This window comes from Nymphalis io, chromosome 11, assembly GCF_905147045.1.
Source record: "Nymphalis io chromosome 11, ilAglIoxx1.1, whole genome shotgun sequence".
NCBI lineage: Eukaryota > Metazoa > Arthropoda > Insecta > Lepidoptera > Nymphalidae > Nymphalis > Nymphalis io.
In genome coordinates, this window is record NC_065898.1 from 9254344 (window position 1) to 9542701 (window position 288358).

The following is a 288358-nucleotide window of genomic DNA, read 5'->3' on the forward strand; positions in this document are numbered from 1 at the left end:
CTTTCCCGACCAGCTCACTTTTTACACACAATCAATGCATGACAAAATAATATTGTTCACGATTTCGCAGAAGATTATTGTTTTTATAATTATTTAAGCACATCTGTTATTTGTCGATTATTATTTTATGTGGTATACATACTTAATACTTATACAACTTTTTGAAGAACTCAAATACTAACTAGTACCTCGGTAGGTATATATTAACCATAGGTACTCCATTTATATATTTTATATACGAGGATATAGTAAAGATTAAAAAAACCGTATTGATTAATGTGAGATTGCTTCTGTCGAAAAATAAATGCTTCAAAATTGTATACTACGACGCGATCTCGATATCGATATACGATCTTCTTACAATTTATTATATTCATAAAATATACGAGATTTTATAAGTCTTAATAACTATAAGGCTGGTCACAGTTAAATAAATTTAGGCTTAGATATATACTGACCGTTTTTACAGTTATATGATTCCCCTAAATTAAGCTAGGTGGCTCGCTTGAAAATTTTTAAATTATTTTTTACAAATTTTCGCCCGTGTATTCAAGGGAGGTATATAAGTTATAAATATAGTATAGTTCGGTCAGTAATAGTATCGTTATAATATTCTAATAATATTTTACTTCAGTTATTAATTGATCTAAAACATTTGAGAAATGCATCGGTTGCGTACTGTCTCATGTGTAACGAAATCTTTTGTTTGATATTTATTGGGAGACAAATGTTGGGTACTTAGGTATCCTTAATTCAAAAGAAACCATTTTAGTTTTATCGTTACCTGCGTTGCGACGCCAATAGATATTGTTTCGACTGTTAAAATTTAAACGTTATAAATTAAAATTAATCCTTATTCAGATTTGTTATCTATCTATAATAAAAGAAGCTATCACTTACCACGTGTGTTGTAGCGAAGCTCAAGCAGCGCTTCAGCCGCCTCGATATCGGTGAACATCTTGTAAAGGGAAATGAATTGCAATTTAAAATAAATAAATATTTCTTAATAAAAGCTCACTAAGAAACAGTAAAATTATCGATTCGATTTTGCTTAGTAGTTACAGTTCAAATAAGATTCCGATATCAATTGTCAGCAGTTATTCAAGGTACCGTGCTTTTAAATTGTCCATTTCAGGTAGAATAAAAGGTACATAATATAAGGTACATGTTTTATGCATAACTTTGTATAACAAGGCAACCTCAATAAACCTATTGTTTATTTTCCTTATCCTTTTGGATGCTCTTTTCTGGAACGAATGTTTCTACTTGTATCTTTTTAAACTAGTAGGTATTATACTAAAGTTGTACTAAGCAATATAACCGATTAAGTCCAAATAAAGTTAAATGAAATCATTTTTTGAAATGTTTGTTAACCCTTATTATAAAAACTTCATTATTTAGTAATTATATTTTGTCTGAAAAAATACATGCTTAATACAATATTTTTATTAAATCTATTAACAATAAATTTGAACGCAAACATTTATTAATTAAACAACTAAATTTAAGCGGGTGGCCTAGCCTATAAGGTCATGATTATTTTATGTTATGTGGGTAATTGGAATGCCAGAGAGACTTCATCTAGAGTTCCCATTAAATTTTAAAGTCTATTTTTTAAATCATTTGCAAAATAAAATTAAAAATAATGAGGTCTCATTGCATACCACTTTTTTTCTCCCTGGACATATTTCTATATTTAAAAATAGTGAATTAAATCTTTTCACCATCTAGTAAATCACTAATAAACAATAAAAATTAAATATTTGTTCGTTTCATAATAAATACAAATTATATAAATGAATATTAAATCATCTCGCATGAGTATATATAAAACTTGCGAGGCGAAAAGGTTTTCAACGGAACCTTAAAATCGAATCAATATAGGTTTATCATGTTTTTATAGAAAATTGGCAACAGTTTTTTATATTAAATGAGTTTTGGATTTTTTTACATTTGTCTTCTCAAAATCCACTACGGCATTTTGATTAAGCAAAAACAGTTATTAATTTTAATGCATCCAAACATTTTAGATCTGACCTAAATACATATGAAAGTAAAAAATAAAATAATATATGAAAATAGTTAAGGGTCTCCTTAGCTATTTTCGAGATTAAACACTACATAAATCAATATATATACTCACTGATATTGCCAATTAGGTGGTCACTTTACAATATCACAACGTCAACGTCAACGTCTGACTCAAGACTGACGAAAATTTGCAACTCGAGTCGAGGGGCTGTTTCTTAACCACCACACGACTCCCATTGTTTCATAATGAGTTACCTAAACTGGCTGTAGTTTCGGCTCCTTTCTGTTATCTTCTTTTGTTTAATATTGAATAAAATTTTGTTTTACAGCGGATTAAGCTACCAAGAACTTGCATTTATAAAATAATGTTTTATAGCCTTCAGGTTTCCTATCTACTTTCATTGTCCAGTACCCTAAAAGGGATCATAAAAATTACGACTATTGTTACTTATTGTCTTTGAAACACTTAATGTTTAAGCGCTTTACTGCTGTATTATTTTAGAGTTATCTTATACATTTTCTCGACAATTAGAAATCTTTAAAATTCTAATATTATGAATAAAATTTATTGAAGTTGTAAAATGTTACTATTTATAAAATATATTTTCTTCGTCTTCAATCGCTTTTGTTATCTTAAGGAGATAATCTTAAAACAGGGTTAGGAGGCTTTAGACATTATTAGACAACATTAAGAATTTTGTAATTGAATAAAGACTTATTTCTTACCAATCGAATTATTTTTTTATAAAATGGAACCTTACACATATTTCTCTGTCTCTCGATCTAGACTTTACATATAAGTTTTTTTTTTATTTTAACACAAAGATATTTATTAAAATACTGACACGCATTAAGCTCTTCGATCTTACTTCGAAAACTCTAAAGTTTGACGTAAACTTGACCTAATGATCCAAATAGACTAACATTAATTACGATACAAAATATTTAATAAATTATTATACTCGATTATTTATAGACAGCGATTCTATTTAATCTATGGTCTATATTGTGCGTGGCGCTGTAATGTGGTGCTGACAATATAATACTTTAATCACCTACTTATATGGAAAAAATCAATCAATAAATAAAAGCCATTATTGACTAATATAAATTCTAACATAAATAAGTGAATAATGAAACAAATTAATAACTACCTACTTATACTGACAATGAAATCAATATTTGTTTATAATTATAAAAAAAAATATTAAATCATTTTTAATCTTAATTAAAAGTCGAAATATATTTCAATTAGCTTAATTATTTCTTACTCACTATAATAAAAACATGCACCGGAAATATCGAGTTTACACAGTCGCGACAAAAATAAATCATATTTACATTTCAAAATTATTAAAACAATATTAGATAATCATAAAACATACCCAAAATATCTATTAAATCTTATTTTATTTAATTCGTTACTTAAAATAATCTGTAAGGAAATCATAGTGTTAACACCGTAAGTACAAAATGTTAGTGACTTGCTTAATTCATTGATCATACCAAAATTATTTTAATGAGAAAGTTCTTTAAATTATGAATTATAATTTATTATTCCACATTTTATTCTATTATTTTAGAGTTATCTTATACATTTTCTCGACAATTAGAAATCTTTAAAATTCTAATATTATGAATAAAATTTATTGAAGTTGTAAAATGTTACTATTTATAAAATATATTTTCTTCGTCTTCAATCGCTTTTGTTATCTTAAGGAGATAATCTTAAAACAGGGTTAGGAGGCTTTAGACATTATTAGACAACATTAAGAATTTTGTAATTGAATAAAGACTTATTTCTTACCAATCGAATTATTTTTTTATAAAATGGAACCTTACACATATTTCTCTGTCTCTCGATCTAGACTTTACATATAAGTTTTTTTTTTATTTTAACACAAAGATATTTATTAAAATACTGACACGCATTAAGCTCTTCGATCTTACTTCGAAAACTCTAAAGTTTGACGTAAACTTGACCTAATGATCCAAATAGACTAACATTAATTACGATACAAAATATTTAATAAATTATTATACTCGATTATTTATAGACAGCGATTCTATTTAATCTATGGTCTATATTGTGCGTGGCGCTGTAATGTGGTGCTGACAATATAATACTTTAATCACCTACTTATATGGAAAAAATCAATCAATAAATAAAAGCCATTATTGACTAATATAAATTCTAACATAAATAAGTGAATAATGAAACAAATTAATAACTACCTACTTATACTGACAATGAAATCAATATTTGTTTATAATTATAAAAAAAAATATTAAATCATTTTTAATCTTAATTAAAAGTCGAAATATATTTCAATTAGCTTAATTATTTCTTACTCACTATAATAAAAACATGCACCGGAAATATCGAGTTTACACAGTCGCGACAAAAATAAATCATATTTACATTTCAAAATTATTAAAACAATATTAGATAATCATAAAACATACCCAAAATATCTATTAAATCTTATTTTATTTAATTCGTTACTTAAAATAATCTGTAAGGAAATCATAGTGTTAACACCGTAAGTACAAAATGTTAGTGACTTGCTTAATTCATTGATCATACCAAAATTATTTTAATGAGAAAGTTCTTTAAATTATGAATTATAATTTATTATTCCACATTTTATTCACTTTATAGCAAAAAGTTGTTAATAATATTTCCTGTGTTGTTTAAGTTCCGAATTAGATAGCGCTTTACAAATATACATAAAAATTTGGTTTAATTTATTACTTACAATGAAACCAGATGGCATCACGGTCCAGCGCCAATATAACTATATATGTACATAACATTACCTAACTAGGTTTAAGTGCCATTCTTGCAAGAGTAACTGAGACACTAAATTGGCAATATCGGTGAGAATTTATTTATTTATATAGTGTTTAATGTTATTTAAAATATTATTTATTTATTTAAGCATCTTGAAAATAGCTAAGGAGATCTTCAACTATTTCCTCATATTATTTTATATTTTATTTTTTACTTTCATATGTATTTAGGACAGACCTAAAATGTTTGGTTCATTATAAAATTAATAACTGTTTGCGCCGCTCGAACTGACTGAACGCGACGCCGCTGTAAAACGATTATTTGTAAAATCAGCCGCGCATCGTCGGTAGTGGGGAATTAAGCGCGGGAGTAAGACGTGTTTCAAGAAGTCAGCAAGTTGAGTTGTTTTCGTTGAAGAAGTGAAGCCAATTGAAGCGAAGATTATTATATGAATATAAGATAGCTCTTTTAAGAGCTTGACATTACCTCATACTACGTCATTGCATGCTGCTTCTTGTTTCAGATAAACAGTTCTTTTCAGAACTATTCATTGTTTCAAACGATGACGTTGTATAATGAGACATGCGTGGCGTGTGTATTCTTGTTGCTATGCGTACTGCTACACCTATATTGATTCGATTTCGAAGTTCCGTTATCCTTTCCGTAGAAAACCTTTTCGCCTCGCAAATTTTATATGTACTCATGCGAGATGATTTAATATTTATTTATATAATTTGTATTTATTATAAAACAAACAAAATGTAATGGGAACTCTAGCTGAACAGACTTACAGTATTCTCTCCGACATTATGTTATGTGGGTTATCGTACTTACATAACATAAACTAATCATGACATTATCAGCTAGGCCGCCCGCTTAAATAATTTTTTTTTAATAAATAATGTTTACGTTCAAATTTGTTAATTGATTTTATGAAAATATTATATTAAACATGTATTTTTTCAGACAAAATATTATTACTAAATAATGAAATTTGTATATTTGGACTCAATCAGTTATATTATTTAGTACAACTTTAATATACTTACTAGATTAAAAAGATACAGATAGAAATATTAAGATTTTAGCCGAAAACCTTATATTTTATACCTGGAAAGGACAATTGAAAAGAATGCTATTTTGAATAGCTGCTGACAATTGCTATCGGAAGCTTATTTGAACTATAACCTAAACAAAATCGAATCGATAAACAGTAATCGATGTAGTTTGTCGATAGTCGATTACTGTTTCTTAGATTTTATTAAGAAATATTTATTTAATTATTTAATTACCAGTTAAAATGATTACTTCATTTGTAATATCTGATATGGACGCTGCGCAAGCCTTACTGGACCTTCATCACGGGACAAGAACTGTGGTAAGCATTTTAAGCAGCTTTATTAGCTCTACAGTAGGTAATATTTAAGATAAATATTTTTTTAAATATTCGAATTAATAATCTAATACTACATTTTTGCAGCCAGCGCCACTGCCACTTCCTAATACAAGCACCCCAAAGAGTATTCACCCAAATATTGTAATGAAAAATCTAAGAAAAATAATTTAAAATATGTCAAGAATAAACTGATGTGTGACAAAGAAACGCAAACTGACTGAGTTGAATTTACGCGAAATTAAAAAGACGTATATTATAAAAGAATTACACGCTGAAATAGAATGTCTTAAGTAAAAGCTGAAAAGAAAAAAAACGGAAACATCATCAATTACCGTTTCATATGTAATAAACATGTAATAAATCGGGTGTTTCTAGTGACGAATATTCGGAAAACACATACCGCCGAAAATCCTACAAAAGTAAAACAAAACAAACTACTACTACTGACTTTGTTAGTAAAATATTACTTGCTTAATAATATAGTTTTTTTAATGTTAATTATTTGACATCACTAAATAACTTCTATTTATAATTATTTTTAGAGTCCTCTTGGAAACTGTGATTCAACATTTGCAAATGAACGCGATGACTTTACAAACAGTAACATGAGAGCTCGTAAAGAAGAGAAAAGAACTTTAAAACTAAGAAATACGAATTAGTCAAATAAAGAAATGGTATGGGTTTTGGCGCCTTAGTTTATTTTAAACGGAATATATTTAATAATTAATATAAACTAAATCAAGGCAAGGAAATAACTCCATAGAGCGCCTTGTCATTCAAGGCAAGGTGGATGGCACCAGACCACGTGGAAGGACGCCCATGCGATGGACCGGCCAAATAAAAACAACTGTTGGCGGTCCTTTGCATGAATGCACGAGGCTTACCACTAACAGGGACATATGGCGAAGGCTCGTGAGGCGAATAATTTTCACATCTGCGCCGAATAATTCATAATACTTCATGGCGACCACGATCGCTCTGACAAGAGTGTCACGACGAAGAAGAAGATAAACTTAATACTTTTAGGTTTTAATTGGAGACGAAAATCCATCAGTTCCAGCCAGACTTTTCAAAAACATGGACTGGACATCTTGTACGAATCGCACTCGTAAATTTTTGACAGCTGTCTTTTCAAGAAAGTAGGTTTAAGTGACATTCTTGGATATGTTCACCACTTCAAAGTCGATATTCATATTATCATGGAACAATATTCTTTTCAGGGCATTGGCAACTCATTCGCTAACAGGAAAGCCTTCACCAGCTTTTCCTGACAAACCTGATATGATATTGTTTAAACTGTGGTAGAAAATTGTTCTGTACCAGAGAATGTAGTAAGGTAAAGCTTAACTAACTTTCATTAATGTAAAGATATATTGATTTTATATCAGTTTGTATTAATTTTTCCTATTTCTTGTGTTTAGAACCAGCATACCCACGAAATGTGCTGACGAAAGCAAAATGTTTAGAACCCGTGAACAAAATAAGAAGAAGCGGAAAATAGTTGAGAAAGAAATATTTCTCCATGAATTCGAGCAATCGGATTCATGAATCAGATTGCTCGAATTCATCTAATTAATAGTAAACTAAAAATTAGAATTAGTTATTTGGGGTCAGGGGAACCGGGACACAAGTTTCAGGTATGTAAGATTATCAATCTAATATGTGGCTATTTTATTTGTCCAATAAATGTAGTGGGTTCCAATAAATAATATTGAAAAATAATTAAGTTCTGAAAATTTAGAATACCGATTATGTTATCTAATGTTTCAGATGAAATGCAGTATTCTCTTAACGTGGATCGTGAACGTCTGGACGCTACGTAGTTCCGCCGCTGGATAGGGACTCGTAGTGCCAGTCTCAAGCCTGGAACTAGGAGGAGAGCTGGCTGCATGCAATATTGAAAACGTGTCATATCATTTTTTTAACCATATACTATTGAAATTTAATTTTTTAATTGAATAATATTTTCGCCTACCAACTGAAAATTTTCAATAAAACATAGACACGGGTGCTGTCGTTTTAATTTACTCAAACATTAATATTTACAAAACAATAAAATGAATCAAAACAACTTCATTTTTAATGTGGTAATCATTGAGTGCAGTGAAATTAAGGGTACTACTCGTAGACAGAGAAACTAAGCTTATCTGCCTGCGGTACTACTGTAGTGTGAGTGATATACCATTATAAATTGTGATATGAATATTTATATATATATATATATATATATATATATATATATATATATATATATATATATTAAGTTTTACTCCTTACATTACACCTACTTAAAGCCTCTTTTAACCACTAGAGGAGTAAAGACAAATAAACAAACTTTGACATTCAATTGACATGATATAATTGTTTGAGATCATAGACTAGTTTCTCTGTCTACGGTTGAGATAAGAAATAATCTATGATATTCGTTATGGGTACGGGAAAAATTGCGTTTTGAATCTGTTTTTTTCATGATCCTTTTTTTCTATATTAAATATATTAATTAAAATTTAGTATGATAGGGTGGGGACCCTATCTCAATGATAGAAAATTCTTCATATGTTATCTAATTCATTCTTAAAACATAGTATTATGTAAAAGAGCAAACTATCAAATAAAAGCTAAAAAGTTAAATTGAAAATATTAACATTTAACTTATTACAGATAATAAATGCCAACATTCCTTGTCCCACCTAGGGTGGTTAACAGCATAGTTGGAAAATTGAAACATTAGATACTTGACTTAGACAGAGAAACTAATAGACCAAGGGGCCGTCAAACCGCGATTGAGACAGAATTAGTATGTCAATGTGTGCGTATAATGTTGCCATAGTAACTGCATTCACAGACATTTCATTAGCTAACGCTGCCGGCACTTACGTGATAAATAATTATAGGTTATGATTAATAAACAACAGAAAATCCTATTATGTTCAGGATTTTAATGCGACATAAGGTTGCGTACTATAACATCAATAATGATCACTGATAAACTATAATTAGGGATAAAACCGTCATTCTTACGCGTGATAATACACGCCGGCAATTTGCTACTTGCTATCGCTTTAACATGAAATAAAACGACAATGCACCATTGGATAATCTTCGATATGATATAAGGATGGTTTTCACTGGGTTAGAATAGTTTTCTAACATAAAAATAAGCAAAAATTGAACAATAAACACAATGAACTGATATATAAATATATGATAATACACTAGTTATGCGATAAGGAACAAAATATTTTACAATTCTATCTTTGTCTTTTGTAACGTAATTTTCGTTCTCTTTCGTTGTATAAGTAAGAAGGAAATCGTCATTGCGTCTATTACTTTCTCTGTCTACGATATGAATCTATACGCCATTTTTTTGTGAATCCTTAGTGAATTTTAGTTACCTAGTAATTGTATTTATACAATGATGATTGTCTGACTATAACTTTAGATTACCGATTCATTGATTATTATTGTAACTTACCGATTATAAGATTACATCAAACTCCATAACAAGGTTACTAAGGCGTACCTACTAAAAGCAAATCTTAACCAACATTGTTGCAGCCTCAAATATGTCTCCAATCTATGGAGTGCAAATGTATTGTAAACATATAGGTAAAATTGTAAAGGTATTATTTTATTCGTAACAGTGGTAGTCGTGTAAGTCGTGCCAGTGGTACGAATTGCGACAATTTTAAAAGCTTAATTTGAAAATTAATTTAAAAACGATTTAGTTTTATGATAACTAACTTATAATAGACGATACTAAAATTACTAAACCCTAAATAAACATCCAATGAATGTAGTTTATATGACACGAAAATTCTGTATGAATCGAATTATTTTAATTCTCTCGTCTTTACTAAAATAATAATAAATTTAATATTTTTTTTGAGTTAAGTAACTAAGTACGTACGACTCTTTTTATAGAGAGAAAGTCATAAGATTAATCTATTACACTGCTTTACAATGGTTGACAGTCGCGAACGACTGACACAAATTAAAAATGAAAACTCAGTGGTAGGTACCTACTTGACCCTGCTACTACAAATGTTCAAATGTGTACCCTCGATCTTAGATTAAACTTTACATGTTTACATTGGGTTATTTCGATGCTGTTATATTTATGAGCAAAAAAAAAAACTAAGATACCGTTATGCTTTATTTTCATATCTATAGTTACAGTTACCGCGGTTTGTTGGTAATGACATTTAAATTTGTACTTGATTCATTATGGTCATTGTGGTAAAAAAAAGCTAAAAAATATATTTTATTTAATAGTAATTACATATTTTCAATTGAATAATATATAATTGAATAAATGGTAAAAATTGATTTTAGATCTTTGTCTCCTTAATCTCAAACAGTGGTAGATTCGCCCGATGTCGCAGAAGATGGCGGGACGTTCTCTCGGTTTTGTTGTTCGCGCTTTTTTCTGTACCGTTGACGATTTCTATATAACTTTGCTTCGTCCGAACATTTCGTCGTAATTGAACTCCTGTATTTTTTTTAACACTAAGTCTCCGGACTACAAAAACATATTTTGTCATTTGCTTAATTACTTTTAATAATTAATTTTAGATAAAAAAATTTTTGTTAGATGGTATAATACAAATATATTCTATTTTCTTAATAAAATATCTAACCATTAAAAAGTTTAAGGGTACAAAAGTTATGGGATTAAAATATGAATACCAACCTAACAATCCTTTTAGGAACATTGCACCTTTCAGCGACGGTGTTGACAATATCGTCTACTAATTTGGGGTCCAATTGCTTTTTCGGTGGTTTATTCGCAAACGCTGGTGACTGCTTTCCAGTTAAGGAATGAGTGGCTAGAATTCTTAAAAGGTTTATTTTTAATTTAATCATTTTTATTAATATTTTCAAAGATACTTAACGTATTAAGACATAGTCCTTTATTTTAACATTTGGTGCCGCAGATTTCAGTTTGAGGCAAGTGACTCTAATAACTTCGTTTATTAGGGACATTTTTTAAATTAATGTATAATCTGTTTCAAATAATGTTTTTACATCTCAAGGTGCATTCATTTATTCTGTAGATAGGTAATCGCAAATCGACGATCGACTTAAGTATTGTCTCAAATCGTTATATTTTTCCCCGTATAGGATCGGATTAAAAAAACTGTACATTGCTAGTTTGTCAGTCATTGTCTACCCTGGGACGTCGGGATCAGCAGCGGATTAAACGAACTTGACCACCGAGACAATTCGTTTACGTACCATATTTTATTAGGCTTAATCTAAATGAAAAATGCTTTCAAATATTAATCTCGGTTATTATTATGTTATTAATTAAACTGTATATTTTTTTAAATATATTTTAATTTCACTTAGAATAATTAAAACGGAGCATAATACAAGGACAATGTAAGAAATAATGGATTTGATTAATTTCTGTTTAAATGTTAACCGGAATTAGTAATTACCTACTAGGAAAGACGGATTGCAACAATCGTCTCGTCGCTGAGGTGTGGGAAGTCCAATCGATTTCTGCCATTAGTCTGGCAGGCACGGTGACATTGCCGTTTCCAATTGAAACCTACGAATTAAAAATATTTTAATAATTATATTGATTTCACTGTCGGTATAAGTAGGTAGTTGTTAATTTTTTTCATTATTCACTTATTTATGTTAGAATTTATATTAGTCAATAATGGCTTTTATTTATTGATTGATCTTTTCCGTATAAACAGGTGATTAAGGTATTATATAGTCAGCACCTCATTACAGCGCCACATACAAAATAGACCAGAGAATAAATACAATAGCTGTCTTTAAAATAATCGAGTATAATAATTTATTAAATTTTTTGTATTGTAATTCATAATAAAAAATAACTTTAGTCTAATGCAATTTGTTTTTATTTAATAATTTTGAAATCAAATTAGGACCATAGAAATTCTATAATTCAGTTGATTATGAGTCCTATGTAATATAAATATGTTTGCAGCCTTTAAGTTGTGGAAGCACATATATAAAGATCCCGGATGGACCAATAATAATGTTGCTGGATTTTTTTGAAGAAATTGTCAGTAGCAGCTCGGACTTCCGAAGTTAGCAGTTTTAACACCCTTGCCTCGGAAAGCACGAAAGCCTTTAGATCTGCACCTGGTCTCTTTCAGTAAATTACTTTTACCCATTGGACGCCAGTGATAGAGAGATACGTTATATATTCTGTGCTAATATTAAAGTCTATTTGGATCATAAGCTCAAGTTTACGTCGAACTTTTGAGGTAATTAAATTTTGTATACTTAACTACTTATGTATACACATGAATAATATATAAACATACAAACCATATCAACATTGTTAACCGACAATGGCAAACATGCGTTAGTAGTCTGCGCTGATACTCTACGTATTTTTAAGCCACCAGCCATCTCATCCATTTCGAGCTCAACACTTGACGTATTTTGAAGAACAATGGTCGGTTCTTCTACTGCTAAAATCTCTTCATTCTCATCTACTCCTCGATCTTCAGATGTCCTATCCATTATTGATCGACTTTGATTTATTTCAGTATTAGATAATACGGCTAGGACCTGCTGGTACAAGTGTTTTAATGCCGTTTCCAGTTCTTCTAAATTGACAATTGAAGGATAATCGAGAACAGGATCGGTCTGCGTTCCTTGATCGAATGTCAGTTTAAGATTCTGAGCGTTCCTCTCGGGTAGAGTTGGCATGGGTATATATGGGTATTGATTTGCGGCTGAAAAATAAAAGAAAATCTTGTTATTTATGACTTAAATGGCTAAGAGTAAACCTATTATGACTGGCTTAATAGAACATTCAGCATTGCATTGCTTCTTTCCTATTTTTGATTTTCTATTGTCGAAAGGGAATACGTTATATACAGGAGAAGGTAACCCAAAGCTAATATACCACTTTTAATCGTAACCTATTGACATAATTGTAAATGTTTGAATCAGTACTGTAACTCGGCGGCCGACCAATCATCGTCAGTTGGCTGGCTCGCCTAGCGTTGAAAGTTTTCAAGGTAAAACAAAAAACTTTTTAATTTAATTTAATCGTATATTTCGAACACTTAGTCTTTTACTATATCTATACCTATACCTATATATATAATAAAATGTAACTGATCACTGTCTGTACATGGAAGATATTTGAGTAAAACTATTATCGTGGGCCTTAAGGTTTACGCGTTCTTTCCCGACGAGCTCACTTTTTACACACAATCAATGCATGACAAAATAATATTGTTCACGATTTCGCAGAAGATTATTGTTTTTATAATTATTTAAGCACATCTGTTATTTGTCGATTATTATTTTATATGGTATACATACTTAATAGTTATACAACTTTTTGAAGAACTCAAATACTAATTAGTACCTCGGTAGGTATATATTAACCATAGGTACTCCATTTATATATTTTATATACGAGGATATAGTAAAGATTAAAAAAACCGTATTGATTAATGTGAGATTGCTTCTGTCGAAAAATAAATGCTTCAAAAATGTATACTACGACGCGATCTCGATATCGATATACGATCTTCTTACAATTTATTATATTCATAAAATATACGAGATTTTATAAGTCTTAATAACTATAAGGCTGGTCACAGTTAAATAAATTTAGGCTTAGATATATAATGACCGTTTTTACAGTTATATGATTCCCCTAAATTAAGCTAGGTGGCTCGCTTGAAAATTTTTAAATTATTTTTTACAAATTTTCGCCCGTGTATTCAATGGAGGTATATAAGTTAAAAATATAGTATAGTTCGGTCAGTAATAGTATCGTTACAATATTCTAATAATATTTTACTTCGGTTATTAATTGATCTAAAACATTTGAGAAATGCATCGGTTGCGTACTGTCTCATGTGTAACGAAATCTTTTGTTTGATATTTATTGGGAGACAAATGTTGGCTACTTAGGTATCCTTAGTTCAAAAGAAACCATTTTAGTTTTATCGTTACCTGCGTTGCGACGCCAATAGATATTGTTTCGACTGTTAAAATTTAAACGTTATAAATTAAAATTAATCCTTATTCAGATTTGTTATCTATCTATAATAAAAGAAGCTATCACTTACCACGTGTGTTGTAGCGAAGCTCAAGCAGCGCTTCAGCCGCCTCGATATCAGTGAACATCTTGTAAAGGGAAATGAATTGCAATTTAAAATAAATAAATATTTCTTAATAAAAGCTCACTAAGAAACAGTAAAATTATCGATTCGATTTTGTTTAGTAGTTACAGTTCAAATAAGATTCCGATAGCAATTGTCAGTTATTCAAGGTACCGTGATTTTAAAGTGTCCATTTCAGGTATAAAATATAAGGTACATGTTTTATGCATTACTTTGTATAACAAGGCAACCTCAATAAACCTATTGTTTATTTTCCTTATCCTTTTGGATGCTCTTTTCTAGAACGAATGTTTCTACTTGTATCTTTTTAAACTAGTAGGTATTATACTGAAGTTGTACTAAGCAATATAACCGATTAAGTCCAAATAAAGTTAAATGAAATCATTTTTTGAAATGTTTGTTAACCCTTATTATACAAATTTCATTATTTAGTAATTATATTTTGTCTGAAAAAATACATGTTTAATACAATATTTTTATTAAATCTATTAACAATAAATTTGAACGCAAACATTTATTAATTAAACAACTAAATTTAAGCGGGTGGCCTAGCCTATAAGGTCATGATTATTTTATGTTATGTGGGTAATTGGAATGCCAGAGAGACTTCATCTAGAGTTCCCATTAAATTTTAAAGTCTATTTTTTAAATCATTTGCAAAATAAAATTAAAAATAATGAGGTCTCATTGCATACCACTTTTTTTCTCCCTGGACATATTTCTATATTTAAAAATAGTGAATTAAATCTTTTCACCATCTAGTAAATCACTAATAAACAATAAAAATTAAATATTTGTTCGTTTCATAATAAATACAAATTATATAAATGAATATTAAATCATCTCGCATGAGTATATATAAAACTTGCGAGGCGAAAAGGTTTTCAACGGAACCTTAAAATCGAATCAATATAGGTTTATCATGTTTTTATAGAAAATTGGCAACAGTTTTTTATATTAAATGAGTTTTGGATTTTTTTACATTTGTCTTCTCAAAATCCACTACGGCATTTTGATTAAGCAAAAACAGTTATTAATTTTAATGCATCCAAACATTTTAGATCTGACCTAAATACATATGAAAGTAAAAAATAAAATAATATATGAAAATAGTTAAGGGTCTCCTTAGCTATTTTCGAGATTAAACACTACATAAATCAATATATATACTCACTGATATTGCCAATTAGGTGGTCACTTTACAATATCACAACGTCAACGTCAACGTCTGACTCAAGACTGACGAAAATTTGCAACTCGAGTCGAGGGGCTGTTTCTTAACCACCACACGACTCCCATTGTTTCATAATCAGTTACCTAAACTGGCTGTAGTTTCGGCTCCTTTCTGTTATCTTCTTTTGTTTAATATTGAATAAAATTTTGTTTTACAGCGGATTAAGCTACCAAGAACTTGCATTTATAAAATAATGTTTTATAGCCTTCAGGTTTCCTATCTACTTTCATTGTCCAGTACCCTAAAAGGGATCATAAAAATTACGACTATTGTTACTTATTGTCTTTGAAACACTTAATGTTTAAGCGCTTTACTGCTGTATTATTTTAGAGTTATCTTATACATTTTCTCGACAATTAGAAATCTTTAAAATTCTAATATTATGAATAAAATTTATTGAAGTTGTAAAATGTTACTATTTATAAAATATATTTTCTTCGTCTTCAATCGCTTTTGTTATCTTAAGGAGATAATCTTAAAACAGGGTTAGGAGGCTTTAGACATTATTAGACAACATTAAGAATTTTGTAATTGAATAAAGACTTATTTCTTACCAATCGAATTATTTTTTTATAAAATGGAACCTTACACATATTTCTCTGTCTCTCGATCTAGACTTTACATATAAGTTTTTTTTTTATTTTAACACAAAGATATTTATTAAAATACTGACACGCATTAAGCTCTTCGATCTTACTTCGAAAACTCTAAAGTTTGACGTAAACTTGACCTAATGATCCAAATAGACTAACATTAATTACGATACAAAATATTTAATAAATTATTATACTCGATTATTTATAGACAGCGATTCTATTTAATCTATGGTCTATATTGTGCGTGGCGCTGTAATGTGGTGCTGACAATATAATACTTTAATCACCTACTTATATGGAAAAAATCAATCAATAAATAAAAGCCATTATTGACTAATATAAATTCTAACATAAATAAGTGAATAATGAAACAAATTAATAACTACCTACTTATACTGACAATGAAATCAATATTTGTTTATAATTATAAAAAAAAATATTAAATTATTTTTAATCTTAATTAAAAGTCGAAATATATTTCAATTAGCTTAATTATTTCTTACTCACTATAATAAAAACATGCACCGGAAATATCGAGTTTACACAGTCGCGACAAAAATAAATCATATTTACATTTCAAAATTAATTAAACAATATTAGATAATCATAAAACATACCCAAAATATCTATTAAATCTTATTTTATTTAATTCGTTACTTAAAATAATCTGTAAGGAAATCATAGTGTTAACACCGTAAGTACAAAATGTTAGTGACTTGCTTAATTCATTGATCATACCAAAATTATTTTAATGAGAAAGTTCTTTAAATTATGAATTATAATTTATTATTCCACATTTTATTCACTTTATAGCAAAAAGTTGTTAATAATATTTCCTGTGTTGTTTAAGTTCCGAATTAGATAGCGCTTTACAAATATACATAAAAATTTGGTTTAATTTATTACTTACAATGAAACCAGATGGCATCACGGTCCAGCGCCAATATAACTATATATGTACATAACATTACCTAACTAGGTTTAAGTGCCATTCTTGCAAGAGTAACTGAGACACTAAATTGGCAATATCGGTGAGAATTTATTTATTTATATAGTGTTTAATGTTATTTAAAATATTATTTATTTATTTAAGCATCTTGAAAATAGCTAAGGAGATCTTCAACTATTTCCTCATATTATTTTATATTTTATTTTTTACTTTCATATGTATTTAGGACAGACCTAAAATGTTTGGTTCATTATAAAATTAATAACTGTTTGCGCCGCTCGAACTGACTGAACGCGACGCCGCTGTAAAACGATTATTTGTAAAATCAGCCGCGCATCGTCGGTAGTGGGGAATTAAGCGCGGGAGTAAGACGTGTTTCAAGAAGTCAGCAAGTTGAGTTGTTTTCGTTGAAGAAGTGAAGCCAATTGAAGCGAAGATTATTATATGAATATAAAATAGCTCTTTTAAGAGCTTGACATTACCTCATACTACGTCATTGCATGCTGCTTCTTGTTTCAAATAAACAGTTCTTTTCAGAACTATTCATTGTTTCAAACGATGACGTTGTATAATGAGGCATGCGTGGCGTGTGTATTCTTGTTGCTATGCGTACTGCTACACCTATATTGATTCGATTTCGAAGTTCCGTTATCCTTTCCGTAGAAAACCTTTTCGCCTCGCAAATTTTATATGTACTCATGCGAGATGATTTAATATTTATTTATATAATTTGTATTTATTATAAAACAAACAAAATGTAATGGGAACTCTAGCTGAACAGACTTACAGTATTCTCTCCGACATTATGTTATGTGGGTTATCGTACTTACATAACATAAACTAATCATGACATTATCAGCTAGGCCGCCCGCTTAAATAATTTTTTTTTAATAAATAATGTTTACGTTCAAATTTGTTAATTGATTTTATGAAAATATTATATTAAACATGTATTTTTTCAGACAAAATATTATTACTAAATAATGAAATTTGTATATTTGGACTCAATCAGTTATATTATTTAGTACAACTTTAATATACTTACTAGATTAAAAAGATACAGATAGAAATATTAAGATTTTAGCCGAAAACCTTATATTTTATACCTGGAAAGGACAATTGAAAAGAATGCTATTTTGAATAGCTGCTGACAATTGCTATCGGAAGCTTATTTGAACTATAACCTAAACAAAATCGAATCGATAAACAGTAATCGATGTAGTTTGTCGATAGTCGATTACTGTTTCTTAGATTTTATTAAGAAATATTTATTTAATTATTTAATTACCAGTTAAAATGATTACTTCATTTGTAATATCTGATATGGACGCTGCGCAAGCCTTACTGGACCTTCATCACGGGACAAGAACTGTGGTAAGCATTTTAAGCAGCTTTATTAGCTCTACAGTAGGTAATATTTAAGATAAATATTTTTTTAAATATTCGAATTAATAATCTAATACTACATTTTTGCAGCCAGCGCCACTGCCACTTCCTAATACAAGCACCCCAAAGAGTATTCACCCAAATATTGTAATGAAAAATCTAAGAAAAATAATTTAAAATATGTCAAGAATAAACTGATGTGTGACAAAGAAACGCAAACTGACTGAGTTGAATTTACGCGAAATTAAAAAGACGTATATTATAAAAGAATTACACGCTGAAATAGAATGTCTTAAGTAAAAGCTGAAAAGAAAGAAACCGGAAACATCCTCAATTACCGTTTCATATGTAATAAACATGTAATAAATCGGGTGTTTCTAGTGACGAATATTCGGAAAACACATACCGCCGAAAATCCTACAAAAGTAAAACAAAACAAACTACTACTACTGACTTTGTTAGTAAAATATTACTTGCTTAATAATATAGTTTTTTTAATGTTAATTATTTGACATCACTAAATAACTTCTATTTATAATTATTTTTAGAGTCCTCTTGGAAACTGTGATTCAACATTTGCAAATGAACGCGATGACTTTACAAACAGTAACATGAGAGCTCGTAAAGAAGAGAAAAGAACTTTAAAACTAAGAAATACGAATTAGTCAAATAAAGAAATGGTATGGGTTTTGGCGCCTTAGTTTATTTTAAACGGAATATATTTAATAATTAATATAAACTAAATCAAGGCAAGGAAATAACTCCATAGAGCGCCTTGTCATTCAAGGCAAGGTGGATGGCACCAGACCACGTGGAAGGACGCCCATGCGATGGACCGGCCAAATAAAAACAACTGTTGGCGGTCCTTTGCATGAATGCACGAGGCTTACCACTAACAGGGACATATGGCGAAGGCTCGTGAGGCGAATAATTTTCACATCTGCGCCGAATAATTCATAATACTTCATGGCGACCACGATCGCTCTGACAAGAGTGTCACGACGAAGAAGAAGATAAACTTAATACTTTTAGGTTTTAATTGGAGACGAAAATCCATCAGTTCCAGCCAGACTTTTCAAAAACATGGACTGGACATCTTGTACGAATCGCACTCGTAAATTTTTGACAGCTGTCTTTTCAAGAAAGTAGGTTTAAGTGACATTCTTGGATATGTTCACCACTTCAAAGTCGATATTCATATTATCATGGAACAATATTCTTTTCAGGGCATTGGCAACTCATTCGCTAACAGGAAAGCCTTCACCAGCTTTTCCTGACAAACCTGATATGATATTGTTTAAACTGTGGTAGAAAATTGTTCTGTACCAGAGAATGTAGTAAGGTAAAGCTTAACTAACTTTCATTAATGTAAAGATATATTGATTTTATATCAGTTTGTATTAATTTTTCCTATTTCTTGTGTTTAGAACCAGCATACCCACGAAATGTGCTGACGAAAGCAAAATGTTTAGAACCCGTGAACAAAATAAGAAGAAGCGGAAAATAGTTGAGAAAGAAATATTTCTCCATGAATTCGAGCAATCGGATTCATGAATCAGATTGCTCGAATTCATCTAATTAATAGTAAACTAAAAATTAGAATTAGTTATTTGGGGTCAGGGGAACCGGGACACAAGTTTCAGGTATGTAAGATTATCAATCTAATATGTGGCTATTTTATTTGTCCAATAAATGTAGTGGGTTCCAATAAATAATATTGAAAAATAATTAAGTTCTGAAAATTTAGAATACCGATTATGTTATCTAATGTTTCAGATGAAATGCAGTATTCTCTTAACGTGGATCGTGAACGTCTGGACGCTACGTAGTTCCGCCGCTGGATAGGGACTCGTAGTGCCAGTCTCAAGCCTGGAACTAGGAGGAGAGCTGGCTGCATGCAATATTGAAAACGTGTCATATCATTTTTTTAACCATATACTATTGAAATTTAATTTTTTAATTGAATAATATTTTCGCCTACCAACTGAAAATTTTCAATAAAACATAGACACGGGTGCTGTCGTTTTAATTTACTCAAACATTAATATTTACAAAACAATAAAATGAATCAAAACAACTTCATTTTTAATGTGGTAATCATTGAGTGCAGTGAAATTAAGGGTACTACTCGTAGACAGAGAAACTAAGCTTATCTGCCTGCGGTACTACTGTAGTGTGAGTGATATACCATTATAAATTGTGATATGAATATTTATATATATATATATATATATATATATATATATATATATATATATTAAGTTTTACTCCTTACATTACACCTACTTAAAGCCTCTTTTAACCACTAGAGGAGTAAAGACAAATAAACAAACTTTGACATTCAATTGACATGATATAATTGTTTGAGATCATAGACTAGTTTCTCTGTCTACGGTTGAGATAAGAAATAATCTATGATATTCGTTATGGGTACGGGAAAAATTGCGTTTTGAATCTGTTTTTTTCATGATCCTTTTTTTCTATATTAAATATATTAATTAAAATTTAGTATGATAGGGTGGGGACCCTATCTCAATGATAGAAAATTCTTCATATGTTATCTAATTCATTCTTAAAACATAGTATTATGTAAAAGAGCAAACTATCAAATAAAAGCTAAAAAGTTAAATTGAAAATATTAACATTTAACTTATTACAGATAATAAATGCCAACATTCCTTGTCCCACCTAGGGTGGTTAACAGCATAGTTGGAAAATTGAAACATTAGATACTTGACTTAGACAGAGAAACTAATAGACCAAGGGGCCGTCAAACCGCGATTGAGACAGAATTAGTATGTCAATGTGTGCGTATAATGTTGCCATAGTAACTGCATTCACAGACATTTCATTAGCTAACGCTGCCGGCACTTACGTGATAAATAATTATAGGTTATGATTAATAAACAACAGAAAATCCTATTATGTTCAGGATTTTAATGCGACATAAGGTTGCGTACTATAACATCAATAATGATCACTGATAAACTATAATTAGGGATAAAACCGTCATTCTTACGCGTGATAATACACGCCGGCAATTTGCTACTTGCTATCGCTTTAACATGAAATAAAACGACAATGCACCATTGGATAATCTTCGATATGATATAAGGATGGTTTTCACTGGGTTAGAATAGTTTTCTAACATAAAAATAAGCAAAAATTGAACAATAAACACAATGAACTGATATATAAATATATGATAATACACTAGTTATGCGATAAGGAACAAAATATTTTACAATTCTATCTTTGTCTTTTGTAACGTAATTTTCGTTCTCTTTCGTTGTATAAGTAAGAAGGAAATCGTCATTGCGTCTATTACTTTCTCTGTCTACGATATGAATCTATACGCCATTTTTTTGTGAATCCTTAGTGAATTTTAGTTACCTAGTAATTGTATTTATACAATGATGATTGTCTGACTATAACTTTAGATTACCGATTCATTGATTATTATTGTAACTTACCGATTATAAGATTACATCAAACTCCATAACAAGGTTACTAAGGCGTACCTACTAAAAGCAAATCTTAACCAACATTGTTGCAGCCTCAAATATGTCTCCAATCTATGGAGTGCAAATGTATTGTAAACATATAGGTAAAATTGTAAAGGTATTATTTTATTCGTAACAGTGGTAGTCGTGTAAGTCGTGCCAGTGGTACGAATTGCGACAATTTTAAAAGCTTAATTTGAAAATTAATTTAAAAACGATTTAGTTTTATGATAACTAACTTATAATAGACGATACTAAAATTACTAAACCCTAAATAAACATCCAATGAATGTAGTTTATATGACACGAAAATTCTGTATGAATCGAATTATTTTAATTCTCTCGTCTTTACTAAAATAATAATAAATTTAATATTTTTTTTGAGTTAAGTAACTAAGTACGTACGACTCTTTTTATAGAGAGAAAGTCATAAGATTAATCTATTACACTGCTTTACAATGGTTGACAGTCGCGAACGACTGACACAAATTAAAAATGAAAACTCAGTGGTAGGTACCTACTTGACCCTGCTACTACAAATGTTCAAATGTGTACCCTCGATCTTAGATTAAACTTTACATGTTTACATTGGGTTATTTCGATGCTGTTATATTTATGAGCAAAAAAAAAAACTAAGATACCGTTATGCTTTATTTTCATATCTATAGTTACAGTTACCGCGGTTTGTTGGTAATGACATTTAAATTTGTACTTGATTCATTATGGTCATTGTGGTAAAAAAAAGCTAAAAAATATATTTTATTTAATAGTAATTACATATTTTCAATTGAATAATATATAATTGAATAAATGGTAAAAATTGATTTTAGATCTTTGTCTCCTTAATCTCAAACAGTGGTGGATTCGCCCGATGTCGCAGAAGATGGCGGGACGTTCTCTCGGTTTTGTTGTTCGCGCTTTTTTCTGTACCGTTGACGATTTCTATATAACTTTGCTTCGTCCGAACATTTCGTCGTAATTGAACTCCTGTATTTTTTTTAACACTAAGTCTCCGGACTACAAAAACATATTTTGTCATTTGCTTAATTACTTTTAATAATTAATTTTAGATAAAAAAATTTTTGTTAGATGGTATAATACAAATATATTCTATTTTCTTAATAAAATATCTAACCATTAAAAAGTTTAAGGGTACAAAAGTTATGGGATTAAAATATGAATACCAACCTAACAATCCTTTTAGGAACATTGCACCTTTCAGCGACGGTGTTGACAATATCGTCTACTAATTTGGGGTCCAATTGCTTTTTCGGTGGTTTATTCGCAAACGCTGGTGACTGCTTTCCAGTTAAGGAATGAGTGGCTAGAATTCTTAAAAGGTTTATTTTTAATTTAATCATTTTTATTAATATTTTCAAAGATACTTAACGTATTAAGACATAGTCCTTTATTTTAACATTTGGTGCCGCAGATTTCAGTTTGAGGCAAGTGACTCTAATAACTTCGTTTATTAGGGACATTTTTTTAATTAATGTATAATCTGTTTCAAATAATGTTTTTACATCTCAAGGTGCATTCATTTATTCTGTAGATAGGTAATCGCAAATCGACGATCGACTTAAGTATTGTCTCAAATCGTTATATTTTTCCCCGTATAGGATCGGATTAAAAAAACTGTACATTGCTAGTTTGTCAGTCATTGTCTACCCTGGGACGTCGGGATCAGCAGCGGATTAAACGAACTTGACCACCGAGACAATTCGTTTACGTACCATATTTTATTAGGCTTAATCTAAATGAAAAATGCTTTCAAATATTAATCTCGGTTATTATTATGTTATTAATTAAACTGTATATTTTTTTAAATATATTTTAATTTCACTTAGAATAATTAAAACGGAGCATAATACAAGGACAATGTAAGAAATAATGGATTTGATTAATTTCTGTTTAAATGTTAACCGGAATTAGTAATTACCTACTAGGAAAGACGGATTGCAACAATCGTCTCGTCGCTGAGGTGTGGGAAGTCCAATCGATTTCTGCCATTAGTCTGGCAGGCACGGTGACATTGCCGTTTCCAATTGAAACCTACGAATTAAAAATATTTTAATAATTATATTGATTTCACTGTCGGTATAAGTAGGTAGTTGTTAATTTTTTTCATTATTCACTTATTTATGTTAGAATTTATATTAGTCAATAATGGCTTTTATTTATTGATTGATCTTTTCCGTATAAACAGGTGATTAAGGTATTATATAGTCAGCACCTCATTACAGCGCCACATACAAAATAGACCAGAGAATAAATACAATAGCTGTCTTTAAAATAATCGAGTATAATAATTTATTAAATTTTTTGTATTGTAATTCATAATAAAAAATAACTTTAGTCTAATGCAATTTGTTTTTATTTAATAATTTTGAAATCAAATTAGGACCATAGAAATTCTATAATTCAGTTGATTATGAGTCCTATGTAATATAAATATGTTTGCAGCCTTTAAGTTGTGGAAGCACATATATAAAGATCCCGGATGGACCAATAATAATGTTGCTGGATTTTTTTGAAGAAATTGTCAGTAGCAGCTCGGACTTCCGAAGTTAGCAGTTTTAACACCCTTGCCTCGGAAAGCACGAAAGCCTTTAGATCTGCACCTGGTCTCTTTCAGTAAATTACTTTTACCCATTGGACGCCAGTGATAGAGAGATACGTTATATATTCTGTGCTAATATTAAAGTCTATTTGGATCATAAGCTCAAGTTTACGTCGAACTTTTGAGGTAATTAAATTTTGTATACTTAACTACTTATGTATACACATGAATAATATATAAACATACAAACCATATCAACATTGTTAACCGACAATGGCAAACATGCGTTAGTAGTCTGCGCTGATACTCTACGTATTTTTAAGCCACCAGCCATCTCATCCATTTCGAGCTCAACACTTGACGTATTTTGAAGAACAATGGTCGGTTCTTCTACTGCTAAAATCTCTTCATTCTCATCTACTCCTCGATCTTCAGATGTCCTATCCATTATTGATCGACTTTGATTTATTTCAGTATTAGATAATACGGCTAGGACCTGCTGGTACAAGTGTTTTAATGCCGTTTCCAGTTCTTCTAAATTGACAATTGAAGGATAATCGAGAACAGGATCGGTCTGCGTTCCTTGATCGAATGTCAGTTTAAGATTCTGAGCGTTCCTCTCGGGTAGAGTTGGCATGGGTATATATGGGTATTGATTTGCGGCTGAAAAATAAAAGAAAATCTTGTTATTTATGACTTAAATGGCTAAGAGTAAACCTATTATGACTGGCTTAATAGAACATTCAGCATTGCATTGCTTCTTTCCTATTTTTGATTTTCTATTGTCGAAAGGGAATACGTTATATACAGGAGAAGGTAACCCAAAGCTAATATACCACTTTTAATCGTAACCTATTGACATAATTGTAAATGTTTGAATCAGTACTGTAACTCGGCGGCCGACCAATCATCGTCAGTTGGCTGGCTCGCCTAGCGTTGAAAGTTTTCAAGGTAAAACAAAAAACTTTTTAATTTAATTTAATCGTATATTTCGAACACTTAGTCTTTTACTATATCTATACCTATACCTATATATATAATAAAATGTAACTGATCACTGTCTGTACATGGAAGATATTTGAGTAAAACTATTATCGTGGGCCTTAAGGTTTACGCGTTCTTTCCCGACGAGCTCACTTTTTACACACAATCAATGCATGACAAAATAATATTGTTCACGATTTCGCAGAAGATTATTGTTTTTATAATTATTTAAGCACATCTGTTATTTGTCGATTATTATTTTATATGGTATACATACTTAATAGTTATACAACTTTTTGAAGAACTCAAATACTAATTAGTACCTCGGTAGGTATATATTAACCATAGGTACTCCATTTATATATTTTATATACGAGGATATAGTAAAGATTAAAAAAACCGTATTGATTAATGTGAGATTGCTTCTGTCGAAAAATAAATGCTTCAAAAATGTATACTACGACGCGATCTCGATATCGATATACGATCTTCTTACAATTTATTATATTCATAAAATATACGAGATTTTATAAGTCTTAATAACTATAAGGCTGGTCACAGTTAAATAAATTTAGGCTTAGATATATAATGACCGTTTTTACAGTTATATGATTCCCCTAAATTAAGCTAGGTGGCTCGCTTGAAAATTTTTAAATTATTTTTTACAAATTTTCGCCCGTGTATTCAATGGAGGTATATAAGTTAAAAATATAGTATAGTTCGGTCAGTAATAGTATCGTTACAATATTCCAATAATATTTTACTTCGGTTATTAATTGATCTAAAACATTTGAGAAATGCATCGGTTGCGTACTGTCTCATGTGTAACGAAATCTTTTGTTTGATATTTATTGGGAGACAAATGTTGGCTACTTAGGTATCCTTAGTTCAAAAGAAACCATTTTAGTTTTATCGTTACCTGCGTTGCGACGCCAATAGATATTGTTTCGACTGTTAAAATTTAAACGTTATAAATTAAAATTAATCCTTATTCAGATTTGTTATCTATCTATAATAAAAGAAGCTATCACTTACCACGTGTGTTGTAGCGAAGCTCAAGCAGCGCTTCAGCCGCCTCGATATCGGTGAACATCTTATAAAGGGAAATGAATTGCAATTTAAAATAAATAAATATTTCTAAATAAAAGCTCACTAAGAAACAGTAAAATTATCGATTCGATTTTTGTTTGTGTTGTTGTAGCGAAGCTCAAGCAGCGCTTCAGCCGCCTCGATATCAGTGAACATCTTGTAAAGGGAAATGAATTGCAATTTAAAATAAATAAATATTTCTTAATAAAAGCTCACTAAGAAACAGTAAAATTATCGATTCGATTTTGTTTAGTAGTTACAGTTCAAATAAGATTCCGATAGCAATTGTCAGCAGTTATTCAAGGTACCGTGATTTTAAAGTGTCCATTTCAGGTATAAAATATAAGGTACATGTTTTATGCATTACTTTGTATAACAAGGCAACCTCAATAAACCTATTGTTTATTTTCCTTATCCTTTTGGATGCTCTTTTCTAGAACGAATGTTTCTACTTGTATCTTTTTAAACTAGTAGGTATTATACTGAAGTTGTACTAAGCAATATAACCGATTAAGTCCAAATAAAGTTAAATGAAATCATTTTTTGAAATGTTTGTTAACCCTTATTATACAAATTTCATTATTTAGTAATTATATTTTGTCTGAAAAAATACATGTTTAATACAATATTTTTATTAAATCTATTAACAATAAATTTGAACGCAAACATTTATTAATTAAACAACTAAATTTAAGCGGGTGGCCTAGCCTATAAGGTCATGATTATTTTATGTTATGTGGGTAATTGGAATGCCGGAGAGACTTCATCTAGAGTTCCCATTAAATTTTAAAGTCTATTTTTTAAATCATTTGCAAAATAAAATTAAAAATAATGAGGTCTCATTGCATACCACTTTTTTTCTCCCTGGACATATTTCTATATTTAAAAATAGTGAATTAAATCTTTTCACCATCTAGTAAATCACTAATAAACAATAAAAATTAAATATTTGTTCGTTTCATAATAAATACAAATTATATAAATGAATATTAAATCATCTCGCATGAGTATATATAAAACTTGCGAGACGAAAAGGTTTTTAACGGAACCTTAAAATCGAATCAATATAGGTTTATCATGTTTTTATAGAAAATTGGCAACAGTTTTTTATATTAAATGAGTTTTGGATTTTTTTACATTTGTCTTCTCAAAATCCACTACGGCATTTTGATTAAGCAAAAACAGTTATTAATTTTAATGCATCCAAACATTTTAGATCTGACCTAAATACATATGAAAGTAAAAAATAAAATAATATATGAAAATAGTTAAGGGTCTCCTTAGCTATTTTCGAGATTAAACACTACATAAATCAATATATATACTCACTGATATTGCCAATTAGGTGGTCACTTTACAATATCACAACGTCAACGTCAACGTCTGACTCAAGACTGACGAAAATTTGCAACTCGAGTCGAGGGGCTGTTTCTTAACCACCACACGACTCCCATTGTTTCATAATCAGTTACCTAAACTGGCTGTAGTTTCGGCTCCTTTCTGTTATCTTCTTTTGTTTAATATTGAATAAAATTTTGTTTTACAGCGGATTAAGCTACCAAGAACTTGCATTTATAAAATAATGTTTTATAGCCTTCAGGTTTCCTATCTACTTTCATTGTCCAGTACCCTAAAAGGGATCATAAAAATTACGACTATTGTTACTTATTGTCTTTGAAACACTTAATGTTTAAGCGCTTTACTGCTGTATTATTTTAGAGTTATCTTATACATTTTCTCGACAATTAGAAATCTTTAAAATTCTAATATTATGAATAAAATTTATTGAAGTTGTAAAATGTTACTATTTATAAAATATATTTTCTTCGTCTTCAATCGCTTTTGTTATCTTAAGGAGATAATCTTAAAACAGGGTTAGGAGGCTTTAGACATTATTAGACAACATTAAGAATTTTGTAATTGAATAAAGACTTATTTCTTACCAATCGAATTATTTTTTTATAAAATGGAACCTTACACATATTTCTCTGTCTCTCGATCTAGACTTTACATATAAGTTTTTTTTTTATTTTAACACAAAGATATTTATTAAAATACTGACACGCATTAAGCTCTTCGATCTTACTTCGAAAACTCTAAAGTTTGACGTAAACTTGACCTAATGATCCAAATAGACTAACATTAATTACGATACAAAATATTTAATAAATTATTATACTCGATTATTTATAGACAGCGATTCTATTTAATCTATGGTCTATATTGTGCGTGGCGCTGTAATGTGGTGCTGACAATATAATACTTTAATCACCTACTTATATGGAAAAAATCAATCAATAAATAAAAGCCATTATTGACTAATATAAATTCTAACATAAATAAGTGAATAATGAAACAAATTAATAAGTACCTACTTATACTGACAATGAAATCAATATTTGTTTATAATTATAAAAAAAAATATTAAATTATTTTTAATCTTAATTAAAAGTCGAAATATATTTCAATTAGCTTAATTATTTCTTACTCACTATAATAAAAACATGCACCGGAAATATCGAGTTTACACAGTCGCGACAAAAATAAATCATATTTACATTTCAAAATTATTAAAACAATATTAGATAATCATAAAACATACCCAAAATATCTATTAAATCTTATTTTATTTAATTCGTTACTTAAAATAATCTGTAAGGAAATCATAGTGTTAACACCGTAAGTACAAAATGTTAGTGACTTGCTTAACTCATTGATCATACCAAAATTATTTTAATGAGAAAGTTCTTTAAATTATGAATTATAATTTATTATTCCACATTTTATTCACTTTATAGCAAAAAGTTGTTAATAATATTTCCTGTGTTGTTTAAGTTCCGAATTAGATAGCGCTTTACAAATATACATAAAAATTTGGTTTAATTTATTACTTACAATGAAACCAGATGGCATCACGGTCCAGCGCCAATATAACTATATATGTACATAACATTACCTAACTAGGTTTAAGTGCCATTCTTGCAAGAGTAACTGAGACACTAAATTGGCAATATCGGTGAGAATTTATTTATTTATATAGTGTTTAATGTTATTTAAAATATTATTTATTTATTTAAGCATCTTGAAAATAGCTAAGGAGATCTTCAACTATTTCCTCATATTATTTTATATTTTATTTTTTACTTTCATATGTATTTAGGACAGACCTAAAATGTTTGGTTCATTATAAAATTAATAACTGTTTGCGCCGCTCGAACTGACTGAACGCGACGCCGCTGTAAAACGATTATTTGTAAAATCAGCCGCGCATCGTCGGTAGTGGGGAATTAAGCGCGGGAGTAAGACGTGTTTCAAGAAGTCAGCAAGTTGAGTTGTTTTCGTTGAAGAAGTGAAGCCAATTGAAGCGAAGATTATTATATGAATATAAAATAGCTCTTTTAAGAGCTTGACATTACCTCATACTACGTCATTGCATGCTGCTTCTTGTTTCAAATAAACAGTTCTTTTCAGAACTATTCATTGTTTCAAACGATGACGTTGTATAATGAGGCATGCGTGGCGTGTGTATTCTTGTTGCTATGCGTACTGCTACACCTATATTGATTCGATTTCGAAGTTCCGTTATCCTTTCCGTAGAAAACCTTTTCGCCTCGCAAATTTTATATGTACTCATGCGAGATGATTTAATATTTATTTATATAATTTGTATTTATTATAAAACAAACAAAATGTAATGGGAACTCTAGCTGAACAGACTTACAGTATTCTCTCCGACATTATGTTATGTGGGTTATCGTACTTACATAACATAAACTAATCATGACATTATCAGCTAGGCCGCCCGCTTAAATAAATTTTTTTCATTAAAAAATGTTTACGTTCAAATTTGTTAATTGATTTTATGAAAATATTATATTAAACATGTATTTTTTCAGACAAAATATTATTACTAAATAATGAAATTTGTATATTTGGACTTAATCAGTTATATTATTTAGTACAACTTTAATATACTTACTAGATTATAAAGATACAGATAGAAATATTAAGATTTTAGCCGAAAACCTTATATTTTATACCTGGAAAGGACAATTGAAAAGAATGCTATTTTGAATAACTGCTGACAATTGGTATAGGAAGCTTATTTGAACTATAACCTAAACAAAATCGAATCGATAAACAGTAATCGATGTAGTTTGTCGATAGTCGATTACTGTTTCTTAGTGTTTCTTAGATTTTATTAAGAAATATTTGTTTAATTATTTAATTACCAGTTAAAATGATTACTTCATTTGTAATATCTGATATGGACGCTGCGCAAGCCTTACTGGACCTTCATCACGGGACAAGAACTGTGGTAAGCATTTTAAGCAGCTTTATTAGCTCTACAGTAGGTAATATTTAAGATAAATATTTTTTTAAATATTCGAATTAATAATCTAATACTACATTTTTGCAGCCAGCGCCACTGCCACTTCCTAATACAAGCCAAAGAGTATTCACCCAAATATTGTAATGAAAAATCTAAGAAAAATAATTTAAAATATGTCAAGAATAAACTGATGTGTGACAAAGAAACGCAAACTGACTGAGTTGAATTTACCCGAAATTAAAAAGACGTATATTATAAAAGAATTACACGCTGAAATAGAATGTCTTAAGTAAAAGCTGAAAAGAAAAAAAACGGAAACATCATCAATTACCATTTCATATGTAATAAACATGTAATAAATCGGGTGTTTCTAGTGACGAATATTCGGAAAACACATACCGCCGAAAATCCTACAAAAGTAAAACAAAACAAACTACTACTACTGACTTTGTTAGTAAAATTATTAGTACAGTGGACAGTTGACGTACGGTGCTATATCGTTTGTGCTATACAAAATAATCCCTAATTCCTTATATAAGTGTTATTGGAAGTGACTTTTTATTTCATGTTGTTTAATAAGTATTAAAGTATATTTGTGCTTGTTTTTAATAATATACAAAGACAGTATAATAAAAATATTTAAAATACTAAAACAATCACAGTAATTACATTGAAGTGCATACTATTTAAAGAGAACGCGTAAGTACGCGATATACGCGGCGCTTATGACTTTTTGGGCGCGAGCTATTATCGAAGAGCAAGGTAAATTGAATACGCTGTGTTAACTCATTAAAGCTTATCTACATTTATTTAAAAGCGAATAGAATGGAGTGTAAACATTGCTTATGCTTATTGAAAGTTGAAGAATCTATTAAATGTACTGCTTGCTTAAATATATATCATCATGGCTGCGTGGGTATTTCGCTTGCAGATTTTAAAAAGATTCTACCAATGAATAAAGCTAAATGGAAATGTCAAAGTTGCAAACAGACCAAAAAAAATAATAATAAAAGTCCCATTACACCTAATGTCACCAACGAAACCAATTTAGATCTTGCACAGCCCTATTCGACCTTGAATACTAAATCTATAATAGACCACTTTGATGAACGTTTCACTCATTTAAATTCATCTATTGAATCATTTAAAAGTTTTATAACCAATGAGTTTAAAAAAGTTACCGAAACTGTAAACGAATGGACAAAAAAAATTAAGCTCGTTGAATCATCAATTGATATGGTCGTGGATCAAGTTAATAATTTTGACAAGGAAATTACAAAAATACATAACATCGAATTGGAGTTAAATGAGCTAAAGAATTCAATGAAAGATTTAAAAGATAGCCATTACAAGAATGAACAATGGGTTCGACGTTCAAATATCCAAATTAGTGGAGTTCCCCAAAAGAAAGGCGAAAACCTTATACAGTTAATAAAAGTGCTCGCTGATAAGTGCAATTTCCCTTTGAACCCGGTTACTGACATAGACTTTATCACAAGAGTAGCGACTAAGAATGATTCCAATGGCATCAGGCCTAAAACAATTATTTTAAAAATGCAAGCTCGTTACAAAAAAGACGATTTTTTGTCATTGCTTCGAAAATTAAAAACTATAAGAGCTTGCGATATAGGATTTTCAGGAATGCAAAATCAAATTTACGTTAATGATCACCTTTCTACTCGCAATAAAAGTTTATTCAATGAGGCAAAGCGAAAGTCAAAGGAAAAGGGTTATTTGTTTTGTTGGGTACGTAACTGCACGATTATGGTTAGACGCACAGAAAGCTCGCCTGTCCTGCACATCACTTCTGAAGATTGTTTAAAAAAAATCGTATAAGTGCGAAATTGTATTATTTAAAACATAAGTTTCAAGTGTCTAATTTTATTTTGTTAGTATTTTTTCATAACTTTACTTTTACTTTTTTAGTTAATGTCCATTTTCATGACTTTTTTAGTTATTATTTTATTGTTAGTGTTGTATATTCTTTTATGATTTTATTCGTTTTATCTGAGCAGCGTTCATTGCGGGAATCATTTATTTATGACTTATTAGAAATAGAAACTATGAAGGAATTTTTATTACAGATATGTAATATATACAATTATTATTTGTGTTTTAAGTATTCAACATGTTCTTAAATATTTTTTATCAAAACGTCCGAGGTCCGTAAGGACTAAAACTAATCAATTTTATAAAAACGTGCTTAATTGCGATTATGACATTATTTGCCTAACAGAAACTTGGCTTTTACCTGGAATCTTTGACAGTGAATTATTTGATGCTCGATATAATGTTTATCGTAACGACCGTGATTACGAGCAGTTAGAAATGACAAAGGGAGGTGGTACTCTGATAGCGGTCCGTCGCGAAATTGATGTTGATGTGAGAAATGTTCAGTTGCCTAATTTTCCTAGTGCTGAAGTCACTTATATAAAAATTATAACTAAACGCGGTATTATTAGGAAAATTCTGCATCTTTTTTGTTGTTACTTTCCACAGAATAATTCTCAAACGGATTCACAGCTTAATTTTTTTGAATTTATATCTGATTTGATTATAAAAAATTCACAAGATGATATAATTATTACAGGTGATTTTAATATACGAGATGCTGTTTGGTCATTAAATAATAATAATTCAATTTATATTTTAAATCCCTCGGAATGTCTCCTTGTACATCAAATATTTGTTTTTATGAATTTTACTGGATTACAACAATTAAATTATATTCTTAACTTAAATAACAGGCTCTTAGACTTAGTACTTTCCAATCTGAATTGTAACATATCTCGTGTGGACCCTTTATCAGAACCTGAAGATGAACATCATCCTTCCCTTTGTATTAAAGTTGATATGAATACCATTGAGCGAAATTTAAATCCAGCTATTCGTGTTGTACGTCGCTTTCACAGCGCTGATTATGATAAAATTAATTTTGAATTAGCTAAAGTTAACTGGCAACACGAATTTAAAAACAAAGATATTAGTCAGGCAGTTGATACGTTCTATCTTATCGTAAATCACATTATAGAGACATTTGTCCCGTCTAAGTGTATAAATGAGATCAATAAATATCCACGCTGGTTTACGCGACCCTTGATAAAATTAATTAATAAAAAATTAAAATTCCACAAAAAATGGAAAATTTATGGCCAACAAAACGATTATAACAAGTTCTCTGAATTACGACTACAATCAAAACACTTAGAAGGAACGTGTTATAATGAGTTTCTGGAACGAGCAGAGAATAATATTCGTTTTAGCTCAAAACAGTTTTGGTCCTATATAAAGACTAAAAAAGGTCATACATCTGTACCTAATGTAATGTATTTTAACTCTCAAGTTGGATACAATGGACACGATATAGCAAATATGTTTAATTCTTATTTTCATTCAGTTTTTGAGGATAATAGTGGAAATCAAACAGTGGATCACTATTCTACTAGCGCAAATCAGACTATCATCAGCTCTATCGAGATTGTTGACAAAAAAGTAGAACGATATTTATCGAACATAGATACATCCAAGGGTTATGGTCCAGATGGAATACATCCCATTTTCTTAAAAAACTGCAGTAAAGTGTTATGTGTGCCTTTAACAATGCTTTTCAAAAAATCATTGGACAACGGATTATTACCAACTATTTGGAAAAAATCTTTAATTACGCCGATTTATAAGTCTGGAAATAAAAACGATATAAAAAACTATCGCGGTATTTCTAAATTGTCAGTTATTCCAAAACTTTTTGAAAAGATTGTCTATGATACGATATTTCCATTATTAAGGCCTCTACTTACCTGTAACCAACATGGTTTTATTAATAAGCGATCCACTGAGTCCAATCTGTGTGAGTTCTTGCATACAGTATTGAGTGCTATGGAAGTTGGTTTCCAGGTAGATGTCGTATACACTGATTACTCGAACGCATTTGATAAGATATCGCACAATTTGTTATTACAAAAACTTAACAACATCGGTATACATGGTGACCTTCTACGTTGGCTTACATCTTATCTCCGCGAAAGATCTCAAGCCGTTGCTATTAAAGGATATACGTCTAGTTTTATTCCTGTAACATCGGGTGTACCACAAGGTTCTCACCTTGGCCCTTTACTTTTTAACATTTTTATTAATGACGTAACTAATTGTTTCAAAAATTCTCAAGTTTTATTATACGCTGATGACACTAAAATTTTTAAGATAATAAAAAATAATCAAGACTGTTTTCATTTACAAGAGGATTTAAATAAATTAGGACAATATTGCATTGCTAATAATTTGCAGCTTAATGTTGACAAGTGCTGTGTAATTACATTTTCGAGAAAAAAAGAACAAATAATTTTTGACTATTCCATATTTAATACTAAATTAAAAAGGGTAACCGAGGTGAGAGACCTTGGGGTACAACTAGACAACAAACTTATATTCGATAAGCATATTGAGGAAATAGTGATGAAGTCGTATAAAATGCTTGGATTTATCTTTCGGCAAGGGGCAGATTTTAAAAATATTCATACCTTTGTAATTTTGTACAATGCTTTCGTTAGATCACATTTAGAGTATGCGTCAACTGTTTGGAATCCACAATATGCAAAATATGTCAACTTAATTGAAAATATACAAAACAAATTTATCAGGAGGTTGCGATACAAATTTACTTTTCCTGACTCTGTTTTTATGCCACTTGAAGAACGTAGAGAACAAAGAGACCAAATGTTTCTTTACAAAATATTAAATAATTTAATTGATTCTCCATATCTGCTCAGTGAGATTTTATTTAAGTGTCCTCGTTTTAACGCTCGCTCTCAGGATACCTTTTCCATTTATAAAACTAATTATTTCAAAAATTCTTTTATTCTAAGATCTTGTAATAGTCATAATAGAAAATACAACCACATTGATCTGTTTAAAAATAGTTTAAGTAAATTTTATAATCTTGTGAAAAATACTTATTAGTAATTAACCATAACCATATTTACGTTAAAATTTTACTTTGTCATAAATAGTTATATTTTATGTAACATCAAAATTAGTCCACTTCCCTGTTAAAACAGTAGTGGAAACTTAACTGGCATAAGTGTTAAAATATGATTATTATATTAAGTTGTAATATACGATATGCTGTATGTTTCCCTAATAAAAAAAAAAAAAAATTACTTGCTTAATAATATAGTTTTTTTTAATGTTAATTATTAGACATCACTAAATAACTTCTATTTGTAATTATTTTTATAGTCCTTTTGGAAACTGTGATTCAACATTGCCGTGGAGTACCGGCTTAGAATAGTACTCCCCCAATCTCATCCCGTGGGTGTCGTAAGTGGCGACTGAGGGACGGGGAAAAGGGGGGATGGGCAGCAGCGTCCCCCCTCCCATAAACATTTTACCCCCCTACTGCGCTCGCCAACACGCCTGCCCAGCGCGGTGAGTATGGTTAAACCCCTCCCTTAATGGCAGAAAAAAGGCCCCCAGTTACCGGCAAGCCCGCTAGGCCCGACCAAGGTAGCGGTCGCGGTATCGGCAGGGCAGGGGGTGCAAAGAATCACCGGTTCACGGCAGGCTACCGTATAAAACGACTGAACATGGCAACGTATAATGGACGCTCGATGAGGCTGGACCATCACCTCGCCGAATTAGAAGTAGAGTTAAGTCATATAAACTGGCATATACTGGGGTTATCTGAAGTCCGAAGACAAAGGGGGAGGACACGATAACTCTAGAGTCCGGTAACTTACTCTACTTCCGCGAAGGTGATAACCTCTCCCAGGGTGGTGTCGGTTTTCTAGTCAAAAAGGATCTCATTAGCAGCATTGTGGAAATCAGTAGTGTGTCGAACCGGGTAGCGTACCTTGTCCTAAAACTTTCCGACAGGTACTCCCTGAAGGTCGTACAGGTATATGCGCCAACTTCGACATACTCTGATGATGTGGTCGAAGCGATGTACGAGGACATCGCAAAGGCCCTCAACGACACCTCGAAGGCCCACTACAATGTTGTTATGGGAGACTTTAATGCTAAAGTGGGAGTACAAGATAGCAGTGAATCGAAAGTCGGACCTTACGGCTTGGGCTGCAGAAATCACAGGGGGCAAATGCTGGTAAACTTTCTCGAAGCGCAGGGGCTTTTTTTGATGAATTCTTTCTTTCAAAAGAAGCCTCAGAGGAGGTGGACCTGGCGAAGCCCCGATAACGTGACAAGGAACGAGATAGACTTTATCATTTCGAATAAAAGGCACATATTTAGAGATGTTTCAGTGATCAACAGGTTTAATACCGGAAGTGATCACCGCTTGGTTCGAGGCACTCTAAATATCAACTTAAAAGCCGAAAGATCGAGAATGATGAGGTCTACTCTCCGACCTACCATGCTCCAAGCTGCTCAAGGCTCCGAAAAGTTCCAAATGGAACTTCAAAATCAATTCACCGCGTTGAAAACCATAAGCAGCATTGATGAGAGAACCGACACGCTGGTCATAATACTGCATAACACATCCCGCAAGTGTTTTCCGCCACAGAGAAGAGACAACGCACCAAAACTCTCTGCTGAGACACTCGAGCTCATGAGAAAACGACGAGAACTACCATCGTTTTTGTCAGATAAGGCCTTAAACAGAACAATAAAAACGCTGACGCGACGCGATCTCCGACGCTCCAATACCCGTGCCATCAAGGCTGCGATTGAGCAAAATCGGGGATCGAAAGTGTTCGCTCGCAAGTTTGGGAGGCCGCGTCTGACAAAACTTAAAACTGAAAATGGTGGGGTCGTTACCTCTAGGCCTGAGATTGTCGGAGAAGTAGAGAGGTTTTATGGGCAGTTGTTCTCTTCAAGATCGGATAAACTCGTGGGAATCAGTATTGATGACCAGCGCGCCCCTCTTATGCGCCATTACTCCGAGGAGCTCCCGGTCGTTGACCAAGGAGAGATTAGGGCGGCTCTAGAACAGCTTAAAAACAACAAAGCTCCGGGAGATGACGGAATCACAACAGAGTTGCTTAAGGCAGGCGGGACTCCGGTCCTGAAAGAGCTAGCAAGCCTCTTTAATTCCGTCATCCAACATGGCAAGACCCCGGAAACGTGGAGCGGGAGTGAGGTGGTAGTGTTTTTCAAGAAAGGTGATAAAACCCTCTTGAAAAACTACAGACCAATCTCCCTCCTGAGTCACGTGTATAAGCTGTTCTCAAGAGTCGTCATGAACCGTCTCGCCAGACGACTTGACGAGTTCCAGCCCCCAGAGCAAGCTGGCTTTCGATCAGGCTACAGCACCGTGGACCACATCCATACTGTTCGGCAGATTGTGCAGAAGACCGAAGAGTACAATCAGCCGCTGTGTATGGCATTTGTGGACTACGAGAAAGCCTTCGACTCCATCGAAACCTGGGCAGTGCTCGACTCATTGCAGAGATGTCATATCGATTGGAGATATATCGAGGTACTGAGATGTCTGTACAACGCCGCTACAATGACTGTCCACATCCAGGACTGTAAGACGAAGGCGATCCAACTGCGCAGAGGGGTGAGACAGGGGGATGTAATATCCCCGAAACTGTTCACTAATGCGTTGGAAGACGTTTTCAAAACGCTGGATTGGACTAGGTACGGAGTCAATGACTCACCGAAATGCTGCGTAGCCTAGGCGAGTCTTCCCGGTGTGTCGGTCTCGGTATGAACTTGGACAAGACCAAGGTCATGTTCAATAGGCATGTCGTGCCGGGACCGATACACGTCGAGGGGAAACCTCTCGAAGTTGTTAGTGAATATACCTACCTAGGACAGATAATACAAGTCGGTAGGAACAACTTCGAGAAGGAAGCCGATCGAAGAATTCGCTTGGGATGGGCAGCATTTGGCAACCTTCGTCAAGTCCTCAAGTCGTCTATACCGCAATGTTTGAAGACGTCTTCAACCAATGCGTCTTACCTGCCATGACATACGGTGCCGAAACATGGACACTAACTGCGGGACTAGTCCACAAATTCAAAGTCGCTCAGCGTGCTATGGAGCGAGCTATGCTCGGAGTATCTTTGAAGGATAAGATCAGAAATGAGATTATCCGGAAAAAAACCGGAGTCACCGACATAGCTTGCAAAATTAGCAGGCTGAAGTGGCAGTGGGCTGGTCACGTATGTCGTAGGAGCGATGGCCGTTGGAGCAGACGAGTCCTAGAGTGGAGACCGCGAATCAGCAAGCGCAGCGTAGGGCGCCCTCCAGCCAGGTGGACCGACGACCTTAAGAAGGTGGCGGGCACCAACTGGATGCGGAAGGCGGAGGACAGGGAGCTTTGGCGCACCTTGGGAGAGGCCTATGTTCAGCAGTGGACAACGATTGGCTGTTGATTGATTGATTGATTTGATTGATTCAACATTTGCAAATGAACGCGATGACTTTACAAACAGTAACATGAGAGCTCGTAAAGAAGAGAAAAGAACTTTAAAACTAAGAAATACGAATTAGTCAAATAAAGAAATGGTATGGGTTTTGGCGCCTTAGTTTATTTTACACGGAATATATTTAATAATTAATATAAACTTAATCAAGGCAAGGAAATAACTCCATAGAGCGCCTTGTCATTCAAGGCAAAGTGGATGGCACCAGACCACGTGGAAGGACGCCCATGTGATGGACCGGCCAAATAAAAACAACTGTTGGTGGTCCTTTGCATGAATGCACGAGGCTTACCACTAACAGGGACGTATGGCGAATAATTTTCACATCTGCGCCGAATAATTCATAATACTTCATGGCGACACTCTTGTCAGAACAAGAGTGTCACGACGAAGAAGAAGATAAACTTAATACTTTTAGGTTTTAATTGGAGACGAAAATCCATCAGTTCCAGCCAGACTTTTCAAAAACATGGACTGGACATCTTGTACGAATCGCACTCGTAAATTTTTGACAGCTGTCTTTTCAAGAAAGTAGGTTTAAGTGACATTCTTGGATATGTTCACCACTTCAAAGTCGATATTCATATTATCATGGAACAATATTCTTTTCAGGGTATTGGCAACTCATTCGTTAACAGGAAAGCCTTCACCAGCTTTTCCTGACAAACCTGATATGATATTGTTTAAACTGTGGTAGAAAATTGTTCTGTACCAGAGAATGTAGTAAGGTAAAGCTTAACTAAATTTCATTAATGTAAAGATATATTGATTTTATATCAGTTTGTATTCATTTTTCTTATTTCTTGTATTTAGAACCAGCATAACCACGAAATGTGCTGACAAAAGCAAAATGTTTAGAACCCGTGAACAAAATAAGAAGAAGCGCAAAATAGTTGAGAAAGAAAATATTTCTCCCTATGAATCCGATTGCTCGAATTCATCTAATTAATAGTAAACTAAAAATTAGAATTAGTTATTTGGGGTCAGGGGAACCGGGACACAAGTTTCAGGTATGTAAGATTATCAATCTAATATGTGGCTATTTTATTTGTCCAATAAATGTAGTGGGTTCCAATCAATAATATTAAAAAATAATTAAGTTCTGAAAATTTAGAATACCGATTATGTTATCTAATGTTTCAGATAAAATGCAGTATCCTCTTAACGTGGATCGTGAACGTCTGGACGCTACGTAGTTCCGCCGCTGGATAGGGACTCATAGTGCCAGTCTCAAGCCTGGAACTAGGAGGAGAGTTGGCTGCATGCAATATTGAAAATGTGTCATATCATTTTTTTAACCATATACTATTATCATATATTATTACCATATATTATTAGCGCTATCTAATTCAGAACTTAAACAACACAGGAAATATTATTAACAACTTTTTGCTATAAAGTGAATAAAATGTGGAATAATAAATTATAATTCATAATTTAAAGAACTTTCTCATTAAAATAATTTTGGTATGATCAATGAATTAAGCAAGTCACTAACATTTTGTACTTACGGTGTTAACACTATGATTTCCTTACAGATTATTTTAAGTAACGAATTAAATAAAATAAGATTTAATAGATATTTTGGGTATGTTTTATGATTATCTAATATTTATAGTTAAGTTCTGAAAATTTAGAATACCGATTATGTTATCTAATGTTTCAGATAAAATGCAGTATCCTCTTAACGTGGATCGTGAACGTCTGGACGCTACGTAGTTCCGCCGCTGGATAGGGACTCATAGTGCCAGTCTCAAGCCTGGAACTAGGAGGAGAGTTGGCTGCATGCAATATTGAAAATGTGTCATATCATTTTTTTAACCATATACTATTATCATATATTATTACCATATATTATTAGCGCTATCTAATTCAGAACTTAAACAACACAGGAAATATTATTAACAACTTTTTGCTATAAAGTGAATAAAATGTGGAATAATAAATTATAATTCATAATTTAAAGAACTTTCTCATTAAAATAATTTTGGTATGAAGTTTTAATAATTTTGAAATGTAAATATGATTTATTTTTGTCGCGACTGTGTAAACTCGATATTTCCGGTGCATGTTTTTATTATAGTGAGTAAGAAATAATTAAGCTAATTGAAATATATTTCGACTTTTAATTAAGATTAAAAATAATTTAATTGTTTTTATAATTATAAACAAATATTGATTTCATTGTCAGTATAAGTAGGTAGTTATTAATTTGTTTCATTATTCACTTATTTATGTTAGAATTTATATTAGTCAATAATGGCTTTTATTTATTGATTGATTTTTTCCATATAAGTAGGTGATTAAGGTATTATATTGTCAGCACCACATTACAGCGCCACGCACAATATAGACCATAGAATAAATAGAATCGCTGTCTATAAATAATCGAGTATAATAATTTATTAAATATTTTGTATCGTAATTAATGTTAGTCTATTTGGATCATTAGCTTAGTGCGTGTCAGTATTTTAATAAATATCTTTGTGTTAAAATAAAAAAAAAAACTTATATGTAAAGTCTAGATCGAGAGACAGAGAAATATGTGTAAGGTTCCATTTTATAAAAAAATAATTCGATTGGTAAGAAATAAGTCTTTATTCAATTACAAAATTCTTAATGTTGTCTAATAATGTCTAAAGCCTCCTAACCCTGTTTTAAGATTATCTCCTTAAGATAACAAAAGCGATTGAAGACGAAGAAAATATATTTTATAAATAGTAACATTTTACAACTTCAATAAATTTTATTCATAATATTAGAATTTTAAAGATTTCTAATTGTCGAGAAAATGTATAAGATAACTCTAAAATAATACAGCAGTAAAGCGCTTAAACATTAAGTGTTTCAAAGACAATAAGTAACAATAGACGTAATTTTTATGATCCCTTTTAGAGTACTGGACAATGAAAGTAGATAGGAAATAACCTGAAGGCTATAAAACATTATTTTATAAATGCAAGTTCTTGGTAGCTTAATCCGCTGTAAAACAAAATTTTATTCAATATTAAACAAAAGAAGATAACAGAAAGGAGCCGAAACTACAGCCAGTTTAGGTACCTGATTATGTCTACAACGATTACAGAAATCGAACTATGATATTGTTTAAACTGTGGTAGAAAATTGTTCTGTACCAAAGAATGTAGTAAGGTAAAGTTTAACTAACTTTCATTAATGTAAAGATATATTGATTTTATATCAGTTTGTATTCATTTTTCTTATTTCTTGTGTTTAGAACCAGCATAACCACGAAATGTGCTGACGAAAGCAAAATGTTTAGAACCCGTGAACAAAATAAGAAGAAGCGCAAAATAGTTGAGAAAGAAAATATTTCTCCCTATGAATCCGATTGCTCGAATTCATCTAATTAATAGTAAACTAAAAATTAGAATTAGTTATTTGGGGTCAGGGGAACCGGGACACAAGTTTCAGGTATGTAAGATTATCAATCTAATATGTGGCTATTTTATTTGTCCAATAAATGTAGTGGGTTCCAATAAATAATATTATTGTAACTTACCGATTATTAGATTACATCAAACTCCATACCAAGGTTACTAAGGCGTACCTACTAAAAGCAAATCTTAACCAACATTGTTGCAGCCTCAAATATGTCTCCAATCTATGGAGTGCAAATGTATTGTAAACATATAGGTAAAATTGTAAAGGTATTATTTTATTCGTAACAGTGGTAGTCGTGTAAGTCGTGCCAGTGGTACGAATTGCGACAATTTTAAAAGCTTAATTTGAAAATTAATTTAAAAACGATTTAGTTTTATGATAACTAACTTATAATAGAATAATATATAATTGAATAAATGGTAAAAATTGATTTTAGATCTTTGTCTCCTTAATCTCAAACAGTGGTGGATTCGCCCGATGTCGCAGAAGATGGCGGGACGTTCTCTCGGTTTTGTTGTTCGCGCTTTTTTCTGTACCGTTGACGATTTCTATATAACTTTGCTTCGTCCGAACATTTCGTCGTAATTGAACTCCTGTAATTTTTTTAACACTAAGTCTCCGGACTACAAAAACATATTTTGTCATTTGCTTAATTACTTTTAATAATTAGTTTTAGGTAAAAAAATTTTTGTTAAATGGTATAATACAAATATATTATATTTTCTTAATAAAATATCTAAACATTAAAAAGTTTAAGGGTACAAAAGTTATGGGATTAAAATATGAATACCAACCTAACAATCCTTTTAGGAACATTGCACCTTTCAGCGACGGTGTTGACAATATCGTCTACTAATTTGGGGTCCAATTGCTTTTTCGGTGGTTTATTCGCAAACGCTGGTGACTGCTTTCCAGTTAAGGAATGAGTGGCTAGAATTCTAAAAAGGTTTATTTTTAATTTAATCATTTTTATTAATATTTTCAAAGATACTTAACGTATTAAGACATAGTCCTTTATTTTAACATTTGGTGCCGCAGATTTCAGTTTGAGGCAAGTGACTCTAATAACTTCGTTTATTAGGGACATTTTTTAAATTAATGTATAATCTGTTTCGAATAATGTTTTTACATCTCAAGGTGCATTCATATATTCTGTAGATAGGTAATCGCAAATCGACGACCGACTTAAGTATTGTCTCAAATCGTTATATTTGTCCCCGTATAGGATCGGATTAAAAAAACTGTACATTGCTAGTTTGTCAGTCAGACAATGACCCTGGGAGGTCGGGATCAGCAGCGGATTAAACGAACTGGACCACCGAGGCAATTCGTTTACGTACCATATTTTATTAGGCTTAATCTAAATGAAAAATGCTTTCAAATATTAATCTCATAATAATGCATTTGATTAATTTCTGTTTAAATGTTAACCGGAATTAGTAATTACCTTCTAGGAAAGACGGATTGCAACAATCGTCTCGTCGCTGAGGTGTGGGAAGTCCAATCGATTTCTGCCATTAGTCTGGCAGGCACGGTGACATTGCCGTTTCCAATTGAAACCTACGAATTAAAAGTACTTTAATAATTATATTGATTTCACTGTCGGTATAAGTAGGTAGTTGTTAATTTTTTTCATTATTCACTTATTTATGTTAGAATTTATATTAATCAATAATGGCTTTTATTTATTGATTGATCTTTTCCCTATAAACAGGTGATTAAGGTATTATATAGTCACCACCTCATTACAGCGCCACATACAAAATAGACCATAGAATAAATACAATAGCTGTCTTTAAAATAATCGAGTATAATAATTTATTAAATATTTTGTATCGTAATTCATAATAAAAAATAACTTTAGTCTAATGCTATTTGTTTTTATTTAATAATTTTGAAATCAAATTAGGACCATAGAAATTCTATAATTCAGTTGATTATGAGTCCTATGTAATATAAATATGTTTGCAGCCTTTAAGTTCTGAAAGCACATATATAAAGATCCCGGATGGACCAATAATAATGTTGCTGGATTTTTTTGAAGAAATTGTCAGTAGTAGCTCGGACTTCCGAAGTTAGCAGTTTTAACACCCTTGCCTCGGAAAGCACGAAAGCCTTTAGATCTGCACCTGGTCTCTTTCAGTAAATTACTTTTACCCATTGGACGCCAGTGATAGAGAGATACGTTATATATTCTGTGCTAATATTAAAGTCTATTTGGATCATTAGGTCAAGTTTACGTCGAACTTTAGAGGTAATTAAATTTTATATACTTAACTACTTATGTATACACATGAATAATATATAAACATACAAACCATATCAACATTGTTAACCGACAATGGCAAACATGCGTTAGTAGTCTGCGCTGATACTCTACGTATTTTTAAGCCACCAGCCATCTCATCCATTTCGAGCTCAACACTTGACGTATTTTGAAAAACAATGGTCGGTTCTTCTACTGCTAAAATCTCTTCATTCTCATCTAGTCCTCGATCTTTAGATGTCCTATCCATTATTGATCGACTTTCATTTATTTCATCATTAGATAAAATCGCTAGGACCTGCTGGTACAAGTGTTTTAATGCCGTTTCCAGTTCTTCTAAATTGACAGTTGAAGGATAATCGAGAACAGGATCGGTCTGCGTTCCTTGATCGAATGTCAGTTTAAGATTCTGAGCGTTCCTCTCGGGTAGAGTTGGCATGGGTAATGATTGATTTGCGGCTGAAAAATAAAAGAAAATCTTGTTATTTATGACTTAAATGGCTAAGAGTAAACCTATTATGACTGGCTTAATAGAACATTCAGCATTGCATTGCTTCTTTCCTATTTTTGATTCTCTATAGTCAAAAGGGAATACGTTATATACAGGAGAAGGTAACCCAAAGCTAATATACCACTTTTAATCGTAACCTATTGACATAATTGTAAATGTTTGAATCAGTACTGTAACTCGGCGGCCGACCAATCATCGTCAGTTGGCTGGCTCGCCTGGCTTTGAAAGTTTTCAAGGTAAAACAAAAAACTTTTTAATTTAATTTAATCGTATATTTCGAACACTTAGTCTTTTTATATAATAAAATGTAACTAATCACTGTCTGTACATGGAAGATATTTGAGTAAAACATTTATCGTGGGCCTCAAGGTTTACGCGTTCTTTCCCGACCAGCTCACTTTTTACACACAATCAATGCATGACAAAATAATATTGTTCACGATTTCGCAGAAGATTATTGTTTTTATAATTATTTAAGCACATCTGTTATTTGTCGATTATTATTTTATGTGGTATACATACTTAATACTTATACAACTTTTTGAAGAACTCAAATACTAACTAGTACCTCGGTAGGTATATATTAAACATAGGTACTCCATTTATATATTTTATATACGAGGGTATAGTAAAGATTAAAAAAACCGTATTGATTAATGTGAGATTGCTTCTGTCGAAAAATAAATGCTTCAAAAATGTATACTACGACGCGATCTCGATATCGATATACGATCTTCTTACAATTTATTATATTCATAAAATATACGAGATTTTATAAGTCTTAATAACTATAAGGCTGGTCACAGTTAAATAAATTTAGGCTTAGATATATACTGACCGTTTTTACAGTTATATGATTCCCCTAAATTAAGCTAGGTGGCTCGCTTGAAAATTTTTAAATTATTTTTTACAAATTTTCGCCCGTGTATTCAAGGGAGGTATATAAGTTATAAATATAGTATAGTTCGGTCAGTAATAGTATCGTTATAATATTCTAATAATATTTTACTTCAGTTATTAATTGATCTAAAACATTTGAGAAATGCATCGGTTGCGTACTGTCTCATGTGTAACGAAATCTTTTGTTTGATATTTATTGGGAGACAAATGTTGGGTACTTAGGTATCCTTAATTCAAAAGAAACCATTTTAGTTTTATCGTTACCTGCGTTGCGACGCCAATAGATATTGTTTCGACTGTTAAAATTTAAACGTTATAAATTAAAATTAATCCTTATTCAGATTTGTTATCTATCTATAATAAAAGAAGCTATCACTTACCACGTGTGTTGTAGCGAAGCTCAAGCAGCGCTTCAGCCGCCTCGATATCGGTGAACATCTTGTAAAGGGAAATGAATTGCAATTTAAAATAAATAAATATTTCTTAATAAAAGCTCACTAAGAAACAGTAAAATTATCGATTCGATTTTGCTTAGTAGTTACAGTTCAAATAAGATTCCGATATCAATTGTCAGCAGTTATTCAAGGTACCGTGCTTTTAAATTGTCCATTTCAGGTATAATAAAAGGTACATGTTTTATGCATTACTTTGTATAACAAGGCAACCTCAATAAACCTATTGTTTATTTTCCTTATCCTTTTGGAGGCTCTTTTCTGGAACGAATGTTTCTACTTGTATCTTTTTAAACTAGTAGGTATTATACTAAAGTTGTACTAAGCAATATAACCGATTAAGTCCAAATAAAGTTAAATGAAATCATTTTTTGAAATGTTTGTTAACCCTTATTATAAAAATTTCATTATTTAGTAATTATATTTTGTCTGAAAAAATACATGCTTAATACAATATTTTTATTAAATCTATTAACAATAAATTTGAACGCAAACATTTATTAATTAAACAACTAAATTTAAGCGGGTGGCCTAGCCTATAAGGTCATGATTATTTTATGTTATGTGGGTAATTGGAATGCCAGAGAGACTTCATCTAGAGTTCCCATTAAATTTTAAAGTCTATTTTTTAAATCATTTGCAAAATAAAATTAAAAATAATGAGGTCTCATTGCATACCACTTTTTTTCTCCCTGGACATATTTCTATATTTAAAAATAGTCAATTAAATCTTTTCACCATCTAGTAAATCACTAATAAACAATAAAAATTAAATATTTGTTCGTTTCATCATAAATACAAATTATATAAATGAATATTAAATCATCTCGCATGAGTATATATAAAACTTGCGAGACGAAAAGGTTTTTAACGGAACCTTAAAATCGAATCAATATAGGTTTATCATGTTTTTATAGAAAATTGGCAACAGTTTTTTATATTAAATGAGTTTTGGATTTTTTTACATTTGTCTTCTCAAAATCCACTACGGCATTTTGATTAAGCAAAAACAGTTATTAATTTTAATGCATCCAAACATTTTAGATCTGACCTAAATACATATGAAAGTAAAAAATAAAATAATATATGAAAATAGTTAAGGGTCTCCTTAGCTATTTTCGAGATTAAACACTACATAAATCAATATATATACTCACTGATATTGCCAATTAGGTGGTCACTTTACAATATCACAACGTCAACGTCAACGTCTGACTCAAGACTGACGAAAATTTGCAACTCGAGTCGAGGGGCTGTTTCTTAACCACCACACGACTCCCATTGTTTCATAATCAGTTACCTAAACTGGCTGTAGTTTCGGCTCCTTTCTGTTATCTTCTTTTGTTTAATATTGAATAAAATTTTGTTTTACAGCGGATTAAGCTACCAAGAACTTGCATTTATAAAATAATGTTTTATAGCCTTCAGGTTTCCTATCTACTTTCATTGTCCAGTACCCTAAAAGGGATCATAAAAATTACGACTATTGTTACTTATTGTCTTTGAAACACTTAATGTTTAAGCGCTTTACTGCTGTATTATTTTAGAGTTATCTTATACATTTTCTCGACAATTAGAAATCTTTAAAATTCTAATATTATGAATAAAATTTATTGAAGTTGTAAAATGTTACTATTTATAAAATATATTTTCTTCGTCTTCAATCGCTTTTGTTATCTTAAGGAGATAATCTTAAAACAGGGTTAGGAGGCTTTAGACATTATTAGACAACATTAAGAATTTTGTAATTGAATAAAGACTTATTTCTTACCAATCGAATTATTTTTTTATAAAATGGAACCTTACACATATTTCTCTGTCTCTCGATCTAGACTTTACATATAAGTTTTTTTTTTATTTTAACACAAAGATATTTATTAAAATACTGACACGCATTAAGCTCTTCGATCTTACTTCGAAAACTCTAAAGTTTGACGTAAACTTGACCTAATGATCCAAATAGACTAACATTAATTACGATACAAAATATTTAATAAATTATTATACTCGATTATTTATAGAAAGCGATTCTATTTAATCTATGGTCTATATTGTGCGTGGCGCTGTAATGTGGTGCTGACAATATAATACTTTAATCACCTACTTATATGGAAAAAATCAATCAATAAATAAAAGCCATTATTGACTAATATAAATTCTAACATAAATAAGTGAATAATGAAACAAATTAATAAGTACCTACTTATACTGACAATGAAATCAATATTTGTTTATAATTATAAAAAAAAATATTAAATTATTTTTAATCTTAATTAAAAGTCGAAATATATTTCAATTAGCTTAATTATTTCTTACTCACTATAATAAAAACATGCACCGGAAATATCGAGTTTACACAGTCGCGACAAAAATAAATCATATTTACATTTCAAAATTATTAAAACAATATTAGATAATCATAAAACATACCCAAAATATCTATTAAATCTTATTTTATTTAATTCGTTACTTAAAATAATCTGTAAGGAAATCATAGTGTTAACACCGTAAGTACAAAATGTTAGTGACTTGCTTAATTCATTGATCATACCAAAATTATTTTAATGAGAAAGTTCTTTAAATTATGAATTATAATTTATTATTCCACATTTTATTCACTTTATAGCAAAAAGTTGTTAATAATATTTCCTGTGTTGTTTAAGTTCTGAATTAGATAGCGCTTTACAAATATACATAAAAATTTGGTTTAATTTATTACTTACAATGAAACCAGATGGCATCACGGTCCAGCGCCCATATAACTATATATGTACATAACATTACCTAACTAGGTTTAAGTGCCATTCTTGCAAGAGTAACTGAGACACTAAATTGGCAATATCGGTGAGAATTTATTTATTTATATAGTGTTTAATGTTATTTAAAATATTATTTATTTATTTAAGCATCTTGAAAATAGCTAAGGAGATCTTCAACTATTTCCTCATATTATTTTATATTTTATTTTTTACTTTCATATGTATTTAGGACAGACCTAAAATGTTTGGTTCATTATAAAATTAATAACTGTTTGCGCCGCTCGAACTGACTGAACGCGACGCCGCTGTAAAACGATTATTTGTAAAATCAGCCGCGCATCGTCGGTAGTGGGGAATTAAGCGCGGGAGTAAGACGTGTTTCAAGAAGTCAGCAAGTTGAGTTGTTTTCGTTGAAGAAGTGAAGCCAATTGAAGCGAAGATTATTATATGAATATAAAATAGCTCTTTTAAGAGCTTGACATTACCTCATACTACGTCATTGCATGCTGCTTCTTGTTTCAAATAAACAGTTCTTTTCAGAACTATTCATTGTTTCAAACGATGACGTTGTATAATGAGGCATGCGTGGCGTGTGTATTCTTGTTGCTATGCGTACTGCTATACCTATATTGATTCGATTTCAAAGTTCCGTTATCCTTTCCGTAGAAAACCTTTTCGCCTCGCAAATTTTATATGTACTCATGCGAGATGATTTAATATTTATTTATATAATTTGTATTTATTATAAAACAAACAAAATGTAATGGGAACTCTAGCTGAACAGACTTACAGTATTCTCTCCGACATTATGTTATGTGGGTTATCGTACTTACATAACATAAACTAATCATGACATTATCAGCTAGGCCGCCCGCTTAAATAAATTTTTTTCATTAAAAAATGTTTACGTTCAAATTTGTTAATTGATTTTATGAAAATATTATATTAAACATGTATTTTTTCAGACAAAATATTATTACTAAATAATGAAATTTGTATATTTGGACTTAATCAGTTATATTATTTAGTACAACTTTAATATGCTTACTAGATTAAAAAGATACAGATAGAAATATTAAGATTTTAGCCGAAAACCTTATATTTTATACCTGGAAAGGACAATTGAAAAGAATGCTATTTTGAATAGCTGCTGACAATTGCTATCGGAAGCTTATTTGAACTATAACCTAAACAAAATCGAATCGATAAACAGTAATCGATGTAGTTTGTCGATAGTCGATTACTGTTTCTTAGATTTTATTAAGAAATATTTATTTAATTATTTAATTACCAGTTAAAATGATTACTTCATTTGTAATATCTGATATGGACGCTGCGCAAGCCTTACTGGACCTTCATCACGGGACAAGAACTGTGGTAAGCATTTTAAGCAGCTTTATTAGCTCTACAGTAGGTAATATTTAAGATAAATATTTTTTTAAATATTCGAATTAATAATCTAATACTACATTTTTGCAGCCAGCGCCACTGCCACTTCCTAATACAAGCACCCCAAAGAGTATTCACCCAAATATTGTAATGAAAAATCTAAGAAAAATAATTTAAAATATGTCAAGAATAAACTGATGTCTGACAAAGGAACGCAAACTGACTGAGTTGAATTTACGCGAAATTAAAAAGACGTATATTATAAAAGAATTACACGCTGAAATAGAATGTCTTAAGTAAAAGCTGAAAAGAAAGAAACCGGAAACATCCTCAATTACCGTTTCATATGTAATAAACATGTAATAAATCGGGTGTTTCTAGTGACGAATATTCGGAAAACACATACCGCCGAAAATCCTACAAAAGTAAAACAAAACAAACTACTACTACTGACTTTGTTAGTAAAATATTACTTGCTTAATAATATAGTTTTTTTAATGTTAATTATTTGACATCACTAAATAACTTCTATTTATAATTATTTTTAGAGTCCTCTTGGAAACTGTGATTCAACATTTGCAAATGAACGCGATGACTTTACAAACAGTAACATGAGAGCTCGTAAAGAAGAGAAAAGAACTTTAAAACTAAGAAATACGAATTAGTCAAATAAAGAAATGGTATGGGTTTTGGCGCCTTAGTTTATTTTAAACGGAATATATTTAATAATTAATATAAACTAAATCAAGGCAAGGAAATAACTCCATAGAGCGCCTTGTCATTCAAAGCAAGGTGGATGGCACCAGACCACGTGGAAGGACGCCCATGCGATGGACCGGCCAAATAAAAACAACTGTTGGCGGTCCTTTGCATGAATGCACGAGGCTTACCACTAACAGGGACATATGGCGAAGGCTCGTGAGGCGAATAATTTTCACATCTGCGCCGAATAATTCATAATACTTCATGGCGACCACGATCGCTCTGACAAGAGTGTCACGACGAAGAAGAAGATAAACTTAATACTTTTAGGTTTTAATTGGAGACGAAAATCCATCAGTTCCAGCCAGACTTTTCAAAAACATGGACTGGACATCTTGTACGAATCGCACTCGTAAATTTTTGACAGCTGTCTTTTCAAGAAAGTAGGTTTAAGTGACATTCTTGGATATGTTCACCACTTCAAAGTCGATATTCATATTATCATGGAACAATATTCTTTTCAGGGCATTGGCAACTCATTCGCTAACAGGAAAGCCTTCACCAGCTTTTCCTGACAAACCTGATATGATATTGTTTAAACTGTGGTAGAAAATTGTTCTGTACCAGAGAATGTAGTAAGGTAAAGCTTAACTAACTTTCATTAATGTAAAGATATATTGATTTTATATCAGTTTGTATTAATTTTTCCTATTTCTTGTGTTTAGAACCAGCATACCCACGAAATGTGCTGACGAAAGCAAAATGTTTAGAACCCGTGAACAAAATAAGAAGAAGCGGAAAATAGTTGAGAAAGAAATATTTCTCCATGAATTCGAGCAATCGGATTCATGAATCCGATTGCTCGAATTCATCTAATTAATAGTAAACTAAAAATTAGAATTAGTTATTTGGGGTCAGGGGAACCGGGACACAAGTTTCAGGTATGTAAGATTATCAATCTAATATGTGGCTATTTTATTTGTCCAATAAATGTAGTGGGTTCCAATAAATAATATTGAAAAATAATTAAGTTCTGAAAATTTAGAATACCGATTATGTTATCTAATGTTTCAGATGAAATGCAGTATTCTCTTAACGTGGATCGTGAACGTCTGGACGCTACGTAGTTCCGCCGCTGGATAGGGACTCGTAGTGCCAGTCTCAAGCCTGGAACTAGGAGGAGAGCTGGCTGCATGCAATATTGAAAACGTGTCATATCATTTTTTTAACCATATACTATTGAAATTTAATTTTTTAATTGAATAATATTTTCGCCTACCAACTGAAAATTTTCAATAAAACATAGACACGGGTGCTGTCGTTTTAATTTACTCAAACATTAATATATACAAAACAATAAAATGAATCAAAACAACTTCATTTTTAATGTGGTAATCATTGAGTGCAGTGAAATTAAGGGTACTACTCGTAGACAGAGAAACTAAGCTTATCTGCCTGCGGTACTACTGTAGTGTGAGTGATATACCATTATAAATTGTGATGTGAATATTTATATATATTAAGTTTTACTCCTTACATTACACCTACTTAAAGCCTCTTTTAATCACTAGAGGAGTAAAGACAAATAAACAAACTTTGACATTCAATTGACGTGATATAATTGTTTGAGATCATAGACTAGTTTCTCTGTCTACGGTTGAGATAAAAAATAATCTATGATATTCGTTATGGGTACGGGAAAAATTGCGTTTTGAATCTGTTTTTTTCATGATCCTTTTTTTCTATATTAAATATATTAATTAAAATTTAGTATGATAGGCCGCAGCCCCACCCTATCTCAATGATAGAAAATTCTTCATATGTTATCTAATTCATTCTTAAAACATAGTATTATGTAAAAGAGCAAACTATCAAATAAAAGCTAAAAAGTTAAATTGAAAATATTAACATTTAACTTATTACAGATAATAAATGCCAACATTCCTTGTCCCACCTAGGGTGGTTAACAGCATAGTTGGAAAATTGAAACATTAGATACTTGACTTAGACAGAGAAACTAATAGACCAAGGGGCCGTCAAACCGCGATTGAGACAGAATTAGTATGTCAATGTGTGCGTATAATGTTGCCATAGTAACTGCATTCACAGACATTTCATTAGCTGACGCTGCCGGCACTTACGTGATAAATAATTATAGGTTATGATTAATAAACAACAGAAAATCCTATTATGTTCAGGATTTTAATGCGACATAAGGTTGCGTACTATAACATCAATAATCATCACTGATAAACTATAATTAGGGATAAAACCGTCGTTCTTACGCGTGATAATACACGCCGGCAATTTGCTACTTGCTATCGCTTTAACATGAAATAAAACGACAATGCACCATTGGATAATCTTCGATATGATATAAGGATGGTTTTCACTGGGTTAGAATAGTTTTCTAACATATAAAATAAGCAAAAATTGAAGAATAAACACAATGAACTGATATATAAATATATGATAATACTAGTTATGCGATAAGGAGCAAAAGATTTTATAATTCTATCTTTGTCTTTTGTAACGTAATTTTCGTTCTCTTTCTTGTATAAGTAAGAAGGAAATCGTCATTGCGTCTATTACTTTCTCTGTCTACGATATGAATCTATACGCCATTTTTTCGTGAATCCTTAGTGAATTTTAGTTACCTAGTAATTGTATTTATACAATGATGATTGTCTGACTATAACTTTAGATTACCGATTCATTGATTATTATTGTAACTTACCGATTATTAGATTACATCAAACTCCATAACAAGGTTACTAAGGCGTACCTACTAAAAGCAAATCTTAACCAACATTGTTGCAGCCTCAAATATGTCTCCAATCTATGGAGTGCAAATGTATTGTAAACATATAGGTAAAATTGTAAAGGTATTATTTTATTCGTAACAGTGGTAGTCGTGTAAGTCGTGCCAGTGGTACGAATTGCGACAATTTTAAAAGCTTAATTTGAAAATTAATTTAAAAACGATTTAGTTTTATGATAACTAACTTATAATAGACGATACTAAAAATACTAAACCCTGAATAAACATCCAATGAATGTAGTTTATATGACACGAAAATTCTGTATGAATCGAATTTTTTTTTTTAATTCTCTCGTCTTTACTAAAATAATAATAAATTTAATATTTTTTTTGAGTTAAGTAACTAAGTACGTACGACTCTTTTTATAGAGAGAAAGTCATAAGATTAATCTATTACACTGCTTTACAATGGTTGACAGTCGCGAACGACTGACACAAAAAATGAAAACTCAGTGGTAGGTACCTAGTTGACCCTGCTACTACAAATGTTCAAATGTGTACCCTCGATCTTAGATTAAACTTTACATGTTTACATTGGGTTATTTCGATGCTGTTATATTTATGAGCAAAAAAAAACTAAGATACCGTTATGCTTTATTTTCATATCTATAGTTACAGTTACCGCGGTTTGTTGGTAATGACATTTAAATTTGTACTTGATTCATTATAGTCATTGTGGTCAAAAAAAAAAGCTAAAAAATATATTTTATTTAATAGTAATTACATATTTTCAATTGAATAATATATAATTGAATAAATGGTAAAAATTGATCTTAGATCTTTGTCTCCTTAATCTCAAACAGTGGTGGATTCGCCCGATGTCGCAGAAGATGGCGGGACGTTCTCTCGGTTTTGTTGTTCGCGCTTTTTTCTGTACCGTTGACGATTTCTATATAACTTTGCTTCGTCCGAACATTTTGTCGTAATTGAACTCCTGTAATTTTTTTAACACTAAGTCTCCGGACTACAAAAACATATTTTGTCATTTGCTTAATTACTTTTAATAATTAGTTTTAGGTAAAAAATTTTTTGTTAGATGGTATAATACAAATATATTCTATTTTCTTAATAAAATATCTAAACATTAAAAAGTTTAAGGGTACAAAAGTTATGGGATTAAAATATGAATACCAACCTAACAATCCTTTTAGGAACATTGCACCTTTCAGCGACGGTGTTGACAATATCGTCTACTAATTTGGGGTCCAATTGCTTTTTCGGTGGTTTATTCGCAAACGCTGGTGACTGCTTTCCAGTTAAGGAATGAGTGGCTAGAATTCTAAAAAGGTTTATTTTTAATTTAATCATTTTTATTAATATTTTCAAAGATACTTAACGTATTAAGACATAGTCCTTTATTTTAACATTTGGTGCCGCAGATTTCAGTTTGAGGCAAGTGACTCTAATAACTTCGTTTATTAGGGACATTTTTTAAATTAATGTATAATAAGGATCAGCAGCGGATTAAACGAACTTGACCACCGAGGCAATTCGTTTACGTACCATATTTTATTAGGCTTAATTTAAATGAAAAATGCTTTCAAATATTAATCTCGGTTATTATTACGTTATTAATTAAACTATATATTTTTTTAAATATATTTTAATTTTACTAAGAATAATTAAAACGGAGCATTATACAAGGACAATGTAAGAAATAATGCATTTGATTAATTTCTATTTAAATGTTAACCGGAATTAGTAATTACCTTCTAGGAAAGACGGATTGCAACAATCGTCTCGTCGCTGAGGTGTGAGAAGTCCAATCGATTTCTGCCATTAGTCTGGCAGGCACGGTGACATTGCCGTTTCCAATTGAAACCTACGAATTAAAAATACTTTAATAATTATATTGATTTCACTGTCGGTATAAGTAGGTAGTTGTTAATTTTTTTCGTTATTCACTTATTTATGTTAGAATTTATATTAATCAATAATGGCTTTTATTTATTGATTGATCGTTTCCCTATAAACAGGTGATTAAGGTATTATATAGTCAGCACCTCATTACAGCGCCACATACAAAATAGACCATAGAATAAATATAATAGCTGTCTTTAAAATAATCGAGTATAATAATTTATTAAATATTTTGTATCGTAATTCATAATAAAAAATAATAAAGACTTTAGTCTAATGCTATTTGTTTTTATTTAAAAATTTTGAAATCAAATTAGGACCATAGAAATTTTATAATTCAGTTGATTATGAGTCCTATGTAATATAAATATGTTTGCAGCCTTTAAGTTGTGAAAGCACATATATAAAGATCCCGGATGGACCAATAATAATGTTGCTGGATTTTTTTTAAGAAATTGTCAGTAGCAGCTCGGACTTCCGAAGTTAGCAGTTTTAACAGCCTTGCCTCGGAAAGCTCGAAAGCCTTTAGATCTGCACCTGGTCTCTTTCAGAAAATTACTTTTACCCATTGGACGCCAGTGATAGAGAGATACGTTATATATTCTGTGCTAATATTAAAGTCTATTTGGATCATTAGGTCAAGTTTACGTCGAACTTTAGAGGTAATTAAATTTTATATACTTAACTACTTATGTATACACATGAATAATATATAAACATACAAACCATATCAACATTGTTAACCGACAATGGCAAACATGCGTTAGTAGTCTGCGCTGATACTCTACGTATTTTTAAGCCACCAGCCATCTCATCCATTTCGAGCTCAACACTTGACGTATTTTGAAGAACAATGGTCGGTTCTTCTACTGCTAAAATCTCTTCATTCTCATCTAGTCCTCGATCTTCAGATGTCCTATCCATTATTGATCGTCTTTCATTTTTTTCAAAATTAGATAATACGGCTAGGACCTGCTGGTACAAGTGTTTTAATGCCGTTTCCAGTTCTTCTAAATTGACAATTGAAGGATAATCGAGAACAGGATCGGTCTGCGTTCCTTGATCGAATGTCAGTTTAAGATTCCGAATATTCCTCTCGGGTAGAGTTGGCATGGGTATATATGGGTATTGATTTGCGGCTGAAAAATAAAAGAAAATCTTGTTATTTATGACTTAAATGGCTAAGAGTAAACCTATTATGACTGGCTTAATAGAACATTCAGCATTGCATTGCTTCTTTCCTATTTTTGATTCTCTATAGTCAAAAGGGAATACGTTATATACAGGAGAAGGTAACCCAAAGCTAATATACCACTTTTAATCGTAACCTATTGACATAATTGTAAATGTTTGAATCAGTACTGTAACTCGGCGGCCGACCAATCATCGTCAGTTGGCTGGCTCGCCTAGCGTTGAAAGTTTTCAAGGTAAAACAATAAACTTTTTAATTTAATTTAATCGTATATTTCGAACACTTAGTCTTTTACTATATATATATAATAAAATGTAACTGATCACTGTCTGTACATGCAAGATATTTGAGTAAAACTATTATCGTGGGCCTTAAGGTTTACGCGTTCTTTCCCGACGAGCTCACTTTTTACACACAATCAATGCATGACAAAATAATATTGTTCACGATTTCGCAGAAGATTATTATTTTTATAATTATTTAAGCACATCTGTTATTTGTCGATACATTTGTATGTGGTATACATACTTAATACTTATACAACTTTTTGAAGAACTCAAATACTAACTAGTACCTCGGTAGGTATATATTAAACATAGGTACTCCATTTATATATTTTATATACGAGGATATAGTAAAGATTAAAAAAACCGTATTGATTAATGTGAGATTGCTTCTGTCGAAAAATAAATGCTTCAAAAATGTATACTACGACGCGATCTTATATCGATATACGATCTTCTTACAATTTATTATATTCATAAAATATACGAGATTTTATAAGTCTTAATAACTATAAGGCTGGTCACAGTTAAATAAATTTAGGCTTAGATATATAATGACCGTTTTTACAGTTATATGATTCACCTAAATTAAGCTAGGTGGCTCGCTTGAAAATTTTTAAATTATTTTTTACAAATTTTCGCCCGTGTATTCAAGGTATATAAGTTATAAATATAGTATAGTTCAGTCAGTAATAGTGTCGTTATAATATTCTAATAATATTTTACTTCAGTTATTATTTGATCTAAAACATTTGAGAAATGCATCGGTTGCGTACTGTCTCATGTGTAACGAAATCTTTTGTTTGATATTTATTGGGAGACAAATGTCGGGTACTTAGGTATCCTTAGTTCAAAAGAAACCATTTTAGTTTTATCGTTACCTGCGTGGCGACGCCAATAGATCTTGTTTCGACTGTTAAAATTTAAACGTTATAAATTAAAATTAATCCTTATTCAGATTTGTTATCTATCTATAATAAGAAGCTATCACTTACAAATATTTTCGTAATTACCTTGATGGGGGTTGTTGTGCAGCTTGATGGGAGTTGTGTAAAGGGAAATGAATTGCAATTTAAAATAAATAAATATTTCTTAATAAATGCTCACTAAGAAACAGTAAAATTATCGATTCGATTTTGTTTAGTAGTTACAGTTCAAATAAGAATCCGATAGCAATTGTCAGCAGTTATTCAAAGTACCGTGCTTTTAAATTGTCAATTCCAGGTATAAAATATAAGGTACATGTTTTGGGCTAAACTCGGTCGCTAAGCATTACTTTGTATAACAAGGCAAACTCAATAAACCTATTGTTTATTTCCTTATCCTATTGGATGCTCTTTTCTAGAACCAATGTTTTTACCTGTATCTTTTTAAACTAGTATTATACTAAAGTTGTACTAAGCAATATAACCGATTAAGTCCAAATACAGTTAAATAAAATCATTTTCTGAAATGTTTGTTAACCCATATTATACAAATTTCATTATTTAGTAATTATATTTTGTCTGAAAAAATACATGTTTAATATAATATTTTCATTAAATCTATTAACTATAAAAACGCAAACATTTATTAATTAAAGAACTAAATTTAAGCGGGTGGCCTAGCCTATAAGGTCATGATTATTTTATGTTATGTGGGTAATTGGAATGTCGAAGAGACTTCACCTAGTTCCCATTAAATTTTAGTCTATTTTTTAAAACATTTGCAAAATAAAATTAAAAATAATGAGGTCTCATTGCATACCACTTTTTTATCCCTGGACATATTTCTATATTTAAAAATAGTGAATTGAATCTTTTCACGATCTAGTAAATCACTAATAAACAATAAAAATTTAATATTTGTTCGTTTCATAATAAATACAAATTATATAAATGAATATTAAATCATCTCGCATGAGCATATATAGAACTTGCGAGGCGAAAAGGTTTTCTACGGAAAGCACAACGGAACCTTAAAATCGAATCAATATAGATTTAGCATGTTTTTATAGAAAATTGGCAACAGTTTATATTAAATGAGTTTTGGATTTTTTTACAAATAATGTAAAATTTTCATTTGTCTTCTCAAAAAATCCACTATGGCATTTTGATTAAGCAAAAACAGTTATTAATTTTAATGTATCCAAACATTTTAGATCTGATCTAAATATATTATCTTCTTTTGTGAAATAATTTTTTATAGCCTTCAGGTAATTTCCTATCTACTTTCATTGTCCAGTACCCTAAAAGGGAACATAAAAATTACGACTATAGTTACTTATTGTCTTTGAAACAATTAAAGTTTAAGCGCTTACTGCTGTATTATTTTAGACTTATCTTGTACATTTTCTGGGCAATTAGAAATCTTTAAAATCCTAATATTATGAATAAAATTTATTGAAGTTGTAAAATGTTACTATTTATAAAATATATTTTCTTCATCTTCAATCGCTTTTGTTATCTTAAGGAGATAATCTTAAAACAGGGTTAGGAGGCTTTAGACATTATTAGACATTAAGAATTTTGTTATTGAATAAAGACTTATTTCTTACCAATCGAATTATTTCTTTATAAAATGGAACCTTACACATATTTTTCTGTCTCTCATTAAATAGGTTTTTTTTTAGGTATTTAGCAACCGGTCAGTCATTTACAACGATGGGAGAGAATTTTAAAATTGGATTGAAAAGTGTATCGAGAATAGTTGATGAGGTTTGTGATGCTTTATGGAATGTATTGCAACCTCTTGTTATGCCGCAACCAACCGAAAAGGACTGGAAAGAAATCGCAAAAGATTTTGATGAACTATGGCAATTTAAAAATTGTACAGGTGCTCTTGATGGCAAGCACGTATACATCAAGGCTCCCTCGAAAACTGGGTCCTCGTTTTTCAACTACAAAAAGAGATTTTCTGTAGTATTGATGTGTTTAGCTGATGCCAGAAGAAAAATCATTATGATTGATGTGGGCTCTATAGGGAGATTTTCTGACGCAGGAATTTTTGATAACAGCGTTTTCGGGAAGAGTCTAAAAGAGAAGAGATTAAATTTACCTGCGCCGGCACCATTGTATCAAGGTGGCGCAAAAATGCCGTTCGTATTCATAGGAGACGAAGCTTTCCCATTGATGGAAAATTTTATGAGGCCATACCCACGTGACAAGAAGTTTCCGTGGCAAGATTCTAGAATTTTGAAAAGAAACTCTAATCAGTAATATGGTTTAGGTATCGGATATTATTTAGGTATTCTTCTGTTAAATAAAAAAAATTATAGTTTAGTTAGCATCATATTTTAACTCGACTTGTATGGCACTGAGCATCTTTTGTTTAAATGATCGAAAAAATATATGAACATACGCCTACTAGAGGGTATTATAGAATAAAGATTTATAATATTACTTACCATGCGATATTTTTGTTTCAATGATTATTTGGTTCCACGCAGCATCTGCAGCATCATTTGTTTCATTGCATTTGTAAAAATCTGAAGACGTGTTCCAAATGCACGGAAACTTTTTCACACTATCGATAAGTTTTTCATCCATTTTCTTCACTACGTCGTCCACAAATGCACTAGTCAGACTACGCTGGTCACTGGCACACTGCGGGGCGCGAGCGCAGCCCGCACTCGCTTCCCCGCTCCACTTCCTCGCTCCGCTTCCCCGCTCCGCCACCCTACTCCGCATCTCCGCTCCGCTTACCGGTTTTGTATGAATTTTTAAACAAGTTCGCAATTCCCTGTCCACTAAAGAGGAGCGGAGATTTTGTGCAATCTTATTGGTTAATATTTATCCGTTTCTCCGCTCCGCTGCCTCGCTCCGCTCCGGTGGACAGGCAGCCTTAATATTCAAGATGTAGGATATAATTAGTGTCACTTTGCCTCAAACTGAAAACTATTCTGCGACACCAAATGATAAAATAAAGGATATTAATACAAATGATTAAATTAAAAATAAAACTCTTTATAATTCTAGCTACTCATTCCTTAACTGGAAAGCAAGCACCGGCGTTTGTGAACAAACCACCGAAAAAGCAATTGGGCCCCAAATTAGTAGACGATATTGTCAACACCGTCGCTGAAAAGTGCAATGTTCCTAAAAGGATTAGGTTGGTATTCATATTTTAATCCCATAACTTTTGTACCTTTCAACTTTTTAATTTTAAGATATTTTATTAAGATAATGGAATATTTTTGTGTTATACCATCTTACAAAAGAAACAGATAACATAAAACTAATTATTAGAATTAATTAAGTAAATGAAAAAATATGTATTTGTAGTCCGAAGACTGTGTTAATAAAATTACAGGAGCGCCATTACGACGAAATGTTCGGACGAAGCAAAGTTATATAAAAATCGTCAAAGGTTCAGAAAAAGCACGAACAACAAAACTGAGAACGTTCCGCCATCTTCTGAGAAGCGGACGAATCCACCACAGTTGAGATTAAGGAGACAAAGATCTAATATAAATTTGTACCATTTATTAATCAATTAAAATATGTAATTACTTTTAAATAAAGTATAAAATATACTAATAGCTTTTTTGACAAAATAATAAATCAAGTTTAAATTTAAATGTCATGACCAAAAAACTGCGGTTAACTGTAGCTATGTATATGAAAATAAAGCATAACGGTATCTTAGTTTTTTTTGCTCATTTATCAAACATTGTAAAGCAGTGTGATGGATTAATCTTGAAACTTTCTCTGTATAAAAAGAGTCGTACGTACTTAGTTACTTAACTCGAAATAATATTAAAATTTTCGCAATTCGTAGCACTGGTACAGGTACGATACGAATAAAATAATAGCTTTACAATTTTACCTATATTTTTATTATACATTTGCCCTCCATAGATTGGAGACATATTTGAGGCTGCAACAATGTTGGTTAAGATTTGCTTTTAGTAGGTATGCCCTAGTAACCATGTTATAAAGTTCGATGTAATTATTAGTATGTTACAATAATAATCAATGAATCGGTAATCTAAAGTTATAGCCAGACAGTTGTCTGACTATACATTTTCTTTTTTACGTAGAAGGCCATTCTATTATGCATTTTTTATACTTCGTCACTAGATGGCGTCGCAGAACATCGATATCTACGCCGTTCAACCGAATTCCATCCAATTATTATATGTGTGTAAATCTTTTGTCCCTTATCGCGTAATTAGTTTTATCAAGGTCGGATACTCAAGTAGCGAAACAAACTGGACAGTTGGTGCGTTCATTGTGTGACAAACGATTCTAACCCTGTGAAAAGACAGAAATAATCCTTATATGGAAGATTATACAATCTTCGATATAAAAACGACCACGGTTTTATCCCTAAATGTAGTTTCTCAGTGATGATTTTTTATGCCATAGCATGACGCAACCTTATATTGCATTAAAATCCTGAAGATAATAGGATTTTCCAGTTTTTATCATTCATAACTTATAACTATTTATCATGTAAGTGCTGACAGCGAAACCTAATAAAATGTCTCGATTTTAGATTTAAAATTGCGACTCGATGACAATGTAAACAAATAAATACGGAGTCCAATAATAAAATTAAATGCTTCGTTATCTATAAATATGTTATTTTAATTTATTCTTTATCCTATTTAACATTCTCTTTGAATTTATTATATTATGCATTCCCAGTCAAGAGGTTAACAAAGAATATATGTGGCAAACATGCTTTATAAATAATTTAATTGAGTGTTTTAGATTGCAACATCTGAGGAGAATGCTAATCCAGTACCATATATAGATACTGAAACACTATTGATAACGGAAACAAAAACAAACAATGCAACGGTTTTTGGGTGTAGTTGGAAAACCAAAAAATATTTTAATTAAAAAATAAATAAAAAGTAAAATTTAACCTCATTTTGTTTTAATTAAATCCTGAAAATTATTTATCTCCCAAAACAGGGAATGCAGTTACTATGGCAACATTATATGCATAAATTGACATACTATCTTTGTTTCAATCGCGGTTGCACGGGGACTTGGTCCGTTAGTTTCTTTGTCGACGTCAAGAATCTAATGTTTTAGTTTTCCAAATATACTGTTAACCACCCATGGTGGGACAAGGAATGTTGGCATTTATGATCTGTAATAAGTTAAATGTTAATATTTTCAATTTAACTTTTTAGCTTTTATTTGATAGTAGGCAGACAAACTAATGTTATGATCTCAACCAATTATATCATGTCTATTGAACGTCAAAAATTGGTTATTTGTATTTACTCCTCTAGTGGTTAGATTAGGCTATCGGTAGATGTAATGTAAGGAGTAAAACTTAATATATTGAAACAGAAGGTGAGCCAGGATAGCGAAAGAAGTGTTGTGTTGTTATAAACAATATTCATTAAAGAGGCAGAGTAACCACCTTGTTCAAGTTCAACAATAATTATGATTGTTCATTATAAATACATCGCTTTTTATACAAAAGTTAAATCATTATAATGTCGGTCGTTGTAAAAATCATATTACGAAGTTAAATAACATTAAAACAAAATTTATAATCAAATTAACTTCAATAAATATTAGGTTATTCTAAATCATATACGCGTTGGTCGTAGCGTTGAGTTTAACAATATATAAATATTCGTATCACAATTTATAATGGTATATCACTCACACTATAGTAGTACCGCAGGCAGATAAGCTTAGTTTCTCTGTCTACGAGTAGTACCCTTAATTTCACTGCACTCAATGATTACCACATTAAAAATGAAGTTGTTTTGATTCATTTTATTAAGTATTTCGTAAATATTAATGTTTGAGTAAAATAAAACGACAGCACCCGTGTCTATGTTTTATTGAAAATTTTCAGTTGGTAGGCGAAAATATTATTCAATTAAAAAATTAAATTTTAATAGTTATGTTAAACAAATGATATCACACGTTCTCAACTATTGCATACGGCCAACTCTCCTCCTTGTTCCAAGCTTGGGACTGGCACTATGAGTCCCTATCCAGCGGCGGAGCTACGTAGCGTCCAGACGTCCACGATCCACGTTAAGAGGATACTGCATTTTATGCATTTTTTCTGAAACATTAGATACCGTAACAGCCTGTGAATGTCCCACTGCTGGGCTAAAGGCCTCCTCTCCTCTTTTTTGAGGAGAAGGTTTTGGAGCTTATTCCACCACGCTGCTCAATTGCGGGTTGGTAGAATTCACATGTGGCAGAATTTCAGTGAAATTAGACACATGCAGGTTTCCTCACGATGTTTTCCTTCACCGTAAAGCACGAGATGAATTATAATCACAAATTAAGCACATGAAAATTCAGTGGTGCTTGCCCGGGTTTGAACCCACGATCATCGGTTAAGATTCACGCGTTCTTACCACAGGGCCATCTCGGCTTATGAAACATTAGATAACATAATCGAACAATACAAACACATTTTGTAGCCAAAATATCAATCAATCAATAATATCAATTACAAATATCCGAAAAACATGGCAAAATAGAATTAATTACTCTGATTCTTCGTTGTCATCATCATCGCATTTCATATCACTATTATATCAAGTTCTAACGAAGCAATACGGCTGCATTCGATCTGGTGCTACAGTAGTTTTACCCTTGTTTTCATTCCCTTAAAACCAAGAATAGGCTATAACCAGCCTCTTTATATCAATCATCTATACATATAACAAAAATGTAACCGATCGCTGTCTCTACATGAAAAAAATAGGAGTAAAACTATTATTGGGGGCCTTTATCAATGCAATAGAACCCAAAACAATGTTTGTTTGTCTGTCCGTTTGTTGCGGCTTGATTGATTTGCATGCGGTTTTCACTAATATATTGTGGAAAACTTCACATAAAATTTAGTATTTGCTTAATTCAATCGGTTTATAAATAGATAAAAAGTTATGTCAATTTCAAGAATCACGTTGAACATTTATTCGATAAAAAATGCTACAAAACAACTGTTCAGTTGAATTAGCTGAAACTCTAGCTTAAGCTTATAAATGATAGTCTTTAAAATGGTGATGATTGAAAGTTGAAAGGAAAAAAAACAAATTAAAAAAATATATCAGTTTCAGATATTCAGATTCTTCCAATGTAACTTACATTCAGATCTATATGATCAAACACATAAAATAGGATTCAGCTTATGCAGGTCCATTGTCGGTTAAACGCGCCTACGCTTATATATATAAAGCACGCCGATTGCCGCGCTGTAGTGTGCATCAAAATGACTGTACAAAGTGATAGATCAGCTTTAAAATACTACCAGCATGTAGTACCCATTTAGTATCTTTATTTAAATATTTGGTAGCTATGCATACTTTTTTTAACAGATCACTAACTCAAAAATAAAGATTTTGTTTATTATACAAGCTGTTGACTTCAACATTGCGTTATTTGCATCGAACACACGTATATCGGAGACGCATGGCGTTTCCTGGTAACAGGGACCTGGTTAATCTCTGTCCGTATTCGTTGTAATACATTCTATTAGATTAGGGTAGTAGCTTATTTAAATAAACTGTATATTTATTACGAAATAAAAACAAATTATAACAATATATTTAAATTATTAGGATTTGACTTAAGAAATACCAAAGATTTTATGAAGCCGCCCACCAAAATTATATTATTTAACACACTTGTCCGTCCTGTCCTTGAATACAACAATATAATCTAGAACCCACATTAAAATGGACACATTAAATGACTAAAAAGCATCCAAGAACGTTCTCTCTTCCACCTGTCATACAGTGAATCTGACCTTAAAAGTATTCCTACCTACTGAGATAGGCTTCAGCACTATAAGATGACCTCCCTAAACTCCAGAAGAATAATAACTGACATGCTTATGTTGCATAAAATAATAAATGGAACATTAGATTGTAGCAACTTTCTTCAACAAATTAATCTTAATGTATCTTCTCTCTTATCTCGCAAAAACGTCTACAATCACTTTTATATTTCTACATACAATTCAAATCTCGGACACTATGCTGCTAAGGAAGGATCTGCAGACTATATAATGCGCTTTCTAAACAGCACACTAACTTATATATATTAATCTTAGAATTATATAAGTTTAAATAATTGTTTCTCAATACATAATGTTTTGTTTAAAATTGTATTATTATTATTTTCATTATTTTAGTTTTTACAGTAACAGTACAGTAATAGCCTGTTAATGTCCCTCTGCTCGGCCATGGCCTCCTCTCCCTTTCGAGGAGAAGGTTTGGAGCTTATTCCACCACGCTGCTCCAATGCGGGTTGGTAGAATACACAGGTGGCATAATTTCAATGAAATTAGTAATTTTTATTACTATTGAAATACATTTTATATTTTGTTCTGTACTTAACTCATATTTGCACAAAAACATTATTCCATGATGTAATGTACTTTTAAGTGTGTATCCTTTATTGTAGATCCTTAATAAATACATAAATATATGTAATACACATTTATTTTGTTTTTCGATACTATATATTTAACTAGCTATCCTACAGGTATAGGATAAATGGTTGTATGTATGTCTGTGATTTTAAAGTAAGAAGCATGAAATATCATTCTGATGTGAAAAAGTATATTAAGGCGTTCTTTTTTATCAGGGGACTTCCAGTGATGCTTATAGTTTTACTTAATATATTTGATTGTGACCTAAATGGGTTGAACCAAAATTTATTTTATACATGATCATATGCACAATTTTTTTAAAATATTCAGGTTAAACAAAACTATTTAACCAACAAAACTTTATTTTTCTATACTAACGTAATAAGGCTTAAGAGTTTGTTTGGTCGGACGCGCTAACCTCAGGAACTGCTGGTTTTATTTAAAAAAATATTTTAGTGTTGGATAGCCCATTTATCGAGGAAAATTTTTGGGCTATAATATAACATCACGCTACGACCAATAGAATTGGAGCATCAATTACAATGTTAAAAATACATGAAGATGTATACACTTTAGCTTTCGTTGCGTGCGCTGCGTAAACGGTTACACTCTTGAAAGAAAAAAGTCACGATAGCATACGTTTATCTTTTAAGGTTAACTTACTATAACCTTTTCTATAGTAACCAAATTTGTTTTAAAATAATACATTATTTGCGAAGTCATTTTTATAAACATGGCATTAATTCTTATGAAATATACCGAGGTAAAATTATAGACAGTTTTTATTACTTTTGTACGTTTTGAAATATTTCAACAGCTGGTTAAGTAAGTTGTTTGAAAATACAAATTTAAATTTCAGTTTTAATATACTCAGTTTGAATAGACACAATTTTCTGCTTCTCAAAAATTCTGTTTTTTACAAGCCCAACCTTATGTTGTCCTATCTAAATCCAGGCAAAAACCAATAAATACTAATATCCTACGAAAATAAAACTAAAAATGTTGTATACCTATTCTGAAATATTAAACTTCGTAAATGAGTTCACAGTCACCAGTATGTGAGTATTTTAGTCTTAACGAACAGCCCGAAATGGTCGATGTACAAGCGTGGCAAGGAATTTCTATTTTGTCAATAGCTTGGAGTAAGCCTTCTCTAGTTTTAACTTTTTTTTTCATAAACACAATCTACTCAAGTCTTAACATATTCCTTTATGAAACGGGACATTTTTAGAAACTAAAAATTTTTAAAAACGCTAACTTAACCTAACCCACATATTCGATATCATCGTGATTCATTTACACACCTTATACTTCGCGCCTTTAGGAAATACCCATCAAATTACTATGTCTTTGTATAAATTATTGCTCAAAATATCACAGATTCTTTCTAATTCAGTAAGCAGCCAGTTATCGTTGATAATGGCCAAGATACTAGAAGTCTGTGCTGAGATTAATTTTACCGTGTCTGTTATCATTTCTATTTCCTGTTGGATCTCTGTCTCTTATTGCCATTGATAAGACTATTCCCTAGTACTCCAACAAAACTAGTAGTTAAGTAGCTGATCAGGTTCTATGCATCGTAATAGTCTTACGCGCTTAACGCACATACATCTGTGCATTGATTGTACACCGTAGGATCGAACTCCGGCGAAATGTTTTTGTAATCAAGTTTATTGTTACTAGAATGTTCACTCTGTTGAAAAGAGCATACTCATTCCTTAAAGGCCGGCAACGGACCCGCAAGCCCTCGGGTATTTTTAACAATATCAAGTATTGCTATTTTGCGGTAGAATATTTGATGAGTGGGTGGTACCTACCCAGACGAGCTTGCACAAAGCCCTACCACCAGTGCTTATATTTTACCTTTACTTCTTATAAATCTCGTTGTTTGACTGCAATTGATATAATAGCCAAATATAGAACAAATATTTTGTTATATTTCAAGCATACTTGTAAATATAGTACTTGTAAATATAGGTAGTTTCAAGCATACTTTGAAAATATTAATAAAAATGATTAAATTAAAAATAAACCTTTTTAGAATTCTAGCTACTCATTCCTTAACTGGAAAGCAGTCACCAGCGTTTGCGAATAAACCACCGAAAAAGCAATTGGACCCCAAATTAGTAGACGATATTGTCAACACCGTTGCTGAAAGGTGCAATGTTTCTAAAAGGATTGTTAGGTTGGTATTCATATTTTAATCCCATAAATTTCGTACCTTTTAACTTTTAAATTTTTAGATATTTTATTAAGAAATTGGAATATTTTTTGTATTATAACATCTAATAAAAAATCAAATAACATAAAACTAATTATTAACAGTAATTAAGCAAATGACAAAATATGTTTTTGTAGTCCGGAGACTAAGTGCTAATAAAATTACAGGAGCTCCATTACGACGTAATGTTCGGACGAAACAAAGTTATATAGAAATCGTCAACGGTACAGAAAAAAGCGCGAACAACAAAACCAAGAGAACGTCCCGCCATCTTCTGCGACATCGGACGAATCCACCACTGTTTGAGATTAAGGAGACAAAGATCTAAAATTAATTTTTACCATTTATTCAATTATATATTATTCAATTGAAAATATGTAATTACTATTAAATAATATATATTTTATAGCTTTTTTTTGACCAAATAATGAATCAAGTATTTCTTAATAAAATCTAAGAAACACAAGAAACAGTAATCGACTATCGACAAATTATATCGATTACTGTTTATCGATTCGATTTTGTTTAGGTTATAGTTCAAATAAGCTTCCGATAGCAATTGTCAGCAGCTATTCAAAATACCATTCTTTTCAATTGTCCTTTCCAGGTATAAAATATAAGGTTTTTTTTTTTTTTTATAGAATAGGAAGGCGGACGAGCATATGAGCCACCTGATGGTAAGTGGTCACCAAACGCTCTTAGACATTAGCATTGTAAGAAATGTTAACCATTGCTTACATCACCAATGCGCCACCAACCTTGGGAACTAAGATTTTATGTCCCTTGTGCCTGTAATTACACTGGCTCACTCACCCTTCAAACCGGAACACAACAATATTAAGTATTGCTGTTTTGCGGTAGAATATCTGATGAGTGGGTGGTACCTACCCAGACGAGCTTGCACAAAGCCCTACCACCAGTAAAGTTTTCGGCTAAACTCTTAATATTTCTATCTGTATCTTTTTAATCTAGTAAGTATATTAAAGTTGTACTAAATAATATAACTGATTGAGTCCAAATATTCAAATTTCATTTTTTAGTAATAATATTTTGTCTGAAAAAATACATGTTTAATATAATATTTTCATAAAATCAATTAAGAAATTTGAACGTAAATATTTTTTATTAAAAAAAAAATATTTAAGCGGGCGGCATAGCTGATACATTCATGATTAGTTTATGTTATGTAGGTACGATAACCCACATAACATAATTTCGGAGAGAATACTGTAAGTCTGTTCAGCTAGAGTTCCCATTACATTTTAGTCTATTTTTCAAATAATTTGCAAAAAATTTAATGGGATCTCATTACTTACCACTCTTTTTTAATCCCTGTACATATTTCTATATTTAAAAATAGTGAATTAAATCTTTTCACGGTCTAGTAAATCACTAATATAATATCTAATTTAAATAAATTTGTTTGCTTTATAATAAATACAAATTATATAAATAAATATTAAGTCATCTCGCATGAGTACATATAAAATTTGCGAGGCGAAAAGGTTTTCTACGGAAAGGATAACGGAACTTTGAAATCGAATCAATATAGCAGTACGAATAGCAACAAGAATACACACGCCACGCATGCTTCATTATACAACATCATCGTTTGAAACAATGAATAGTTCTGAAAAGAACTGTTTATTTGAAACAAGAAGCAGCATGCAAGAGTGGTAAGAATGACGTAGTATGACGTAATGTCAAGCTCTTAAAAGAGCTATTTTATATTCATATAATAATCTTCGCTTCAATTGGCTTCACTTCTTCAACGAAAACAACTCAACTTGCTGACTTCTTGAAACACGTCTTACTCCCGCGTTTAATTCCCCACTACCGACGATGCGCGGCTGATTTTACAAATAATCGTTTTACAGCGGCGTCGCGTTCAGTCAGTTCGAGCGGCGCAAACAGTTATTAATTTTATAATGAACCAAACATTTTAGGTCTGTCCTAAATACATATGAAAGTAAAAAATAAAATATAAAATAATATGAGGAAATAGTTGAGGATCTCCTTAGCTATTTTCAAGATGCTTAAATAAATAAATAATATTTTAAATAACATTAAACACTATATAAATAAATAAATTCTCACCGATATTGCCAATTTAGTGTCTCAGTTACTCTTGCAAGAATGTCACTTAAACCTAGATAGGTAATGTTATGTACATATATAGTTAGTTATATGGGCGCTGGACCGTGCTGCCGTCTGGTTTCATTGTAAGTAATAAATTAAACCAAATTTTTATATATATTTGTAAAGCGCTATCTAATTCAGAACTTAAACAACACAGGAAATAATATTAACAACTTTTTGCTATAAAGTGAATAAAATGTGGAATAATAAATTATAATTCATAATTTAAAGAACTTTCTCATTAAAATAATTTTGGTATGATCAACGAATTAAGCAAGTCACTAACATTTTGTACTTACGGTGTTATCACTATGATTTCTTTACAGATTATTATAAGTAACGAATTAAATTAAATAAGATTTAATAGATATTTTGGGTATGTTTTATGATTATCTAATATTGTTTTAATAATTTTGAAATGTAAATATGATTTATTTTTGTCACGACTCTGTAAACTCGATATTTCCGGTGCATGTTTTTATTATAGTGAGTAATAAATAATTAAGCTAATTGAAATATATTTCGAGTCTTAATTAAGATAAAAATAATTTAATATTGTTTTTATAATTATAAAACGTTAACATTAATTACATTTGTAATAAAGTACATATGGTATCTTTTGTTTCATATTGAATGAAATTTTGTTTCACAGCGGCTTAAGGTACCAAGAACTTGCATTTATAAAAAATAATGTTTTTTAGCCTTCAGGTTTCCTATCTTCTTTCTTTGTCCAGTACCCTAAAAGGGATCATAAAAATTAGGACTAAGTTATTGATTATCTTTGAAACAATTAATGTTTAAGCACTTTACTGCTGTATTATTTTAGACTTATCTTATACATTTTCTGGACAATAAGAAGTCTTTAAAATCCTAATATCATGAATAAAATGTATTAAAGTTGTAAAATGTTACTATTTCTAAAATATATTTTTTTCATCTTCAATCGCTTTTGTTAGTTCAAGGAGATAATCTTAAAACAGGGTTAGGAGGTTTTAAACATTATTAAATAAAATTAAGATTTTGTAATTGAATGAAAACTTATCTTACCAATCGGATACCTATCGATTCCTTATTATTATTATCCACATATTTAACCCGTTAATCTTCATACACAATACAACTACTCATGTTGTCTTTGAAGAGGGTTGCTACGTTTTCTTACATGTAGATAGATACGTTTATTTTGATAAATTAAATTACGTCAAAACGTAAATTAACATACTTTTTTGACATCATAAAATAATGTAATAATAATATGAATATTGAGTTATTATACGTGTATAATATGTGTGTATTTCAGTATTAATAAACTACCCTACAAGCTCATTCGTTTGTCTCCGTTACCATGGCAACGATACTATAAATACCGACCCGAGCAGAGAGGTCAGTCGTTGTTGGACCGTGGATGGAAGCACTATTACGTCACTATACAAGAACAACGTATTATTTTTCTTACAAAAAAGGAAGAAGGTACCTTTTAATTCGGAATTAAACCTAGTGAGTACGTAAGTAAAGGCAATAGTAAGCAGTAGTATAGCTACTGGTCATTAAATTGACAGTCATGCGAGAATGACAAAATTAATATGCAGTAGTATAACTAGTGGTCATCAAATTGACAGTCATGCATGAATGACAAAATTAATAAGCAGTATTATAGCTACTGGTCATTAAATTGACAGTCATGAATGAATGACAAAGTTAATATGCAGTAGTATTAATAAACAGTGGTATATAGCCACGGTCAATAAGTTGACATATCATCAGACGTCAAACATAGTTAACAATTATAGTTAAAATACATTTATCAGTTTCAGGTTCTAAATGATGAGCTCTCAATTAACATTGGATAAATTTGATTGTGAAGGAGAGCCTACTTCGGTAGGGGCAAGATGGGAGCGCTGGAAGAGGGCACTGCTTATTTATCTCGATGCTGCTGGTATCGAGACGAATGAAAAGAAACGAGCGTCCTTACTACATTTTGGAGGAATTGAGCTACAAGAAATATTTTATAACATACCAGGAGCAAATTTGTCACCAGATGATGGAGTTGATGTTTTTGATGTGGCTTTAGCTAAACTTGATACATTCTTTCTACCGAAACAAAGTAAGGTCATATTTTCCGATTAATAAAGCAGGAAACAAATGAGAAATTTGAAAATTTTTTGGTACGGCTGAGAAAACAAGCCGATAAGTGTCAGTTTAAAGATAAAGAAGACCAAATAATTGATCAAATAACCGAAAAATGTTCCTTAAAAGAGCTCAGGAAGAAAATATTACAAAATGGAGATACATTCTCATTAACAAACATAATAGCCGAAGCGAATACTCTTGAGGCTGTGCTGTCTCAACCATTAAGGAGGATACCTATACCACTTGAAGAAAAGGTTGAGAGGAAAATTCAGGAACTCATGGAGAGAGACATTATTGAAGAGGTTAAAAGGTCTTCGAGATGGGTATCTCCAATAGTGCCAGTCTTCAAAACCACTGGAGAAATTAGGCTTTGCGTAGACATGAGACGGGCTACTAAAAACGTGGAAATCATCCATTACCCACTATGGACAAACTGCTTCCGAAAATGAAAAATGCAAAATACTTTTCAAAACTGGACATTAACGACGGTTTTCATCAAATTGAACTCCATCCTACTTCTAGACATATAAATGCCTTCATAACAACTATGGGTCTTTTTAGATATAAGCGACTAATGTTTGGGATCTCGAGTGCTCCGGAAATTTTTCAAAAGACCTTAGAACGAATATTATTAAGGTATGATGGTGTAATTAATTTCGTTGATGACATATTAGTATATGGAAAGAATTTGGAAGAACACGATCTAAGATTATAGAAAGTTATGGAGACTCAGACAAAATAATGTAGTTCTTAGGAAAGACAAATGTGTCTTCAGAGAACAAAACGTACAATTTCTAGGACATGAACTGTCCTACAAAGGAGTTTAGACAAATATATATCAACTATATATATATGTTCAATGGAGAATGAACACAGGTGAGCTTTAGAGCTTCTTGGGATTAATAAACTACGTTGGTAAATGGATTCCAAACTTGGCGACAACTACGGAACCGCTGAAAATGCTACTGAGAAACAAACAAAATAAAACCACAGAAATCACCACTTTATGGTGAACCAAACAGGAATATGCGTTTAACAAACTAAAAATGGCATTGTCCGACATTCCCACCTTAGGATATTATGACGTCAATGACCGAACTGTAGTCATAGCAGATGCCAGTCCAGTAGGACTGGGATCTGCTATTAGTTCAAATTAACGATCACGGACCACGAATTATAGCATATGGTCATCGGACTTAACTGATTGCGAAAGAAGATATTGTCAAACAAAAAAGAAGCCTTAGCTTTGGTCTGGGCAGTCGAACATTTTTATGTATTTTTATTTCGGAAAGAGTGAGCTAGTGACGGATCATAAACCACTAAAGGTTATATTTGGTCCTAAATCCAAACCATGTGCAAGAATAGAAAGATGGTTATTACGTCTTCAAGCGTATAGATTCAAAGTAGTTTATAAACCCGGAAAAGAAAACATTGCAGATTGCTTATCAATATTATACAAATCGGAAAAACTACCACAATATGTTTCAGAAAGATATATACATCAAGTTGTCGAAGCTAGCCGACCAATTGCGCTATCCTTCAAAAAAATTTCAGAGGCATCAAAACAGGACGAAGAAATTTTGAAAGTAAGAGAAGGCCTGTATAATAACAATTGGGAAGAAGTAAAAAATTATAAAATATTTCAAAGTGAACTATGTTTTATGAAGATATTTTAAGAGGGACAAGGATCGTAATTCCAAAGAAACTGCGAAGTAAAGTATTTTAAATTGCTCATGAAGGACACCCGGGAAAAGTTTCCATGAAGGCGTGGCTAAGGTCCAAAGTGTGGTAGCCTGGTATGACAAGGAAACGGAAAACTTAATAAAATGCTGCAAGAGGTGCACATTAGTCTCAACTCCCAATCCTCCTAACCCCTTGAAAAGAAGGGCATTACCAAGCGAATCCTGGGTAGATACATGTATCGATTTGCTAGGGCCCCTACCAAGCAACGATTATATATTTGTAATCGTAGATTATTTCAGCCGGTATAAGGAAGTAAAGATTCTTCGCAAAATAACAAGTATGGACATAATACGAATAATTGAGGAAATTTTTAGTAGATTAGGGAATCCAATAACAATAACAGCTGATAATGGACGACAATTTTGTAGTGATGATTTAAAAAAAAATTGTTCTGAATAAACTACCATACAAGCTCATTCGTTTGTCTCCGTTACCATGGCAACGATACTATGTAAATACCGACCCGAGCAGAGAGAAGTCAGTCGTTGTTGGAGTGTGGATGGAAGCACTACTACATGACTATACAAGAACAACGTATTATACAATACGATAATAATAGTCTGTCTGGTTCTTACGCTTTATACATGATATTTCGTATTAAGCTGAAACCCCAAGGAAGGACATAGGCTGTACTATACTACATTTATACCTAATATTGTAATAAATAAGTTAAAAAAATTCAAGCGAGCCACCAAGGTTAATTGAAAAGCCGAGATGGTCCAGTGGTTAGAACGCGTGAATCTTAACCGATGATCGTGGGTTCGTACCACAAGCAAGCAACATTGGATTTGAATGTGCTTAATTTGTGTTTATTAATATATTATCAGGCTGTTACTGTGTATATAAGTGTAAAAATACCTACATATATTCTAAACCTAAATTTATTTAACTGTGACCAGGCTTATGGATATTAAGATTTATAAAATGTCGTATATTTTACGAATATTATAAAATAGTAAGAAGATCGTACATCGATATCGAGATCGTATATCGAATGATCGTGTCGTAGTATACATTTTTGAAGTATTTATTTTTCGACAGAAACAATCTCAAATTATTCAATACGGTTTTTTTCAATCTTTACTATATTCTCGTGTATAAAATATATAAATAGGCTACCTATGTTTAATATATACCTACCGAGGTACTAGTTAGTATTTGCGTACTTCAAAAATTTGTATAAGTTTACAGCTTCTGGAGCTGCACAACAACCCCCGTCAAGGTAATTACGAAAATATTTGTAAGTGATAGCTTCTTATTATAGATAGATAACAAATCTGAATAAGGATTAATTTTAATTTATAACGTTTAAATTTTAACAGTCGAAACAAGATCTGTTGGCGTCGCAACACAGGTAACGATAAACCTAAAATGGCTTCTTTTGAACTAAGGATACTCAAGTACCCGACATTTGTCTCCCAATAAATATCAAACAAAAGATTTCGTTACATATGAGACAGTACGCAACCGATGCATTTCTCAAATGTTTTAGATCAAATAATAACTGAAGTAAAATATTATTAGAGTATTATAACCACGATACTATTACTGGCTGTACTATACTATATTTAAACCTAATATTGAATCCTCCCTTGAATACGCGGGGAAAATTTGTAAAAAATAATTTAAAAATTTTCAAGCGAGCCTATTTAGTTTAATTTAGGTGAATCATATAAGTGAATGACCTGTACATATTCTCTAAACCTAAATTTATTTAACTATGATCAACCTTAGAGTTATTAAAATTTATTAAACCTCTCACTTTTTATGAATATAATAAATTGTAAGAAGAACGTAGATCGATATCGAGATCGCACCTTAGTATACATTTTTGTCATCAGCGTTTGCGAATAAACCACCGAAAAAGCAATTGGACCCCAAATTAGTAGACGATATTGTCAACATCGTCGCTGAAAGGTGCAATGTTCCTAAAAGGATTGTTAGGTTGGTATTCATATTTTAATCCCATAGCTTTTGTACCCTTAAACTTTTTAATGTTTAGATATTTTATTAAGAAAATAGAATATAATTGTATTAAAAAAAAAAGAACAAATAATTTTTGACTATTCCATATTTAATACTAAATTAAAAAGGGTAACCGAGGTGAGAGACCTTGGGGTACAACTAGACAACAAACTTATATTCGATAAGCATATTGAGGAAATAGTGATGAAGTCGTATAAAATGCTTGGATTTATCTTTCGGCAAGGGGCAGATTTTAAAAATATTCATACCTTTGTAATTTTGTACAATGCTTTCGTTAGATCACATTTAGAGTATGCGTCAACTGTTTGGAATCCACAATATGCAAAATATGTCAACTTAATTGAAAATATACAAAACAAATTTATCAGGAGGTTGCGATACAAATTTACTTTTCCTGACTCTGTTTTTATGCCACTTGAAGAACGTAGAGAACAAAGAGACCAAATGTTTCTTTACAAAATATTAAATAATTTAATTGATTCTCCATATCTGCTCAGTGAGATTTTATTTAAGTGTCCTCGTTTTAACGCTCGCTCTCAGGATACTTTTTCAATACCCATTTATAAAACTAATTATTTCAAAAATTCTTTTATTCTAAGATCTTGTAATAGTCATAATAGAAAATACAACCACATTGATCTGTTTAAAAATAGTTTAAGTAAATTTTATAATCTTGTGAAAAATACTTATTAGTAATTAACCATAACCATATTTACGTTAAAATTTTACTTTGTCATAAATAGTTATATTTTATGTAACATCAAAATTAGTCCACTTCCCTGTTAAAACAGTAGTGGAAACTTAACTGGCATAAGTGTTAAAATATGATTATTATATTAAGTTGTAATATACGATATGCTGTATGTTTCCCTAATAAATAAATAAATAAATAAATAAATTATACCATCTAACAAATATTTTTTTACCTAAAACTAATTATTAAAAGTAATTAAGCAAATGACAAAATATGTTTTTGTAGTCCGGAGACTTAGTGTTAAAAAAATTACAGGAGTTCAATTACGACGAAATGTTCGGACGAAGCAAAGTTATATAGAAATCGTCAACGGTACAGAAAAAAGCGCGAACAACAAAACCGAGAGAACGTCCCGCCATCTTCTGCGACATCGGGCAAATCCACCACTGTTTGAGATTAAGGAGACAAAGATCTAAAATCAATTTTTACCATTTATTCAATTATATATTATTCAATTGAAAATATGTAATTACTATTAAATAAAATATATTTTTTAGCTTTTTTTTGACCACAATGACCATAATGAATCAAGTACAAATTTAAATGTCATTACCAACAAACCGCGGTAACTGTAACTATAGATATGAAAATATAGCATAACGGTATCTTAGTTTTTTTTTTTTGCTCATAAATATAACAGCATCGAAATAACCCAATGTAAACATGTAAAGTTTAATCTAAGATCGAGGGTACACATTTGAACATTTGTAGTAGCAGGGTCAAGTAGGTACCTACCACTGAGTTTTCATTTTTAATTTGTGTCAGTCGTTCGCGACTGTCAAAAGCAGTGTAATAGATTAATCTTATGACTTTCTCTCTATAAAAAGAGTCGTACGTACTTAGTTACTTAACTCAAAAAAAATATTAAATTTATTATTATTTTAGTAAATACGAGAGAATTAAAATAATTCGATTCATACAGAATTTTCGTGTCATATAAACTACATTCATTGGATGTTTATTTAGGGTTTAGTAATTTTAGTATCGTCTATTATAAGTTAGTTATCATAAAACTAAATCGTTTTTAAATTAATTTTCAAATTAAGCTTTTAAAATTGTCGCAATTCGTACCACTGGCACGACTTACACGACTACCACTGTTACGAATAAAATAATACCTTTACAATTTTACCTATATGTTTACAATACATTTGCACTCCATAGATTGGAGACATATTTGAGTTTGATGTAATCTAATAATCGGTAAGTTACAATAATAATCAATGAATCGGTAATCTAAAGTTATAGTCAGACAATCATCATTGTATAAATACAATTACTAGGTAAATTTTCTGGTGGGAGGATGTTAAACATTCGCCTGGCTTGTTACCACCGTACGCATGGTGAAAAACTCGTGAAGTGGCTTGCAGAGCGAGTATTGCCGCGATGGGTGTTGGTCCAATGGAGACGGCTGTTGAACCAATGCCGGGGGAAACTGTATTGACCTGCCGGACAGGGAGACCCGAAGAAACGGCTGTTCCGCTGGCCGCCCGTGGCATAGTACAGGGGCCCGAGCGTGCCTAACCAGCTCGTAAGGCTGCCCCACCAGGCCACGCATAATCTCGGGGTGGACCGTCGTGCCGGTTGGTGACCGGTAGGTGGGGTCCCGGCGGCCACTTCCGGGGGGGTTCGGGGGCCCTTCCGTCCGGCGGGTCAGTGTATTTTTCCTTTTGGCAACCACTTGGGGAAACACGCCTCCACACTTTGCCCATCCCTATCGTGGCAATACATCGCTCGCTTCACGTCTCTTTTCCATTTCATTTTTCCCAAATGGCGCAACAAAACAGAAATAACGGTCGTACAGCGGTGCACACCCCCACCATACCCTCGCTGTTTGAGATCGAGTTCTCTAACGTCCGAGGACTCCACACTAACCTCAACGCTGTCCACCACCATCTCGAGACAGCACGGCCAACAATGTTGTTTCTCACGGAGACACAAATACTCCGTCCTGCCGATACCAGCTACCTTAATTATCCCGGCTACACGCTTGAAGAATCCTTCAAAGCGAAAGCCGGAGTATGCTTGTTCGTCAGGACGGATGTTTGCTGTCACCGACTGCGCTGCTTGGAGGACCTCTCCTTCTCCATGTTGGTGGTACGTGTGGACCTGGTTCGTCAGAGCCGAGTCTACGTGTGCCTCTATAGATCCCACAATGGTGACTTGGAGACAAGCCGATTATTTGACCATCTTAGTCGGGTGGCAGATGCTGCGCAAGAGCAATTTCCTAACACGGAATTGGTGTTTTTGGGGGATTTTAATGCTCACCACGAATCATGGTTGAAATCCCTCAAAACTGACCATGCTGGAAGGACTGCTCATGCTTTTGCTCTCACACATGACTTGACCCAACTGGTTGATCAGCCCACCAGGATCCCAGACATTGATGGGCAAGCACCTTCTCTACTGGACCTTCTGCTGACTTCTCACCCAGTGGAATAGCAGGTTGTGGTTCAGGCTCCTCTTGGCTCTTCGGATCACAGCCTTATTTCTACCAGAGTGCCACAGGCCAAGCTGCCGCCACTAGCGGTATGCAAACGTCGCGTTTAGCACTATAAGTCGGCGGATTGGGACGGTATGCGCGAATACTATGCGTCGGTCCCTTGGAAGGAACGTTGCTTCAGAGGGAATGACCCGACAGCTAGTGCCGCTGCTGTTGCTGGCGAGATCATGTTGGGAATGGAATACTACATTCCTAGCTCAGATCTCGTCAGTAAGAGTACGCGTAACCGTTGGTTCACTCGTGAATGTGCCGATGCTGTATCATCTAAGCAGGCGCCATATCGCAAGTGGATCAACGGCTGCATTAGCGGGGCATCTAACATTGACTCACTGAAAGCAAACTATAATAAAAATTCCAAGTCCTGTAGAAAGGCGTACACGAGAGTGGATGCACAGCGCATTGTACAGATTGGTCATGACCTTGTTTCGCATCCTAGGGGCTCCCGTAGCTTCTGGCGTCTGACCAAGTCTGTGCAAAACAATTTCTGCCAACCTTCGCTGCCACCGCTCAGAAATCCGGACGGATCGCTAGCTCTCAGTCCGCAAGAGCAAGCTGATCTCCTGGCTAAACTCTTTGCCGACAATTTCGTCATCGATGATTGTAGTGCGCTGCCACCTACAATACCTTCATGTGGCCTTACGATGCCTGACATTAAAATCAGGCAACGTGATGTGCGTGCAGAGCTGCCATCACTTGATGTACAGAAAGCTAGCGGTCCCGATGGAATACCAGCCATAGTGCTGAAGAAGTGCGCAGCGGAGCTGTCTCCTGTGTTAACGCGCCTGTTCCAACTTTCTCTCTCTTCGGGATGTGTGCCGGCGGCTTGGAGAAGAGCTAATGTGCAAGCGGTTCCCAAAAAAGGGGATCGGTCTGACCCGGCAAATTATCGGCCAATAGCTATCACCTCAGTACTTTGTAAGGTGATGGAATGGATTTTAAACAACCAACTGATCCATTACCTAGAAGATCACTCTTTAATTAATGATCGTCAATACGGGTTTCGACCAAAACGGTCCACAGGTGATCTTCTAGCGTACGTAACACACCTCTGGGGTGAAGCTATCGACAAGCATGGAGAATCGTTGGCTGTCAGCCTCGATATCTCCAAGGCTTTCGACAGGGTCTGGCACGGAAGTCTTCTCTCCAAGCTGCCGGCATATGGTCTGCCTGCTCAGCTATGCACCTGGATTGCCAGCTTCCTACACAAGCGTAGCCTTCGTGTTTTAGTTGATGGTTAAGCTTCACAATTCTATGTAGTGAATGCTGGGGTCCCCCTGGGATCTGTGCTATCTCCCACACTCTTTCTTTTGCATATCAATGATATGCTCTCTCTTGGGAACATACATTGCTATGCAGACGATAGTACAGTGCATGGTGGATACCACGGACGCGCAGTGGCTGGACGAGCGGAAATTGAGGAGACGCGGAAGGATCTTGTCATTGAACTCGATAGGACGTTAGAGCTCATCGCCAAATGGGGCTCTGATAATCTTGTTGAGTTTAATGCCAAGAAAACACAGGTATGCGCTCTCACGGCGAAAAAGTCAACATTTTCCCCTCTTCCCTCCCTCTGTGGTACTCCGCTGGTGATGCAAAGCAAAATCGCCATGCTGGGGATTGACGTTCGCTGCGACCTTAGTCCGAGGGATTACATCGAGGCTGTTATAAAAACAGCTTCACGGAAACTCGGAGTTCTGAACAAGGTGCGGCGCTTTTTCACGCCACAACAACTGTGCCTGCTGTACAAAACACAGGTACGGTCTTGCGTGGAATATTGCTCGCACCTTTGGGATGGCTCCGCTAAGTACCTAATGGAGGCCTTGGACCGGTTGCAGCGACGTGCAGTACGCATTATTGGCGACGTAAAGGTCACAAACACTCTTGAACCTTTACAATTGCGTCGCGAGATAGCAGCACTGAGCGCTTTCTATCGTCTGTATCACGGCGAGTGCTCTGAGGAATTATTCTCTCTAATTCCTGCTTCCCCCTTCCTTCTTAAGTCCACGCGAGCTGGTTCTCGATGTCACCGCCTAACTGTGACATCAATTCCATCGCGCACAAAGAAATTTGGCAACTCCTTTCTTTGCCGCACTACCAAAGAATGGAATTCCTTACCAGCTCACGTGTTCCCCTCCTCTTACAACCCGGGTTCCTTCAAACGAGGCGTGAAGAGGCATCTTGCGGGCCGGCAAGGCGGGGACGGCTAGTACAGAACATTCTTCCCGACTGTACTGGCCGTCGTCGCGTTTGGACTCTACTACCACTTACCATCAGGTGGAGTAGAGTCATTTGCCATCCCGGGGCATATAAAAAAAAAAAGATAGAATTATAAAATCTTTTGTTCCTTATCGCATAACTAGTTTTATCATATATTTATATATCACTTCATTGTGTTTATGTTTCAATTTTTGCTTATTTTTATGTTAGAAAACTATTCTAACCCAGTGAAAACCATCCTTATATCATATCGAAGATTATCCAATGGTGCATTGTCGTTTTATTTCATGTTAAAGCGATAGCAAGTAGCAAATTGCCGGCGTGTATTATCACGCGTAAGAACGACGGTTTTATCCCTATATATAGTTTATCAGTGACGATTATTGATGTTATAGTACGCAAACTTATGTCGCATTAAAATCCTGAACATAATAGGATTTTCTGTTGTTTATTAATCATAACCTATAATTATTTATCACGTAAGTGCTGGCAGCGTCAGCTAATGAAATGTCTGTGAATGCAGTTACTATGGCAACATTATACGCACACATTGACATACTAATTCTGTCTCAATCGCGGTTTGACAGCCCCTTGGTCTATTAGTTTCTCTGTCTAAGTCAAGTATCTAATGTTTCAATTTTCCAACTATGCTGTTAACCACCCTAGGTGGGACAAGGAATGTTGGCATTTACTATCTGTAATAAGTTAAATGTTAATATTTTCAATTTAACTTTTTAGCTTTTATTTGATAGTTTGCTCTTTTACATAATACTATGTTTTAAGAATGAATTAGATAACATATGAAGAATTTTCTTTCATTGAGATAGGGTGGGGCTGCGGCCTATCATACTAAATTTTAATAAATATATTTAATATAGAAAAAAAGGATCAAGAAAAAAACAGATTCAAAACGCAATTTTTCCCGTACCCATAACGAATATCATAGATTATTTTTTATCTCAACCGTAGACAGAGAAACTAGTCTATGATCTCAAACAATTATATCACGTCAATTGAATGTCAAAGTTTGTTTATTTGTCTTTACTCCTCTAGTGATTAAAAGAGGCTTTAAGTAGGTGTAATGTAAGGAGTAAAACTTAATATATATATATATATATATAAATATTCATATCAGTACCGCAGGCAGATAAGCTTAGTTTCTCTGTCTACGAGTAGTACCCTTAATTTCACTGCACTCAATGATTACCACATTAAAAATGAAGTTGTTTTGATTCATTTTATTATTTTGTAAATATTAATGTTTGAGTAAAATAATACGACAGCACCCGTGTCTATGTTTTATTGAAAATTTTCAGTTGGTAGGCGAAAATATTATTCAATTAAAAAATTAAATTTCAATAGTATATGGTTAAAAAAATGATATGACACGTTTTCAATATTGCATGCAGCCAGCTCTCCTCCTAGTTCCAGGCTTGAGACTGGCACTATGAGTCCCTATCCAGCGGCGGAACTACGTAGCGTCCAGACGTTCACGATCCACGTTAAGAGGATACTGCATTTTATCGGAAACATTAGATAACATAATCGGTATTCTAAATTTTCAGAACTTAATTATTTTTTAATATTATTTATTGGAACCCACTACATTTATTGGACAAATAAAATAGCCACATATTAGATTGATAATCTTACATACCTGAAACTTGTGTCCCGGTTCCCCTGACCCCAAATAACTACTTCTAATTTTTAGTTTACTATTAATTAGATGAATTCGAGCAATCGGATTCATAGGGAGAAATATTTTCTTTCTCAACTATTTTGCGCTTCTTCTTATTTTGTTCACGGGTTCTAAACATTTTGCTTTCGTCAGCACATTTCGTGGTTATGCTGGTTCTAAATACAAGAAATAAGAAAAATGAATACAAACTGATATAAAATCAATATATCTTTACATTAATGAAAGTTAGTTAAACTTTACCTTAGTACATTCTCTGGTACAGAACAATTTTCTACCACAGTTTAAACAATATCATATCAGGTTTGTCAGGAAAAGCTGGTGAAGGCTTTCCTGTTAACGAATGAGTTGCCAATACCCTGAAAAGAATATTGTTCCATGATAATATAAATATCGACTTTGAAGTGGTGAACATATCCAAGAATGTCACTTAAACCTACTTTCTAGAAAAGACAGCTGTCAAAAATTTACGAGTGCGATTCGTACAAGATGTCCAGTCCATGTTTTTGAAAAGTCTGGCTGGAACTGATGGATTTTCGTCTCCAATTAAAATCTAAAAGTATTAAGTTTATCTTCTTCTTCGTCGTGACACTCTTGTCAGAGCAGTCGTGGTCGCCATGAAGTATTATGAATTATTCGGCGCAGATGTGAAAATTATTCGCCTCACGAGCCTTCGCCATATGTCCCTGTTAGTGGTAAGCCTCGTGCATTCATGCAAAGGACCGCCAACAGTTGTTTTTATTTGGCCGGTCCATCGCATGGGCGTCCTTCCACATGGTCTGGTGCCATCCACTTTGCCTTGAATGACAAGGCGCTCTATGGAGTTATTTCCTTGCCGGGATTAAGTTTATATTAATTATTAAATATATTCCGTTTAAAATAAACTAAGGCGCCAAAACCCATACCATTTCTTTATTTGACTAATTCGTATTTCTTAGTTTTAAAGTTCTTTTCTCTTCTTTACGAGCTCTCATGTTACTGTTTGTAAAGTCATCGCGTTCATTTGCAAATGTTGAATCAATCAAATCAATCAATCAATCAACAGCCAATCGTTGTCCACTGCTGAACATAGGCCTCTCCCAAGGTGCGCCAAAGCTCCCTGTCCCCCGCCTTCCGCATCCAGTTGGTGCCCGCCACCTTCTTAAGGTCGTCGGTCTACCTGGCTGGAAGGCGCCCTACGCTGCGTTTGCCGATTCGCGGTCTCCACTCTAGGACTCGTCTGCTCCAACGGCCATCGGTCCTACGACATACGTGACCAGCCCACTGCCACTTCAGCCTGCTAATTTTGCAAGCTATGTCGGTGACTCCGGTTCTTTTCCGGATAATCTCATTCTGATCTTATCCTTCAAAGATACTCCGAGCATAGCTCGCTCCATAGCACGCTGAGCGACTTTGAATTTGTGGACTAGTCCCGCAGTTAGTGTCCACGTTTCGGTACCGTATGTCATGGCAGGTAAGACATATTGGTTGTAGACGTCTTCAAACATTGCGGTATAGACGACTTGAGGACTTGACGAAGGTTGCCAAATGCTGCCCATCCCAAGCGAATTCTTCGATCGGCTTCTTTCTCGAAGTTGTTCCTACCGACTTGTATTATCTGTCCTAGGTAGGTATATTCACTAACAACTTCGAGAGGTTTCCCCTCGACGTATATCGGTCCCGGCACGACATGCCTATTGAACATGACCTTGGTCTTGTCCAAGTTCATACCGAGACCGACACACCGGGAAGACTCGCCTAGGCTACGCAGCATTTCGGTGAGTCATTGACTCCATACCTAGTCCAATCCAGCGTTTTGAAAACGTCTTCCAACGCATTAGTGAACAGTTTCGGGGATATTACATCCCCCTGTCTCACCCCTCTGCGCAGTTGGATCGCCTTCGTCTTACAGTCCTGGATGTGGACAGTCATTGTAGCGGCGTTGTACAGACATCTCAGTACCTCAATATATCTCCAATCGATATGACATCTCTGCAATGAGTCGAGCACTGCCCAGGTTTCGATGGAGTCGAAGGCTTTCTCGTAGTCCACAAATGCCATACACAGCGGCTGATTGTACTCTTCGGTCTTCTGCACAATCTGCCGAACAGTATGGATGTGGTCCACGGTGCTGTAGCCTGATCGAAAGCCGGCTTGCTCTGGGGGCTGGAACTCGTCAAGTCGTCTGGCGAGACGGTTCGTGACGACTCTTGAGAACAGCTTATACACGTGACTCAGGAGGGAGATTGGTCTGTAGTTTTTCAAGAGGGTTTTATCACCTTTCTTGAAAAACACTACCACCTCACTCCCGCTCCACGTTTCCGGGGTCTTGCCATGTTGGATGACGGAATTAAAGAGGCTTGCTAGCTCTTTCAGGACCGGAGTCCCGCCTGCCTTAAGCAACTCTGTTGTGATTCCGTCATCTCCCGGAGCTTTGTTGTTTTTAAGCTGTTCTAGAGCCGCCCTAATCTCTCCTTGGTCAACGACCGGGAGCTCCTCGGAGTAATGGCGCATAAGAGGGGCGCGCTGGTCATCAATACTGATTCCCACGGGTTTATCCGATCTTGAAGAGAACAACTGCCCATAAAACCTCTCTACTTCTCCGATAATCTCAGGCCTAGAGGTAACGACCCCACCATTTTCAGTTTTAAGTTTTGTCAGACGCGGCCTCCCAAACTTGCGAGCGAACACTTTCGATCCCCGATTTTGCTCAATCGCAGCCTTGATGGCACGGGTATTGGAGCGTCGGAGATCGCGTCGCGTCAGCGTTTTTATTGTTCGGTTTAAGGCCTTATCTGACAAAAACGATGGTAGTTCTCGTCGTTTTCTCATGAGCTCGAGTGTCTCAGCAGAGAGTTTTGGTGCGTTGTCTCTTCTCTGTGGCGGAAAACACTTGCGGGATGTGTTTTGCAGTATTTTGACTAGCGTGTCGGTTCTCTCATCAATGCTGCTTATGGTTTCCAACGCGGTGAATTGATTTTGAAGTTCCATTTGGAACTTTTCGGAGCCTTGAGCAGCTTGGAGCATGGTAGGTCGGAGAGTAGACCTCATCATTCTCGATCTTTCGGCTTTTAAGTTGATATTTAGAGTGCCTCGAACCAAGCGGTGATCACTTCCGGTATTAAACTTGTTGATCGCTGAAACATCTCTAAATATGTGCCTTTTATTCGAAATGATAAAGTCTATCTCGTTCCTTGTCACGTTATCGGGGCTTCGCCAGGTCCACCTCCTCTGAGGCTTCTTTTGAAAGAAAGAATTCATCAAAAAAAGCCCCTGCGCTTCGAGAAAGTTTACCAGCATTTGCCCCCTGTGATTTCTGCAGCCCAAGCCGTAAGGTCCGACTTTCGATTCACTGCTATCTTGTACTCCCACTTTAGCATTAAAGTCTCCCATAACAACATTGTAGTGGGCCTTCGAGGTGTCGTTGAGGGCCTTTGCGATGTCCTCGTACATCGCTTCGACCACATCATCAGAGTATGTCGAAGTTGGCGCATATACCTGTACGACCTTCAGGGAGTACCTATCGGAAAGTTTTAGGACAAGGTACGCTACCCGGTTCGACACACTACTGATTTCCACAATGCTGCTAATGAGATCCTTTTTGACTAGAAAACCGACACCACCCTGGGAGAGGTTATCACCTTCGCGGAAGTAAAGTAAGTTACCGGACTCTAGAGTTATCGTGTCCTCCCCCTGTCTTCGGACTTCAGATAACCCCAGTATATGCCAGTTTATATGACTTAACTCTACTTCTAATTCGGCGAGGTGATGGTCCAGCCTCATCGAGCGTACATTATACGTTGCCATGTTCAGTCGTTTTATACGGTAGCCTGCCGTGAACCGGTGATTCTTAGCACCCCCTGCCCTGCCGATACCGCGACCGCTACCTTGGTCGGGCCTAGCGGGCTTGCCGGTAACTGGGGGCCTTTTTTCTGCCATTAAGGGAGGGGTTTAACCATACTCACCGCGCTGGGCAGGCGTGTTGGCGAGCGCAGTAGGGGGGTAAGATGTTTATGGGAGGGGGGACGCTGCTGCCCTTCCCCCCTTTTCCCCGTCCCTCAGTCGCCTCTTACGACACCCACGGGATGAGATTGGGGGAGTACTATTCTAAGCCGGTACTCCACGGCAATGTTGAATCACAGTTTCCAAAAGGACTATAAAAATAATTATAAATAGAAGTTATTTAGTGATGTCTAATAATTAACATTAAAAAAAACTATATTATTAAGCAAGTAATATTTTTTTTATTTATTTTTTTTTTTTTTATTTATTTATTTTTTTTTTATTAGGGAAACATACAGCATATCGTATATTACAACTTAATATAATAATCATATTTTAACACTTATGCCAGTTAAGTTTCCACTACTGTTTTAACAGGGAAGTGGACTAATTTTGATGTTACATAAAATATAACTATTTATGACAAAGTAAAATTTTAACGTTATTTATAACGATTATAAAATTTACTTAAACTATTTTTAAACAGATCAATGTGGTTGTATTTTCTATTATGACTATTACAAGATCTTAGAATAAAAGAATTTTTGAAATAATTAGTTTTATAAATGGGTATTGAAAAGGTATCCTGAGAGCGAGCGTTAAAACGAGGACACTTAAATAAAATCTCACTGAGCAGATATGGAGAATCAATTAAATTATTTAATATTTTGTAAAGAAACATTTGGTCTCTTTGTTCTCTACGTTCTTCAAGTGGCATAAAAACAGAGTCAGGAAAAGTAAATTTGTATCGCAACCTCCTGATAAATTTGTTTTGTATATTTTCAATTAAGTTGACATATTTTGCATATTGTGGATTCCAAACAGTTGACGCATACTCTAAATGTGATCTAACGAAAGCATTGTACAAAATTACAAAGGTATGAATATTTTTAAAATCTGCCCCTTGCCGAAAGATAAATCCAAGCATTTTATACGACTTCATCACTATTTCCTCAATATGCTTATCGAATATAAGTTTGTTGTCTAGTTGTACCCCAAGGTCTCTCACCTCGGTTACCCTTTTTAATTTAGTATTAAATATGGAATAGTCAAAAATTATTTGTTCTTTTTTTCTCGAAAATGTAATTACACAGCACTTGTCAACATTAAGCTGCAAATTATTAGCAATGCAATATTGTCCTAATTTATTTAAATCCTCTTGTAAATGAAAACAGTCTTGATTATTTTTTATTATCTTAAAAATTTTAGTGTCATCAGCGTATAATAAAACTTGAGAATTTTTGAAACAATTAGTTACGTCATTAATAAAAATGTTAAAAAGTAAAGGGCCAAGGTGAGAACCTTGTGGTACACCCGATGTTACAGGAATAAAACTAGACGTATATCCTTTAATAGCAACGGCTTGAGATCTTTCGCGGAGATAAGATGTAAGCCAACGTAGAAGGTCACCATGTATACCGATGTTGTTAAGTTTTTGTAATAACAAATTGTGCGATATCTTATCAAATGCTTTCGAGTAATCAGTGTATATGACATCTACCTGGAAAGCAACTTCCATAGCATTCAATACTGTATGCAAGAACTCACACAGATTGGACTCAGTGGATCGCTTATTAATAAAACCATGTTGGTTACAGGTAAGTAGAGGCCTTAATAATGGAAATATCGTATCATAGACAATCTTTTCAAAAAGTTTTGGAATAACTGACAATTTAGAATTACCGCGATAGTTTTTTATATCGTTTTTATTTCCAGACTTATAAATCGGCGTAATTAAAGATTTTTTCCAAATAGTTGGTAATAATCCGTTGTCCAATGATTTTTTGAAAAGCATTGTTAAAGGCACACATAACACTTTACTGCAGTTTTTTAAGAAAATGGGATGTATTCCATCTGGACCATAACCCTTGGATGTATCTATGTTCGATAAATATCGTTCTACTTTTTTGTCAACAATCTCGATAGAGCTGATGATAGTCTGATTTGCGCTAGTAGAATAGTGATCCACTGTTTGATTTCCACTATTATCCTCAAAAACTGAATGAAAATAAGAATTAAACATATTTGCTATATCGTGTCCATTGTATCCAACTTGAGAGTTAAAATACATTACATTAGGTACAGATGTATGACCTTTTTTAGTCTTTATATAGGACCAAAACTGTTTTGAGCTAAAACGAATATTATTCTCTGCTCGTTCCAGAAACTCATTATAACACGTTCCTTCTAAGTGTTTTGATTGTAGTCGTAATTCAGAGAACTTGTTATAATCGTTTTGTTGGCCATAAATTTTCCATTTTTTGTGGAATTTTAATTTTTTATTAATTAATTTTATCAAGGGTCGCGTAAACCAGCGTGGATATTTATTGATCTCATTTATACACTTAGACGGGACAAATGTCTCTATAATGTGATTTACGATAAGATAGAACGTATCAACTGCCTGACTAATATCTTTGTTTTTAAATTCGTGTTGCCAGTTAACTTTAGCTAATTCAAAATTAATTTTATCATAATCAGCGCTGTGAAAGCGACGTACAACACGAATAGCTGGATTTAAATTTCGCTCAATGGTATTCATATCAACTTTAATACAAAGGGAAGGATGATGTTCATCTTCAGGTTCTGATAAAGGGTCCACACGAGATATGTTACAATTCAGATTGGAAAGTACTAAGTCTAAGAGCCTGTTATTTAAGTTAAGAATATAATTTAATTGTTGTAATCCAGTAAAATTCATAAAAACAAATATTTGATGTACAAGGAGACATTCCGAGGGATTTAAAATATAAATTGAATTATTATTATTTAATGACCAAACAGCATCTCGTATATTAAAATCACCTGTAATAATTATATCATCTTGTGAATTTTTTATAATCAAATCAGATATAAATTCAAAAAAATTAAGCTGTGAATCCGTTTGAGAATTATTCTGTGGAAAGTAACAACAAAAAAGATGCAGAATTTTCCTAATAATACCGCGTTTAGTTATAATTTTTATATAAGTGACTTCAGCACTAGGAAAATTAGGCAACTGAACATTTCTCACATCAACATCAATTTCGCGACGGACCGCTATCAGAGTACCACCTCCCTTTGTCATTTCTAACTGCTCGTAATCACGGTCGTTACGATAAACATTATATCGAGCATCAAATAATTCACTGTCAAAGATTCCAGGTAAAAGCCAAGTTTCTGTTAGGCAAATAATGTCATAATCGCAATTAAGCACGTTTTTATAAAATTGATTAGTTTTAGTCCTTACGGACCTCGGACGTTTTGATAAAAAATATTTAAGAACATGTTGAATACTTAAAACACAAATAATAATTGTATATATTACATATCTGTAATAAAAATTCCTTCATAGTTTCTATTTCTAATAAGTCATAAATAAATGATTCCCGCAATGAACGCTGCTCAGATAAAACGAATAAAATCATAAAAGAATATACAACACTAACAATAAAATAATAACTAAAAAAGTCATGAAAATGGACATTAACTAAAAAAGTAAAAGTAAAGTTATGAAAAAATACTAACAAAATAAAATTAGACACTTGAAACTTATGTTTTAAATAATACAATTTCGCACTTATACGATTTTTTTTAAACAATCTTCAGAAGTGATGTGCAGGACAGGCGAGCTTTCTGTGCGTCTAACCATAATCGTGCAGTTACGTACCCAACAAAACAAATAACCCTTTTCCTTTGACTTTCGCTTTGCCTCATTGAATAAACTTTTATTGCGAGTAGAAAGGTGATCATTAACGTAAATTTGATTTTGCATTCCTGAAAATCCTTTATCGCAAGCTCTTATAGTTTTTAATTTTCGAAGCAATGACAAAAAATCGTCTTTTTTGTAACGAGCTTGCATTTTTAAAATAATTGTTTTAGGCCTGATGCCATTGGAATCATTCTTAGTCGCTACTCTTGTGATAAAGTCTATGTCAGTAACCGGGTTCAAAGGGAAATTGCACTTATCAGCGAGCACTTTTATTAACTGTATAAGGTTTTCGCCTTTCTTTTGGGGAACTCCACTAATTTGGATATTTGAACGTCGAACCCATTGTTCATTCTTGTAATGGCTATCTTTTAAATCTTTCATTGAATTCTTTAGCTCATTTAACTCCAATTCGATGTTATGTATTTTTGTAATTTCCTTGTCAAAATTATTAACTTGATCCACGACCATATCAATTGATGATTCAACGAGCTTAATTTTTTTTGTCCATTCGTTTACAGTTTCGGTAACTTTTTTAAACTCATTGGTTATAAAACTTTTAAATGATTCAATAGATGAATTTAAATGAGTGAAACGTTCATCAAAGTGGTCTATTATAGATTTAGTATTCAAGGTCGAATAGGGCTGTGCAAGATCTAAATTGGTTTCGTTGGTGACATTAGGTGTAATGGGACTTTTATTATTATTTTTTTTGGTCTGTTTGCAACTTTGACATTTCCATTTAGCTTTATTCATTGGTAGAATCTTTTTAAAATCTGCAAGCGAAATACCCACGCAGCCATGATGATATATATTTAAGCAAGCAGTACATTTAATAGATTCTTCAACTTTCAATAAGCATAAGCAATGTTTACACTCCATTCTATTCGCTTTTAAATAAATGTAGATAAGCTTTAATGAGTTAACACAGCGTATTCAATTTACCTTGCTCTTCGATAATAGCTCGCGCCCAAAAAGTCATAAGCGCCGCGTATATCGCGTACTTACGCGTTCTCTTTAAATAGTATGCACTTCAATGTAATTACTGTGATTGTTTTAGTATTTTAAATATTTTTATTATACTGTCTTTGTATATTATTAAAAACAAGCACAAATATACTTTAATACTTATTAAACAACATGAAATAAAAAGTCACTTCCAATAACACTTATATAAGGAATTAGGGATTATTTTGTATAGCACAAACGATATAGCACCGTACGTCAACTGTCCACTGTACTAATAATTTTACTAACAAAGTCAGTAGTAGTAGTTTGTTTTGTTTTACTTTTGTAGGATTTTCGGCGGTATGTGTTTTCCGAATATTCGTCACTAGAAACACCCGATTTATTACATGTTTATTACATATGAAATGGTAATTGATGATGTTTCCGTTTTTTTTCTTTTCAGCTTTTACTTAAGACATTCTATTTCAGCGTGTAATTCTTTTATAATATACGTCTTTTTAATTTCGGGTAAATTCAACTCAGTCAGTTTGCGTTTCTTTGTCACACATCAGTTTATTCTTGACATATTTTAAATTATTTTTCTTAGATTTTTCATTACAATATTTGGGTGAATACTCTTTGGCTTGTATTAGGAAGTGGCAGTGGCGCTGGCTGCAAAAATGTAGTATTAGATTATTAATTCGAATATTTAAAAAAATATTTATCTTAAATATTACCTACTGTAGAGCTAATAAAGCTGCTTAAAATGCTTACCACAGTTCTTGTCCCGTGATGAAGGTCCAGTAAGGCTTGCGCAGCGTCCATATCAGATATTACAAATGAAGTAATCATTTTAACTGGTAATTAAATAATTAAACAAATATTTCTTAATAAAATCTAAGAAACACTAAGAAACAGTAATCGACTATCGACAAACTACATCGATTACTGTTTATCGATTCGATTTTGTTTAGGTTATAGTTCAAATAAGCTTCCTATACCAATTGTCAGCAGTTATTCAAAATAGCATTCTTTTCAATTGTCCTTTCCAGGTATAAAATATAAGGTTTTCGGCTAAAATCTTAATATTTCTATCTGTATCTTTATAATCTAGTAAGTATATTAAAGTTGTACTAAATAATATAACTGATTAAGTCCAAATATACAAATTTCATTATTTAGTAATAATATTTTGTCTGAAAAAATACATGTTTAATATAATATTTTCATAAAATCAATTAACAAATTTGAACGTAAACATTTTTTAATGAAAAAAATTTATTTAAGCGGGCGGCCTAGCTGATAATGTCATGATTAGTTTATGTTATGTAAGTACGATAACCCACATAACATAATGTCGGAGAGAATACTGTAAGTCTGTTCAGCTAGAGTTCCCATTACATTTTGTTTGTTTTATAATAAATACAAATTATATAAATAAATATTAAATCATCTCGCATGAGTACATATAAAATTTGCGAGGCGAAAAGGTTTTCTACGGAAAGGATAACGGAACTTTGAAATCGAATCAATATAGGTATAGCAGTACGCATAGCAACAAGAATACACACGCCACGCATGCCTCATTATACAACGTCATCGTTTGAAACAATGAATAGTTCTGAAAAGAACTGTTTATTTGAAACCAGAAGCAGCATGCAATGACGTAGTATGAGGTAATGTCAAGCTCTTAAAAGAGCTATTTTATATTCATATAATAATCTTCGCTTCAATTGGCTTCACTTCTTCAACGAAAACAACTCAACTTGCTGACTTCTTGAAACACGTCTTACTCCCGCGCTTAATTCCCCACTACCGACGATGCGCGGCTGATTTTACAAATAATCGTTTTACAGCGGCGTCGCGTTCAGTCAGTTCGAGCGGCGCAAACAGTTATTAATTTTATAATGAACCAAACATTTTAGGTCTGTCCTAAATACATATGAAAGTAAAAAATAAAATATAAAATAATATGAGGAAATAGTTGAAGATCTCCTTAGCTATTTTCAAGATGCTTAAATAAATAAATAATATTTTAAATAACATTAAACACTATATAAATAAATAAATTCTCACCGATATTGCCAATTTAGTGTCTCAGTTACTCTTGCAAGAATGGCACTTAAACCTAGTTAGGTAATGTTATGTACATATATAGTTATATGGGCGCTGGACCGTGATGCCATCTGGTTTCATTGTAAGTAATAAATTAAACCAAATTTTTATGTATATTTGTAAAGCGCTATCTAATTCGGAACTTAAACAACACAGGAAATATTATTAACAACTTTTTGCTATAAAGTGAATAAAATGTGGAATAATAAATTATAATTCATAATTTAAAGAACTTTCTCATTAAAATAATTTTGGTATGATCAATGAGTTAAGCAAGTCACTAACATTTTGTACTTACGGTGTTAACACTATGATTTCCTTACAGATTATTTTAAGTAACGAATTAAATAAAATAAGATTTAATAGATATTTTGGGTATGTTTTATGATTATCTAATATTGTTTTAATCATTTTGAAATGTAAATATGATTTATTTTTGTCGCGACTGTGTAAACTCGATATTTCCGGTGCATGTTTTTATTATAGTGAGTAAGAAATAATTAAGCTAATTGAAATATATTTCGACTTTTAATTAAGATTAAAAATAATTTAATATTTTTTTTATAATTATAAACAAATATTGATTTTATTGTCAGTATAAGTAGGTAGTTGTTAATTTGTTTCATTATTCACTTATTTATGTTAGAATTTATATTAGTCAATAATGGCTTTTATTTATTGATTGATTTTTTCCATATAAGTAGGTGATTAAGGTATTATATTGTCAGCACCACATTACAGCGCCACGCACAATGTAGACCATAGAATAAATAGAATCGCTGTCTATAAATAATCGAGTATAATAATTTATTAAATATTTTGTATCGTAATTAATGTTAGTCTATTTGGATCATTAGCTTAGTGCGTGTCAGTATTTTAATAAATATCTTTGTGTTAAAATAAAAAAAAAAACTTATATGTAAAGTCTAGATCGAGAGACAGAGAAATATGTGTAAGGTTCCATTTTATAAAAAAATAATTCGATTGGTAAGAAATAAGTCTTTATTCAATTACAAAATTCTTAATGTTGTCTAATAATGTCTAAAGCCACCAAGCCTAACCCTGTTTTAAGATTATCTCCTTAAGATAACAAAAGCGATTGAAGATGAAGAAAATATATTTTATAAATAGTAACATTTTACAACTTCAATAAATTTTATTTATAATATTAGAATTTTAAAGATTTCTAATTGTCGAGATTTCTAATTGTATAAGATAACTCTAAAATAATACAGCAGTAAAGCGCTTAAACATTAAATGTTTCAAAGACAATAAGTAACAATAGACGTAATTTTTATGATCCCTTTTAGAGTACTGGACAATGAAAGTAGATAGGAAATTACCTGAAGGCTATAAAACATTATTTTATAAATGCAAGTTCTTGGTAGCTTAATCCGCTGTAAAACAAAATTTTATTCAATATTAAACAAAAGAAGATAACAGAAAGGAGCCGAAACTACAGCCAGTTTAGGTACCTGATTATGTCTACAACGATTACAGAAATCGAACTATGATATTGTTTAAACTGTGGTAGAAAATTGTTCTGTACCAAAGAATGTAGTAAGGTAAAGTTTAACTAACTTTCATTAATGTAAAGATATATTGATTTTATATCAGTTTGTATTCATTTTTCTTATTTCTTGTGTTTAGAACCAGCATAACCACGAAATGTGCTGACGAAAGCAAAATGTTTAGAACCCGTGAACAAAATAAGAAGAAGCGCAAAATAGTTGAGAAAGAAAATATTTCTCCCTATGAATCCGATTGCTCGAATTCATCTAATTAATAGTAAACTAAAAATTAGAATTAGTTATTTGGGGTCAGGGGAACCGGGACACAAGTTTCAGGTATGTAAGATTATCAATCTAATATGTGGCTATTTTATTTGTCCAATAAATGTAGTGGGTTCCAATAAATAATATTATTGTAACTTACCGATTACTAGATTACATCAAACTCCATAACAAGGTTACTAAGGCGTACCTACTAAAAGCAAATCTTAACCAACATTGTTGCAGCCTCAAATATGTCTCCAATCTATGGAGTGCAAATGTATTGTAAACATATAGGTAAAATTGTAAAGGTATTATTTTATTCGTAACAGTGGTAGTCGTGTAAGTCGTGCCAGTGGTACGAATTGCGACAATTTTAAAAGCTTAATTTGAAAATTAATTTAAAAACGATTTAGTTTTATGATAACTAACTTATAATAGAATAATATATAATTGAATAAATGGTAAAAATTGATTTTAGATCTTTGTCTCCTTAATCTCAAACAGTGGTGGATTCGCCCGATGTCGCAGAAGATGGCGGGACGTTCTCTCGGTTTTGTTGTTCGCGCTTTTTTCTGTACCGTTGACGATTTCTATATAACTTTGCTTCGTCCGAACATTTCGTCGTAATTGAACTCCTGTAATTTTTTTAACACTAAGTCTCCGGACTACAAAAACATATTTTGTCATTTGCTTAATTACTTTTAATAATTAGTTTTAGGTAAAAAAAATTTTGTTAGATGGTATAATACAAATATATTATATTTTCTTAATAAAATATCTAAACATTAAAAAGTTTAAGGGTACAAAAGTTATGGGATTAAAATATGAATACCAACCTAACAATCCTTTTAGGAACATTGCACCTTTCAGCGACGGTGTTGACAATATCGTCTACTAATTTGGGGTCCAATTGCTTTTTCAGTGGTTTATTCGCAAACGCTGGTGACTGCTTTCCAGTTAAGGAATGAGTGGCTAGAATTCTAAAAAGGTTTATTTTTAATTTAATCATTTTTATTAATATTTTCAAAGATACTTAACGTATTAAGACATAGTCCTTTATTTTAACATTTGGTGCCGCAGATTTCAGTTTTAGGCAAGTGACTCTAATAACTTCGTTTATTAGGGACATTTTTTTAATTAATGTATAATCTGTTTCGAATAATGTTTTTACATCTCAAGGTGCATTCATTTATTCTGTAGATAGGTAATCGCAAATCGACGACCGACTTAAGTATTGTCTCAAATCGTTATATTTGTCTCCGTATAGGATCGGATTAAAAAAACTGTACATTGCTAGTTTGTCAGTCAGACAATGACCCTGGGAGGTCGGGATCAGCAGCGGATTAAACGAACTTGACCACCGAGGCAATTCGTTTACGTACCATATTTTATTAGGCTTAATCTAAATGAAAAATGCTTTCAAATATTAATCTCGGTTATTATTATGTTATTAATTAAACTATATATTTTTTTAAATATATTTTAATTTCACTAAGAATAATTAAAACGGAGCATAATACAAGGACAATGTAAGAAATAATGCATTTGATTAATTTCTGTTTAAATGTTAACCGGAATTAGTAATTACCTTCTAGGAAAGACGGATTGCAACAATCGTCTCGTCGCTGAGGTGTGGGAAGTCCAATCGATTTCTGCCATTAGTCTGGCAGGCACGGTGACATTGCCGTTTCCAATTGAAACCTACGAATTAAAAGTACTTTAATAATTATATTGATTTCACTGTCGGTATAAGTAGGTAGTTGTTAATTTTTTTCATTATTCACTTATTTATGTTAGAATTTATATTAATCAATAATGGCTTTTATTTATTGATTGATCTTTTCCCTATAAACAGGTGATTAAGGTATTATATAGTCAGCACCTCATTACAGCGCCACATACAAAATAGACCATAGAATAAATACAATAGCTGTCTTTAAAATAATCGAGTATAATAATTTATTAAATATTTTGTATCGTAATTCATAATAAAAAATAACTTTAGTCTAATGCTATTTGTTTTTATTTAATAATTTTGAAATCAAATTAGGACCATAGAAATTCTATAATTCAGTTGATTATGAGTCCTATGTAATATAAATATGTTTGCAGCCTTTAAGTTCTGAAAGCACATATATAAAGATCCCGGATGGACCAATAATAATGTTGCTGGATTTTTTTGAAGAAATTGTCAGTAGCAGCTCGGACTTCCGAAGTTAGCAGTTTTAACACCCTTGCCTCGGAAAGCACGAAAGCCTTTAGATCTGCACCTGGTCTCTTTCAGTAAATTACTTTTACCCATTGGACGCCAGTGATAGAGAGATACGTTATATATTCTGTGCTAATATTAAAGTCTATTTGGATCATTAGGTCAAGTTTACGTCGAACTTTAGAGGTAATTAAATTTTATATACTTAACTACTTATGTATACACATGAATAATATATAAACATACAAACCATATCAACATTGTTAACCGACAATGGCAAACATGCGTTAGTAGTCTGCGCTGATACTCTACGTATTTTTAAGCCACCAGCCATCTCATCCATTTCGAGCTCAACACTTGACGTATTTTGAAGAACAATGGTCGGTTCTTCTACTGCTAAAATCTCTTCATTCTCATCTAGTCCTCGATCTTCAGATGTCCTATCCATTATTGATCGTCTTTCATTTTTTTCAAAATTAGATAATACGGCTAGGATCTGCTGGTACAAGTGTTTTAATGCCGTTTCCAGTTCTTCTAAATTGACAATTGAAGGATAATCGAGAACAGGATCGGTCTGCGTTCCTTGATCGAATGTCAGTTTAAGATTCCGAATATTCCTCTCGGGTAGAGTTGGCATGGGTAATGATTGATTTGCGGCTGAAAAATAAAAGAAAATCTTGTTATTTATGACTTAAATGGCTAAGAGTAAACCTATTATGACTGGCTTAATAGAACATTCAGCATTGCATTGCTTCTTTCCTATTTTTGATTTTCTATAGTCAAAAGGGAATACGTTATATACAGGAGAAGGTAACCCAAAGCTAATATACCACTTTTAATCGTAACCTATTGACATAATTGTAAATGTTTGAATCAGTACTGTAACTCGGCGGCCGACCAATCATCGTCAGTTGGCTGGCTCGCCTGGCTTTGAAAGTTTTCAAGGTAAAACAAAAAACTTTTTAATTTAATTTAATCGTATATTTCGAACACTTAGTCTTTTTATATAATAAAATGTAACTAATCACTGTCTGTACATGGAAGATATTTGAGTAAAACATTTATCGTGGGCCTCAAGGTTTACGCGTTCTTTCCCGACCAGCTCACTTTTTACATACAATCAATGCATGACAAAATAATATTGTTCACGATTTCGCAGAAGATTATTGTTTTTATAATTATTTAAGCACATCTGTTATTTGTCGATTATTATTTTATGTGGTATACATACTTAATACTTATACAACTTTTTGAAGAACTCAAATACTAACTAGTACCTCGGTAGGTATATATTAAACATAGGTACTCCATTTATATATTTTATATACGAGGATATAGTAAAGATTAAAAAAACCGTATTGATTAATGTGAGATTGCTTCTGTCGAAAAATAAATGCTTCAAAAATGTATACTACGACGCGATCTCGATATCGATATACGATCTTCTTACAATTTATTATACTCATAAAATATACGAGATTTTATAAGTCTTAATAACTATAAGGCTAAGTTAAATAAATTTAGGCTTAGATATATAATGACCGTTTTTACAGTTATATGATCTCGCTTGAAAATTTTTAAATTATTTTTTACAAATATTCGCCCGTGTATTCAAGGGAGGTATATAAGTTATAAATATAGTATAGTTCGGTCAGTAATAGTATCGTCATAATATTCTAATAATATTTTACTTCAGTTATTAATTGATCTAAAACATTTGAGAAATGCATCGGTTGCGTACTGTCTCATGTGTAACGAAATCTTTTGTTTGATATTTATTGGGAGACAAATGTTGGCTACTTAGGTATCCTTAGTTCAAAAGAAACCATTTTAGTTTTATCGTTACCTGCGTTGCGATGCCAATAGATATTGTTTCGACTGTTAAAATTTAAACGTTATAAATTAAAATTAATCCTTATTCAGATTTGTTATCTATCTATACTAAAAGAAGCTATCACTTACCACGTGTGTTGTAGCGAAGCTCAAGCAGCGCTTCAGCCGCCTCGATATCGGTGAACATCTTGTAAAGGGAAATGAATTGCAATTTAAAATTAATAAATATTTCTTAATAAAAGCTCACTAAGAAACAGTAAAATTATCGATTCGATTTTGTTTAGTAGTTACAGTTCAAATAAGATTCCGATAGCAATTGTCAGCAGTTATTCAAGGTACCGTGCTTTTAAATTGTCTATTTCAGGTATAAAATATAAGGTACATGTTTTATGCATTACTTTGTATAACAAGGCAACCTCAATAAACCTATTGTTTATTTTCCTTATCCTTTTGGAGGCTCTTTTCTGGAACGAATGTTTCTACTTGTATCTTTTTAAACTAGTAGGTATTATACTAAAGTTGTACTAAGCAATATAACCGATTAAGTCCAAATAAAGTTAAATGAAATCATTTTTTGAAATGTTTGTTAACCCTTATTATAAAAATTTCATTATTTAGTAATTATATTTTGTCTGAAAAAATACATGCTTAATACAATATTTTTATTAAATCTATTAACAATAAATTTGAACGCAAACATTTATTAATTAAACAACTAAATTTAAGCGGGTGGCCTAGCCTATAAGGTCATGATTATTTTATGTTATGTGGGTAATTGGAATGCCAGAGAGACTTCATCTAGAGTTCCCATTAAATTTTAAAGTCTATTTTTTAAATCATTTGCAAAATAAAATTAAAAATAATGAGGTCTCATTGCATACCACTTTTTTTCTCCCTGGACATATTTCTATATTTAAAAATAGTCAATTAAATCTTTTCACCATCTAGTAAATCACTAATAAACAATAAAAATTAAATATTTGTTCGTTTCATCATAAATACAAATTATATAAATGAATATTAAATCATCTCGCATGAGTATATATAAAACTTGCGAGGCGAAAAGGTTTTCAACGGAACCTTAAAATCGAATCAATATAGGTTTATCATGTTTTTATAGAAAATTGGCAACAGTTTTTTATATTAAATGAGTTTTGGATTTTTTTACATTTGTCTTCTCAAAATCCACTACGGCATTTTGATTAAGCAAAAACAGTTATTAATTTTAATGTATCCAAACATTTTAGATCTGACCTAAATACATATGAAAGTAAAAAATAAAATAATATATGAAAATAGTTAAGGGTCTCCTTAGCTATTTTCGAGATTAAACACTACATAAATCAATATATATACTCACTGATATTGCCAATTAGGTGGTCACTTTACAATATCACAACGTCAACGTCAACGTCTGACTCAAGACTGACGAAAATTTGCAACTCGAGTCGAGGGGCTGTTTCTTAACCACCACACGACTCCCATTGTTTCATAATCAGTTACCTAAACTGGCTGTAGTTTCGGCTCCTTTCTGTTATCTTCTTTTGTTTAATATTGAATAAAATTTTGTTTTACAGCGGATTAAGCTACCAAGAACTTGCATTTATAAAATAATGTTTTATAGCCTTCAGGTAATTTCCTATCTACTTTCATTGTCCAGTACTCTAAAAGGGATCATAAAAATTACGTCTATTGTTACTTATTGTCTTTGAAACACTTAATGTTTAAGCGCTTTACTGCTGTATTATTTTACAGTACAGTACAGTAACAGCCTGTTAATGTCCCACTGCTGGGCTAAGGCCTCCTCTCCCTTTTGAGGAGAAGGTTTTGGAGCTTATTCTACCACGCTGCTCCAATGCGGGTTGGTAGAATACACATGTGGCCGGATTTCAATGAAATTAGACACATGCAGGTTTCCTCACGATGTTTTCCTTCACCGTCAAGCACGAGATGAATTATAAACACAAATTAAGCACATGAAAATTCAGTGGTGCTTGCCCGGGTTTGAACCCACGATCATCGGTTAAGATTCACGCGTTCGAACCACTGGGCCATCTCGGCTTAACCACTGTATTATTTTAGAGTTATCTTATACATTTTCTCGACAATTAGAAATCTTTAAAATTCTAATATTATGAATAAAATTTATTGAAGTTGTAAAATGTTACTATTTATAAAATATATTTTCTTCGTCTTCAATCGCTTTTGTTATCTTAAGGAGATAATCTTAAAACAGGGTTAGGAGGCTTTAGACATTATTAGACAACATTAAGAATTTTGTAATTGAATAAAGACTTATTTCTAACCAATCGAATTATTTTTTTATAAAATGGAACCATACACATATTTCTCTGTCTCTCGATCTAGACTTTACATATAAGTTTTTTTTTTTATTTTAACACAAAGATATTTATTAAAATACTGACACGCACTAAGCTCTTCGATCTTACTTCGAAAACTCTAAAGTTTGACGTAAACTTGACCTAATGATCCAAATAGACTAACATTAATTACGATACAAAATATTTAATAAATTATTATACTCGATTATTTATAGACAGCGATTCTATTTATTCTATGGTCTATATTGTGCGTGGCGCTGTAATGTGGTGCTGACAATATAATACTTTAATCACCTACTTATATGGAAAAAATCAATCAATAAATAAAAGCCATTATTGACTAATATAAATTCTAACATAAATAAGTGAATAATGAAACAAATTAATAACTACCTACTTATACTGACAATGAAATCAATATTTGTTTATAATTATAAAAAAAATATTAAATTATTTTTAATCTTAATTAAAAGTCGAAATATATTTCAATTAGCTTAATTATTTCTTACTCACTATAATAAAAACATGCACCGGAAATATCGAGTTTACACAGTCGCGACAAAAATAAATCATATTTGCATTTCAAAATTATTAAAACAATATTAGATAATCATAAAACATACCCAAAATATCTATTAAATCTTATTTTATTTAATTCGTTACTTAAAATAATCTGTAAGGAAATCATAGTGTTAACACCGTAAGTACAAAATGTTAGTGACTTGCTTAACTCATTGATCATACCAAAATTATTTTAATGAGAAAGTTCTTTAAATTATGAATTATAATTTATTATTCCACATTTTATTCACTTTATAGCAAAAAGTTGTTAATAATATTTCCTGTGTTGTTTAAGTTCCGAATTAGATAGCGCTTTACAAATATACATAAAAATTTGGTTTAATTTATTACTTACAATGAAACCAGATGGCATCACGGTCCAGCGCCCATATAACTATATATGTACATAACATTACCTAACTAGGTTTAAGTGCCATTCTTGCAAGAGTAACTGAGACACTAAATTGGCAATATCGGTGAGAATTTATTTATTTATATAGTGTTTAATGTTATTTAAAATATTATTTATTTATTTAAGCATCTTGAAAATAGCTAAGGAGATCTTCAACTATTTCCTCATATTATTTTATATTTTATTTTTTACTTTCATATGTATTTAGGACAGACCTAAAATGTTTGGTTCATTATAAAATTAATAACTGTTTGCGCCGCTCGAACTGACTGAACGCGACGCCGCTGTAAAACGATTATTTGTAAAATCAGCCGCGCATCGTCGGTAGTGGGGAATTAAGCGCGGGAGTAAGACGTGTTTCAAGAAGTCAGCAAGTTGAGTTGTTTTCGTTGAAGAAGTGAAGCCAATTGAAGCGAAGATTATTATATGAATATAAAATAGCTCTTTTAAGAGCTTGACATTACCTCATACTACGTCATTGCATGCTGCTTCTTGTTTCAAATAAACAGTTCTTTTCAGAACTATTCATTGTTTCAAACGATGACGTTGTATAATGAGGCATGCGTGGCGTGTGTATTCTTGTTGCTATGCGTACTGCTATACCTATATTGATTCGATTTCAAAGTTCCGTTATCCTTTCCGTAGAAAACCTTTTCGCCTCGCAAATTTTATATGTACTCATGCGAGATGATTTAATATTTATTTATATAATTTGTATTTATTATAAAACAAACAAAATGTAATGGGAACTCTAGCTGAACAGACTTACAGTATTCTCTCCGACATTATGTTATGTGGGTTATCGTACTTACATAACATAAACTAATCATGACATTATCAGCTAGGCCGCCCGCTTAAATAAATTTTTTTCATTAAAAAATGTTTACGTTCAAATTTGTTAATTGATTTTATGAAAATATTATATTAAACATGTATTTTTTCAGACAAAATATTATTACTAAATAATGAAATTTGTATATTTGGACTTAATCAGTTATATTATTTAGTACAACTTTAATATACTTACTAGATTATAAAGATACAGATAGAAATATTAAGATTTTAGCCGAAAACCTTATATTTTATACCTGGAAAGGACAATTGAAAAGAATGCTATTTTGAATAACTGCTGACAATTGGTATAGGAAGCTTATTTGAACTATAACCTAAACAAAATCGAATCGATAAACAGTAATCGATGTAGTTTGTCGATAGTCGATTACTGTTTCATAGTGTTTCTTAGATTTTATTAAGAAATATTTGTTTAATTATTTAATTACCAGTTAAAATGATTACTTCATTTGTAATATCTGATATGGACGCTGCGCAAGCCTTACTGGACCTTCATCACGGGACAAGAACTGTAGTAAGCATTTTAAGCAGCTTTATTAGCTCTACAGTAGGTAATATTTAAGATAAATATTTTTTTAAATATTCGAATTAATAATCTAATACTACATTTTTGCAGCCAGCGCCACTGCCACTTCCTAATACAAGCCAAAGAGTATTCACCCAAATATTGTAATGAAAAATCTAAGAAAAATAATTTAAAATATGTCAAGAATAAACTGATGTGTGACAAAGAAACGCAAACTGACTGAGTTGAATTTACCCGAAATTAAAAAGACGTATATTATAAAAGAATTACACGCTGAAATAGAATGTCTTAAGTAAAAGCTGAAAAGAAAAAAAACGGAAACATCCTCAATTACTGTTTCATATGTAATAAACATGTAATAAATCGGGTGTTTCTAGTGACGAATATTCGGAAAACACATACCGCCGAAAATCCTACAAAAGTAAAACAAAACAAACTACTACTACTGACTTTGTTAGTAAAATATTACTTGCTTAATAATATAGTTTATTTTTATGTTAATTATTAGACATCACTAAATAACTTCTATTTATAATTATTTTTAGAGTCCTCTTGGAAACTGTGATTCAACATTTGCAAATGAACGCGATGACTTTACAAACAGTAACATGAGAGCTCGTAAAGAAGAGAAAAGAACTTTAAAACTAAGAAATACGAATTAGTCAAATAAAGAAATGGTATGGGTTTTGGCGCCTTAGTTTATTTTAAACGGAATATATTTAATAATTAATATAAACTAAATCAAGGCAAGGAAATAACTCCATAGAGCGCCTTGTCATTCAAAGCAAGGTGGATGGCACCAGACCACGTGGAAGGACGCCCATGCGATGGACCGGCCAAATAAAAGCAACTGTTGGCGGTCCTTTGCATGAATGCACGAGGCTTACCACTAACAGGGACATATGGCGAAGGCTCGTGAGGCGAATAATTTTCACATCTGCGCCGAATAATTCATAATACTTCATGGCGACCACGATCGCTCTGACAAGAGTGTCACGACGAAGAAGAAGATAAACTTAATACTTTTAGGTTTTAATTGGAGACGAAAATCCATCAGTTCCAGCCAGACTTTTCAAAAACATGGACTGGACATCTTATACGAATCGCACTCGTAAATTTTTGACAGCTGTCTTTTCAAGAAAGTAGGTTTAAGTGACATTCTTGGATATGTTCACCACTTCAAAGTCGATATTCATATTATCATGGAACAATATTCTTTTCAGGGCATTGGCAACTCATTCGCTAACAGGAAAGCCTTCACCAGCTTTTCCTGACAAACCTGATATGATATTGTTTAAACTGTGGTAGAAAATTGTTCTGTACCAGAGAATGTAGTAAGGTAAAGCTTAACTAACTTTCATTAATGTAAAGATATATTGATTTTATATCAGTTTGTATTCATTTTTCTTATTTCTTGTATTTAGAACCAGCATAACCACGAAATGTGCTGACGAAAGCAAAATGTTTAGAACCCGTGAACAAAATAAGAAGAAGCGCAAAATAGTTGAGAAAGAAAATATTTCTCCCTATGAATCCGATTGCTCGAATTCATCTAATTAATAGTAAACTAAAAATTAGAATTAGTTATTTGGGGTCAGGGGAACCGGGACACAAGTTTCAGGTATGTAAGATTATCAATCTAATATGTGGCTATTTTATTTGTCCAATAAATGTAGTGGGTTCCAATAAATAATATTAAAAACTAATTAAGTTCTGAAAATTTAGAATACCGATTATGTTATACCGATTATGTGTCCTTCTCGGAAGTAGAGTAAGTGACCGACATCTAGTGTCATCGTGTCCTCGCCCTGTCTTCGGACTTCTGATAGACCTACTATATCCCAGTTAATACGACTTAACTCTACTTCCAATTCTGTCAGACGTTCGTCCAGCCGCAGAGAGCGTCCATTATACGTGGCCAGAAACAGTCGCTGTTTGTGGTACCCTGCCGTAGCCCGGGGATTCTTAGCACCCCCCATCGCACCGTTACCATGGCCGGTACCGTGGCCAGGAATAGTGTGATTACCGGGAATTGGGGGCCGTGAATTTTTGTCGTCGCTCATAGGGGGGTTTTTTCCTTAGTCACCACGCTTGGCAGGCGGGTTGGTGACCGCAGTGGCTGGAAATCTTTCACTAATAGCGCTGCTGCCCGCTATCAGGATTTGCATTTTCGGATTCCAGCATTTGTGTGGTTATACCGCCACGATTTCGGTCGCCAGAGCCTCGTTCGTTGATTAGCAGGATGTACCACGAGCAGGTGAGGTTGACAGTAGAGAGCCTAGGTTGTTATCGGCTCCCCTTAAACCCAGTCATATATCACACGACTATACCCATGTACCTCACACTCTTCGGTACATGCGCGCTCATCGCTATTCTACTCTACCGCCGGCTACGCAAGAAAAGTATCCAAAGTCGTCAAGGAAAACTACAGCAGCAACCCTGAAATCGTTTGTGCAGTCCCAGCTCCACGCACTATCAACCCCAGCCAAATAAGGGTTGATCCTGGATGCCTAGCAGCGACCATCTCGCACAAGTCCATCGATACTCGCTGTTCTTCGGGGGGCGGTGTTACACATAGCCAGTAGATCGCTGCATCAGCATGCTTGCCTAATGCACACGGCACCTACGACCTACATAGGCTCCACGTTTTACAAGCGCAGCAACTACAAGCAGCATTGACGTCAATCATTGACGTCAATCGAAAATTTCCTTCGAAGCCTAAAATGTGGAAGCGCCACTCTTGGTACAAACATCGACCAATTGGCATTAATTAAATTTAGTCATAGTTTCTTTACAACAGTCAATATATTCATTTTAAATTTAATTTGCATTTTTTTTTTGGTTCCTCCGGTTGCACCCAACGTAATTAGTTCTTTTCTCTTCTTTACGAGCTCTCATGTTACTGTTTGTAAAGTCATCGCGTTCATTTGCAAATGTTGAATCACAGTTTCCAAGAGGACTCTAAAAATAATTATAAATAGAAGTTATTTAGTGATGTCTAATAATTAACATAAAAATAAACTATATTATTAAGCAAGTAATATTTTACTAACAAAGTCAGTAGTAGTAGTTTGTTTTGTTTTACTTTTGTAGGATTTTCGGCGGTATGTGTTTTCCGAATATTCGTTACTAGAAACACCCGATTTATTACATGTTTATTACATATGAAACGGTAATTGAGGATGTTTCCGGTTTCTTTCTTTTCAGCTTTTACTTAAGACATTCTATTTCAGCGTGTAATTCTTTTATAATATACGTCTTTTTAATTTCGGGTAAATTCAACTCAGTCAGTTTGCGTTCCTTTGTCAGACATCAGTTTATTCTTGACATATTTTAAATTATTTTTCTTAGATTTTTCATTACAATATTTGGGTGAATACTCTTTGGCTTGTATTAGGAAGTGGCAGTGGCGCTGGCTGCAAAAATGTAGTATTAGATTATTAATTCGAATATTTAAAAAAATATTTATCTTAAATATTACCTACTGTAGAGCTAATAAAGCTGCTTAAAATGCTTACCACAGTTCTTGTCCCGTGATGAAGGTCCAGTAAGGCTTGCGCAGCGTCCATATCAGATATTACAAATGAAGTAATCATTTTAACTGGTAATTAAATAATTAAACAAATATTTCTTAATAAAATCTAAGAAACACTAAGAAACAGTAATCGACTATCGACAAACTACATCGATTACTGTTTATCGATTCGTTTTTTTTTAGGTTATAGTTCAAATAAGCTTCCGATAGCAATTGTCAGCAGCTATTCAAAATACCATTCTTTTCAATTGTCCTTTTCAGGTATAAAATATAAGGTTTTCGGCTAAAATCTTAATATTTCTATCTGTATCTTTTTAATCTAGTAAGCATATTAAAGTTGTACTAAATAATATAACTGATTAAGTCCAAATATACAAATTACATTATTTAGTAATAATATTTTGTCTGAAAAAATACATGTTTAATATAATATTTTCATAAAATCAATTAACAAATTTGAACGTAAACATTATTTATTAAAAAAAAATTATTTAAGCGGGCGGCCTAGCTGATAATGTCATGATTAGTTTATGTTATGTAAGTACGATAACCCACATAACATAATGTCGGAGAGAATACTGTAAGTCTGTTCAGCTAGAGTTCCCATTACATTTTGTTTGTTTTATAATAAATACAAATTATATAAATAAATATTAAATCATCTCGCATGAGTACATATAAAATTTGCGAGGCGAAAAGGTTTTCTACGGAAAGGATAACGGAACTTTGAAATCGAATCAATATAGGTATAGCAGTACGCATAGCAACAAGAATACACACGCCACGCATGCCTCATTATACAACGTCATCGTTTGAAACAATGAATAGTTCTGAAAAGAACTGTTTATTTGAAACAAGAAGCAGCATGCAATGACGTAGTATGAGGTAATGTCAAGCTCTTAAAAGAGCTATTTTATATTCATATAATAATCTTCGCTTCAATTGGCTTCACTTCTTCAACGAAAACAACTCAACTTGCTGACTTCTTGAAACACGTCTTACTCCCGCGCTTAATTCCCCACTACCGACGATGCGCGGCTGATTTTACAAATAATCGTTTTACAGCGGCGTCGCGTTCAATCAGTTCGAGCGGCGCAAACAGTTATTAATTTTATAATGAACCAAACATTTTAGGTCTGTCCTAAATACATATGAAAGTAAAAAATAAAATATACAATAATATGAGGAAATAGTTGAGGATCTCCTTAGCTATTTTCAAGATGCTTAAATAAATAAATAATATTTTAAATAACATTAAACACTATATAAATAAATAAATTCTCACCGATATTGCCAATTTAGTGTCTCAGTTACTCTTGCAAGAATGGCACTTAAACCTAGTTAGGTAATGTTATGTACATATATAGTTATATGGGCGCTGGACCGTGATGCCATCTGGTTTCATTGTAAGTAATAAATTAAACCAAATTTTTATGTATATTTGTAAAGCGCTATCTAATTCAGAACTTAAACAACACAGGAAATATTATTAACAACTTTTTGCTATAAAGTGAATAAAATGTGGAATAATAAATTATAATTCATAATTTAAAGAACTTTCTCATTAAAATAATTTTGGTATGATCAATGAGTTAAGCAAGTCACTAACATTTTGTACTTACGGTGTTAACACTATGATTTCCTTACAGATTATTTTAAGTAACGAATTAAATAAAATAAGATTTAATAGATATTTTGGGTATGTTTTATGATTATCTAATATTGTTTTAATAATTTTGAAATGCAAATATGATTTATTTTTGTCGCGACTGTGTAAACTCGATATTTCCGGTGCATGTTTTTATTATAGTGAGTAAGAAATAATTAAGCTAATTGAAATATATTTCGACTTTTAATTAAGATTAAAAATAATTTAATATTTTTTTTATAATTAAGATTTTATAGTTAAGATTCACGCGTTCGAACCACTGGGCCATCTCGGCTTAACCACTGTATTATTTTAGAGTTATCTTATACATTTTCTCGACAATTAGAAATCTTTAAAATTCTAATATTATGAATAAAATTTATTGAAGTTGTAAAATGTTACTATTTATAAAATATATTTTCTTCGTCTTCAATCGCTTTTGTTATCTTAAGGAGATAATCTTAAAACAGGGTTAGGAGGCTTTAGACATTATTAGACAACATTAAGAATTTTGTAATTGAATAAAGACTTATTTCTAACCAATCGAATTATTTTTTTATAAAATGGAACCATACACATATTTCTCTGTCTCTCGATCTAGACTTTACATATAAGTTTTTTTTTTTATTTTAACACAAAGATATTTATTAAAATACTGACACGCACTAAGCTCTTCGATCTTACTTCGAAAACTCTAAAGTTTGACGTAAACTTGACCTAATGATCCAAATAGACTAACATTAATTACGATACAAAATATTTAATAAATTATTATACTCGATTATTTATAGACAGCGATTCTATTTATTCTATGGTCTATATTGTGCGTGGCGCTGTAATGTGGTGCTGACAATATAATACTTTAATCACCTACTTATATGGAAAAAATCAATCAATAAATAAAAGCCATTATTGACTAATATAAATTCTAACATAAATAAGTGAATAATGAAACAAATTAATAACTACCTACTTATACTGACAATGAAATCAATATTTGTTTATAATTATAAAAAAAATATTAAATTATTTTTAATCTTAATTAAAAGTCGAAATATATTTCAATTAGCTTAATTATTTCTTACTCACTATAATAAAAACATGCACCGGAAATATCGAGTTTACACAGTCGCGACAAAAATAAATCATATTTGCATTTCAAAATTATTAAAACAATATTAGATAATCATAAAACATACCCAAAATATCTATTAAATCTTATTTTATTTAATTCGTTACTTAAAATAATCTGTAAGGAAATCATAGTGTTAACACCGTAAGTACAAAATGTTAGTGACTTGCTTAACTCATTGATCATACCAAAATTATTTTAATGAGAAAGTTCTTTAAATTATGAATTATAATTTATTATTCCACATTTTATTCACTTTATAGCAAAAAGTTGTTAATAATATTTCCTGTGTTGTTTAAGTTCCGAATTAGATAGCGCTTTACAAATATACATAAAAATTTGGTTTAATTTATTACTTACAATGAAACCAGATGGCATCACGGTCCAGCGCCCATATAACTATATATGTACATAACATTACCTAACTAGGTTTAAGTGCCATTCTTGCAAGAGTAACTGAGACACTAAATTGGCAATATCGGTGAGAATTTATTTATTTATATAGTGTTTAATGTTATTTAAAATATTATTTATTTATTTAAGCATCTTGAAAATAGCTAAGGAGATCTTCAACTATTTCCTCATATTATTTTATATTTTATTTTTTACTTTCATATGTATTTAGGACAGACCTAAAATGTTTGGTTCATTATAAAATTAATAACTGTTTGCGCCGCTCGAACTGACTGAACGCGACGCCGCTGTAAAACGATTATTTGTAAAATCAGCCGCGCATCGTCGGTAGTGGGGAATTAAGCGCGGGAGTAAGACGTGTTTCAAGAAGTCAGCAAGTTGAGTTGTTTTCGTTGAAGAAGTGAAGCCAATTGAAGCGAAGATTATTATATGAATATAAAATAGCTCTTTTAAGAGCTTGACATTACCTCATACTACGTCATTGCATGCTGCTTCTGGTTTCAAATAAACAGTTCTTTTCAGAACTATTCATTGTTTCAAACGATGACGTTGTATAATGAGGCATGCGTGGCGTGTGTATTCTTGTTGCTATGCGTACTGCTATACCTATATTGATTCGATTTCAAAGTTCCGTTATCCTTTCCGTAGAAAACCTTTTCGCCTCGCAAATTTTATATGTACTCATGCGAGATGATTTAATATTTATTTATATAATTTGTATTTATTATAAAACAAACAAAATGTAATGGGAACTCTAGCTGAACAGACTTACAGTATTCTCTCCGACATTATGTTATGTGGGTTATCGTACTTACATAACATAAACTAATCATGACATTATCAGCTAGGCCGCCCGCTTAAATAAATTTTTTTCATTAAAAAATGTTTACGTTCAAATTTGTTAATTGATTTTATGAAAATATTATATTAAACATGTATTTTTTCAGACAAAATATTATTACTAAATAATGAAATTTGTATATTTGGACTTAATCAGTTATATTATTTAGTACAACTTTAATATACTTACTAGATTATAAAGATACAGATAGAAATATTAAGATTTTAGCCGAAAACCTTATATTTTATACCTGGAAAGGACAATTGAAAAGAATGCTATTTTGAATAACTGCTGACAATTGGTATAGGAAGCTTATTTGAACTATAACCTAAACAAAATCGAATCGATAAACAGTAATCGATGTAGTTTGTCGATAGTCGATTACTGTTTCATAGTGTTTCTTAGATTTTATTAAGAAATATTTGTTTAATTATTTAATTACCAGTTAAAATGATTACTTCATTTGTAATATCTGATATGGACGCTGCGCAAGCCTTACTGGACCTTCATCACGGGACAAGAACTGTAGTAAGCATTTTAAGCAGCTTTATTAGCTCTACAGTAGGTAATATTTAAGATAAATATTTTTTTAAATATTCGAATTAATAATCTAATACTACATTTTTGCAGCCAGCGCCACTGCCACTTCCTAATACAAGCCAAAGAGTATTCACCCAAATATTGTAATGAAAAATCTAAGAAAAATAATTTAAAATATGTCAAGAATAAACTGATGTGTGACAAAGAAACGCAAACTGACTGAGTTGAATTTACCCGAAATTAAAAAGACGTATATTATAAAAGAATTACACGCTGAAATAGAATGTCTTAAGTAAAAGCTGAAAAGAAAAAAAACGGAAACATCCTCAATTACTGTTTCATATGTAATAAACATGTAATAAATCGGGTGTTTCTAGTGACGAATATTCGGAAAACACATACCGCCGAAAATCCTACAAAAGTAAAACAAAACAAACTACTACTACTGACTTTGTTAGTAAAATATTACTTGCTTAATAATATAGTTTATTTTTATGTTAATTATTAGACATCACTAAATAACTTCTATTTATAATTATTTTTAGAGTCCTCTTGGAAACTGTGATTCAACATTTGCAAATGAACGCGATGACTTTACAAACAGTAACATGAGAGCTCGTAAAGAAGAGAAAAGAACTTTAAAACTAAGAAATACGAATTAGTCAAATAAAGAAATGGTATGGGTTTTGGCGCCTTAGTTTATTTTAAACGGAATATATTTAATAATTAATATAAACTAAATCAAGGCAAGGAAATAACTCCATAGAGCGCCTTGTCATTCAAAGCAAGGTGGATGGCACCAGACCACGTGGAAGGACGCCCATGCGATGGACCGGCCAAATAAAAGCAACTGTTGGCGGTCCTTTGCATGAATGCACGAGGCTTACCACTAACAGGGACATATGGCGAAGGCTCGTGAGGCGAATAATTTTCACATCTGCGCCGAATAATTCATAATACTTCATGGCGACCACGATCGCTCTGACAAGAGTGTCACGACGAAGAAGAAGATAAACTTAATACTTTTAGGTTTTAATTGGAGACGAAAATCCATCAGTTCCAGCCAGACTTTTCAAAAACATGGACTGGACATCTTATACGAATCGCACTCGTAAATTTTTGACAGCTGTCTTTTCAAGAAAGTAGGTTTAAGTGACATTCTTGGATATGTTCACCACTTCAAAGTCGATATTCATATTATCATGGAACAATATTCTTTTCAGGGCATTGGCAACTCATTCGCTAACAGGAAAGCCTTCACCAGCTTTTCCTGACAAACCTGATATGATATTGTTTAAACTGTGGTAGAAAATTGTTCTGTACCAGAGAATGTAGTAAGGTAAAGCTTAACTAACTTTCATTAATGTAAAGATATATTGATTTTATATCAGTTTGTATTCATTTTTCTTATTTCTTGTATTTAGAACCAGCATAACCACGAAATGTGCTGACGAAAGCAAAATGTTTAGAACCCGTGAACAAAATAAGAAGAAGCGCAAAATAGTTGAGAAAGAAAATATTTCTCCCTATGAATCCGATTGCTCGAATTCATCTAATTAATAGTAAACTAAAAATTAGAATTAGTTATTTGGGGTCAGGGGAACCGGGACACAAGTTTCAGGTATGTAAGATTATCAATCTAATATGTGGCTATTTTATTTGTCCAATAAATGTAGTGGGTTCCAATAAATAATATTAAAAACTAATTAAGTTCTGAAAATTTAGAATACCGATTATGTTATACCGATTATGTGTCCTTCTCGGAAGTAGAGTAAGTGACCGACATCTAGTGTCATCGTGTCCTCGCCCTGTCTTCGGACTTCTGATAGACCTACTATATCCCAGTTAATACGACTTAACTCTACTTCCAATTCTGTCAGACGTTCGTCCAGCCGCAGAGAGCGTCCATTATACGTGGCCAGAAACAGTCGCTGTTTGTGGTACCCTGCCGTAGCCCGGGGATTCTTAGCACCCCCCATCGCACCGTTACCATGGCCGGTACCGTGGCCAGGAATAGTGTGATTACCGGGAATTGGGGGCCGTGAATTTTTGTCGTCGCTCATAGGGGGGTTTTTTCCTTAGTCACCACGCTTGGCAGGCGGGTTGGTGACCGCAGTGGCTGGAAATCTTTCACTAATAGCGCTGCTGCCCGCTATCAGGATTTGCATTTTCGGATTCCAGCATTTGTGTGGTTATACCGCCACGATTTCGGTCGCCAGAGCCTCGTTCGTTGATTAGCAGGATGTACCACGAGCAGGTGAGGTTGACAGTAGAGAGCCTAGGTTGTTATCGGCTCCCCTTAAACCCAGTCATATATCACACGACTATACCCATGTACCTCACACTCTTCGGTACATGCGCGCTCATCGCTATTCTACTCTACCGCCGGCTACGCAAGAAAAGTATCCAAAGTCGTCAAGGAAAACTACAGCAGCAACCCTGAAATCGTTTGTGCAGTCCCAGCTCCACGCACTATCAACCCCAGCCAAATAAGGGTTGATCCTGGATGCCTAGCAGCGACCATCTCGCACAAGTCCATCGATACTCGCTGTTCTTCGGGGGGCGGTGTTACACATAGCCAGTAGATCGCTGCATCAGCATGCTTGCCTAATGCACACGGCACCTACGACCTACATAGGCTCCACGTTTTACAAGCGCAGCAACTACAAGCAGCATTGACGTCAATCATTGACGTCAATCGAAAATTTCCTTCGAAGCCTAAAATGTGGAAGCGCCACTCTTGGTACAAACATCGACCAATTGGCATTAATTAAATTTAGTCATAGTTTCTTTACAACAGTCAATATATTCATTTTAAATTTAATTTGCATTTTTTTTTTGGTTCCTCCGGTTGCACCCAACGTAATTAGTTCTTTTCTCTTCTTTACGAGCTCTCATGTTACTGTTTGTAAAGTCATCGCGTTCATTTGCAAATGTTGAATCACAGTTTCCAAGAGGACTCTAAAAATAATTATAAATAGAAGTTATTTAGTGATGTCTAATAATTAACATAAAAATAAACTATATTATTAAGCAAGTAATATTTTACTAACAAAGTCAGTAGTAGTAGTTTGTTTTGTTTTACTTTTGTAGGATTTTCGGCGGTATGTGTTTTCCGAATATTCGTTACTAGAAACACCCGATTTATTACATGTTTATTACATATGAAACGGTAATTGAGGATGTTTCCGGTTTCTTTCTTTTCAGCTTTTACTTAAGACATTCTATTTCAGCGTGTAATTCTTTTATAATATACGTCTTTTTAATTTCGGGTAAATTCAACTCAGTCAGTTTGCGTTCCTTTGTCAGACATCAGTTTATTCTTGACATATTTTAAATTATTTTTCTTAGATTTTTCATTACAATATTTGGGTGAATACTCTTTGGCTTGTATTAGGAAGTGGCAGTGGCGCTGGCTGCAAAAATGTAGTATTAGATTATTAATTCGAATATTTAAAAAAATATTTATCTTAAATATTACCTACTGTAGAGCTAATAAAGCTGCTTAAAATGCTTACCACAGTTCTTGTCCCGTGATGAAGGTCCAGTAAGGCTTGCGCAGCGTCCATATCAGATATTACAAATGAAGTAATCATTTTAACTGGTAATTAAATAATTAAACAAATATTTCTTAATAAAATCTAAGAAACACTAAGAAACAGTAATCGACTATCGACAAACTACATCGATTACTGTTTATCGATTCGTTTTTTTTTAGGTTATAGTTCAAATAAGCTTCCGATAGCAATTGTCAGCAGCTATTCAAAATACCATTCTTTTCAATTGTCCTTTTCAGGTATAAAATATAAGGTTTTCGGCTAAAATCTTAATATTTCTATCTGTATCTTTTTAATCTAGTAAGCATATTAAAGTTGTACTAAATAATATAACTGATTAAGTCCAAATATACAAATTACATTATTTAGTAATAATATTTTGTCTGAAAAAATACATGTTTAATATAATATTTTCATAAAATCAATTAACAAATTTGAACGTAAACATTATTTATTAAAAAAAAATTATTTAAGCGGGCGGCCTAGCTGATAATGTCATGATTAGTTTATGTTATGTAAGTACGATAACCCACATAACATAATGTCGGAGAGAATACTGTAAGTCTGTTCAGCTAGAGTTCCCATTACATTTTGTTTGTTTTATAATAAATACAAATTATATAAATAAATATTAAATCATCTCGCATGAGTACATATAAAATTTGCGAGGCGAAAAGGTTTTCTACGGAAAGGATAACGGAACTTTGAAATCGAATCAATATAGGTATAGCAGTACGCATAGCAACAAGAATACACACGCCACGCATGCCTCATTATACAACGTCATCGTTTGAAACAATGAATAGTTCTGAAAAGAACTGTTTATTTGAAACAAGAAGCAGCATGCAATGACGTAGTATGAGGTAATGTCAAGCTCTTAAAAGAGCTATTTTATATTCATATAATAATCTTCGCTTCAATTGGCTTCACTTCTTCAACGAAAACAACTCAACTTGCTGACTTCTTGAAACACGTCTTACTCCCGCGCTTAATTCCCCACTACCGACGATGCGCGGCTGATTTTACAAATAATCGTTTTACAGCGGCGTCGCGTTCAATCAGTTCGAGCGGCGCAAACAGTTATTAATTTTATAATGAACCAAACATTTTAGGTCTGTCCTAAATACATATGAAAGTAAAAAATAAAATATACAATAATATGAGGAAATAGTTGAGGATCTCCTTAGCTATTTTCAAGATGCTTAAATAAATAAATAATATTTTAAATAACATTAAACACTATATAAATAAATAAATTCTCACCGATATTGCCAATTTAGTGTCTCAGTTACTCTTGCAAGAATGGCACTTAAACCTAGTTAGGTAATGTTATGTACATATATAGTTATATGGGCGCTGGACCGTGATGCCATCTGGTTTCATTGTAAGTAATAAATTAAACCAAATTTTTATGTATATTTGTAAAGCGCTATCTAATTCAGAACTTAAACAACACAGGAAATATTATTAACAACTTTTTGCTATAAAGTGAATAAAATGTGGAATAATAAATTATAATTCATAATTTAAAGAACTTTCTCATTAAAATAATTTTGGTATGATCAATGAGTTAAGCAAGTCACTAACATTTTGTACTTACGGTGTTAACACTATGATTTCCTTACAGATTATTTTAAGTAACGAATTAAATAAAATAAGATTTAATAGATATTTTGGGTATGTTTTATGATTATCTAATATTGTTTTAATAATTTTGAAATGCAAATATGATTTATTTTTGTCGCGACTGTGTAAACTCGATATTTCCGGTGCATGTTTTTATTATAGTGAGTAAGAAATAATTAAGCTAATTGAAATATATTTCGACTTTTAATTAAGATTAAAAATAATTTAATATTTTTTTTATAATTATAAACAAATATTGATTTCATTGTCAGTATAAGTAGGTAGTTATTAATTTGTTTCATTATTCACTTATTTATGTTAGAATTTATATTAGTCAATAATGGCTTTTATTTATTGATTGATTTTTTCCATATAAGTAGGTGATTAAAGTATTATATTGTCAGCACCACATTACAGCGCCACGCACAATATAGACCATAGAATAAATAGAATCGCTGTCTATAAATAATCGAGTATAATAATTTATTAAATATTTTGTATCGTAATTAATGTTAGTCTATTTGGATCATTAGGTCAAGTTTACGTCAAACTTTAGAGTTTTCGAAGTAAGATCGAAGAGCTTAGTGCGTGTCAGTATTTTAATAAATATCTTTGTGTTAAAATAAAAAAAAAACTTATATGTAAAGTCTAGATCGAGAGACAGAGAAATATGTGTATGGTTCCATTTTATAAAAAAATAATTCGATTGGTTAGAAATAAGTCTTTATTCAATTACAAAATTCTTAATGTTGTCTAATAATGTCTAAAGCCTCCTAACCCTGTTTTAAGATTATCTCCTTAAGATAACAAAAGCGATTGAAGATGAAGAAAATATATTTTATAAATAGTAACATTTTACAACTTCAATAAATTTTATTCATAATATTAGAATTTTAAAGATTTCTAATTGTCGAGAAAATGTATAAGATAACTCTAAAATAATACAGCAGTAAAGCGCTTAAACATTAATTGTTTCAAAGACAATAAGTAACAATAGTCGTAATTTTTATGATCCCTTTTAGGGTACTGGAGAATGAAAGTAGATAGGAAACCTGAAGGCTATAAAACATTATTTTATAAATGCAAGTTCTTGGTAGCTTAATCCGCTGTAAAACAAAATTTTATTCAATATTAAACAAAAGAAGATAACAGAAAGGAGCCGAAACTACAGCCAGTTTAGGTAACTGATTATGAAACAATGGGAGTCGTGTGGTGGTTAAGAAACAGCCCCTCGACTCGAGTTGCAAATTTTCGTCAGTGTTGAGTCAGACGTTGACGTTGACGTTGTGATATTGTAAAGTGACCACCTAATTGGCAATATCAGTGAGTATATATATTGATTTATGTAGTGTTTAATCTCGAAAATAGCTAAGGAGACCCTTAACTATTTTCATATATTATTTTATTTTTTACTTTCATATGTATTTAGGTCAGATCTAAAATGTTTGGATACATTAAAATTAATAACTGTTTTTGCTTAATCAAAATGCCGTAGTGGATTTTGAGAAGACAAATGTAAAAAAATCCAAAACTCATTTAATATAAAAAACTGTTGCCAATTTTCTATAAAAACATGATAAACCTATATTGATTCGATTTTAAGGTTCCGTTGAAAACCTTTTCGCCTCGCAAGTTTTATATATACTCATGCGAGATGATTTAATATTCATTTATATAATTTGTATTTATGATGAAACGAACAAATATTTAATTTTTATTGTTTATTAGTGATTTACTAGATGGTGAAAAGATTTAATTGACTATTTTTAAATATAGAAATATGTCCAGGGAGAAAAAAAGTGGTATGCAATGAGACCTCATTATTTTTAATTTTATTTTGCAAATGATTTAAAAAATAGACTTTAAAATTTAATGGGAACTCTAGATGAAGTCTCTCTGGCATTCCAATTACCCACATAACATAAAATAATCATGACCTTATAGGCTAGGCCACCCGCTTAAATTTAGTTGTTTAATTAATAAATGTTTGCGTTCAAATTTATTGTTAATAGATTTAATAAAAATATTGTATTAAGCATGTATTTTTTCAGACAAAATATAATTACTAAATAATGAAATTTTTATAATAAGGGTTAACAAACATTTCAAAAAATGATTTCATTTAACTTTATTTGGACTTAATCGGTTATATTGCTTAGTACAACTTTAGTATAATACCTACTAGTTTAAAAAGATACAAGTAGAAACATTCGTTCCAGAAAAGAGCCTCCAAAAGGATAAGGAAAATAAACAATAGGTTTATTGAGGTTGCCTTGTTATACAAAGTAATGCATAAAACATGTACCTTATATTTTATACCTGAAATAGACAATTTAAAAGCACGGTACCTTGAATAACTGCTGACAATTGCTATCGGAATCTTATTTGAACTGTAACTACTAAACAAAATCGAATCGATAATTTTACTGTTTCTTAGTGAGCTTTTATTAAGAAATATTTATTAATTTTAAATTGCAATTCATTTCCCTTTACAAGATGTTCACCGATATCGAGGCGGCTGAAGCGCTGCTTGAGCTTCGCTACAACACACGTGGTAAGTGATAGCTTCTTTTAGTATAGATAGATAACAAATCTGAATAAGGATTAATTTTAATTTATAACGTTTAAATTTTAACAGTCGAAACAATATCTATTGGCATCGCAACGCAGGTAACGATAAAACTAAAATGGTTTCTTTTGAACTAAGGATACCTAAGTAGCCAACATTTGTCTCCCAATAAATATCAAACAAAAGATTTCGTTACACATGAGACAGTACGCAACCGATGCATTTCTCAAATGTTTTAGATCAATTAATAACTGAAGTAAAATATTATTAGAATATTATGACGATACTATTACTGACCGAACTATACTATATTTATAACTTATATACCTCCCTTGAATACACGGGCGAATATTTGTAAAAAATAATTTAAAAATTTTCAAGCGAGATCATATAACTGTAAAAACGGTCATTATATATCTAAGCCTAAATTTATTTAACTTAGCCTTATAGTTATTAAGACTTATAAAATCTCGTATATTTTATGAGTATAATAAATTGTAAGAAGATCGTATATCGATATCGAGATCGCGTCGTAGTATACATTTTTGAAGCATTTATTTTTCGACAGAAGCAATCTCACATTAATCAATACGGTTTTTTTAATCTTTACTATATCCTCGTATATAAAATATATAAATGGAGTACCTATGTTTAATATATACCTACCGAGGTACTAGTTAGTATTTGAGTTCTTCAAAAAGTTGTATAAGTATTAAGTATGTATACCACATAAAATAATAATCGACAAATAACAGATGTGCTTAAATAATTATAAAAACAATAATCTTCTGCGAAATCGTGAACAATATTATTTTGTCATGCATTGATTGTGTGTAAAAAGTGAGCTGGTCGGGAAAGAACGCGTAAACCTTGAGGCCCACGATAAATGTTTTACTCAAATATCTTCCATGTACAGACAGTGATTAGTTACATTTTATTATATAAAAAGACTAAGTGTTCGAAATATACGATTAAATTAAATTAAAAAGTTTTTTGTTTTACCTTGAAAACTTTCAAAGCCAGGCGAGCCAGCCAACTGACGATGATTGGTCGGCCGCCGAGTTACAGTACTGATTCAAACATTTACAATTATGTCAATAGGTTACGATTAAAAGTGGTATATTAGCTTTGGGTTACCTTCTCCTGTATATAACGTATTCCCTTTTGACTATAGAAAATCAAAAATAGGAAAGAAGCAATGCAATGCTGAATGTTCTATTAAGCCAGTCATAATAGGTTTACTCTTAGCCATTTAAGTCATAAATAACAAGATTTTCTTTTATTTTTCAGCCGCAAATCAATCATTACCCATGCCAACTCTACCCGAGAGGAATATTCGGAATCTTAAACTGACATTCGATCAAGGAACGCAGACCGATCCTGTTCTCGATTATCCTTCAATTGTCAATTTAGAAGAACTGGAAACGGCATTAAAACACTTGTACCAGCAGATCCTAGCCGTATTATCTAATTTTGAAAAAAATGAAAGACGATCAATAATGGATAGGACATCTGAAGATCGAGGACTAGATGAGAATGAAGAGATTTTAGCAGTAGAAGAACCGACCATTGTTCTTCAAAATACGTCAAGTGTTGAGCTCGAAATGGATGAGATGGCTGGTGGCTTAAAAATACGTAGAGTATCAGCGCAGACTACTAACGCATGTTTGCCATTGTCGGTTAACAATGTTGATATGGTTTGTATGTTTATATATTATTCATGTGTATACATAAGTAGTTAAGTATATAAAATTTAATTACCTCTAAAGTTCGACGTAAACTTGACCTAATGATCCAAATAGACTTTAATATTAGCACAGAATATATAACGTATCTCTCTATCACTGGCGTCCAATGGGTAAAAGTAATTTACTGAAAGAGACCAGGTGCAGATCTAAAGGCTTTCGTGCTTTCCGAGGCAAGGGTGTTAAAACTGCTAACTTCGGAAGTCCGAGCTGCTACTGACAATTTCTTCAAAAAAATCCAGCAACATTATTATTGGTCCATCCGGGATCTTTATATATGTGCTTTCAGAACTTAAAGGCTGCAAACATATTTATATTACATAGGACTCATAATCAACTGAATTATAGAATTTCTATGGTCCTAATTTGATTTCAAAATTATTAAATAAAAACAAATAGCATTAGACTAAAGTTATTTTTTATTATGAATTACGATACAAAATATTTAATAAATTATTATACTCGATTATTTTAAAGACAGCTATTGTATTTATTCTATGGTCTATTTTGTATGTGGCGCTGTAATGAGGTGCTGACTATATAATACCTTAATCACCTGTTTATAGGGAAAAGATCAATCAATAAATAAAAGCCATTATTGATTAATATAAATTCTAACATAAATAAGTGAATAATGAAAAAAATTAACAACTACCTACTTATACCGACAGTGAAATCAATATAATTATTAAAGTACTTTTAATTCGTAGGTTTCAATTGGAAACGGCAATGTCACCGTGCCTGCCAGACTAATGGCAGAAATCGATTGGACTTCCCACACCTCAGCGACGAGACGATTGTTGCAATCCGTCTTTCCTAGAAGGTAATTACTAATTCCGGTTAACATTTAAACAGAAATTAATCAAATGCATTATTTCTTACATTGTCCTTGTATTATGCTCCGTTTTAATTATTCTTAGTGAAATTAAAATATATTTAAAAAAATATATAGTTTAATTAATAACATAATAATAACCGAGATTAATATTTGAAAGCATTTTTCATTTAGATTAAGCCTAATAAAATATGGTACGTAAACGAATTGCCTCGGTGGTCAAGTTCGTTTAATCCGCTGCTGATCCTTATTATACATTAATTTAAAAAATGTCCCTAATAAACGAAGTTATTAGAGTCACTTGCCTCAAACTGAAATCTGCGGCACCAAATGTTAAAATAAAGGACTATGTCTTAATACGTTAAGTATCTTTGAAAATATTAATAAAAATGATTAAATTAAAAATAAACCTTTTTAGAATTCTAGCCACTCATTCCTTAACTGGAAAGCAGTCACCAGCGTTTGCGAATAAACCACCGAAAAAGCAATTGGACCCCAAATTAGTAGACGATATTGTCAACACCGTCGCTGAAAGGTGCAATGTTCCTAAAAGGATTGTTAGGTTGGTATTCATATTTTAATCCCATAACTTTTGTACCCTTAAACTTTTTAATGTTTAGATATTTTATTAAGAAAATAGAATATATTTGTATTATACCATCTAACAAAAAATTTTTTACCTAAAACTAATTATTAAAAGTAATTAAGCAAATGACAAAATATGTTTTTGTAGTCCGGAGACTTAGTGTTAAAAAAATTACAGGAGTTCAATTACGACAAAATGTTCGGACGAAGCAAAGTTATATAGAAATCGTCAACGGTACAGAAAAAAGCGCGAACAACAAAACCGAGAGAACGTCCCGCCATCTTCTGCGACATCGGGCGAATCCACCACTGTTTGAGATTAAGGAGACAAAGATCTAAAATCAATTTTTACCATTTATTCAATTATATATTATTCAATTGAAAATATGTAATTACTATTAAATAAAATATATTTTTTAGCTTTTTTTTACCACAATGACCATAATGAATCAAGTACAAATTTAAATGTCATTACCAACAAACCGCGGTAACTGTAACTATAGATATGAAAATAAAGCATAACGGTATCTTAGTTTTTTTTTTTGCTCATAAATATAACAGCATCGAAATAACCCAATGTAAACATGTAAAGTTTAATCTAAGATCGAGGGTACACATTTGAACATTTGTAGTAGCAGGGTCAAGTAGGTACCTACCACTGAGTTTTCATTTTTAATTTGTGTCAGTCGTTCGCGACTGTCAACCATTGTAAAGCAGTGTAATAGATTAATCTTATGACTTTCTCTCTATAAAAAGAGTCGTACGTACTTAGTTACTTAACTCAAAAAAAATATTAAATTTATTATTATTTTAGTAAAGACGAGAGAATTAAAAAAAAAAATTCGATTCATACAGAATTTTCGTGTCATATAAACTACATTCATTGGATGTTTATTCAGGGTTTAGTATTTTTAGTATCGTCTATTATAAGTTAGTTATCATAAAACTAAATCTTTTTTAAATTAATTTTCAAATTAAGCTTTTAAAATTGTCGCAATTCGTACCACTGGCACGACTTACACGACTACCACTGTTACGAATAAAATAATACCTTTACAATTTTACCTATATGTTTACAATACATTTGCACTCCATAGATTGGAGACATATTTGAGGCTGCAACAATGTTGGTTAAGATTTGCTTTTAGTAGGTACGCCTTAGTAACCTTGTTATGGAGTTTGATGTAATCTAATAATCGGTAAGTTACAATAATAATCAATGAATCGGTAATCTAAAGTTATAGTCAGACAATCATCATTGTATAAATACAATTACTAGGTAACTAAAATTCACTAAGGATTCACGAAAAAATGGCGTATAGATTCATATCGTAGACAGAGAAAGTAATAGACGCAATGACGATTTCCTTCTTACTTATACAACGAAAGAGAACGAAAATTACGTTACAAAAGACAAAGATAGAATTATAAAATATTTTGTTCCTTATCGCATAACTAGTGTATTATCATATATTTATATATCAATTCATTGTGTTTATTGTTCAATTTTTGCTTATTTTTATGTTAGAAAACTATTCTAACCCAGTGAAAACCATCCTTATATCATATCGAAGATTATCCAATGGTGCATTGTCGTTTTATTTCATGTTAAAGCGATAGCAAGTAGCAAATTGCCGGCGTGTATTATCACGCGTAAGAACGACGGTTTTATCCCTAATTATAGTTTATCAGTGATGATTATTGATGTTATAGTACGCAACCTTATGTCGCATTAAAATCCTGAACATAATAGGATTTTCTGTTGTTTATTAATCATAACCTATAATTATTTATCACGTAAGTGCCGGCAGCGTCAGCTAATGAAATGTCTGTGAATGCAGTTACTATGGCAACATTATACGCACACATTGACATACTAATTCTGTCTCAATCGCGGTTTGACGGCCCCTTGGTCTATTAGTTTCTCTGTCAAGTCAAGTATCTAATGTTTCAATTTTCCAACTATGCTGTTAACCACCCTAGGTGGGACAAGGAATGTTGGCATTTATTATCTGTAATAAGTTAAATGTTAATATTTTCAATTTAACTTTTTAGCTTTTATTTGATAGTTTGCTCTTTTACATAATACTATGTTTTAAGAATGAATTAGATAACATATGAAGAATTTTCTATCATTGAGATAGGGTGGGGCTGCGGCCTATCATACTAAATTTTAATTAATATATTTAATATAGAAAAAAAGGATCATGAAAAAAACAGATTCAAAACGCAATTTTTCCCGTACCCATAACGAATATCATAGATTATTTTTTATCTCAACCGTAGACAGAGAAACTAGTCTATGATCTCAAACAATTATATCACGTCAATTGAATGTCAAAGTTTGTTTATTTGTCTTTACTCCTCTAGTGATTAAAAGAGGCTTTAAGTAGGTGTAATGTAAGGAGTAAAACTTAATATATATAAATATTCACATCACAATTTATAATGGTATATCACTCACACTACAGTAGTACCGCAGGCAGATAAGCTTAGTTTCTCTGTCTACGAGTAGTACCCTTAATTTCACTGCAGTCAATGATTACCACATTAAAAATGAAGTTGTTTTGATTCATTTTATTGTTTTGTAAATATTAATGTTTGAGTAAAATAATACGACAGCACCCGTGTCTATGTTTTATTGAAAATTTTCAGTTGGTAGGCGAAAATATTATTCAATTAAAAAATTAAATTTTAATAGTATATGGTTAAAAAAATGATATGACACGTTTTCAATATTGCATGCAGCCAACTCTCCTCCTAGTTCCAGGCTTGAGACTGGCACTACGAGTCCCTATCCAGCGGCGGAACTACGTAGCGTCCAGACGTTCACGATCCACGTTAAGAGGATACTGCATTTTATTTGAAACATTAGATAACATAATCGGTATTCTAAATTTTCAGAACTTAATTAGTTTTTAATATTATTTATTGGAACCCACTACATTTATTGGACAAATAAAATAGCCACATATTAGATTGATAATCTTACATACCTGAAACTTGTGTCCCGGTTCCCCTGACCCCAAATAACTAATTCTAATTTTGAGTTTACTATTAATTAGATGAATTCGAGCAATCGGATTCATAGGGAGAAATATTTTCTTTCTCAACTATTTTGCGCTTCTTCTTATTTTGTTCACGGGTTCTAAACATTTTGCTTTCGTCAGCACATTTCGTGGTTATGCTGGTTCTAAAAACAAGAAATAAGAAAAATGAATACAAACTGATATAAAATCAATATATCTTTACATTAATGAAAGTTAGTTAAACTTTACCTTACTACATTCTTTGGTACAGAACAATTTTCTACCACAGTTTAAACAATATCATAGTTCGATTTCTGTAATCGTTGTAGACATAATCAGGTACCTAAACTGGCTGTAGTTTCGGCTCCTTTCTGTTATCTTCTTTTGTTTAATATTGAATAAAATTTTGTTTTACAGCGGATTAAGCTACCAAGAACTTGCATTTATAAAATAATGTTTTATAGCCTTCAGGTAATTTCCTATCTACTTTCATTGTCCAGTACTCTAAAAGGGATCATAAAAATTACGACTATTGTTACTTATTGTCTTTGAAACAATTAATGTTTAAGCGCTTTACTGCTGTATTATTTTAGAGTTATCTTATACATTTTCTCGACAATTAGAAATCTTTAAAATTATAATATTATGAATAAAATTTATTGAAGTTGTAAAATGTTACTATTTATAAAATATATTTTCTTCATCTTCAATCGCTTTTGTTATCTTAAGGAGATAATCTTAAAACAGGGTTAGGAGGCTTTAGACATTATTAGACAACATTAAGAATTTTGTAATTGAATAAAGACTTATTTCTTACCAATCGAATTATTTTTTTATAAAATGGAACCTTACACATATTTCTCTGTCTCTCGATCTAGACTTTACATATAAGTTTTTTTTTTTTTTTATTTTAACCCAAAGATATTTATTAAAATACTGACACGCACTAAGCTAATGATCCAAATAGACTAACATTAATTACGATACAAAATATTTAATAAATTATTATACTCGATTATTTATAGACAGCGATTCTATTTATTCTATGGTCTATATTGTGCGTGGCGCTGTAATGTGGAGCTGACAATATAATACCTTAGTCACCTACGTATATGGAAAAAATCAATCAATAAATAAAAGCCATTATTGACTAATATAAATTCTAACATAAATAAGTGAATAATGAAACAAATTAACAACTACCTACTTATACTGACAACGAAATCAATATTTGTTTATAATTATAAAAAAAATATTAAATTATTTTTAATCTTAATTAAAAGTCGAAATATATATCAATTAGCTTAATTATTTATTACTCACTATAATAAAAACATGCACCGGAAATATCGAGTTTACACAGTCGTGACAAAAATAAATCATATTTACATTTCAAAATTATTAAAACAACATTAGATAATCATAAAACATACCCAAAATATCTATTAAATCTTATTTAATTTAATTCGTTACTTAAAATAATCTGTAAGGAAATCATAGTGTTTACACGGTAAGTACAAAATGTTAGTGACTTGCTTAATTCATTGATCATACCAAAATTATTTTAATGAGAAATTTCTTTAAATTATGAATTATAATTTATTATTCCACATTTTATTCACTTTATAGCAAAAAGTTGTTAATAATATTTCCTGTGTTGTTTAAGATCTGAATTAGATAGCGCTTTACAAATATACATAAAAATTTGGTTTAATTTATTACTTACAATGAAACCAGATGACAGCACGGTCCAGCGCCCATATAACTATATATGTACATAACATTACCTAACTAGGTTTAAGTGCCATTCTTGCAAGAGTAACTGAGACACTAAATTGGCAATATCGGTGAGAATTTATTTATTTATATAGTGTTTAATGTTATTTAAAATATTATTTATTTATTTAAGCATCTTGAAAATAGCTAAGGAGATCCTCAACTATTTCCTCATATTATTGTATATTTTATTTTTTACTTTCATATGTATTTAGGACAGACCTAAAATGTTTGGTTCATTATAAAATTAATAACTGTTTGCGCCGCTCGAACTGATTGAACGCGACGCCGCTGTAAAACGATTATTTGTAAAATCAGCCGCGCATCGTCGGTAGTGGGGAATTAAGCGCGGGAGTAAGACGTGTTTCAAGAAGTCAGCAAGTTGAGTTGTTTTCGTTGAAGAAGTGAAGCCAATTGAAGCGAAGATTATTATATGAATATAAAATAGCTCTTTTAAGAGCTTGACATTACCTCATACTACGTCATTGCATGCTGCTTCTTGTTTCAAATAAACAGTTCTTTTCAGAACTATTCATTGTTTCAAACGATGACGTTGTATAATGAGGCATGCGTGGCGTGTGTATTCTTGTTGCTATGCGTACTGCTATACCTATATTGATTCGATTTCAAAGTTCCGTTATCCTTTCCGTAGAAAACCTTTTCGCCTCGCAAATTTTATATGTACTCATGCGAGATGATTTAATATTTATTTATATAATTTGTATTTATTATAAAACAAACAAAATGTAATGGGAACTCTAGCTGAACAGACTTACAGTATTCTCTCCGACATTATGTTATGTGGGTTATCGTACTTACATAACATAAACTAATCATGACATTATCAGCTAGGCCGCCCGCTTAAATAATTTTTTTTTAATAAAAAATGTTTACGTTCAAATTTGTTAATTGATTTTATGAAAATATTATATTAAACATGTATTTTTTCAGACAAAATATTATTACTAAATAATGTAATTTGTATATTTGGACTTAATCAGTTATATTATTTAGTACAACTTTAATATGCTTACTAGATTAAAAAGATACAGATAGAAATATTAAGATTTTAGCCGAAAACCTTATATTTTATACCTGAAAAGGACAATTGAAAAGAATGGTATTTTGAATAGCTGCTGACAATTGCTATCGGAAGCTTATTTGAACTATAACCTAAACAAAATCGAATCGATAAACAGTAATCGATGTAGTTTGTCGATAGTCGATTACTGTTTCTTAGTGTTTCTTAGATTTTATTAAGAAATATTTGTTTAATTATTTAATTACCAGTTAAAATGATTACTTCATTTGTAATATCTGATATGGACGCTGCGCAAGCCTTACTGGACCTTCATCACGGGACAAGAACTGTGGTAAGCATTTTAAGCAGCTTTATTAGCTCTACAGTAGGTAATATTTAAGATAAATATTTTTTTAAATATTCGAATTAATAATCTAATACTACATTTTTGCAGCCAGCGCCACTGCCACTTCCTAATACAAGCACCCCAAAGAGTATTCACCCAAATATTGTAATGAAAAATCTAAGAAAAATAATTTAAAATATGTCAAGAATAAACTGATGTCTGACAAAGGAACGCAAACTGACTGAGTTGAATTTACCCGAAATTAAAAAGACGTATATTATAAAAGAATTACACGCTGAAATAGAATGTCTTAAGTAAAAGCTGAAAAGAAAGAAACCGGAAACATCCTCAATTACCGTTTCATATGTAATAAACATGTAATAAATCGGGTGTTTCTAGTAACGAATATTCGGAAAACACATACCGCCGAAAATCCTACAAAAGTAAAACAAAACAAACTACTACTACTGACTTTGTTAGTAAAATATTACTTGCTTAATAATATAGTTTATTTTTATGTTAATTATTAGACATCACTAAATAACTTCTATTTATAATTATTTTTAGAGTCCTCTTGGAAACTGTGATTCAACATTTGCAAATGAACGCGATGACTTTACAAACAGTAACATGAGAGCTCGTAAAGAAGAGAAAAGAACTAATTACGTTGGGTGCAACCGGAGGAACCAAAAAAAAAAATGCAAATTAAATTTAAAATGAATATATTGACTGCTGTAAAGAAACTATGACTAAATTTAATTAATGCCAATTGGTCGATGTTTGTACCAAGAGTGGCGCTTCCACATTTTAGGCTTCGAAGGAAATTTTCGATTGACGTCAATGATTGACGTCAATGCTGCTTGTAGTTGCTGCGCTTGTAAAACGTGGAGCCTATGTAGGTCGTAGGTGCCGTGTGCATTAGGCAAGCATGCTGATGCAGCGATCTACTGGCTATGTGTAACACCGCCCCCCGAAGAACAGCGAGTATCGATGGACTTGTGCGAGATGGTCGCTGCTAGGCATCCAGGATCAACCCTTATTTGGCTGGGGTTGATAGTGCGTGGAGCTGGGACTGCACAAACGATTTCAGGGTTGCTGCTGTAGTTTTCCTTGACGACTTTGGATACTTTTCTTGCGTAGCCGGCGGTAGAGTAGAGTAGCGATGAGCGCGCATGTACCGAAGAGTGTGAGGTACATGGGTATAGTCGTGTGATATATGACTGGGTTTAAGGGGAGCCGATAACAACCTAGGCTCTCTACTGTCAACCTCACCTGCTCGTGGTACATCCTGCTAATCAACGAACGAGGCTCTGGCGACCGAAATCGTGGCGGTATAACCACACAAATGCTGGAATCCGAAAATGCAAATCCTGATAGCGGGCAGCAGCGCTATTAGTGAAAGATTTCCAGCCACTGCGGTCACCAACCCGCCTGCCAAGCGTGGTGACTAAGGAAAAAACCCCCCTATGAGCGACGACAAAAATTCACGGCCCCCAATTCCCGGTAATCACACTATTCCTGGCCACGGTACCGGCCATGGTAACGGTGCGATGGGGGGTGCTAAGAATCCCCGGGCTACGGCAGGGTACCACAAACAGCGACTGTTTCTGGCCACGTATAATGGACGCTCTCTGCGGCTGGACGAACGTCTGACAGAATTGGAAGTAGAGTTAAGTCGTATTAACTGGGATATAGTAGGTCTATCAGAAGTCCGAAGACAGGGCGAGGACACGATGACACTAGATGCCGGTCACTTACTCTACTTCCGAGAAGGACACCAACCATCCCAAGGTTGCGTCGGCTTTTTGATCCACAAGTCACTCAGATGCAATGTCGTGGAGGTTGGCAGTGTGTCGGCGAGGGTGGCATACCTTGTCTTAAAGATAACCGAGAGGTATGCCTTGAAGGTTATACAAGTGTATGCCCCAACGTCTACATACACTGACGAAGAGGTCGAAGCCATGTACGAAGACGTAGTGAAAGCTATGTCTCGTACCAATACCTTCTACACAATTGTTATGGGTGACTTCAATGCCAAAGTAGGAGTACAAGAAGATGGTGAATCGAGGGTAGGAAAATTCGGCTATGGGTGCAGAAATCATCGGGGACAAATGCTGGTAAACTTCCTCGAGGCTCAGCGATTATTTCTGATGAATTCATTTTTCCAGAAAAAGCGTCAATGGAAGTGGACCTGGCGAAGCCCCGATAACATAGCGACGAATGAGATCGACTTCATTTTATCCAATAAGCGCCAAATATTTAGGGATGTCTCCGTGATCAAAAGGGTAAACACTGGAAGTGATCACCGCCTGGTAAGAGGCACCCTGAATATTAACACTAAAATAGAACGATCGCGGTTAATGAAGTCGACTCTTAGACCAACTCTGCCTCAGGTCGAAGCTGGTTGCGAAAGCTTCCAGCTGGAACTACAGAACCGATTTGCCATGTTGGAAACCAGGCAGGGCATTGACGACGCCACCAATGGTCTAGTGCGTGTCATCCGCGAGGTAGGCCAAAATTACTTTCGACAAAAGAGCAATGGACGTAAGTCGAAGCTCTCAAGCAAAACTCTGAACGAGATGACGAGGAGACGAGAACAGCAGAACATGACGCCATCTGAGTGTCAGGCACTTAACAGGAAGGTTAAAAAACTAATAAGGCGTGACACAAGACGATCGAATACCCGGAATATTGAAGATGCTATAGCACTCAATAGGGGCTCAAAGGTTCTTGCAAAGTCACATACCTCCTGTTATCACCTGACAAAACTCAGAACCTTACAAGGCACAACCGTCACCTCAAAACCAGAGATTCTAGCTGAAGTCGAAAAGTACTATGGCGATTTATACTCATCACGAGTACCTCCACCTGAGTCCCACAGTGCGGATGACCCACGAGCCAGACTAACACGCCATCTATCAGACGATCTTCCCGACATCGATTTGGGCGAGATTAGGATTGCTCTTGGGCAACTTGGAAACAACAAGGCTCCAGGAGATGACGGAATTACCTCAGAGCTGCTCAAAGCAGGAGGCACACCAGTTCTGAGAGAGCTGGCTAACATCTTTAATTCCGTCCTCCACAATGGTATAACACCGAAGACATGGAGCAGAAGTGTGGTGGTGCTGTTTTTCAAGAAGGGCGATAAAGCTCTTCTGAAAAACTACCGCCCCATTTCACTTTTAAGCCATGTTTACAAATTGTTTTCAAAGGTTATCACGAATCGTCTTGCCCGAAAATTCGATGACTTCCAACCCGTGGAACAGGCTGGGTTTCGAAAAGGCTTCAGTACCGTAGACCACATACACACACTAAGGCAAATAATACAGAAGACCGAGGAATATAATCAGCCTCTATGCCTAGCGTTTGTGGACTACGAAAAAGCCTTCGATACCATCGAGACCTGGGCTGTTCTGGAATCCATGCAGAGATGAATAATTGACTGTCAGTACGTCCAGGTGGTGAAGTGTTTGTACGAAGCCGCAACCATGACCGTCCAAGTACAAGATCAGAGCACAAGACCAATCCAATTGCATCGCGGGGTAAGACAGTAATATCACCGAAACTCTTTACCAATGCATTGGAGGACGTCTTCAAGACGCTCGATTGGAACGGACGTGGCATTAATATAAATGACCAACACATTACACATCTGCGATTTGCCGACGACATTGTCATCATGGCGGAGACTCTGCAGGATTTGGAAGAGATGCTAAACAGCCTGAGCGATTCTTCAAGACAAGTAGGTCTCGGGATGAACATTGAAAAGACCAAAATTATGGCAAACCGTCATGTATCCCCGAGACCAGTGGTCGTAAATGGCTCTCCACTTGAAGTTGTGCAGGAATATATCTACCTGGGTCAAACTATACAACTTGGCCGGCACAACTTTGAAAAGGAGGCTAAAAGAAGAATACGTTTGGGCTGGGCGGCATTCGGGAGGTTACGTCATATTTTTGAATCTTCGATCCCACAGTCGCTTAAGACCAGGGTCTTCAATCAGTGCGTCCTACCCGTAATGACTTACGGTGCCGAAACGTGGACACTTACCGTAGGACTGGTCCACCAATTTAGGGTCGCTCAGCGAGCAATGGAACGCGCGATGCTTGGGGTTTCTCTGACAGATTGAATCCGAAATGAGGACATTCGCCAGAGAACTAAAGTCACCGACATCGCGCTTAGAATTAGCTCGCTGAAGTGGAAGTGGGCTGGTCATGTCTCCAGGCGCATTGATGGCCGATGGAGCCGACACGTGTTGGAGTGGAGACCACGCTTAGGCAAACGTAGTGTAGGACGCCCTGTGACAAAATGGGCCGACGATTTAAAAAAGGTGGCAGGTTCGGGATGGATGCGGACTGCCCAAGATCGGGATGGTTGGCGTTCTATGGGGGAGGCTTTCGTCCAGCAGTGGACGGCAAAAGGCTGAAAAAAAAAAATATATGACTGGGTCGGTGACGTTATCTAGATGTATGGGCGATTGCGTCGCTATCTCGTTGCTCAGGGCGTGAAGTTTTTGTAGATTCGGGGAATTCAAGATGAGCTTCGGGTGACTTTGATGTCTTGACTCGTTGTATAGGGGTATCTCGATGATCTTTATGACATGTCCTTTAATTTGGTCGTTGGAGTTGGAGATAGTGAAGGCGGGTATTCTCAGGTTGCAGTTTAGTGGGATAACTGCCAAGTAGCTGCCGTGTAGAGTCTGGTATTGTTCTTCATAAAGATCTCCTATATTATCTCCTAGGATTAATAAATGTTGTGCTATGTGAGCGTACCTAATTAAATCTCTATCTCTGGCAGCGTTAATGTCTAAGATTAAATTCAAGGCTTTGTTCATCTTATCCTGATTCGAGATTATATTACTTATTATCTGAGAGCTTTGTGAAATGAATTTACTGTTTAAACTAACATGATTATTGATCTCTAATTCTAGCTTGTGCTCATTATTACGCAAGGTTTTTATAGCGTTTTCATATTTAAGTGCGTCAGTGTAATCTAAATTACCGGAAATTGATTTTATTACGGAGCCTAAGCCGTAAATGAGACCTCTTTAACTACGAGATGATTCAAACATACTAATTTTATTACTGATTAAGGAGATTTTACTATCGAGATGTTCTAGGTGAGGGTCAAAGAGAGATAATGTTTTATTACTAAGCAAGGGTCGTGATTCAGCCATCTGGGTTTTTACTAAATCAATTTGGAAACTAATATTTTCTAAATCTATCCGTGCAGTGACGGAGAAAGAATACATTTCACTGCCCCTCTCTTTCCCATGGGTGTCGTAAGAGGCGACTAAGGGATATCTGAGCGACCTTCTGCTCATCTGGTGGTAGGATGCTAACATCCGCCTGGCTTGTTACCACCGTACGCATGGTGAAAAACTCGTGAAGTGGCTTGCAGCCGCGTTTCGAGGTCAGCCAGCGTACAGCCAGTGCCCGAGCGAGTATTGCCGCGATGGGTGTTGGTCCAGTTGAGACGGCTGTTGAACCAATGCCGGGGGAAACTGTATTGACCTGCCGGACAGGGAGACCTGAAGAAACGGCTGTTCTGCTGGCCGCCCGTGGCATAGTACAGGGGCCCGAGCGTGCCTAACCAGCTCGCGAGGCTGCCCCACCAGGAGACACAAATACTCCGTCCTGCCGATAACAGCTACCTTAATTATCCCGGCTACACGCTTGAAGAATCCTTCAAAGCGAAAGCCGGAGTATGCTTGTTCGTCAGGACGGATGTTTGCTGTCACCGACTGCGCTGCTTGGAGGACCCCTCCTTCTCCATGTTGGTGGTATGGTGTGGACCTGGTTCGTCAGAGCCGAGTCTACGTGTGCCTCTACAGATCCCACAATGGTGACTTGGAGACAAGCCGATTATTTGACCATCTTAGTCGGGTGGCAGATGCTGCGCAAGAGCAGTTTCCTAACGCGGAATTGGTGTTTTTGGGGGATTTTAATGCTCACCATGAATCATGGTTGAAATCCCTCAAAACTGACCATGCTGGAAGAACTGCTCATGCTTTTGCTCTCACACACGACTTGACCCAACTGGTTGATCAGCCCACCAGGATCCCAGACATTGATGGTCAAGCGCCTTCTCTACTGGATCTTCTGCTGACTTCTCACCCGGTGGAATATCAGGTTGTGGTTCAAGCTCCACTTGGTTCTTCGGATCACGGCCTTATATCTACCAAAGTGCCACAGGCCAAGCTGCCGCCATCAGCGGTATGCAAACGTCGCGTTTGGCACTATAAGTCGGCAGATTGGGACGGTATGCGCGATTACTATGCGTCAGTCCCTTGGAAGGAACGTTGCTTCAGTGGGAATGACCCGACAGCTAGTGCCGCTGCTGTTGCTGATGAGATCATGTTAGGAATGGAATTGAAAAATGAAAAAAAGAAATGAAAAAAACATTCCTAGCTCAGATCTCATCAATAGGGGCACGCGTAACCGTTGGTTCACTCGTGAATGTGCCGACGCTGTATCATCTAAGCAGGCGGCATATCGCGCGTGGATCAACGGCTGCATTAGCGGGGCATCTAACATTGACTCACTGAAAGCAAACGACAATAAAAATTCACGAGAAAAAACACGAGAGCGGATGCACAGCGCATTGTACAGATTGGTCATGACCTTATTTCGCATCCTAGGGGCTCCCGTAGCTTCTGGCGTCTGACCAAGTCTGTGCAAAACAATTTCTGCCAACCTTCGCTGCCACCGCTCAGAAATCCGGACGGATCGCTAGCTCACAGTCCGCAGGAGAAAGCCGACCTCCTGGCTAAACTCTTTGCCGACAACTCTGTGATCGATGATTGTAGTGCACAGCCACCAACAATACCTTCATGTGGCCACACGATGCCTGACATCAAAATCAGGCAACGTGATGTGCGTGCGGAGCTGCAATCACTCGATATACGGAAAGCTAGCGGTCCCGATGGAATACCAGCAATTGTGCTGAAGAAGTGCGCGGCGGAGCTGTCTCCTGTGTTAACGCGCCTGTTCCAACTTTCTCTCTCTTCGGGATGTGTGCCGGAGGCTTGGAGAAGAGCTAATGTGCAAGCGGTTCCCAAAAAAGGGGATCGGTCTGACCCGGCAAATTATCGGCCAATAGCTATCACCTCAGTACTTTGTAAGGTGATGGAACGGATTTTAAACAACCAACTGATCCATTACCTAGAAGATCACTGTCTGATTAATGATCCTCAGTACGGGTTTCGACCAAAACGGTCCACATGTGATCTTCTAGCGTACGTAACGCACCTCTGGGGTGAAGCTATCGACAAGCATGGAGAATCGTTGGCTGTCAGCCTCGATATCTCCAAGGCTTTCGACAGGGTCTGGCACAGAAGTCTTCTCTCCAAGCTACCGGCATATGGTCTGCCTGCTCAGCTATGCACCTGGATTACCAGCTTCCTACACAAGCGTAGCCTTCGTGTTTTAGTAGATGGTTGCGCTTCACAATTCTATGTAGTGAATGCTGGGGTCCCCAGGGATCTGTGCTATCTCCCACACTGTTTCTTTTGCATATCAATGATATGCTCTCTCTTGGGAACATACATTGCTATGCAGATGATAGTACAGTGCATGATGGATACCACGGACGCGCAGTGGCTGGGCGGGCAGAAATTGAGGAGAGGCGGGAGAATCTTGTTATTGAGCTCGATAGGACATTAGAGCTCATCGCCAAATGGGGTTCTGATAATCTTGTTGAGTTTAATGCCAAGAAAACACAGGTGTGCGCTCTCACAGCGAAAAAGTCACCATTTTACCCTCATCCCTCCCTCTGTGGCACACGGCTGATGATACAAAGCAAAAGCGCCATGCTGGGGATGGACGTTCGCTGCGACCTTAGTCCAAGGGATTACATCGAGGCTATTATAAAAACAGCTTCACGAAAACTCGGAGTTCTGAACAAGGTGCGGCGCTTTTTCACGCCACAACAACTGTGCCTGCTGTACAAAACACAGGTACGGTCTTGCGTGGAATATTGCTCGCACCTTTGGGATGGCTCCGCTAAGTACCTAATGGAGGCTTTGGACCGGTTGCAGCGACGTGCAGTACGCATTATTGGCGACGTAAAGGTCACAAACACCCTTGAACCTTTACAATTGCGTCGCGAGATAGCAGCACTGAGCGCTTTCTATCGTCTGTATCACGGCGAGTGCTCTGAGGAATTATTCTCTCTAATTCCTGCTTCCCCCTTCCTTCTTAAGTCCACGCGAGCTGGTTCTCGATGTCACCGCCTAACTGTGACATCAATTCCATCGCGCACAAAGAAATTTGGCAACTCCTTTCTTTGTCGCACTACCAAAAAATGGAATTCCTTACCAGCTCACGTGTTCCCCTCCTCTTACAACCCGGGTTCCTTCAAACGAGGCGTGAAGAGGCATCTTGCGGGCCGGCAAGGCGAAGGCGGCTAGTGCAGAACGTTTTTCCTGTCTGTACTGGCCGTCGTCGCGTTTGGAATCTACTACCACTTACCATCAGGTGGAGTAGAGTCATTTGCCATCCCGGGGCATATTAAAAAAAAAAAATCTATGTGACTCAGGAAAGAGTGGTAATGAGAGACAATCTTAGCTGTCCCTAATTTAAAAGGAAGTAGTCCGGGTCCATCGTCAAGTGAGTCAATTGTTATCTCCTGTCCTCGGGTCGGATGTAGAGTCGTCAGCCAAAGTAGGCGAGATTTAGCTACAGGATCGCGTTTCTTCTTCGTATAGATGTGAATGGGAAGATCTGCGAGTACAGTGTCCTGTGTATATCGCGGGGCTAACTTCTGTCGGGATGCCATAGGATTGCGTTTCTCTGACTTTAGTATTCTAAGATGTTCAAGGATTGTAGAATGAAATCTCTCTACAATGCCATTGTCATTAGGGGAATGTGCAAATATTTTATGGTGCATTACCTTATGAACTCGACAAAATTCTAAGAAAATCTGATTAGAGAATTCAGGGCCTCCGTCCGTAACAATCGATAATGGGACCCCGTGGTGGGTACAAAATACGAGTAGGGCTTGTACTACACTTAGAGCGGTGCTATCTCTGAGATGATATGCTTGAGCGTACTTTGAGAAAGCGTCTACGATGGTCACGAATTTCTCAGTTTGAGCTGTAAAAAGATCTAAGTGAACAATTTCGAAGGGTTTACTAGGGGGTGGAACTATATTAAATCTCTGCTTAATAGGATGACGGTCGTATTTAGCCTGGCCACAGATAGTACATTCATTTATGTACTTAGAGATGTGTTCTTTCATCTTAGGCCAGTAGTATTTAGATGATAAGGCTAAATAGGCTTTTATGTTCTACTTTCTACTTTAGTTAAGACCATGTTCAAGGAAGAGCTCTTAAAGTTATCCTGAATTATGGGAATGATATTATACATGGCAAGAGGGGGATGAATTATTATACCGGTTTTGACTTTAGCGTTCACATATTCTTTTACTGCATTTATTACGTCATTGGTCAAGTTAGATTCAGAGAGTTGAATGGTCGTTCGGGTATGTGTTTCAAAGGGCTTAGTTACTGCCGGTCGTTTCTTAATGTCACCTACAAGTAGACATAGCGTCCTCGTTGTTAATTTCAATGCGGGACAAAGCGTCGGCGTTGGTGTTCTGTTTGCCTTGCTTGTATATTGTAGTAAAATTATATTCGCTCAACTTAAGTCTCCATCGGGTGAGTCTGGAACCTAGCTCTTTAAGGCTCATAACCCATTTCAGGGGTTTATGATCTGTAACTATTTTAAACTTTCTCCCAAATAAGTATGGACGAAAGTATTTAGTAGCCCACACCATAGCTAATAACTCTTTCTCAATTACACTATAATTAATTTTAGTAGAATTTAAGGTCCTAGAGGCGTAGGCAATTGGCTTGTCGTGTCCTATGGGTCCTTGGGAAAGGACAGCACCTATGGCAAAGTTAGATGCGTCAGTCGTTAGTTCAAAGTCCTTAGAAAAGTCTGGGTACTGTAAGATAGGGTCATTAGTCAGTAGTGATTTACACTTTTCAAAACAGTCAATGTACTTAGGGTCATTAAAGGTGATCTTAGAACTTTTTTTAAGACATTGCGTCATAGGTTTTACAATGCGCGCAAAGTCTGGAATAAACTTTCTATAATATCCTAATAATCCAAGAAAACGTTTTATCTCGGTGGCTGTCTTAGGAATGGGAAATTTCTGGATGGCGGCGATCTTGTCAGGGTTAGGCTTAATGCCGTCCTTACTTATTACGTGGCCTAAGTACGAGGTTTCTAGCTTCAAAAACTCAGACTTATCCATCTGAATCTTAAAGTTCGATTCCCTAAGTCTTGAAGACTCTCTCTAAATTTACCATATGTTCCTGCAAGGACACACTAAAAACGATTATAGCATCAAGATAAACGAGACAAATGACATTTCGAAGGTCTCTAAGGACGTTATCCATCACACGTTGGAACGTGGATGGTGAATTCTTAAGACCCATGGGCATACGTAAAAATTCAAAGTGTCCATGATTTACATTAAAGGCCGTTTTGTGAATATCGGCTGGGTCCATTTCAACTTGATAAAATCCGCTGGCAAGGTCTAACGTAAAATAATGGCAGTTACCGAGCTTATCTAAGATGTCATTGATATTAGGGATCGGGTACTTATCGTCGATCGTCTTTTCATTAACTTTACGAAAGTCAATGACTATGCGCCATTTGACTTTACCAGATGCGTCAGCTTTCTTGGGAACTACCCAGATGGGGGAGCTCCAGGCTGATTGTGAAGGGCGGATTATCCCTTGATCTAACATTTTGATTATTTGATCTTGAACCTCCTGTCTGTGAACGAAAGGGTATCTATAGGTCTTAGTATAGACAGGTAATACATCCGTGGTACGAATACTATGTTTAATTTGATTGGTGATGGTTAGAGGTTCACCGTCTATATAGAAAACGTCCGCATATTGTGCACAAAGAGACTCTAAGTTAGCTCGTTCTTCAGGATTGAGGTGGTCAGTACGTAATCTCGAGAGTACTTTTGATACGCGATCGCTAAGTTGATTGGTACGCATGCACTGCTCATTAAAAAGTTCGGCACAAACTGGTCTATCCATTGAGAATACTACATCATGTTTTGTAGGGTTAGTAATTTCTATAATGCCGCGGTTATTCTTAACGGAGGTAACGCAGTCACGAATAGTGCAATTGTCAATATGCAAGTGTCATGAAAGTTAATAGGTACTCGGGCTAATTTGGAACTATTAGCGGCTATTATATCCTCATATAAATTGCAATTCCGCGAATCGTACATGTTCAAAGGGTTAGACGAATGACGTGTAACGAGAACTTTATTTTTTAAATCTATGTTCGACTCTAAATTTTCTAGCAAGTCCAAACCAATTAAACCGTCAAAATAATTATGGAATTTATAAATGAAAAGAGTGATGTCACAAGTTTCGTTAAACTCGGGGAAGCAGGGTAAGGTTATGGAGTAGTCATTACGGGTTGTTGCGTGGATGTTAGTTACTTCAAAGGGGTCATAGTTACAGTGAATATGAGGGTAAAATCTGCCTACTATTTCGGGGCTAATAAACGACTGATTCGCGCCGGTATCTACTAATAATTTAATAGGTGGATTACTAATCTGAATATAAGGAAGTTGTCTCTGAGTTTGTAAGTTAATCTATATTTTGGCTTGTCTAACTTCGGGGCTAACTGAAAATCCTGATCTACAGCGGATGTACCGTCGGGCGCGTCCTGATGTTCCTCTACGTACGCGGGGACAATATCGGTGTAATAAGCTGAGGGCTCATATACAGGCTCGTAGATGCAAGGTTCGGGGTAAGACTGATCGTAATAACTGTCATAGGCATAGTCGGGGTATTCATAATAGTCATAGCAATCTACTTCGTTCACATTCATTTATCTAGCCTTGAAGTAATTAGACGGGGGCGAATTTCCGTGTTTTGTCCAGTCATGTTCTGTCAGGGGCCTAGGCATAGGTTTAGGAACAAAATGGCTTACACCACTCATAGGCTTAGAGCCGTTATTAAGGGGCGTGTAACCTGGCTTTTGTTGAGGCACTCGGAACACGTTACTCTGTGGCCTATAGTTAGGCGGGGGTGCGCTGATCATTTGTTGGGTTCGCGAGGGACCGCGGTTAAAAGGCACTTGGGGTCTCCAAGCTTGCATTGGCCTTGGCGGTTGTGGCTGATAAAAAGGTTTCGATTGACCGGGCTGATTTAATAGATTTGAAAAAGTAAAAGGTCGCTGCGCAGGCAAATTAAATAACTTACCTTGAATATTATTAGGGTTAAAGGAAGACGTGGACTGCACAGCTCTGCGCTCCGGTAACTGATCGTTACGCTGCTGTAGGTACAAGGTGTTAACTTCCTCATGAACAAACTCAAGAGCCTTTTCAATTGTCTCGGGTCGCATACAACTAATACGTGAGCCTAATGGTTCTTTAAGACCCCGAACATATGCTTGTAGGGTTAACTTTTTGTATAGAGCGCGTTTTGCCTCGATAGTGGTAGGTATAGACTCGTGTAAAGTCACATACGTCATTATCGTACTAAATAAACTTTGACACTTCTCATAGAACTCTTGCGGTGTTAAATGTTTCTGAGTAAGCAAAGCCAAATCGTTGTATAAAGCGGTCTCATCTCGTTGGTCCGAGAAATTATTGATTAAAGCATTTCTTATACCCTGCCAGGTTTCAGGGATGCCATTTGAATTAATTGTGCGAGCAGCATGTCCGGTAATTTTATTTAAAATGCCGTTTAATAAGGCTAAGTTGCTAAGCTCAGAACCTGGCTCTGCCCGAACAAATTGCGTAACCAGTTGGTCGCATAAATGAACAAAACGCGTGAGCACATTCGGGTTCCCGTCGAACTCGGGTTACAGGCGTAAGGCCTTATAGACTTGATCTACCAAATCAACGCTCATTTTTTTTGAAAATAAATTACACTCAAAAATTAAATTACTAGATTCTACACTATCACTATTTTCTAAAATACTCTCTAAATTCCTATTCGCATCGATTTGCGAGATTCTGTTAATATTATTTGACCCAGAGGTCTGCGATTTACGTGGGTGAAAAATTTTGAAAAATTAATAGAACCACTGAGGAAATTAACACTAGAAAAATACACTAAGGAAAATTAAAATAAAGGATAATTAAAGTATGGTGGTGCACCCTGGGCAACGGGGTCGACCAGCAATCCGATGTTTTTCCGGAATGCTTGTCGATCGCGACTGAGACTGACGCGGCGGAAGTGTCGCGGGCCGCTCCTGGGACTTCTCTGTTGCGCAGAGTTGACCAGCGAGCGGCTCCGTGGCAAATAGGAGGACTCCGGGGTCCTTTTGGGCCGCCGGAGAGAGAGAGGAGGAGTTGGTCTCCGGAGTCCTTTCGGGCTGCCGGAGTCCTTTCGGGCTGCCGGAGACAGGAGTAGAGGAGTAGAGGAGGAGGGAGAGGCGGGTTCGTCCAGTTTCGGTGTCGATGCTGGGAGGACAGACTTCGGTCACCGCCTTCTCGAACTCGTTTCCCCATCCAGGCGCCAGCCTGTGGTGGGACCGAGGGCCTTGCCTTCACCGGCCGGGTCGAGAGGAGAAAACCTCAATAAAAAACAACAGGTGGGTCGCTCACCCAAAGCGACGGCCGCAGGTGGGGTCGCGGTGGTGTGCTAACGCGTTCCCGTAACCCCGCCACCATGCGGTGAGAAGGAAACGAGGAGGTTTTAGTGGGTAGGACGATGGCCTTCTGCCCCGTGAGTCCCACATACCCGTCCCGGTCGTGTCCGGGCGGCAGGCGTAAATGCCTTTCCTCCTCGAAAAAAAAAAAAAAAAAAAAAAAAAGGAGAGAAACTCTGCCGAGGAGGAGGTGTCTTCCGAGGAGGAGGTGTCTCGGGGCGGGGTTATGTTGGCAGTGTCGCTGGAGGTTCATATCGGGAGGCGGCCTATCGCGCCACGGCTGGGGTGGCGCACGTGGTCCACCGAATCCGCGCGCTGGGCCTCGAGGTGGCCCTACACAAATCCGAGGCCCTCGTCTTTCACGGGCCTCGGAACGCGGCACCTCCGGGGGCGGCGATAACGGTGGGCGGAACTTCCATCGTCGTCGGGTCGACGATGAAGTACCTGGGACTCGTGCGCGACGGCAGGTGGAAGTTCGAAGAGCACTTCCGGCGCTTGGCCCCAAAGTTGGTGGCTGCAGCCGGGGCGCTAGGGAGGATCCTCCCGAACGTGGGTGGGCCAGGAGGTGCCTGCAGGCGCCTGTACACCGACGTCGTGCGCTCGATGGCGCTCTACGGGGCGCCGATATGGGCGGACGCTCTGAGTGCCCGTAACGTCGCCTCGCTGCGACGTCCGCAGCGAGCGATGGCGCTCAGAGCGGCTCGGGCGTACCGCACGGTGTCATACACCACGGCGTGCCTGCTCGCCGGAAGCCCGCCATGGGACCTCGAGGCCGAGGCTAACTCGAGGGTCTATTGGCGGATCAAGGCGGCAGTGAGAGCGGAGGGGGAGAACCGGCCCCACCTACGTGAGGTTCAGATGTGGCGGGAGGAGGCCCGCGAGAGGCTATTCGCCGAGTGGTCGGAGAGACTGGGTGTCCCGGGTGCTAGCCGGGACCTCGTGGCGGCCATTCGGCCGGTGCTAAGGAAGTGGGTCGAGCGCAAGCATGGCCCACCCACGTATCACCTCACACAGCTTTTGACCGGCCACGGTTGTTTTGGCCGGTACCTGTGTGAGATGGTCGGTAGGGAGCCGACGGTGGAGTGCCACCATTGTGGCGGAGGAGCCGTGGATACGGCGGAACACACGCGCGTAGAGTGCCCGGCTTGGGCGGAGCCTCGAGCGGTCCTATCCACGGCTGTAGGTGGGGACCTGTCGCTTCCAGCCGTCGTCGAGAAGATGGCCGGAAGCGAAGAGATCTGGGCGGCAGTGTCACGGTTCAGCGCATGCGTCATGTCGCAAAAAGAGGAGGCAGAGCGGGAGCGGGAGGACGACGTGGACTCGCTCCCGCAACGAAGAAGGAGACCTCTTCGACGGCGACGTGCCTTCGCAGGCCGGACGCTGCCGCAGAGTTAAGGTGTGGTTGGCGGCGGAGCCAGTTTGTTGATCCGCCGCGGGGCTTCAAGCCCTGACGCCCAGCCTCCAGTGGCGGACTCGGGGGAGTCCGTCACGTAACAGGACGGAGGCACAGAGAGGAGGGAGGCGCGCCCTAACATCCTGGCGCGCTCTCAAGATGGGTCGCCTTATGGCGACGACCGCTGGCGGGGTTGCGGTTGTAAGTCACAACGTTCCCGTGACCCCGCCGCCTTGCGGAGAGGCGGAAATCCGGGGAGGTTTTAGTGGGTAGGACGGTGGCCCTCTGCCCCGTGAGTCCCACATACCCGTCCCGGTCCCCCCGGACCGGGCGGCAGGCGTAAAGGAAAAAAAAAAAGGAGAGAAACTCTGGGGGGGTGCATGTCAGTCACCTCCACGTGGTGCACCCTGGGCAACGGGGTCGACAAGTAATCCGATGTATTCTCGGAATGCCTGTCGACCGCGGCTGAGACTGACGCGACGGTAACGCCACGGGCCGTTCCTGGTATTTTTCTGTTCAGCAGACTGGACTGTGCGAGCGGCTTTGTGGCAAATTGAAGGTGGAAGGAAGAAGCTCTCTACTTTCTTTCTTTGTTTTGTTTTGTTCTTCTTCCGTTTTGTTTCGTTTCGTTTTCTTTTTTTCTGTTTAATTTTTGTTAATTTTGTTTTGTTTTATTTTCTTCTTTTATTTACTTTCCTTTCTTTTATTTATTTATTGGAGGTTACTCCCAATGGTGGAGTCAGTCGAGTTAGAGTTGGTCTCCGGGGTCTTTTTGGGCTGCCGGAGAAAGGAGGTGGGAGAGGCGGGTTCGCCCAGTGTCGGTATCGATGCTGGGTGGACAGACTAAAAGGTCACCGCCTCTCAAACTCGTTTCCCCATCCGGGTGTTGTGGACATGTCTCGCAGCCCGTGGTGGGACCGAGGGCCTTGCCTTAACCGGCTGGGCCAAGAGGAGACAACCTCAATAAAAAACATTAGTCTGTAGATCCCGTGATACCACCCGACCTCACGGTGTATATAGGGTTACCAAGGTACAAGGGGCTCTGCCTTGGTGGACTTTTTATTTCCCCCATACTCGTGGGATTAAATATGGAGAAATTTATGAATACGAAACACAACAACGGACTCGGCAATAACTTGGACAAAGATAACATGGCGGTGGAGGCGGGCGCCCCGATGGCGCGCGCCGAAACCAAAGACCCTGGCGTGTGTAAAGAACTGGTGGTCCAGTTGGAACGACTCTCAGAGTCCGACTCGTCGGCCACCAGCATGGTGATGGTCTCTTCAAGAGACCCCGCCTGTCGTCGGCGGAAGGGCGAGAAGCGGCCCCGTCCTGGGCCGGAGAGCTACTCCGGCTCCGAGAGCGACGCGGGTATGAGCGAAGGCGGCTTCTCGGGGTCAGGCATCAGCAAATGGCTGAAGCCCTCCCCCAAAAGGGGGCGTGGTCGACCGCCCACGACGGGCGAATACGTCGGCCTCGGGCGCTCCCGCGAGGAGCTGAAAGCCGCTAAGGCAAAGGAGCGGCGGTACGAGGCGGAGGACGCACTGGCCGCGTACAGTGCGGCGGCCAAGGTGGCCACTGAAGAAAGGGCGGCCCGAGCAGAGAAACGCCAACCCGGCGCGACCGTGGACGTGCCGCAGACGTCTGCCGCGCTGGACGCGGCGGTGAAGGAGGCGCTCGACGTCGTTCTGCAGGAACGTCAATCAAACACAGGGGCAAGATGGTGACTGATTTATTGCGAATATAAAAATACCTACATACAGTTATAATATAAAACCGTCCATTTTCCCCATTTTTAAATTACTTAAACACTTAAAGTATGGCTATAACAGTAAAGTTTATATTCTTATTAATTAACAAACAGTATTTAAACAATATTTAACGGTATAAAAACTACATCTAGGTTCTAGGTACATATATACGTATGTATGTATATACAATTATACATGTATTATAATATATATATACTTAAACTAACTAAACAAACAAACACCTCTTAAAATTACGTTTAACAATGTTTTTTTATTCTGCGGTTATAAGCGCGCAAATCTCTAGCAGTAGCATTCGGAGGGGGAGGCGTCGGGGGACGCGGTCCAGGTGACAATGAACGTGTCTCCGGGCCACTGTCCTCAGCTTCCCCTGCCGCGTCCTCAAACCTCTCCTCCTCAGCCTCACTATCAGCCGACCCCGACCCGTTAACATTTTCGATCTCATTTTTCCCTTTGTTAATTACCGAGCCGTGCTGATTAGTCCGCGATAAAGAAAACCGATCTTTTTTTGTTTCGCGACTAATATCTTTAAAATTAATGGGTAAGTTATCGTCTATTATATTGATATAACTTAACGGCGCAGGCGATGATGATCGCACGGCAGGGGTAAGCGGGATAACGCATCGGCCGGACTGTTCTCGCACGAACGCACAAATTCTACCGAAAATTCGTAAGCCGATAACCGCGCCGCCCAGCGCTGCAAGCGACTCGCAGCCGTTTGAGGGATACCGCATTGTGGACTAAAAATGTAACTTAACGGTTGATGATCCGTTCGTAGTACAAATCGTCTACCGAAAAGATATTGATGATGTTTAATAATCCCAAAAAAGATAGCTAACGCTTCTTTATCAAGTTGGCTATAATTAATTTCTGCACTATTAAGCGTGCGCGACACACAGCTCACGGGGCGCTCGCTGCCGTCCGGGTAGCGGTGCGCGAGAACGGCGCCCAGCCCGTACGCGCTGCTATCCACCGACAACACCAACGGCCGGCCCTCTTCGTAGTGTGCCAGCACCTTATCCCCTGTCAATACACTCTTAGCCTTAGAAAAAGCCGCTTCACAATCCGCGTTCCAATTCCATTCAACATTTTTTTTTAGTAAACTATGTAAGGGATGTAAAATTATACTAAGATTTTGAATGAATTTACCATAATAGTTTAGCATTCCTAAAAAACTCTTTAACTGAGTAACATTTTCCGGTCGTGGCGCATCGCATATAGCTGATATTTTTTTATTATCGGGGTGCAAGCCTAATCTATCTATAATAAAGCCTAAATATTTGACGTTAAATTTCAAGAAACTACATTTGTTTAATTTTACCGTGAAACCCATAGACCGTAACCGTTCCAGCACAGCTCGTAAATTACTCATATGTATTTGTCTATTAGAACCTGTCACACATATATCATCTAAAAACACTACCGTACCGGGAACCCCTCGGAGCGTCTCTTCCATAATTTTTTGAAATTTTTCCGGTATACATGATAACCCGAAAGGTGTGCGGCGATATACGAAGGTGCCGATATGAGTAGTGATCGCGGTATAAGGTTGAGATTCCTCTGATAAAAGGACTTGTTGATATGAGTGTTTCAAGTCAATTTTTGAAAACTCCTCACCCCCACTCAATGCTGCAAACAATTCCTCTATACGAGGCAAAGGGTAATAATCACGTTTTAATTTCGGGTTTATCGTAATTTTATAGTCCCCGCAAATACGTATTTCGCCGCATTCCTTCACCACTGGGACGATCGGAGTTCCGTACTCCGAGTGGTCCACGCGGTAGGTATAACCCTCGCGCTCGAGGCGCTCGAGCTCGTTCTCGACGCGGCCGCGCAGCGCGAGGGGAACGGGGCGTGCCCTTACATAAACCGGTTCCTTATCCGTGAGATGCAATTGAATTGTTTTCTTACACGTACCTAACTTATCTGTAAACACTTCAGGAAATTCGTTTATTAAACAGTCTATAAAATTATCTTCTACAATTTCTTTTAACGTTATTTTTTTAATATTCAAAGCGCGCATCCAATCACGGCCCACTAAAGGGTGCGACCCATTTTCTATGACGTATAAAGCTAGATTTTCCGCCTTAATTTCGTTAAGAGTAACATTTACATTAATATAACCAAGGGACTTAATTTGAGTCTCGGAATAACAACGTAGAATGAGATTATCTGTATTAATTTTTTTATTAGGGAATAATTTATTAAAAAGTTGATCACTAATGGCAGAGATCCGACTCCCCGTGTCTATTTCACATTCTAATACATGACCGTCGATTATCATCTTGATAAAATAGGGTCCATTACCTTTAGCCGCCAATTCGATATTGAAGAAGTCCTCATCCTCGGAGGCACTCGCGTCTAAAACATAATTATTATAGCTATTGCGCCCAAATGCACGATTCCGCACTTCCTCACACATAACTTTTAAATGCCCTTTTTTTTGACATTTATCGCAACTATATTGCGCATAACGACACTTATTAGCACTATGAGACTTCCCACATCTCCAACAGCGCACCTCGTCCGCATCCCTCCGGCCGCGGGCGCGCGCGCCGCCGCCGGCCACAGCCAAGGGCCGCCGCGCCAGGCCGCGCCGGTCGCTCGCCTGATGCAGGGCTTCTGCGCCCTCGCCGCCTGCACACGAGGCCGTAGTCGGGACCGACGTCGCCCCGCTCACCTCCGCGTGCTTCTCTGCAGCCTCCAGCGCCAGAGCCAACTCCACCGCCTCCTTAAATTTGATATTTCTCTCCGCGAATATTCTAGACCGCATCACTTCATTGACCAATCCAGACACAAATTGATCTCGTAGGTTTTCTTCCAGCGTACTCCCAAAATTACATGTTGTTGCCAGGTGTTTAAGGTTGTGAAGATAATCCATGAGAGGCTCGCCGGGGCGTTGTCTACGTAACCGAAACACGTGGCGTTCGGCTTTTTCTGAGCGTTGTGGTTCTAGGTGATCGGATAATAGTTTTACCAATTGATCGAAGTTTTTCGTTTCGGGAAGTGCCGGCGAACATAGATCGCACATTAATGCATAGGTAGCCTCTCCTACAACCGTTATTAATAACGGTACATGCAGTTCCTCTTTAATCTCATTTAGCACAATGTATTGTTTTACTCTTCTAATATACGCCGGCCACTGCTTAGAATTCACATCGAATGGTTCTAATTTTCCAATAGGCATTATTGAAACACTAATTTGTAACTTTTTAAATAAACGCGTGGTATGTAACCGACTCGTCGCCAGTGGAACAGCACATTTGGCGAGCCTGGCGGAAAAGCTCCGCGAGGCCCTCAGCCCGGAGATCGTCCAGATCCATCGACCCACAAAGTGTGTCGAATTAAGGGTACTAGACCTGGACGACTCCGTGACGGTGGCGGAAGCCGTGGCTGCGGTCGCTGAACAAGGCGGCTGCCCTACCGGGGCCATTAAAGCGGGCATCATCGCTCGCGGCTCGAGCGGCTCGGGCTCTCTGTGGCTGAGCTGCCCCGTTTCGGCCGCGAAGAAGGTCGTGGAGGTAGGTCGCATAAGGGTCGGGTGGGTGTCGGCGCGAGTCATGCTGCTCGACCCCAGACCGCTGCACTGTTTCCGGTGCCTCGAGCGGGGGCACATGGGGGCAAAGTGTGACCGGGACGTCGACCGAAGCCGTCTGTGCTTCCGCTGCGGTCAGCCCGGTCACAAGGCTCGGAAGTGCTCCGCCGCCGTACCCAGCTGCGTGGTCTGCACTGCGGCCGGTAAGCCAGCTGCCCATGCCGCCTGCAGCAAGTCGTACCAGGGCGGAAAGGGCGCCACGCAGAAGGAAAAGACAAGGAAGGTGGCGACGAAAGGCCCGGTAGCCGCGTCTCTACGCACAGAAGCGGAGCCGATGGAGACCACGCAGTGATGGCCCTGCGCTGCCTCCAGGCCAATATCAACCACTCTGCCAGGGCTCAGGACCTCCTAGTCCAAAGCATGGCAGAGTGGCAGATCAACGTGGCGGTGGTATCGGAGCCCTATTTCGTTCCCTCGCGGGATGACTGGGTCTCCGACCACGAACGGGTCGTGGCCATCGTCGCCCCTGCGGTCGCTGGCGCTCCGGCCATCGAGGGTGTGGCCAGGGGCAGGGGGTGCGTGCTGGCCGTCGTCGGCGGTGTGACGGTCGTCGCCGTCTACGCCTCGCCCAGTCGGAGTCTCGCCGAGTTTGAGCAGATGCTGGTAGAGGTCGGGACTCTGATCGGGCAAGCGACGCCCGCACCGGTGTTGGTCGCGGGGGACTTCAACGCCAAATCAATGGCTTGGGGTTCTCCTGTGGCCGATGCCCGGGGTGAGGTACTCGAGGAGTGGGCGGTCTCGTTGGGGCTGGCGGTCCTCAACAGTGGGTCGGAGAGCACGTGCGTGCGGCGGCAGGGCGAATCGATCGTGGACGTTACGTTCGCGTCCAACGCCCTGGCCCGCCGTGCTCAAAACTGGAGGGTCGAGACTGGCGTGGAGACACTGTCGGATCACCGATATATTCGGTTCGATGTCTCTGCGTCGGCTCGTTGGGATGTTCGGCCCACTGTTGTCGGAAAAACGGAAGGTCGTCCGCGTTGGTGCCTGGGCCGCCTCGACGGACAGTTGGCGAAGGAGGCGGCCATCGTCGAAGCTTGGGGGGCCGGTTCCGACCCGGTCCTCCGGATCGACCAGGATGCCGACCGGATCGACGGCGCCTTGTCCCAGGTGTGCGACGCGGCTATGCCGAGGGCTAAGCCGCACCCGCAACGTCGGCGGGTGTACTGGTGGCGTCCGGAGCTCCGTCGGCTGCGCAAGGCGTGCGTGGCGGCACGGCGCCATTACGTTCGGTGTAGGAGACGAAGGGTCCGTGATGACGACGCGGAGGAGGTCTTCTACACCGGATATAGGACCGCCTGCCAGGCCCTACAGAAGGCCATAGCACAGGCCAAAGAGGCGGCGTGGGAGGAATGGCTGGAGACGCTCAACGGCGATCCGTGGGGGCGTCCGTATCGGGTCGTGAGACAAAAGCTCCGACCCTGGGCTCCTCCGCTGCCCAGCAGTCTCCAGCCGCAGCTCTTGGCGAGGGTTGTGGACACGCTCTTCCCCGAGCGGGGAGAATTCGTGCCACCGGCCATGGTGCTGCCCGCGAGCAGGCCCCAAGAGGAGGACGACGGGGGACCGGTGACTCCGATCACCGAGGCGGAACTGCAGGCGGCTGTCATCAGACTAGGGTCGAAAAAGACAGCCCCTGGGCCCGACGGAATCCCTGGTCGAGCCCTGAAGATCGCGTCGGAGGAGATGGGCAAGAGCATGCGGCGCCTCTTCACCGCATGCCTGGCTCAGGGTAGGTTCCCGCGACGGTGGAAAACGGGCACGCTCGTTCTGATCCGCATGGACGGGCGTCCACCCGATCAGCCGTCAGCCTACCGCCCAATCGTGCTGCTCGACGAGGTGAGCAAGCTCTTCGAGCGGGTGCTCGCTGCCCGTCTCGTCGGCAGTATGGAGCCGGGACTCGACGAGCGGCAATACGGGTTCCGTCCCGGCCGCTCGACGCTCGACGCGATCGCCAGGGTGAGGGGCCTGGCCGAGGAGGAGGTGTCTCGGGGCGGGGTGGTGTTGGCAGTGTCGCTGGATATTTCCAATGCCTTCAACACCCTGCCCTGGGAAACGGTGATGGAGGCCCTGCGGTTCCATGGTGTGCCGGGCTACCTGCGGCGTACCGTGGCCGATTACTTCTCGGGCAGGGCGGTGGCCTTCCCGACTGTGGACGGATGGGCCGTCAGGTCGTTGTCGTGCGGTGTTCCGCAGGGGTCGGTACTAGGACCGCTCCTGTAGTGCATCGGCTACGACTGGGTGCTGCGCGGGGCCACGTTGCGGGGGGTCAGCGTCACGTGCTACGCTGACGACACCCTCGTGTCGGCCCGCGGCAGTTCATACCGGGAGGCGGCCTATCGCGCCACGGCTGGGGTGGCGCACGTGGTCCACCGAATCCGCGCGCTGGGCCTCGAGGTGGCCCTACACAAATCCGAGGCCCTCGTCTTTCATGGGCCTCGGAACGCGCCACCTCCGGGGGCGGCGATAACGGTGGGCGGAACTTCCATCGCCGTCGGGTCGACGATGAAGTACCTGGGACTCGTACTCGATGGCAGGTGGAAGTTCGAAGAGCACTTCCAGCTCCAGCTCGATGAGACAGTGCGCAGGGTGAATCCAACTGACAGACTGCATATTTTGGGTGACTTTAATGCCCGCGTCGGTCAGGGCACATCAGCCTGGCCTGAATGCCTCGGTGCACACGGCATAGGCAAGCTTAACGACAACGGACAACGACTGTTGGAGTTTTGCTCAAGGCACCAGCTGTGTGTTACCAACATCTTTTTTAAAGGCAAAATGATGCGGAAAGTCTCGTGGATGCACCCTCGATCTAAACACTGGCACCAATTAGACCTTGCTCTTACAAGAAGGAGGGATCTACGGGAAACGCTCCACACGCGGGCGTTTTACAGTGCCGATTGTGACACCGATCACAGCCTCGTTGCTACTAAAGTCCCACTTGTCCCTAGAAGAGTCCATTCTTCCAAGCCACCCGGTCGAAAAAAGATAAATCTTTTCAAGACTCGTGACATGGAAGTAGTGGAGTCATTTGGGGAACTCGTCCGCGAAGAAGTTGCAACTTGGGATAGTACGGCATCAGCGCGAGTCGAATGGGAAAAAGTCAAGTCTCTTCTCACTGACACTGCAGGCAAGATTTTTGGCTATCAAAAGGCAAAATCTTACGACTGGTTTCAAGAAAACGAGGAGCACTTACTTCCCTTGATTGACTCGAAACGCCAAGCTGCTTTAAATTTTCGCCTTAACCCTTGCGACGCGACGCGTAAAGATCTCACGAAGGCAAAAGCCTCACTCCAGCGTAGCACGCGCTTCTTTGTAAATGCGTATTGGACAGAGCTTTGCCAAAGTATCCAAGCGTGCGCAAGCGCGGGGGATATTGGCGGGGTGTACGCGGGCATCAAAAGAGCTCTTGGACCTACTCCAAAAAAGACGGCACCTCTCAAGGAAACCGACGGTTCTGTTATAACAGACAGAACCCGTCAGATGGCAAGATGGGTAGAATACTACAAGGGGCTCTACTCGTGCCCAGTGGATATTCAGCCAGAAGCAATGGAGCTTGTCCCGAATCTGGCAACTTGGCACGAGCTAGACGTTGCACCCACAGTAGAGGAACTTTATCTGGCCGTCAAGAAGCTCAAATGCGGAAAGAGCCCCGGAAAAGACGATGTTGTCACCGAAGTCGTCAAGCTTGAGTGCCTCTTGCCCATCCTTCATAACCACCTGGCTAAGTGCTGGGAAGAAAACTACGTCCCTCAGGATATGCGAGATGCTAACATCGTCACTCTTTATAAAGGCAAAGGCGATCGTGGCGACTGCAACTGTTACCGCGGAATATCTCTTCTTAGCATCGTCGGTAAAGCCTTTGCCAGGGCCATTTTAGGCAAACTACAAAGGCTCGCCGACCGCGTATACCCTGAGGCACAATGTGGTTTTAGGTCCCAACGGTCAATTGTCGACATGATATTATCACTCAGACAGCTACAAGAAAAGTGTAGGGAGCAACATACCCCCCTAGTCAATGCATTTGTAGACCTAAAAAAGGCTTTTGACTCCGTGAGCAGAGAGGGGTTGTACTCGGTTCTTGTCAGAATTGGATGCCCCCCAAAACTCCTAAGGATAGTGCAATCGTTCCACGAAGGTATGGAAGTCACCGTCCTGCACAATGGCAACGCATCCACGCCATTCGACGTACGCCGTGGTGTTCGTCAAGGTTGTGCACTGGCCCCCACCTTGTTCGGAATATTCTTCTCAGTGCTTCTGAAGGTTGCTTTTGGAGATGAACAGCAAGGCGTCCACTTACACACGCGAACCGATGGTAGGCTGTACAACATCTCAATGCTCAAGTCCAAACGCTACAGGGAGGACCTATTTGTAGATAGTCTCCTCTTCGCTGACGACGCTGCCTTCGTTGCTCATGACCAAGCTCAACTTCAGAGTCTAATGGACAAATTTGCCAGAGCGTGCGACCTCTTTTCAATGTCCATAAACTGCAAGAAGACCGTTATTTTAGCGCAAGGATGTTTAGAGCAACCAGTCATCTTGCTTAACGGCGCACCTTTACAGGTAGTTAACAAATTTTGCTACCTTGGGTCGCATTTGTCGAGCAATCTCTCGCTTGATGCAGAGATCGACTTCCGCATCGGCAAAGCAGCCTCTACGTTCGGGAGGCTCTGTTCAAGGGCTTGGGATAACAGACACCTTACGGTAAAAACGAAAATGCTTGTTTACCAATCATGTGTCCTAAGCACACTCTTGTATGGAGCAGAAACGTGGACAACGTACGCAAAACAAGAACGCCGACTAAAAACATTTCACTTGCGCTGTCTTCGGAACATTCTGGGCATCACATGGCAGGATCGCGTGACAAACGAGTCTGTTCTAGGCGAGGCACAGCTGCCTAGCATCATGGCCATTCTCAAAAAAAAACGGTTACGGTAGCTGGGACACGTGCATCGAATGGAGCAGACCCGTCTTCCACGGCAAATACTACTGGGAGAGGTTGTGGATGCAAAGAGGTCTGTTGGGCGGCCTATGCTCCGTTACAAAGATTGCGCTAAGCGTGATATGGTTGCGTTTAACATCCCTAGCAATCGATGGGAGGAACTGGCAGAGGACCGTGCCAAGTGGCGACGCCTTATTCACGAAGGTCAATCAAAGCATGACAATGAATTATTTTGGTTTAAACTACTAAAAGAAAAACGCACTAGGCGTTATGAGCGGGCTTCAAACCCCCGCCCATCTGGGGGCGCATACACTTGTCGGAAGTGCGGCCGGAGGATCCTCTCTCGCATTGGTCTTTTCAGTCATGAACGCAAGTGCCTTCGCGATGCCGCTTAAATCATCTGTCAAAGATGCAGAGGCCTATATATATTAGTTTAGTTTAATTTTGTTTTGCTTTAAAGTTATTTTTTATAGGTCAGTTTTTATAAGTTTTTTTATGTTTTTTTAATGTTACGCTGTGGTTACTAACTGCAAATGCAAATTGGTAAGTTGATTAATATGCAAGTTTTATTTTTTTTGCTTTTTAGCTTGTAATGTCGATTAAATCGAGAAGACTCAATTGAAAAATTGAGTCTTCTCTTTATTGAATATTTTCGGTTAAATGTATTACTACTGTATGTCATTGTTGATTGTATAGTTGTAGTCAGATTTGTGGACTAAATAAAAAAAAAGAAAACAGCTGATAAGTAAGGTATTAGTCCAAATGATTGACGAGTCTTAAATTTTCGTGTAATTTGTTATTTACGGATCTGACCTGATTAAAGTTGGATGAGCGACAGCTGTATTTGCGTTAGTGACAGAGGTCAACAGTGCGCGGTTTGCTTGGAGGCCATCATAAATAATACACATAAAATGGAATCTTCATTAAACAACATTCTGAAATGTTCCCATTTTGCAGCATTTTTACTGTGCTAATATTTGAAGTAGCTTGATCACAAATATTAATGTTTTTTTGGAACAATGAGTTGCCTATATGTTTATACAGGTTATAAGCTACCTGTGTCCCAAGTGTAATCCAAATCCGTTCCAAAAAGAAAAACAAATCTTTTGTCTTTACTGTTAATATGTGTGGATAATTAAGAAGGGGACAAGCACACCACTGAAAGTACTATTAGTTACCTTCGTCCTGCTTTGCATACATGCATTTAAATTTATTCTTGCATTTCTATGGCTAAGATCAATAAAGAAGGATTTTTTATAAAGTTGAGTCAAAATATTAATAAATTATTTTGTTACTCTAAATATGTTGACGGTGAGTGACTGAATAAAATGATATTTATAAGTAAGCCAACCAACTCACCTTTCCAAATATACAGAGTTCGAATAGCATTTCTTGTTAGCCTATTCCTTGGTAATATGTAATCATTTTCAAAATGTTTATTACATAACCTCAATTGGTTATAGATATACATATTTCATTTTTCTGTAGTCTCCTTCTCTAACAATGCTTTCCAGATTTCAAAACTTTCTACATCTTTTTCAGGCTTAAGGAAATGATGCAGTGGGCCTGAATTTCAATACTATTTATTAAAGCCAGTTAAAGATGATAAAATTTCTTTCTTTGATTCTGGTATGTGTAGTGCACTTGTTTTATTGGACTTCTCAAGAGCTTTTGACTGTTTAAATATCGACCTACTCATAGCAAAACTCTCATATTATGGTATTTCGGATGAGGCTTGTTGTTGATTCCGTTCTTACCTGACTAACAGAAGTCAATATGTAGAAATCACGACCGAACAGGGAGAATCATTACACTCAGATCGCAAAAATGTTACTAAAGGAACCCCCCAAGGATCAATTTTAAGTCCCATTTTATTTATCCTTTTTACGGCAGATCTCCCTAAACACATAAAATACTGTAAAACACACTTGTACGCAGATGACACGCAGATATATTACTCTTTCAAACCCGAATACGCGGAAACCTCAATTGATCTCATTAATGAAGATTTGAATAATATCTCAGACTGGGCAAATAAAAACTCATTAATATTAAATGCAAGTAAAACAAAATACATGTTATTGGGTACCAAAATACAACGCAACAAAGTAATATCGCAATCGGTTCATATTAAAGTTCACGGTCAGGTCTTGCAAAGGGTGGACAGTGCTGTTAATTTAGGGTTAGTTATGGATAATGAACTCAGGTTCGTCGAAAATATAAATTGTAAAATAAGGAATGCCTTTTATCGTTTAAAAACATTATATAATATTAGAAAATATCTTTCACAACCCATTAGGAAAATACTTGTCAAATCCATTGTACTGTCTCAGTTTAACTATTGTGACACAGTATACGGGCCACGACTGTACGAAAAAACTAAAAAGGCCATACAGAGAGTTCAAAATGCATGCGTTCGTTTCTGTTACCCTGTCCCCAAGCGCGCTCACGTCACGCCGTTTCTTAACGATACAGACACATTAAAAATGGAAGCTCGAAGAAAAATACATCTCGCGTGTCTAGTACATAAAGTTATTTTTAAGAAAAGGCCGACATACCTGTACGATAAGCTGGACTGGGTTAGAGACGTGCAGCAGATATGTACCCGTAGGAGAGAAGCAAATAAATTAGTGGTACCAGCTCACAGATCGGCTCAATATAAGGGAGGGTTTAAATACTCTGCCACCAAGATATGGAACGACTTCCTCTGCGTAATAGTACGTCCCAGGTGACTTTGAAAAAACATTTGACGGTATTATTTTTAAATAAACAAAGGTCAGAGTAACAACCTCCAAATATAGTGTCAGTCATACTACCTCATAGACTTATACTATCATATTCATTTTTAATGTCTTATGTCTAAGTCTGTCTGTCTATCTTATGTCTAAGTCCCTTGTGATGTTTTTCTTTTTGTGTAATAGGTTTTTTTTTCTCAAAATATTTTATTTTCGGATAAGGGCTTTTTAGTTTTAGTTTTTTGTTCTTATAATTTCATTTATTTATTTTCGTGTGCGCGCATTTGTTTATGTTTACCCAATAGTCAGGGGCCATCTGAAAATCAGTGCTGTGCATTAGCACAGCTTATATTGAGATGAACCCCTTGCTGTATTCTTTAAATTTAATTATTTTTCTTCTGTATAATCTATGTAATGTATGTGTGTAGCAAAAATAAATGGTTTAAATGGTTTAAAATTCATACTGATTATTTTTGTGAAGATAAAATATTTAATGGAAAAACTAGAGAATCCACAATATTCGACCACTATTTAGTTATTAAATATATTATATAACTAATTTAGAACAAACATCGACTAAACATATGGCCATACATATGGCATAAATGTAAGAATTCAAAATGAACATTCACATGTAGCAGTACGTATAGCAACAAGAATACACACGCCACGGATGCCTCATTATATGACGTCATCGTTTGCACAATGAATAGCTCTGCAAAGAACTGTTTATTTGAAACAAGAAGCAGCATGCAATGACGTAGTATGACGTAACGTCAAGCTCTTAAAACAGCTGTTTTTATATTTATTATCTTCATATAATAATCTTCGCTTCAATTGGTTTCACTTCTTCAACGAAAACAACTCAAATTGCTGACTTCTTGAAACACGTCTTCACTACACGCGCCGCTCGAACTGACTGAACGTGACGCCGCGGTATAACGAGTATTTGTAGAACAAGCCGCGCGTCGTCGATAGTGGGGAATTAAGCGCGGGAGTAAGACGCAAAACCGGTTTTTACGCGCCAATCAAAATCCCTACTTTAAATGTAGACGTGCGCATTTGTTATTATTTTTACATTTTTACAATTTATATTTTTCTTGTATTCTGATTAGTTAATTTTTACTTCAATTTTTGTATATATACTCGTACCGTTTTTTAATAAATCATTCCACGGATTCCACGATATTCCACCGTTTCTACTGTTCTACAATAAGAAGTTTTATTTTATTGCTACAACGTCCACCTCCTAAACACATATAATCCAATAGTTGATTATGCTGTATGCCGCAAATGTATCAGTCCACTTCGGAACAATGAGCACTGTTTTGCAACATTGCAATGCGTTGGGGTTTGTATCGAAAGGAAGGAAAGAAAGGCGGAAAGGAAATGCGGCGGAAAGACGGAAATCAAAAAACTATAATATGTTGAGATTGAAATAAAAGCTCAACGGTCAGCGTGCTTGTACAATATGTACAAGCATGTATAGTATGTATTAATATTGCATACTTGTAATTTTATATGTATTGATAATATAATTTATTGATTGATATATATTATGTGTATTTTATATTTACATTTCTTTATTAGTTTGTTTTAATCATAAATAAATATTATTTTATTTATTATCACACCACCACCTACAACATCATATCCTATGAGTTGTTACTTACACCGTTAATTGCTTGGAAGAGATCGCTATGTAGCGATAAGGTCGCCAAAATTGTAGCTACTTTTATTTAGGCTGTATCCATGTTTTGTATTTTTTTTTCTCTTTGTGGTGTACAATAAAAGTATAAAGTAAGTAAAGTAAATAAGTTAAGTAAGTAGATCATTAAATAATGTATGTAAATGTGTAAAAAACAACCGCATAAATACAACAGCTATTTTATACAACTTGAATGTATTTTTAATTTGTACTTGATATTACCTGCCAAACCGAGTGTACAACAAAAAATTTAGGGGTTCTTAAACGATATTTAGGGGAATTTGAAATTGGTCCTTGGGGGAATATTTTATAGGAGTTGGCATCACTGTCTAGGTATGCTAATCACCAACATTGTTTAAATATTGATAAGCACATAAGGTGTTCATTATTGTACATTATATAAAACAGGATACATGTTTCCGTAAGCAAGCTGTTATGTAGAGCGTAAGTTACAACTGAGTGTAAAGCGCAGAAGAATATAGTGTCTGATGAATTTCAAAATATTTGTAAACAACACAGTATCAAACAAGATCATTATCAAGATCTTCAGTTTGATGTTCTTGTGGCATCTCAATTGATACAAGAATTTGTAGCTTAACGACTGTTACTTAAGGGTAATCCTGAGCATGCTTATGTTGAAAAAAATATCAAAGACTGTCGGGTACAATATTAGTATATAATCGTAGCATATAAGCATAAGTTTTATATTTATTTCCCTTAGTCTTTTTCTAATTAACCTAAATTGGGAAAAGACTAGGATCTATCATATTTTCTTCTTCTTCATCTTGACACTTGCCAGAGCGGTCGTGGTTGCCATGAAGTATTATGAATTGTTCGGCGCAGATGTTACTCGCCTCACGAGCCTTCGCCATATGTCCCTGTTAGTGGTAAGCCTCGTGTATTCATGCAAAGGACCGCCAACAGTTGTTTTTATTTGGTCGGTCCATCGCATGGGCGTCCTTCCACGTGGTCTGGTGCCATCCACCTTTAATGACAAGGCGATCTATGGAATTATTTCCTTGCCGGGAGACGTGTCCAAAAAAAGTTAGTATGCGCTTTCGAACCAGCACCGAAACGCGCTGTTTGATGCCGAGTTCTTGAAGAATGGAGATATTGGTGCACGAAACTCTTAGCATTCGTCTCCAGCACCACATCTCCAGAGCATCGATCTTCTTTTTTTCGACCTGCCGCAAAGTCCACGTCTCCGCAGCGTATAGAAATACGGGGAAAACAAGCGTTTATACGAGCCGGATCTTGGCTACTTTGGTATTGTTTCTGTTTCTCCATATTTCCTTCAGCCTCTCCATTGCAGTTCTCGTAATTGCCATACGTCGCTTGATCTCATCTACGCATCTGCCTTTACAGTAACAGCCTGTTAATGTCCCACTGCTGGGTTAAGGCCTCCTCTCCCTTTTGAGGAGAAGGTTTGGAGCTAATTCCACCACGCTGCTCCAATGCAGGTTGGTAGAATACACATGTGGCAGAATTTCAATGAAATTAGACACATGCAAGTTTCCTCACGATGTTTTCCTTCTCCGTCAAGCACGAGATGAATTATAAACACAAATTAAGCACATGAAAATTCAGTGGTGCTTGCCCCGGTTTGAACCCACGATCATCGGTTAAGATTCACGCGTTCTTACCACTAGGCCATCTCGGCTGATCCGCCTTTATTCGATATTAAAGCTCCCAGATATATATAGGATTGGACGACCTCACAGTTCGCTATCTGAGTGATCTCGGGCAAGTTGTTTTTCGCCCTATCATATATTAGATATATATTGTTCTTTCTGGAAAACTATACTTTTGCTACATCAATTACATATTTGTTGAAGCATGAGATATTATAATAAAAAAACAAAGCAAAACTTAATAATACAAGTTGTATTTTTTAGTTATTATTAAATATTATAAATAAAATATTAATTTCGGTTTCTTGCTATAGTCCAAGTATCTAATGTCTGCTAGCAAAAAGCTCACATTTAGAAACTGTCTAATCCTCCAGCAATTGCGAAAATTGATAAAAACCCTGGAAATGGACGGAGGCCCTACGGAAATGGACGGAACCTGGAAGCTCTACAGATGAACCTGCAAGTCCATCATAGCAGCGAACTCGATTGTGATACACAAGATCGTAATGAAAACAGAAATATAAATATAAATGGTTATAGCCGTACACTGGACTCAACAAACAGTTTTTTTTTTGAATGTGTAAATCTGGAGCTATTGACCGTACCATTAATCTTAAAAAAGAACATATTAATGAATCATAAATTATACATCACACCCAACGCCAGGGTATGTAAAGAACATGTACAGTAACAGTAACAGCCTGTAAATGTCCCACTGCTGGGCTAAGGCCTCCTCTCCCTTTTTGAGGAGAAGGTTTGGAGCTTATTCCACCACGCTGCTCCAATGCGTGTTGGTGGAATACACATGTGGCAGAATTTCGATGAAATTAGACACATGCAGGTTTCCTCACGATGTTTTCCTTCACCGAAAAGCACGAGATGAATTATAACAGAAATTAAGCACATGAAAATTCAGAGGTGCTTGCCCGGGTTTGAACCCACGTTCATCGGTTAAGATTCACGCGTTCTTACCACTGGGCCATCTCGACTTTTTAACAAACTTTTTAACTTTTTTTTAAAGAACATGTAAGTTTTGACAATTTGGGACTATTAAATGTAGTGCGAATTACATGTAATTTTAGTGTTACACACATTATCCAAATGTTAGATTTGTCAAGGAAACAATAAAATAACATGTTTAAAAGTTTATAATTGGGAACTGTTGTATGCACTGCAGCTTCAAATATTTGATTTGTTCAGTTTAATGCCAACATTCCTTGTCCCACCACGGGTGGAGTGTAAATGACATTTTTGAACTTGTTTCTTGGAGAAATGAAAATTATTATTAAGAAGATTGTGGACAATGAATTTTATTTCAAGTCTTGAGAAAACAAAAGAGCACCAATCATGATAACAAGAGTCTCAGAAATATAACTTAATTATTGTTAATCAATCGGGAGAGTTCGCCAGAACAAAAAGAGGTAATGACAAGATATTTAATTTTAACAGTATAGTTGGAAAACTAAAACATTAGGTTCTTAATCACCTGTTGGGTTGTGATTCTGTTTATTGATTATAAATAACACTCAATTAAATGGTGATGAAAATATTCATATAGCTATTTTGATCATGTATAAAATGATATGTACTTCTTTCATTCAATTTTTGAAGTTTTTATTGACACCCCAATTTTCTGTTGGTATTATAGAATAGGAAGAGCATATGGGCCACCTGATGGTAAGTGGTTACCAACACCCATAGACATTGGCATTGTAAGAAATGTTAACCATCGCTTACATCACCAATGCGCTACCAACCTTGGAAACTAAGATGTTATGTCCCTTGTGCCTGTAATTACACTGACTTACTCACCCTTCAAACCGGAACACAACATTACCAAGTACTGCTGTTTTGGGGTAGAATATCTGATGAGTGGGTGGTACCTACCCAGACGAGCTTGCATAAAGCTTTACCACCAGTATTAGCCCTTTGAACACAACACAATTTTGCTAAAATAACGACTCAGGATAGGCTGATATCGCTTTTTTAAATAATTAGTACGAGATAAAGCATAATGACATAATGTATCGTGTAATATTCATATAATATTATTATACAGTATTCTGTAGATCAAATATTGGTAAGGATGACACAAATACAAAATGGATAAGAAATTTCCTGATTACTATAATTTATGTGGTCTTTCTAGGTCAGCAGTGTTCAACTGTTTTGTATACTGATTCACATACGGCTACAATCTACATCGGATTGTTCATTTATACAACTGTTGTTCCCAAATTAAAATTTATAATTTACCATCCATTTATAACAATCACCTTTAAATTTTTTATAGTAGATTATAAAACATTGTATATCAATAAATATTGTGATTTCAATTTTATTGGATAATTAATGTCAATTTTTTTTCCTTTTTTATAATTATTTTAGTTAAATTTAAAATAGTCTCTCCCGATTCCCACCCGACGCAAAGCTGCTCATAATGCAGGCCGCATTTCCGCGCTGTATGGCAATGGACAAGCTCTGTGCCAAGTGGGACCCGGAGCGACTGTTAAACCCCCTCTCTACGGCGACAGCCAATCTCCTTTATTAAAGTAAGGAACCTTTAAATTGAAAATATAAGTATTTTTTTAGAGATTAATGTTTAACATAAAATCCCAATATATGCGAGCGAAAATATCAATTAATATGAAAAACAAATAACACATATGTTACACAAAAGTACATATATATATATACAGAACATAATTAAGCACCTTTTTATTTTCATTTGATACTCCTTAAATAATGTAATTTCTTTCTTAAATATTGTAATTTGTGTAAATAAAACAAAATTGTAAATATAAAATTTGTTAATTAATAAAAAAGCAAATAAATAGTAAACGATCGCCACTTTCATTATAATGATCCTACTAACTTACTAGTTTTTTCTTTTTTGGAGAATATATTCGTAGGCTTATGACAGGCTTTTGATCGTTAATGTTTTTTTGTTCTGTTTTATGCCATTTCCATCTTAATTCTTGCTCTTATTACAGTCAGTATGTTACATATTATGCTACCAAATCTTGGCAGTCATTTGGCCTCCTTATATATATACAAATATACCTTATACTAATACCTTATACATATACAATAATTGGATGTAATTCGGATGAACGGCATAGAATTCGATGTTCTGCAACGCCATCTATTGACAAAGTATAAAAATGCACAACATAAAGGCCTCCCATGTAAAAAAGTATATAAATGTGTCAAATTGGATGAAGATGGTCTCTTTCTGCGAGTGTCATGCTTGCAGAAGGAGGCCGCGGAACGTGAGGGTGAGGCGAGTGCGTCCGGCGAAGAAGACCGGGGAAAGGCACCGACGCTATATGCATCTTCTCCCCCAACCGTAAGCGCCGCTGGGTCTAGGATGGTAATATCTACCCCGGAAATCCACCTAGGAATAAATAAATGGATGGATCGCATGGGAATCGGTTAAACGACATAGAATTCGATGGTCTGCAACGCCATCCAGTGACGAAATATAAAAAATGCATAGCTAATAGAATGGCCTTCTATGTAAAAAATATGTCAAATTTATGCTGATCCATCAATATCAAACAGATATACGACCAACATCCATTTTATATATTTTATGAGATATCATACGATTCTAATCTCCCTATTTTTCGGAAAACAGTATTTTATTTGCAGCATTTTCGCTTCAACTGTAAATGTACATATTAATTATTTTGTAATATATTTTATATGCCTCTTGTTTTTTATTACATTACTAGGTAATTTTAATTACCTAGTAATTACGACGATTGTCTGACTATAACTTTAGATTACCGATTCATTGATTATTATTGTAACTTACCGATTATTACATCGAACTTCATAACAGGGTTACTAGGGTTTACCTACTAAAAGCAAATCTTAACCAACATTGTTGCAGCCTCAAATATGTCTCCAATCTATGGATTGCTAATGTATTGTAAAAGTATTGGTAAATTGGTAAAAAGGTATTATTTTATTCCAGTACAGTACCAGTATTACGAATTGCGAAAAATTGCAATTTTAAAAATTTAATTTATAAATTAATTTAAAAACGATTTAGCTTTATGATAACTAAATTATAATACGCAATACTAAAATTACTAATCACTAAATAAATATCCAATGAATGAAGTTTATATGGCACTAAAATTCTGTATGAATCGAATTATTTTAATTCCCTTGTCTTTATTAAAATTTTAATATTATTTTGAGTTAAGTATGTAAGTACGTACGAATCTTTTTATAGAAAGAAAGTTTTAAGATTATTCCATCACACAGCTTTACAATGGTTGACAGTCGTGAACGACAGAAACAAAATAAACATGAAAACTCAGTGGTAGGTACCTACTTGACCCTGCTACTATAAATGTTCAAATGTGTACCCTCGTTCTTAGATTAAACTTCACGTTTCCATTGGGTTATTTCGATGCTATTATATTAATGAACAAAAAAAACTAAGATACCGTTATGCTTTATTGTCATATCTTATATCTACAGTTAACAGTGGGTTTTTGGTCATGACATATAAATTTGTATTTTGATTCATTATTTTATCAAAAAAAATCTTATAAATAAATTTTATTAAAAAGTTATAACATATTTTTAATTGATGAATAAATGGTACAAATTGATATTAGATCTTTTTCTCCTTAATATCAAACAGTGGTGGATTCGCCCGATGTCGCAGAAGATGGCGGGACGTTCTCTCGGTTTTGTTGTTCGCGCTTTTTTCTGTACCGTTGACGATTTCTATATAACTTTGCTTCGTTCTTACATTTCGTCATAATGGACCTCCTATAATTTTTTTTAATACTAAATATCCGGACAACATTTTTTACTACAAAAACCTATTATGTCATTTATTTAATTGTTACATGGTATAATACAATTATTCCATTTTTTAATAAAATTCTTAAAAATTAAAAAGTTAAAATGTACAAAAGTTATGCGATTAAAATATGAACACCAACCTAACAATCCTTTTAGGAACATTGCACCTTTCGGCGACGGTGTTGACAATATCGTCTACTAATTTGGGGTCCAATTGCTTTTTGGGTGGTTTGTTCGCAAACGCTGGTGACTTCTTTCCAGTTATGGAATGAGTGGCTAGAATTCTAAAAAGGTTTATTTTTAATTTAATCATTTTTATTAGTATTTTCAAAGATACTTAACGTAATAAGACATAGTCCTTTATTTTAACATTTGGTGTCGCAGAATAGATTTCAGTTTGAGGCAAGTGACATTAATTGTATCCTACATCTTGAATATTTAAACGTGTATAAGTGTCAACTTCGTTTATTAGGGACGTTTTTTAAATTAATTTATAACCTGTTCCGAGTAATGTTTTTACATCTCAAGGTACATTTATTTATTCTGTAGATAGGTAACTGCAAATCGACGATTGTCTTAAGTATCGTCTCAAATCGTTATATTTGTCCCCATATAGGATTAAAAAAAATGTACATTGCGAGTTTGTCAGTCATTTTCTACCCTGGGACGTCGGGATCAGCAGCGGACTAAACGAGCCACTTGACCACGCAGGCAATTCGGTTACGTACCACATTTTATTAAAGGTTTAATCTAGATGGAAATAAATCGGACTATGCTTTCAAATATTAATCTCGGTTATTATTAAGTTAATAATTAATTTATATATTTTTTAAATATATTTTAATTTCACAAAGAATAATTTAACAATAATTCACAAAGAAAAAAAACGGAGCATGATACAAGGACAATGTAAAAAGGAATGCACTTGATTAATTTCTGTTTAAATGATAACCGAAATTAGTAATTACCTTCTAGGAAAAACGGCTTGCAACAATCGTCTCGTCGCTGAAGTGTGGGAAGTCCAATCGATTTCTGCCATTAGTCTGGCAGGCACGGTGACATTGCCGTTTCCAATTGAAACCTACGAATTTAAAATACTTCAATAATTATATTGATTTCATTGTCAGTATAAGTAGGTAATTATTAATTTGTTTCATTATTCACTTATTTATGTTAGAATTTATATTAGTCAATAATGATTTTTATTTATTAATTGATTTTTTCCCTATAAACAGGTGATTAAGGTATTGTATAGTCAGTACCACATTACAGCGCCACGCACAATATAGACCATAGAATAAATAGAATCGCTGTCTATAAATAATCGAGTATAATAATTTATTAAATATTTTGTATCGTAATTCATAATAAATAATAACTTTATGGTTTAATGTGTTTAAACTTTTTAGCAATACTTCAAGCGTTTTTTTAAAAATAATTGCAATTTGTTTTTAGTTCATAATTTTAAAATTAAATTAGGACTATAGAAATTCTATAATTATATATTATTATATTCTGTGCTATTTGGATCAGTAGGTCAAGTTTACGTCAAACTAGAGGTGATTAAATTTTATATACTTAACTACTTATGTATACATATGAATAATATATGAATATACAAACCATATCAACATTGTTAACCGACAATGGCAAACTTGCGTTAGTAGTCTGATCACCAGAATTCTTATCCATTTCGAGCTCAACACTTGACGTATTTTGACGAACAATGGTCGGTTCTTCTGCTGCTAAAATCTCTACATTCTCATTTAGTCTTCGATGTACACATTGACATGTCTGACTTTGAATACGAGATACCAAAGCCCGGTACTCCCTGTACAAGCTGTTAATTTGCGTTTCTATATTATCTAAATGTTCCGTTGAAGGTTCATCGAGATCAGAGTCGGTCTGCGTTCCTTGATCAAATGTCAGTTTAAAATTCTGAGCGTTCGTATCGGGTAGAGATTTTTCGTTCAATAATCGACTTATTTGCCCATTAGTTATCGACTCTGCGCATTCGCTTTGGTTATATTTAATCGTGGATTTAGTAAAATCGAGGTTCATCTGTAAAAAAAAGTTAATTACGTACATTTTTTTTTTGATTTTTTAATTTTTATTGTTTTTTAAGAATGAATTTCATATTAATAAATAATTTTGCTTTGAATGCAAGTATTACCTCTTGGTCGGTATGGCTGTTACTGGAATTAATTTCATCGTCCTATGACGACTAGCTTAATAGAACATTCAATTGCAATTAATTGTCAAAAGTTAATACGTAATATATCCTATGGGAAGATAGGACAAAGCGGGTTACACCACTTTTAACCGTAAGCTATTGACATAATTGTAAATGTTTGAATGCAGTAATGTACCTCGGCGGTCGACCAATCATCGTAAGTTGACTCGCTCGTCAAGCGTTGAAAGTTTTCAATGTAAAAGAAAAAACTTTTTAATTTCATTTACACTAAAATATTTGAAAATTATTAAAAAACGTATAGTCGAAAACTGCGTATACTGGTTGTCTATCATTATTCTATGATTATTAAATAGTAATTCACTATACTTTTTTTTTAAATAGTTGGCCATTTAGTTTTTATTTGTAGGTTAGCTATCGCGAAATTAAAAAAAAAAACGCGGTTGGGCAAAGCGGGTAGGGTTACTTTCATGTCAATCCTACGAAGAGACTGATTATATTATATTAGTAGGCGAACTTGGTTTAATTATTGAAGATTATAAAATGTTAATTTAACGCTAACTAAAAGGCTTATTAGCGTAATAAAGTAATTGATCGCTTTATATATATATAAGTATATATTATACACCCCCTTCGCCCAAAGAGCCTTAGCTTTGGGCCCCCCACGGGGCAAAACCGGTCAAAGATAATTATTAGGTTTTTCTTATTTTTTAACCATTTCTTTTAAAGTTTGTTTTTAGTTTTATAATTAAATATATACATATAAAATTAAAATGTGTATTTATTGGATCGTCGTTTTTATTATACTATAAACGTTAACGTTTTGTGCTACCTTCCCCTACCATAAAAATATTTCACATGTCGATAAAAAATATTTTCTAGATATAATATAAACTGTTGAGAACTAATTCTATAAATTAGTTCATGTTTTTTTTTAAGTTGGACAAGATCGTTCAACATTATCTCATTCCCTTTCAGATTACTCATGCGAATAAGACAGCTAATAATGTAATCGACTTATTTTATGCGCCGACACATCAATAATTAATTGCATAATTGCTAAATCGTTAACGCTAATCTTGTATTCCTAATAATCGTATATCTCGAACGCTTAGTCTTTTGTTAAGATTTATTTATTCCAATGTGTAATAATTCCACGAGAAATGTTAAGTAGGTATTTTTAATGTTACTGGTGGTAGGGCTTTTTACTGGTGGTAGGGCTTTGTGCAAGCTCGTCTGGGTAGGTACCACCCACTCATCAGATATTCTACCGCAAAACAGCAATACTTGATATTGTTGTGTTCCGGTTTGAAGGGTGAGTGAGCCAGTGTAATTACAGGCACAAGGGACATAAAATCTTAGTTCCCAAGGTTGGTGGCGCATTGGATATGTAAGCGATGGTTGACATTTCTTACAATGCTAATGTTTAAGAGCGTTGGTGACCACTTACCATCAGGTGGCCCATATGCTCGTCCGCCTTCCTGTTCTATAAAAAAAAAAAAAAATAATAAAAAATAAAAATAAAAAAAAAAAGTAAATTATCAGTCGGTTCTTATAAGCCATATTTAACTTTTTCAAAGATCTTCCTCACTTTCAGCCCATTCTACCATATTATCCCACTGCGTTTTAGAATTTACCTATTGCATTATATACATACAAGGTTTTACTCTCTTATAATGTTAAGTATGTAAGAAGAATATCAAATCTTTCAACAATAAAAGTTTATTTTTAACAGGTGACCCTCGGTTTCAAACTAAGTGTTTTATCCACCATTTACATGTATGCTTGAAATGTAACCAAATATTTGTTCTATATTTGGCTATTACATCAATTACAGTCAAACAACGAGATAAGTGTTTATAAGAAGGTAGTATAGTATAAGTAGGATAAGGTAAGATAGTATTTTTATAATAGGTAAGTTTCGTTTGATTTATATGTATATAAAATTACGTAAAATGTTTTTTTTCTTTAAACAATATAAATTAAACAAACGGACGGGCCAAATCTTATGGCCGCCGTCTGTAGTATCTACAATCTTGGCTTACGCCTAAAGAGGATAATGTATGTAGTATGAGCAAATATTTTAGCAAATTGACGGAGGAATAATAACCACCTATATAAATAATTATAATGTGTGAAAAATGATTAATCTTACACTCACCATTGGAATTGTTTTCATCTCTTTTACAGCATTCATACACAGTGTAAGAACAGTTTTCACTTGATGGTCTTGTCTTTCCATCAACACTTTGAAGGCTTTTATATCATTTTTGTTATCTGAAATGTACATAATTATATGAGAAGAAGATATAATGATATAAATTTATTCGACATATTTTATCTCTCAATGATTCCTCCTCCGTATTTAAGTAGACGGCAAACTTCCCTCCCTAAATAATATATAAAAAAAATACTTCCTGTCGTAACAGCTGTGTCAAATACACTGATTTTATAATAATTGCGTGAAAAAAAGGAGGTACTTACCTCTCTTTACCTATAGAGCATGTCGGTAGTTGAAAATCATATAATCTATACCTATACATACATATACAATAGAAATGTAACTGATCACTGTCTGTACATGGAAGATATTTGAGTAAAACTATTATCGTGGGTCTTTATCAACGCAATAGAACGCAAATCGATGATCCGTACAATTTTTGTCTGTTTATGCTCGCTAATCTTAGAAACGGCTTAACTGATTTGGGAACAGTCAATTTGTAATTTAGCCGTTTCAAAAATTAAACTGGACAAACAGACGGACAGACAGATTTTTTTTATAAATAATTGCAAATTTAACAACGACGTGGATGACGGAGAACTGAGCTACAGCATCGTAGATCGGAAGACATGATTGAAATATTTTTTTCTTCCGCCCATTTAAGTCACTATTAAATGTATATTTAGTAAAACTATTGACTGATGATTATAAAAGAATAATCATCAATCTAAAATAAAAAATACCTACCATCTACAGTTAACAATTACAATATTTTCCATTAGGAATTAACATTTAAATAACGAAAGTGACTCACCAGAAACTCGAAGAATTCGCACCTTGCGTGCACTATTGTTATACTTGTCACGAAGTAAAACCACTTTCCCAGTATGAAGATCTGTCTCGTTTGTCGCTAAATAGTGATTGCTAACGACGACGTAATTAGAAAATATCTTTTCGTCGTCTACCCATTCGACGAGAAGCCATAAGTTTTGATCCATGTTCAATTAATTTTAAATCTACACGACGTAGTCAATATCTATCAAGTATAATAAAATGTAATATACAATTTCCTCCTAGCACGATGCTGTACAAAAATTAACTGAACAGTAGAGGTTAGGTGCGGTGCGTGTCAGTACGCAGGTAAAAATAAAATGGCTACAATGGCTTCTATTGAACTAAGGATACCCAAGTACCCGAAACTTTTTTTTTTTGTTATTAGAATAAATAAATGTTATTAGAATATTATATCAGCGATACTAGCAAAAGTTCATAATATTTTTTATAAGTAATAAAAAAAATTAAAGCATAAACGCAATTACATTTTTTATCTTAAAAGGCCTTTTACGACACCTTTAATGTAGAAATGAATATTATAGCTTTTCAATACATTTTGTCAATAACTATTAAATAATCAGAATCCCGCGCTCGGTAAACTAAATATTTAAATCTCTCGTCTTAAATGAGGTAAAAATTACAACTCGACAAAAAATAACTTATCGAAATCAATACAACAAAATAATATTTAATCGGTAGTAAGGTACACGTATTATTGGCAACGATGTAATGAGAATAAATGTTCGTAAAAGCCTTAATAGATTAAGTTAAAAGTATGCATTATACGTGACCATTTAATTACATTTAATTCTATAAACATTCGTACACTACTATTATACTTACTACTATTACCAGTGCAATTACAGGCACAAGGGACATAAAATCTTTGTTCCCAAGGTTGGTGGCGCATTGGATATGTAAGCGATGGTTGACATTTCTTACAATGCCAATGTCTAAGGGCGTTGGTGACCACTTACCATCACGTGGTCCATATGCTCGTCCGCCTTCCTATTTTATAAAAAAAATTATAATTAATCATCTCGCATGAGTACATATAAAACTTGCGAGGCGAGAAGGTTTTCTACGGAAAGGACAACGGAACCTTAAAATCGAATCAATATAGGTTAAGCATGTTTTTATAGAAAATTGGCAACAGTTTATTTAGTTTTGGATTTTTTTACAAATAAGGTAAAATTTTCATTTATCTTCTCCAAGATCCACTGTGGCATTTTGATTAAGCATAAACGATTATTAATTTTAATGTATGTATCCAAACATTTTAGGTCTGACCTAAATACATATGAAATTAAAAAATAAAATAATATATAAAAATAGTTAAGGATCTGCGTAGCTATGTTCGAGATGCTTAAATAAATAAATAATATTTAAAATAACATTAAACAGTACATAATGAAATAAATACGCACTGATATTGCCAATTAAGTGCCTCAGTTACTTTTGCTATGGGTAATTTTATGTACACTATCACTCAACGTAGACTGACGAAAATTTACACCCTGATTAAAAAAATCAACTTGCTCGAGGCCCTCGAGTTGAGGGGCTGTTTCTTAATACCACCATACGACTCCCATTGTTTCGTAATCAGGTACCTAAACTGGCTGTACTTTCGGCTCCTTTCTGTTATCTTCTTTTGTTTAATATTGAATGAAATTTTGTTTAACAGCGGATTAAGGTACCAAGAACTTGCATTTATAAAATAATGTTTTATAGCCTTTAGGTAATTTCTTACCTACTTTCTTTGTCCAGTACCCTAAAAGGGATCATAAAAATTACGACTAAATTACTGATTGTCTTTGAAACAATTAATGTTTAAGCGCTTTACTGCTGTATTATTTAAGACTTATCTTATACATTCACTGGACAATTAGAAATCTTTAAAATCCTAATATTATGAATAAAATTTATTGAAGTTGTAAAATGTTACTATTTATAAAATATATTTTCTTCATCTTCAATCGCTTTTGTTAATTTAAGCAAATAATATTAAAACAGGGTTAGGAGGCTTTTGAAAGTATTAGACAACATTAAGTATTTTTTAATTGAATAAAGACTTATTTCTTACCAATCGAATTATTTTTTTATAAAATGGAACCTTACACATATTTCTCTGTCTCTCGATCTAGACTATACATATGTTTTTTTTTAATATTAACAAAAAGATATTTATTAAAATACTGACATGCCTTAAGCTCTTCGATCTTACTTCGACAAAACATATGAATAAAAATATGTTTATTAATGTTTGTAATACCAATATTTATTTAACCCAGTAATCTGAATACACAATACAGCTGATGATGTTGTTTTTGAAGAGGGTAGCTACGTTTTTTTAAATATAAGTAGATACGATTCAGTAGGTAATTTTAACAGTTCATTATGTTTAGACATCAAATCAAATCGTATCATATTTTTTTAACATCATAAAATAATGTAATAATAATATGAATATTGAGTTATTATACGATAATAAAAACAGATATCGTCGATATAAAGTCGTCTTTTCAGGCATTTTATCGTATATCCTTTCTATACTAATATTATAAACGCAAATGGAACTGTGTCTGTCTGTTTCTTACGCTTTTTTGATGATATTTCGTATGAAGCTGAAACACCAAGCAGGGACATAGGCTGTACTATACTATCCGTAACAGCCTGTGAATGTCCCACTGCTGGGCTAAAGGCCTCCTCTCCTCTTTTTGAGGAGAAGGTTTGGAGCTTATTCCACCATGCTGCTCCAATGCGGGTTGGTGGAATACACATGTGGCAGAATTTCAGTGAAATTAGACACATGCAGGTTTCCTCACGATGTTTTGCTTCACCGTAAAGCACGAGATGAATTATAATCGCAAATTAAGCACATGAAAATTCAGTGGTGCTTGCCCGGGTTTGAACCCACGATCATCGGTTAGGATTCCCACGTTCTTACCACTGGGCCATCTCGGCTTTCTTACTATACTATACTATACTATATTTATACCTAATGTATCCCCCCCCCCTGAATACGCGGGCGAAAACTTGTAATAAATAATTTAAAAAAAATTAAGTGAGCCCCCAACGTTAATTAAGGTTAATGATATAAGTGTAAAAACGACCTACATCTATTCTCTAAACCTAAATTTATTTAACTGTGCCCAGGCTTATAAATATTAAGATTTATAAAATCGTATACCTTATAATGATAAAGAAATTGTAAGAAGATCGTACATCGATATCGAAATAGTATATCGAATGATCGTGTCGTTGTATACATTTTTGAAGTATTTATATTTCGACAGAAACAATTTCAAATTATTCGATACGGTTTTTTAATCTTTACTACATCCTCGTATATAAAATATATAAATAGACTGCCGATGTTTAATATTAGGTCGTTACATATGAAATTGGAGTTTTGTACGGGAGGGATATAAAGTCATTTTTTTTTTTTGTAAAATATATAAATCAAAGTATGCACCGTTGTTATCTATGCACTTTTGCCATCTCATAGGTAGTTCATTGATCCCTTCACTAAAAAAACCATGAGGGCGAGAAACAATAGACTCTTTGAAGGCGGTTTAGACTGCCGCATCGGAGTTGATTTTTTTTCCTTGTAAGAAGTTGTCCAAAGTCCGGAAAAAAGGGTAATCTGTTTGAGCAAGGTCCGGAGATTACGGCGGATGTCTCAGACATTTCAATTGTAGCTAATCTAACTTCCTTCCACTTTTCATCACAAGTAATATCATCACAATAATTTAAAATCCCTTCATTATTGTGTCGGTTGTGTAAAGTAACATAGCAGTCGACGAGTGTTTGCAAGTTCGATTCACTCAATTCATGAGGTACCCATCGTTCAAGTTTGCTTACTTTCCCGATTTGCTTTAAGTGGATTAATACAGTTTTATCACTTACCCCAAAGCCTGCAGCTATCTCTGAAGTGCTTTGTGATGGATCCGCTTCCACAATAGCCTTTAATTCTTCATTTTCCACTTTGGTCTCCGACCGTCCACGGGGTTGGTTCTGAAGGTCCAAATTTCCAGAACGAAAACGTTGAAACCAAAAACTTACCGTGCTTTCTTTTGCGACACCAGCGCCGTACACGTCATTAATCTTTTGAGCTGTTTCTGCAGCACTGGTGCCACTGGTAGAACTCGTACTCGTAAATATACCGATATTTCATGTTTTCCATTGTGCGGTAATAAGCGACGCCAAAGAAAAAAATAATGAGGAAAAAACAAATGAATGAACTGTTTTCAAAACTCAAATGTACCAGCTAAATTAATTCATAATTTGAATTTGGATTGGATGGATTCTTAAACAAAGAGGAGATATTTCAGATCAAATTGGTCAGTACGACAAAACGCTAATTTCATATGTAAGGACCTAATATATACCTACCGAGGTACTAATTTTATAAGTATTAAGTAAGTATACCACATACATATATATCGACATATAACAGATGTGCTCAAATAATTATAAAAAAAATAATCTTCTGCGAAATCGTTAACAATATTTTTTTGTCATGCATTGATTGTGTGTAAAAAGTTAGTTCATCGGGAAAGAAGACCTAAACCTTAATCGAAGATTGCTGGTTTGTTAACGGGTAGGACCTTTGATTTATCAAATCAATAGCATAATATTTAGTAGCAATAGTATAATAGTAGTGTACGAGTGTTTATAAAATTAACTGTAATTAAATGGTCACGTATAATGCATACCTTTAACTTAATCTATTAAGGCTTTTACGAACATTTATTCTCATTACATCGTTGCCAATAATACGTGTACCTTACTATCGATTAAATATTATTTTGATGTATTGATTTCGATAAGTTATTTTTTGTCGAGTTGTAATTTTTAACTCATTTAAGTCGATAGATTTAAATATTTAGTTTACCAAGCGTGGGATTCTGATTATTTAATAGTCATTAACAAAATGTATTGAAAAACTATAATATTCATTTCGACATTAAAGGTGTCGTAAAAGGCCTTTTAAGATAAAAAATGTAATTATGTTTATGTTTTAAAAAAAAAAATTACTTATATTTAATATTGTGAACTTTTGCTAGTATCGTTGATATTATATTCTAATAATATTTTACTTCAGTTATTATTAGATCTAAAACATTTGATATTTTTTGGTTGCATATTGTCTCATGTGTAACGAAATCTTTTGTTTGATATTTATTGTTTGACAAATGTCGGGTACTTGGGTATCCTTAGTTCAATAGAAGCCATTGTAGCCATTTTATTTTTACCTGCGTACTGACACGCACCTCACCTAACCTCTACTGTTCAGTTAATTTTTGTACAGCATCGTGTTAGGAAGAAATTGTATATTACATTTTATTATACTAGATAGATATTGACTACGTCGTGTAGATTTAAAATTAATTGAACATGGATCAAAAGTTATGGCTTCTCGTCGAATGGGTAGACGACGAAAAGATATTTCCTAATTACGTCGTCGTTAGCAATCACTATTTAGCGACAAAGGAGACAGATCTTCATACTGGGAAAGTGGTTTTACTTCGTATCAAGCATACCCATGCTGCACGCAAGGCGCGAATTCTTCGAGTTTCTGGTGAGTCACTTTCGTTATTTAAATGTTAATTCCTAATGGAAAATATTGTAATTGTTAACTGTAGATGGTAGGTATTTTTTATTTTAGATTGATAATTATTCTTTTATAATCATCAGTCAATAGTTTTACTAAATATACATTTAATAGTGACTTAAATGGGCGGAAGAAAAAAATATTTCAATCATGTCTTCCGATCTACGATGCTGTAGCTCAGTTCTCCGTCATCCACGTCGTTGTTAAATTTGCAATTATTTATAAAAAAAATCTGTCTGTCCGTCTGTTTGTCCAGTTTAATTTTTGAAACGGCTAAATTACAAATTGACTGTTCCCAAATCAGTTAAGCCGTTCCTAAGATTAGCGAGCACAAACAGACAAAAATTCTACGGATCATCGATTTGCGTTCTATTGCGTTGATAAAGACCCACGATAATAGTTTTACTCAAATATCTTCCATGTACAGACAGTGATCAGTTACATTTCTATTGTATATGTATGTATAGGTATAGATTATATGATTTTCAACTACCGACATGCTCTATAGGTAAAGAGAGGTAAGTACCTCCTTTTTTCACGCAATTATTATAAAATAAGTGTATTTGACACAGCTGTTACGACAGGAAGTATTTTTTTTATATATTATTTAGGGAGGGAAGTTTGCCGTCTACTTTAATACGGAGGAGGATTGAGAGATAAAATATGTCGAATAAATTTATATCATTATATCTTCTTCTCATATAATTATGTACATTTCAGATAACAAAACTGATATAAAAGCCTTCAAAGTGTTGATGGAAAGACAAGACCATCAAGTGAAAACTGTTCTTACACTGTGTATGAATGCTGTAAAAGAGATGAAATCGATTCCAATGGTGAGTGTAAGATTAATCATTTTTCACACATTATAATTATTTATAAAGGTAGTTATTATTCCTCCGTCAATTTGCTAAAACAATTTGCTCATACTACATACATTATCCTCTTTAATTTTATTCCTGGCGTAAGCCAAGATTGTGAACACTACAGACGGCGGCCATAAGATTTGGCCCGTCCGTTTGTTTAATTTATATTGTTTGAAGAAAAAAACATTTTACGTAATTTTATATACATATAAATCAAACGAAACTTAGCTATTATAAAAATACTATCTTACCTTACCCTACTTATACTATACTACCTTCTTATAAACACTTATCTCGTTGTTTGTCTGTAATTGATGTTATAGCAAAATATAGAACAAATATTTAGTTATATTTCAAGCATACATGTAAATGGTGAATAAAACACTTAGTTCGAAACCGAGGGTCGCCGGTTAAAAATAAACTTTTATTGTTGAAAAGTATAGAAAGTTCTTTTTATATATTTACCATTATAAGAAAGTAAAATCAGGAAACCTTGTATGTATATAATAGAATAGGTAAATTCGCATGAGTAATCTAAAAGGGAATGAGATCATGTTCAAGGAACTTGTCCAATATAAAAATATAAAAACCTAAATAATTTATAGAATTATACTTGTTCCCAACAATTTAAACTATATCTAAAAAAAATTTTTTTTATCAACAATTTACCTATGAAATATTTTTATGGTAGGGGAAGGTAGCACAAAAATTTAACGTTTGTAGTATAACAAAAACAAATACACATTTTAATTTTATATGTATGTATTTAACTATAAAACTAAAAACAAATTATGAAAAAATAAGAAAAAGCTAATAATTATTTTTATGGGGGGTCATGTGGTTATATATTTTTTCTATTTTTTATTTTATGTTCATAGGTCTACAAAAGAAAATGACAATCAAAAAATTTAAATGATTACATTTCTTTTGATGTAGACACGACATGCGCTTTTGATTAAGTGCAAAAAAGCGTCTAGTCTGTGACAGCAACAAAGACCTAAACTTATAAGTTTTTTTAATAGCTAAATATCATAAAAAATATAATAAAAAATATCTAACTAACTATCGAAACAGTTTTTTAAACTTTTTTTCAATGAGGCTATAGAACTGTCGGTAAAAATATCATAATTAAAACGAATACTATTTTAAGAGAAACACATGGGACATAAAGGCGAGTGGCTAAGTGCATTTGTTCTAGAGGTAGGAAGACAAAAGGTCATACAATATCGCATGCGACTATTTGGACGAGTCGATAAGTCCATGAATTAGCTTTTATAGAAAGATAATATCATTTATTTTGCTTCGAGTATAAAGTGAGCTTGCTCATGACATTTATTATCGGTGTAAGAAAGGTGATATAAAAATCTCTTTTGAACACATTCAAGTCTATTTATGTGAACCTGATAGCAAGGGCTCCACACTACACTGCAATACTCCAGGATATTATATAGAACTAAGGTATTAAATAAAAGAATAGAAACACTCGGTTGCTTAAATATCTTTAACTGTCTATTAATAAATCCAGATAGTTTTGACGCTTTTTTTATTATATGATCTAGATGTAGCCTAAAGCTTAGTGAACTATTAAGTATAACGCCAAGATCACGTATGCTCGTTACTTCTTGGATAGTTGAATTATTATTGATATAATATGTCACCTTATCAGAAGTAATCTTGCGGGAAAATTTTATGTAAAAACATTTTGTGGGGTTGAGGTACATTTGATTTAGTGGCACCAATCACAGATATAGTTTATATCCGTTTGCAATATTAGCTTATCTAAATCATTATTTATTGCGCGATAAATTTTTAAGTAATCAGTATAAAATTTGAAGTTCGATTTTATATTAATACATAAATCATTTACGAAGATTAAAAAAATAAAGGACCTAAATGTGATCTTTGAGGGACTCTTGAAGCTACCTCGATTTCCGCGGACTTATATATATATATATATATATATATATCTATATATATATATATATATATATATATATATATCTTATATACTTACATCACCCCCTTTGTGTATTGGTATTAAATGAGCTTTTTTCCACATAGATGGGAATATGCCCGTCTCTAACAAATTATTATAGATGCGGTTAAGGACTTATACAATTTTTTTGCACATTTTTTCAAAAATAATGGAGGTAAACCATCGGGACCGGGTGATTTGTTCGTTTTTAAAGACTGAAGACATCTCAAAACGTCGACTTCTTCTGTTAACAATTTACTGAGTGACATAACGTTGCCATATGGATTAGTAATATCTGGTGTTGGCAGTACCGAGTATGCACGGCTTAAATTATATGTATTCTGGAAATGCTTAGAAAAAGGTTAGCTATGTCCTGCCCACCCACTGCTTTATCGATTCCTAGTGTCATTTCATTGGGAATTGAAGTACAGTTTTATTAGGTGTATTATTTATATAGTTAGTATAACATTCTTTTACCAAACCCTCACATCGTTCTTGTAACAAAGTGTAACTAAGTTTATCCATTTTATTTCCGTAAGTTTTGTATCGTTTATTGTATTTCGCTTTTTCTCTAAGAGCTTTAATAAGGTATAAGGAATACCAGACAAGTAATCTCTCATTCGTCGTCAATTTAACTGGAGTAAATTCATGAATAATTGACATTAATTGCAAGTAAAATACTTTAACCATTTCGTTAACATCTCAGCATCCTAACCATATAACTGTCCAATCTATATTTTCTAAGGCAGTATTCAGCGCTTTATAGTCACATTTTGTGTAATTGTATCTTAGGATTTTATTATACTTGACAGTGGCATATGAGGACGTTTGAATTAATATTTTGAGAGGGGGATGATGAATGTCAGATGGTACTACAGGTGCTGATAATTTGTAAATAGCTATGCAAGCTGGGTCAGTGGATAAAACTAGATCTAAAATTTTTCTATTTTTATTTAAAACACTGTTTAATTGGTACAGATTATTGAATGTAATGGTGTCTACAAATCTATTTACTACGTAACCATCGGAAATCGATGGTAATAGAAAACTGGATTCAGCATTGTACTCCCACAATACGTCACTTAAGTTAAAGTCCCCCAGCAACATAATAGATGACTTTTCGTTTACTCTCGTTACTACACGCGATAAGTTATATAAAAACGTGTCAACATAATTCCTATCTAAAGGTGGTGGCAGGCAGGCAGGACACACACATATGAATACTGCTGCTCCCTCCTAATTTCAAACTAATCTATCAGTCCTCACACGCCGACTCCCAATCATACTTTCGAGTAACTTCAAATTTCTTAAATACAGCAATCATTACGCCGCCCCCATCTTTTTTGTGAGAAGAAAATGAGAAGGAATATCTATCACGCCTAAATATGTTATATCTCTGATCCTGACCTCGTAATCATATACAGTATCGTTATATAATACATACATATAGCTATCAATCACTTTTTACGCTAATCAACCTTTTTAGTTAGATTTAAATTGACATTTTATAATCTTCAATAACTAAACCAAGTTCTCCTACTAATATAATATAATCAGTCTTTTCGTAGGAGTGATATGAAAGTAACCCTACCCGCTTTGCCCAACCACGTTTTTTTTATAATTTTGAGGTGGCTACCCTACAATAAAAACTATATGGCCAACTATTTAAAAAAAAAGTACAGTGAATTACTATTTAATAATCATAGAATAATGATAGACATCCAGCATACGCAGTTTTAGACTATACGTTTTTTAATAATTTTCAAGTATTTTAGTGTAAATGAAATTGTTTTTTTTTTTAATTTTACCTTGAAAAACTTTTAACTACGATGAGTGTTCGGCCGCCGAGGTACAGTACTGCATTTAAACATTTACAATTATGTCAATAGCTTACGGTTAAAAGTGATACCCGCTTTGGCTACCTTCCCTTATATATTACGTATTCCCTTTTAGCAATTAATTGCAATTGAATGTTCTCTTAAGCTAGTCGTCATAGGTTTACTTTTAAACCATTTAAGTCATATATGACAAAATTTTCTATTAGCTTTTAGCTGAAAATCCCATGCCAAATCAGAGCGCACCAAGTACGAGCACTCACAATGACGATGAAATTATTGCCAGTGGCAGCCATATCGACCAAGAGGTAACTTGTTTTCTATAAAAATTTGAATATGAAATTCATTCTTAAAAAATAATAAAATTGGAAAATTCTAAAAAAAATGTAATTACTTAACTTTTTTACAGATGAACCTCGACAGGGGCGCAGAGCCGATAACAAATGACCAAAGAAGTCGATTATTGAACGACAAATCTATGATACGTAACCTTAGATCAGTTGTCACCAGTACTCCTCTACCCGATACAAGCGCTCAGAATCTTAAGCTTACATTCGATCAAGGAACGCAGACCGACCCTAAACTCGGTGAACCTTCAGCAGTGAATTTAGTAGAACTGGAAACGGCATTAAGACACTTTTACGACCAGATCATGGTTTTGCTATCTAATATTGACACAAATGAAAGTCAATCAACAACGGATAGGACATCTGAAGATGGTGGACTAGATGAAAATGAAGAGAGTTCAGAATCCGAAGAACCGACCATTGTTCGTCAAAATACGTCAAGTGTTGAGTCCGAAACGGATAAGATGGCTGGCGGCTTAAAAATACGGAGAGTATCAGCGCAGACTACTAACGCAAATTTGCCATTGTCGGTTAACAATGTTGATATGGTTTGTATATTCATATATTATTCATATGTATACATAAGTAGTTAAGTATATAAAATTTAATCACCTCTAGTTTGACGTAAACTTGACCTACTGATCCAAATAGCACAGAATATAATAATATATAATTATAGAATTTCTAGTCCTAATTTAATTTTAAAATTATTATCTAAAAACAAATTGCAATTATTTTTAAAAAACGCTTGAAGTATTGCTAAAAAGTTTAAACACATTAAACTATACATTTATTATTTATTATGAATTACGATACAAAATATTTAATAAATTATTATACTCGATTATTTATAGACAGCGATTTTATTTATTCTATGGTCTATTTTGTATGTGGCGCTGTAATGTGGTGCTGACTATATAATACCGTAATCACCTGTTTATAGGGAAAAAATCAATCAATAAATAAAAATCATTATTGACTAATATAAATTCTAACATAAATAAGTGAATAATGAAAAAAATTAATAACTACCTACTTATACTGACAATGAAATCAATATAATTATTAAAGTATTTAAAATTCGTAGGTTTCAATTGGAAACGGCAATGTCACCGTGCCTGCCAGACTAATGGCAGAAATCGATTGGACTTGCCACACTTCAGCGACGAGACAATTGTTGCAAGCCGTCTTTTCTAGAAGGTAATTACCAATTAAGGTTATCATTTAAACAGAAATTAATCAAGTGCATTCCTTGTATTATGTTCCGTTTTAATTATTCTTAGTGAAATTTAAATATATTTAAAATAATATAATTTAATTATGAACGTAATAATAATCGACATTAATATTTGAAATTAATTAAGACAGAAATTAATCAAGTGCATTCCTTCTTACATTGTTCTTGTATTATGCTCCGAATTTCTTTGTGAAATTAAAATATATTTAAAAAATATATAAACTAATTATTAACGTAATAATAACCGAGATTAATATTTGAAAGCATAGTCCAATTTATTTCCATCTAGATTAAACCTTTAATAAAATGTGGTACGTAAACGAATTGCCTCGGTGGTCAAGTGGCTCGTTTAGTCCGCTGCTGATCCCGACGTCCCAGGGTAGACAATGACTGACAAACTCGCAATGTACAATTTTTTTTAATCCGATCCTATATGGGAAAAAAACGATTTGAGACGATACTTAAGACGATCGTCGATTTGCGATTACCTATCTACAGAATAAATAAATGTACCTTGAGATCTAATAACATTACTCGGAACAGGTTATAAATTAATTTAAAAAATGTCCCTAATAAACGAAGTTGATTCTTATACACGTTTAAATATTCAAGATGTAGGATACAATTAGTGTCACTTTGCCTCAACCTGTAGCAGTACGCATAGCAACAAGAATACACACGCCACGCATGCCTCATTATTTGACGTCATCGTTTGAAACAACGAATAGCTCTGTTTATTTGAAACAAGAAGCAGCATGCAATGACGTAGTATGACGTAATGTCAAGCTCTTAAAAGAGCTGTTTTTATAGTTATAATCTTCACTTCAATTGGTTTCACTTCTTCAATGAAAACAACTCAACTTGCTGATTTCTTGAAACACATCTTCACTCCACGCGCCGCTCGAACTAACTGAACACGACGCCGCGGTAAAACGAGTATTTGTAGAATCAGCCGCGCATCGATAGAGGGGAATGAGGGTAATCAAGCGCGGGAGGAAGACGCACAAAAAGTTTTTATGAGCCAATCAAAATCCCTACTTTTAATGTGGACGCGCGCATTTGTTATCATTTTTTACATTTTTACAACTTATATTTTTCTTGTATTCCTATTGGTTAATTTTTACTCCACTTTTTGTATATATACTCGTACCGTTTTTTAATAAAGTATTCCACAAATTCTACGATATTCTACTGTTCTACAAGAAGAAGTTTTATTTTACTACAACAACGTCTGCCTCTTAAAAACCTTTTCTGAGATACCAAATGTTAAAATAAAGGACTATGTCTTAATACGTTAAGTATCTTTGAAAATATTAATAAAAACGATTAAATTAAAAAGAAACCTTTTTAGAATTCTAGCCACTCATTCCATAACTGGAAAGAAGTCACCAGCGTTTGCGAACAAACGACCGAAAAATCAATTGGACCCCAAATTAGTAGACGATATTGTCAACACCGTCGCTAAAAGGTGCAATGTTCCTAAAAGTATTGTTAGGTTGGTATTCATATTTTAATCCCATAACTTTTGTACCTTTTGACTTTTTAATTGTAAGGTATTTTATTTAAAAAATTGAATATTTTTGTATTATACCATCTCACAAAAATCAGATAACATTAAACTAATTATTAAAAATAATTAAATAAATGACAAAATAGGTTTTTGTAGTAAAAAATGTAGTCCGGAGACTTATTATTAAAAAAATTACAGGAAATCCATTATGACGAAATGTACGGACGAAGCAAAGTTATATAGAAATCGTCAACGGTACAGAAAAAAGCGCGAACAACAAAACCGAGAGAACATCCCGCCATCTTCTGCGTCATCGGATGAATCCACCACTGCTTAAGATTCAGGAGACAAAGATCTAATATCAATTTGTACCATTTATTCATCAATTAAAAATATGTAATAACTTTTAAATAAATTGATATTTTCGCTCGCATATATTGGGATTTTATTTGTAAACATTAATCTCTAAAAAAATACTTATATTTTAAATTTAAAGGTGAATTTTATAAATGAATGGCAAATTATAAATTTTAATTTGCGAAAAACAGTTGCATAAATACAGCATCCGATGTTGTAGCCGCATGTGAATAGTATACAAAACAGTTGACCACTGCTGAGCTGGAAAGACCACACAAATTATAGTAATCAAGAAATTTCTTATCAGTTTTGTATTTGTGAACCAATATTTGATCTACAGAATACTGAAGAATTGACATTACACGATACATTACGCCCTTATGCTTTATCTTGTACTAATTATTTTAAAAAGCGATATCAGCCCATCCTACAGTCATTATTTTAGCAAAAAACTGTGTTCAAAGGGCTAATACAAACAGAAAATTGGGGTGTCAATAAAAAATCATAAGTTGAATGATAAAAGTACATATCATTTTATACATGATCAAAATAGCTATATGAATATTTTCATCCCCATTTTATTTCAGTGTTATTTATAATCAATAAACAGAATCACAACCCAACAGGTGATCAAGAACCTAAAGAAAGTTTTCCAACTATACTGTTAAAATTAAATATCTTGTCATTACCCCTTTTTGTTCTGGCGAACTCTCCCGATTGATTAACAATAATTAAGTTATATTTCTGAGACTCTTGTTATCATGATTGGTGCTCTTTTGTTTTCTCAAGACTTGAAATAAAATTCATTGTCCACAATCTTCTTAACAATAATTTTCATTTCTCCAAGAAACAAGTTCAAAAATGTCATTTACACTCCACCCGTGGTGGGACAAGGAATGTTGGCATTAAACTGAACAAATCAAATATTTGAAGCTGCAGTGCATACAACAGATCCCAATTATAAACTTTTAAACATGTTATTTTATTGTTTCCTTGACAAATCTAACATTTGGATAATGTGTGTAACACTAAAATTACATGTAATTCGCACCACATTTAATAGTCCCAAATTGTCAAAACTTACATGTTCTTTACATACCCTGGCGTTGGGTGTGATGTATAATTTATGATTCATTAATATATTCTTCTTTAAGATTAAGGGTATGGACAATAGCTCCAGATTTGCACATTCAGAAATAAAACAACAGTTTGATGAGTCCAGTGTACGGCTATAACCATTTATATTTATATTTCTAATTCATTACAATCTTGTGTATCACAATCGAGTTCGCTGCTAGATGGACTTGCAGGTTCATCTGTAGAGCTAAGTCCATTTCCAGATTTTTTATCAATTTTCGCAATTGCTGGGGGATTTGACAGTTTCTGAATGTGGGCTTTTTGCCAGCAGATATTAGATACTTGGGCTATAGCAAGAAACTGAAATTAAAATTTTATTTATAATATTCAATAATAACTAAAAAATACAACTTGTATTTTAGTAACTTTGCTTGCTTTTTTTATTATAATATCTCATGCCTCAACAAAGCTGTTATTGATGTAGCAAAAGTACCGTTTTCCAAAAAGAACAATAATAATATCCTCCAGACCGATTTCGGCCTCGGCGGCCAATCTCGAAAGTTTAGCCAACTACGCATCAGATATTATAGTGTAAAAGTGTGTGCGCATAATGTGCACTCTCTATTCTCTAACTCTCATAATCCGATGGGACGGCAATCCGACACGACCGGAAAGAGTTACGGCGCAGGACCAACGGTTTTACGTGCTTTCCGAGGCATGGGAATGATCATATTTCCAACTTCTAGTCTCCGGGCTGCTACTGTGCATTTTCTGACAGAAAAACCCAATTATTTTATTTTATTGGCCCGACCTGGGAATTGAACCCAGGACCTCCGGGTCTGTAGCTTTACATCAAGCCACTAGAACAACGAGGCAGTCGAAAGTACAATATATATGTAATATATGATAGATCCTAATCTTTTCCTAATATATGTTAAATTAGAAAAAGACTAAGGGAAATAAATATAAAACTTATGCTTATATGATATAATTACATACTAATGTTATAACTGGCAGGCTTTGATATTTTTGGCACAAGAACAAAATACTGAAGTATGATAATCTTGCAGTCCACCAGGATAAGGCTCATTCCTATTGGAGGCTTTGATCAACAACAGGTTGACGAGTTCTTGGCAAATGCGATCATTATGTGTAACCTAAAAAAACAAAAAACAGGAAGTAGATAAGTGAGCCATTTTATTATTGTTAATAAAATATTTAAAGCCCTTTTTAAAACAAAAATTAGTTTTATCTAGTAAAACGAATATTCAACTAAAGAATAATAACCCCTTGAGCCTTGGAGTCCAGTCTTCAATGATTGAACCAATATCGAGATTCATATTTGTAGCATTGTAAACATGCTGCTGACTAGTAGGTACCCACATTTTACAATTGATACAGGGAACCATATAATTCATGTTTTTGAAGAAATCTGAAAAATATAGGTAGTTTAAATTAAAATATGTTATACACAAACATAACATAAAATGTTAAATCCATAATCTATTCTTAGCTTTCTACACACATACAATATGAAATAATCATTGTAAAAAATCACAGTTGTGATAAGTGTGTCGTCACCCATGGTTCGAATTAAAAAATAATAATGTCATCCAGACCGATTTCAGCCATGGTGGCCAATCTCAAGAGATTAGCCGAATTAAGTACAATATAAAAGAAACTGTCATCATAAAATAGTTCAGTAAAAATAGAAGAATAAAAGAAAGCATAATATTGAAATAAAAGAACATTAAATTAGTTTAGACTTCTAGTAGTATCAATATACATTATTTCACCAATGTCATTTTAAAGTTACATAATATGTAGTGTAAAATGCAATAATTTTTAAAGATAATATAAATAATACAAAAGCATTCCTGGTGGTGTACCTTTATTATGCAGCTGTATGGAGTGTTACTTGGAGATACCTATGATTTCTTCTTATTTTCTTTTTTTATTTTTAACTCTGGATACATGCCTCAAACCTTTTTTGGATTTATTTGGTATTCCTTGTGCTAAATATATACAAAATATAACTTAATAATTAAAAAGTACTAGCTTAATCTCTCTACCTATAATGTGATACTGACCACTATTTTTTAATTTTTCTAATGTGTATTTGGGATCCTGCTTACTACTAGACACCACTTCTTTAGGCCCTTGCCAGTATTCTTGTGCTGAAATTATAATAAAAGAAAATATTGAAGAAACTTCAAAAGTGATGTAAAGCAATGTGTGGCATTTCAAACTTTTTTTGTGCCTGGAGATATAATAAATTTCAAGACTTTTTTGTGTGTGGAACACAAAAAAGTTTAAGTGATCTATGAAATAATTTATTTAAATTTGATTGGGCATGAAATTTAATAATCATCACGAAATCATCTCACCAGTTTCTACAATGCTGACTATTGGGTCTGGCAAAGTAGATGCTATTTCTCCAGACAAGGAAGCTGAAATCACAAAAAAGTATAATACTAATTAAAATTAATATATTAAGAAATTACACTTTTTTTGTTTCTACCTATATACTTTAATGTGTTTTCTATATACTTTAATGTCTTTTGTTTCTACCTATGTACTATAATGTATACTTTAATGTGCTTTATTATTCCATGATTTTCTAAACATAGGGTTTAAGGTTATTGATTGGCACATTCACAGTATTGCTAGATTCAATTATAGATTTGTATACTTTACTCATGGAAGTATCTTTTAATTTTACCTTCTAAAAGTTGGTAGTGCAATTCTGTTTTTATTTAACTAAAAAGTCACTAAGCAATGTTTATAAGTAAGGCTGAGTTGCAAAATAACTAATAGCACTAAATTTACATGAAAGGCACGGTTGTAAGGAATATGACTCTCACCTTCTCTATCTTTCTACATATATTGTGGAAATCGACTTAATTGCTTATCGGTTACTGGAGTTGTAGTTAATTTCTAAACTTCTAGCTAATTTCTTCAGCCGATTTCCCTTCATGTTGAAGTTTTTCAAAGTTGTTTTAAGCACACATAACGATTCTTTGCTAAGAATCGTTATGTGTGCGTATGTATGGTAATGATGAATTAGTACATCTGCCTATAGAATAACTAGCAAGTTATTCTATAGGCAGATCATTACCCACTACTCTTAACCATTCCTTACAGCTGCAGCAAATTACTTATAATTAGAATAAATAATTAGCTTTTAAAATGTTTACAAAAATAAAATTAAAGTGATTACTACCTACTGTTCTTAATTTAGAGGAAATGCGGCAAATAACAAAGATTCACCTTTGTGTTTATGTCTCTCCCTTAGATCGCAAGTTTCACATGATCTGTGACTGTCCTTACCACATTAGTAAAATAAGCACGAAGGTCAGAAAAAGCAAGAGTCAAATTATTTGCAAACATGTACCAAATTGATTCAATTTCTCATTTGATTGGCATTTCACTGATTTTAACGAAATAGAGGCGTAGCAGACGTTTAACTCGACGTTTAAGTATACAGATTTCATCGAAAAAACGAAAGGGAACCTTTGCTTCATCATTTATAAAATCGACACAATAATTAGAAACCGAGATATTTTAAAGGACGTAATGTAAACTTAAATTAACAAAGTGACAAGTGACTAGTGAGAACCACATAAATTTAAACAAAATTTTTGACTCAAACACATTGTGTTGCAAAATATGAACTACTTGAAACTATTTTCGTTCTTTACCATTAAATAATAAGTCATATCTATTTCTTTTTACATATGGCAATTTTTACTATTTTTTTTAAAGATTATTATTTTGAACTTTTGAAGTTTGACTTTGAAGTTTCTACCCGTCAAGGTTTGACGAAACTCGAAACGAAAGCATTGTGACGAGTTTGAGGTTAGGAAATATCATAATATTTTTAATACATAATATTGTTTCCTGTAAATAAAAACTTCATTATTTTATATATTAACTATAAAAATTGAACTAAAGCAATGAAGGACGATGAAGATCTTGACTTTGTCGCGTCTGAACATGATCGTATGGTTAGTGCAATTGCAAAATTAGACAAAACCCAACATATAACTGAGCCTACAAGAAATGAATCTACGAGTTTGAATTCAGAGTTTAATTTAATAAAAAGACCTAATGCATTGAAACTAAAAAATGTTGTTAAAGTGTTGGAAGATACAGCACACAATGTAAAAATTAGTAAAAAACTCAAAGAGAGTCAGAAAGTTTCTCGAGTGCTTCCAAAACCGTTGGAGAAGCCTCAAGCTGAGCGTATTAAGAGAGCAACTGGATATGAACAAACTAAAAATAAAGTGGGAAGATGGGATCCTGTTGTTGCTAGAAATCGAACTGTCGATTTTGTTTCATTTCCTTTAAATAATTTCTCGAGTAAAATGCAGCCAACAGCAGATTTCTTGTCGAAGCTGAAGCTTAAGTCATCCCTAGAAAAAGAACTAGAAGAAATTGATCCTGTACCGGAGCCTGAAGTCACTGAAGAAGAAGAACAAACATATCCTATGTCTTATCAAGAGATGTTTGAACACAGGCAACACTTAGCTAAAATGCGAGCCCAGCAATCTTACACGGCAGCCAAAGCCAAAAGACAAAGTAAGATAAAAAGTAAAAAATACCATCGGTGAGTAAATTAATTTATTTGAGAAGAAATATCACATTATTGAATTTATAACATTTAACAAAAAAAAGGTTTATTATTATAATTTTCCATACTTTCTTTTTTTCATAACTTGTACTTTAAAAAAGTCATTAATAAACAATTTTGTTTTTAGTATACTCAAAAAGGAAAAACTGAAACAGCAAATAAAAGAATTTGAAGAACTACAAATTAAAAATCCAGAAGAAGCACTCAAAAAATTGGAGGAGCTTGAAAAAGCTCGAGCCTTAGAGAGACATACGTTAAGACATAAGAATACAGGAAAATGGGCTAAGAGCAAATTGGTGCGAGCCAAGTATGATAAAGATGTAAGTTTAATTTTTTTTGAATGTTCTATTTTTGTTAAAACTATTAAAATTAAAAACTTATTTGTCAAATTAGCCATTCCATCAGATTACTTGCTCATATCATTGCTTCTGCATAATTGTCTAATTGTCATAATTGTCTCATGCCTCGGAAAGCACGTAAAGCCGTTGGTGCTGCACCTCAACTCTTTCCGGTCGTGTCGGATTGCTGTCCCATCGGATTATGAGAGTTAGGGAATTTAACTAACTTTAAACTGTGTTTGCACCCACACTTGTATCTATAAATCTCGTTCGTAATTCGCTAATCTCTCGAGATTGGCAGCCGTGGCCAAAATTGGTCTAGAGGACATTATTATTATTATTTCATATATTTTATGCTCTCTACAAATATACTACTTATGGTCACTGATCATAATTAATTTATGATAAATGACATGCATACAGTTCTGTTAGTTTTTAATTAAAAATGTTTTATCTTTTTTAACTTTACAGGTAAGACAGCAATTATCTGAACAATTATCAGTTAGTAAAAGTTTAACAAAAAAAGTGCAAAACACTGAAAGCACTGATGATGAGGCTGATGAAACAGAAAATATACCAGATGTTACATTAGACCAGGATGAAAAGAATCCATGGATGATGAAGAGATCTGATAAAACAAATATTGATGCAGAGTTTAACTTTGGATACAAAAAGTATTTAAAGGACAAAATGTACAAAAGAAAAGAAGAAAGTGATTCTGATTCTGATGAAGAAAATTCTAAACATGATAAATTGAGCCTTTCACTTCATTTTCTTAAAGAAGGTCTAAAAAAATTAGGAAATTCAGACACAGTTGACACAGATATGATAATGCAAAAAAAAGATAATGATAAAACAAGTAAAACCCAAAAATTACCATTAAGTAAAACAAAACAATCAATGGAAAAAACACCACAGCAAAAGAAAAATAAGTCTAATAAAGCTATTGCTACTTCACTTTGGCTTGTTGATAGTATTGATACCACAACAATCAATAAGGAAGATGAAAGAACAGTTTCTGAGGCTTTTGATAATTTAGACAAAAAATTAGCTGTACGAGTAGAAAGAAAATTAATGAAATTAAAAAAAGAAGTGAAAAAACTGGAAAGAGCCAAGCCCATCAGAGCAGATAACAATAAAGAATCACATGAGATAGATAATTTAGAGTACTTGAAATTAAAAAAGCAAAATCCAAAACCTTTTATTGATGAAAGGCTTATAGAAACACATAGAAACACAAAAATAATAGATAAAGAAACTACCAATTTTCCTCTCAATATATTGTCAACAACAGATAAACCTTTACAGGAACATACTAATGTTGATATTGATCCAAGTAGATTTATTGAAGTTAAGCCAAAGTATCTCAACACTTCTACATCAAATGGAAATAATGATTTTGATGATTTAGATGACGATGAACAAGTTGTTCCAAAAGTTGACATTGAAGAAGTTTTTGAAGAAGATGATGTTGTTGCTAGTTTTAGGCAAGAAAAAGAAGATGAAATTAATAATGATAAACCAAAAGATGTTGATTTGACACTTCCTGGATGGGGTCAATGGGGAGGGAAAGGAGTTAAAAGTAAAACATTTAAACGGAGAAACAATCGATTCATTAAGGCTGCACCAAAAGTGCCTAGACGTGATGAAAATAAAGGTGATATTATCATAAATGAAATAAAAATTCCAAAGCTTATTGCACATAAAGTTGCAGATATACCATTTCCATTTAATAGTGTTAAAGAGTATGAAGCCTCTATACGAACACCTACAGGTAACACATTTATACCTGAAACAGCTCATAAGAAACTCATTCGTCCAAATGTGATTACTAAAGCAGGTTCTGTGATAGAACCTATGGATGAAGATGAATTACTTGTTAAAAGAAATCGGACATTTAAGAATGACTCAGTTATTAAACTACTGGGGAAGCAATAAAACAAAGAAATGTTCTTATTATTAGTTTTATTTACCTAAATCTATATGCCCACACGCACCGGTGGAGATACTAATATTACTCCATCACCTCTCACAAATAACATTGGAATATTCCTTTTTGTTGTTCTATAAACTTCTTCATATGTTTCTTCATCAATCTCAACTGTTGTTATTGTTTCCTCAGCATCACCCAAGACCATATTTAAATGTTGGTCATAAGCCTTAAAAGATATATTTTTTGCGGTAATATTAAAGGTTATTGAAGATTATATAATTTTGCATGACATTTCGAACAAAGTAAATAGCTATTTAAGTTCAATAGAATTACTAAAACAATTATTATAAAGTTTATAAATAATTAAAATCAATTATCTACTTACATGAAGTTTCCCACGTAACTCCCGTTCGTTGCGCATTTTTACATAAATTCTTTCATCTAAGCTAAGTCTTATCAAATCAAGAGGTTCTTTGACCGTCATTACAGCCACCTGGAAATATTTACATGTTATTTAGAAATTTAAAGAACGAGATATATTCATGTTTACATAAAATCTTAAATTACAACTAACATTGTCACCGTCGTCAGCCATTGTAATTTTGAGATATTGATACTAAGCGAATATAAATTATTAACGGTTTACTTTAAGCAACGGTAAACAAAAACAATTAAAGTAATAATTTTTAGGTTATATTTTCGGCAGTTAGGTACTGTAACTGTAGTTGTCTGGCATATATGTCATATGTCAAAAATTATCAATTAAAAAAAAATTGCGCTCCTACACATTCGAAAGCATATGTAGTAATGGATTCACACTTTAGCCGACATTAAAATATAATATCGTGATAATTCTTTCCTATGATTATCACATATTACAATGTACTACCATTACGAGGATCTTATATTATTATCGGACGATTTTATCCTGATATTGAACGGAATTAGAAGTATTTTTGTGAGTTTTTCAAATCAACTAATTTTGTTCCCCTACTTATTTTATTTGTTGTTATAATATATATACCCCGCGAAGCACTCGCAATATATTTTTTATTGTGTAGGTTATCAATAAAAAGTTATTAAGCACTTTGATATTGATAATTTTAATATTATCTGCGTATTAAAACATTAGTTAAATATTTAATTTTATTATCTGTGGAACTTAAGCTTATGACAGTACATGTGTATTACATTTTATGAGTTGCTTGTTTCAATATTTCCATTTTAATGACCTCAAATTCAATGAAATTAAGCCATGTTACAAATTTATCAGTACATATTTAACAATTATATATTTGTTTTACATTAAATTTGTTTAAAAATAATACTAAATTATGGTTAGAAGCGGGTAAGTTTGAAGTATGCTGTTACATATCTGTTATAATAAATGCTTTTATGTTGTTAAACTGTAATTTTTTTTTTACAGGAGAGATAGAGATCGTGACCGTAGGCGCTCGCATAGCCGATCGGCAACTCCAGATAGAAAGCGACGACGTTCTCGATCTAGAAGTAGAGATAGAACTTCTAAATCTTCAAAAAGGAAGCGTAGTCGTAGCAGGGACCGTGACTCAAAGCGAGACCGTAGCAGAGACAGAGATAGAGACAGGGATCGCAAAAGGTATTGTTCAGACTACCAGATCTCTCTTTTTTAAGAAGTATGGTTTTTGTTGAATATGTTAGAATAATAATCCTGTTTGTGAGGTAAAGTGAGGGAGAAGACAGTGTACCATTGTTTGTGCACTATGATATAACCTATTGAGATGTCTATTTCTTGAGATAAGCTACTGTGATTGGAAATTGTTCAGGAAGTCATTATCCACATTTAAAGAAATAAAGTCCTTGTTGATAAAAACTTAAGTCCAAATGCATTTTTAGTACTAATTACTTATCCATGCAAAATTGTGTTATTTAATGATGCTTTGATTATTAAAATGTAGTATGTATTAGAAAAGAAATAAATATAAAATAATAAGTTGTGATTTTAATTTTTGTTCCTTTTCCCTGTATTCAGTGATAAAAGGGATGACAAAAGAAATGGCTCGAGTAGCAAATCTAGGAAAAAGTCTCCAGATAGAGAAAAGGAAAGGGATAGATCCAAATCTAAAGAAAAACCTCTAAAATCTGAATCTTCAGAGTATAATCCTGGAACTGTTGATAAGGTAGGATTATTGGTTCCTGACATCTTAATATGTTTTTTATATTTTAATATCTTAATATGTCATCTTATATATGTTATGTTATAAAATGCTGTGTTTACTTTAAGGTTAATTTGTCATTAGCATGACTTATGAAATAAATCGTAATATTATTAAATTTATATAATTACTAAAGCTAAACTTAGATTTGTATAAGCTTGAGATAGTAAAAAAACTTTGCAATTTACTCTTTATCATTATGTAAAATATTGAGTGCTTTCATAAATAATAATAATTGAAATATGTGTTTTTGGATAAATGTAATAAGTTTTATATTAGGAAGAAGAACAGAGTCGCTTAGAAGCTGAAATGCAAAAGAGACGTGATCGCATTGAACGCTGGAGGGCAGAACGTAAACGCAAGGAAATAGAATCTGCTAAAAAAGAAGTGCAGAAAGGAAGCATTGTGACTAATATTCAGGTGCCTGCTGCAAAAAAATGGTCCTTAGAAGATGATTCGGGTGATGAAGGTATGATCGTGTTTTTAAATAAATTATTAAAAAAAAATTAAAATAAACAGTCTTCATGTAATCCATGTACTAAAATAAATAAAATTTAGTTTTAGTCCTGTGTGCAAAATTTGAGTTTAATCTGGTGGAGTTGGTTTCAAATTCAATTCCAAGGATTGACCCATACATATTTTGTGAAATTTTATCAAGTACTAAAATTTATTCAAATACACTGAATTAATGATCTAATTTATTTTATCATTTTGTATAAAATAATATAAAATTTAGAATAAAATTACTTTTAATTTATGTTAAACATGTAGGCAATTGAAAAAGTATATGACAAGTTTAATACATGTACTTTATATGAAACTACATTTAGAAAATATATTCTTTATTAATACAGATACAATTTGATTATGAAAAATTTAAAAATGTACTCTCAATATAAGTTTTTTAATATTGATTGATTAATAAATTTGGGGATTTAATATATAAGAAAGATTTTAATACTATGCTCCTACATTATTTGTTAGGTGAAGACGGTGAATCAAAAGAAAAGCCAGTTGTGGAAGAGAAAAAAGAAGAAGATGAAATTGATCCATTAGATGCTTATATGCAGGAAGTGCAACAGGTATGAGTCTAAATTTCCCATTTACAATAATTAGTTAGATTACTTGAATAAAGTAACCTACCTAGCTTACGATTTTACGAGGTGGGGTGGGGGGGTATGTGGGACTCGCCGGCACTGAAGGCGCCGGAATATCCACTAAAAAACCAGCGGTACCCACTCCGTCTTGTCGAAGGGGCGTCACGGGATCGCTTGCGCATCCTACCGTAATGCACCGACGGTTGGCCCGAGCAGGACTTTCAATAGATTTTTTTTCCAAGTAGTGAAATATATTTTTATTTTGAAAAGAAATAAAAAAATTATAAAAGTAAAAATATTTTGGGAAAAATTGCAGGAAGTGCGCAAAGTAAATCAGATGGACCAATCACGTGGTATAATAAGTGTACCAACAGCTGGAGGGACGGGAGTTATGATTTTAACTGGTACAGCTAAGAAAAAGGTATCAGAACAAAAGAATAAAGGTAAATTTAGGTTAACTTACTCTTCAATCTATTATTATACAAGTGCTTTTTACACAAGAATTAATTAGCTTAGGAGCAACTACACAGTTTTTAGCCGGCTATTCTTGGTAAAGACATAAAAAGAATATTTTGATTTCAAATAACATTACAGCTTGATAAATAAGTTCATGCTTACATTCATTCCTACACTAGTTTCTGCCTGAGGCATGTGAGGATTAAAATGTTACTTACCTATGGGGATAGGGTACATAGAAAAGGACATGTATTTTTCTGTGTACCTGATGTTTATGCAAATTTTATGATTTGTTGAATAGTTAAGATGTGAAATCGTAATAAAGAACAAACAAACTCACTTTCGCTTTCATAATATCAGAAAGGATTCCTCAAGGACGTAGTATACAGTTATTATAGTCTATTAATCTTCTTTAAATGACCTATCTAACACAAAAATAATGTTCTTAATCAAGTCTGTACTTCCAGAAAGAAGCTGTACACCCAATATTTTGAAATTTCTTCTTATTTGTAGGTGAACTAATTGAACAAAATCAAGATGGTCTGGAATATTCATCAGAAGAAGAGACGGAAGACATCAAAGATGCTGCTGCCAACCTAGCATCTAAACAAAGAAAAGAGCTTGCCAAAGTTGATCATTCTAGCTTGGATTATATGTCTTTCAGAAAGGCGTTTTATACTGAGGTAATTAATTTTATATGAAATATATGTATAAATAGTTCTACAATATAAGGTAAATTAGTCAGGTTTGTGTTTTTTTTTTTTAATTATATTACATTACCGATTGACACATTCATTGATGGTACCATGTCAGAAAACTTCATGCTAGTGTCAACAAGAACTGTGCAAAGTTTAATCAAACAATTATATGTTAGACATAAGTAAAGCATGGTCCATAGATTCTAATTAAATTGTATTTTAGGTAAGTGAGTTAGCAAGAATGACATCGGAAGAAGTTGAAGCTTACAGAACAGAACTAGAAGGAATAAGAGTGAAGGGCAAAGGGTGTCCCAAGCCAATTAGAAGCTGGGCTCATTGTGGGATCAGTAAGAAAGAGATGGATATTTTAAAGAAATTAGGCTTTGAAAAACCTACTCCGATTCAGGCTCAGGCTATCCCTGCTATAATGTCTGGAAGGTAATTTCTTATATATAATTATAAAACCTCAGAAATTATCCGACAAATTTTTGCCATTTTGTTCACTTTTACCAAGTATAAAGTTACAACATAAAAATGTCCCACCCCTGGAAAAGGCCTCTTTTCCTTTTGACAATGCAATTCAGATGCAGGTTTCCTCATATTGTCTTCGTTCATCGTTAAGCACAAGATAAATTATAAACATAAATTAAGCAAATGAAAACTCAGTGGTTCATTCCTGTGTTCCAAGTATAATATTGCTATTTGATTTCAGAGACTTAATTGGTATCGCAAAGACTGGCTCCGGGAAGACACTTGCGTTTATATTACCAATGTTTCGTCATGTTCTCGATCAACCACCGCTAGAAGATACTGATGGTCCAATATCTCTTATAATGACACCAACGAGAGAGTTGTGTATGCAAATCGGAAAGGACATCAAGAAGTTTGCCAAATCCTTAGGATTAAGAGTGGTTTGTGTATATGGAGGCACCGGAATTTCAGAACAAGTAAATATTTTACTTTATATATACAAAATACTTACAGTTATTATGTTATATAGAAAATTAAAAAAATAGTTCTGCCAGTAGCTGGACTTTAAGAAATGAATTTATAAATTACATTTCATATATATTATAATTACATATCATTATATATTGTTTTTATATTGATTGATTTTTAATTAGATATTTTAACTTTTAGAGCTAATTTTTTAAGTATGTATACTAAGTTTTTTTTTTTTTTTATAATAGATTGCGGAACTGAAACGTGGTGCTGAAATGATAGTATGCACTCCGGGTCGTATGATCGACATGTTGGCCGCCAACTCCGGGCGAGTCACCAATCTGCGGAGAGTCACATACATCGTGCTGGACGAAGCCGACAGGATGTTCGACATGGGCTTTGAGCCACAGGTATGAACAGCACAAAAAACAACAAAATTCTAACGTAAATAAATTTAGCGTTGAATTTTTTTTTATTCATTTCATTTTATTCGAAATGAATTATTATAATTTTTATACATAATGTGTTTTAAAAAATATATCTTTTCTAGAACATTATATATTTTTTTTCTGAATTACACATTAAATCCTTAATTGTTTACTTAATGTGGGATAACTTTTTGTATTATAATTTTTTTTAAATCTTTTTATGAAATCTGATCATACTTATTCAATCATCAAGCCATAATTCATCCGTTTTTTTTGGGATCTTCTGGCGCAGGTATTAAATATATAAATACTTTAAAGTAGGTTCCAAAAAACAACAAATGTAATAGTGATATGTTTTTGATAAAATAGATTTTTTTTTTATCATTTTCATTTCGGTCAGCCCGCAGCCGTCACTTTACATTCAAATCCATGTTATGCGTATTGTATACAATTCTTCTTGTTTGGTATTCTGGTCCCCCCCCCCCAGGCCTTATCTGTCAATCTATAAATACGTTTGAAATGTCCAGGTAATGAAGATAATCGACAACGTGCGTCCCGACCGGCAGACGGTGATGTTCAGCGCGACCTTCCCGCGACAGATGGAGGCGCTCGCCAGGCGTATCTTGCAAAAACCTATTGAAGTTCAGGTATTTAATAAATAGAAATATTTATTAATTTCTCGGCAACATAATAATTTTCTATATTATTATAATTAAATATTATATGTATAGCAGTTGCTTTTATAATATAATTGTGTGTGTGTGTGTTGTATTCCTGTTTCAAAGGTGAGTGAGCCATTGTAACTATAGATACAAGGGACATAACATCTTGGTTCGTAAGGTTGGACCCATTTGCCAGTCTGCATACCTATAAAAAATACAATTAATAATAAGACAAAATATAAAAAAAAGTATAATTTCACCAAAGGTCGGTGGTCGCAGTGTTGTATGCAAAGAAGTAGAACAGCATGTGGCCATACTGGAAGATGAAGCTAAGTTTTTCAAACTACTGGAGTTACTGGGACTCTACAGTCAGATGGGCAGTATCATTGTATTTGTGGATAAGCAAGAGAATGCTGACAGTCTTCTGAAGGATCTTATGAAGGCGTCTTATTCTTGCATGAGTTTGCATGGAGGTGAGTTATACTGTTTGTACTCAATTCAAACTTAAATACAAATATTGTTACTTTGTTAGTTAAAACACGCTTATAAAAAAAAAATCAAGAATTATAGAAAATCTTGATCGCATAGCTTAGCAAATATATTAATAATATGCATTTGATTTTGTACTTTTCCAAATAATTATATGAATCTATAAAGGTTATTCATTGTGTAATTTTCTAATACCGTAGGTATTTTGATTTCATCTTCGAATTAATATTATAACTATAATAACTATAATAACTATATCAAATATAACGTATATAATATATTATTAATCTGTAAATACTTGTGTGAACTCTTTAAGTGATTGATGTGTACATAAATAAATGATAATAACAAACGTAAACGTACAGTAATTTTCCAATATTGGTTCCTTGTTCTTTATTGGATATGATAAATATCTATAAGTAACAGCCTGTATATGTCCCACTGCTGGGCTAAGGCCTCCTCTCCCTATTTGAGGAGAAGGTTTGGAGCTTATTCCACCACGCTGCTCCAATGCGGGTTGGTGGAATACACATGTGGCAGAATTTCGATGAAATTAGACACATGCAGGTTTCCTCACGATGTTTTCCTTCACCGAAAAGCACGAGATGAATTATAAACAGAAATTAAGCACATGAAAATTCAGAGGTGCTTGCCCGGGTTTGAACCCACGTTCATCGGTTAAGATTCACGCGTTCTTACCACTGGGCCATCTCGACTTTATCGACGATAAATATCTATGGTTGATTAAAAATATATATTATTCTTACGTACGAATTGCGTCACATTATATTCCCAATAACATAAGTTTGTATATAGATTTATTCGAATCAATAGTTTTTTTTCTTCAATATCTTTGTATTAAAATGTAATCATTTATCAGTAGAAAATTATAATTTTGTAATTTTTATTTCAGCGTTTGTTCCTGTTAACAGTCTTGAGGAAGTCGTTTAAAGGACTTTTTAATTTCTTGACGAGTTTTTGCGTACTGTTTATTTTTATTTATTTTGTAAATCTTTAAAATAGTTTTTATATATCAGCTATTATAAAACGTCGGGGTATTATTCTATTTTATTATAATAAAATCGAAAGAAAGAACATCGACGTAGAACTTTATCTGGGGACGTCAGATATTTTTTTTTATAGAATAGGAAGGCTGTCGAGCATATGGGCCACCTGATGATGAGTGGTCACCAACGCCCATAGACATTGGCATTGTAAGAAATGTTAACCATCGCTTACATCACCAATGCACCAACCTTGGGGACTAAGATGTTGTTTCCCTTGTGCCTGTAATTACACTGGCTGACTGATATGACATGTTGACCAAAAATAATTATAATATTCAAAGGATACGTGTATCAAAATAACGTGTCATCGTAATTCGGTTTCAACATCTTACAATCGATTCTATAATATCGTAGACACTATCCGTTTAACTATTTCGTACAGATTATTAGCAGTACGCCGAAACTCGTATCGTAAAACATCGAAAGCGACATATATATTAATGATGGCCTGTTACAGGTATTGATCAATTCGACAGGGACTCGACGATCGTGGACTTCAAGTCGGGCAAGGTGAAGCTGCTGGTGGCCACGAGCGTGGCGGCGCGCGGGCTCGACGTCAAGCAGCTCGTGCTCGTCGTCAACTACGACTGCCCCAACCATTACGAGGACTACGTGCATCGGTGAGCCACCACTCACCACACGCCACACACCACACATCCACACACCACACACCACACAACACATAACACGCATCACACACCACACACCAAACACCACACACCACACAACACACACCACACACCATACACCATACCTACCATCGAGTAATGAATGGTCATTACTTATCCTATAGTCAAACATGAATACTTTGTATTTTTTTTTATAGAATAGGATGGCGGACGAGCATATGGGCCACCTGATGGTAAGTGGTTACCAAACGCCCTTAGACATTGGCATTGTAAGAAAAGTCAACCATCGCTTACATAGCCAATGCGCCACCAACCTTGGGAACTAAGATTTTATGTCCGTTGTGCCTGTAATTGCACTGGCTCTCTCACCCTTCAAACCGGAACACAACAATATCAAGTATTGCTGTTTTGCAGTATATGGTATATGGTCGTTGGTGACCACTTTCCATAAGGTGGCCCATATGCTCGTCCGCCTTCCTATTCTATAAAAAAAAAAAACACAGATACAATTAGGCTAGGAAATCGTAAGCAGTTCTTTATAATATTATCGAAATTTAGTTTCTATTTCGTTTTGTTCAAATACTAAATTTCTACAATTAATACATATAATCAAAATATTAATATTACTACTTAATAATGAAATAAAACGTAATATAATAGCAGTTAATAAATGTTGTGTGTATTGTTTGAATAATATTTGGATTGTTTTTTTAAATAATATTTTATATATTATATTCATAATAAAAAAAATAAAGCTTTAATATTTATTGAATAGTGAAATGTAAATATTTTGAACGTTTTCATAATATTCGAGTCACGGACATCGTATCTTTAAACTGCGCGCCTAAAATAAGTTTAAAAATTGCTTGTAAATAAGAATATGTGATAGTGATTGATATTTTTACAAGTAACAACAAAACGATTAAGCAATTTCAATATTTTACTACTTATTATTTTTAGTAGTACCGCTAGTTAGCAGTAAATCGACTAAATGAAGCGCGCGGTGCCGCTTGCAAATAAGCTCAATCTGACCTCGTGTAAGACGAGACATTCCACGGCATGTACCTAGATATCCGATATGAGGTGTCATACTATAACGCATCGTTTAGAATATATGCCTTAAGTTTAATTTATTATTGTACTGTAGAAAATTGAAACCCAGTGGGAAGCGATTTATTTTGTCTTTCTTTCGTGAACCTTGACATCGCCTGACATATGAAATAAAGTTGTAATTTGTATGACATGTACATATGTTAAACCTTACTGCGTAGATGCGGTCGGACGGGTCGCGCCGGCAACAAGGGCTACGCGTGGACCTTCCTCACGCCGGAGCAGGGCCGGTACGCGGGCGACGTGCTGCGCGCCTTCGAGCTGGCGGGCACCGTCGCCCCCCCCGAGCTGCGCCAGCTGTGGGAGACGTACAAGGAGGCGCAGGAGAAGGAGGGGAAGAAGGTGCATACTGGTGGAGGCTTCAGCGGGAAAGGTTAGCTATGCATGAAACATTCTACTTCTAGTATGAGATATTTGTTGTTTCTTTTCAGTTTCCAATAAAATAGAACAGATAGGCTCTAGATTAAGTTTGATTCCAGACAGTGTAGGGTTAATAAATTACATCGTAATCGTATCCATTTTTATTTATTTAATATCAAATTTATTATTTTAGTTTTTACTTCTTGAAGGTTAAACTATCTGGAATGTAAGTTTATTGTATAAGTTTCGCTTTAAGGTTTTAAATTCGACGAATCGGAGGCCCAAGCGGCCACGGAGAGGAAGAAGTACCAGAAAGCGGCGCTCGGCCTTCAAGATTCGGACGACGAGGACGTCGAGGGCGACCTCGACCAGCAGATCGAAACGATGCTCGCCGCGAAGAAAATTATCAAGGAAATAAAGGTTTGGGACGTCAGCTCGAGAAGGAAAATAATACGAGACTTGGCCGACTAGAACACGATAAATTTAATATGTTTCTTAAAATTGCTTAAATAAAGTGCACGACTGCGGAGAGTCGGATGTACTAACGAGCGTTTCGCTGCGACAGCCGGGCGCGGGCGGCGCGGGCGCGCCGGCGGCGGCGGACGGCAAGCTGGAGCTGGCGCGGCGCCTCGCCTCGCGCATCAACCTGGCCAAGGGGCTCGGCGTGGAGCACAAGGGCGCCACGCAGCAGGCGGCCGAGGCCATCCTCAAGGGCGCGCCCTCCGCGCACACGCTCATCACCGTCAGTACCCTTCCTTACATCGTAAGGTGTACCACACGGTACACGCGCGTCCGTAGGTCCTCCTCTAGTTTTGAGGATAGGGCTCCACCACGTAGGAAACAAGAGTTGGGTCACGATGTTTTCCTTCATCGGCGAGGTCGATACGTATGCTCGGTGACCGGGCCAGTGTAGGAGTGAATAACACCATAACGAAAAACATTCCCATATCACCACTTCTACCTTGAGTGTCAGAGGTGACTTTGCGATTTAATTTCATTAGTTATGTGACTTTGAGGTGTGGACCGTGGCTTTTCTATTATAATGTGAACTCTGCGAATTTCATTCTTAGCAGACTACCGAAGTTAATCTCGATGTTTATGCATCTATCTTGTTAATTAATTTTAATGAGATTATAATATTGACACAGGGCTCATTACCGTTTGTTTATAAAATTAAATGAATTCCAATCCAAAGAAACCCACTATAAAAATGGCTACATCGGGTTTTTTTTTTTTTTTTTTTAATTTGTTTTAATAAGGCATACTGGCAATATAGACATTTAATATTATGTTTTTATCACTGCCCATAGACATTGACAGTGTAAGAAATAGTAACCATCCCTTACATCGCCAATACGTAATGGACCTTGGGAACTAAGGTGTTATGTCCCTTATAGTATAGTGTCACTGACCCTTGAAACTGGAACACAACAATGCTAAATATTAGTATTAAAAAAGATATCGCTACTTGGCGGTAGAATACATGATCTATTGATAGTACCTACTTGGACGAACTTTCAAAAAATCCTACCAATAGGATTATTGAAACGTTTGTATATTTAAAGCCGAGATGGCCTAGTGGTTAGAACGCGTGAATCAACCGATGATCGTGGGTTCAAACCCGGGCAAGCACCACTGAATTTTCATGTGCTTAATTTGTGTTTATAATTCATCTCGTGCTTGACGGTGAAGGAAAAAATCGTGAGGAAACCTGCATGTGTCTAATTTCATTGAAATTATGCCACATGTGTATTCTAAAAACCCGCATTGGAGCAGCGTGGTGGAATAAGCTCCAAACCTTCTCCTCAAAAGGGAGAGGAGGCCTTAGCCCCGCAGTGGGACATTAACAGGCTGTTACTGTTATATATTTAAAGAAAAGAACCGGCCGAAAGCAAAATCTCTTCTCAGTTTAGTACCTCTTTATATATGTACATTAAATTTCGATTGAATTAACGTAACTTTGTCTCTTGCTAAATGCTTTGGCATATCCATTATCAATATTTGAGGAAATATTATTATATAGAAATCGGTCAAGTGCGTGCCGTTCATCTAGAGTATATTCAAACGGCTGTCTATCATGTTTTGAAAAAACTATTTATAATTTAAATATTTTTATTATCTGTTCGGCCATTCTATATTTAGAGGCCAGTAAGAGGAATAGCCTATATATGTAACAGCCTGTGAATGTCGCACTGCTGGGCTAAAGACCTCCTCTCCCTTTTTGAGGTGAAGGTTAAGGTTAAGTTTATTCCATTACGCTGCTCCGATGCGATGGAATGATGGAATACACATGTGGCTGAATTTCAGTGAAATTAGACACATGCAGGTTTCCTCACGATGTTTTCCTTCACGGTAAAGCACGAGATGAATTATAATCACGGGACCATCTCGGCTTTAACAATAATATAACAATAAAAAAATCATATCGTTTAAAAACGTACCAAAAATAAATCAAACGAAATGATGTAACTATATCGTGTTATTTCGAAACGGTCCATTTAGCTGTAGTCAATGCCTCGACCCCGACGCTGGTTTTAGTGACCTCCATTGTATTTGGCGCTACGCTATTTGATTATTATCGCCTTCAATAACCCCGTAACCGACAAACGAATAAACATATAATTTATGTCAGAGTTCCTTCACTTCATCACGGAACCCTAAAAAACACATATTCCTTCACGCCATCAATTTATTTATCATAACAATTATATCCTTAAAAATCATATGACAAAAATTCGAAACGTTAAGTGTTTACGTTCGATCAATAATATTTTCCGTAAAAAAAAAAAGAGAAAAAAAAAACATTAAACACGTAACGTGCGCGAGTCACGAGTCTTTTAAGTCATATGACAGACCTGTGTTTCTACAAGTTAACATTGAAATCGTGAAAATTATTATATAAACTAGAATGAAACGTGTAAATATACAATGACTTGTGACTGTTTGGTTACATTAACGCGTTTATTATTATTATTAAATGTACACACAATGTATTGTCGAACACGCTTGTTCGTTTATGCTTTCAAAAACATGATAATTAATTCGAGTTTTTTTTTTGTGAAATACTTATATAGAGTCATAGAGAGGTCGTTATCGTTACGGCTTTGTTGGTAGGTACCGTCCACTCATTTTTTATTGTACCGCCAATTACAGGAATAATGGACACTTGTACCACCAATTACAGGAAAAATTGACACAAAATCGTAATTTCCACGGTGGGTGTTGCATTGACGATGTGATTTTTTGTTAAAAAGTCTTACAGTGTCAATGTTTATAAATAGTGGTCACCACACCACTTACCATCAAGTGGTTCATTTGCTGGTCTGCCTACCAATTTTCAATAAAAACGAAATGAATTCTAAAATCATTAAATTATATCCAATAATTTAATAAATGTCGTTTGTGATGTTGATTCAAATGGTTTTTAATAATAATAATGTCTCGTTATTGATAATTATCTTGCACTGAAAACATTGAACACAAACACATTATTATTATAAAAAATAAGTATTGAATAATTGCATCATCTTAAATATTTATCAAATGGAAACTTCCTCACTTATAAGTCAAAACATAATCATTTATTTTATGTTTCATTCAACTTTATTGTACTTTTATGTCTACATTATTATTGTTGACTTTTGTTTAATTAAAATTAAAAAAAAACATATTTTTTTATCAAATCTGCATTCAGAACGATTACGATCACTAACTACACCATACGTCACAATCGAAATCTCTTATTGATTGCAAAAAGTATTTACGGAATCTCGGATTCTTATCTAGCGAGTTTATTTTCTAATGGAACCTTGTTTCATGTACCTTAAAGGCCAAAACTGTAGCGGAGCAACTCGCCGCGAAACTGAATACGCGATTGAACTATCAGCCGCGCGATGAGAGCTCGTCGGAGCCGGCTGAAGAGGTGTTCCGGAAATACGAGACGGAATTGGAGATCAACGACTTCCCGCAGCAGGCGCGTTGGCGGGTCACGAGCAAGGTGAGGAACTTATAACCACATGATTTTTACTTATAAATTTAAAAATTTAAGCAAGCAAGCAGATAGAAGTAAGGATGTCTTATTTATAGCATAAAAAATAATAATTGAGAACTAATAACAATAAACAATACAAAATAAATACATTGAACAATGAAATTCATAAATTCAACAAAGGCGATAGCAAAAAAAATATCTAAAGTATATTTGAATGATTTAGCTTATCCGCTCTCGCTGTTCATGCGTAATTACCGATGGAGATATGATTTGGGTATCACACTCGGAAGGCGTGTTCTGATTATAAAAAATCGTACGTAATTCATTACGTCCGTTAAAGTATATAATGATCAATTGATAAAGTTTGATCAATTAAATGAGTTGCCATGTGAATTTTGCCAACGAAAACAGGCTCGTCTTTGACATAAGCCGTGACGTCACACGCGGTTGCAGTATACAATGTATAAGATTGATAAGCAATCGGAGATCGTGTTTAGGATTTCCGTTCCATGTACGCGCTCTATTTTAGTCATGTAGATAACTATACGCATGCGACTATTTTTGTGGTTTATTTTTTACATTTATCTTATTTTATATTTATAGAGTTTTATAAAACATAAGTATCATTGTGTCTTTGAGATAAAAACTTACAAGTGTTGCTTCAAAATATATTGACTATATACTTATTGTAGTTCCTTGGTCGTGATTGGAGTCAAATTTGTCAGTTGGAGTCAAATATGTGTCGTATTTAAAATTTATGGAATATAGGATACAGCTTATCATCTTATGAGTTTAATTAATTTTGCTAGGAATTTTAAATTATGTTTATTATTAAAGACATTTTTATGACGTCATTTATATTTTATTTGGTGGTAGGGCTTTGTGCAAGCCCGTATCACATATTCTACCGTCAAACAGCAAAACTTAAGAGTTGTCATGTTCCGGTTTGAAGGATGAGTGAGCCAGTGTCACTACAGGCACAAGTAGTTAGTTCCCAAGGTTCGTGAGCATTGACATTGTAAGGAACGGTTAATGTTTCTTACATCGCCCATTCGCCCGTCGCTTATCTATTTTATAAATATAAAAAAAAAAAAACTTAGATAAGTTTTGTGATGTCACACGTATTTATGGATATTCCAAACGGTAGATAAGTATGTTTGAGACAAAAGGCCAATTACAGATGATTTTCGGCTGCGGCTAGTTATTAATTTTTTTTTTATAGAATAGGAAAGCGGACGAGCATATGGGCCACCTGATGGTAAGTGGTCACCAACGCCATTGGACATTGGCATTCTAAGAAATTTCAACCATCGCTTATAGCCAATGCGCCACCAAACTTGGGAACTAAGATTTTATGTCCCTTGTGCCTGTAATTACACTGGCTCATTCACCCTTCAAATTGGAACACAACAATATCAAGTACTGCTGTTTTGCGGTAGAATATCTGATGAGTGGGTGGTACCTACCCAGACGAGTTTGCACAAAGCCCTACCACAAGTAAATAGTACAGAGCATCCTAAAGAATATTATAAATGCGAAAGTGAGTTTGTTTGTTAAGCTATAACGTCTTAACCATTCAACCGATCATAGTGAAATATTACATATATGTTGTCAGGGATACAGAGAAGTACCATTTGTACTTAACACCTAACTTGCTCACACGCGAGCAAAGCGAAATCTAGTCATTCTTATAATATTAATAATATTGCAATTTATATTTGACTTATACTTGCCTTTCACGCCGAAGGTTGTGGGTTCGATTCCCACCCAGGACAGACATTTGTGTGCATGAACATGTCTGTTTGTCCTGTGTCTGGATGTAATTATCTATATAATTATGTATTTACAAAAGAAAAGTAGTATATGTAGTATATCATTTGTCTGGTTTACATAGTACAAGCTCTGCTTAGTTTGGGATCAGATGGCCGTGTGTGAATAACGTCCCAGGATATTATTATTATATTTCTTATTATTATGTTATATAGTTCTAACATGTGCTGCTCGTACAATGTAAATTGTTTGATAAGCTAACGTGTGACGTAAGGTTACACAATATACATCACGTTAGGCCCAGTTCGGTTAAACCAACAAAATGTTTTTAATGATATCGCTATATTTGACTCGTAACCTTATTTACAGGCAATCGCGACTCACTTTATTGCTTTTCACAAGTCCACAACCTCATTTCGTACGTTTATTATTAATTAGCTTGAGGTCACTCAACGTTTACGATAACCTTTGCAATATTTATGCATCTATGGACATTTCATCGACTCAGTACATTTCCCATCTCGGAACCGATCAGTCAAAATGTTACTCAAGTTAGCTCTCATCGGGGCGTTCATATTTTTCTGTGTGAAACTTATGAACAGACGAAGGTGCTTCTATTGTAATTAGTTGAGTCTGAATAAGGTAATTTTTGACACTTGTTTTAGGTTATTGATTTCATTTCGGGATTTTGACTTTCGAATTAAGTGTTTCATAAAATACTTAAAAATATTGTTCTATTTTAATTTTTTCTTTCTTTCATATTTATATTTTGAAACTGTCATAAAAATATTTAGTATAAGTAGTATTTCGAATAATCAAACATTTTCTATTTAAGTTAATGACTTTTTATCATTTTGTCTTCCAGGAGGCGTTAGCGTTAATCAGTGAATATTCAGAAGCGGGTATCACGGTCCGAGGTACGTACGTACCGCCTGGGAAGGCGCCACCGGAGGGCGAGAGAAAATTATATTTGGCCATCGAGAGTTCCCAGGAGTTAGCCGTCGCCAAAGCAAAGTCTGAAATCACCCGTCTCATTAAGGAAGAACTCCTCAAACTTCAGACTTCAGCCCATCATATGATTAACAAAGCTAGATATAAGGTCCTTTAACGGATTGAATTCAAATATAGTTTGACGTATCTTTCTAAAAAATGCCTTTTTATTTAATCACTTAAGTAATTATACAATTGAAATTTGTATGAATGAGTAATAATATGGTTTTTATACTGAAATTACTCTTGTTTTTTTATGAACCTTCTAAACTAACACACGACTGGTAGAGTATAATCAAAATTTGAATAATTTAACTGAATTTAATATAACATAATTCGTATTAAAACAAAGGGAATAATAAAAGGTTATAGCTATTTTAGCCAGATTACATAAAAATGTTTATTAAAATATATGCGTAGTAATTTTACAAATAATGTTTCGTTTAAACTTAGCGACTTGGATCTGCTATTGAAGACATTTGAATGGACACAAATATTTGTAGTACACAAAGCTGAAGATTGCTTCGCACGACACTATTATATCTGTTTATTATGTAGTCGAACGAATTCATGGCGTGTGGAATTATTATTCTGTAGTTCAACAAATTGATACAGAGAAACGCTGGCGCGTGACAACTTAAATACGGAGGAATTAGATTTACTTTATCAATGTTGAAAATAAAACATTTAAACGTTATCGTTTTGAAGGGTCTAAATCCACCTGTCTCGTATGTAAGGATTTATGATAAGGCTATTTTAAATTTTCGTATCGAGTAACATTCTATTTTTAATATTTCATATAACAAAAAAAAAAAACAAGAAATATAAGGCCCAGTTTTCACTTTCATAGCTTATCTTCTATAAGTTTAAATAATTACGACCATGTAAACAAGTGTGCGTTATGATGCATATTTACCAAAGACAACATTTTTATCGATAACTAAAAGAAAGTTGCACTATGGTCTATATAGAAAAAGATATAAATACACATGGGGTGACAGGTAACACGATATATTTCTCGCAAGATGTTATTTCGAATTAATTTAGTCATATGATACCACGCCGAAAACCTGTAAACCTGAAACCGAGTTATTCTTAATTAAAGTATTTCAAGTCTCACAGTTTTCTAATAGAAAAACCACCAGAGATTATTTATTAAAAATATTTTTTATTTCATTTATTCATATAATATAATAAAACCCATTGTCATATTCACAAGGTAAACAAAGAAAAAACAACAATTTTATACTTGTGATACATCATTAGAGGCGTTTGCAACAATACAGTTAATAATCACATTCAACTTACTTTAATCAACATATAAATAAATAACACAGATAAAATAAAATAAAAATAAAGAAAATATAATTTTAAGTACAGTAACCCTGAAATAATAAATGATAAATACAATGTTATTGAACTACATTTTTTAACTCATAAATCGAACAATGTCTTGTCTGTATGTATGGTATCTGAACAAGGCCCTAAGGATAATCTTTTCAAGGTCTTTATTGTTTCAAATGGCAAAGAAATTTGGCAACTTATTTTTTCGGTTAATATATATAATATAACGTCTTCCAGACCGATTTCGGCCACGGCGGCCAGTCTCAAGAGAGATAAGCCAACTGCGCAGGACATTATAGTGCACAAGTATGTGCGCACACACAGGTGCACTCTCTTTTCCCTCATAATCCGATGGGACGGCAATCCGATACGACCGGAAAGAGTTCAGGCGCAGGATCAACGGCTTCACATGCTTTCCGAGGCACACACTTCCAACTTTCAGACTCCGGGCTGTTACTGAGAATTTTCTGTCAGAAGTACACCATAACTTTTTATTGGCCAGACCTGGGAATTGAACCCAGAACTGCGGCCTTACATCTAGCCATTAGACCAACGAGGTAGTCATTTATATGCGATAAAGACAAATAATTAATAGAGAACTTCCTGGTAAATATTAGTGTTTATTTAATGTAGACACGAACGCAATCTCTAAGGATGCTTACATAATAAGAATATCTATTTTTTTTATTGTGACAGGAATATAAATGGGCAAATTAGCATTATGATGGTAATTTTTAATATTAAAATCTCTTTTGGCTAGTGGTTAGTTTATAAAGCTGCAGATGACGAGGCGTGAGGTGGTGATGATCAAATCCTGGTTCGACTTACTCCAGTGTCTCGCAAGGAACATAGAGCCTATATATGTCCTTCACAGTTGGCTTGCCTTCGAATTTTTTAGGAGTAAATCATTATCAGCATTTTAGATATTGGCACTGGAAGCGATATCGCTTGCGTCAATCATAGATCATAAATCTCCTGGGCTGGGATTACATGGACTTTAAACCGGAACACGTTGATCATATACTTTTGACTGTGGCTAACTAAAAGGCCCCAGATCTCGAGGTCTTGTTTTCTAAACCAACCGGGGTTGGGCTGGCCATTAATAATCTTTTGGGTTTTTCTGTTGAGATATTCTTAGTAGCACCCCGGAGTTTGTAAGTTAACAGTGTTTACTTCTGCGTGGAAAGCAACTAAAGTCATAGGTCCTGTGTCTGAACTCTTCCGGTCGTGCCGAAGCAAAGAGAGTGAGTGCACTTGTATTTGTGCACACACTTGTGCAATATATGCCACGCGCAATCTCTCTTGAGAATGCAACTGTGGCCAATATCGTTTAGAAATACCTTATCATAATTAGTAGGCTTTATACAAACCCTTTTACAATTTAAAATAATAATATTAATTTATATACAATTTGCAACCTAGCGGGCTTACCAGCCAGTTGGGACTGATATAAGGTAGCATTTATTTACAGTACAAATATCAATGCCTGAAGTTACATGCCATTGAACAATTACCCTTTGTCTCACAAACAAGGCGTACTAGTGGAAATTTAATGACTTACAATTTGATAAGCAGCAGAAACTATTTGTCGTAACAATCAAAGCTGACGCAAGACAACTCGTCGTTCTTAATTGGGATTCTGCTCAACGAATGGTTAAGTGTTTGTTATAGAGAAGTTGACTAGTTTATTTTTTATCTATGATATGGTACAACTCATATATTACTTTAACGTTAAAAGTTTATTTTCTGTAACTCGTTTTCTAAAGTTCATGAAAACGAAATAATAGTATTTCAACAGAAGAACTGCCATAGTCATAATAATAATAATTATTAATAATAAACAAATTTCTTATTATAAACGAATATACATTGCTATAAAAATACAGCAGGCGCTTTCCCACATAAATTTCATGTTCTCTCTTACGTAGTGGAATGATACACAGCGTGCATATAAATAATGTCTATGGCAATTAAGGTCTGAATGGAGAATTCCAAGGAGATAAGTGTACTCGGCACGTGTTCTGACATCCCAAGATAGCCTGTGTCAATAATAATTGTATCATCCAGATTATAAATAGCTCAGAGCGTCTCGTGCGGGCGCCGTCACTGATAGCGAGGTTATCTCAGCCGCGGGAAGATTCCACCGCAAACAAAGTGCGTTTGAAGTCAACTTACATATTAGTTGGTAACGACCCTAGATATCTTAAGGGAGGCGAAAATTTATTACTAACTACTTTTTTAAAAGGTATTTGATTTAGATTATTGTTATATAAATTGTGATTGAAATTGTTTACAAAGTACAAAGTCGGTCGATAAATTAAAGCTTTTGGGGGTCGTTTACTTGAAATTAGTATCTTTCTACTTTTGTTATGTTGATTAATAAGGATCTAATCTAACAATTTTGTAGGTTTTTTATATTGAATCCATTTAGTTCAAGACTTATTATAGTATTTACTCTCTTTGCCTTTATCGTCTTAAGTGTTTGTTTTTTAAGCATGTTCTCCAAGATTCCAGTTTCTTCGAAATTTCATCTATATCAGGTCTGTTATTTTACTGTGACAGTGCAACAAACAGACAAGAGATGTAGTTTATATATTTAAATCCATCGTCGTCGGTATAAAGACGATTGGTTATAAATTTATAATAAACGATATAACTATCATAACTATATTGTAGGCATTTTGATTGAAATATTTATATTATACATAGAACTTCAGAATATGCTAAACAAAGATGTTAATATATAATAACATATTAAATGCATACATCACACGTATATTTAAACTTTATTATATTATTATAGCATAATATTATATTATTATGTGACAGTTATTATGTTTGAAAAAACCAGAATGAGCCTTTTTAATTAATATATCATGCGCACTTTTCAGCTAAGAATGAGTCTTTAGTTTTAATTATATAAATATTTTCTATAAGATGAAATTTAAAATATAATTAGATTTTTATACGTTGGGTATTAATTTCTTTTTTGTTTCTTTTATAGTCTTATCAAATTCTTAATATATTCATTGGTTTTGTTGAACGCCTTATAACTACTCATTTTAGCTATCACGCAAAAACGGACAAATTACTATAAAAAATCCATTCTAAGAACAAATATTGCCCGGAGCGGGAATTGAACTCGCGAATAATAGTAAAAGTTAGTTGCTTTACCTTTTGCATAAATCAATCCATCGCCAAAAACAATTTTTGTCTTTCGAGAAATTTAATCAAGCAACGCAAATTTTTAAGTCGCCCAATACAGCTGAACACTACGTCATTCGTATTGAGATTGAAAACTTGTATCAAAGTCACAAGACTGTTGTTATGTCACCTATTGCCCTCATATCAGCTGAATTACAGTAATGTTCCTCTATCATTGTCCAACTTATGGTTTATTATGAAAAAAAAAGTGCCAAGTAGCCAAATAGTAAAACAATCGTGTGTGACTTGTGACCTATTGACACTAATTTAACGTTTTGTTTTAATAATATTTATAACAACTGTCAAGTATTAAGAAAATTTATATGATTAACTTTTATTCTAGATTTATGAAATAAGTAGGTATCATAGAATTAGAATTTCTTCAAGAACATTTTGAAAAAAATATATGAGTTTGCATGTTTCGATTTTTTTTAATTATATACAAAAATGGTCTGTTTTGTCTTTGCCTATTTATATATATTTAGATTTTGTAAAATATTTTCTCGGTCATAATTATTGTGGTCTAATCGCAAAGGTCATTTACATATTAAATAATTAAAATCAATCTTCGTATACAAAATACGTGTGATAAAAATGTATATATAACAATATTGTTAAAAACTAATAAAAAAAAACGTCAGTTACACATCGTGCGTCAACAGTAAGTTGTTTTCTCACAATAATCTTGATGGGGTCAACATGTGTCATGTCCTGTCACAGAAAGAAAGGACTAAGTGACGCCATTGCTTAATTACTACAAACTGTTTTTTATTCTTTGCCCAATAAAGTAATAAATGTGTACTGTATGTACCATAATGACGTCGTCACTGCTGCAATATTTGATTTACCTTGATAACATTTCATGATTACGACAAATTTGATTTATTTGATACGATTCGCTGTAACTACGATTAAAAAAAAATATTTTTAAAGAAAACATCCTGATTGAAAAGAAAATCATTACACTTGCTGAATTACATAAAATAAACACCATTTCGGATAGAAGTTATTAGACCTTTGTAACACAGTTCCTTAACTATTTTTTTATATTCACGATTGTATTTTTAAACGATTTCTGGGATGCCGTTGTGAAAGAGTTTACGTTGTACAAAGAAGTATTTATTTATATTACTAATCCTCTGTAATTTGGTAACAGAGATATCGAATATGTTTATGCTTATTACTTGATATATGACACGTACTTATGTATTAGGAATCTGAATTGGTGGCATATTGGTGGTAGGTGACTGTTATTATTTATTTATTTTAAAAATGGACGTAACATGAGCGTTATTCATTTAAAACTTTGATTCCAAGGCACCGTATCAAAGTGAGACAATATATGCAAAGCAATATTTACGTAACAATTTCACAAAGGCAGTTTGTCAACATATATGCTTATTTCAAGCAATTTAATCTGTAAAAGTCTACCAATCGCTTGTGTTTATTTCTTAAAAGAGGTCACAATAATTTTGTTATTTTACCCATTATTTTTATATTATGTAAGTTATCGTTAATACAAAAATCAATATTTTAGAACAAACAAACTGTTTATATATTATATAAATACAAAACAATTTGTATTATATATTAGTATTGTATATTAATTTACTCGAAGATTATCTCTGCTTATGATCATTTTGAAGAATAAGTTACGGTTGTTTTGAATATTATACAATAACATAGTTAGCTTTTAACATATAATTGCTAACGCTTAACGCAAATAACGCTTGTGAAGGTTTTCAGACATCACGTATAATGTAGAAAATAGTTTTGGTCTATCAGATTTAAGCTAAAGAGAAGAAGTGAAAATTTTCGGAAGAAGATATACCTTTAAGATGTACCTTTTATTTGATAAATAAATAAGAAGAAAACATTTTAAGTAGTCACAAAGATTACGATGAATTTTTAAGCTTTATTCGTGATACAGATAAGAGTCACACGGTCGACACGAGACCATACAATATTTATGAGTATGTACCGATAACACGGCAGGCGATTATTGGCACACAATATTCTACAAAAAGATCAGTCTTCAGCGAATATGTCGAAACTTATGAGGATTATATTAGTTTTTCCATAGTAAGTCTATCAAGCCATTGAAATAATTTGTGTGTACAATTTGATTTTACATTTTTAACAACAAAAAACGGAACTTGCTAATAAAATAAAATAAGTAGTTCATAATTTTGATAGACTTGTGTTTCCTTATTAGTTATTTTATTAAGATTACAGTACTATTTTTAAGTATTATAATATACTATTAAGTTTATTCTAATAGAAGGTTTTGGAGCTTGTTCCACCACGCCGCTCCAATGCAGGTTGGTGGAATACACATAAGGCACAATTTCAATAAAATTAGACACATGCAGCTTTACAGAAAAAAGCGCATATCGAATAACAGAATTGCAATGTATTAAGGAATTAATGCTATCCACGTGAACGTTATTTATAACATAAACAAATACTTTGATAACGTTCGCAAAACTATCTTTGACTGAACAAAGGTCTTTTAATGATGTCATACATAATAAAATTTCTATTCATATTTTTAATCATTCATAAAGAAAATATGTCAATCAGAATCTCAGGATTGATTAATCTATCATAGATTGTTGATTTAAAAAAATATTGTGTATGTTCTTATAAGGGATCCATAATTTTAACTATTAATAATAAATTTGCAACAAGTAAAAATTCCACTAAGTTTTTTAGTTAACCATAACCATAAATTTATTTGAACCGATGATCGTGGGTTCAAACCCGGGTAAGCGCCACTGAATTTATAATTCATTTCATGCTTGACGGTGAAGGAAAACATCGTGAGGAAACCTGCATGTGTCTAATTTTATTGAAATTATGCCTTATGTGTATTCTACCAACCTGCATTGGAGCAGCGTGGTGGAATAAGCTTCAAAACCTTCTCCTCAAAAGAGAGAGGAGGCCTTAGCCCAGCAGTGGGACATTTACAGGCTGTTACTGTTACTGTACATGTTCTTTACATACCCTGGCGTTGGGTGTGATGTATAATTTATGATTCATTAATATGTTCTTTTTTAAGATTAATGGTACGGTCAATAGCTCCAGATTTACACATTCAAAAAAAAAACTGTTTGTTGAGTCCAGTGTACGGCTATAACCATTTATATTTATATTTCTGTTTTCATTACGATCTTGTGTATCACAATCGAGTTCGCTGCTATGATGGACTTGCAGGTTCATCTGTAGAGCTTCCAGGTTCCGTCCATTTCCGTAGGGCCTCCGTCCATTTCCAGGGTTTTTATCAATTTTCGCAATTGCTGGAGGATTAGACAGTTTCTAAATGTGAGCTTTTTGCAGGATTAGTAACTCTTTTGTGGAACAATATATGTTTTTCAACAAGAACCCAGAAAACGATTTGAAGTGTATAAAACAACTATTATAATCTAAATATAGATAAGTATCCAATAATGCATAATTTTGATAAAACAAAAAAGTAATATTTGTACAGTTTTCATTATCAATTAGAATATAATAATCACAAGATATTTTCAAAGATCGTTACCATAAATATATCTTCTAAGGAAACGTAATTAAATATAATTTTATAACAACAAGACGTTAAGCAAAGAATTAAGTTGTTGATGCTTGAAATAATTTAGGGAAATGACACTCGAACCTCATATAAATATTAGCTACGAAATCCTAATCTTTTAAGTATTTAATGATTATATTATAGCAATCAATATTCGCTGTCAACCACGCATCAGACACACGCGTGGTGATACTCTGATATCAATTAATTATACACTCATGTAAGGGCGTGATCGTTTGATTTATTGATTACAAATAATATATAATATAATTTTACGTGTATTTCGAAAAAAGGAATTAGGTACATGGAATATTTCAAAAATATCTGGTATTTTTAAGAACACTTTTGGTTAATTTGAGAATCGAATGATTTATTTAACCACTATAATCGACGTTAAAGATAAGGACCTAAAAATGTATTTCATTTCTAGGCTAATTAATTAATTAGATAACTTCTTGTATTAATTTTTTTTTTTTGTAATATTTTTACTTGTAATTTTTATTTATTTAATTCTTCGGCCTTTACGATACGGCGGATTCAAATATTGTAACGAAACAAGATATATATGAATAATATAGTGTATTCATATTTAAATAAGGTCTTGTTTCGTCTGGCACCGACTCCGAAAAATAACTGCTTAGGTATTGCTTAGGTAATTTTATATATTCTTCTACGTAATAAGACATATTGTGTTTAAGTTTTTTTTATTGTTTAAGTGTACATGCAAGCAGTATTTTTGATTTCAGCTTTGTTTTTAAAACGCCTTTTTTACACAATTTACAGCACGTATTGATAAGCAGATTTTTAATCTGAACTATTTAAGGTGTAAGTATTATTTTTATATGATGCGATATTAGAAGAATATGATAATTTTCTTGTTATCAACAACATCATTTGTTATAACTTTCTTTTTATTATTGTAACATAAAGACAGATTAGTAATTGTGTGTGTGATGGTAAGTGGTCACCATTGTCCATAGACATTGCTATTGTTAAAAAAATACAAATAAACAAAGAATGGTATTATATATTTTACTGGTGGTAGGGCTTTGTGCAAGCTGGTCTGGGTAGGTACCACCCACTCATCAGATATTCTACCGCAAAACAGCAATACTTGATATTGTTGTGTTCCGGTTTGAAGGGTGAGTGAACCAGTGTAATTACAGGCACAAGGGACATAAAATCTTAGTTCCCAAGGTTGGTGGCGCATTGGCTGTAAGCGATTGTGGACATTTCTTACAATGCCAATGTCTAAGGGCGTTTGGTGACCACTTACCATCAGGTGGCCCATATGCTCGTCCACCTTCCTATTCTATAAAAAAAAAAATATCCTGTGCCCGAAATTACTTAATTAATATACACATTTATAATATACAAATTATTGTCATTTTGCGGTTAAATAACCGTTAAATGAATAATACCTACTTCTATTTTCTATAGAGCTTCCACAAAATTTATTTCATTATATGAATTATTAATATTCTTACATTACTGTTTTTTACAAATTAATATACTTACCTATTCTCCGTGTTATCTTTGCCTCTCAACTTGTCTGTTTTACGTAATAAATCATGCGTAACTAATATTTCGTTTTAATTATTAATATTTTTCTTTATCGTGTATGACGCAATAGGAAAGAGTCCCATGTAAGCATCGGTTATCGGTTAACGTTACACTCGTAGCCTGGGATCAGTGACGTTTGGCGCTTAAGATAAGCACTGATTCTGACCTTACGAGCAATATTAGAACATAAAAGTATATATTTTGATATATTTGATACCTAATTTAAAACCTAGTAACAAATTTTCTATACAGTTATATTGTTTTAATAACAAAAGTATAAAATTTTGAAGTTTAAGGCTCAAAGGGCGCGATAGGATAAAAATTTTAGCACATTATCACTACAAATATTCCGTTTATATTGAATTAAAGAAATCAGACCAATATGATTTCTAATTAAATGATCTTTATTTTTTATTTAAAGTTGCAATTAAGTACTAGATGGCGCTTGTTGATTTTAATATTCAACCGTTAGTATTACGACTATTTTATGAATATTTAATTTTATTGTAGTACTTGTAAGAGTGTCACTAATAAAAATAACGGAAATATTTATGCTCATTGTAGATTCAATTCAGATAGTCAGTGTAAGAACAACTTAACTTCTTCAACTATAATTATTAATAAATCTAGCCATTTTGCTGTTTTTATACAAAAATATTTTTATTACTAATATTTTAATAAAATATACTAATCTATTATTATTTATAACAAAAGTTACATGACAGTCAAAAATACAACGGTACAGTTCATTAGCAAATTCTACCAAAAGCTTTGAGTCTGAGCTTTCCGCTAGATGGCGATACGTAGGGTAAACTTTCACAATATTAAGCTTAGCAGAAGTAGAAGCATTCGCTAGAGGGTGCTACTTGTGTCATTTTTTAATATTTCGTGGTAAATCTTTTTGAGTATTTAACCGTGTCCGCCTTGCTGTGCTTGAAGCCTAATTGAATAAAGTGTATTTTTATTTTAGACAAGATAAATAATCAGCGTGACAAATATAGTCTACTCCCAAACAACTTTTAGTTATTTATCACATTAGTACTTACTCTAGGTTTGTTGTTAAAAATAATATTTTCTGAGGCTTTTTTCCTGAAATTTAAGTTTAAGCGATACTTTTCATAAATTAGATATAAATGAAGTAGCTCTGGATGAAAAATTGACTTCGTTGAACTTGACGTAATGTCTCGATTGAAAAACCTAACAGTTAAAGATGTTTTTTCAATAATATGTTTCTTTCGAATACATATAGAATAATATTCTTAGTGTGCAAGAATAACATCTTACATATTAACATATTTACAAATATTATAAAAGAATCTTAAGTTATTAGTGCCCGTCTTAAGGTCGGATCAAAACATCTTTACAGCACCTAATTTAAACTTTATCGCATATAATCCGATATGAAGAGATTGACAATTATATTTTAATAAATCTTAAAATAAAAAATAAGAACTAAGCCTAAAAATATATTCACTGGTAAAATTTTCTCCTATTTCAATCTCAATATTGTTATAGTTGAAACCTCGAGCCAAGCTTATTAACGTCTACTCGCTACGTGTGTACACATCATTATATTTTACGTGTTTCAAATAAAATTCATTAGAATTACTAATTTATGAATCCATTACATTAAAAGTAACAATCGTTTCACAAGTTTTCGAATCAATCTAATAATGTCGTTATCAAAATATCAGTCAGTCTGTTCTCGATGTTTATGACATTTGCAATTTTTAATGATTTTATCTATATTAATGTAGTTTCTAGAACATTGAACTTGTATATATACCGCTATCATTTTGGTATATTAGCGTAAGGGTGAATAAGAAGAATAAGTTACGTCAATGTGATAATGTATTATGCAAATTAATTTGATAACTACAAATAGCGGTTTGCAGATTTTTTTAAATTAACACTCTCTGTAAAGATATATCAGGTTGAAGGATCTATGTATGTATTTATATGTTCAGGTCATGCCTGCTTAGTCCTTAGTTCTGTAGACTGTAAACAGGAAAGTTACTGAGCACGCGCGGAGGCTACGGTGTCAGAGGTCCGCGCCCTTAACCTCTTTAATATTTATCACTACGTCTACTTGGTATTGTTTGTATACTTTGGCATTGTTTCCAGTGACATTAAGTTATGTGCTAAAAGTTATCATCGCGTATTTTTTTTACTTATGTCACTTTTGATTGTCACTTTTTGTGAAATACTTGTTATATGAAAATAGGTTTCAAAAATGAAATGCAGTAATAAGTTTTATGGTAATATTTTTTATTAAATTAATCTTTTGTAATCGTCCACTTATTGTAAAATCTTTTTAACGATAATAAAATAACAATCCGAGCCCACTCATAGTCGGCAAGGCTCGATACATCTCTTTACAATAATATTATTCTTTAATATCACAAATATACTTAACAACTATATTGATTAAAGCTTTCAGTTGAACTTACGAGCTAAGTTTTTTAAACCTACACTTAAGTTGTGAGATCTAAAGTTTTCTTTTTAACACGTTAACTTAAATTATGGATGAGGGCGGACACTTGGGGGGGCGTGCGGCTCCAAGCGGTGCTGGAACAGATGTGACCGCGGAGCCGGGTCCGCCCGCTCCGAGCACCGCTTTTTACCACGGGCGCCACACTGATGAGCTCTTCGGGAAACTGCTGTTTGTGGAGCAGTCCAAAGGTACGGCAGTGTGCACTGGCACTGGTGAAGCTGGAGGTGATGGTGTCACATAGCCGGATGAGGAAGACACGGTGGAAAGAGCCGGGCTGGGTGGGCTCGCTGGTGGAGTGTCAGTGCCGGCTGCAGCACGCTGGATGTCATTCAGTTTGTGGCCGAGGTGAGTCATCAGCTGTGTGCCAAGCCTCACATCCACTCCAGGAATGGAAGCCAAGCACCGGGATACTTCATTGGCTGCGTGGGTAAATCCAGCTCTGAAGCGATCGGCATCTACTGTTGGGTTCAGCGACAGCCGATGTTGACGACGAAGCTTGTGAAGATGACGAACAGTTAATTCCAAAATATCAGCTTTCTCCAGTTTAGCGACGTTTTCGCCTTCCGATTGTAAAGCGCTGACCATGAGCTCCTTGAGTTCGTCGAGACAGCGGTTGATGCGAGCGCGTCTTTTGCGCTCGAGCATCGGTTTCATCACTTTGCGATATTGATAAGTGCGCGAGACTGGCTGCGGACCGTCATCCGTAAGCGGATACGCGAGATCGTAAGACATGGTAGACATTTGTGTGTGAGTAGTGAGTGAATGCGTTAGCGTTGAGCGTTGAACGCGGAATGCGGTGTGACGGTCGAGCGGGGGCTTATATAGGGAGCGGAGGGCGCGCGATCGTGGGAACGCGCAGAGCCGTCGAGTTCCCACACGCGCCACCTGTGCGGAGCAGCTGCCGCCGGGGCGCGGGGGGACACGCGCCGCGCCGCGCGTGCGCGCCGTAAACAATCGCCGGCGCGGGCGCACGCCGCGACGCCTGGCCCCGGTAATTGTTGCTCATTGCTGCCATGGATAGAATATGCACTATTAAATTTCCTATTTAGACAACATCATAGCTATTTAGGAACTCTAGCAGTTAAAGGCTCGTAAGTTAAAGATGTATTCGAGTTTACCTTTGTACTGTGTTGTTTTTCCTTTGCTTTGATAAGAACTCTCTATCAGTTTTCTTATTATATTTCAACAGAGTGTCTTTCTGATACTTTTGATTAATAAATAAAAAAAATATATTAAGCGTTTCCAAACAATTTCAAACGTAACTATAGATTTTTTATATAATGTACCTGTCCTAATTGAACTTGCAATTAATTAAGGTGTAGATTTATTGTATGTACATCATATGTCGAAATCGAGGCAATCAATCAACCGGTGGGCGCCGCGTACAATAGCTAGCTTCAATTATAAGCTGCTACCGTTGGGGTTCATCAATCATGGATTATGCGAAGTAATAATTATTGACAGATAGAATTAAAGACGATGTTGCATTCGATCCAATAAAAGTATCCGCTAATGACGCGGAGCTCCAAGCAAAGCCGTCATCGATATTAAGAATGTGTTTTGCAACAAGGCTTTTGTGTGCGTCACGTGGCGAGGATTAAGTGTCGGTGTGCGTGCGGCGCTCGCGCCGGTAGCAGTTCACGGGATGGGCGCATTACTCAGGCGCGAGTGGGCGGTCGCCCACGCAGTCAGCGCTGAGAAATTGTCCACACATAAATGCGCCGACGCTTCTTATGTACCAGTTAAATTATCACATGCCTACTTTCTCCGAAAAACACCTACGTGCAGGTTTATCAACTGTACTATCAGTTCTTTAATGCACGTGCATCAGCGTGAGCACTAGAGCACCTATTTATGAAAGATTATTACACGAAGCGAATGTTCGTCATTCACTTATATATTATGTTCTTCGACTTATTTTGCTTTGCTTAATAGTTATATTTTTTCTATTACATCTTAAGAAAACCTTGTATTAAAATGCACATAGTGGCGATGATAGATCTATATTTTATTACGCTCCAATGTGTAAGTATGTAAGTACTTCCTGATAGTCCGAGATTAATAAACATCAAATAATAAACAGCTTAACGATCATTCAGTTCGATAATGATAGTGATAACATATCAACGGTCACTATCAATGCTCATCGTGGAACACACTCATTAAATCCCTTTAATATTCAATAGAATTAAAAATCACGCGTAGCTACAACGGCTGTTATCGTATGATAGAGAAGTAAGCTGATATAATTAATTTGAAGAGGTATTTTTATTTTCCTCCTTATTACTCATTAAAGGTTACAAATGGGATTGTTATTTTTTATTCTTAAGATGGACTAAGAAAATTCCTTAATATTTTTAATGATTTTGCTAACAGTCAACTTTTATACAAGTTTAAAATATAATTAACTTTTTGCCAAGATAGAATATAGAGCAGTCATGACGTTTGTAAATCAACGTGTTGTTATCAACGTTATAATATATAATTAAATAAATTCAATAAATATGCTTATATACATATTTATATTTTTGTATATATGTCACGAATATTTCAATTATGTGTTTAATTTTAACCATCATAAAGCCCCGAGGTATAATATATCAAATTTAAGGAGATTTCGTAGCGTGGCATTGTCCTCATTGCTTAATGTGTTAGAAATGTTTAGCACATATTTAAGTACAGTAGTAATTAAATACATGAAAATTCCACTGACTTAATGCATCAATGGAAAAATGTCGATTATCGAAGCACGTTAAGCGACATGCGTTAATGTCTGGAGCAGGAAAGACTAATTAAGTATTATTATTTTTTATTTATTTATTTACGTTGAGAACACAGGCGAGACAAATAGGGTACCATTTGGTAAGTGGTAACCTACGTTCATAGTCATTAAAGCTTCAATAACTCACCGTCAATGAGCTGCTAACAATAGGATCTAGTGTGTTATGTCTTTATTTTAATTAGACTGACTCATTCGCCCTTAAAACCGGAACCCTAATACACAGTATTGATGTTGTACGGTAGGATTATTAATACCGATCAAACCACCGGATAAAAGTTCAGTATTAGATCGACTTAGTCAAGATTCAGTTCTCAGTTAGGTGTATGCTTAGAATATTTGTAAGTCTAATTTTAGCTACTCTATTAGTAGTAATACAATTATTATTTCTATAAATTGATTAGTGTAGTTTAGATCGTTTGAAAACAAATATCAAGATTGATTGCGCTAAATTAATTATATAAAAGTCTCATTTTCCAATGTTATAATGTCAAATATATGTATGTTATAGGTCGTTTTCTTCATTAAATTGCATTTAACATAAATTATGTTAATGAAAATCAACGTAATCTTTTTTCACACGAACATTTATCATCAATCGTATAATGTGATTCCTGATCTCTCTTCTTAATATATATTAGACTTTATTACTTTATTAGACACGTCGAATTTTATTTGTAATATTTTAGTCATCAGAAGTTTTCGCTAAATTTTCCTTCCTATCATTAGTAGTTAATGAATGAACCCATTTAAAGTCTATTTGCGAGATCGTCTTATCTAAAATACATTCGGGTTAATGACTGGGCATGTTCGTTCACAATTGACTTGCACTTGATTGTAATTATAGGAATTTTCCTATTTTATAATTAGACCATTTGTTTGTAGAGTCAATCGACGCACGCGCACGTAATTGCTCAACGATACTATTAAAGTAGAGTCATCGTATCGGATAAGATATCTAATATGTTCTATTTAATATAATAGAAGGAAGGAATAAGATCCCATCAATCACTAGCGGCTTCCATGTAACACTCTCGTTGATGAGTTTTCATCGTGTGTAATGTTTTTTTATGATATATTTTTACGTCGACTTTCTTACAATGTTGCGTACTCGTATTACACGTGACCATGTGATATTTGAGTACTTAAAAATATTTTCAATATTAATATAATTTGTGTTTTTTTTTTACAACTGATGATTAGGTTTTTATTTTTTAAAATTTTTATAAATGTTTCTACATTCGAATAATAAAATAAACACCTGAACTTGTGCTACGAGTTTCCCTTCATTGTACCATAGAATTTGTGATTAGACAGTCACCTCGTATACCGCTGAACTATGGTATTCTATTTATATTTATAAATTTATATTTTTTCTATGCAACTTTTTTATTATTATTTTGTGTATGTGTTGTCAATAGAAAACTTAAACAAATAATAATAGAATATAAATAGTAATAATATTACATTTAAAACAAAAAACATGGATCAATTTCGAACACTCGCTTGTTATCATTTACTTGTATCTTATTACGTAATAATTTATATTAATTACTTTAATATGATTGAACAATATACTCTTGAAACGAAATAAAATTGACACCGGTAAATTATGACAAAAATATGGATAATTAGCTAGTTCTACGTGTCACATGTACATTGTTTAATATTGACATATTTAATTATTTATATCTGCGTTTTTGTTTTATTTACATTAAAATAAGTGGTTTTCCTCAAATGTCATCAATGTTTCAGTCACGTATACAAAGTGTATGGTAAAGTGTCAGCAAAACTGCGCGTACGTGATATTAGGGGCATACTCGGAGGTTGCCACGCGTCTCATGAGTCATGGCCTGCGCGTGCGCAACCGTACGAGGGTCGCGAGCATAGTTTGCATGGAATTGTTTATTATTAACCTACTGTGATGAGTAGGTATTAACAATGTTTGCTTATATTTTTAGTTTTAAAGATAATCATTTATTTTTTGAGAAACGTTACACGACAGTCATTTTTATAAAACTTTTATCCAGCGCCATGATGATATGGATACCGAGTTCAAATTTGAACTATTAAATTACTCAATGAATCAACTCAAATCAGTACTTAATAAAGTTGAAATCCAATCAACCTGTGAATATTCCAATGCTGGGTCAGGCCTCCTCTCCGTTTGAGAAGGTCAAGAGCTTATCCACCACGCTGCTCCAATGCCGATGATTTCCTTCACCGATGAGCACGAGATCAATTATAAGCCCACGTTTGTTTGTTGTTAGGTGTTCTAATCATTGAGCCATCTCGGCTCTTAACATTTACTAACTGATATATTAATAAAGATGATTATACATACATTTAAATGTGCCAGAACATTTTATACATATTTTATTGGTCTCTACGAAACATCGGAAAAATATATTAATTTCAGCCTAGCAGTTTTTTTTTGTTGTTTGGAAACATATAACGATATCAAAATGATCTATCTATGGCGTAGTTGAAATAAAAGGTGTGTAGCGATCGGAAATAGTCTATTAATGTGATTCTACTGATATGGTATAATGAATACGGATAAATAATGGAAATTTAAAAGATTGGAGCTACTGGAATTTCTGTGGGGCTATTTACAGATAATCACTAATCCGATAACCATCTAAGGTTCCGGATTGGTATGACGGAGTTAATATTCATGGTTGGACCGGTTTACTAACGATAGCTGCTAATCTGAGGTCGCCTGGAGGCGGTAACGCGGCATGACGCAGCTCTCGACTCGACTCGCTAACCAATTGGTATTGCCATTTTGACGTCACGGCTGACTCACGTAATAAATACGTCCGACTGAAGTACTTTCTTTGATTAATTTAGTAAGCGTTCACGTCATCGTTTATCGTCACGTTTCTTAGTAATTACATTTAGGTTCATAATTATGTTGAAATTTAATTACATTTTTGTTTTTGTACCTATAACTTGGTGAGTAATATTCTTATCTGTATTATTGAAAGCAACATAAGTCTTTCTTCATTTACGTAGTGAAGATTATCCTTATATAAAGGTATATTTGTCAAACACCAACGCGTGTTAACAAAGTATTATCATAGCGTAGTGTTTGTTAAGTTAAAACCATATCTTAGAATTAAGTACACGTGACATCACAATGATCAGTTTGATAATTTCGTGAATGTGTTTTGCTATTTCACCGCTATGATAATACGTATTTTATGTTAATAACATATTTCGAAAGTGACCGACCATTTATGTTTACTGACGAAATTTGCAAAACCAGCAGCTGTCACTTGTTTTTAACCCGTTAGTCGCCTATTAGTTTGGTTTGGATACCTAATCCCACGGTCATTTGTGTTCATTTGCCGTCTCTTTAAATATTATTTTAGCTGCCATAGCTAAGAGCATCTTCTGTCGGCGCTCATAAAGGAAGCGGCCTTTCTGTCGTCTCGGTGGCGCCGAGATTTGCAAGCATCGCCAAATATTTGAACGCGGGATGCCAGGCCTGACTAATGATTTACATGTGCGCGCTATTTTTTCTTAAATTTTTTACTTTATCTTAGCCGTTGCAATTTATTTTTTTATTTTCCTCTTGTAACGTTATCAGCCTCGAGATCGGTTCAAGTACTGTTATAAATGAGGTGTGAAAAATGGACGGACTTAGGCTATAAAGTCATAACCGGCGCAATAAAATATCTTTTTGAACATTATTAAACGTTATCTCATCGGCATCTTTCAAGCACTTGAGCGAGACAATAGCCATCATTGCCGGCCCAAATGACACGTGTTCGTGGGTAATATTTCTAAGAAGCAAAAAGACAATGGGAGCCAGGGGTAAGAACAGGTACATAGACAAGTGCAGGGTCATAAACAAAAAGCGTTTTGTTCTTGAAACAGTTACAAATCCCGAGGGCTGAGATAACACAATGTGGCGCCAATTTTTTGCTACTTGTTCTCTAGAGATTAAATATAAGTCGTGACGCGGGCGAGGTGATGGAACAAACGATGTGAAATGTCTGTCTTTTGTATGAACCCTCAAGTGTCAGGAAGACGACAGGACACTTGAAATGCTGACTGCCAATAAGACGGATAGGAAAGAGCATGTCTTGCCGAAAATGAATTTCTGAAAAATTGTTAACATTTTAAGTATTCATTTTATACAACAGTTTTATAAATACATAATATTATTTGGTATTTTTGTTTTGTAATGGTTAATGGTTTTTCCGATTTCTTTACAATACATTCAAATTACAATGTTATTCATTCATTGAAAGATTAACTTTTCATGTATAGCCTGCGGGATTCCACTGAGGGAATTACATACACATCAGCTACTGCACTCATTGGAAATGATTTTGTCTGAATGAAATCAACGAAGCGAGTAACTCAACTTATGTTACTGTGTGTATTGTAGACGCGTATTAGGCTTTTGTATTGAATGTATATTGTGTATATAGTATGCAAGCTATATCTTAAAGTATTGTAATTCGAAAGGAATTTTGTTTTGCTATAAATGATTTAAGGTATTCCGAGAACGTTGTAAAAATCAAAACCCTTTTCAAGTTAAATGTTTAACATTTGCCTGCAATATCCACGTGCCGACAAACGGATCTCTTTGACTCCTGACTACTTTACAAAGAACATCTATTATACCTCTCTTTATTTCTTGTTATTGTGAAGGACGCGCTAGAAATAATAAAACGCTTCAACCTTTCAAAGGAACCGCTACACGCTGAATAGGTTATGATCTGCGATTTTAACAGTCATATTTTATTGTTGGTGCCTACATTTTATGGTTACTCTTGTAATTTTATGATTTTCATGTTTTTAAAATATATTTTGGGTCTACAAGGATTTTTTTGCTGTGTCACTGCGATTTCATGGTCCATCGCCAATCATCGAAATGGCTTTGATTTTACGTAAATTACTTTAAATATAGGTTATTGATATTTGGAATATATTTAGTACGCAGCATAACTTAATTTATTTGTTGTGTGATTTCTTGTGAGACAAAGTAGTAAATTATGTTGTGTTTTCTTAAAACTTTACACAGAAAACAATTTTAATAATACACAAATAATAAGAATCCAGATATAATGTGACGTTTTATTATATACATGAAAAACAAATATTTGTCACGTAAATGCATTTGTTTTAATTTATCATAATCAAACCGCCTCGCGAATAAAGTCTCGGGCAGCAGCAACGTAAGCAAGATAAGATTGGATTAATTATTTAGTACAGTCGAATTCGATTATCTTTTGTTTATTATCTGCTTTCTAATACAATGAAGGCGCTAAAAACTATAATTTCGCTACAAATAAAATAATGAGCATCAACAAAATATTTATTTTTCGCACTCAACACATATTGAGAAATGTAGATTATAAATTCAGAACAGAATAAGGCGTATCGTTGATCAGTTACAACGTAATAACATGTTATTTGGCCTCTGGGAACGGTAGCTGGTCAAGAGTGTCCATATGATCTTATCGTGGAAATTGCTGGGTACCACGCGATACGGGGTGGGAGTGAGACGACAAATTGTTATTGAGGTATGCGTTAATCTGTTTTCCTAGATATCGACTCTCGGATCAATAACCTTAGAATGGAAATTATTGTAACAAACAGTATTTGAATTAATAATTATTTATAATCTTCTATTAAAATAAAATAGCCGTTTTTGTATGGCTAATGAGTTCAGCTCGGTGTAATTATTTGTCATAATAAATAACAAAACTTTTTAGAAATTGGTTAGGCCAAAATGGCAAGAACACTTGATCAAGAATACACTTACATTTACTCATTAAAACACTTACGAATCTTATTCTATCTTTTTATATTTTCTTATTATATCTTTAAGTCTCATTATTTAAGACTATTGTCATCAGTGTTCACTGAACAGAGAGTGCCTGGTTGTAAATAAATCCATCTTTTGTACCATACACTTACCAGTGTACAATATGGCTTAAATAAATAAATAACTGTCCGAAGTAGGGTCGGGTCGGCTATTATAAAAAAAAATAGAAAACCGATGCTTAACATCAGGCAAGTCAACGCTCAAACGCTGGCCTATTAAGAGTAAAAAAACCGAAGACATTACTTTCAATCTTACTTTATTTGTTAGATTATTTCAACTGGTGACAAAAAAATAATGTATTCTGCTATCGTTTCAATTGATAAATATTTTTTGATACATATTAAGCAGGCAGCGGTGTTAAGTTTCTGATAACTTAAGTTTCAACAACGTAAATATGTTTCCGTTTCGACTATAACTTATCATTAAACTAATATAAAAATAACATTAAACTAATATATAGTATTAATAGTACTTATCTGTAGTTGAATTCCTTTAAAGTTATTAAGAGTATTTATCGTAAATTGTGATTTTAATGTAATGCAGGTGTGGAGTAGGCTTACGTCTCAAAATTTATCATTACCGGGATAAATGATCTGTCGTCGTAGTGGCAAAGGGATCAAGAATAACATTTTATAATGTGTTAATTAGTTACTATTTTTTACAAATATTTTATGAGGATTGTCTATAATACTGAAAATAAGAGTATATCACTAAGAGTATTTACTGGTGGTAGGGCTTTGTGCAAGCTCGTCTGGGTAGGTACCAACCACTCATCAGATATTCTACCGCAAAACAGCAGTACTTATTATTGTTGTGTTCCGGTTTGAAGGGTGAGTGAGCCAGTGTAATTACAGGCACAAGGGACATAAAATCTTAGTTCCCAAGGTTGGTGGCGCATTGGCTATGTAAGCGATGGTTGACATTTCTTACAATGCCAATGTCTAAGGGCGTTTGGTGACCACTTACCATCAGGTGGCAAATATGCTCGTCCGTCTTCCTATTTTATAAAAAAAAAAAAAAATCATATATTTATTTTTTGCACACAAAACCAGGCAACACAAATGTGCTGCAAGTTGCGTTTTTGAACGACAGCGATACTGTGTAATTTTATACCTAAGAATATAGTTTTTTTTTTGTGATTAATTAAACTACTAATATATATATATTTATTAAATGTTAGAATTTATATTAGAAAATATCAATTGTTTTAGATTTACCAAAAACAAATGTATTCATTTTTTAGTCGAGAATACGTATGATATTTCTTTTTTTTTAATTCTTTTTACCTGTCTGTAAAATATAATAGATACTTTACTGGAAAGTTTGTTAATGGTCTCTTATCGTTCTAGTCTTAGACATTTATCTTTTACAACCTCTGTGGTACCAAACGTTCCTCTTTATCTACAATCTTTATTGACTACCGGACACTCGCGTAGGAGATTAATAGAAAACTATGTAACAATTCCTAAAAACTTACATAACATGTTTTTTAATTTATATAAGGTAGCCGGGCTGGCAAATGGGCCACATGATGGTAAGTGGGCACAGCGACCTTAGAAAATGGCGTTGCAAGAGATATAAACATATTCCTTACATCGCCAATGCGCCACCAACCTTAACTAAGAAGTTAATATCCATGAAAAAACACTGGCTCACTTACCCTTCTAACGGTATTTTAACAATACTAAGTAGCGGTTTTATAAGTGATGAGTGGGTGGTGCTACCCAGGCGGGTTATTAAAAAGCTTTACCTACCTTCCATAACAATTTACAAACATTTTATTTTATAACAGTTATTTATGTTATTGACGATATAAAGGAAGTGTAAGTCACTGCTCTAATCCGATGAACGGAGCTAGTTACAGTAAGAGGTGCTTATAATTTTTTTTTTCGTATGATATCATTAATTAAGGAGCAGGTGCAAGTTGATCTGTGGTCAACGCAAGTTTTCAAATTGACGTCTAATTCATGTAACACTTCCGTCGCGGTGTCATTACCCGTTATTATAATTTAATTCTCGACTAGATTAAGTTAGAACAAAATTGATAGTTTGATCTTAGTAAGAAGGACTATATAAAATAATATCGAAGCGATTACTTCAAATCAAAAATTTAATTATTAAAATTTTCTCTGTATTATTAAAACAGATTCAACAAATAAATACAAATGAATCAACCGTTAAATATTTTCAAAATGTGTCGACAAACTTTCAGGCAACGTTGCATACCAAATATTTCATATAGGTACCTACATATGTATATAAATTTTGATTAATGTCGTCACACCGCTTTTAATTAATTATAATAGCGGAACGCGTTTTGTTGCTCAATTACTTATGAAATTAATTAAATTCACCGGATTTAATAATATGTTTATACACAGTCGTAAAATGTAATAATTAGGTGCTAAAGGTCTTTGCGTTTACATTAAGTGGCTGTACGGGCACACCATAAACTTTATACGCAGAAATAAACCAATTAAAATATTATAACTTTATAGAAGGCGTTCAGGATTTCATACACGCGTATACAGCAGGCTATAATTCGTTTTAAAATGTACTAATTAAAAACAGGCACTTTATTAACAATTGAAGTATATTCCATTGTAGTAAATATTATGTTGCAATATTGCTCAATATATATCTTTATATACCTATTCGTAATACCTATATAATACTTTAAACAGTTTTTGCAATACATATTTCAATAACATGTTTTCATGAATGCAAATGAAAACTATTTATTTGAATAATTTTGCTGACGTCAAAGCTATTATATATATTTTAGTCGCCTACAATTTGTTTAGTTTTGAGATTCTATAATATCGATTTTAAATGGTATATTCACAGTAGGCTACTCCTTTTACATATACATTTGTTAATTTCTAATGTTCGCGTTTTAATTAAGATGCAAATGATTATTCAAATTTGCCTTCGTCCACGTTATATTAATAGTTAAGAGAAGTTTTCAGATATTCAATGCGGTATTCAATAATTAAGTTTATTTCTAGGCTCTGACAAATTTTATTTGATACAATGCAGCTATTTCCTAGTCGTAACTTTCATGTTTTGTTGTAAACTAATCCTTTGTCACAATGACTTTTTGGATATAAGGCTTGCTGTAGTATTTTAAATCAGAGATACAAATACACCGACTTTAAAAGGGTGATAAATTTTCGTAAGCATATTTATTGTCTTTACAGGTGACTATATGTAATTTAAACTAAGAGACCTTTATTTATATTTTATAGGTAAATAAAGATTCTGAAATCAGCAATACACGTTACTTTTATGTATCTATTAGGTGTTTAATAAGTTTTTAAATCATTTTTAACATATAAATATAAGTTTTTCGTACAAGTATTTTCGTAAATATAAACTGCTGAAGTGAGTACAAAATATTTAAAGTTTAAATGAACGCATTATAAAAATTAACACAGGACGTGTGATGAGGTATTTCGGTCGCTTGGTATATTATTAATTGTCTGACAATAATTTGTCTATATAATTTTATAAAAAAACAGACAGACAATTGCATTCATAATATTAGTCATTACGTTTATTATTTAAAACTAAATAGTCGTATTAAAAACTATAACCAGCTTCAGGACCTACGTGTTCTATTTACGAGTTGCTAACGCATGTAATACTTTGATTGCTCATTATTTTTCTCATTTCCTCTCGTGAGGATAAAAAATAAATTGACTATATGAAATAATGAAGTTTCTAGATAATTATACCTGATTAGTTTATAGCCTAACTATTGCGTATAGTTTTTTTTTAAATATTAATTTATTTCCTTTTCTACTAGATACGCTATAGTCTGTGTAAGTACATTTATAAGTGGTAAGCTAAAATTACAAATATGATTTCACCTGAGTTATTAATAATAGATAATGTAATTTTGTTAAAATTTGTTGATGTCCTTTAATAAAATCTTGTTTACTAAGTTACTATCGGTATCAGTAACAGCCTGTTAATGTCCCACTGCTGGGCTAAGTCCTCCTCTCCCTCTCCTTTTGAGGAGAAGGTTTGGAGCTTATTCCACCACGCTGCTCCAATGCGGGTTGGTAGAATACACATGTGGCAGAATTTCAAAGAAATTAGACACATTAGTTTCCTCACGATGTTTTCCTTCACCGTCAAGCACGATATAAGAATTAAGCACATGAAAATTCAGTAGTGCTTGCCCGGGCTTAAACAACCCTGCACCAATTAAACTGAGATTTTGGCACACACTCTTGATGCTGTTGACTGTACAATCTACTATCACTATGCGATGTGCCAAATATTTTAATTTGGCCAAAATTATTTCCAAATGAAATCTTGTTTTAGAGAGTTTTTTTGCTTGATAATTAGCATGTGACATATAATTCTCAAAAAGCTTTTTTATGGTTTTCTCTTTGCTAAATATAAAAGTATAAGACTTATAATAAAGATTACGAAAACATGAAGTAGATGTATGTCAAACTGCACGAGCGTTGCGATACTATATGTTATATAACAAACCATTATTAGAATAAGGAAAATATATAAGACGTAAGTATATAATTAGGAATGTATGTTCTTAAAGTAATCACATGATCCACTCGTTAGGTTCAGTGCTGATCGTGAATCATTTATTGAATGTCGCATTTATAACATTTGCTGTTAGAACGCGATTCCTTATTTTTATAGCATATAGGCCACCTGATGGTAAGTGGTCACCAACGCCCATAGACATTGGCATTCTAAGAAATGTCAACCATCGCTTATAGCCAATGCGCCACCAAACTTGCGAACTAAGATGTTATGTCCCTTATGCCTATAATTACACTGGCTCACTCACCCTTCAAATCGGAACACAACAATACCAAGTACTGCGGTTTTGCCGTAGAATATCTAATGAGTGGACGGTACCTACCCAGAGCTTGCACAAAACTCTACCATAAGTAAATATAAAAAAAAATATCTTGGTTTTAGGGCTCTTTAGAAACCCATCTAGGTAGGTACTCACATCTTATCATTTATTATAACACCAAACATCAATAGCATATGTTGCTATATTCCGGTATATTGGACACTTGTTTAATTTTAAAGGGTTAGGGATCTTAATAGAAAATCTTTTTTAGTTATACTTATAATCATTAGGTTTTCTCGTCTGTCGATTGACATCCCTATCTTATGCTATACGCAAACTACTTGCGTTTTATACATAATTTTCATTAAAACTTAATCCTTATTTAAAAGGGCAAAAGGTTTAAAATTCTTATTTATGCTGTTCTTAGTAACTGTTATTTTTATTTAATAAAATGCCACTTATTGACGTACGCAGGAAATGATTTGAACACGTTTCTTGTCAGACGCTGATAGCTTTAATTATAATTGCATATATTAATTACATTTCGCTTAAAAATATTTCAATATAAGGTATAAGATTCATATTGTAATCATCGTAATATTCTTGTTATTAAATACAAGTTTTTGTATTGTAGAAAATATATATCTATCTATAATTCTTATTCTTCAACATTTTGCGGCATTTGTCGTAAAATATCACAAAATATTATACTATTTATAATATAATATATAACTATATTTTTTTTATTTCATAGCAGTAATCTTCCCGCTTTATATGTAAATAAAAATGTTGTCCTTATGAATAGTAAATTAAATTTAAAATCATATCACATAACTTACGTTTTGAAAACTTAAAGGTGGTCCGTTTGATAGTTGACAAAACGTATTATTATTTTAGAAATTTGTAATGTATGTTCTATTTGCAATGAAGCGCAGAAAAGCTAAACAAAAGTAAATGAAAGTATTTTCGTGATGGATTATTATTATTATGATTAAGTTTTTTACTGAATTTTAACGGTATTTCACATAGCATTACTAAGTAATCGCAGTTCTCACGCTGCATCAATAGCCATTCAAGTGTTATAATTACGAGAGACCAACTTGAATGAATAAGTGAATGACGCTTGTTTTTTATTTCACTCAGCAAGTGTAAATATTGTTGGACCACATTCTATACTGAAGTAAACAATAATTTTCATAATTCGAATGATTTTTGATTTTTCATTCATAGAAAAGTTGTTTTGTTGAATAAAATATCAATGGCGGAAGTCAAAAATATTTTTCTCCTTCAAGTACCCAATGATTTTTATAATGCATCTATTAGGTACTTTATTCTTAGACTCCGTAAACTTCATAAAATTTAAGGTTTTATTTCTCGTAGAGTAAATTTTTTGAAACAGTTTGCAATACCTGAACAGTGTCATTTTCTCTACCGAAATTTAAAGAAAAAAAAAATACATTTGGAGCGGATCCCTTCTAAGATCTTGCAGAAGTATGTACACTATTTGTTGTCTTTATTTATTTTATTTTGTTATGTCTTTTATATATTTCCACAGCACTAATGAATTAAATAGTTTTCATTTACATTTAGAAAAATATTTTTTTTAAAACAATTTATAATAGTAATATCAATAATCTATTTTTATCACGGAAAATTCCGTGTGGTTATAAATAAAAACATTTTTAAATTAATTAAAGTATACAAAAATATAATACTAACGCTTCTTTATCTAAATTTTGTAAACCAGTAATACACGTGTCAATCTTATTAACCTTGAAATTCCAAACAATAATATATTGTTTTAAATATAGAATGGCAATGATTATTCGCACATATTAATGCTAATTGAGCTATTTTTATGATTCAAAAAATATATGTTTATGCTAATCGTGAAATACTGATTAAGGTCAGTGATTATTGCAAAATATTTACACATTTTCATTGTTTTTTAAAACTATATTATCTTAAAAATGTAATTTTTAACCTAATTATATTTATTTAACTCATAGATTCTTTGGATTAGTATGCAAGTGTATTTTATCATATTACCCATTATGCATTTTCTCTCTCTTCTATTCGTTGGTATTTTTGTAGTTTACATTTTTTTTGCATAACAACCTTTAATGAGTTTACAGCACATTGTAAAACAATGTGTGTTGTGTTTTAATGTTATTATTGCCTTTATAAGGAATAAATTAAAAGAATAATTGTATACACTTTGTATCTGTGTGATTCGGTTTGAAGGATGAGCGAGCCAGTACAACTAGACACACTCGACATGACATTTTTAATTCCATGGTTAGAAGAACGTACGTGATGTAAGAAATAGTTTTTATTCCTTAAAGTAACGATGCCTATATGGCTACAATTTAAGAATTATAATTAATGTATTCCTTGTATAAGCTTACAATTATTGATAGTCATAATGATATGACTATCAATGGTCAAAATAAAATACCCTGACCTGAGAAGAGTCGGCGAAAGAATCCAACGGGGTATTTGTTTTGCCAAATTTTAAAATTGTTTACAATTTTCAATATGACAAAGTAATAAGCCAGGAGACGATCGGTTCATACGCAAAGTATGCTATTCATGACGTCACTAATTAGGAAAGAACAGATATAATATTATACATGGTATTAAAACGAATTCAATTAATATCACGAGGAATCGACCTGTGTACTGATTTTATCTTATTCATAGATCGAACACCTTGTCTCGATACTTCAGTGTAAGGAAATGGTACTCCCACGCTATTTCAAATTACATTACACATGTCGCCCAAGGTATTTCATAAAATTTTAATGTGATATAAACTAATTCATTCTTACTTAACGATGTAGAAGTTGAATGGAGAGATGGTGTCATGTTTTCATTCACTAGCGAGTATGCAAATCAAATATCAAAGACGGCACTCTAATGACGAGCTTAAACTTGTCAACAGTATCATAAAAAAAAAACTGCCCAACTATAAATAGACGCATGTTTGTAAAGATATTTGATACTTATATCAAATTAAGATTTTTTAGGAAGCTTAAGTTTATTTTTCAGGACGTCTACGGTTCCAATTATTTTAAGTAAAGTAGCTTATCTGTTCGTCGGTATAGGAAATCATTCAGCCACTGACTCGAATAGGATATATTGTAAAACAATCAAGAAAACTTAATCTCATGTTAAATCCGTGACGCGCGCCCGCCCACACGAACCGTAATATTAAAAAAACTTAACGTCCAAGAGCCTCTATATCTCATAAGACACTCACACTAAGTTTAATCTTCGAGGCGCGCACGCACACAACAGTGCGTCACCCATTAGTATGTGTTAGCTGCGCGTGCTCGCCACTCGCTCCGCGGCTTCTTATTATTATTATTTATTGTTGAATAATGTGAATGGTAATGCGTGGTTGTTCACGATCCCGCATAACACCTGCCGTCTTTTCCCACAGTCGAGCTGACGGGCGGGAGGCGCGCGCGCAGGAAGTGTGAGTGAGATGCACGAAACGCGTGCACTGCACGTGAGAGACTGAGATAGCGATAGCATGCAAGAGCGAGACAGTTTATGGGATAGATTACGTAGCGCGTAGCTGCGTAGCTCTGAAAAAAAAAACAGATATTTACAATTAGAAGTCCATCAATATAATTTTCATTAAATCCTTACAATGTCAATGACTGCCACTAAACACTATTGACACACTTTTATTGACTATTTTATTTAAAAAGCAAGTAAAATAAAATGTATTATTATATATAAATTTATATATATATATATATATAATTGAAAATGTAATAATATAATTGCGAAGCTACGATACATATTTGTGCTTAATATGAATATTAAAATGACTTGTGTCTATGAATGCTGGTATCAGTATGAAGTAAAACAAAACGTGTCACTAAGAACAGGTGTTTTTTTTTGGTGTTTTGATAAGAATGCGCCTTAGTAATTTTATCAGTAACAGTAACAGCCTATTAATGTCCCACTGCTGGGCTAAGGCCTCCTCTCCCTTTTGAGGAGAAGATTTGGAGCTTATTTCACCACGCTGCTCCAATGCGGGTTGGTAGAATACACATGTGGCAGAATTTCAATGAAATTAGACACATGCAGGTTTCCTCACGATGTTTTCCTTCACCGTTAAGCACGAGATGAATTATAAACACACAACAGTAATTTTATCACTGCAATTTATTTTTAAACTAAGACATTTGTACTTATACGTTGTGAATTATATGTCGCGACTTTGTATAAGCATCGACTTTATGTATAATAGTAGCTAACCTTATCCGGCGGGTCCATTTGAATATGTATTGCGGATAAACCAGCTAAATCAAGGCTAGATTTCTTTAAACGAGATTTTAATATGACGATTTCTATACATAGATAAATCAAAGTTCAATCGTCTCTATAGTACATTTTTCATCGTATACGTTGAATAAATAGCTATAAACATATTTGGATTGAGAAATATTTTTAAGCCATTGTTTTTTATATCGTGGTTTACTTTAAGGTATTAAGGTTTTGTTATCATAATAACTAAATATATTAATGATTTTAAATTATTATAATTTATTATTCAGCAAAGACGGCTCAGTCTATAGAATACATTGATTGAGTGGGTTTAAATCTGGAAAAGTACCAAAAACTTTTTAGTTGGATAATTCGTGTTTTTAAATATTCATCTCATGCCTACTTGTGAAGGAACACACGACACATGGGGCGGCAAAACTGGATAAAAAACATGATTGAAATAATATTAATCTGATGATTTTTTTAATCAAATTCATATTAAAACTGTGATATTAAAATTGAGTGCAACGTTTCTCTGTGTAAAGTTTCAACATGAGATAAAAGAAACTGACGAAAAGGAAAGTTGCTATCATACACGTATATCCTGAAAAGGATTTTTTTTTTTAATTTTATGTTTATTTATTTTTTTACTTTATGATGTTTAATTATTTTTTTTTTCAAAAGAAATACCATACCTTTGGCCATACACAAGTTGTCATTATTTCGCATTATCGGCGTATTAAATAACACTTCTAATTATGCATTGAGATTTCTGCTTTCTGCATTGCGTGCTTCTTACGTTAGATGAAGGTTATTTCTACAGCAGTTATTTTCCTACTAACAATGCAATACAAGATAATGAACTAGCCACTACGTCAATAGACACCCCGGATGTTCGCTATTTAGTTTATTTCAACCCAATGAATCATATAGTTGAATTAACAATAAAATTGCTCATCCCATCTCTCAATACATATTAAACGCTCTAAAATTAATTGAATTTGAATCTTAAATAAATGTGTTAAAGTTAAAATTTGTATAATGTTTTATTTTCCTTTGAACAGAGATTGTCCACCATGTAGGTCAGTCTATTAATCGGGTTGTCGAAGACCGGATGGGACGATTATGTTTCAGAGATTTAAAAAAAAACTCTTATGTTACGTCACCTTATACTTTATTTGGCTTGATATTTATTTCGTATAAAGTATTTAAACATAATATTTATTAAACGAAATGTTTTATTATAATCGACAAACTCTTGTACCTACTCAACGTAAAGTACCGGCTTGTTGTTTTATATCTTACGATTCGTTTCAAAACTTATTTCAAATTTATTTTAATGAAAATGTGAAATGGCTTAGAGACTTATTGCTTTTCTAATTTTTCGTATAATTATCTAAAAAGGAAATTTATAAACGTTGCTTTGCTCTTAAATATTTATATTTATTATTATTGTACATATTCCGCTTCTTACTATACTCAAAATTACACATGCAAGATCATAAATTACTCTCAATTATGAATCACGGCATACGGGTAGGATTTCCAGGTCGGTTATTTTACGGCGGATTGATTTTAGAACCTTAATGGCAGACTTTTTGCGACATTTGGTCGCCTTCGGGGTCAGTGTGGTCGCCAAATGTGCCCGTTCGCAAGAAACCCGACCCGTGAAAGTTGATCCCGACGCCGAGATTCGAGTCACATGCTCCCGCACATGACAAGCTAAAGGTCGACCGAGGTGGCATTTTTTATAAACACCTCCTTTACGTTTACTATATAACACAAGATTACGTTACGTCGGCATATTTTTATAAGTGACCGAACTGGAAGTTAATATTCTCGCCGAGCAGATTATACGACATCAATAATGACTTACATTCGATTTAATACAGCGCTAAATTACAATAGCCGGCTCTTGGTTGCGAAATAACGACGCATAAACAGTAGCAACGAGCTCCGCCAGCAACACCTCCGCGATAAATCATCATCTACATTACAGTTTTATTCTCCAAACATATATCGTCCTTTTCACGGTTTTCGAGCGAAGTATTTGAATTCGAACGCTCACAAATTATTATCGTTGGTTGTTGTTATTTTATTGTCGTATCATTTTTTCCTTTCTTCGCGTGTCCTTATCTTGCGTTTAAAGGTTGCATTCTCCATCTCGCTCTGTCTCGCTTCGATTGTAGTAGCGTCTCGAGCACGTGCGACACGTTAAAGGCAGAGCGTTCCCACGGTGCGGGCTCGAGCCGCCGGCCCGCGCCCGCGCCCGCGCCCCGCGCGTGATTCTACTCCGGACACTCGTGCCAATGAAATAAAGTGCCCGAATGCCCGCACAGCACGTTCCAATTGCAAAACGCTGTTTGAAGATTTCGTGGTAATGAAAGTGGCGGAAATGGTAACTCTCTCGGATTGAGTAATGCTTTTTAGTCTGTGCTTTACTTGATATTAAACCTTCTTCAACCGCAAATGTCCGTTGATAAATAGTTGACATAACTTAGCTGCTCGGATTATAACGTAATCCGCTGTTTTTAAATGCAGATTTTATCGTTTTAGTAGTTTTTATAATTAAAATTTCGAGATTACAATTTATTGTTAGGAAAGGCATTTTTTCTCAAAATGCGTTTTAGATTTAATGTTTGGCAATAATTGTGTTTAGTAACAGATTTAAATGCTGTTTAAGAAACTAGTTTGCTTCCTACGCAATGTGTAACTATTTTATAGCGTTCGTAAGATATTTATTGTCATTGATTTAAGTTTATTGGAACTACAACTGATACTAAGAAGAAGGTATACACATAATTTGTAGAAAGTGACAGGAGACATAGATAAAGTAAAATGACAGCGTTTTTGTAATTTATGCATTTTTATTGTTATGTAAGAATGGTATTGTTATTTTTAACATTGTTGCATATTTTAATGAAAATATTTTTTTATTGTAACACTGTCTTTTCCTACCTACAAATTAGGATAGAGGTCGCAATTTAGAATACGTATACACACACTTAAATAATTGTGTTTCAATACACAATTATTTAAGTGTGTGTGTTTTTAATTGAATAGAGTCAAAGCTAATTATAATCAAATATAATTATGTATTAAGCATTGACATCTAAACCACGACTTCCTAGCTAATGGAATACTCTAAATAGGAGTAAAAAATATAAGAGCTTTTGAGATTTGCTTATGTTGACAAAACGAATTGGAAATCAACAAGTTTTGATATGTCTGAACTTGCATCACTCAGAATCAATGTGCTTCATTTGAGTAAAGTAATATTGTTTTCGTGTGATAGATGTGTGACGCGAAAAAGAGTTTTGATATCCGGATCTAAGCATTAGGTATGATAATATGTCTCTTTATTGGAAGATATCGATATCATTATGACATGTTTTTTTTTCACGATAGAACCCCAGCCCAAGACTGTCAGAAACGAGCAAAATAAGAATATATTTTTTTATTCCGAATTTATAATATCTCGTATGGTTTTCAATATATCATTTATAAAGTCTACCTCATTACTTTTATGTTATATACATAGAATGTAGTTGTAGTTATTTACTGCTTATGTCTCAACAACTAAACACAATTTTGCTGAACACATTGTGATATTGTCACATACTATCGTGATAGAGGACATTGTCTTGTACGCCTTATCTTTATCTTGTGCCGTTAATTAACATGGAAACTTCTAAACTACTGTTGCATTGCCTATGCTGTAACATATGCATATATATACATATTGTATAAGGATTTAACTGAGATTATTATAACATAGCATAAACCATTAAACAAATCATGAAATTATTTATAATGCCACACTTTCTTTTAAATGACAATTAAATTTTAAATAACTAATTTGTAAATTGACACCTTCACGTACGACCATTTGACATTTTAATAGAATCGTTCCTCTAACGGCGCAAGATTGATTATCGTTTTCATACAATCACCCATCCAAAGGTCACGCGTAATTCTATTCAAAGTACATCATGCTACACCGAAGAAACTATCCATTTGTTACTCGTAAACATCGCACGCGAACCTCCTGCAAAATAATTTAAACTCTATTCAAAAGGTCATTTGAGTTAAAATTAGACCGACAAGTAATTTTTTGTAACAACTATTTAAGATTATTTGTAAAACATCGAACACAAGCCACAGGTTATCGGAATGTGGTATCTTTGTGTATGTACGCTAAGGGTTAGAATTACGTTTCGGCAGTGAAGTGAGATTGTGTATCGAAAGCCAGGAAGCGCATTGTTAGGTCACGTTCTCACAACTCCCCTTTTCTTCGAGGGGGAATAAATAATTGCACTTTTTTCTGTCGCATATGGCCAAGGAAACGGTGGATTGTGCAAGATCGTTCCCACGATTCGCCCCTTGGGCATAAAGGCCGAGGTCAGGAAAAAATACGTGCCGGCATAATGCGGGGGCTTCTTTTGTAACGGCAGATGTATTCTAGGGTTAAGTGTGGAATACTTTGTGGAAAATGTATTGATTGAAATGATATTGTTTGTAAATCGTATTGGCGTTTTTAGACATGACCGTGACGTAAAGAATTTTCGAGATGTAGGTATATCTGACATTAGCATGTGTAGTGCTAATTTTATCTAAATTTATTATTTATGTAATACTAAATATGCTTTTCCTTAATAAAATGAAATGACTAAGTAAGTAAAAAAACAAAAAAAGGCAGAAAGTTATAAGCTTATAAAAGCCAGCAACGTATAAACCCAACACCGTTAGCTGTTTTGTCCAATTTTCTGCTTAAAATTTTATTGTAAAAAATCGATTTACAGTTTCGTTAAAAACCAGGAAAAAACCTCTCGTTTTGTTAAACTTTTTGCAATGCGTTTAAATATCTTATCTCCAAATACCGAATTCCTTGGGTTCCGATTTCCAATTTCACTCACCACTACTTCTACATACGGCTGCCATTAGAAATAAAAAGTCTTCGACAAAAAAAGGAATTGCACCTTTTCTAAGGCGTTCTTTACCTATTTGAAAACTGGTCGCGTTCCCACGCTCGCTCGCGCCAGTTGCGCGTCTCCCCTCTGCATTTTTTTTCTTTTTCTTGCCATATCAATATTTATATGTATCATTAAATGTTATAGCATTTCTATTTTTGGTTAATTTAATCGTTTTATTTATATTATAATAAATTATTATAAATTAAAACACGATAGTATATTTATTTGATAGATTATTTGGCACAACCAACAAAACATTTATGATGTTGGATATTTATATTTTAAATTCAGCAAAGTATAATAATATTCTTTATTTTTTTAAACTATAATATATATTTATAAAAAATAAGTTTAATGCTTCTTAATAAATATGTTTATTTTGATAAACAATGTTTTCACGCATACTTGCTCTACGTAATCATAATACGTTAAATCAATGGGGCATGTGCGGATATAAGATACGCATCAGGCGTGCCTCTCCAAAAACCAACCTTAAATCTTTCCATAGAGGTTTTATATTTAATTTTTTACTAATCAACAAACAGAACTATCGAAATTTGAAAAGAGAACTCTATATTGAAGGAGGTTGAATGTATATTCAGTGTCACGCCACTGCAGCCGAGCTTGACAGTCGAGAAAACACGAGCACACATTGCGTATTTTCTGTATACGTTCCCACGGTCCACGCGACATATGGCGCAAACGGGAACATTTACGCGCGAAGGGCGACGCGTGCACAAAAAACGCTTGGACTTAGCGGATCTATGGACGATCTGGTAAATGATAAGGAAACCGGTATAATCTTGACGGCTTGTTACTTACGTCAGGATGTTTTGCATGCATTTTGATAAAACTTTAATTTTATTATTAATCGATTTAATGAATTAATTTCAGAGTTAGCTAACTCTTCGTTTGGAATAAATTAAATTGAAATATTTGTATAAGTAACATTAATTTTTTTTTTTATTTTTTCATTTTATAATTTTAACAAAACAGCGACTAAGTATTTATATATTGTTTTAACGTAGGCCTAATTATCATATACTTTCTTTGGTTTGGCTTAAAAAAATGTATTGAATTGAAATTGCATTATTATAATTAAATATTTGTACAAACATATCACATAACAAAAATTAAGGTCAGATAAATCGTTCTAAATTAGAATTTTCGAAGTGTTTTATAGGAAGGCAGGTGGCGCGCTCGCAACTGTCGTAGTTCCCACGGCCCGAGCACCGGGCGTCCGCGCCGTCATACATTATCTTGTATGCCAATTATGAAATTGGAAATTGTTCGAATTATCAACTTTTGATGATGATTATGCTTTTGGTTGTTGTCGCCTCGAGCAATACTTTTGACAGTGACATTTTAACTTTTTATTTCAATTTTTTAACTATTTTAGATACCAACAAATGTTTTAATTTGATTAAATCCTTTTATAAATATTGTGCTGTAATTGAACAGTTGGATGTTTCGTACATTTAATTGTTCTTTTAACTACAAAACTGACTATAAGGCTAAGATTATCAGAGATTATCAGGGATTATTAGATCATCAAATACATTAAGTAATCAACAATAAAAAAATTACAGTGATATTTTTTCCTAATTATTATAAAATGTTATATTGAGATCTGCATAGATTTTTATACATATGCTAATTACAAAATTACTTTGACTCCTATCCATTTATGTATATGTAGATGTAAGTTTGAAACTAAACATAATTTCTATAAGTATATTTTAACAGTTTACAATCAGTTTAGCCAAGCGCTTAAAAAGGACAAGTGCTATTACAGTATTGTTCGGATAATTACTATTGAAATAGCAGCGCGTGCGCCGCACGAGTCGCTGACGAACATGATTGCAATCAAGTTCGCTTTATTGTAATATCACTTCAAGTCCTATTTAGATTTTTTTTATATAACATTTTATTACTCTTTAGTAGTTTTAATTTATTTTTTAGAAGAAAAATTAGTATTTATATTTTATAAATATTAAATGTGCCGATAAAAATTAAATTGAATGATAAATATAAAATTATTATTAGTTCGAAACTTAAATAAATAAAACCTTTGCAAATATAAATTTATTTATTGTTAAACATTGCCATCTAGCGGCGGCGGTTTGAACTAATCGTGAGTCTCGTTTAATGATAAGGGGTGAACGATAAGGTAAGGGGAGTCGGAAGTCGAAAAGACAATTGTTCAATGAACAATACCATCCTTGAGTCAAAGTTTAAGGCATTGGGGTTCGTGGGAAAGACCGTGATTTTGCAAGTAATTTGAGGGTGAATCTTATATAAATTTTTGGCTACATACCGTTAGTTGTTCAGTTATTTTTGTGATCTCTAACAGGAAGTAACTGTATATGTTTCGTGTTTCGCAAATCAAAATATTGGTTGTAAAAAAGTGCGGAAGGAAATAAAATGATAAAGTTCTAGTGGTTAATGTGATGCGTGTGTGTTAGAAATATTAGTGTAAAGTGAAATTAGTAATACGGCAATTTATTTACACATTAATATGATTTGTGTATAAGTACAGTGAAAATTTTGTTTTAGCTTCATTAAATGTCATTAACAGAAACCAACAACGTTTCTGCCATTATAATCTAGTCGGATGAAATTGGCAAAAATGAATAAGCTATATAATTTTCTAATTTTATATTTGTGATTTTCTTTATGATTCTAATGAAAATGAAAATGTAAAATTTGTTTCTATCGACGTTGTCGTAAATACCCGATGACGTAGTCCGCACAAATAAATTGAATTTTTTCAATTGTCAATGTATAGATATTTTGAACAACCGAATTTATGAGTCACATATTTGTTTAGTTTGGTTAAGGAGTCAAACACTACATTAAATTAAACAAAAAAAAACTGATATTCAATAATTCCAATATAATATTATAATTATTTTTTCTTTTTAATACGTTTAAGGCTTCGGCGAGGACGGAGCAATTATGAAAAAATAATAGCTTTTATTTTCTTAATAACATTAGGAAGAGAACCTTACTAATGGTCAGAATATTATTTGTAAATAATAAAATCTTCTAACACACCAAGTTTAAGTTAAAAAAATAAGTTTATATTTTGTTAATTACTTTCTAAAAAAGATAAAGAATACATTGCAGAATTAAAAAAAAAAACATTTGTATATGATATTTTCGGCAAAACTGCTTGATTTTATTTGTTAAAGGCGTTGAGTTTTGCCTACAGAAGATGGCTTAAAATGTTTGAAAAATAGTTTTGTTAATGATTAACATCTTATTAAAAATAAAAAAAGTAAATAATCTTGCAGCGATGTAGTTATATAATTTAAAATATATACAATTAATTTCAATATAATAATAATGCAACGAATTCATAAAGATCAACACGTACAAAAAAGAACCAAAATACACGGATGCAAATGTGGAAAAAGATATTAAAAAAATTATTCGCCTTAATAACAATAGTGCCAGCTCATTGCGTTGATCACATTTACCATCTGAATACACACGATGATCTCATCAACACAGAACAATTGCTCAGGTGCGAATAAGGTATTGATAAGAGTGATCTTGAATGAAATTCTTACCAATACGTTTTGTGTAAGGCATACTTTCCTTACCTTGTGATTTTTTAAAAATTCTGCTATTTTTTTATGACTGTGGACATTCGTGTCTGCAAGAGATATTTTTTTCATAAATTGTTAATGAGTTTTTGAAGAGAATTAATTTTTATTTATAATTTTTGCAAATGTGTATGAAAAAAAATTAGTGTATCTTAAGTGTTTGTTATAAATTCAATATTGCAACAACGTTAAATGTGAAATGATATCTAGATTTATTAACATGTGTTTGTATATGTCCGTCAACTTTTTTTAAGCAAAAGAAATTGTAATTGTAAATCGAAAAGGAAATATTATAATGAATTTCGAGTATAACTTAACGCAAACACTAGCTTGACTGTAACAGCTTACTTAGCCCTTTTATATTAAACAGTACAGTTACAGTATAGTGCCTGTGAATTTCCCACAGCTGGGCTAAGGCCTCCTTTTCCTTTTTAAGGAGAAGGCTTGGAGCTTCACACAAGTGAGGAAGTCCACACTTGTTCAATGCGGGTTGGTGGAATACACATGTGGCAGAATTTCAGTGAAATTAGACACACGCAGGTTTTCTCACGATGTTTTCCTTCACAATCAAGCACGAGATGAATTATAATAACAAATTAAACACATGAAAATTCAGTGGCGCTTGACCTGGCTTGAACCCACGATCACCGGGTAAGATTTACGCTTTCTTACCACAGGGTCATCTCGGCTTTGCTTTATATTAAAAATAAGTCTTAAATTGTACTTATTTCTATGTCCTATTTAACGATATAATCAATGTTTAACAACCACTTTATAATATTATAATGAGATGTTACGGTTTTTTGTTATACATTTAACTTCCAAAACATGTTTACTATATTGAAATTTTTATCACGTTTTACTGCAAAACGGTCTAAGTGTTACGAGGGTCACTTAGAAATTGTCCAAGTTCCTTATAAAAATAGGTCCTTACGAGCTTATGTTATATTTCTATATATATTTATTTTATTGTATCAGTCCGCATTTATTTATTTATCATAAATCAAGCTAATAATTGATTTGCGAAAAATATGTAATGAGAAGAGTAGAATGAATTATGTAATGAGAATGTAGTCTATGACGTAATTATCATAGACTACGTGGCTATGCGTCTTTTTAATTGGAAATTTTAATTATCTTACTGTAACATTTCAGTAATTAAGTTATTCAGAATCACGCGCAATAAAATAGCAAATTTGTATGACACTAAAAATGTTTATTTACGATAATAAATACATTACAGGAATATAATAACAGAAAATATAATTTATATACAAGCATATCTTGCAAACGCTTTAAACTGAAGTTTATTTGACACTTTATTATACGTACAAAAATAAAACAGATACAAAATCAAAAGAGTAACTATAAAAGGCATGTTTATCTCTTATAGAGATTTCTTTCTGGGACAACCAAGAAGAAAAAAAAATATTTACACAGATAAATAAGAGGCGAATTCATGTAATCATACAAAACTTAAAGGCTACAATTTATTATATTTTTTTTAGAAAATATAATCCGCACTCATACATCTCATATTCATACATCGATCAAAAGGTAGAGTTTTGGTACGGGAACATAAAAAAATGTTCTATATAAAAAACGACATTAAAAGATGATAATCATAACCGTGATTCTAATCCGTAATGTTTTTTCGAGTGATGCTACTTTCAACGCTTTTATCTCATTAATTTATTCGAGGAATTCATTATAACAATATAATTGTAATCGAAAATTAATTAACTCATCGTCACAGTAATCTTTAATTAACATTAGATCTTGAATACAAAGTAATTAAATCTTTTCAATTATATTATACAAAATAAAACGATCGCTTGCACGTGTATGATTAAGCTTTAAAATTCAATAGTTTTTCATAACATTTCAATGTAACAATTTCATTGCACGTACACGTGAGCACGCCGAATTCGAAATTAGTATAGAAAAAAAAATATTAACCCAAATTTTGCAAGAGTTGCGGAATTGGGAATAAGGGTTGCAAAAAATCCTTTCTAACCCGAGCGTCCGATGCATTGAACACGTGCATGAGGTAACAATGCGCCGATGAGTCACGAACGAGACCCAAAACGTCGTCGATACCGAAGCGGACTCTATATTATTAAGCTCGAAGAAAAAAAAGATACGCGCTCACTCGTACCGCATCAAGGAATTGTACATCTGCCGAAATTTCTCACGGATCCATCGTCGTGAGCGCCGCGTATGGTATTATTATACCGGACCACTCCGCTATCTACGTATGCTATACTCGTTTTGCTGATTATGACAACTGGGCGCCTAGCGGTATTATCTGGCGACGACTTTTAATCAATAGCGTACGATTAGCATATCAAGTTTTAGCGATACAAATCTACATAATAACTTTAGCCGAGTAAAAGTTGCGGCTATAATAATTTCGTATGCAAATTAACATGTCATTTTTAGTTTTCAACTTCTCACGTTTTAAAGATGTTTTGCAATTTCGTTATCATTGTGATCAGATTATATTTCTTTTGTAAATTAAATCTGATAATTATCAATGTTTTTTTTTAATATAAAATGACCAAAGACAATTTATAATGAGTATGTTTTATATGCCAAGATCCATTTCACAAAATTTTGAATAAGAAAGTCGCTTTTGTATTTGCACGTGCATACGATAAATATTCGCTTATTGTTACCAATCTATAGTAAAATAGCAGTAGAGGCGATTATTCAAGCATTGTGCAAAAACATTTCTTTTTTGTCATTTAAAAGTTGTGAGCGAGTTTTAACTTGTCTTGAGGTAAACTTCGCAACAGGTTGTAACATGTTGGGACGTGCCGGGGTTGCTTTTTACAGCGTACTTACTTGTACCCCGTCTAGCTTTTCCAGTACTGTTTTGTAATTGTATGGTTTATTTCATGGACCGCTTTTTAGTACCAATTAACTTCTTGATTATGTTTTTTTGTGGAATAATAATTAAGTAATAGGATAATATAGAGTATTTTAGAGTATGTTGTTGTTTGAGTACAAAAAATTCAATTCATTTAAGTAATAAAATGAATTAAACGCTTGTGATTTGTTTGGTTTGGTATTGTATGTAATTAAGCGTTTTGTTAATTGCATGTATTATATATTAAATTCGCTAACAAAGGTATGTTTACTGTACAGAATTTGCATACAAAACAATGCATGGTGTTACTAACTATTATTAAAGCAATCTATGTATGTTTATTTATTATTACGTATTAACTTTCATATAATTGTGTGATATGAATTTTTGTGAAAAATTGCGTTTTTATCGGTATGTCACCAATATAGATGAACTTTAAAAGCAAAACCTTATCTTAATACAAAATTTTAGTTCACTGTACGAGATACACAATATATCAAACATGAAGTTGAATTTAATAAATAATGTAACGTATAGGCTATGGACAAAAAAAATAATTGCGTGATCTACTAATCTTTACATTACCTAAATTATAATTGCGAAATTGTGTTGGTTGCTTTGTTTGTTCATCCGTCTTTAACACAGGAGCGAACAGCTTATCAGCATGATTATTTGTATAAAGTTATTAGTTCATAGGCCTCGAGTGATACCACCTTCTAATCTGAAAAGTGCTTGAGATAAAAATAGCTAATTATTAAATTTCATAATTATCTCAAACTTATTCTTATTTATTGTTTAATCAATCAATCTTTTATTTTCGATATAATTTTATTGGTGTGTGGCATGAGATGTGTTGCAAATTGTTTTTTTTTGTTGTTGATTATAATCGTTAATTACGCTAGTCTGCTTTATCCTTACTAATATTTGAAATATGAAAATGAGTTTGTTTGTTACGCTTTCACGTTTTTACTACCATAATGAAATTTTGCATACACGTTATCAGAGATAGAGTACTAATATAAAACCCACACCCTCACACGCGGAAAAAGCCGCGGGCGGAAACTAGTACGATTTATATGGATGGTTTGTTTAATAGTTATTTTTCTTTAATATAATTATTTCTCTTTAATGACTTTTATGTATTACATTAGCATGATTGTAAAGTTTTTGTCTACTTCAATAGATATAACCGTTATTCTATCGGGACCGATTGATTGTTTTTAGACTCGTTAATCTTTTAAATCGGCTATTAAGCTTAATGAAAACAAAAAGAAACACACAGGCTAAAAGACGACCATTAAAACCCAGTAGCAAGATTTGCCTCGGGCCCTGCACGTGCGCGTGCGCACGAAATGCTGTCCGCCAAGTATGGCCTGACCAGTCTTATGTCAGCTCATTATATTGGTACAAATGTTGTTCCAACTCGTCTGTCCAACGCTTAAAGGTAAAGTTGCACCATCACGAATACCTCAGTATACATAACCCATGTTCGCTCCAATATTGGGCTTGGCGCTGGGTCGAAATATATGTAAAGAGATAAGTATGTTGGCTCGCGCCATCGCCTTACCCGTTAATATCTCGTCAGACAAGTTTTGACTGCATCAGATTCCAGAGTTGCCGCTTAATATTTTATAGCGGTTAAACATGGTTATTCTTATTGGTTTCAAATTACAATTTAAATCGTTGAACAAGCAGAATAGACAAATGAAGAGTTGATTTAGTATTGTTTGCTTATGTTTCATAATTAAGGGGTTGGTAAAGAAAAGAAAGTAATATTTTTCAATTATTATTTTATTTTCAACATTTCCGAAAAGTCATCGACTTGGATACAAACGTATAAATATATAAATTACTATCCCTAAAACAATTAAAGCTCAGTTAATTATAATCACAATCATAAGATCCCTATATTATCCCTAAATTTATACATTATTAAAATATCACAATACCAAGTTATAGTGAAAATACAATTAAAGCTTTCCTGGAGTTATCACGACCATTGAGCGAGATATCTTTATCATAACCTACATATATGGCACCATAGAATTATATTATTAAAGCTAACATCACAGACTGTTGCCGAAACCAACGAAGCGAGCACTGGTTTCACGGAAGACACTGATTGTTGTTTAGATACTTCATTCAGGCTTGGACCCAACGGTCTTGCAAGACTGGGTACTGCTGTTCAGCGGTTTGGCACTCGGTGTAGCAGTCGGTTGTTGCGAAGTCAGCTTCAGATTTGGAGACGGTGGTCCAGAAAAAGGTGCCGGCATCAGTGCGAGCAAAGTGAACTGGGATGTAGAAATCTTCACGGGAAATCGGCACCAGGTCATAGGAATTATCTTGGTTGCTGACCAGGAACGCAGCAGACTGGCACGAGTCCATCTCGTTATATATCTTGCGCTCAAGCGCCTCGTTGCACGAGTTCTGTTCGTCCTCGTAGCACGTGTCGACGGTTTTGGTGGGAGCACGTTTCGTCGTTTTCTTAATGATTTTCATGATAGGCTTCAGCAAAGCCTTGAAACCACTATTTTTCATTTTTTCACTGTTGTATTTGTTTTCGTTGATCGAGTTGTTAGTTGCGATTATGTATTCGTTATTCGCGTAGTAAGACATTTTGGAAAGTTAGCGTTGAGAAGAGAGCGTGTGTTGCTAGTGAGTTTACAAGCGGGAATGTAGGGCTGATCGGGCCGCGCGCCTATTTATACCCGTCCGGCCGCCCCCGATACAAAAGCCGCGCATGCGTGAAAAGCTCCCCTCTACATGTGTGGGTGTAAAGTGGTTTATTCGATACTATTATATTTTTCGTAAACATCAAAGTGCTTATCATTTTTGTTTGAATTGTTAGATAAATAGACAAGTGTTACTACTGTAAATTATTAGAGACTAAACGTTTTATGTATAAGAGCTACGTCGTAGTCTTTTGTTAAATTCAGATCAAATTCTAATTAATTAATTATATTTACATTTATCTGAAGCTAAATTTTATATATCCGAATGAAATTTCGTGTAATTTAAAAAATAAAAATATTGTAATTGTAAATGTAGGTTTTTAAATCTATTTTACAAACCTGATGTAATTATCTAGAAATCTCATACAAGAAGAACCACTTCTTATATAACATTGTAATTCAATTAATATAGTTTTATAACAACATTTCCGTGAGTGTCCTTCAGTGTCCACGTGCTGTACACGCGCCCTCGTTGATGATACCGTTACTTCATTATTATGGCGCGAGGCTAAGGTCAATGAAGGGGGTCACAAAGTCATGGGGTGAAAACCCCTCGCTGCACTGACGATATAATGATGCACCTTATATTAGAGTATACCCATTACATTGGCAAGTATATTAAAATTGGATTACTCAATTATATGGGGAGTAACTTTATGTCATTAAGATGTATGTATGACTATGCTTATTTAATGTATTCTGTTCGTTTTTTGAAATTGTTTTAAGCCCGTAACAACTAAGAACACTGTGTACGGAATGCTTTATTTCAAGTTCATTAACATTTTGTTTACAAAAAGTAAGATTAGACATAGGATACCACCTACGCACAAAATATTCGGCTTGTACCGGTCCAAACATGTAAGATTTTTTCTATGCGTGTCCAATGTATTACAAAAAAAATGTTAAGTTTAAAAGAAATCAGTGTAGCAGTGATAGTGGGCGCTCGGCCAATGGGGTGCGCGCGCGCCGGCAGGTGCTGCGATCAAGCCGCACACACATACGACGCCAGTTTAAATATAAGATCTTTGAACACGTGCATTCGAAGGGGATGAAGATACGAATCGAACCTTCAAGCGAGTGAGAGCACAAATATTTTTTATCGATATGAATAGATTCACGACTCCTTCATATCCGAAATAGGGTAACGCAAAGGCTAATTTGGTTATTGAAAATTGAGGGGTTGTTCGTGGGAATGTTCTCCGTTCCTAGGTTCCCAGGGTTGCTCGCACATTGAGCTTTTTTTCGGCAATTCGGGATTCGGAACGACGACAGATGGCAAGCGGTTGATCGATCCCGTTCTACTCGGTTATAATAAATCGTATGGGTATTTGAATTAAACATTCCATTTAGATGGTTCATCGCGTTTGTGGAGGGTGGCGAGGGGATGAAGATGTAAACAAGTGTAAAAGGGGTCAGTGGAACTCGACCGAGGCAGTAATTAAATGTCTATTAGAAGCATTTTGGGATTATTAGGAACAATCGTGTGAGGGTATAACTTTTTTTTATAATTATACCAATTAGAGTATCGTGTCCGATGATTTAGATTCTTGACGTTATCTTTGGAGTTAAAGCTATTAAATGATTTTATAACGTTTTAAAAGAGGCCTTCTAAAACTTCAAACATAATTCTAGATGATTTTTTTGTAAAATAAGTAATATAAATAAATTGTATATTTTTTTACAGGTTGGAATAATTAATCACAGTTCAGTATTATTCCCACGTATGATGATGCAAAAACAGAATGCCTAGCCAATGTGAACAATGGGGTCGAATAAATTTCAAGAAAGATGCACTTTGCGTCATATTTAAAAAAGTGGCGTGTATCCACAGCGTGACAAGTGTGGGATTGGGAAGGGTCGGGCCCCCCCTCTATTGTGAGCTTTGTTTGTGATTGCACTTGTCGCCTTCTGGGGTCGTGATTGTCTGTGATTTTTTTATTCTTTAATTATATTCATATTGTTATAAGCTATAGATTATAACTTCAACATTTTATTGTTATTAAAGTCTAAGTGGAAATATTTTTTGCTGATAAAACTGTGATATTTCATTATTATTGCAATATAAGATAATAATTATTTTTGTATAATAAAAACTAATTTGCTTCATTGTATATTTTTTATAACAATATAAACCTTTTTTGGGTATAGTAGGTGTTATTGTAGTAGATAATAATTGTTTAATTTTATTATAACATATTTCGTATTAACTTATTAAGTAATTTATTATTTTTACTGAGTAAACCGATTTTAGACGGGGAAAAAATACCATTATGCTTAGAGTGTGGGAATTTCAGTTACGTGATTTCATGCTATAAAATCGAGGGTGGAAAATAAAAGGAATGTATAAATCACCCCTAATCGCTTTCTGCACTTGTTGCGTCACCCATAGTCAGTATAAGATTTTCTACCAAAATGATCATTCTGTCCATTAAGCCATTCATTTCCAAACTGTTCTTTATTTAAATGTCTATAAGGTGTATGTTATGCTGCAAAATATTTTGTTCATTTTGTTAAGTTTGTCAAGGGTAAAGGAATATGGGGGCGGTGAATTTCAGGGGTTGTTGAACAAATTAACCGAATCGCAGGTAAACTCATTTTAGATTGAAATAAAAAAAGGTCAGATGATTTTGCATTTGTAAAGAAATGTGATTATAATGTGAATTATTAATATTTGTATCGAATTTTCGGATGTTGTTAAATAAAAAAATGATTGGAAGAAAATTATATTTTATTTGTCAACTATAAAATAATCTTCGACAGCTACATCTTGCGTAGCTTTACTGGTGGAAGAGCTTTGTGCATGCTCGTCTGGGTAGGTACCACCCACTCATCAGATATTCTACCGTAAAAACAGCAGTACTTGGTATTGTTGTGTTCCGGTTTGAAGGGTGAGTGAGCCAGTGTAATTATAGGCACAAGGGACATAACATCTTAGTTCCCAAGGTTGGTGGCGCTTTGGTGATGTAAGCGATGGTTAACATTTCTTACAATGCCAATGTCTATGTGCTTTGGTTACCACTTAACATCAGGTGGCCCATGTGCTCGCCCGCCTTCCTATTCTATAATAAATAAATAAATAATAAAATTCTATAGTCATCAAAGATTATATGCTTCTCATTTCCATCGCTAAGTTATCTTTAATCACGTTTCAAAATCTCGGTTAATGAGGATACTATCATTAAGAGAAGTAAGGGGAGGTGATAATCATCCCTACCTACCTCCCTCGTTAAGGTTCTATTTTATTTTGAATAACTCAGAAATGAGTTGGGAGTAATGTTATATGGTGAGTAATAATGAAGCTAAAAAAAAAGTTGTTACTCTCTTTTTATAATCTTCAGTAGAAAAAGATTATTAAGTCCTGCTTTTAATTAAGGATTCGACGCGCTCTGTTTGAGCGGTATAATAAAAATTAAATTGCCTTTTTAAGCTTTGTAGGATCGACTTTATTTCAGATTACGGGTGTGATCCGAAGGAGCTACGATAGTGGGATATTTAATAGGTATCGTATCTGATTGCTTTAATACTTGTTATATGATTTTGTTGACGATAGAAGGAACTTTTTCGAATACTTTTCCGCCGATTCGATTCGATTTTAAACGAGTAATAAATACGATATAAGCCCATTAATAGCTAATAGCTTCATGTCATTACTGTATATTTTTGTGTATTCATTAAAATTCTTGTTGTAATTTCATAAAAAATATGTAAAGTTTTCTTTCATTTAGTAAGCTTATGTTTGTACTATAAAATAATTAATTTCAAAATATATTTAGAAAACCTAATAGCTCCATTGGAAAATAAAAAGCTCCATTACCATGGAGCTTCGTGTTCAATGTGTGCAATAATTCTATTTTCCAATAAGAAAATATAAAAAATAATCAGACGAACATTATGAACTTTAAATAAACGTCTATTTACAAAACATAATAATATGAAAAGATTTTAAAGTATACGTTTTGATTCTCGACACAAAACTAGATTCAACTCGAGTTTATCTCGGACGGAATTAGAGACACACGCAGTTCCAATTGTTCCAACAAATAAACTCTATTAAGAGAAGTGTAACCCTCTAGCGAGTTACAGTACAGACTCATTAATTAAAACGATTAATTGCGCGATACTGGTCACAATTTAGGAGCTTGTTGCGATTCTTATCGCACTCGTGAAATGTTGTAAATCGACTTACATATATAATTAACAAATAATTATATATTTAATAACATAGCGGTGATACGCTATTGTGATGCTTGTATTCTTTAAATGTTATAAATATTTCAGTCATGCAATATCAAAAATATTTATGAAGACTAATGCATATTTATAAGAAATTTTGTTCTAATGAGCTCTAGTAGCCTGACTCAAATGGCTTGCATATTATTTTTATGTATATACTTTGAACTTGTAAGACATTAGTTTCTTTAGATATATAAATATTTAAGGATATTTTTTGACTTTTTTATTATTCAAAGTTAGGTGTGGTGTCTTTCTAAACTCGTTTGTTTGCCGCGTGTCTCTCGTCGCATGCACGTGCCTGCGCGGGCGTATGTAATTGAAGCTAATAGTGTCCCGGCGCACTCCATGTTAGGTCGCACGCGATCTTTGTTTATAACGTACATACGGGCTTTGGCCATATTTGTAGTTTCCATTCCTTGTATGTACTGTTAAGTGAAACGAAAAATATCTGTGATTCTGTATCGTGAGATTGTTTCGTCGATACTAAAATATAGATATGTATGTATTTTAGACATTGTTATTTTTCTAAATAAATTTGTTTGTTATTATTTTTACTAATCATGTTTAAGTATCAAAATCACGTATAAGTATCGAATAATTCTTGACGTTTCGTTTAGACAACGGTTCCCATCATCAAAGAGTACACAAGTTAAAAATTTAGAGATCATATGTAAATAAATGGTCGAAAACTGGAAAAGAAAATAATAACAATATGAACACTTATATGTCACCTGCTACCCGTTCCGACTTTGTATGTATAAAATTCATATAAATTTACCCCTTTAATCATTGGGAAATATCCTCTTTAGTAGATGCTTAAGTTATGTTTGAAACATTGTGTTGCTATGCTATAAATTTCAGCTTTCTAGACACAGTAGTTTTGGCTATGCATTGTCAGTAATAATATAATATTATTTATAATATAGCCATTTATTCAGATCTTAAACCTATTCTAGTATTTGAGACTTGCTTATTTTCTGCAGATCCGTTTGCCTATTGGCAAAGGCCTCCTCTAACCTTTTTCATTCTGACCTTCCTGGGCCATTCCGTTCCACGTAATTCAGTACAAATGATTTTATACCTAAGTATTGATTGAGTAGCAACTGCTTGTATTCAAACGATATTTTAAATACCTATTTTGTTTCTAGATATATTTGAGTTTGTAACAAGTTTTTTTACTGTCATTTAGCTATTTTTTTGTTTAATTGTTATTTTATAGTATAATATGATTAAGGGCAGACATCAGGTTTTGTTGTGGTCTGGTTTGAACGTTGAGTCAGCCAATTAACACAAGGGACATAATTGTTATTGGTTGATAATTCTTGCAGTGACAATGTCTATGGGGGATGGCGTACACTTAAATATAATAAGATAATACGTCTTCTCTTTGAGGGGAAAGTTTTGAGCTTATATCATCATTAGCTATAATCTTCTCGATGTTTTCTTAACGTATTATAAATTCATATCGTTCATGAATTATTAACAAAAATGAGTACCTACACAAAATCAGCGGTTCTTTCGCGAATTCCAACCCGCAGACTTCGGTTAAAATTGACGTATTCACTTCTCGATTATCATCAATGACAATTTTATTAATACTAACAATGTTAAATGTATTTAATTAATATTTATATTAGTCATTATATACTGCAATATTCTTATGTATTCTACGAAACTTGATTGGAGGCAGAAAAACAAAAAACGGTTATAAAATTTTAAAAATGTTATAAAATCAAATAGTAAATTTAAAAAAAGTTTTATTTTCATTAGTAAAAACATTATCAAAATAAATATTTCAATTATAATGTTTCATAAATATATAATTTACAAAGGTTTAGTCGAATCGATCGTTTTCAATTTAAACCAAAACAGAATTACAATGTTATTTATTACGGAATTAACACGTCAGTTAAGGGTTGTTTATATCAACCCTTTTGTCCAATTTAACCCCTTTCAAACGCCTTAACCAGCAATCAATCAGTAGAATGCTTTTGATCGGTTAATATAAAAAAGGATAGTTTTGATTAAAAAATATTATAACTTTTTTTAAGTATAACTACTGTAGTGAAAGAGTTTGAAACATAATCAACCGTTTGATATAGAAGCTATTAAATAATATTAAAATTAGAATAAAAAATATATAATATAGAATAGATTTATCGCTCGTAGGGCTTTATACAGGGCCGACTGTATGGGTACCACCCATTCTCAAATTATTTAACCGCCAAACAGTAATACCTTGCATTGATGTCTTCCGGTTTGAGTGAGCCAATGTAATTATAGGCACAAGGGATCCAATGGTTGGCGACGTATTGACAGGGTAAGAAGTGGTTAACACTTTTTACACTGCCAATTTTATCACCACCACCAGTTTTTATGCTGACCACTAATACTTTTAGTCACGTCCTAAACAATATTTGGAGATTAATTAAATAAATGAGTTGTATGATCTTAAAATACTTATATATGTTTTTTAAATTCAAATAATGTGTATGAACATTTTGACGGTTTTCAAAAAATTAAATTAAATTACACTGGAAACGCCTGTTATTATTAATATGATCCAGTAAACAATTTCCTACTAAACAAACTATACTTTTAGGTTACGCAGTATGAGGCAATTTATATTCTTCTTCTTCTTTGTCGTGACACTCTTGTCAGAGCGGTCGTGGTCGCCATAACGTATTATGAATTGTTCGGCGCAGATGTTATTCGCCTCACGAGCCTTCGCCATATGTCCTTGATAGTGTTGAGGTTAGTGGTGAGGTCAGAATCCGCTGAAGAGTTATATATTGTGAAGTTGCAATAATTCAGTGGTAAGAACACGGTTTTATTTTCTTGGATAGTAAGATATTTAGTTTAGTGTAGTTAGATATTTAGTTGGAGTCTGATTGCCGGGAAGAAGACAAATGTTTTTCAAGGGACAAATTTGTGTTTACTTTTGTAAGCGGTGATAGTTAAGCAAACATAATATGTGACCTTCATTTGTCGATAGATATCTGTGACACGTACAAATAATCCGTTGAACTTAAGTTACAGGCTGTTGCTTTGGTTACTTATAAATTTAATTTACTTTTCGTAAAGTACAAAGTAACATCACAACTTTAATTACAATTTCATTAATCTATACTGTCATTATAAAGGTAGACAGTTTGTTTGTTTGTTGAACTTGCTGAGCTCACGATCTAGTCAAATTGAATAGCTAAAATTGAATTTTGCGCTACATAATTGCGATTGAGAGAGAGAGAGGTAACTTTTAACGCGGGAGAAACCGCGCGTGGAGAGCTAGTCTTGTATAAATAAAAACTTATAATATATTAAGGTATTATTAGGACCCCTGATAGCATTTAAGGAAAATTAATATGTAAGAGAAACCATGTGGCTGCATAAATATTCCTTAAACGAAAATTTTAATCTTACCAAAAAAAAAAGTTTAAACTAAATGATAATGTTGGATGTAAATGATACTTTAACTTAACCATATATGAGATTTTAATGCACCAGGCTTAAAATTCCAGGGTGTAACACCTTTTTTGAGGCTCAGAACACCTAATTACCGATGATTGGCATCATTGGAGTTGATTTGTCTTAATGATTGTAAATTGCTATAGTAAATTCGGCCCGTGCGGCCCCTTATATTATAGAACCTTTTTTTGGTACGACATTTATAATGCGCGTATCATTTATTTATTGATAACAAAATTAAAAGCAATGTATGAACAATACAATAAATTAAGCTTATTTTAGGAATATGTTTATTTTTATTTTTTTAATTGTAAGTTTTAAAAATTTCAACTATATACTAGAACTGAATAATTTGGACAAAATATAAAACCATATGTGACATAATAAATAAAAAAAAAACCAAATGAATTTGCCTCGAAAAAAAACCAATTACATATGAATAAATATAAAAATTAAAAATATTTACTACTTATATACTAATGCCGATTAAAGTGTGATCAATTAATTGTGATTGTGAACCTCCGTAAAAAAAAGTAGAGGAGGCCATAGCCCATCAGTGGGACATTCACTGTACTGTACTGTGATTGTGAAGCTTTTAATAATATGTCCATTAAAAGATAGTCATATCACATAGTAGAATAATATCTTATCTACTAATACTTATATAATAACTAAAAAGTATATTAAACTTTTACTTTTATTTCAAATAGAAAAAAAAGTTTATCGAAACGTTCTCATTTTTTACGTTTCATCCCAATCCTTCTTTACATAAACCCAAAATCTGAACATTAATGGAAGATAATACGAAGGACTTTTAGCGTTTTATCGCGACCCTAAATAATTGTGATAAAGTGTCGAATAAAAAAGATTCCGAAAGATAAATATGTATAGCGGCGGAGTTTATCGTTTTGATAATAAAATATCGCTTAACACCGTAATAAACCCCGCATATCTCGCGTCGAGGGAGGTTGAGGTCGTAGTCTAAGCTTTACGACCTTTAGATAACAAATTTTTGAATAATGACAAACGCACATCCTTTTGTATATTAGAGGATTACTTGGCTTTTTGATGTCCTATTATTCTAAAGAATTTAATTTTGGAGGATACTTCATATTACAATCCTGATATATAAATTGTAATAGTATAATATGTGACGTTAGTATGTAGATTAATTTTGTGTATGTATTTGATAATCCATTAAAACACATATTGTGTATATATACCTGTATATATATATATATACAGGTATATATATATATATATATATATATATATATATATATATATATATATATATACAGGTATATATACACTAGGTCTGGCATAACAAGTCAACAGGTTAACGATGTATACTATACGTTGCGGATACATATTAAAAGTATTAATGGTCTCTACGTGAGGACAGAAAGACAAATATGATTATATTAAAAAAATATGAGCCGAGATGGCCCAGTGGTAAGAACGCGTGAATCTTAACCAATGATCGTGGGTTCAAACCCGGACAAGCACCATTGAATTATCATGTGCTTAATTTGTAATTATAATTCATCTCGTGCTTTACAGTGAGGAAAAAACATCGCGAAGAAACCTGCATGTGTCTAATTTCACTGAAATTCTGCCACGTATGTATTCCACCAACCCGCACTGGAGCAGCGTGGTGGTTCCAAGCCTTCTCCTCAAAAAAAAGGAAGAGGAGGCCTTTAGCCCAGCAGTGGGACATTCACAGGCTGTTACGGATGTTACGGAAGTTACGGAAAATAATTTATACTTTCCTACAGATGATATTGATTATGGTTATTATGATAATACTAGCTAAACGTCCCGGCTTCACAGGGGTAGATAAAAAGAAAAATGTATTTTGTATAGGATTTGCGTAAAATCTGTTCTTAGTGAGTGTCTTCGTCAGAGAAGGGGTAACTGTGACAAATTTCATGTCAATCGGGCGGATAGTTTAAGAGATCTTGTGATGAGTGTTATTTCGCTTATATAAAGATTTTATTACATTCATTTAAATAGTAATTGGTTTTGAATCACAATTACTGAATGTTATAAATACGAAAGTAACTCTGTTTGCCTGTATATCTTTCTGTTACGCTTTTACAGCTAAACCACTAAACATATTTTGATGAAATTTGGTATGCAGGAAGCTGGAACCCTTAGGAGGGACATATAATACCTTTTCTCTTTACACGCGATTGAGGCCAAAGATGAAAAGTAATATATAATAAGAGGAAATTAATTAATTTTCAAATTTCTGTAATAAAAAGATCAAACAGTTCGTAATAACCAAACCGCCTAATGTGTATTCAAACATCCTTCCATAATGAATAGTGCTTAAGCCTGTGAAAACAAAGAGTCATCATCGATCATTGGTATTGGACCGTTGGCTGAACGGGCCACGAGACCTTGAATATTACGGGCCTAAGAAAACAAGAAAAAATACCTTCGAAGATTTATTTAAGGGAGCGTAAAGATCTGTTTATGGTATGCGTCGGTAATTAAGGGGCGGCGGCACACGTGCGCAGAAACGAGTAAGAAAAAACTATACCTGTTCCCTTCGAGAGCGACAGGTCCGCTGACGCGCTCTACAGGAGGGACGGCTCCCAAACTTTGGATTATTTTTATATTTAAAATTTTTATTTAGTAATCTTTGTATCAGTGCGGTAAAATACATATTTTCTGCTCATTATTTGAAGCATTCATATTTTTTATGAATGTATAATATAATATAATAAATGATAACATTTAGGTATCATAATAGTGATTGTATTTTTAATCAATTATTTAAAAAACATATATAACAATACATAAACGCGGTTACTATATTTATATGAAATTTTTAATGAAAACTTTGGAAACAAGTGGGTTTGTCGTTCCTTAATGTTATCTTATTATGGCTAAAATGACTTCGGTGTTCAAAGATAATAGCCGGGTCGGGGTTGCGCACGGTTTTTTCTCCGTTTCTTTTCAAGAGATAATACGCCCTTTAGACATTGCGTGTTAGACGATTTGATTCCGTGATGATATCTCCGAGTCGTTGCTCCTTCACAAGTTGAAAGGATATTTGGAATTTATGATCATTTAATATAATACTTTAATAACGTGTTCCAAAAACCCAGGAATGTATACCATTAATTTGACATTTAAAAATAAAACTAACTATATTACTTTCTATAATATTTCGTAAGCATACTCTTTTTGTATATATATTACTATATGTCAGTAATGAGTTTGACCGAAAAGGTTTTATAGGAGCAATAATATTATTATTTACATATAAAGTTCAAAGCAATTACACATGCTTTAGAAATATGTACTTAGAAAAAGTAAGGCATTAACTTGTAATTATATATATTACGATTGTATATGTTTAAATTTAATAAGCGGTACATATAAATAGTCTAAATTTTTATGCAATTATCTGATTCTTTTTTTTTTAATTTAATTAAGTCTCCATCTTCACAAACGCAACCCTAGGAATCTAAATACAACAACACTCCCTAAGGAACTATCACCACGTAACAATGTTATCGCATCATCGGCACGTGTGGCGTTGCCTTTTGTTTACAAATGCAGGGCTCGGTTTCAATGAAGTGCATAGCTCATTTCTTATGCAACTATTCCGTGTATAGACAATAGACTTTAGATTTTATTAACACAATATGGGGAACGAGGTAGGAATTTTAACATTTATTAAAAACGTTATGAAATAATATTTTATTCGGTACGTTGATAATATATACAATAGATTTTTTTTAATTTAAAGCAACAAATTTATAAGGTTTAAATTTTAAGCCAGCTATGCTACATTATTGTTTCGACGTGTTATTAAAAAGTATTAAAAAAATTCAAAGCTAATAAATCCATGTACAAGTCTATTATTTTACATCAGGCTCGAAACTACAGTAAAGCTTATTCCAATTTAGATTAATTTATTTACCTAAAATACAACTAACAAGGAGATCAAATTGGATCAAGAGAAATAAAAGCTTACACTATCATAAATCCAATTAAAGACCGATATACTCACACTACAATTATATATTTATATATGTCTATAATTATATATTTATATAAGTACAAATATATTTTTTTTTCTTTTATATATAATTATTCAATTAATCAATCTCGTCACGTTAACTGATTTAATTTTTAATAATACGTAACATTCCTACTATAGTTTTACTTTTATATTCAAGGGTTTTATATTTCAATCACATAACCCATTGGTGAATATTACTTGTTTTTTATCCATCTTCATTTCTTGGCAAAAATTCTAACAATTTTTTTTTATGTTGCAGTTGTTTATTTAAAAAATATCGATCGTTCAAATCTAAAATTATAATATCTTGTAAGTCAATCGTGTTAAATATAAATTATGTAGAGACACATATTTGAGTTAGTGACGTACCGTCACTAACTCAAAACTTCAAGTTAATTCTATTTCGTCGATGACATATAACCTCCATGGGGAATTGCGTTAACACATTTAACGATGACAGAAACAGTCAGCTTAACTTTCATTTAATTAGTTTATAAGCCAGCTCCTTTCGGGCTCTGTAATTTAGTTTTAACGGCATTCATTTATTTGATGATTGTTGGGATCCATCATTCAGTCGTGTTTCTGTTTGTTTAAGCAGCATCGTCTTGTGTGAATGATTTTTATTAATGAGTAGCGATTGATTTTTACTACTTAATGTAGTAACGATTTTAGTGTTTCGAGACAATTTAGTTTTGAGAAAGAAATTTTTTAATAAGGTTAAGGTTTTATTTTTAACAAGGTTGATAATTTTTATTGTGGTTCTGTTTACAAATTTACACATGACATAATAATATTAAATAATTTACAAACAAATCCGTTACGTCTAATAGAGCAGTGATTGTACGAGTAGTTAGGTAGGTAGGCTGTCAATTGGCGATGTGATACTAGTTAATTTAACTCACTGGTATTCTTAGCTCAATTTTGCAACTTCCTGTAAATGGTAGAAATGTCCAAAAAATATTGATCTCTTATTCACATACTATATAGTAAGAGCCTCATATGTCCCACGGCTTATTCTCTCTCTTGAGGATAAGGTTTGGAGATTATTCCATGTGGTAGAATTTCATCCGATACGTTCAGGCCTCTTCATGATGACTTCATTCATATCCCAGCACGAGATTCTAAAGACAAATAATACACATGAATACTAATCATTGCTTATCTGTACTTGAAGCCACTTTATTATTATTCATAAATTATCTTTTTCTTCTTATAATTACAAACTAACTTTGATTACGATAACGGAACATTTTTTTTTACTTTGTAATCGAAAAGTTAAATCAGCCTAATGCATCCGTGTTTATTTTCTATGTAGCTAGGAATGATTGTTTGTAAATCCCATAACACAGTTAAAGATAACAAATGGTTATTTAACGCTACTATTTCTCTCTTATCTCAATCTATACTGGTGTTAGTTGCGCCGTAGAGTAGTATTGAGGCGACAGTGATGGTATCATAGTTATCTGATCACCGGTTTGTAGACAAGTAATGGTTCTTATCTTATATCTCGGTGAGCGACTTTCTGTTATGTTCTCTGATTGGGTTAAAAATGATCGCGTTATATCGTTACGGCTTTTTTAATTGTTTGTTTTCACAAACACAATTAGAAACAATTAATTTTTGGAATTCGGATGTCTGTTTTATTTAATTTAATTCAATAATAAAGTATATTATGACAATAATAAAACACGAATATTAGTATATTGATAAAACATTCTGATAGCATTGAAAAGATAATAATTAATTCGATAATCATACACAATCGTAACGATAATCATTTAATTTAATGATAAAACATTCATTTTTATCGATTTCAATCAAGCAGGACATATTGATAACTTATGTTTGCATATTAATAATCAGGTTCAGCTTGACTATACCATTGTACTTGTTTTGTATAAAAATAAATGATTTATTAGGAATTTATCGAAAGATTTATAGGTATTATTATTTTTATTTAATATTTGTTTAAATAAATATTTTGATGTTCGGTTCAATGGTTTTATTTGTTGCTACATCATTAATAGTTCAAAGCGAGGCCAGGTCGACTCGACGGTTGTTTCCTTCGTCTGTTTTTATTATATAACATTTAGTAATATAGAATATTAAAAACTATTTTTTTGCTATCAAAATATTTATTAGTTATTTTGTAAAATACGTTATAAGTACTAAAACTAAATTATTGACATATTTAAAAATAGAGGCATAGATAAATAATTCAGATATGTAGCAATAAACACGTGATTCGAAGAATTTATTCTCTGTGATAAATAATAAAATAGAATCACACTTCCATAGAATAAAGATGTAAGCTGGCTAGGCATTATTTTTGCACAATATAATAATCTCGTCACGCTACACTTGACGCGTATGCGCAGGCGCATTCATCGAGGATTACGCGATCTTACGATGTTTATCAATATTACCATTTTGCAAACATTTGCCAAGGAACATGTTTATCGAACATCTAACGACAATGACGACATAATATTTGTATTGTTAGGGATTAAATGTTGTATAACTTTATCATGCAAATGGATTAAAGTTTTTGTTACCTTACAAGAGACATACTTATGTAACTATTACAATAGTAACTATTCAATCATTATTTATTTAATAATTATTAATTCAAATTATTTCATTAAGTAAATAAATTTCATTAATTTCATCAAGTGAAGGGACTTAACATCTTAGTACCCAAGGTTGGTGGTGCATTGGCGATTTAAGCGATGTTTAACATTTCTTACAATGCCAATGTCTATTGGCGTTGGTGACCACTTACCATTAGGTGGCCTATATGCTCGTCCACCTAACCCATAATATAAAAAAACAAACTACATAAATTTAAGAATAATGTGTTGCTTATGGAATTATCTTGTATTATCACAAAAAAATTGGTATTTTCATCAAACAAGACACTTTAATTAAATAGAAATGTAAATCATTGTATGCACGAGTAGCATCGTATCATGTAATGCACATATTATTCGTATTCTCGGACACCTTTTCCTTTCAACGTGTACAATAAACATTACTATAGGTTCAATAAAAGAATCCAAAGGTGAATCCTAAGCTCGAGTTATCTTAGCGACGATCTCTACCGGTCCATTCGCGGTGTAAAGTTACAATGACTACAAACTACCAAGAAAGAGAATTGTATGTAAGCCTTAACAATTCCAGATTTATTTCATCCAAGTTAAATTTACGCTTGATTTAATTTTCTCTAAGAATCAACCAGCTCACTATTGAAATTGTGATTTTTTTTGTCAATCTTTTATGATGTTTTAATAAAGTATTATTTTGTGCGCCAAACACTTAGTTCGTAGCGTGAAGGCACAATTATTTGGTAATCATTTTAAGGTGTAATCTCGCGTAGATGTATGTGGATGATTTATGATGAAGTTAAGTGTTTGTTTTACCGAATTGGTTAATTATTGCTTAAGGTTATGTTTTATTTTATTTATTTTATTTTTATTATAATTGGGAAACATACAGTACACACCACATACATTATACAACAATTAACTCGTTCACACACCAATCAAGTTTCCACTTAAAACTAATTAATGTATGACAATAAACAAGCAATTTTGTAAATTATAAATAATAATTATGAATATTCAAACAGTTAACAAACAGCAAAACAATTATATATATATATATAATAAAAAATAAATTAATAAAATAAAAACATTGACTAAGTTGACAAATGCACCCAAAATATCTTTTTTTAAATGTATTGAGCGTACAGGAAAACATGTCTAAGTCATTAAACTTCCTATTGTAACTCTTACAAGAGCGATATATAAATTCGTTTTGAGCATAATTGGTTCGAGTGGAGGGTAAGTGGAATAAAGTACTATTGCGTGTGTTCACTTTTTTACATCTAAAGTGAATTTTACTTAAAAGACATGGACTATCATACAAATTATGTATTAGTTTAAATAAAAAACTTTGATCTCGCATTGTACGACGATCCAGGAAGGAAATCATTTTAGGCGGATTTTGATTTAGAGTAAAACATTTAGAATTAAGATATTTAACGAATTTATGTTGAATTTTTTCTATTATATCAATATAAGTTTTATATTGTGGATTCCAGACTACAGAACTATATTCCAGCAATGAACGGACAAAGCAATTACATAACAGAACAAATGTTGTGTCATTTTTAAAATCTTTACTAACCCTGAGTATAAAGCCAAGCATTCGAAATGCCTTGGCAACTATATAATATATATGGAATTTAAATGTTAATTTGCTGTCTAGGTATATCCCCAAGTCTCTCACCTCAGTTACTCGGGTAATATTGTCATTATTCAATTTATAATTAAAAATTATTGGACTTGACTTTTGTGCAAAAGAAATAATGCAACATTTCTTAATATTTAAATTCAGTGAGTTTTCATTACAATAATTACACAACTTATATAGATCATTTTGCAAAAGGCTGCAATCCGAAGGCTTAATAATAACTTTAAATATTTTCATATCATCGGCATACAACAGTAATAGATGTATGATCAAAAATTTTATGAATATCATTTACAAAAATATTAAATAATAACGAAACGAGGTGAGAGCCCTGAGGTACACCAGATGAAACTGGAACAAAAGAAGAACAGAAGCCCTTGATCGTCACCGCTTGACTTCTGTTGCGAAGGTATGAGGACAACCAACGAAGCATGTCGCCATGTATACCAACTTGCTCTAGTTTATGCAATAAGATTGTATGAGATATTTTGTCAAAAGCCTTAGAGTAGTCAGTATACACAACGTCAACCTGATAGCCCCTATCCATAGCCATGGCAACATGATGTGTTAACTCACATACATTTGTCTCAGTAGATCTTCTATTCACAAAACCATGTTGTTCATTAATCAATGTACCCCTCACGAAGGGAAAGATGCTGTCACAGATAATTTTATCAAACAATTTTGCAATTGTGCACAATTTGGATATTGGCCTATAGTTCTGAACGTTATGTTTATCTCCAGATTTATAGACAGGAACAACGTATGATTTCTTCCATATTTCCGGAATTTCACCGCTACGTAGTTGTTTTTTTAAACAGAATAAAAATTGGATAAGCACGTGATCTGTAACAAAGTTTTAGAAATATAGGTGGGATTTCATCAGGGCCATATCCTTTATTAAGATCCAACCTATGTAGATATCTGCCTGCTCAGCTATGCACCTGGATTGCCAGCTTCCTACACAAGCGTAGACTTCGTGTTTTAGTAGATGGTTGTGAAGCGTCACAATTCTATGTAGTGAATGCTGGCGTCCCCCAGGGATCTGTGCTATCTCCCACACTCTTTCTTTTGCATATCAATGATATGCTCTCTCTTGGGAACATACATTGCTATGCAGATGATAGTACAGTGCATGGTGGATACCACGGACGCGCAGTGGCTGGGCGGGCGGAAACTGAGGAGAGACGGGAGAATCTTGTTATTGAACTCGATAGGACATTAGAGCTCATCGCCAAATGGGGTTCTGATAATCTTGTTGAGTTTAATGCCAAGAAAACACAGGTGTGCGCTCTCACAGCGAAAAAGTCACCATTTTACCCTCATCCCTCCCTCTGTGGCACACCGCTGATGATACAAAGCAAAATCGCCATGCTGGGGATGGACGTTCGCTGCGACCTTAGTCCAAGGGATTACATCGAGGCTATTATAAAAACAGCTTCACGAAAACTCGGAGTTCTGAACAAGGTGCGGCGTTTTTTCACGCCACAACAACTGTGCCTGTTATACAAAACACAGGTACAGTCTTGCGTTGAATATTGCTCGCACCTTTGGGATGGCTCCGCTAAGTACCTAATGGAGGCCTTGGACCGGTTGCAGCGTCGTTGCAGTACGCATTATTGGCGACGTAAAGGTCACAAACACCCTTGAACCTTTACAATTGCGTCGCGAGATAGCAGCACTGAGCGCTTTCTATCGTCTGTATCACGGCGAGTGCTCTGAGGAATTATTCTCTCTAATTCCTGCTTCCCCCTTCCTTCTTAAGTCCACGCGAGCTGGTTCTCGATGTCACCGCCTAACTGTGACATCAATTCCATCGCCCACAAAGAAATTTGGCAACTCCTTTCTTTGTCGCACTACCAAAGAATGGAATTCCTTACCAGCTCACGTGTTCCCCTCCTCTTAGAACCCGGGTTCCTTCAAACGAGGCGTGAAGAGGCATCTTGCGGGCCGGCAAGGCGGTGACGGCTAGTACAGAACATTCTTCCCGACTGTACTGGCCGTCGTCGCGTTTGGACTCTACTACCACTTACCATCAGGTGGAGTAGAGTCATTTGCCATCCCGGGGCATATAAAAAAAAAAAAAAACTTTTCAACAGTGGCTACAGACAGTTCTATATGTCCAATATCCAAATTACTATTGCTACAAGAAGAACATTTAAGTGTTGGAGAGGCGACTAGCATTTCATAAACGGATTGAAAATAATCATTAAAAAGTGCTCCCCCCGCAAGCAGTACGATTCATTAAAAATAGATTATTGGCACAAGATGATTATTGCCACAAGATGATTTCTTAGATTTTACAAATGACCAAAAATATTTACAATTACTGCTTATTTTTAACTCAGCTTTATAATAATCATAGCATCTGATTTGCTCTAATTTTTGGCGGTCTCTTAATATACTAAATGAGTCGAAGTCAGCTAACCTGTTATATATCTTCCATTTTCGATGATATTTCAATTTTTCTGAAATGATTTTTTTCAAGGCCCTCGAATACCAACAGGGGTAGTTTTCGACATACTTGATAACTTTGACGCCGACATAATTACAAATTATCGAATTAATGACATTATAGAATGTATCAACTGCATGAGAAATTTCACATTCATGAAGTATATCATACCAATCCACTTGAGCCAAAGCGTCATTGATAGCATCGTAGTTAGCATGTCGAAACAAACGTATTGTACGTTGCGATGATTGTAAAGGGAGATGAGATGTCTCCGTGATGACCTGAGTCTGCAATGCAGGGTGATGGTCGTCTTCTACTACCAAAGGAAAGAGTTGCCTATTATTAAGTCAAGGAACCTGCCATTACAATTTGGAATTGAATTGTATTGTTATGTTAGTAAAGTAATAGCCTGTGAATGTCCTACTGCTGGGATCAAGCCTCCTCTCCTTTTTTTTAAATGAGAAGGTTTGGAGCTTATTCTTCCACGCTTCTCCAATGGGAGTTGGTGGAATACACATGGCAGAATTTCAGTGAAATTAGACCTATACAGGTTTCCTCGGGACGTTTTCCTTCACCGTCAAGCACGAGATGAATTAAGTACATGAAACTTCAGTGGTCCTTGCCCGGGTTGAACCGATTGAACCCACGATTATCGGTTAAGATTTACGCGTTCAAACCACTTGGCCATCTTGGCGTATTGTTATGTTAGTAGTAATCAAAAAGTCTATAATTAAAGTTTCTAATGTAATTTGTACGTACTTTAGCCTTAATGTAAGTCCCTCAGTCTTATGTAAAGAAAATTATATAATATAATATATAAAATGTTGTATATGTTCTTTAAATAGGCATACTATTTGGGATTTCAAAACAAATAACCCTGTATGAAATCCTAATCATTGATAATTAATACGAAATATTTGAAGCATACGTACGAGATTCCAGCATGTTGCGTTCAGCAGCGACCGCCCGGGGGCCGCCGCCTCACTTACAAATATTTTGGAAATATTTCTCCAACTTGTCGGCGTTTTATCTACCGCTTCTTTCCGTTTAGTTGCCTATTGCATTACGAATGATATCTTGAAATGACATAACATGAAAAATTTTTAAAGGAAATTCAACTTTATTTTTAATAGAGATAGATGTGTTTTGCCTCACATACTTAATGTTGCTTATACGGTTTTGTAATAGACAGTGATTTATTATCTAAGAGCAAAATCTTTACGAAAAACTAAAATGGATGCGCGCAAAAAAATATGATCTCTGCGTCGCAATAGGGCTGTCATATAAATCTCAATTTATTAACTAGTAATTTCATTTTAATAATTTATAATATAAAGAGGAGCCATTAATGTTGATAAAATTTACAATTTATGTTACGTTAATTGGAAGCTTGGAGTTGATTTTTTTTAATTTTTATTAAAAAACAGTAGATACGTTTGTAAAATTAGGTTTAAATTGTTACCTTTTTTTTAAGTATCGAAAAGTGTGTTGTCTACTCATTCATATATTTGAATTTAGCGAGATATTTCATTATGAACGAGATACAATTTAAATAACTCAAATATTTATTTTCAAAAGCATTTGTATAAATAAAACACAGTCCCAGTCATCCCTATTGCTTATCTCCCATCTCGTGCCACGTAATTTGACACTTTTCTCTGACAAAGCCCACATTTACTCGACACAGAACCTATGAACCGCGCCGCAAAAACCTTTGACGAGCTGCTATACAAAAAGCAATTAGTGTTTTTTGCAAGTCTATTTCATTCGAAATTAATATTTACGGGAATGTTGTTAGAAAAAATACTCCAGCACGTGTTAAATAGAAGATGGGGATTGTAAACTATGTCTTATTTTTCATAATTAGGCCGTGAAGTTTTGTGAAGGTTCCCGAGCACTCTTTATCGGAACGAATTGGGGTGGCAATATCGGAATTTGTGATAGAAAAATAATTAATGCCTTACTATTCTAATAATTAAAAACTGATAATAGTAACTTTTGTGCGTATAAAATTTAATTGTTAATAATTTTATGTGTAACGTTTTTTATAATTCGAATGCTTTTATATAATGCATTCAACTTTGTTTTCCTTTTGTAATGTGGATCGATTTCCACTTGCTCTCGTTTTGTTGTTTTATGAGATCGTATCGATTTATTATAACAATATCTATTAATATTTATATAATTTGTGGGCGCCAGCCGTTGGACTTGGATACAATTTTCCAAGACACACCAGTACATATTACATATCAACAAATATAATTACATAAAAACCACTAACATAATATAATTATAATACTAACACTAACATTTAAGTGTTTTCTTAATTAATAACGCTCACCGTCTGGGAGGGCTTTAAAAAAGGTTGGCGTAGACCTTCATTACGTCGTTGATTAGTACTAAGGGTTACAAGCTTGTTAATTATTCAATAAAAAGTTACATTGAGAGAAAAAAGCCAGTAGCAGCTAGATAAAATATATTTGTGTATATGTATTTTTTATGTACATTATAAACTATATTACTTATATAAACTTGCGAATTGAATCCGCGATACATCGAGATAACGTGCCTCGGGCGATATTAGACCCGTATCTCATTAATCCGAACAGGAAATTCTTTGTGGAAGCACAGATGCGAAATTCCAGAAACCGTTGTATTCTTCTAATTGTTAGAAGAGAATAGTGCACTTGTGGGCGTGGTCCGATTGTGCATTCCGATTTAGTGCGTTATGTTCCGTCTTTCCGATTGTTCACGTAAAAAATATGTCAGTTACTTACGTACTCCTATTCACCCCATATGGTATTATGTTACGCAATAATATTTTATATGACGTCGGTGTTTGTTTTATGTACATTTATCATGTATATATATAAAAGAAAAACATTCGTCAAGACTTCACAATTATTCAAATTGTACTCTTATTATTATATTGTACTTCTATTATTATATCTTTGACACATTAATAAAATGTTGACATATTGAAAAACAAAATACGTAGACTTGAATAAAGTTTGCTGAGTCTACATCACAAATTCCGATTCTAAAGGTGCGAATCCAATACAAAATGTGTTTTTTTATTATCAATTTAAAAAAGGAACAGAATGAAGTAATTCAGGCGGCAAATCGATATCAAAAAAGGATTTTCTACTGTTTTGAAAATAGAACGTGCACGGCGGTGCACTTTGTAAAGGATTATGTTCGGAACCCAAGCCTTTAGGATTGTTTTTACAGCTTACGGAATTCTTTGTCAGGTTTAAATAATACAGCTTACAAGGAACTGTACAATACAATGTTGTAGTAAAGTCCTTTCGGAAAAGCACCCATTTTACGGTTCTTGAATGGTTTCGCATCCTTTGACGAAGAACCTACGTGATTCTCAATAGCCTTGTTTCTGTTTCATGGTCTTAGATCGTCAATGGGGCTGCAAATAACCGTTTACGATTCGTCTGTTAGTCTCGCTACCTTATTTCGCTTTGTATGAGTACCACAATTCTTGTTCTCCTTGTTGGCTACTAAGGATGTTTTTTGTTTTTTTCTCTATTTGACATATTGTAAGTATCATTAATTTTTTAAGAATAATTTTTAATAGAAGTTCATCACAGCTTATCGACTAAAGGTCAAGTAGTTTTCAAACTGTGACCTAGGATCGTTCTGGAACTAAGTTAAGCTCTTATAAATCTGGTTTTTATACTGCAAATTAAGTTGATGATAGTTAATACATTTAAACTCCTTCCTTCGTAGAAACACCCTGGAAGTTACTGAATAAGCTCAACTCTTATATATATATATATATATATATATATATATATATATATATATATATATATATATACATGGATATATATATATCCATGTACGACAATATAACAAATTTATATAAAATGTATTGTTTCGTCTTTTGAAACATTGACTTGCAAGTCGATAAGGATATGAGAGATACTTACAGTTATAATAACAAAGTCAGTACTATGTTTCATATCGAGCAGAAAACCTGTTAAAATATTCAGGTTTACGAATAGACAATTACTTAACTTTTAAATATCAAGTAGACTACATAAATAAAAAACTTTCTTCTTCAATTGGGTCATTGACAAATATTTCAAAATGCATACCTAAAAAAATTAAGTATAACACCTACAATTCTCTAGTAAAATCGCATTTATTATATTTAGTAGAAATATGGGGTAATACTGGAAAAAAAAACTGCAAGAACTACAAAGAAAACAAAATAAAATAATTAAAATACTTTTTTGATATCCACCCTTGACATCAACAACTACACTTTACAAGGAAACAAACATTATGAACCTTTTTTTTTTTCGCTGGAAAAACACGTTTATGTGTTTCCCCCTCATGAGGTGGGGGGGGGGGTACGTGGGACTCGCCGGCGCTGAAGGCGCCGGAATACCCACTAAAAAACCAGCGGTACCCACTCCGACTTGTCGGCGGACGTCACGGGATCGCTTGCGCATACTACCGTGCCGTCCCGATGGTTGGCCCGCCTCTGCGGGCCTCCAAATCCTAGGGGGTTCTCTAGGTACAGAGACCCCCTAGGCCCGGTGACACACGTGGCGGGAGGAGAAGATGCACATAGTGCCGACGCCTTCTCCCCGGTCTTCTTCGGTGAAGCGGGTCAGCGGAAGCACTCTCCTCGCGCTCTCGCTCCGCGGCGTCCTTCTGCGAAATGACATTTTCGCAGAAGAAGACCATCTCCATCCAACACTTTTCGCTACCAAGCATGGCATTTATCACACTAGGCAGCGAAAGGTCTCCGCCGATTAAAGTCACCAGGGAAAGGCACTGAGGCCCCTAAGCGGCACACTCCATCAGAGTGTGGCATGCCGTGTCCGTAGGCGCACCACACTCGTGGCAGGAGGGCGTTACCTCCCGTCTGACTATTCCGTGCAGGTACTTACCGAAGCACCCATGGCCAGTAAGCACCTGAGTCAGTCTGAAGGTCAGTGTGCCGCCTTTTCTCGTTACCCAGCGACTCAAGTAGGGCCGGATCTCCTCCACTGTCGCCAGGCCTGCTGATGGGGACCTCAAATCCTCCTCCCACCTGCAAATCAGGGCTTGCTGGGCGAGAGTCCTGATTCGCAGCACCTCCTCCAACCCTGGACGGCCACCACGAGACATCACTTCCGCTCGGAACCGGTACACTTCCGCGAGCACCTCCGCCTGGAGCTCCCAAGGCGGATCGCCCGCGAGAAGTGTTGCCGCCGTCCAGCACCCGTAGACCAAGCTTATTAGTTCTCTCAAAAATTAAAACGAAATTTCCAAAAAAAAAGTATTATTTTCGATGGAGCATAACTTTATAACAAATTACCATCTTATAAAAAAATGTAAACTCAGTTAACGGGTTAAATTCTCAACTCTCAAAATATATTTTAGAGAATACGAACTTCTATAGCGATTAAAATATATACAACGATTTAATTATATTCTATGCCGTTAACTAAGTACCTACTTAAAAGGCGAATATTTTTTATTATTACATTTATCATGCTGTTCTCATGTAAGTGAATCTGTCTTTTTGAGAATAAATTCTTTAAACCTAAATTTTATCTTAAATAAAAAACCTGTAAAATGTTTCCGCTCCAAATTAAAAATAACTCGCGTATTTATATTAATTAACGAATAGATGTTTTCATATACTACTGCTTTGCCAAACCTCTGGTTCTATCTTAAATAAATATAATTTAATGAGCTACCTGACTTTCGCGCTTGCTTGTAATATTTCTCGAAGTTTCTGAGTTATGTATGTGTCAATTTATGGTTATCTGCAATTAGTGAGGGTTATAGGAATTTCGCACCGACCTTTATATTTCAACATGAACTTTTTGTGTAAGAAAAATTTAGGACTTAAAAAAATGTTCAGAATGGATTTATATGTATTTTGTTACATAAAAAGGTGAATAAGAACTCGTTGTTCTAAATCTTTAAAAAGATATCCTTTAGATAAGGTATGCTAAGGCTAAAAAAGTCATATAATATTTATAAATAGAATCGATTAGGAAAGGCCTTATATTTTACTTTATAAATTCTATTTAGGTATCTATTAATTTAATTCTCATATAATAATTGTAATAGTATAATAAATAAATAAGCAGTTAAAAAAATGAGTGTCAATTTTATATTTTTGTTAAAATAAAATTATATTTTATTTTATGTTTGAATTGAACAAATAATAAATAAATGTTCTGTCAAATTGTAAGGCGCTACGATACAGTATAATACTAGTGTAGTTACTATCGTATATACTGTTAATGTATTAATTGTTCAAAATAAATAAATAAAGAATATGTAGTGCCCATATAATATTTCTATGGAATGAACGCTGGTTTATATATTTTATGTATAAATAAATAAACACAAACGCAATGTTTTTTTTTATTTTTGTCAGCGATCAAAAAGGAGGTAAATAAACATAAAAATCAGAAAAGATATTTATTTTATTTTATGGTCACATTTTGTTGTTACATAATCCGCTTAAATACTTAAACTCTTTTAAGGTTTGAAGGACGATTTTTATATGAAAGTTGAATTCAAACACCAATTTATAACGTGAGTCATAATTCTTAACATTTTATCAATCATAAATCACAATTTCTTTCAAGTTCTAAAAAAAGAGTCTAGCATTCTTTGGCATAACCCACTCGAAGTAGCCGGAAGCCATATGCGAACAAATATTTAAAAGTGGTTTGCCTACGGACATTTTTTTGCTGCCACTTTTTTGATTTGAATTTATTTAATAGTTACTAAGTATGCATTACTATCGACCCTTTCTAACAAAGACCGAGACTGACAGATTAGCGTCCGCGATGTCAGCCATTTTTTCGCCCCAAAAGCTTTTTTGTCCATTCGTGACGACATTAATAAATAACAAATAGCATAATAACGTATTCGAAAAAGCTATTCCATTTTTAAACTTTTAGGCTGGATTTTTTTTTTTGGTGTAGTCATTTATATGGTTGACGTTTTAAATTCGAATCAACGTTTTGTAGCAAAAAAAATTGGACGCTTATTTAAAAAAAAAAAAATAAAGCCGCTTTGCTTAATTAAAGTCTGAGTTTATAGATGTTGATGGTTGTTAGAAAATGTTCTTTTATTGATTTATGTTTACTAATGTGCTGAGTCATTGTTGTTTAATTTTATATAATTTTATGTGTAATAAGTTCATAAATTTTTTTATGGGTCTGGATTTTTGATTAACAAACTTTAATTAAAATCTTACAACCATTATCCGTAACTGCATAAATTTAAAATTGTATTGTTAAGAAATAAAACTGTCTACTGATTGATGATGTACCGACATTACAATTTCCTTGTGTCGTATATCTCAATGTACAATGGTCGCATTGGCCCCGAATATGCCTTCCAAGTGTCTGCTATAAATAATACATTATATTCTTCATTGAATAGAATCTCAATGTAAAGCTTTAAGGGTGGATGATCTCTTAAAATAACAAGTGTTTGCTTCAATGATTATCAACAATACATGGACCTTTAGCTGCCTTATAAAAGCCTTCTTATGACACAGCGATGAAAACTTACAGATCAATAACATTAATTGAATTCCAATTCTATTCACAAATTATAAAGTACAATTTTAAATACACTTTCTGCACAATGTTTAAGATTAGGTCTATTTAATTATAACCCTTATCACTGGTACACAAAGTTGAATTTCATTTAAAGATTACGAGTAAAATATTTTTAGAATATAGCTTAAAAATAAAATGCGCGTGAAACATCACGGCCAAGTTGGTTCACCATAACATAAAGAAACATTCATCTATTGATACTTCGCTACTTAAATGGTTTTACACATTTATAATATGAGCCACGATAAATACATTCTATTGTGATGTTAGTTTTTATTTTCTTCCGAACATATTGTATGAAACTAATGCATTTAATTCTATTTTCAATATTTAGACGATCGGGTATAAGGGTGCTTATGTTATTGTAATTATGAAATTCTATATGTATTAAAGGTTTACGAACAATATATTATTCTAATAATTTTAAAGGATATTGAATTTTTTAAATGCTATTAATTTCAAGTTTTCTTATTGATTTGTTATCACCGATAAATTTAATATACAAAAGAAAAGAATCAAGATATTGCTAACTACTAATTACTCTAAATTCGTAAAAGGTAATGTTTTGGCCAATTTTTGTATTTTCACTCGAGCTACATATTTATTTCAAGAATAAATATACAATATAGAATAGACATTGTCCGCCTATATAATTAATCTTACAAATTAGGTGAATTTTTCGAATTCGTTGTATGAAAACCAACCCCGCCTAGGTTTTGAGTGCCCCGCCCTATCACGCCTGGCTTGTTGGAGACGATTCAAAGATTTGCCGACTTAAGTATACGTTTATAACATCGTTATATGTAGGCAGGTGTTGGTCAATAGTTAATTTGCTAATTTTATTTTTAAAATGAGCTGGTATAATTTTTAAGTCGTTTGGACGCTGTAAAATTAATTTATTTTCTAAAACGTTCTTTTATCTGCAGAACGCTCCCAAATTAATTAATATTCTTTGTTTGTATTTTTTTTATTAAAATTAAATATAATCGTTAAGATTTTAATTTGATAAAAAAATAACATGCTCAATTTGTTCTTTTTTTGTTTGTTAGTTGCTGTAAGCTTGTTTAAATATTTTTTTAGTCAAGATCATTTTACACGATAACTTCTTAAAGTTATTAGAAATAAGATAATGATAAAAATGTTAATATATAAAATATAGGTCATTTGATTATCTATAGTAAAAAAATACAATAACAATTTATATACGTGTAGTACACACGTTTTTAAATTTATCTGTTTATTTTTAATCATCTACTAGATGATTATAAATTATAATAAATGGTTTATCTTTAAGCAGATGTTAACGCACATTCGTTTCAACGATTTTTCCATTGATTCGAGTGTAAATGTCCGCCTACATTATTAATCAAGCTAATTGTTACAAACCAAATAACCATGTCTCCGCCCTAGGTTTCAAGCGCCCCGCCTTATCACGCCTGATAGAATGCAACGGGGAAAGGCGGTACTGCTAAATTGTTTGGTCAAGTCTTCTTTTGTCATAAAAGCGGCTTTTCTGAGAAGTTTTAAGTTGTTGCCGAACAAAATATATAGCAACCGACACTTATTGTGTCATTGAAATGAGTACCTATTTGTATTTAAGATTGGTAGGGAAAATTTATTACAAAGCTTTTAAGCGACTTTGCTGTAGCAAAAGTTGTAGGTTAACATAATGTCAATAAGCGTTTGCTTATAACTAGAATATTAACTATAACAAAAAATCTTTTGTACGTATCTTATGTCTTATAAGGATATAATGTTTGTGTTTTAATAAATAAGATAGAAAAAAAACAAAATCGGAATTGTTTCCAGTGTAAGCTTGATAAAATAATCATGTTTTAATTTCAAATAAGTGTTGAGCATTTTGTAAAAAAATAGCCGTGCCCATTAAAATAAGTCTGAATTATGAAAAGCATGTAATAAATTATAATTTATATTATTTTTATATTTACTACAAAACGTGTGATTTTTGATTATTTTTATATTGTATATCACACTAACTATCATATCGAGTTGTATTAAAATAATAAAATCGTTAGAACGGAGGAGTGTGAATTTTAATACCTGCAAATTTGCAGTTAAAAGCAGTATATTATATATTTAACTGCATATATATAATAATAGTAACTGCCACAAGGTGAGGCGACGTTTTCGTTCCAAATATGTCACGTAAAAAAATATTTTGTACGAAAAAAGTTTTATCGTTAGATCTATGACTCAGCACATTTAGGGCACCAAGGTTCTTTCTTACTAACAGCAGGACACTTTTATCCTCCACGAATCCTAAATCACCAGACAGACCAGTACCGTTAAATACAAAAACGTAGTGATTGACACAAAAACTGTCAGCCGTCGAAAACAAATTAAAAAAAAACAGCACTCAATTTTCGTATTGGGTCCTCAAGTTTAATAGTAGACAAAGGGACTCGGTGCCCTTATCTGATCTTGTAGTTTGAAAGGAGATGTTATCAGGGATCTTGAAGGGACTAATCCTATACGGGTACACACAATGGTACAAAATCAGTGCTACACGTGGATGGCTATTCACGCCAGCCAAATTGGACTTCACATTTTTTTATGTACAAGAAGATAGGAATTATCAATCAATACATAATTAAATTTCTCATGACTTATAAATAAATATTGTATACGATTCGATTTACTAGATTATGAATCTTTACATAATTCAACATTGTTGAGAAACAAATAAATACCAAAGCAAAAAAGTCACGTCTAGAGAACAAAGTATTCAATTAAAAACGTAAACGAACCTAAAATTTTGTCTCCGGTGTAAACTGTGTATGTTAACTGAGGGTTCACGATAATTTAAAAGGAAACATAAAAACATTTAATAATAAAATAATTTCGATCATGATTAAAAAAAAAATTAGTTTAAAGAACGAGTGACCTTACTCAATCACTACAACAATTATTACCCGAGGACGGCCAATACTGTTTTTTTATTGTATTATTGTAATATGATCGTTTTTTCATGTAAAAGAAAATATGACAGGCTTTACTCTGTTAAACCATCTGAACGAATCTCGATGTCTCTTCTCACATACAGGATAATTTGATCGCGCAAAATGCAAATAGCTATTTATTATAATTCTGTTAACTTCAAAGCTGTAGGAACAGTTGTACAAAACAAGAGTTTTAACTTAGAGATTTAGGAATTAATTTCCTTATATTATTAACAAAAATTTAATTACTATTATTAAAGTATATAGGTATTACGTTAAGCGACCATGCCCAAGGTAAGATAATTAAATTTAAAAAATCCTTATTCAAGTAGGCTCTTTACTTTTCGTCATGTTACCATATATATATATCACATTAACTTACTTAGGCCGCTGATTAATCTTAAGCAGTAACTAAGTCAGACCGGAGATTTGGCTAGGCAATGTGGCGACAACCGAAAGGAGGAGGTAACGAAGTGATGACGCTCGAAGAAAAAACCGAATGTTCAAAAGCATTGTCACGTTATTATATCACGTTAAATTTGTTCATATTGAAAGAATATTTGTAATCAAGTATATTTTCCAACATCTCATATCTCTAAATTATTAAATTATTCGCTGTCTATAAGTTTTGTTAGAGAGTAGATATTGTCGGTGCGTCACGGTAGGATGCGCAAGCGATCCCGTGACGCCCCTTCGACAAGACGGAGTGGGTACCGCTGGTTTTTTAGTGGGTATTCCGGCGCCTTCAGTGCCGGCGAGCCCCACATACCCCCCCCACCTCATGTGGGGGAAACGCGTAAATGCGTTTTTCCAGCGGAAAAAAAAGGGAGTAGATATTGCCAATGACATATTTATATAGTAAAAATCATATAAAGAGATACTTTCAGACATTCAAGGTGTTTTAAACATAATAGTAATGTCATTATCCAATATATACGTGTTTACGCTAAATATCATCTGCTGAAAGGATTTCTCGAAGCAAAGAAATAATTTTTGACTTATGAGTTGTCTATTATTGTCGTTATTAGGACCTTTGTTGAGTTTAATCGTTTGATGATCTTGCTTGTCAATGGTTACAAGTACAGGTTGCTTAAATAATTTTAATTCTAGATATAGTTTTATTACTTTTTTTTAATTACGTATATCGATTTTATTTAAATTATTTTAATTATAATTTGTAACTTTTGTCGTGTTAAGTGTATTTAAAAGTCAATTTAATTAAATTTTTCAACTCATTTCATTTAAAAAAGTTATATAGGACTGTTAGTTATAATGCAAATATAAATTTAAATATTACAATTATAATGTTGTCAAAATTTAAATCAAATATATTTCTACACCATGTATAACTTCACTTCGCCAACTACAAATCAATGGCGGACAAAGAGCTATTTAATGGCCCTTTTAGTACTTAAAATGGAGACAAATTCGCTTTAAAAGCCAATTTTAGCACGCTTGAGCATTCAACTGAAGAATTTTATAGAATGTTTCGATACTTTATTATCTATTTCACATAATAGACTTGATAAATAACCCTGTCCCTTTCTAAAATGCATCATGTTAATTTTAAGACGATGCTTTAAATATATATTTTATATGAACGTTAAGGATTCTTATACGCTTTTTTACATTTTAATAATAAATTAAGTTTACTTTATTAAATAGCAAATATTTTCAAAACGATCATCATCATCATCAACTCTTCGTCGTGCACTGCTGGACATAGGCCTCTCCAATGGCACGCCACTGAGCTCGACCCTCAGCTCTCAATATCCATCCACTGCCAGCCCCTTTGCGAATATCGTCTCTCCACCTAGCCGCAGGGCGTCATACGCTACGTTTGCCAAGGCGTGGTCTCCACTCCAGAACACGTCTACTCCAACGGTTGTCGGATCTGCGACATATGTGTCCAACCCACTGCCACTTCAGCTTACTGATCCTTTGGGTTATGTCGATAACTTTGGTTCTCTGTGGGATCACCACATTTAGGATTCGGTCCTTCAGAGAAACTCCGAGCATAGCCCTCTCAATTTAAAACGACACATATATTTATATCCCAAATTTCTTATTATAAAATAGTTGTTATAATATAAATGAAAAAATTACCACACATATGAAACTTACTCAAAGTACTAACTATAAATAAAGAGTTTAAATCTATTATTTTTTTTAAAGATATACGTGTTTAATCCTATTTGTTATTGACAGCTAAGCCAGTAATTTACAACGATTACGAACCGTTTCCGTTTCAATTTCAATCCAACTTTGACTAATCTATATATAGATTATTCGGACCGGAACCGAACCGATATGACGTTGATATATATTACTAAATCAAAACCAAACATATTTATAAATTTAATACAAATAGTCGATAATTAAATTAAATAACAGGAAAACGGATAAACTGTCACGATTACGTTTCCGTTCGATTGCGATAAATGACAATTTTTTAGTAGAATTTTCCCCTGTGCTTGGTATTATAGAAAATGTTTTTATATATCCTTTGATATATGTAATGATAATAATATCAACAAGGTATAGAAGTTTATTTATAGTAGAAAATTTCTATACTAAAATTTTGCATATACATTACTCTTACCAATTAATAAACCTAAAACTTCTGTCAACAAACATTATAGATAGAGGAAATTAACCTTTACAGAAATATAACGATGATCAAAAATCTAATAGTGAGTGATTTGTATGTGATTAATACAAGTAATTAAAAGTTAATGAAAAAGTTTAACAACGTTCGCGTAGGTACTGCATTTCTCGCCGATTTTTCTCGAAAGATTCTTCACTGATACGGTATACAAATATTTCATGATATTATGTTTAAACACACGTAATGCTATTATTCGTTTATAAAGATACATAGAAATATTAATAAACTTCGGTGTTAATTTTAGATTTTTTCAATTTGTCATTATATATATGTAAATTTATCAATACACAAAACCTTTAATTAAAGATAATAATTTAACTTATGGTAACCATTTATATATTATTTTATTATTTGTATATCGTACAATGAATGATGACTAGGCTCATCCAGTTCAGTGGGTAGTAAGTAATATTATCAAAAATAATTTAATAAATGATGTTAAATTGAATGTAAGAGCTTGTTATCAACATCTGCTCATAAGCTGAGAAAACATTCTTTGACATCATTTCACAATTCTCGTTCTGCCTAATATCCCTCGAGGTATGGACCTTATATATAATTATTGTCAAACGTCATACAAGAAAACCATTCCAGCACGCATGGACGAATTTCTGCACAAATATATAAAAATTAATCTCGATGAATGTACCGAATTGAATGCGAATGACGAAAACGTGATCGTCTTTTGGAGGCATTTACAAAAGATAGACGGATAAAGGATCATATTTATTTCATAATAAATGACAATTATCGTAAATTGATTTCCGAATCGACAATACGCGTGCAGCTAACCAAACATTGGCCAAAAAGGATAGGCCGATTTCATTGTTGAGATTTTAAGGAAAGAATGAAATATTTCTTGTTACTGTTAGCCGTAGAATATAGAAGAGGTTTGTGTTCATTGTGATTGAGGCAACAAATATTGTGTATGAATATCTACAGTACAGGTATAGTTGTTCGACGATTATTAAATATTATTCTATTTGGAGTATATTTTGTTTGATGAAAAACAGTCATTTATAACTAACTACCAGAGAGCAATTATTGTATTTGATTGTATTCAAATTTAGATTTATTCACAGAACATGACTTACATATTTTCTTATTAATATACTCTGTCGCTTTTTTACGACAGACAAATGGACCACCAGATGAAAAATGGACACCATCACCCATAGCCATTGATGATGTAAGAGATGTTAACCAATCCTTATATCGTCAACACAACACCAGTGTTGAGAACTAAGATATAATGTCGCTTGTGCATATGCTTACATTGGATATCCTTCCCTTTAAATCGGAACATCATACTTAGTAATTGCTGTTTAGCGGTAGAATATATGATAAGTGGATGGTACTTACCCAGGCGGGCTTGCA

General features: G+C 33.7%; 8 protein-coding genes and 1 long non-coding RNA gene across 16 annotated transcripts; 3 read left to right on the forward strand and 6 right to left on the reverse strand.

The window, feature by feature from the left end:
* Positions 1-11661: 11661 nt before the first annotated feature.
* Positions 11662-14363, reverse strand: LOC126772076 (uncharacterized). Its single transcript, XM_050492246.1, has 3 exons — positions 14306-14363; positions 12537-12949; positions 11662-11778 (listed from the first exon to the last, which is right to left on the reverse strand). Exons 1-3 carry the CDS (start codon positions 14361-14363, stop codon positions 11662-11664), a joined length of 588 nt encoding a protein of 195 aa, XP_050348203.1.
* Positions 14364-22860: 8497 nt separating this feature from the next.
* Positions 22861-172869, reverse strand: LOC126771947 (early boundary activity protein 2-like). Of its 5 annotated transcripts, none has more exons than XM_050492128.1 (7): positions 172557-172869; positions 171683-171798; positions 170972-171007; positions 168954-169391; positions 168299-168411; positions 23216-23359; positions 22861-23014 (listed from the first exon to the last, which is right to left on the reverse strand). In XM_050492128.1, the coding sequence occupies exons 1-7, from the start codon at positions 172738-172740 to the stop codon at positions 22876-22878; spliced, it is 1170 nt and encodes a 389-aa protein (XP_050348085.1). In that variant the 5' UTR covers positions 172741-172869; the 3' UTR covers positions 22861-22875. The 5 variants fall into 5 exon arrangements, with proteins under 5 accessions (XP_050348085.1, XP_050348086.1, XP_050348087.1 ...); XM_050492129.1 differs by lacking the exons at positions 22861-23014; positions 23216-23359 and adding exons at positions 43219-43372; positions 43574-43717; XM_050492130.1 differs by lacking the exons at positions 22861-23014; positions 23216-23359 and adding exons at positions 43219-43372; positions 55715-55858.
* A 4924-nt stretch (positions 172870-177793) lies between these two features.
* LOC126771941 (uncharacterized) lies at positions 177794-186398 on the forward strand. The gene is made up of 7 exons (XM_050492119.1): positions 177794-178160; positions 178914-179029; positions 183079-183177; positions 183279-183764; positions 184304-184416; positions 185805-185948; positions 186162-186398. The coding sequence occupies exons 1-7, from the start codon at positions 177977-177979 to the stop codon at positions 186298-186300; spliced, it is 1281 nt and encodes a 426-aa protein (XP_050348076.1). The 5' UTR covers positions 177794-177976; the 3' UTR covers positions 186301-186398.
* A 1130-nt stretch (positions 186399-187528) lies between these two features.
* On the reverse strand, positions 187529-191068 carry LOC126771991 (uncharacterized). 3 transcript variants are annotated; one of them, XR_007669585.1, is made up of 7 exons: positions 190859-191068; positions 189785-189847; positions 189488-189574; positions 189287-189412; positions 188685-188829; positions 188397-188554; positions 187529-187757 (listed from the first exon to the last, which is right to left on the reverse strand). It is a non-coding gene; the product is annotated as an uncharacterized LOC126771991 (long non-coding RNA). The 3 variants fall into 3 exon arrangements; XR_007669583.1 differs by having other exon boundaries at positions 190668-191068; XR_007669584.1 differs by lacking the exon at positions 190859-191068 and adding an exon at positions 190262-190453.
* A 151-nt stretch (positions 191069-191219) lies between these two features.
* On the forward strand, positions 191220-194324 carry LOC126771918 (U3 small nucleolar RNA-associated protein 14 homolog A). Its single transcript, XM_050492088.1, has 3 exons — positions 191220-192006; positions 192158-192350; positions 192840-194324. Exons 1-3 carry the CDS (start codon positions 191354-191356, stop codon positions 194304-194306), a joined length of 2313 nt encoding a protein of 770 aa, XP_050348045.1. The 5' UTR covers positions 191220-191353; the 3' UTR covers positions 194307-194324.
* LOC126771988 (U6 snRNA-associated Sm-like protein LSm3) lies at positions 194317-195019 on the reverse strand. Its single transcript, XM_050492191.1, has 3 exons — positions 194876-195019; positions 194687-194794; positions 194317-194527 (listed from the first exon to the last, which is right to left on the reverse strand). Exons 1-3 carry the CDS (start codon positions 194894-194896, stop codon positions 194348-194350), a joined length of 309 nt encoding a protein of 102 aa, XP_050348148.1. The 5' UTR covers positions 194897-195019; the 3' UTR covers positions 194317-194347.
* Positions 195020-195482: 463 nt separating this feature from the next.
* On the forward strand, positions 195483-211425 carry LOC126771911 (probable ATP-dependent RNA helicase DDX46). Of its 2 annotated transcripts, XM_050492072.1 has the most exons (18): positions 195483-195649; positions 195728-195919; positions 196313-196460; positions 196776-196965; positions 197481-197578; positions 197910-198036; positions 198563-198732; positions 198971-199185; positions 199460-199694; positions 199938-200099; positions 200645-200764; positions 201045-201252; positions 202793-202955; positions 204236-204447; positions 204691-204854; positions 205000-205176; positions 208264-208431; positions 211061-211425. In XM_050492072.1, exons 1-18 carry the CDS (start codon positions 195636-195638, stop codon positions 211301-211303), a joined length of 3006 nt encoding a protein of 1001 aa, XP_050348029.1. In that variant the 5' UTR covers positions 195483-195635; the 3' UTR covers positions 211304-211425. The 2 variants fall into 2 exon arrangements, 1 of the variants encoding a protein (XP_050348029.1); XR_007669581.1 differs by lacking the exons at positions 195483-195649; positions 195728-195919; positions 196313-196460; ... (12 more) ...; positions 205000-205176; positions 208264-208431 and adding an exon at positions 210355-210837 and having other exon boundaries at positions 211061-211283.
* Positions 211426-223117: 11692 nt separating this feature from the next.
* On the reverse strand, positions 223118-224165 carry LOC126771970 (enhancer of split mbeta protein-like). The gene has a single exon (XM_050492169.1). The coding sequence runs from the start codon at positions 224103-224105 to the stop codon at positions 223491-223493; it is 615 nt and encodes a 204-aa protein (XP_050348126.1). The 5' UTR covers positions 224106-224165; the 3' UTR covers positions 223118-223490.
* Positions 224166-254430: 30265 nt separating this feature from the next.
* LOC126771977 (enhancer of split malpha protein-like) lies at positions 254431-255225 on the reverse strand. The gene has a single exon (XM_050492176.1). It carries the CDS (start codon positions 255182-255184, stop codon positions 254711-254713), a length of 474 nt encoding a protein of 157 aa, XP_050348133.1. The 5' UTR covers positions 255185-255225; the 3' UTR covers positions 254431-254710.
* Positions 255226-288358: the final 33133 nt, after the last annotated feature.

Coding starts and splice junctions, on each gene's coding strand:
- LOC126772076 (XM_050492246.1), bottom strand. CDS start 14,363: ATGTTCACTGATATCGAGGCGGCTGAAGCGCTGCTTGAGCTTCGCTAC. Junction 12,950..14,305: donor GCTTCGCTACAACACACGTG/GTAAGTGATAGC, acceptor TTTATTTTTCAG/CCGCAAATCAATACCCATAT. Junction 11,779..12,536: donor CGGTTAACAATGTTGATATG/GTTTGTATGTTT, acceptor TTTAATTCGTAG/GTTTCAATTGGAAACGGCAA.
- LOC126771947 (XM_050492128.1), bottom strand. CDS start 172,740: ATGGATCAAAACTTATGGCTTCTCGTCGAATGGGTAGACGACGAAAAG. Junction 168,412..168,953: donor CGGTTAACAATGTTGATATG/GTTTGTATATTC, acceptor TTAAATTCGTAG/GTTTCAATTGGAAACGGCAA. Junction 23,360..168,298: donor CAAGCCGTTTTTCCTAGAAG/GTAATTACTAAT, acceptor AAACCTTTTAAG/AATTCTAGCCACTCATTCCT.
- LOC126771941 (XM_050492119.1), top strand. CDS start 177,977: ATGGATCAAAAGTTATGGCTTCTCGTCGAATGGGTAGACGACGAAAAG. Junction 179,030..183,078: donor AGATGAAATCGATTCCAATG/GTGAGTGTAAGA, acceptor ATTTTCTATTAG/CTTTTAGCTGAAAATCCCAT. Junction 184,417..185,804: donor CAAGCCGTCTTTTCTAGAAG/GTAATTACCAAT, acceptor AAACCTTTTTAG/AATTCTAGCCACTCATTCCA.
- LOC126771918 (XM_050492088.1), top strand. CDS start 191,354: ATGAAGGACGATGAAGATCTTGACTTTGTCGCGTCTGAACATGATCGT. Junction 192,007..192,157: donor AAAAGTAAAAAATACCATCG/GTGAGTAAATTA, acceptor TTTTGTTTTTAG/TATACTCAAAAAGGAAAAAC. Junction 192,351..192,839: donor GAGCCAAGTATGATAAAGAT/GTAAGTTTAATT, acceptor TTAACTTTACAG/GTAAGACAGCAATTATCTGA.
- LOC126771988 (XM_050492191.1), bottom strand. CDS start 194,896: ATGGCTGACGACGGTGACAAT. Junction 194,795..194,875: donor TGGCTGACGACGGTGACAAT/GTTAGTTGTAAT, acceptor AAATATTTCCAG/GTGGCTGTAATGACGGTCAA. Junction 194,528..194,686: donor AGTTACGTGGGAAACTTCAT/GTAAGTAGATAA, acceptor ATATCTTTTAAG/GCTTATGACCAACATTTAAA.
- LOC126771911 (XM_050492072.1), top strand. Junction 197,579..197,909: donor ATATGCAGGAAGTGCAACAG/GTATGAGTCTAA, acceptor GAAAAATTGCAG/GAAGTGCGCAAAGTAAATCA. Junction 200,100..200,644: donor ACATGGGCTTTGAGCCACAG/GTATGAACAGCA, acceptor TGAAATGTCCAG/GTAATGAAGATAATCGACAA.
- LOC126771970 (XM_050492169.1), bottom strand. CDS start 224,105: ATGTCTACCATGTCTTACGATCTCGCGTATCCGCTTACGGATGACGGT.
- LOC126771977 (XM_050492176.1), bottom strand. CDS start 255,184: ATGTCTTACTACGCGAATAACGAATACATAATCGCAACTAACAACTCG.